Source organism: Mixophyes fleayi, chromosome 2 (assembly GCF_038048845.1).
Source record: "Mixophyes fleayi isolate aMixFle1 chromosome 2, aMixFle1.hap1, whole genome shotgun sequence".
NCBI classification, from domain to species: domain Eukaryota; kingdom Metazoa; phylum Chordata; class Amphibia; order Anura; family Limnodynastidae; genus Mixophyes; species Mixophyes fleayi.
In genome coordinates this window covers 71,670,636-71,958,993 of record NC_134403.1, presented here as the reverse complement: position 1 = coordinate 71,958,993, position 288,358 = coordinate 71,670,636, and the positions used below count along the sequence as shown (strand labels likewise).

Below are 288,358 nucleotides of genomic sequence, written 5' to 3'. Positions count from 1 at the left end.
TAGCTACACAAATAGCCCCATCATCCTGTTGCAATTCCAAAGTGGCATCCTCAATTGGTGTATCACAGGCTACATTTGGGCTGTTCATTCACACATCTACAGAAATCCTGAAAGGGGCCCTCTTTATGGGTACACTATCAGAAAGTTCAGGCTTACACATAGCACTCGTGGATAGACTCTCCTCAGGGATTTGTGTCATTTCTGAATCTGAGCATACATTTTCCTCTAATGCCTTACCGTTTTCTTCCAGCTCGACTTTTAAAGGTAAAAGTATTTGGGCACCACTTTTTGAGTCAGAATGACAAGACTTGCTTGGTCATGACTGACCTTACAAGAAGATGCCTCAGTGACAGTTGCAGAACTAGCACTCATAGAGAAAGGTGAAGGCCTCATTCTTTCCTTGCCACTGTGTGTGTAGAATGGCATGTTGTCAATTTAATTTTTTTCTGCAGATAACTTTTCCTGGATTACAGGTCTTTTTTTCTTAACCAAGGTAAAAGGTGTTTTTTTACATTTTTGTTTCCCTGACTTAAAAACACTATGCACTTTAACATAGGCTTTAGCAGATGACTTGGAGGGATTATTATCATCATTACTGGTGCCAGCAGCTGCTTGGTGCTCCTGGTCTTCTGTGTACTACTGTGAATAAATTTTGATAACACAGTACCATGTGACTGCAGATTTAGACCAAGATTACCAGCCCTATTATTTTTATTTCAGCAATGACAATTAGCAATGGAGCTCTCCTGTTTGTGTGTGAGCTATATAACAGAGTACAATTTGACTGCAAATTTAGAACAAGACTGCCAGCCCTATTATTTCTATTTCAGCAATGCCAATTAGCAATGGAGCTCTCCTGAATGTCACTGGAGACTGTGAAGAACACTGCTACCCTCCTCTCTCCTCTTTCTTTTCTAACTATTATGCTGGCCAACTGCACTAGAGACTGCCAAGAACCGTGCTACTCCTTCTGTGTCCCACTATGAAATGGCATTGGATCGCCATGGAGGGCGGTACTTATAGTATACAAAACTCGCGAGATCCGACGACGTAACACTGACATTTTACCTCGTTTTCAATTTCAAGGGCGAGTGAAAGTACCGAGCTGACTCAGCTCGGTACACGGATCGGCGAAGTTTTGACTTGTTTATAAATACTGATGGATTCTAAAGATTTTTACCCTTCTGCTCCATGGGAGGTTTCTGTCCTCTCTTAGTGTATCCCTATAGAATAGTGCATTCCTATAGTAGTGAAGTGTATCTTTTCTGTAGTGTAGTGTATGCTCGTTGTCCAGGGGCAGTCAGGCAGGAGAGAGAACGATAGGGAGTCCCGGGTCTGCTTTTATAGTCCAGACCCAGAAACTCCCAGCCTCTCCAGCGGCAACGTGTGTGTGGTAATTCACCACACACACGTGGACGCTGTGTGTGGGGCCCAGGGTGATGATGTTATCACCCCTGAAGTCTTTCCCCACTGTGTACATGCCGTCTTGAGTCGGTACACACAGTGCAGTGTGGCCATGCACGCACCGAGAACGGCGCGTGCACTGTATGTACTGCGCATGCGCGACTCGCACATGTGCAGTTGAACAATGTACGTGTGTGCACGTTCGTCACATGAGCGTACACCGCGACCCCCCTTCAAAACCTGTAAGTTCCGTTATTTATTTACTGTTTCAGTAAGAGCCGGACAAGCTAGGATTTATGTTATGTTTTGTTTATTTTATGCTACTAAATAAAACTAGCTGTGGCTACTTTTACTGAGGCACTGGACTGGTGTGCTATTACTGGGCTGATGGATAGGAAGTGCTGCCGTTTACCCCCGGAGACAGAGCTGACCCCTGTATTTTGGTTTTGGATGTGGTTTTGGTTCTAAAACATCTTCATGTTTTGGTCTTGTTACTGGTTTAGCCCCAAAATCATGAAAGTGTTTGATTTTGGATCTGAATTTAATTAAAAAAAGGTAAAATAGGTAAAAGAATGAGCTGCTATATTACTATTTATAACTTTAACTGTCATTCACAGTTAATTGTCAATTAACTAATTAATCGTTAATTAACATTAACTGTCTTTCTATTTTCTAATAATCTCTTCACAACTGTCCAAAATGTCACCAATTTTGGTCAAAGTATTACTGCTAACCCTCTCCAATGTGTCACACATGCTGCCTAACAGTTACCTGGTGTATCTCCTTTTTTTAATATGAAAATGTAATTGATTTAGACATCTTTGAAGCCAGTGATGATAACATTGTCATTTGTCACCATTGGGGAAGATGACCAGTAACCGCTGTTATCCAATTGCCCAGGATTCATTTGTTAACACCCCCAGCTATTCTCCAGTTCAATAACCAAAAAGTTGTTTTTTGTGTGGACCCAAACAAATCAAGCAATTCAGCTACAAAAGTGGAAGTGCCTGTAACTTTAGTGCTTGGCAATGTGCATGTTCTTTTGAACATATGGGTGAGTGGTTGGACCCAAGGACAATGAATGCCTTCTTCACTTGTACCATTTAACATTGTGCCCTCTCATCATCTTTTAAGTGTCTACTTAAGCCGCTATCCATAGTTGAGGTCTTGTGTCCACTCTTGTATTAATGAAGGATTTTGTAACTCACTGCATTTGCATTCTTCAATTCAATTAAAAAAAATAATTAACCATCACATAGCATACATCTTCAGTCATCATATCTTCATCTATAGATATATTCTTTGCCAGTGCCAATTTCTGTCTCTTAATTTCTTAGAATGTGAACTTGCAACCAAATCTGCATCAATATCAGTTATACATACTTACTTGTGTGGGAAGGCCAACATAACAATGTAAAAAATTTAATGTCTGGCAGAGCCTACTTACAAATCGTATTGACATTGTCTCAAATCATAAAAAAGTAAACATATGAAATACATAATGGCGTTTTATTCGGTATAATAACAGATAAACACAGTGAGCCTTGTTCATTAAGGAAATTAAGTAAAAAAAAAGAGTAACTTTGCACTATGGCAAAACCATGTTCCATTGGGGGGGAGGTAAATATAAAATGTGGGGACAGATTTATAGTTCCCATAGATTGTAAGCTTGCGAGCAGGGCCTTCTCACCTCTTTGTCTGTTTTACCCAGTTTGTTTATTAGTTTACTATGTCCCCAATTGTAAAGTGCTACGGAATATGTTGGCGCTATATAAATAAATGATGATGATGATGATAATGATAGTTGGGATAGGGCATGTCCTGTATCAAGCTTAAATTTCAGTGTAAAATTAAAGCTAACAAGTATTTGTGTGCTACATGAACAAGCAGCCTGTATTTCCTTATGTGCAAAATAATAAAGTAATTTGCACCCTTTGCATTGTAACATGGTTTTGTCCAGGAGAGAAGTTTTCATTTTTTTGCCTTACTTTCCTTAATGAATCAGGCCAAGTAACTTGATTCAGATTATTGCAATTAATGCATAGTAAAATGCTGTTTGCACAATTTTTTTTTATATGGGTTATCAGGACAATCACGTTGGAGGCTCCAGCAATAGTTTGCATCATGAGTCTGTCACATGTGCCTTGATACCTTTCCTCCATTACCTTCTTATCTTGATGAAGTTTATCCTGAAATCTGTGTAAGTGGAGAAAGTGCACCCTTATGCTCATAATACAACCCACATTTTTAAAGTTTGTTAGCAAGTTTTGCAACAGTTCTTCATAATTGTCTGCTTTGTGGTTACATTCATAAATTTTGTGACATTAGAATCCTTGATAAATTATCAATTTGAGGGCCATCAAAGATTCCAGCTTTTAGTTTTTCCATACTTAGTCCAGGGAACGATCTACATATGTATTTGAAGCAATTGCCATGTTTGTCCATGGTCTTGACAAATTGTTTCATTAGTCCCAACTTGATATGGAATGGTGGGAGAATGATTTTTTCCCTGTCAACCAATTGACTTTATTCTTACTTGAAACACTCTTTATATACAAATTGTTACTACAACCACTCCGTATACAACTTGACTTATTTACACTAATTACATTTATACAAATATATTACGTGGATGAGAAACAAGAAAAATGCGAACCGATCAACTCACTGCTGGTTGGGTGACCGATTACTTCATCAACAGCAGCTATTTATATGGCGCGACTAATTCCCCAGCTTTTACAGAGAACTCACTCACATCAGTCCCTGCCCTTTAGGAGCTTACAGTCTAAATTCCCTAACATACACACAGACCAAGAGAAACTAAATTCAATTTAATAGCAGCCAATTAGCTATCATGTTTCTGGAGTGTGGGATGAAACAGGAGCACCCGGAGGATACCCACACAAACACAGGGAGAATATACAAACTCCACACTGCATGGTCCACGGTCAGGAATCAAACTCATGACCCCAGTGCTGTGAGGCAGATGTGCTAACCACTAAAGCACCATGCTGCCCCCTAAAATTTGGAGGAGGAAATATTCTAGAATGATTGCAGAGTGAACACCTAGAATATTTGCTTGTATCACCTTTTAGAATGTTCTGGTAGATTCCCATATGCAGTTGTTATGGCCAGGTTCCCTATTAATTAATTGTATCCATCATCTCAAGAACTAGAGTGAATTGAAAAAAAATACTTTCCTTTTGTAATTCAGCAACCACAAAATACTCTAAATTGCTCAAATATGCTTAGCTACTAAACATTTTTTGTTGGGTTGTGCTATTTGAACATTCCATATTTATATAGACGAGTATTTGGGTCCACCTCCGCCGGAAGTATTGGTTAATCCCCTTTACCTCAGGGTTTTGCAAGATGAGGGTTCTAGTCCCACCATCACTGCATTTTCAGGTGACCTATAGGCCCTGTCCCCAGAGGCACAGACACCTCTGGTACCAAACACCACCGGTCTTCCATCATCAGACCAAGACTCGTTCAGGACATCCCGAAGCAACCGTACTAGGTCAGATACTACACTTGTGCTTAGCCAAAAGGATGAATGGAGACTGACATTTTAATCTCAAACTGGACATTAGTATGTAGATACATGGTAATTCTGTGTGGATATACATGGTAACTGGCATATATAGCACAGTCCCCTTGTTTGATGCACAAGGGCAGCATTACGGCCCACATCTACTGTAATCATAGTATAAGAAACCACTTAAGTAAAACAAGGTATTTGAAAAATCTGCACTTGGCTACCTGTTACTCACCGGACTGTGAGTGCTACTTCTAAGGTAGCTAGGAACCGTGTCCGTCCATTATAATGAGGTACTGCGCATGTGCAGTCCCTTTTAACCTTCAGTTCTGTTCCTTTAACTTAATTGGCTGATCAGGCAACACTCCCTATATTAAGCACCTGTGGTCAATACCACGTTGCCTGATCTTGGAGTCTCATTCCTCATGAGTCTCTGAAGGTGTTCCAGTGCCTGCTCGTGTGTTCAGCTGATGCTGATTCCTGTTTGCCGTTTGTGGTTTCCAGACCACTTCTACTCCTCGTGTTCCTAGTGACTTCAGCCGCTGATTCCTATCCGCTGCCTCCGTATATCTACAGTTACAGATTACTGCAAACTCTCTTGTGTTTCATCGTGACTCCAGCAGCTGATTCCTATCCGCTGCCTCCGTATATCTACAGTTACAGATTACTGCAAACTCTCCTGTGTTTCATCGTGACTCCAGCAGCTGATTCCTATCCGCTGCCTCCGTGTGTCTAACAAGTTACAGATCTCTCCAACTCTCCTGTGTTACATCGCTACTGTTCCAGCTGATTCCTGTTAGCTACTTCAGCGTGTCTACAGAGTCCTGCTTGTCTCAGCGCTCCAGTCTGCATTCTACCTGCCGTCAGCTGATCCGCTGCCTACTGCTTCTACAGTGTGTCCATTTGTGTCAACTTGCCTGTTAGCATCGAGACTACGCTCCTCGGCTTCCAGCTCTGCTACATCGCTTCAGCTCTCCCGTGGTCTCCTGCTGTTCTATTCGATATACTACTGCTTCCTGAGTATTTGGTCGTCCTTGCTGGCCTACCTACAGTGCGCTGCACCTACCTGCCGCTTCCATTCTGCAAGGACTTCTCATCTCGTCAGTTCCCTGCCGCTCAGGTATCCCTGCAGCTATCTCTAACAGCCTGCTCATCTGAACCACGGTATGCATACTTCTCATTGACTGTGCTGGTGTATTGCATATCCATCTGGACTGAGTTGTTCTCCTCCGGAGTTTCCATCCTCTGAGACTATTGCTATTATTGACTGTGTTTCCTTTTGCTGGACTATTCTAGTGACTTTGTTTATCTGTGCAGTGCTGTTCATTCATTATTATTATTGTGTGCAGTTCAACGTGGGATCAAGTTCAGTGTACCCGTGTAGACTCTGCATTGCATTTATCTCCTCGTGTCCTTCCTCACATATACATTCAGTGGTACAACTTGCTAGAGGCAAACCACTGATTCCTGTTTCCCTGTGTCACCAGTTGCATATATCCTCTCACATAAGCAGTGGTACAACTTGCTACACGCAGACCACTGACTTCCCCGTTACCTTCACCTGGATTCCATTCCTTCACTACAGACAGCTGTACAACTTGCTATACGCAGACCGCTGACTTCCACCTCCTTATTACTCCTGGACATTCCTTCTCACGATAGCAGTGGTACAACATGCCGTGCGCAGACCACTGACTACCCTCACGTGTCCTTGTCCATCCAGATCCTCGTGTTCAGTTACCTATTGTTTACCAGTGCTGCTAGTCATAGACTTTCTGAGCATTCTCTAACCATCTGCTGTTTCCAGTTCCATTATCACCCTGCCACCAGAGTATCATATACCAACTCTACTGCTCTGATAAGACCATCAGCGGGTGATACTGGGTAAAGACTCCTAGTGCCCGTGACAGTAAGATCAGGCCATGACAGACCCAGAGTCGGAACCCACAGCTAAAGAGATGCTGCAGCATCTGGTCACCCGTGTGGAACAACAGGATGTTCGTCAACAACTATTACTACAATGTTACCAGACGTTAGTCTCCCAAAGAACGTCTGGGCAGAATATTACAGCTTCTGTTGATGCTCCTGTGCTTTCCTCCATTTCCCCAGTGCCATCCGAGGTGTCTACGGCTTCCACGCTTCACCTGCCAACTCCGTCAAAGTATGATGGAGATCTCAAAACATGTAGAGGTTTCCTCAACCAATGCTCAGTACATTTTGAGCTCCAACCTCAAAACTTTTCTACTCATCGTTCCAGAGTGGCCTATCTCATCTCATTATTTTCCGGACAAGCTCTCGCATGGGCTTCCCCTCTGTGGGAAAGAAATGATCCGTTGTTACAGGATAGTGCCAAATTTATTTCCATGTTTCGTAATGTATTCGATGAACCAGGTCGTGTTATTTCCGCTGCCTCCAGCATTCTTCGTTTACGACAGGATTCTCGTACAGTAGGACAGTACGTCATTCAATTTAGGATCTTAGCCTCTGAGCTTCAGTGGAACACTGAAGCGTTAATTGCCGCTTTCTGGCAGGGGCTCTCGGATAAAATTAAAGATGCACTGACTACTCAAGAACTCCCTACGTCTTTAGAAGATTTGATTTCTCTTTGTCATCGTGTGGATCTCAGATTTCGTGAGAGGGACTCTGAGAGAACTACTTCAGCTAAAACATCTCTTCGTTCCACTTCTCAAATTCGTCCTGCTTCACCTCCGGTAATACCGATGGAGATTGGACGTTCCAAACTAACCTCTGCAGAGAGGAATCGAAGAATTAAGAATACACTTTGTATCTATTGTGCTGATGCCACACATATGCTCCAGTCATGCCCAAAAAAATCAGGAAATGCCAGGCCCTAACTAGTTCTGGAGAGGTGAAGTTAGGGTCCCTGGAGTCCTCTCCATCTTCTACGAAATCAAAAATCTGTGCATTTGACGTTACCATTTCATTTGCTACTAAGTCTTTTGAGTCCCAAGCTCTGATTGATTCAGGAGCTGCGGGAAATTTCATTTCTGAATCCCTTGTAAATCAATGGTCCCTACCAGTGATTACCCTGAAGACTCCTATTACGGTGACTGCTATCGATGGATCACGTATTATCAACGGTCTCATCACCCAAAGTACGTCTTCAGTGACCCTTCAGATTGGTGTTCTACACCGAGAAGAAATTTCGTTTTTAATCCTTCCTGTTACTACAAGTCCGATTGTTTTAGGCCTTCCATGGCTTCAATGTCATTCTCCCCAGATTGACTGGCGCACTCCTCAAGTTACGTCTTGGGGACCTGAATGTCATCAACATTGTCTTTCTCGTGTTGTTCCTCGTAAAATACAGCAAACCTCCATTTCACCTTCCTAACCGGGATTCCCTCCTCAGTATGCTTCATTTGCTGACGTCTTTGATAAAGCTCAGTCTGAATGTCTTCCCCCTCATCGTTCATGGGATTGTCCGATTGACCTGTTACCTGGCAAGACTCCACCTAGGGGTCGTGTGTATCCACTTTCATTACCTGAGACTCAGGCTACTGCTGAATACATCCAAGAGAATCTCCAGCGAGGATTTATTCGACCTTCTACTTCTCCCGCTGGAGCTGGGTTCTTCTTCGTGAAGAAGAAAGATGGATCATTACGCCCTTGCATAGATTTTCGTGGACTTAATGCTATCACTATCAAAAATCGGTATCCCATTCCTCTGATTACTGAGTTGTTTGATCGGATCAAGGGAGCCCGGATTTTTACTAAGTTGGATCTTCGTGATGCCTACAACTTGATCAGAAACAGGTCCGGTGACGAATGGAAAACAGCTTTTAACACCAGAGATGGGCATTATGAATACTTAGTAATGCCTTTCGGGTTATGTAATGCCCCTGCTGTTTTCCAGGGCTTCATTAACGAGATCTTTCGGGACTTGTTATATGTATGTGTCGTAGTATATCTGGACGACATACTCATCTTTTCCCAAGACCTGCCTTCACATCACTAACAAGTGGCCGAAGTTCTTTCCAGACTCCGGAAAAATTCATTATTCTGTAAATTAGAAAAATGTTCATTTGAGTTGCCCCAGATTCCATTTTTGGGTTATATTGTTTCCGGAGTTGGTCTACAAATGGATCCAGAAAAGGTGAATGCTGTCTTACTTTGGCCTCAGCCAACTACTCTTCGTGCCCTTCAGCGTTTTTTAGGCTTTGCCAACTACTATAGACGCTTCATTCAAGACTTCTCTTCAATTGCATCTCCCATTGTGGCTCTAACTCGCAAAGGGGCCAATACTAAGCAATGGTCATCTGAGGCTCTCCAAGCCTTTCAATTTCTTAAAGAGTCCTTCTCCTCTGCTCCCATCCTTCGACAGCCTGATGTGACGCTTCCCTTCTTCCTAGAAGTAGACGCCTCTAATGTTGGTTTAGGAGCCATTCTCTCCCAGAAATTGGAGCAACAAAAATTCCATCCTTGTGCCTTTTACTCTCGGGGTCTTCTGCCTGCGGAGAAGAATTACACCATCGGGGACAAGGAGTTGCTGGCTATTAAAGTAGCATTGGAGGAGTGGAGATATTTGTTAGAGGGAGCTCGTCATCCGGTGACAATTTTTACGGATCATAAAAATTTGTCATACCTACAGTCTGCTCAATGTTTAAATCCTCGTCAGGCAAGATGGTCTCTTTTCTTTTCCCGTTTTGATCTAATCATAACCTTCAAACCAGCTGCAAAGAATAAAAAAGCAGATGCTCTATCTCGAGCCTTTTTAGCCTTTATTAGACCCCAAATTTGTTTCTCTGGCTACTTCTTCCACTAAAGTGCTACCATTTTTGAAGACCCTCGTGCCTCCTGCTCTTAGGAAAAAAATCCTTTCATGGTTTCACTCTTCTCGTTTCTCCGGACACGCTGGTGAACGCAAGACCTTTGAAATCCTCTCTCAAAGTTATTGGTGGCCTTCCATGAGGAGAGATGTCAAATAGTTTATCGCAGCATGCGATTTATGCTCCCAGTTCAAGACCCCCCGCAGAACTCCAGCGGGGTTGCTTCAGACCCTACACATTCTATCTAAGCCTTGGACCCATATTAGTATGGACTTTGTTACTGAGCTTCCTCCTAGTAAGAATTGCAACACCATTTGGGTAGTGGTGGATAGATTTTCGAAGATGGCGCATTTCGTTCCCTTGTCTGGTTTACCTTCTTCTTCTACCCTGGCTGAACATTTCATTAGAGAAATTTTCCGTATTCATGGATGTCCGTCCGAGATCGTGTCAGATAGAGGAGTACAATTCGTTTCCAGATTCTGGCGGGCCCTTTGCAAGACCTTGGGCATACGATTAGCACTCTCATCTTCCTACCATCCTCAATCGAACGGACAAACTGAAAGAGTCAACCAAGATCTTGAGACTTTCTTAAGGATGTTCTCGTCAGCCAATCAAGACAACTGGGTAAAATTACTTCCTTGGGCTGAATTCGCTCATAACAACATGTACCATGAGTCATCGTCTAAAACTCCATTCTTTGTGGGTTACGGTCACCATCCGTCTTTCCCGGAATTTCCTGCCCTCCCGCCCACCCAAGTTCCTGCTGTTGAGACTTTGTGTCAAACCTTCAAAAATATTTGGGCTCAGGTAAAAACCTGTTTAAAGAAGACATCTGCCAGATATAAGTCTTTTGCGGACAAAAAGAGACGGGCTATTCCACCATTGAAAGTCGGAGACCAGGTGTGGCTATCTACTAAGAATATTCGTTTGAAGGTTCCATCCATGAAATTTGCTCCCCGTTTTATTGGTCCATATAGGATCATTCAAGTTATAAATCCAGTTTGCTTCAAACTTTTACTTCCCAAGAGTCTTCGTATTTCCAACGCCTTCCATGTTTCCTTGCTCAAACCTCTCATCATCAACCGTTTCTCGGTTCCTCCTTCAGCACCTCGGCCACTTCAAATTCATCAGGAGGAAGACTTTGAGATTACTCAGGTTTTGGATGCTAAAAATTTCGCGAGGAGTTCTTCGTTTCCTCGTGCATTGGAAAGGCTTTGGTCCTGAGGAGCGTTCATGGATCAAAGCTGAAGATCTCAACACTCCAGCCCTCTTGAAAAAGTTCTATACCAAATTTCCGGACAAATCCGGTTCCAGGTGTTCTGTGCCCACCTTTAAAAGGGGGGGTACTGTCACTCACCGGACTGTGAGTGCTACTTCTAAGGTAGCTAGGAACCGTGTCCGTCCATTATAATGAGGTACTGCGCATGTGCAGTCCCTTTTAACCTTCAGTTCTGTTCCTTTAACTTAATTGGCTGATCAGGCAACACTCCCTATATTAAGCACCTGTGGTCAATACCACGTTGCCTGATCTTGGAGTCTCATTCCTCATGAGTCTCTGAAGGTGTTCCAGTGCCTGCTCGTGTGTTCAGCTGATGCTGATTCCTGTTTGCCGTTTGTGGTTTCCAGACCACTTCTACTCCTCGTGTTCCTAGTGACTTCAGCCGCTGATTCCTATCCGCTGCCTCCGTATATCTACAGTTACAGATTACTGCAAACTCTCCTGTGTTTCAACGTGACTCCAGCAGCTGATTCCTATCCGCTGCCTCCGTGTGTCTAACAAGTTACAGATCTCTCCAACTCTCCTGTGTTACATCGCTACTGTTCCAGCTGATTCCTGTTAGCTACTTCAGCGTGTCTACAGAGTCCTGCTCGTCTCAGCGCTCCAGTCTGCATTCTACCTGCCGTCAGCTGATCCGCTGCCTACTGCTTCTACAGTGTGTCCATTTGTGTCAACTTGCCTGTTAGCATCGAGACTACGCTCCTCGGCTTCCAGCTCTGCTACATCGCTTCAGCTCTCCCGTGGTCTCCTGCTGTTCTATTCAATATACTACTGCTTCCTGAGTATTTGGTCGTCCTTGCTGGCCTACCTACAGTGCGCTGCACCTACCTGCCGCTTCCATTCTGCAAGGACTTCTCATCTCGTCAGTTCCCTGCCGCTCAGGTATCCCTGCAGCTATCTCTAACAGCCTGCTCATCTGAACCACGGTATGCATACTTCTCATTGACTGTGCTGGTGTATTGCATATCCATCTGGACTGAGTTGTTCTCCTCCGGAGTTTCCATCCTCTGAGACTATTGCTATTATTGACTGTGTTTCCTTTTGCTAGACTATTCTAGTGACTTTGTTTATCTGTGCAGTGCTGTTCATTCATTATTATTATCGTGTGCTGTTCAACATGGGATCAAGTTCAGTGTACCCGTGTAGACTCTGCATTGCATTTATCTCCTCGTGTCCGTCCTCACATATACATTCAGTGGTACAACTTGCTAGAGGCAGACCACTGATTCCTGTTTCCCTGTGTCACCAGTCGCATATATCCTCTCACATAAGCAGTGGTACAACTTGCTACACGCAGACCACTGACTTCCCCGTTACCTTCACCTGGATTCCATTCCTTCCCTACAGACAGCGGTACAACTTGCCGTGCGCAGACCACTGACTACCCTCACGTGTCCTTGTCCATCCAGATCCTCGTGTTCAGTTACCTATTGTTTACCAGTGCTGCTAGTCATAGACTTTCTGAGCATTCTCTAACCATCTGCTGTTTCCAGTTCCATTATCACCCTGCCACCAGAGTATCATATACCAACTCTACTGCTCTGATAAGACCATCAGCGGGTGATACTGGGTAAAGACTCCTAGTGCCCGTGACACTACCAATGAATTATCTGCCTATCGAGAAGGGCATAGTACTAGTCTTTGATATTTTTAGTATGGGTGCAGGCCACCTTCTTCTATCATCATCAACATTTATTTATATAGCGACAGCAAATTACATAGCGCTTTGCAAAACATGGAGAAAAAAAATCATAAAAATGTTCTGAGGGGGTCAGGCACAAGATTTTAGTAAAGCATTTGGCAAGCTACAAATCAATCTTTAGAGACCTTGATGTATGCCTACAGGTCATGGGCATGGTAGGCAAGATTCCTGGAAAGACAAAACTTGATTGAATACTGCAACACAGGATTGTTCAAATCTTGTAGAAAGTACCTCAGTCAACTGTCAAACAGATTCAAGCTGACCGTTAGACACAAGGTACAATAGTTTCAACTTGCACCATCCATCACAAACTCAATGAAAGGGTGTTATATGGTAGGAGGTTCAGGAGTGCCCAACTTCTGAGAGACAGAGGAATATGAAAGCCTGACTGGAATTTGCCAGAACACAACTGAACAAGCCAAATTTCTTCTGATAGAATATCCTGTGAACAAAGGAGACCAAATTAGAGCTTTTTGGTAAAGCACATCATCCCTATGCTTACAGAAAGCAAAATGAAAAGAACACCTTCCCTACAGTTGAACATGAAGGAGGTTCAGTGATGTTTTGTGGTTATTGTGCTTCATTTTTTGAATGTGTGCATGCATTATGAAATCTGGAGATTATCAAGTCATTTTGGAGCACAAAGTTGAACTCATTGTCACAAAGGTGGGTCTCTGTCGGATGTCCATTAGGGCAATGACCTCAAACACACTTCAAATAGCACCCAGGAATGGTTCAAGACAAATCACTGGTCTGTTCTGAAGTGGGCAGCAATCCCATAGAACACATTTGAAGAGGTCTGAAAATAACAGTTGGGAAAAGGCACCTTTCAAATATAGGAGAACTGCAGCAACTCATCTATGGCTATGAGAAGCGGTTGATTGCAATTCTTCTGACCAAAGGCTGTGCTAACAAATATTAAATCTAGTGTGTCAATAATTTTCTTAATGCCATTTCTTTTCATTTTCTGATTTAAAAGGATATACAGAAAAGGAATTATTTAGGAAAAATTGTGAGGTATTTGAAAGAGGCTGACAAAATTTTGTGCCATTTTTATGACACACACACACACACACACACACACACATATTTTTACTGACACAATCCAAAATACAGATACAGGTGCACACTCTAAGCACTAAGAACATATTTATAATATGAATTTGATTTCCTGTATAGGACTCATCCAAGAATCCCGGTAATATATGTTTTTACCTAAGATTCATAAATCATTACAGAAACCACCTGTTAGGCCCATCATTTCAGCCATTGGTTCCTTGACCTCCACATTACAATGACCAAATTCTCCAACCTCTTGTAACTAAACAACGTATTTATCTTAAAGACACTGCCGATATACTTACAACTCTGAATGATCTGAAATAGGAGAATGACTATACCCTCCTTACTTGTGATGTGATGTCGCTTTATACAGTTATTAACCATGAAGCTGGCTGTAATAATATCTATGAAATACTAACAAAACAGTCAGATATCCCCACAAATCAGATATCAGATATCAAATCAGATAAATTTATTATTGATGCTATTTGCTTTGTTTTAGAGCACAACTATTTGGTTTAGTGGACAGTTTTATAGGCAATTCCAGGGGACTGCTATGGGCAGCAAATTTGCGCTCAGTTATGCCAACCTCTCTATGGCGTACTGGGAGGACCTGCATATTTAACCCATTCAGTGACCAGCTATGTATCTGGAAGAGATAGATAGATGACATTTTGTGTCTTTAGAAGGGTAGTAAGGATGCACACAGAGTTCATGTTATATATAAACAGTAATGATCTGAATTTGGTTTTTACTGCCCACACTAGTAAGAGCAATGTTGAATTTCTTGATTTAGAAATCTATTTTGAGGACAACCTACTGATGACAAAAACCTTTGCCAAACAGGTAGATTCCAATACATTTATCTTTGCAACAAGTGGCCACTATCGTACTTGGCTTAAGAATGTACCAAAACGTCAGTTTATGAGGGTGATGAGAAATTTATTCAAAAAATTGAGGTTTATAGACAGCATGCACTCTCATAAAGTCCCTACAAGTATAGGACTATTATCAGCTTAATTTTGGAACTTCTATGGAAAAGTTAAATGTTTTTTCTTCTTGGACTTATCTCTGCATTTTTATTGAATTATTACTATGATCTACAGGAATATCATAACTCTCGGGAACATTATGGTTTTCTGTTATGGATGTTTTTTGCGGTTGTATTTACATCTATGATCTGTAGGTCTCAATATTTTAGGAATCCCATGTTTGGAGTCTATGAAGTTTCCTTTTCACTTTTATTTTTATTTTTGATCAGTGCACTGAACCACTATATTACACTATATTTTGTGTGATTAAAGATTTGTAAACAGTTCTGTTTTGCCATATATAGTGAGGATACATTTTAGCGCCGGGGAGTTTCTTATATGTCTGTTAAATGTATTTAGAGCCTAAAAAATGCGAAAACATATTTACCAGTCCGATAAAATTTTGCATCCTGTCCTGTATCTTTGTTATTGTTTTTTTATTTGTTCTTCATGCATTGCTTCAAAATATAGCTATTATTGAGTTTTTATCATATGTTAAGTCAGAGTGCATTTTTATTTTTTTTATACGCCTTGTTAAAACATTTAGGGAGGTATTCAATTGTTAGCGAGTTCCGCTAAATACTCGCGCTCTTAAAATATTACCGTTAATACGGTAATATCTCGCTGGATTTCAGCTCGCAGCTCCCTGAGCTGCGAGCTGAAATCCAGCGAGTAAATTACCGTATTAACGGTATTTGCGCGCATATTACCATATTACCGGTAATATTTTTAGAGTGCGAGTATTTAACGGAACTCGCTAACAATTGAATACCCCCCTTAATATGTTAAGTATCTGTTTTAAATGAGGTGTTAAGCTGGCTATACTGTCCAATTTGTTGTAGTTGATATTATTATTATGTAATGAAAGTAAAACATTGGATCCTCAACAAGTGCAGTAAAACTGACTTTATATTAGCAGTGAAATGACACTGTATTTCAATGCAAGATACAAATGCACATAAGTTGTACTAAAAGTCTTCTAAAGTTGAAAGCTCTTAGAACAGTAGATAAAATCAATGTTTGGTGACATTGATTTATATATATATATATATATATATATATATATATATATATATATATATATATATATATATGTGACAGATTTGTATGTGCTGTATGAAAAGACATGGCCCCACTGCTCTAGTGTACAGGCATGTCACGCTAAGAGGATACATGATCCCCAGGGTTCTGTCAATGGTCTGAGATTCTACAGGAGTACAGGTTTTCACACTGTCAGATTTCTGTGGGATTAAGAAGCTGAGCATTGACCTTTTGATCTTCACTAAGAAAGATCACAAGTGTCACGTCACTAACTGCAGAGAGAAGAGCTGTTTGTCTCCAGCACATTTATTCTCTGATTTCCATAATTTATTTCAGCTATAGCTGGGGTTACACTTTCTAAATTGAAAAAAGGCTGAAGGTCTTTTGTAAAAAGCAAAAGGGGTGAGCAGCAGAGCAAACCTCAGCTTCGGTTCTGCCGTGCTCCTCGATTCGCTTAAATGTACCCAAATTTCTACCAAACCTCATTGGTTTGCAGTGCAAAACAGCAGCATTTGCACTGCTGAGGTTTATGCATGCTAAGGGATGGCATTAGGCGGCTTGAGGGTGTTGAGCAGTGCAAAAATAAGATTTAGGTTTGAAGAGTGATATTGAAATGATATAGAGGAGTGGTTACAGTGGGATTTTAGGGACTTTCTTTGCACAGGGACAAATGCACATTTTCACTTTGCAAAATGGATTTGATTTTTGTGCCAGATGAGAGCTGGCGGTGCTCAGGGTCTTATCCTATACATTGCGATGCATCCTGCTTTCTTCAGTTGCACTTTGTCAGAGAAATGCTTTACTTTGCACACTCTGAACAATTTAATAAAAACCTTCAAACACTCTAAAGCTACAAATGTATTAAACATAATCTCAATGTACCCTAAATCATATGTTTAATTTAAACTAGAAATTAAGATAAACTAAGCAGGAAAAACAGAGAAGTTTTATTTAATATGAGAAGGCTGGGCTGGTGTGATACTTTTGTACAGTGTGACTCTGCAGATCTCTAGCAATCTCTGCACACTCTCTGTACACTGAGGCGCAGGTTCGGACTGACAAAGCAGGGTCCCATGGAAATACTTGGTGGACGCCTGGGTGCTCCACCCTGTATGGTAGGGGAGCAGGGCCTACTGTCCACGACCAGAGGCTCACAACCCCATTTACCATTAAGCAGGACATGCAGTAAAGATGTTGTGAAACTGAGGAGTCGGGAGGAGCCAGAAGCCAGACAAAGAATAAAGAGAAGTCAGCACATAAGCAAGGTAAGAAAACTAACCAGTGCACGAAGGAAATCATTCTGGAGCAGAATGGAGCAGAAAGGATCTCCATGTATTCAGGCTGTAAAAAGGGGGCGGGGACTAAATCACTCCCCCCCCCCCTAAACCGCCCTCCATAGAATAAAATTCTAGATCCGCCCCTGATTCTGGGACAGTGACACAAAGCAGGTAAAACGTATAGCATGAGACATATGTACTCATCGATATTTCTACAAGTTTAAAATGAGGCAGTCATTGTTTGTGTGATTGAAATAAAGTTCATTGAGGTATTCAAAACTTTTACACACACATATACACATACACACACACACACTTTTAGTTTATGTATCTGAATTGAAGTGATTTATACCACTGAGCCTTAGCAAAATATTGTATAGAAGGATTACAACAATAATTTTGCACAGCACATTATACATTGTATGGGGAGATCCATTTAATCCCCCGCAGTTCAGCTAGAATGTAAAAGGAAAATCTTGATGGAAAATAAAACTGCAGGAATTGTTTAAAAAAATTCTAACATCTGTTAACAACAACAACATCAAGTTGTATCAGACTTGAATGCATAGAACATCATTGCATCTTATGGGGCGTATTTAAGGTCATCATCCAACCTACAATTGAAAGAAGGCGCCGTGGCTGCTGTCCAATTCAGAATCGCCAAAATGGAGCAGCTGCGCATGCGCGGGCGAATACGCAGCAGCTCGCGCTCTCTCTCTGATTTTTTTTTGGGGGGGAGGAAACCCCCTCTTAAAAATGCTGCGTTTGCCCCTCATATATAGATATATTAATATGCCCAGAAACAGACATAACGCCAATGAACGCAATTGCATGTGTAACCTGGCAGCAACACTGTGGCTGCACAGGCACCGTTGGGCACTGAAGAACTACAACTACCAACATGCTTTGGGGGAGAAGAGTAGGCAGGAGATGGCAAGAGCCAGAACAGTTATTGATTGTGCAGAGCTCAGTTGTTGTCAAGTGACAATTGATGTGAGAGGAATGGAGGATTAGCAGTATCAGTGAGGACAGAGAAGCTTTGTACTGTGTATAAGGATAAATATAGTTGCGAACAGCACTCATTAACTATACTGACGAAAGTAGAGAAAGGACAGTTATAAAATCCGATTACCCAGGAGCTCACATCTTAGTGATATGAAGTGGGTGACGTCCCATCAAGATAATGAGGAGTAATGTATCTACTTACAGTCAGTTATGTTGCCAGTTATCAATTAAACTCTACAACATGTATATATAAAACTCCCAGTATATTTATCTCAGGACCCCACAAGAAAGGACTGGGTTACAGAGTAAATCTTCTAGCAAGCTAACAAAATTATACAGCATTCCATCAATCTTCAATTAATGACGATGGGCCTGATTCATTAAGGAAAGTTAAGCAAAATTAAGAAAGTAAGGCAACACCAGGTTGCATTGGAGGAGGAGGAAAATGTAAAATTTTATGGCAGATTTATAGTTGGGTAGGGCATGTCCTAGATCAACTTTAAATTTCATTGTACATGTGGAGATGTGCCCTGCAGCTGCCATGCCCACTAAGAAGGCGAAGAAGATGTACCCCGAGGAAGTTCCCGTTAAGAGGGAAAAGGGAGAAGAGATTGGAAATTACTCACCGGTCCTGCGTTCCAGCGATGAGTACTCTTCTTCTCCTGCAGGTCCCGGCAGCAGACAGTGAGTGAACCAATCAGGGCTCAACTTCCCCTGCTGGCCAATCGGCGGCCGGTTAGGGAGTCAATCCTGGCTCACCTCCAGTCGTTTGAATTGCTGGCTCGAGGCGACGCCGAGTGACGTCAGCGCTTCGGCGGCTATTTAAGGCACTGAAATGCGGCATTTTCAAGTCAGTGAGAGGACGTCATGGGACGTCCTGAAGAAAAGAAGAATCGGACGCTGGCAGAAGTGGCAGGGATCCCTTGTAAGGGCTAGGAGCTACGCTGCCACGAGAAGACGATGGGGAAGTCGGCATGCAAGTCAGAAGACACTGAGATCAAGAAAAAGAAGAGATCATCATCGGGGAGCCCTTGTAAGGGCTAAGAGCGCCCCTGCCAAGAAGTCAGTGGGGACCTCAGCGCCAAAGAGGAGAAGTGGTGCCGCCTGCTGGCAGCTCTGGAGGATCTGAAGACACTGTGGAAAACAGAGTATCCTGCGCGGAGCAGGTGAGTATAAATAGTCTGGTTAGGTGAGGCACAAGGCCCTCGGGCAGAATTTGAGGACTAAACCGTGGCACCAGTAGTGGGCACAAGGCCCTGGCACAGTTAGGGTATAGGCAGAGTTTCTATTTACTGTAGGCCCATATGGTAGATCCAGGCACTATGCCCCATAGTTAGAGAGGGGGTATAAGGCCCCAGCATTAGTTATTTGGGCACAAGGTAGTTATTTGGGCACAAGGCACAAGAGTAGAGACATGGCACAAGGCCCTTAGAAGTAGAGTGGGCACAAGAGCCCCTGAGTTTGAATAGGGCGCAAGGTCCTTGAGCGTAGGCAGGGCACCATGGCAAGAAGTGTTGAGAGGCACAGGCCTCTGAGTTAGTGGGGCGTGAGGCTCCTGATAGTGTAGCAGGGCAGCAGCCCTGTTTGGTAGAAGGACATTAGGTCATTATGGTTAGAGGGACAGTAGGTCCTGGTTGTTAGCAGGGCAGTAGGCCCTTATAGTTGATAGCAGGTGATAGGCCTTGGTTTAGCAAGATGCTAGGTCCTTCGTAGTGTAGGGGACACTTGGTGGCTTGATAGTTAAATGTTTAAGTTGTTGAGAGTGGCATATAAGGCCCCTCTACCCATCCAAAAGTCCTAAAGTCCTGAGCCCAAAGAAAAGGCGGGCTTAACAGCCGGGGTTCAGGCCGCAGGCATAGGCCTGCGGGGCAGCTGAATTGCAGCGGACAGGGGTGGCCTAGAGCAGGTAAGTAGGAGCGGTAATAATCCGTTTCAAGGTAAGTAGCTGGTGGCCATTGGTAAGGTGGTCACTGTCAAGTGACATATCGTTTGCTATTTGTACTCACTTGTTGCCTTTAGTGTAGTCAACTGCAGGGTCCAGGAGTCAGACCTTCACTGGAGACGGTGCAGAGACAGAGAACGGGTGGGAAGACTCCTAAATGGATGGTTGGCTATCATCGTTTAGAAGGTAAACATACAAATAAATATCAAATAATTGTGTGCTACATGAAAAACAGCCAGTATTTTCCTTATGTGCAAAATAAGAAACTCATCGGCACGCCTTGCATTACAACAGAGCAAGAAAGCTTTTTTTGAGTAAAAAAAAATCTTTTCTTAACTTTCCTTAATGACTCAGGCCCAATGTCCTCACTTGCCTGAAAATCTGACAAACTGAGAGCTCATTGTCATATTTGTCACAGTGGTTTCTACCAGTGTTTATCGGCCAATGGTTTTTAAATAACACTCAGTTCCTATTTACATTTACAGTCATCCAGCCTTTACCTCCAAGGACCCAAGAGGGTGTTACACATCAATACAAATGACACAATTGCCTACAACTTGAGAGGTGAAATGGGGGGGGGGGAAGGGACAGGCTAACATAGACCGCGTACAGTAAGGGTGTTCCTACACAGATGCGCTGATTCAAGTCCTGTGTTTCTTTTAAGCACACTTGTTTTCACCCGTATCACTTGCACCTACTACAGGGCAGGTGTATGTGCCGACTGATAGTAATGCCTCAATATATTTGACAATTTTACAGACCACGTTGTAAATTTGTTATGGCCACCATAACATAAACTTGTAGAACTAGCGGAAGAGGTCTTCATCTATAGCAGCCGCCTTTCCCGTAGAGACTGGTTATGCTCACAGGTACTCGGATGCCCCCAGGACTTATACTCAGTGTAGTACAAGTTTATGTCCACACGGCATTGCACAGGAACAGGAGGTAATACACAGAGTAGGGACCGGCCGCAGATCTGCGGAGTGGCCGAGCACTGGTGGAGATGACAGGTGCTAGCTGGATAAGGGCCACAGGCAAATATTCAGAATCCGGGTACAGGCAGAGGATCAGGGTCACAGCCAAATATTCAGAATCCGGGTTCAGGCGGAAGATCGGGGTCACAGGCAAATATTCAGAATCCGGGTACAGGCAGAAGTTTAGGGTCACAGGCAAATATTCAGAATCCGGGTACAGACAGAAGATCAAGGTCATAGGCAAATATTCAGAATCCAGGGACAGGCAGAGGTCATACACGGGAGAACAATCTGAGGTTTTAAACACCAACACAGCAGAGGAGCAGGCAGCAATACTGAGAACAGAACGCTATAACCAGCAGTGAGGCCCAGTCCTCACTGCCTTAAATACTTTGATGGATAAATCAGAATCATGCGAGAGCTCCCCCTGGAGGATGTCCCTACAACCTCCTACTCTATGCCACAAAGATAACAGTGCATTGTAACTAATGCACATGCTCGGTTGCTACATCACGCCAGGATGCGACGTACTGCCGCGGCTCATGACAAAATTAGAATGTGTTTTCTAGATACATAAGAATCGAAACTTCAACAGTGTCTCTCACACAAGTAGTGAAGGTCAATTTATGATCACTTAGCCAAAGTTTTAACATGCACACGCATAAAAGAAAATAGTTATAAAGCTATTTACCTATGGTATTTGACACCAAATAGGCTACATAATATCCATGCTAATCCCACTATGTAAATTCAGTGTATTGCTCTGTTCTCCATATCATCATATTGTCTTTTACTTTAGTAATGCACTTATCGACTATTATCACACATCACAGATTTTAAACTTGCTATGCATTGTGATTCATTGCATTCTTTAATTATCTGTTTAGTAAACTGTCACAGGCTGTGATGTGCAGTGACTGGAGATGTGCTGTGATTTATACCTTTGTGGCAATAATTTACTAATTTACAGATCTAGACAAGCTAATTAGAAAAAGTTGTAAAAATATTTACAGAGAAAGTAAGTCATAAATAAAAATAAACATTGATAAGGCCAATAGATACAGCTTTCATCATTTGTATGTAATACTTAACAAACTACTTTAGATTTAAGCATAGTTATGGAAAATGTAGCAGAATTACAATGGCAAACCACCAAATTACTAATTGTAGTTCCAAGGTGCTTTGGTTGTTTAACATTTGTATTCCTTCTACATTTTTTATGTGGTTCTCTTTATTTTTGTTATAATGAAAGTTCTGATTCCAATTTGTAAATCCTAAACTTCAGACCTCAAAGATCCTGGATAAAATATGTAATTATAACAAAGTGCTTTGAAAGGTGCTTGAAGTGGTGCGATGAAGCAGAGATAAAAAATGTTTTCTTTTTTCCCCCCATGTTTATTTAATTGAAATGTTTTCAATATTGCACAATGAGGTCAAATATTACACAATACTTACTATACACTGGTCTCGTAAAATAGATTCAAAAACAATACATATGAATCACTTACCAGTTTTATATATTAATCTAACAGGAAGGTACTACATATATTAATATACAATATATCAATTGTTATGTTCATTTTATCACCACCAATAAACATTCTTAAATGTGATTATTGTGGTTCCAACACACAAAGATATTTAATTGCAAATTACAGCAGAATTTACTGCAAGCCATGCTGGTGCATAAAAGATATAACAATAAACAGGAAAGTATAAAAACCGAGTACATTACATTTTGCTAGCGCTTCACCTGGGCCCAGGTCAATGTAGTTTGCAGTCAGGAAGAAGAAATAACTAACTGGCCCCGGGAGCTTATATGCAGTTTCAGTTAACAAAAAAACACTGATGATATCACTATGTACACAGATAACACTCAGAGAGGTCTTCATTGGTCCATTGGTCAGGTCAGTCCAGTACAATGCAAATCTTAGGTCAGTTCAAAGGATTCTTCTGATAAGGTGGGGCCAGCTCATTCCAACAGCTGAGCACATATTTTGCCTTAGGGAACTGACCTAATCCAGTTCAAACCAACCTATTCGCATTCCAAACACAAAATCATTTTGAGCATTAATCCTTTATCTTCCCTAACTACCGATCACTGTAAGCAATCGCTTTGCCTAAGCAGCGGAATCCTCATGGTAATGTATAGATCAAAATGACACTAAACATGATACATTTCCTATATCCTGAGCCCTAGATACTTTTAATATATTATCATTTATGTATAAATAATCTCCAATACATTTTACTAATAAATAAATGTGGATTAGAACCTTAATAAATGTGTATTATTTACAAGTGTAAATACAAATATAAATGTGTGTGTTATTAATCTGTACGATTGCGCCATAACACGTGGCATACTAATCGCAATCGCACGGTAAATCAATATTAATCAGTTTAGCGTACTTCATCCAGTTATTTGACTTTCACACTATTCTGATAGTAAATTGGAATAAAACATAGAACACAATAAATCAAAAGCATTTAAAGAATTCAACACCAAAATTATTCATTATTATGATTATTATGATTATTATTAATTTTTTTATAGGCGCCACAAAGTATCCGTAGCGCAGTATAGGAAGAAACAATAGGACAGTACAAGGTAAAACAGCACGGTACAATTAACAATAAACACAATAACTCAGGTAACTCAAAGCACAGCTAAAGAGAAAGTGTGAGGGTTAGGGATATTCAGCACAAGCTGGAACCTGTGCCCAAGAGGGTTGGTGTGGCTGACAGGTTAAGAGCCTCTGATAGGTGCAGAGAAAAACGAGATAGGAGTCAGAAGGCTCAAGAAAGAGGTGGGCAGAATAACTGGAGAGCAAAGTTAAAAGTGGTGGAAACAGGAGGAGAGCGGGCCCTGCTCAAAGGAGCTTACAATCTAAAGGGAGGGACAAACATACTGAGGACACAAGGTTGATTGTCAAAAGTGATATAGAGGTCGGAGGGGGAGGAGGTTCAAGATGGAGGAAAGAGAATAAGTTCCATTTTAGCAATGTTAAGTTTAAGAAATCTAGAGGACATCCTGGAGGAGATGGCGGAGAGGCAGGTGGATACCCTAGAGGAGGGAGGGAGAGAGATCAGGAGATGAGAGGTAGAGTTGAGTATCATCAACATAAAGGTGGCTGAAGGAATTTTACAACCTTGTAGGTACCTGTATCAATCCCGATTAGCGCTGGCAGACCAGAGGTGCAGAGTCTAACGGATTCTCTGGTATTCACCAAGAACCGCCGTAAGGCATAATGGGCTTAGCTGCTGGGAACCCGCAGATCGTGGCCCTTGAGCCTGCCTCAGGATGTAACACTAGGTACAAGAAGACAGAGGAGGTCATGAATAAAGGGTTAAATGCTGCTGGACTGCGGGCACGATGACGGCACCAGGTATGGTGGAATTCAGCAATGTAGTGCAAGTACACAGTAGGTAAGAAGAGAGGAAGAGAGTAGTCAGACAAGTCAGGAACTGATACATGGGATATCAGGCAGAGAGTAGTAAGACAAGCCTAGAACTAGTACATGGGATATCAGGCAGACAATTGTCAGACAGGCAGGGAACTGGTACATGAGATATCAGGCAGAGAGGCACACTAGGAGATTCCACAGACTTGGTCAGACAGGCAAAACTGGTACACTGGGAGATCCAATATGCAGCAACAGTGGGCGACTGGGGGTTCAGTGGCACAGCAAACAAGTTGCACTGACTCTGAGTAAGTGTCAGTGCAGGGTTTATATAGGTAAGTTTTAAAAAAACCACCCTGTCAGACGAGTCATGTGACCCACCACAGCGAAAGCCGGACGTGGCACTCGGAACACAGCGCTGGAGTGAGTGACAGATGAGTATCCAATCAGCGAGTCCATAGACCCACTACCTGGAAGACAACGCTGGAGCGAGGGAGAGGTGAGTGTTACAGTACACCCCCCTGACATAAGGATGGACTCTGAAAACCCTAAAAATGTTTGTTAGAAAATTTCCTATGAAATCTTTGAGTAATCGAGGAATGTGAGTATCAGAAGCTTTGACCCAAGAGCGGTCCTCAGGATCATAACCCATCTAGTCAGCCAGAAATTGTACCTAACCTCTGAATCTACGAGAGTCCATCAATTGTTTAACCTCATATTCTGCTTGATTTTGAACAAAAACGGAGGAGGAGACTTTTTTGTAAGTAGAGAACAGTTTCAGGTGAGCATCCAGAGACCTGGAACCCAGAAGTGCCAATCACAGCACACAGGACGCAACACTGGAGCGAGGGAGAGGTGAGTATTACAAGGAGCTTATAAGCTCATCCAGAGAAGAGGTGTATAGCTAGAAGAGTAAGGGTCCAAGAACAGAAACCTGTGGGAACTCATCTGGAAGGGCGGAAGAGGGGGAATCAGAGTTGGAAACAGAGAAAGAACATTCGGCAAGGTAAGAGGTGAACCAGCAAAGGACAGTGCCGGAGAGGCCAGTTAGAGAGTGAAGTGGGATCAAGATTAGGTTTCTTTAGAATGGGTGAGACAAGAGCATATTTAAAAGAAGAGGGTAATATGCCAGTGGAGAGGAAAACATTAAAGAGGTGAGCATAGTGGGAGCAAGCGATGGGGCAAAGAGAACAAAGGAGATGAGAGGGGATAGGATCCAAGGGTCAGGTTGAAGGGGAGAGGATGAAATGAGAGTGGACTTCCTCACCAGAGATAGGGCAGAAGGAGTATAGGATTTGTAGTCTGGGGGGGCGAGGGCTGAGTGGGGTGAGTGGCGGAAGAGTGAATGGAGGAGGAGATTTCAAGTCTGATGGCCTCGATTTCAGAGGAGAAAAAGGAGGCAGTTAGGGAGGATGGGAGGGGAGGAGGGTGGCAAGAGTGTATTGAATGGAATGTGCCAAAGAGGCGGCAGGGTTTAGTGGACTGTGAGGAGATGAGGGATTTAAAGAAAGAATGTTTAGTGAGTGAGAGGACGGAACTATAAGATGAGAGGATAAACTTGAAGTGGAGGAAATCATCCAGGAAGCGAGGTTTTCTCCAGTGGCGTTCAGCGGTACGAGTACATTTTTGGAGGAAGCAGGTGGATTTGGAGTGCAAAGGTGGACAGAATGGGCAGGGGCGATCGCATCAAGAGTGAAGGTAAGGGTGTGGTTGTAGAGGGAGTCCACCTGGTTGGGGCAGGCTTGGGAGGATAGAGGGGAGAGGAGAGATCAGAATAGCAGGATCAAAGGAGTCTAGGTTGCATCATCTAGACTGGGTTGATTTGGGCATGGGGATGGGGTGCAGGAGTTGAGGAGCGTGAGAATGAGAGGAGATGGTAATCAGATAGTGGGAAGGGAGAGATGGAGAAGTCAGAAAGACCACATAGGTGGTAGAAGACAAGGTCATTTTGGGCAATTTGTTTCCTTCCTTGTACTGAACTTTATTAACCTGACTGGCGGAAGGTATAGTCAACAGAAAATTAACCTGTCTCTTAAGTTTAGTTACATATTCTTCTTGCAAGTCCTCTATTACAGGACAAAAATAAAAGCAGCTTAGGTCACCCATAACATGCCCAACTAAGGTGGCCCATTTGGTGTGTTTAATCATATTATTTTTAGAACAATTGTTATAATTATTATTGTTAGTGTGCAAGGTGCCACAATTCTCCATAGCACCCTGGCAGTATGGTTTGTTAGGCAGGAAGAAAATCAGGAGACAATTGTGTCTAAAAAAAAGTATAAAAAAGGATTAATTTTGCACCTGGGCAAAACCATGTTGCATTGGAGGGGGAGGTAAATGTAAAATGTGGGGGTAGATTATAGTTAGGGTAGGGCATGTCCTAGATCAACTTTAAATTTCAGTGTAAAAATAAAGCTATCAAGTATTTGTGTGCAAAATTATAAAACAGCCAGTATTTAACATATGTGCAAAATAGTAAACTAATATGCACCCCTTGCCTTGTAACATTTACTCCTTATTTTTGCATTAGTTTCCTTAATGACTCAGATCCTCTGTCTTTATAAATGTGGCACTTGTGTGTTTGAAGCTTTGTAGTACACTGATCATAGTGTGCCTAGAAATCCACTTTTAACTGCAACTGAAAGGTGCAAAATACACTTTATTAAAAGTATAGGACAAGATACAATTTCAGCCACACTGGTGGTAATGACAGTGCACTGACTATGTACTTTAAAAACAAATGTTTATAATTTCTTTGTTAAAAAAATATTAATTTTGTGTTGCTAAATAAAGGTTTTTAGTCTGCAATGTTTGCTATCCTCTGACCTGTACTCTGCAACTTGTCACTGACTGTGAAAATATTGACTTTGAGGCTGATAGGTATACTTGCTTTCATCTTTATACAACACACTGTGAAGTCATCATATGATTTCCATTTGTGAGCGAAGAAGTTAGAGGAGAGTTGTATGCAGTTGCTACGGAAACTGTTAAGCTTTCTGTTCTGATTTGCTGATTCTCATTGCAGATTCCGGAATATACAGTCTCTGTGCATCGAGAAAATAAATAACAATTTGTTTAGCATACGGTAAATAAGAGCTTTGTATGGGAGAAATTAAAAATTCAAACATTTCGGAGATTTACATGCAAACTACTATGTTGTATAATTTACATATAAACAAGTGTGAATACTTTTCTATTTTGATTCTACAATGGCTATGTTAGCACATTCCTCATCCGTTCCACAGAGTGACAAAGATAATATACTATGTATTTGTACATAGACTGAACAATACTTACAGCTTATCTACTTCATTCATATCTTTCTCCTTCAAATATATCTCAGATAGACTCTGCCATAGCTGCCAAAATTTTTTGCTGCTAGAAAGACACTCACTTGTCACAGTATAAGCAAACCTTGGTGTACTCTACCTACCATCGTGATATGTTCACTAAAACGATCAAACGGATATTTGTTTGAATGCTAAGTTTAATAAAAAAAAAATATCAACTGTTAAAGCCCAGTATATAAAAGAATATAAAAAAATGCAAAATTACAGAATAAAATAAATTATATGGTGCATTTAGTATTTGTTTGTTAAAAAAGAGATGTCACAACCATGTACTGCATAAAATATAGGGATGAGCGCAATCGGATTTATGAAATCCGAGCCCACCCGAACGTTGCGGATCCGAGTCGGATCCGAGACAGATCCGGGTATTGGCGCCAAATTCAAAAGTGAAACTGAGGCTCTGACTCATAATCCCGTTGTCGGATCTCGCGATACTCGGATCCTATAAATTCCCCGCTAGTCGCCGCCATCTTCACTCGGGCATTGATCAGGGTAGAGGGAGGGTGTGTTAGGTGGTCCTCTGTGCTGTTTAGCTCTGTGCTGTTTAGCTCTGTGCTGTTTAGCTCTGTGCTGTTTAGCTCTGTGCTGTTTAGCTCTGTGCTGTTTAGCTCTGTGCTGTTTAGTGCTGTGCTGTGCTGTGCTGTGCTGTGTTCTGCAGTATCAGTCCAGTGGTGCTGTGTGCTGTGCTCTGTCCTTCTGAGGTCAGTGGTGCTGCTGGGTCCTGTGCTGTGTCCTGTTCAGTCCAGTGGTGCTGTGTCCTGTGCTCTGTGCTTCTAAGGGCATAGTTATTTCCCCAATATTCCCCTGTGTTTAAAAAAATTAAAAAAAGTTTTTTAAAAAAATACCAAAAACTACTTTAATTTTTTTTAATTACCACAAAATTTGCACAACCAATAATGCAGTATAAGCCCATTGGTACTGCAATATTACCAAGTTCACACATTCAGCAGTAAAAGTCCAGTGGTACTGCAATATTACAAAGTTTACACATTCTGCAGTATCAGTCCAGTGGTGCTGTGTCCTGTGCTCTGTCCTGCTGAGTTCCGTAGTGCTGCTGGGTCCTGTGCCGTGTCCTGTTCAGTCCAGTGGTGCTGTGTCCTGTGCTCTGTGCTTCTAAGGGCATAGTTATTTCCCCATTATTCCCAAGTTTTTAAAAAATAAAAAAAAACTAAAAAAAAAAAAATTTTTTTTTTAAAAAAATAAATATATAATAATTATAACCAAATTTGCAAAACCAATCCAGCAGTATAAGTCCATTGCTACTGCAATATTACCAAGTTCACACATTCTGCAGTATCAGTCCAGTGGTGCTGTGTCCTGTGCTCTGTCCTGCTGAGTTCCGTAGTGCTGCTGGGTCCTGTGCCGTGTCCTGTTCAGTCCAGTGGTGCTGTGTCCTGTGCTCTGTGCTTCTAAGGGCATAGTTATTTCCCCATTATTCCCAAGTTTTTAAAAAATAAAAAAAAAGTAAAAAAAAAATAATTTTTTTTTTTTTAAAAAAAATAATATATAATAATTATAACCAAATTTGCAAAACCAATCCAGCAGTATAAGTCCATTGGTACTGCAATATTACCAAGTTCACACATTCTGCAGTATCTTGTGCTACATATAATGGAGACCAAAAATTTGGAGGATAAAGTAGGGAAAGATCAAGACCCACTTCCTCCTAATGCTGAAGCTGCTGCCACTAGTCATGACATAGACGATGAAATGCCATCAACGTCGTCTTCCAAGCCCGATGCCCAATCTCGTAGTACCGGGCATGTAAAATCCAAAAAGCCCAAGTTAAGAAAATGTAGCAAAAAGAGAAACTTTAAATCATCTGAGGAGAAACGTAAAGTTGCCAATATGCCATTTACGACACGGAGTGGCAAGGAACGGCTTAGGCCCTGGCCCGTGTTCATGACTAGTGGTTCAGCTTCACCCACGGATCTTAGCCCTCCTCCTCCTCCCCCCCCTACAAAAAATTGAAGAGAGTTATGCTGTCAGCAACAAAACAGCAAACAACTCTGTCTTCTAAAGAGAAATTATCACAAATCCCCAAGGCGAGTCCAAGGGTGTTGGTGGTTGTCAAGCCTGACCTTCCCATCACTGTACGGGAAGAGGTGGCTCGGGAGGAGGCTATTGATGATGTAGCTGGCGCTGTGGAGGAACTTGATGATGAGGATGGTGATGTGGTTATTGTAAATGAGGCACCAGGGGGGGAAACAGCTGATGTCCATGGGATGAAAAAGCCCATCGTCATGCCTGGTCAGAAGACCAAAAAATGCACCTCTTCGGTCTGGAGTTATTTTTATCCAAATCCAGACAACCAATGTATGGCCATATGTAGCTTATGTAAAGCTCAAATAAGCAGGGGTAAGGATCTTGCCCACCTAGGAACATCCTCCCTTATACGTCACCTGAATAACCTTCATAGTTCAGTGGTTAGTTCAGGAACTGGGGCTAGGACCCTCATCGGTACAGGGACACCTAAATCCCGTGGTCCAGTTGGATACACACCAGCAACACCCTCCTCGTCAACTTCCTACACAATCTCCATCAGATTCAGTCCTGCAGCCCAAGTCAGCAGCCAGACTGAGTCCTCCTCAATACGGGATTCATCCGAGGAATCCTGCAGCGGTACGCCTACTACTGCCACTGCTGCTGTTGCTGCTGTTAGTCGGTCATCTTCCCAGAGGGGAAGTCGTAAGACCGCTAAGTCTTTCATAAAACAATTGACCCTCCAACAGTCGTTTGCCATGACCACAAAATACGATAGTAGTCACCCTATTGCAAAGCGTATAACTGCGGCTGTAACTGCAATGTTGGTGTTAGACGTGCGCCCGGTGTCCGCCATCAGTGGAGTGGGATTTAGAGGGTTGATGGAGGTATTGTGTCCCCGGTACCAAATCCCCTCGAGATTCCACTTCACTAGGCAGGCGATACCAAAAATGTACAGAGAAGTACGATCAAGTGTCCTCAGTGCTCTTAAAAATGCGGTTGTACCCACTGTCCACTTAACCACGGACATGTGGACAAGTGGTTCTGGGCAAACGAAGGACTATATGACTGTGACAGCCCACTGGGTAGATGCATCCCCTTCCGCAGCAACAGCAACAGCTGCATCAGTAGCAGCATCTACAAAATGGCTGCTCATGCAAAGGCAGGCAACATTGTGCATTACAGGCTTTAATAAGAGGCACAACGCTGACAACATATTAGAGAAAATGAGGGAAATTATCTCCCAGTGGCTTACCCCACTTAGACTCTCATGGGGATTTGTGGTGTCAGACAATGCCAGTAACATTGTGCGGGCATTAAATATGGGCAATTTCCAGCACGTCCCATGTTTTGCCCACACCATTAATTTGGTGGTGCAGCATTACCTCAAGAGTGACAGGGGTGTGCAGGAGATGCTTGCGGTGGCGCGCAAAATTGCTGGACACTTTCGGCATTCAGCCAGTGCCTACCGCAGACTAGAGGCACATCAAAAAAGCATGAACCTGCCCTGCCATCACCTCAAACAAGAGGTTGTGACGCGCTGGAACTCCACCCTCTATATGCTGCAGAGGATGGAGGAGCAGCAAAAGGCCATTCAGGCCTACACAGCCACCTACGACATAGGCAAAGGAGTGGGGATGCGCCTCAGTCAAGCGCAGTGGAGACTGATTTCCGTGTTGTGCAAGGTTCTGCAGCCATTTGAACTTGCCACACGAGAAGTCAGTTCCGACACTGCCAGCTTGAGTCAGGTCATTCCCCTGATCAGGCTGTTGCAGAAGCAGCTGGAGAAAGTGAGGGAGGAGCTGGTAAGCCATTGCGATTACACCAAGCATGTAGCTCTTGTGGATGTAGCCCTTCGTACGCTTTGCCAGGATCCGAGGGTGGTCACTCTTTTAAAGTCAGAGGAATACATTCTGGCCACCGTGCTCGATCCTCGGTTTAAAGCGTATGTTGTGTCTCTGTTTCCGGCGGACACAAGTCTACAGCGGTGCAAAGACCTGCTGGTCAGGAGATTGTCCTCTGAAGAGGACCGTGACATGCCAACAGCTCCACCCTCATTTTCTTCCACATCTATGGCTGCGAGGAAAAAGCTCAGTTTTCCCAAAAGAGGCACTGGCGGGGATGCTGATAACATCTGGTCCGGACTGAAGGACCTGCCAACCATTGCAGACATGTCTACTCTCGCTGCATTGGATGCTGTCACAATAGAAAAAATTGTGGATGATTACTTTGCTGACACCATCCAAGTAGACATGTCAGACAGTCCATATTGTTACTGGCAGGAAAAAAAGGCAGTTTGGAAGCCCCTGTACAAACTGGCTCTATTTTACCTGAGTTGTCCCCCCTCCAGTGTGTACTCGGAAAGAGTTTTTAGTGCAGCGGGGAACCTGGTCAGTGAGCGGCGAAGGAGGTTGCTTCCTCACAACGTTGAAAAAATGATGTTTATAAAAATGAATAATCAATTCCTCAATGAAGTACAGCACTGCCCTCCAGATACTACAGAGGGACCTGTGGTTGTGGAGTCCAGCGGGGACGAATTGATAATGTGTGATGAGGAGGAAGTAGACACTGTAGGGGGAGAGGAATCAGAGGTTGAGGATGAGGACGACATCTTGCCTCAGTAGAGCCTGTTTAGTCTGTACAGGGAGAGATGAATAGCTTTTTTGGTGTGGGGGCCCAAACAAACCAATCATTTCAGCCAAAGTTGTTTGGTAGGCCCTGTCGCTGAAATGATTGGTTTGTTAAAGTGTGCATGTCCTATTTAAACAACATAAGGGTGGGTGTGAGGGCCCAAGGACAATTCCATCTTGGACCTTTTTTTTTGGCATTATATGACCAATCAACAGTCGTTTGCCATGTTCAAAAAGTAAAACCAAATTTAAAAAAATACAAGAAATTAAACCAAAAGTAAAATGCCGTGTCATAATTTAAAACAAGAGGTATTGACGTGCTCTAAAACTACTGTATTGTTGTTTATATTTTATAAACACTACACTTGACAGCTTGAGTCTTTCAATAAAAAAGTAACTGTCCATTGCACGAATATTTGCAACAGGGACAATTTTAGGGTTAAGAAAGTCAACTAATAACACTTCGACGCTGTCTGTCTTTATAAACACTACACTTGGAAGTTGGAGGAGGTATTGTGGCCCCGGCACCAAATTTACTACCGGGGCCACTCCACTGTGCAGTCCATATTTAGGTGTATCAGATATTAAACAACGGTGACAGTTGATGCCCAATTTTTTAATTATATTGTGGCCTCGGTACCAAATTGTGTACCGGGGCCACCACACTACGCAGTCCAGATACTTGTTTGGTGGAATTCAGACCAGTTGAGGGTTTTATTATTATATTGTGTGGACCACTCTATCTATACCACACTACAACTCTATACCACTCTATTTCATACTTTAATTCTATTTCATACTTTAATTCTATTTCATACTTTAATTCTATTTCATACTTTAATTCTATTTCATACTTTAATTCTATTACTAATTACCATAAAGAGGAACAAAATAAACCAATTTTACCAAAAGTATAATATGACTTAGACTTACAAACACTACACTTGAAAGATCGTGCCTTTAAATGAAAAAGTCAGTCTTCATTGCACGACTATGTGCAACAGGGACAGTTTTTTGGGTTTACAAAGTCAAACAATTACACTTTGACCCTGTCTGTCTGGGATCTCAATGACGAATTGTCTGTACCATGTTTGGAGGAGGTATTGTGGCCCCGGTATCAAATTGGGTACCGGGGCCACCCCACTATGCAGTCCAGATACTTGTTTGGTGGAATTCTGACACGTGGAGGGTTTTTTAATTATATTGTGGCCTCGGTACCAAATTGTGTACCGGGGCCACCACACTACGCAGTCAAGATAGATAGATGCGTATTGCGTATCATAGATAAAGTACATTCAGTGGTGTGGGGCAAATTGAAAAATATTCAAAATGCACTGACATTATCAAAAACAAGAGGTTGTCACACGCTAAAACTCCAACATGTATATGATGGAGAGGATGGAGGAGCAGCCGTATGTGTAGTGTAATGCAGATCTGTTGAAGGTTTTTTATATATTTTATTGTGGTGCCCAGTGCCCACTCCTCTACGCAGTCCAGGTACATTTATTGGTGCGAATCATAAAAGTTCAGGGTTTTTAATATATTGTGGTGACCCACTCCTCTACGCAGTCCAGGTACAATTATTGGTGCGAATCATAAAAGTTCAGGGTTTTTAATATATTGTGGTGACCCACTCCTCTACGCAGTCCAGGTACAATTATTGGTGCGAATCATAAAAGTTCAGGGTTTTTAATATATTGTGGTGACCCACTCCTCTACGCAGTCCAGGTACATTTATTGGTGCGATTCATAAAAGTTCGGGGTTTTTAAGATATTGTGGTGACCCACTCCTCTACGCAATCCAGGTACATTTATTGGTGCGATTCATCAAAGTTCAGGGTTTTTAAGATATTGTGGTGACCCACTCCTCCACGCAGTCCAGGTACATTTATTGGTGCGATTCATAAAAGTTCGGGGTTTTTAAGATATTGTGGTGACCCACTCCTCTACGCAGTCCAGGTACATTTATTGGTGCGAATCATAAAAGTTCGGGGTTTTTAAGATATTGTGGTGACCCACTCCTCTACGCAGTCCAGGTACATTTATTGGTGCGAATCATAAAAGTTCAGGGTTTTTAAGATATTGTGGTGACCCACTCCTCTACGCAGTCCAGGTACATTTATTGGTGCGAATCATTAAAGTTCAGGGTTTTTAATATATATTGTGGTGACCCACTCCTCTACGCAGTCCAGGTACAATTATTGGTGCGATTCATAAAAGTTCAGGGTTTTTAATATATTGTGGTGACCCACTCCTCTACGCAGTCCAGGTACATTTATTGGTGCGAATCATAAAAGTTCAGGGTTTTTAATATATATTGTGGTGACCCACTCCTCCACGCAGTCCAGAAAGATACCTTGTTGCAACGTTTTGGACTAATAACTATATTGTGAGGTGTTCAGAATACACTGTAAATTAGTGGAAATGCTTGTTATTGAATGTTATTGAGGTTAATAATAGCCTAGGAGTGAAAATAAGCCCAAAAACTTGATTTTTAAACTTTTTATGTTTTTTTCAAAAAAAATCCGAATCCAAAACCTTAAATCCGAACCGAGACCTTTCGTCAAGTGTTTTGCGAGACAAATCCGAACCTCAAAAATAACGAAAATCCGGATCCAAAACACAAAACACGAGACCTCAAAAGTCGCCGGTGCACATCCCTAATAAAATACACCAAAGCCTGTGTATTGTAAGGAATAATACTGTGAAATCTAAGGATAACAGAACATAGTTTTGTGATGTATTGAAAGCACTGCGCCCATACTTGCCAACTCTCCCGACACGTCCAGGAGACTCCCGGATTCTGGGTGGGTGTCCTGGACTCCCAGGAGTGTATGGCAGTCTCCTGCATCTGCCCACTTCCTAGTGAAGAGAGCAGAATTAGGTCCAAAATGCCCAAGATAACAAAGATTCTCCGGGAACCGCGGAATTTGGTCCAAAATGAAGAGATTTTTGGGTCCCCGTACCCCGCAGGCCAACCTCCCCACAGCAGCTCCCGGACGCCAACTAGAAGAAGTTGGCAAGTATGATTGCGCCTCATACTCATTCACAGTCCATATTATATCCTTCTTACCAGAAGTATTTTTTCTTTGTTTAAATAATTTAGGTATAATATTCTTCTCATGAGTTCCCCTCTTGTGGGGATACTCAGTGCTTTCATCTCAAATCCCTTAGGCTTCTTGCTTTCTTAAGGGATTCTGGAATGTTATCATCCATGCCACATGGAGGGTAAAATATGAAGAGGTGCCCAAAAGGTCTGCGAGTGCCATTACAAGCCTTGCACCAGTTTTGATATGTGTGGCACGATGTTTTCTCTTGTGGGATCAGCAAGAGATATGATGTAAGTAACTTTGAGCATGGAATAATTGTTGGTGCCAGACAACGTAATTTAAGTATCTCGGAAACTGCTGATCTCATTGGCTTTTCATGCACAACAGTCTCTGCAGTTTACAGAGAATTGAGCGCAACACAAAAACCATCCAGTGACGGTAGTTCTGTGTGCGAAATAGCCTTGTGAATGAGAGCGGTCAGAGGAGAATGGCCAGACTGGTGCAATCGGACAGGAAGGTGGCTCAGATAACCATGCGTTACAGCAGTGGTATGTAGGTGAGCATCTCTGAATGTGCAGCATGTCAAAACCTTGAAGCGTACGAGCAGCAGTAGGTTCCACTCCTGTCAGCTAGAAGCAGGAAACTCAGGCTACAGTAAGCACGGGCTCACCAAACTGGACAGCTGAATATTGGAAAAAGTTGCCTGGTCTGAGGAATCTCGATATCTGTTGCGACTTGCAGATGGTTGGGTCAGAATTTGTAAACAACATGAATCCATGGATCTATCCTGAGATGTTTTGGAACAGGAGATTCACAGCATGAATGTGCAACCTCTAAGGAATGTTTCCAGCATCTTGTTGAATCCATGCCACAAATAATTCAGACTGTTCTGGTTTCAAATAAGGGTCCAACTCAGTACTAGAAAGGTGTTCTTAATTAAGAGCTCACTGAGTGTATATTACTTACATTTCTTTTTTTACCAATGATTTTTTTTACTATTGATTTTTTTTTCTTGAGTGATATTTTTTTATTTTGTGTTTTGGTACATTCTGTGCAAAGATACAAATGACAATGTCCAATCTGCAAAAGGATTTTATGCTTCTGGCAGTCCCTGGGATCCTATACTTTTAATATATCCTGTTTTATGCCTCAATGTTGCATTTCTGTAGAGAAACACAATTCTGGGAACACCGGACAATGTAATAAAAAACTTCAGAAAGAAAAAAATTTCCACATGTAGTAAAAATAGTCCTGTTATCCCCTCACTCTCCTCATTAATCTATTAATCTCATTAATCTATATATAAAAGAAAAAGTTGGTTTGCTTGTTTGGTGGCAAATATCTTCCACAGCTCTCAAGGTATAGCTGCCAAATCTTACATAGTTATTTAGTATTGAAAAAGTAACCTATTAGACCACATAGTGACAATACGACAAATATTGAAAATATCATTTTTGATTGTAAACAATTGTTTGCCTGCTGGAAGGAAACCTCGCCACAACACGACATAATGACAACACGACAAAGTAACAAATCTTATTTTCTAAATAGCATTTTGGTCTATTTACCAAATACTTTACTAATATATAAAAACTGCTACAGATTACAAATCGGGTCCGAGCAAATCCAGTGACCCTGCTAGTTGAATATATATGGGGTAAACCAACCTGTATTTTAGGAGGAAAAAAGAAATGTTTATTTTTAGTGAAGTGGGTGGTAGCAAAGTGGGAGGAGGTTGGATTTTTATATGACATCTGTACATTTGCACCTCTTCAGATTTTTCTACCTCTTCGCACATCTAGACGCACTAGTGTATTGTGTTGCCGACTCATGTAGTTGTACAATGTTTTGAAAATCAATGCATATCTATAAAGGAAGCTACGGTTTCTCATTCACTTGCGGAGCTAAATAATAGCTAAATAACAGTGAGTGGACATTAAAAAAGAACACGAAAATGCAGAGTGGTACTTCCCTGGTGTGGTGACCCTCCAATGTGACAAGTCTCCCGAAGGGCTTCAATGCTTCAGTGTTATCATGCTCTCTACTACCACTTTTTTTTAAAAGTGGTGTTGGCAATGGCCCTCCCCTAATAACTTCCTATTTGCTTAAATGGGAAGTTCACTGTAGTAGCAAAGAGGTGAGCAGAGCTGTGTCATGCCTGCGGGAAACAACAACACAGAGATTTTAACTGATCACAAAGCAACCACTTGTGGATCCTTCCCTCAATTCCTCCTGCTTATTTGCATCCGCCACCCGTGTCCCACTGTATGCCCCTACTAACTGGCTATCATGCTTAAAAGAGCACACATTGCCGGGTTCTAACTTGTTTCCTGTTTCAGTAACGCAGATTCTACGAGGTGAGGAAGATTCTCAGGGGCACACCGGAGCTTTACAGTGGATCAAGGGGAGCAGTAGCTGTTGGCCACCATTCAGCACGACTTATAGGAGCAAAGGAATCCTATGGACGCAGGACAGTTGATGTGTCTCCGGTGAGTATGACACACCCTCTGCACTGCATTTTCTCTACACAACACACTAGAATTTTCTTTTACATATTTCATAGAGGACACCTACCTTATATGGCTATATCCAGACAGGTTTGTATGTGCATTTTAACATCATTTGATTACAGGAAGGGAAGCTATAGGTAATAGTTAATACAAGAGGCAGGTACACCTATAACCTGCGAGTGCTTATCAAGTGACCTTATGATTGGTTGATACAAATGTATATGTCCCACTAGGTCAACATTGGTTTTTGGCTTGAAAAAACATATAGCAACGATCACGCGAGTGAATATAGAACCAAGATAAACTAAGCCTCCTCCCCCCCCTGGCCTTGTACCCGCCAGCATGCCCAAACACTTTATGGCAGCCTGGACCTGCTGGGACCTGTAGTGCACCATGGACCAAATGGGTTTATATATTTATTAATTTTTTCACTGCACACAGCTCCCCAGGGTTGTGGGAAGAGCCATAGTGCTCTCAACATAGGGCTGGTGAAACTTAAGGAGGGAGGCCAGCATTTTTCTTGAGGCACGACCTCCCTAGGAAATCCAGCCCCATGCTGACCGGCCTAGGGCTGGTTTAGCATTATGGCAGGTGGATCTCACGCTGCGGGTTTCCCTGCTAGTACCATCAGCCCAGGCTGAAAAAGCCTAGTGCGGATAATATAACACTCCTATAGGTAGGTGTTAGAGTGTCATGTGGATCGAACCTGAGCTCTGGATGCTCTTCTTTAAATTACAACACGGCAGTGGGAAAGAGAACCATCGGGTCCCCAATAATTAGAACACTAAAAAAATTAAGTGACGTCAGATTTATTATGCTGAAACAATATTTCACTTAAATATTTCTGGACAAGGAACAATTAACAACATATAACATATGAATTAGAGATGCTCACTGACCCCTGTGTTTTGGTTTTGGTTTTGGATCTGGATTACCGTCGTGTTTTGGTTTTGGTTTTAGTTTTGCCAAACCGCCCTTGCGTGTTTTGGTTTTGGTTTTGGTTTTGTTTGGTTTTGTTTTGCAATTTTGTTTAAAAATCAATGTTTTTGGGCATAAAATAACCGAATTTAGTGCTCCACCTGTTTCTTGGATAAGTAAGGTAATTCTAAAGCGAATTAAATTAGGAAGAAAACAGTTTAATCCCTTGTAGGCCGTCCTTAATTCTGCACACAAACCTGATTGTCTTCCTCTTCATCTTAGCCTATGGCAATGCAGCCATCGTCTTTGGGTGTATATTTCACCCTACACTTATATTTAAATATATTAAGAAATGGACAAAGGCAGTTTGGTTTCTGTCTCTTTAGGCCCCCATCCACTTGTAGAAAATACTAAAAAATTCAGCCGTTATAGACTGTACAATATAAATTGAAATGGACAAAGGCAGTTTGGCTTCAGACTCTATAGCCCCCCCCCCCCTCCACTTGTAGTTAAATAGAAAAAAAGCAGCCTGAATAGACTGAACAATATAAAAAATAAATGAACCAAGGTAGTTTGGTGGCTGTCTGTTACCCCCCCCCCCCCCCCCCCCACCCTCCACTTGTAGTTGAATAGAAAAAAAGCAGCCTGCATAGACTGTAGAATTAGAATAGAAAAATAAATGGACAAAGGTAGTTTGGTATCTCTACTAGTAGTAAAATAGAAAGCTATTCAGCCATTATAGAGTCTAGAATATGAATAGAAATTGAGAAAGGCAATTTGGTATCTGTCTGCATCATAATCATCAACATCATCATTAGCGCCCTCGTCGCCTACACAAATCTCCCCCTCATCCTCTTCTAATTCCAAAGTGGCACACATCAGCAGAACTGCTGAAAGGACCCTTCTTTATGGGTACACTGTCACTAACAGAATGCTCACGATTACACATACCACTGGTGGATGGACTCTCCACAGGGATTGGTGTCATTTCTGATTCAGAGCATACATTATCTTCTAATGCCTTACTGTTTTCTTGCAGCTCGGCTTTCACGCGTAACAGTAATTGTGCACCACTTTTAGACTCCAAATTACTTGGTCTTGCTTGGTCACGAGTGACCGTACAAGAAGAAGGCTCAGTAACATTTTTTGATCTGCCACTAATAGAGAAAGGCGAAGGCCTCATTCTTTCTTTGCCACTGCGTGTGTAGAATAGCATGTTGGCAATTTTTTTTTTTTATCGGCAGTTAACTTTTCCTCAGTTACACTTCTTTTTCGCTTCAACATGGTAAATTTTTTTGGGGTGTGTGTTTTTTTGCCTGATTTAAAAAGACTTTTACATCGCCTTTCCCAGATGACGTACTGACAACACTACCATCAGGACTGGTGACAGAACCTGGTTGCTGATTCTGCTCATATGTGGACTGCTTTGAATCCATTTTAATGAGCCCAAAGCACTGGTAGTGCCAAAAATTGTATTAGATAGATACTGCTGACAAATAATACTTTTTACAGCCAGAAAAATTAATGTTTCACACTGGGGAATATGGGTGACCCCAAATTACTTGGAGTGCAAAATATCGTTTTAGATTCTGCTGACAAATATGACTTTGGACAGCCAGAAAAATTAATGAAAAACACTGGGGAATATGGGACACCCCAAAAGCACTTGGAGTGCCAAAAATTGAAAAAAAAATCCTCCTCTATTCTCCTCTCTTACTGCTCTAACAATTACTAATACAATTGGTATTGATATTAGAATTGTATAGAATAGATTAGAAACAATAATGTGTCAAATTATTGCTCTGTCCCTGCGCTAATATAGCCTGTGACCTAATCCTGCTCTCTCCCTCTGTCAAATGGCGATGGATTGCTGTGGAGGTGGGTATTTATGCTTTTCAAATCTCGCGAGAACCGAGCTCAGAAATACGAATACCTCACAATGACGTTTTGCTTTGATTTCAATTCCGAATGGGCGTGAGAGTACCGAGCCTACTCGGCTCGGTACTAGGATTGGGGAAATTCGGATGGATTCGGATCCCGGGGAACCGAGCCCACCCATCTCTAATATGAATACAGTTTTTTTATACTTATAAATCAATGCTATTCACATACAATTTACTCTTAATATAACTCAATGTCAATTGGATATATTATGTGCTATTCTTAAAAAGAAAATGTATTCATACAGGAATAACGGAGCAGTACTATGAAATATAACAGTAAACAGACCACTACTATAGTTTTCAAAGTCCCTTTCACTGTGATAATCCAGGTCCAAATATGTGCAAAACAAATCTTTTGTAGTTGCAGAATTCTTGGTCTTTTGGTTTCTGGGTGACCTGCCGAGCGATTATCATGGGTTTCCATGAGGACTGACTTTCGGAGATGAACTGGTACAAATAATTTATTAGCGGGTGTCTGAGCTGGAGCAATTCTTTGGAACTGACGAAGAGTAGCAGCAAGATCTTGAGTTAGGGCGACATGAACGGAGGTTGAAGGAATAATGGATTGTGGATCAGGAGACTGAGGATGACACGCCATGAAACTGCGGGACAATGAATCAGCTTTGGTGTTCTTTGAACCAGGATGGAAAGTGATGAAGAAATTAAACCGGGTAAAAAAACAAAGCCCAGTGGTCCTGCCTGGGATTTAAGGTTTTCGCGGTCTGGATATACTGGAGATTTTTATGGTCAGTGAAGATCGTAATTACATGTGTGGCTCCCTCTAACCAGTGCCGCCATTCTTCTAAGGCCCACTTGATAGCCAATAATTCACGGTTTCCAACGTCGTAATTAATTTCTACAGGCAAAAATTTTCTAGACAGGTAAGCACAGGGATGCAATTTCTTAGTCTGAGGGTCTCTCTGGGAGAGAATGGCCCCTCCACCAACATCTGAGGCGTCTACCTCTACAATGAATGGGAGTTCCGGGTCTGGGTGTCTAAGAACTGGTGCCAAAATGAATGCGGCCTTGAGGGCTGAAAAACTCGCCAACGCTTCTGGAGACCATTCAGGGTTGGCTCCTTTTCGGGTGAGAGCAGTGATAGGAGCCACCAAGGAGCTAAATGAGCCTATGAATCTTCGATAATAATTAGCGAAGCCAAGGAATCTTTGGATCGCCTTCAAGTTAGTAGGGAGGACCCAATCTTGTATTGTCTGAACCTTAGTGGGATCCATCGCGAATCCTGATGAAGAGATGATATACCCCAGAAAGGTCACACTGGACACCTCGAACTCACATTTCTCCCGTTTTGCGTAGAGATGATGTTCACGTAACTTCAGTAGGACCTCACGAACATTCTGACGGTGCTGAGACAAGGATTGTGAATAAATTAGGATGTCATCCAGATAGACGACAACTGATTTTCCAAGGAATTCCCGCAACACATCGTTAATTAAGTCTTGGAAGACTGCCGGAGCGTTGCATAAACCGAATGGCATAACAAGATACTCGTAGTGTCCTGACTGGGTGTTGAAGGCTGTTTTCCACTCATTCCCTTTTTTGATTTGGATGAGATTGTAGGCACCTCTGTTGTCAATCTTTGAGAAGATTGTGGCTGTATTAAATTGGTCGAACAAGACGAAGATCAAAGGCAGAGGATACGTGTTCTTAACAGTGATGTTATTCAGACCACGAAAATCAATGCAAGGCCTAAGGCTGCCATCTTTTTTAGATAGGAAGAAGCAACCAGCTCCTAAGGGAGACTTAGAAGGGCGAATAAATCCTTTTTGCAAGTTTTCCTCCACATACTGCTCCATGGCCTGGGTCTCAGGGATAGATAGAGAATAGAGGCACCCCTTGGGCAACTTGGAACCTGGTACGAGATCTATTGCACAGTCATAATCCCGATGTGGCGGAAGGGAGTAGGCTTTCTTCTTGCAGAATACATCACTGAACTCCTGATAGGGTGCAGGTAGTAATTCAGGACTAGGCTGGAGAGCTCTAAGAGGATGTCACTCACCGGACTGTGAGTGCTTCTTCCCGGACATTTAGGAACCGTGGCCGCCCTCCATCCTGAGGGTCTGCGCATGCGCAGCCCTTTCTAATCCTTCAGTGTATGTTCCTTTAACTTAATTGGCAGATCAGGCAACACTCCCTATATTAAGCACCTGTGGTCAATACCACGTTGCCTGATCTTGGAGTCTCATTCCCCATGAGTCTCTGAAGGTGTTCCTGTGTTTCCTCATGTATTCAGCGCTGCTGATTCCTGTGGTTTCCAAACCACTTCTACCTCTGTGGTTTCCAAACCACTTCTACTATTGTGGTTCCCATACCACTTCTACCATCCTGTGTATCATCGTGACTGTTAGCTGATTCCTATCCGCTGCCTCCGTGCACTACAGTCTTCAAAGCCACTTCAACTCTACCATATATCATTGTGACTGTTAGCTGATTCCTATCCGCTTCTTCCGTGCACTACAGTCTTCAATCCACATCCACTCACCTGTGCATCATCGTGACTGTTAGCTGATTCCTATCCGCTGCCTCCGTGCAACTACAGTCTTCAACCTGCAACTCGTCTGTGTTTCATCATGACTGTTAGCTGATTCCTATCCGCTGCCTCCGTGCACTACAGTCTTCAACCTGCAACTCGTCTGTGTTTCCTCGAGACTGCTGCTACTATTGCTATCCGCTACTCTCCGTGATCAACAGTTCCAGCTCAACTCTGCTCTCCCGTGTGCCATCGTTACTGCACCTGCTGGTTGCTATTGGCTACCTCCGTGTGTCCGCAGAGTCCTGCTGCTGCTACTCTCAGCTCTACTCGTCCATCTACTGCTGATCCGCTCTCCACGCTTTCCTGTGTTCCCGCTGGTCTCTACCCGCCTGTCAGCATTGGATTCGTGTCTCACCAGTTACCTTCTCTGCTAGACCATCACCATTCTCCAGGGTCCTCCAGGAGTCCAGTTCCACGCTCTACTGATTCCTGTGTATTTGTTTCCCTGCTGGTCTACTTACCTGTGCGCTGCACCTACTAGACCACCGCTTCACCCATCCAGGGACTTCGCATCCTGCCGGCCTCCTGCCGCTCAGGTATCTCTGCACTCCTGTCTGACTTCCTGCTTCTGAACCACGGTATGCATACTTCTCATTGACTGTGCTGGTGTATTGCATATCTTGCTGGACTGTGTTGGTTCTCCTCTGGAGTTTGCTATCCGCTGAGTCTATTGCCATCATTGACTGTGTTATCTTGTGCCGGATTACTTCAAGAGACTTTCTATAATTGCAGTGCTGTTCAGTCATTTATTTATATTGTGCATATTACTGTGGATCGAGTTTAAGGTGTCCGTGTATATCCTGTGTTGCAGTCTCTCCCCGTGCACCTCCTCACATATATATTCAGTGGTACAACTTGCTAGAGGCAGACCACTGATCCCTGTTTCCTGTATCACCAGTTCCAGTATCCTCTCACATAGCAGTGGTACAACTTGCTATCGCAGACCACTGACTCCCCGGATACCTCCACTTGGATTTCATTCCTTCACTCAGACAGCGGTACAACTTGCTATCCGCAGACCGCTGACTCTCATCACCTCCTCGTTTCTGTTGGACATTCCTCTTCACTATAGCAGTGGTACAACTTGCTACCGCAGACCACTGACTACCTTCACGTGTCCTTTGTCCATACAGTTCCTCGTGTATTTATACCTCCATATTACCAGTGCTGCTAGTCATAGACTTTCCTGAGCATCTCATCATCTGCTATTTCCTGTTCCGTGATCACCCTGCTACCAGAGTACCATATTACCACCTATACTGCTCTGGTAAGCCTATCACCTGGTGATCCCTGGGTAAAGACTCCTAGTGCCCGTGACAGTAAGATCAGGCCATGACAGACCCAGATACGGAACCTACCGCCAAAGAGATGCTGCAGCATCTGGTCAGCCGTGTGGAGCAACAGGATGCTCGCCAACAGCTGTTACTTCAATGTTACCAATCGTTAACCTCCCAAGGAACATCTGGACAGACTGTTACAGCTAATATTGAAGCTCCTGTGCTTTCCTCCGTTTCCCCAGTGCCATCCCAGGTGTCTACAGCTCCCACGCTTCACCTGCCTACTCCGTCAAAGTACGATGGAGACCCCAAAACTTGTAGGGGTTTCCTTAACCAATGTTCAGTCCATTTTGAGCTCCAACCTCAAAATTTTTCTACCCATCATTCCAGAGTGGCCTATCTTATCTCATTGTTTTCTGGACAAGCCCTGGCTTGGGCCTCCCCTCTGTGGGAAAGAAACGATCCAATACTACAAGATAGTGCCAAATTCATTTCTACATTCCGAAGTGTGTTCGATGAACCAGTTCGTGTGACCTCCGCTGCTTCCAGCATTCTTCGTTTACGACAAGGTTCTCATACAGTAGGCCAGTACGTCATTCAATTTAGGATCTTAGCCTCTGAACTTCAGTGGAACACTGAAGCATTAGTTGCCGCCTTCTGGCAGGGGCTCTCCGATAAAATTAAAGATGCACTGACTACCCAAGAGCTCCCTTCGTCACTAGAAGATTTTATCTCTCTTTGCCATCGTGTAGATATGAGATTTCGTGAAAGAGAATCTGAGAAAACAATTTCTGTTAAAGCACCTCTTCGTTCAACCCCTCAATTTCGTCCAGCTTCACCCTCTGTGATTCCCATGGAGATAGGACGTTCCAAATTATCTTCAGAAGAGAGGAAACGAAGAGTAAAGAATAGACTCTGTATCTATTGTGCTGATTCCACACATATGCTCAGCTCTTGCCCTAAGAAATCGGGAAATGCCAGGCCCTAACTAGTTCTGGAGAGGTGAAGTTAGGGTCCCTGGAGTCCTCTCCATCTTCTATGAAATCTAAAGTCTGCGCCTTTGATGTTACGATTTCCTTTGCTACCAAATCCTTTGAGTCACAGGCATTGATTGATTCCGGAGCGTCAGGAAATTTCATTTCTAAATCACTAGTGAATCAATGGTCTCTACCAGTGATTACTTTAAAAACACCCATTACTGTGACGGCTATAGATGGATCACGTCTCATCAATGGTCTCATCACCCAGAGTACGTCTCCAGTAACACTTCAGATTGGTGTACTGCACCATGAAGAAATATCGTTTTTAATTCTTCCAGTTACGACAAGTCCGATTGTCTTAGGCCTTCCATGGCTTCAGTGTCACTCTCCCCAGATTGACTGGCGCACTCCTCAAGTTACGTCTTGGGGGTCTGAATGTCACCATCGTTGCCTTTCCCAAGTTATTCCTCTTAAAGTACAGCAATCTTCCATCTCATCTTCCTCACCGGGACTCCCTCCTCAGTATGCTTCATTTGCCGATGTGTTTGATAAAGCTCAGTCTGAACGTCTTCCTCCTTATCGTTCTTGGGATTGTCCGATCGACCTTCTACCTGGCAAGACTCCTCCCAGGGGTCGGGTCTATCCACTCTCGTTACCTGAAACTCAAGCCACATCTGAGTACATACAGGAGAATCTCCAGCGTGGGTTTATTCGACCTTTCACCTCTCCCGCTGGAGCTGGGTTCTTCTTCGTCAAAAAGAAGGATGGATCACTACGCCCTTGCATAGATTTTCGTGGACTCAACGCCATTACTATCAAGAATCGGTATCCCATTCCGCTGATCACTGAGCTATTCGATCGCATCAAGGGAGCTCGGATCTTTACTAAGTTGGATCTTCGTGGTGCCTACAATTTAATTAGAATCCGTTCCGGTGACGAATGGAAGACAGCGTTCAACACCAGAGACGGGCATTACGAATATCTGGTAATGCCTTTCGGGCTGTGTAATGCCCCCGCTGTTTTCCAAGGCTGCATCAATGAGATCTTTCGGGACTTATTATATGTATGTGTCGTTGTCTACCTGGACGACATATTGATCTTTTCACAGGACCTGCCTTCTCATCACCAACATGTGGCAGAAGTCCTCTCCAGACTACGGAAAAATTCATTGTTCTGTAAATTAGAAAAATGTTCATTCGAGTTGCCCAATGATTCCATTCTTGGGGTATATAGTTTCCGGAGTTGGCCTGAAGATGGATCCAGACAAGGTGAATGCTGTATTACATTGGCCCCAGCCAACTACTCTTCGTGCTATCCAGCGTTTTTTAGGTTTTGCCAATTACTATAGACGCTTCATTCAAGACTTTTCATCCATTGCATCTCCTATTGTGGCCCTGACTCGGAAAGGGGCTAATACTAAGCAATGGTCATCTGAGGCTCTCCAAGCCTTTCAAATTCTCAAAGAGTCCTTATCTTCTGCTCCCATTCTTCGACAGCCTGATGTGACACTCCCCTTCTTCCTAGAAGTAGATGCCTCTAATGTGGGCTTAGGAGCCATTCTCTCCCAACGCTCGGAGCAACAAAAATTCCATCCTTGTGCCTTCTACTCTCGGGGTCTTCTGCCCGCAGAGAAAAATTATACAATCGGGGACAAGGAGTTGCTGGCTATCAAAGCTGCATTAGAGGAATGGAGATACTTATTGGAAGGAGCTCGCCATCCGGTGACGATCTTCACGGATCATAAGAACTTGTCATATCTTCAATCTGCCCAATGCTTGAACCCTCGTCAAGCAAGATGGTCTCTTTTCTTTTCCCGTTTTGAATTAATTATAACCTTCAAACCAGCTGCTAAGAACAAAAAAGCTGACGCTCTATCTCGAGCTTTTGTGACGTCCTCTGATGTAGAAGAGGTTCCCAACCATGCTATTCTAGACCCCAAATGTATCTCACTGGCTGCTTCATCCACCAAAATGCTACCATTTGGGAAGACCCTCGTGCCTCCTACTCTGAGGAGGAAAATCCTTTCGTGGTTCCATGCCTCTCGTTTTTCTGGACACGCCGGTGAACACAAGACCTTTGAGATTCTCTCTCGAAGTTACTGGTGGCCTTCAATGAGGAGAGACGTCAAAGAGTTTATTGCTTCCTGTGAGTTATGTTCTCAGTTCAAATCCTCCCGCAGAACTCCAGCAGGGTTGCTGCGACCACTACCCATTCCGTCCAAACCTTGGACCCATATTAGTATGGATTTCGTTACTGATTTGCCACCTAGTAAGAATCATAATACTATTTGGGTGGTGGTAGACAGATTTTCGAAGATGGCTCATTTCGTCCCTCTGTCTGGTTTGCCTTCCTCGTCTATTCTGGCTGAACATTTCATTAAAGAAATCTTCCGTATCCATGGATGTCCGTCTGAGATTGTGTCAGATAGAGGAGTACAATTCGTTTCCAGATTCTGGCGGGCCCTTTGTAAAACCTTGGGCATACGATTAGCACTCTCATCTTCTTACCATCCGCAATCTAACGGACAAACTGAACGAGTCAATCAAGATCTTGAGACTTTTATAAGGATGTTCTCATCAGCCAATCAAGACAACTGGGTAGAATTGCTTCCTTGGGCTGAATTCGCCCATAACAACATGTACCATGAGTCATCATCCAAAACTCCATTCTTTGTGGTCTACGGTCACCATCCGTCTTTTCCGGAATTTCCTGCCCTCCCGCCCACCCAAGTTCCTGCTGTGGAGACTGCTTGTCAGACCTTCAAAAATATCTGGTCTCAGGTCAAAACCTGTTTAAAGAAGACATCTAACAAATATAAGTCTTTCGCAGATAAGAAGAGGCGGGCTATTCCACCACTAAAAATTGGAGATCGTGTCTGGTTATCTACCAAAAATATTCGTTTGAAGGTTCCATCTATGAAATTCGCCCCTCGTTTTATTGGTCCATATAGGATCATTCAAGTAATCAATCCAGTATGTGTTAAACTTCTTCTTCCTAAGAATCTTCGGATTTCCAATGCCTTCCATGTATCCTTGCTCAAACCTCTCATCATCAACCGTTTCTCGACTCCTCCCTCAGCACCTCAGCCAGTTCAAGTTCATCAGGAGGAGGATTTCGAGATTACTGAGGTATTGGATGCAAAAATTTCGCGAGGAGTTCGCCGTTTCCTCGTTCATTGGAAGGGCTTTGGTCCTGAGGAGCGCTCATGGATCAAAGCTGAAGATCTTAATGCTCCTGCCCTTTTCAAGAAGTTTTATTCCAAAAATCCGGACAAGCCCGGTTCCAGGCGTTCTGTGCCCACCTTTAAAAGGGGGGGTACTGTCACTCACCGGACCGTGAGTGCTTCTTCCCGGACATTTAGGAACCGTGGCCGTCCTCCATCCTGAGGGTCTGCGCATGCGCAGCCCTTTCTAATCCTTCAGTGTATGTTCCTTTAACTTAATTGGCAGATCAGGCAACACTCCCTATATTAAGCACCTGTGGTCAATACCACGTTGCCTGATCTTGGAGTCTCATTCCCCATGAGTCTCTGAAGGTGTTCCTGTGTTTCCTCGTGTATTCAGCGCTGCTGATTCCTGTGGTTTCCAAACCACTTCTACCTCTGTGGTTTCCAAACCACTTTTACTATTGTGGTTCCCATACCACTTCTACCATCCTGTGTATCATCGTGACTGTTAGCTGATTCCTATCCGCTGCCTCCGTGCACTACAGTCTTCAAAGCCACTTCAACTCTACCATATATCATTGTGACTGTTAGCTGATTCCTATCCGCTTCTTCCGTGCACTACAGTCTTCAATCCACATCCACTCACCTGTGCATCATCGTGACTGTTAGCTGATTCCTATCCGCTGCCTCCGTGCAACTACAGTCTTCAACCTGCAACTCGTCTGTGTTTCATCATGACTGTTAGCTGATTCCTATCCGCTGCCTCCGTGCACTACAGTCTTCAACCTGCAACTCGTCTGTGTTTCCTCGAGACTGCTGCTACTATTGCTATCCGCTACTCTCCGTGATCAACAGTTCCAGCTCAACTCTGCTCTCCCGTGTGCCATCGTTACTGCACCTGCTGGTTGCTATTGGCTACCTCCGTGTGTCCGCAGAGTCCTGCTGCTGCTACTCTCCGCTCTACTCGTCCATCTACTGCTGATCCGCTCTCCACGCTTTCCTGTGTTCCCGCTGGTCTCTACCCGCCTGTCAGCATTGGATTCGTGTCTCACCAGTTACCTTCTCTGCTAGACCATCACCATTCTCCAGGGTCCTCCAGGAGTCCAGTTCCACGCTCTACTGATTCCTGTGTATTTGTTTCCCTGCTGGTCTACTTACCTGTGCGCTGCACCTACTAGACCACCGCTTCACCCATCCAGGGACTTCGCATCCTGCCGACCTCCTGCCGCTCAGGTATCTCTGCACTCCTGTCTGACTGCCTGCTTCTGAACCACGGTATGCATACTTCTCATTGACTGTGCTGGTGTATTGCATATCTTGCTGGACTGTGTTGGTTCTCCTCTGGAGTTTGCTATCCGCTGAGTCTATTGCCATCATTGACTGTGTTATCTTGTGCCGGATTACTTCAAGAGACTTTCTATAATTGCAGTGCTGTTCAGTCATTTATTTATATTGTGCATATTACTGTGGATCGAGTTTAAGGTGTCCGTGTATATCCTGTGTTGCAGTCTCTCCCCGTGCACCTCCTCACATATATATTCAGTGGTACAACTTGCTAGAGGCAGACCACTGATCCCTGTTTCCTGTATCACCAGTTCCAGTATCCTCTCACATAGCAGTGGTACAACTTGCTATCGCAGACCACTGACTCCCCGGATACCTCCACTTGGATTTCATTCCTTCACTCAGACAGCGGTACAACTTGCTATCCGCAGACCGCTGACTCTCATCACCTCCTCGTTTCTGTTGGACATTCCTCTTCACTATAGCAGTGGTACAACTTGCTACCGCAGACCACTGACTACCTTCACGTGTCCTTTGTCCATACAGTTCCTTGTGTATTTATACCTCCATATTACCAGTGCTGCTAGTCATAGACTTTCCTGAGCATCTCATCATCTGCTATTTCCTGTTCCGTGATCACCCTGCTACCAGAGTACCATATTACCACCTATACTGCTCTGGTAAGCCTATCACCTGGTGATCCCTGGGTAAAGACTCCTAGTGCCCGTGACAGAGGAAGAGTCAGACAAGCAACGGAACACTCTGGGCTCCAACGGATGATCTCCCCCTTTTTCCAATCAATAAGGGGATTATGGCTGTGAAGCCAAGGATACCCCAAAATCAACAGAGCAGAGGGACAGGTAATAAGGAAGAATGAGAGTTCCTCCGCATGGAGGTATCCTACAGACAACCGAACCATTGGAGTCTTCGAGAGTATTCTACCCCCAGGCAAGGGGTTACCATCCAAACCACAGGTGTTAATGCTTGATCCTAACTTGATATCCAGAATGTGAAGCGTCCGAGCCAAGTGAATATCCAGGAAGTTACCTGCTGCACCGCTATCGAGGAAAGCTGTCACATCCGCGAATTTGTCATGGAAGACTAGATGTCCAGGAACCAACAAAGAGTTTTCTGAAGAGATAATTTGAAGACCTAAGCGCACCTCTTCGCCAGCGCTTAGGCTTTGGCATTTCCCGACTTGCTGGGACAGGAGTGTACTAGGTGGCCTGGTTGGCCACAATACAGACAAAGGTCTAGTGAGCGTCTTCTGGAGCGTTCCTCCGGAGGCAGACGATAAGCACCCAGCTGCATGGGTTCAGGAGAATCCGGCAAAGTAGCACTATAACTGGGTGGTGAACCAACAGGTATTGACGACTCCCGTTCAGCTTTCCTCTCTCTAATTCGATGGTCAATTTTAATGACAAGCTGCATCAAATCTTCAAGCGAGTGGTGTAGTGGTTAGCACTTCTGCCTTACAGTACTGTGGTCATGAGTTCAATTCCTAACCATGACCTTATCTGTGAGGAGTTTGAATGTTCTCCCCGTGTTTGCGTGGGTTTCCTCCGGGTGCTCCGGTTTCCTCCCACACTCCAAAAAAACATACTAGTAGGTTAATTGGCTGCTAACAAATTGACCCTAGTCTGCCTGTCTGTGTTTGTCTGTCTGTCTATCTCTGTGTTTGTGTGTGTTAGGGAATTTAGACTGTAAGCCCCAATGGGGCAGGGACTGATGTGAGTGAGTTTTCTGTACAGCGCTGCGGAATTAGTGGCGATATAGAAATAAATGGTGATGATGATGATGATGAGGCAGGTACCGGATACTGGACTAAGGAGTCCTTAATTTGCCTGTTAATGCCCAACCGGAATTGACTCCGCAGTGCCGGATCATTCTAGGCACAATCCGTTGACCAATGATGGAATTCCGCACAATATTCCTCAGCAGAATGACATCCTTGCCATAATGCCCGGAGATGAGACTCAGCTGAGGCCACTCTGTCTGGGTCATCGTATAGCAACCCCAAGAAGGCATCCACACTTTGTAAGGCCGGACTTGTTGGTGGAAGGGAGAAGGCCCAACACTGAGGATCGCCCTGGAGTAGGGAGATAACAATTCCCACTTTTTGCTGTTCGGATCCAGAGGAGCGTGGTCTCAAGCAGAAGTATAACCTGCAACTCTCTTTAAATTTACGGAAAGAAGACCTGCTTCCCGAGAACCGGTCAGGCAAATCCATCTTTGGCTCTGGAGAGGCGCCAGAGGAGGCTTGCTGAGGCTGCAGGTTTCTGGAGGCCTCTTCTTGAGCTGACAAGTGCTGGGATAGACCCTGTACAACTTGAGAAATCGCCTGGATCTGGTTATCCAGGATCTGGGCTGGAGAAAGATTCGGGTCGCTGTTGTTCATGGCAATATATTTCCAATCTTGACTGGCCGGTTATAATGTTATGGCCACCAGTGCAGCATAAACTCATAGAACAGACAGAAGAGGTCTTTGCCTTTAGCAGCCGCCTTTCCAGTAGAGACTGGTTATGCTCACAGGTACTCGGATGCCCCCAGGACTTATGCTTAGAGTAGTATGAGTTTATGCTTACACGGTGGCGCACAGGTATAGGAGGTTGCACACAGAGTAGCGACAGGCCAGATGTCAGCGGACTGGGCAGGGCACCAGAGGGTATATCAGGTATAGGCAAGAAGGTCAAGGTCACAGGCACAGGTTCAGGATCCGGGGACAGGCGTAAGATCAGGGTCACTAGCAGAGGTTCAGAATCCGGGTTCAGGCAATAGATCAGGGTCAAAAGCGCAGGTTCAAAGTCCAGGAACAGGCAAAAGTCATACACGGGTAATCAATCAAACACAGGAACAAATAGCAGGCAGCAGTACTGAAACAGGACGCTATAACCGTCAGTGAGGCTCAGTCCTCACTGCCTTAAATACTGCAATGGACCAATCAGACCAAGGCCCAGCAAGGTGCTGCTTAATTAATTACTGGCATGCCGCCAGTAATAGGAATGGAGACCTCCCTGAACTGCCCCCTAATAAGCCCTAAGCGGCTGAGTGAAAAACTGACCTGCGCGCATGCGCCCAGCTGTGAGACAGCTGGCCGGGCGCTGCGGCAGGGATCTCAATGCGTCCCGGTTGTTGCCCAGGCAACCGGGACGCATGAACTGGAAGTGACGCCCCGGTCGTCATGGAGACGGCCGGGACGTCACGAGAAGCCTATACAGAGTCGCAGCGGCCGCGGGCACAGCAGCGACTGCTAACAGCAGTGCAATACAGCCCCTGCATCCTTGTGGAAAAATACAGTTAATAAAGAATCCTCAACTGTTGACTAAGTAAAGTAATACAAGTGAAGCAGTCTGTACCTGTCACTGGGAGTCATACTCAGTCATCCATGTGTTAACCACATTTGAATGAAGTTCAATATAATTCAGTTCCCAAGTTTAAGTCTACTCCATTTGAGCCCCACCATCATCTATTCTGGAGGGCAGAAAGTCACTCATATTGAGTGATATGATTTCTTGAAGTCCTGGATTGTGAACGTCACCCAGAACCCGTCCCGGACCAGTTTCTGTGACTCACGGGTAAGCATCAGTGTGATCCATGTAGTGCCATCCTATTAAACCCAATTAGCCAGACTTCTCACCACCTCTCGTGTGCCGACTGGGAAAACAAGACAAACATAATACATTGTATGCATACTTTTGCAAAAATGTATATACTTAGCTTGTAATGCATAAACCATTATCATGCATAGCATGAAATATGTAAATATTGTGCACAGCAGAACCAGTATACTCTTTGTTCATTATGGATATCCCAATTTAACCCAATATCTAGCATATACAGCCCCATGTACATTACATGTAGTCCCATATTCAGAATACCAGCTTCATGCTCTCACTGCCATGTATTGTCCCAAATGCCCATCATACACAATCAATTCTGTAACCAATGTAACACATCCATGCTCACAATGTATAGCCTCATACCAGTATAAAGTCCCCTTGTTGACAATATATCATTCCTTCAGAAAGATAGCATGGTATTACAAACACTGCACAGATCTAATATGTGTATAGTAACAAATTTCTAGACACTGGTTATGAATAAAAAATGTTAAATTGTCTTTAGAAATGTATCGAACATCTTGTCATTTTGCTAATGGCAAATATTTATTTTTTGATAGTCACAGGGTAATGAATTATACAAGAACACGTTCCACCCATGTAAGCAGTCAATGAATTAACTTAATTCACGCTATCTGGCAGCATAGAATGATGTGCTTGCACTAGTCACTATTCCCTGGGTAAGAATTTTGACCTAGTTAATGCACAGAGATACTGATGTACATAACTCCCTCTAGCTACATGAATAAGTAATGGATACTCACAGGCCAAAAGCTGCATGAGTTGAGCCTCACCATGCAGTTGTCTTTACACACTTCAATTGCTGGCTTATACCAAATATGCTTTTTGCATCATCTGAGGGGGGGGGGGGTTCCATTTTTTTAGACCAGGTTTGTTCAATAGTAAAGTAAGAGGGAAATTGAAAACAGGTAATGAGTTCCATGTGAAATGGGCTATGCTAAGAGGCATGTTAAGAACAGCACCACAGAGGTTTTAAGAAAGACAAATTAAATTTTATTGCAAAACCTAAGCATTCTAAAACTGAAGGTATGAAATGGTCTCGAATAAATGGAAAGCATTGCTTCCTTGTCACATGTAAGCACTTCACCTGTGGTCTGTACAGTTCTCTGCAGCAAAAGGCCACTTTCATTGGATAACCAACACTTTTGGGCCACAACTCTGTGTGCGCTGACCCTTACTATTAGCCACGATGGCGTACACATCATCATCATCATCACCATCTATTTATATAGCACCATTGATTCCGCAGCTCTGTACAGAGAACTCATTCACATCAGTCCCTGTCCCACTGGAGCTTACAGTACACAGGGAGATTCTCAGAGGAAAGTATATGTCATAATATCTCCTATGAGCTCTGGTTTATTGAAAGCAAGGTGAAACAATCTTCAAGTTGCCACTACAATTAGGGATGGCCTAAGGCTTTGTTTTTTTTGTTTTTTATTATTATTATTATTATTATTATTATTATTATTGATTAACTGTATCTGATCAAGATTTGAGAAAGATGGGTTAACCAACACATAGGGGTAAATTTATCAAGCTGCGGGTTTGAAAAAGTGGAGATGATGCCTATAGCAACCAATCAGATTCCTACTGTCTTTTTGTAAAATGTATTAAATAAATAACTAAAATCTGACTGGTTGCTATAGGCAACATCTCCACTCTTTTTCAAACCCACAACTTGATAAATTTACCCCCTAGAGTTGCTTTTTTTTAAAATGCTCATGTAAAATACACGTAAATGGGGTTCACACTAGAAACCATTGATTTAATCTTACCCTTTTCACCGTCTACATTGAGCTCTAAAATGCTATTAAAATGCATAGCAACTCTGTTTGCATTCAATATGCATTTTTCCTATTGTTAAAAACGCTAGTGAAATGCCAGCTGGTATGACACCGGATAGCTTGTCAGACAAAATTACAAGGCAAGCCAGTGTTTTAATAACAATAATAAAGCATATAACTGCTCTTCTCTTTGCCCCATAGACCAGTGTTTCTTAATCCTGGTTCTCAAGACGTCTAACAGTGCATGTTTTCCACATCTCCTTGCACACGTGTATTCATTACTGACTGACACAGATTCGCAGGTGGTATAATTATTTCCCTTGTTACCTGGAAAACTTGCACTGTTAGGGGTCCTGAGGACTGGGCTGGAGAAACACTGCCGTAGACCACACTGAGGAGTAACCCTGTGATTAGTAGAAGTGGGCAATTAAAATATCAAGAAGTTAGCGACTTTTGAAGCAAAGTAAAAGGCGATTCGGAGCTGAGTAAAATTGGAACATTTTCACTAATAATAAAGATAGAACTTAGAAAAAGTAATTCTATTTTTTAAGAGTATATGAAGTGGAGAGTATGAAAGTGAAAAGAAGAGAGACAGGTGCCAGAGAGGACATAGAAAGAAGAGGAAATGTCTTATGAGGCAGTTTGCATCAGAACATTTTGTTACAGCAGCTTTGTAGCTAGTCCCCTGTCAGCATGATCCCTAGCTTTCTCTATTTAATTTGCAGAAAGCCTCTTCTCCTTCCATTAGGTGGGTGAAAATAGAACAGTCACGGAAGAAAATGATTGCCAATATAAAAGTATCTAGAAATACTTCTAAGAGCTCTTATCCACCCACAAGTGCTACTGCCCAGTCATTCCCGGTCCTTGTACAACAGCAGAAAGAAACTTTTGAAATTGCTGAAAAACGACTATACAGGAACTTTATTAAAGAATGAGGTCTTATCAGATATGATATCTGTTTAGGTGGGATAAGAGGCTCTATGCCAGTGAAAGGGTTAATAGCAAAATGTACAATAATTTAAGGACAAATGATCCACAGATTATTGACTACATCTGTGAATGAGTGCCCCAGTTTTCTAATAATCAGGTGGATTTTTTGTTGCTTGAGAAGGAAAAATGGATTAACCAACTATATCTCAGTTGCACATTGTGCAAACACAGCAGAAATCTTTTCCTAATCGGCAACAAATTTCTATTCCTCCCAACTGTTTGGATTTAAGAGGAATAGTATTGATTTGGGAGGACTGTCCTGCTTTACCGACAGTGAAAACGTCACTTTAAAGTCAACAGCTTTCATAACTTCAAGTTTTCCTTTGTTCTCCTAAAATACAGTTTAGATGAGCCTCAACTATATATTACACATATTTAAATATGTGTTAAGAGTGAGGGAAGATTGGGACTGTAGATATTACATGTGCTGTTATTACATGTGCTGCTATGATACATTTGACCATTTTAATACACAATGCCATCTTGACAAGCATATCCGTACACTTCCTGTACAGATGCTTTTGTGCAAGAATAGGTACCTGATGTCAAAACTGTTATACTGTGGGCCAACATGTAGGACACTATCATAAATAGCCTGCACTGTCTTAACTAGACAGCCCTATTTTGTGGGTTAAAGTTTTGCTTCCTTTTTCCTTTTCTTCATCACCATCCACTTGCCAATTTCATACTCCTGCTTTCCCCTTCTTACTGATCTAGTTAAGTCTGTCATCATTATCAGGAAGGTGGTGCTAATAGCAGCTGTATAAGAGGGTGGTCCGTGGTGTTTGAGATGTGCCGGCCAGATGATGCACAATTGAGCCAATAGAGCTAGTAAATTTCTCAATGTTCCCGATAGGTTTAAGATGGCAATATCCTGGCCAATCTGACCACACCAGCCACTCAGACATCCATGGAGTGACCATTAGCATGGTTGGACAATAAACACATACACAGTCATTTTGGTCATCATCCAACTGTAGTTTAATGGTTCCCCCATTAGTTGTTGATCAGGATATTTTTTGGACACATACAGTATATGCTGTGATTTGGGGACAATTAGGTCTACAATGGTCTAATTGGTTTTCAAAGGTCTTTAGAAATGGAGCTGTTCAAAATGAAATGGGAAAATGTAATTAGCTGCTTGATCAGTGGCAAGTTAGTACATGTATGAAGCAATGGATCATGCATAGATAAGCAAGTCAAAAGTAGAATGGTGAAGAAAATACAATTTGAACTTAGCATAGTAGTGACCACCAGACGTGCCATTGTGAGTGTTTCACACATGACAATGTAATATTGGTATTTAGATTTGAAAGAAGCTCCCAAAGGCTGGCCTGAGTTAGAGTCGGCTACATTGTGCCAACTAATAGCTGTGTACAACAGTAGCTAAATATGCATATGAGAACACATTGTTTGTAACTTGTCAAGGATGGGGTATGACAGCTGAAAACCTAACCTTGTTCCATCCTTGAAGAAAAAGAAGGTTTGATTGCACTGGGCTAAGGAATACACTGGACACTGGAGGATTGGAATCACATCGCCACTCTAGCGCAATTCTAGGATTATCCCACAATAATAACACTTCATAGATAATACAGTTGCATCCCCATCACTACATTCCAATCCATTTAAGGACCACTGGGATGAAATGGAACAAACCATTCATAGTACAGAACCACCAGCAGTTGCAACAGATATGGGAGACACTGGAGTGGACTTTGGCACACTCCTGACACTTAGGTTAATGTGTGCCCCAAACAGATCAGATTTTTTGCACAGGAAATGGAGGAACTGTCATTTGGATAGATGGAGTAAGATCGGACAAATGGTGTAACACAATACCTCCAGAAGTGAGACAGACCTTGTTGCACTAGCCCATCCACTCCATAGTTTAACTATTGATTTGTGGCACTGATAATGAAGGTCGCCCATGGTGTGTGCACTGACAGTCATTTTTATTTAATTATGTGGCTACTCTATGTATTTTACCTACTAGTAAATATTGCTACTTTAAAGTAGGTTAAGATTTTCAAGATTTGCTCTTAATTTTTGCTTGGTCTACCACTTCTTGAAGTCATCAACTGTCTTCCAGGTCCAGTTTTAGAATATTGTACAACGAGGCCGCAAGCTTAGTAAGTGTGATTAACGCACTTCCTTGTTGGCTAGGGCTGAGCATTTTCTTGCATGCCTGATTTCCCTAGGGAATTCACCCTTGTTCTGAACAGGTTAGGGATGAGTGACACTATGACAGGAGGACCCCACACTGTCATAGCAATGCTGGTTGCGTTTTATGGGTTTTTTTTTGGAATAGCGCAGGCTCTGGGATAAGGATATTAGTGCTGGGAGCACTTTGGGGGAGAAGCAGCACATCATTTTTTTTAGATTATTTATTTGTACCAATCCAGACCCCACCCCACCCCATGTAAATCCATAATAATAATTCTCCCCTAACCCTTCCCCATCCCCTCAAACAATTTTTATAAAATGTCTTTGGACCCTGAAAGGTGTTTGATATCTATTAAGAAATTTGATTTTTCTCACAGTTATGTATCAGTAATAGATTGCAAATATTTATAACAACACTGTATTCAGGAAGGTTATATGCTGTACCCATCCTTACCCCCAAACAAAAGTTTAATTTTATATATATATATATATATATATATATATATATATTATTATTTATAAACTTTTTTTACATTAACAAGGTCTGTACTGATCATCATCAGCAGATGTATGGAGTGTTGCACCAGTCCATCAGCAGCCACAACATATACGGCTCCTGACAGGTGTATACAGTCAAGTCCATAAATATTGGGACATCGACACAATTCTCATATTTTGGGCTCTATATACCACCACAATGGATTTGAAATGAAACAAACAAGATGCGCTTTAACTGCAGACTTTCAGATTTAATTTGAGGGAATTTACATCCAAATCAGGTGAACGGTGTAGGAATTACAACGGTTTCTATTTGTGCCTCCCACTTTTTAAGGGACCAAAAGTAATGGGACAAACTAAACAATCCTACATCAAACTTTCACTTTTTAATACTTTGTTGCAAATCATTTGCAGTCAATTACAGCCTGAAGTTTGGAAGGCATACACATCACCAGACTTTGGGTTTCATCCCTGGTGATGCTCTGCCAGGCCTCTACTGCAAATGTCTTCACTTCCTGCTTGTTCTTGGGGCATTTTCCCTTTAGTTTTGTCTTCATCAAGTGAAATGCATGCTCAATCGGATTCAGGTCAGGTGATTGACTTGGCCATTGCATAACATTCCACTTGTTAGCCTTAAAAAACTCTATGGTTGCTTTTGCAGTATGTTTTGGGTCATTGTCCATCTGCACTGTGAAGCGCCGTCCAATGAGTTCTGAAGCATTTGACTGAATATGAGCAGATAATATTGCCCGAAACACTTCAGAATTCATCATCAATAAATACAAGGGAACAAGTTCCATTGGCAGCCATACATGCCCACGCCATGACACTACCACCATCATGCTTCACTGATGAGGTGGTATGTTTTGGATCATGAGCAGTTCCTTTCCTTCTCCATACTCTTCTCTTCCCATCACTCTGGTACAAGTTGATCTTTGTCTTATCTGTCCATAGGATGTTGTTCCAGAACTGTAATGTCTTTTTTAGATGTTGTTTTGCAAACTCTAATCTGGTCTTCCTGTTTTTGTGGCTCACAAATGGTTTACATCTTGTAGTGAACCCTCTATATTCACTCTTGTGAAGTCTTCTCTTGATTGTTGACTTTGACACATATTTCCTACCTCCTGGAGAGTGTTCTTGATTTGGCCAACTGTGGTGAAGGGGTTTTTCTTCACCAGGGAAAAAATTCTTCTGTCATCTACCACAGTTGTTTTCCGTGGTCTTCCGGGTCTTTTGGTGTTGCTGAGCTCTCCAGTGCATTCTTTCTTTTTAAGAATGTTCCAAACAGTTGATTTGGCCACACGTAATGTTTTTGCTATCTCTCTGATGGGTTTGTTTTGATTTTTCAGCCTAATGATGGCTTGCTTTACTGATAGTGACAGCTCTTTGGATCTCATATTGAGAGTCGACAGTAACATCTTCCAAATGCAAATGTCACACCTAGAATCAACTCCAGACCTTTTACATGCTTAATTGATGATGAAATAATGAGGGAATAGCCCACACATGTCCATGAAATAGGTTTTGAGTTGATTGTCCCATTACTTTGGGTCCTTTAAAAAGTGGGAGGCACATATAGAAACCGTTGTAATTCCTACACCGTTCACCTGATTTGGATGTAAATTCCCTCAAATTAAAGCTGAAAGTCTGCAGTTAAAGTGCATCTTCTTAGTTTCATTTCAAATCCATTGGTGTATAGAGCCCAAAATATGATAATTGTGTCGATGTCCCAATATTTATGGACTTGACTGTATGTGGCAGTGTCCAGATGTGACTCATCCTCACTGTACACTACCTAACCTTACCCACCCTTCCTCTCTCCCGTTCTGCCTCTCCAAGTGTTAGGAGGTGCAAGTAGCAAATCTGCAAATTGATGTAAGTAGCTATTTTTTAAGGATAAATTGGCCTAGCTTGCAGATCTTAATTTCTAAAACTTTAGGTTAATTACTATTTTATGTTTCATTTTAGTATAAATATTAATATATACGTATATTATGTTATCTTTCTAGATTTCTTTCATGCGTCCTAGACATGTATTTATATCAGGCATTATGGTTTCTTTTCATTGCTTTAAAATTGCTTTAAAATACTACATAGCTTTGATCTGCTCTTCTCATTGGACACCCTTGGATCCAGAGAGCAACTTTCCCAAGGCACTGAAAATAGACAACACTGGCGATAGCTGGCTGAAAAAGAAACATATTCATTGAAGGCATTTTTATGGTTCTTCTTTTATCATTGTTATATTGTATCATGTGTTATTTTCATCTGAACAATATGGATAGCTTTTAATAAGGGAGTAAATCTGAGTACACATCTTTACAAACATACATCAATGCAAAGACTCTAACGATTTCACCAACGATTGAGAGTCCCGATGAGCATGGCGATTCATACTAGTCGTGTACACTTCCACATTTGCCCGACATTGTTTATCATGATTTTTATCAAGTTTAGAAATCCAAATCAACAGATGTGATATGTTTTGGTATAATAAAACCTGATCGTAGGGGCGTGCACACTAATGTGATATCTTGCCAAACGGCCATGAATCGTGTGAGCTGCGCAATAATTGTATATGTGTATACCCAGCTTTACTGTGGTCAATGAAGAGATTTAAGTGAGCAATAAATTAGTAAACAAGGGTGTGTGGGGGGATGTTTTTTTTAATAAATTATTTTTTTGAACAATACAGGTCCCAGCAGGCTCTGGGTGCTAGAGTACTTGTAGTTCTACAAGCCATTTAGGGATGTCAGAACTTACTGGGACTAGTAGTGCACCAATCAGAAAATACTGAAAATTACATTTTAACACTTTATTATCCAAATACCCACTGGCAAAGGGTGCTGGGAGGAGTCCTAGTGATTTCAGCACAGGGCTGTTTTCCCCCAGGCAATTTAGCAAGGCACGGAATTTTTTATACCATGAAAATTCCCGTCTAGCCGATTATCCCACAACAAAACCCCTGTAATTCCCAAAAGCAGACTGGGAGGTGTACACCTATTTATGGGCACAGTGGTAAATAGACACAACTGCTCCTTCCTAATTGAATAAGGTGAGCTGCTATCTGGTGAATTGTGGATCGCATGTAATTAAACTCCACCTTCCACATTTACATGACTGACTGCATATAATATACATAAATGTTTATTTTTGGTGGATACCTTTTATACGAATCACCAGGTCACATGTAATTGTTTGGCTAATGCTGTGAGCCATGCAAATAGAAGTTGGCACAGTACTTGTTTATCAGGAGACATAGGAACAGGAGGAGAACAGCAGCATAAATCTGACCTTTCCCATTGTGGAATAAACCATTATGCTGGCAAGTAGAAGGGAAGTATGGCAGGATATTATAACATCATACTGAAAAATATTGTCTAATATTATTATTTTAAGCAAACCAATGCTTCAAATTGTATTTAATTTTGCACACATAGGGCCTGATTCATTAATAAACACAAAACAAGCTTAATGTGCGTTTTAAAAAAAAAAAACACGTATATCGCACAATTTTCAACAACGAGCGGATGTAGAGATACGTCGTCTGTTGAATACGGGTGCAGGTCCGCTCTGCTCTAACCTACAATACACTGCAGGATACGTCCAGTACATAAAGTCTCAAAAGAATGCACAGAAGCAAAAATAACTATTCAAATAATGTCATCGGTTAATAATATATTAATATCGACAAAACATAAAAAAAATGTAAAAAACAATTAAACATTTATTAGGATGTTAGCAATGTCTTGATTGCAAACACATGTTCTAGCTGCATACAGAGCCATCATCATGAGTAATCGGCAATTACACCAAACCTGTAGCTGGTGCAAGTGATACGACTAAAAATCACATACCTTTGAGATAGCCAAAGTTTGAATCGGACGTTGCAGCGTGTGCTTGAGTTTGGCACGTCCTTACTGTACATAGACTACGTGCATACGTCCTGAAATGGTAGGCTGTAGTAAGGGTCCTTTGCACTTGAAGATGAATTGGACATTGATGTGCTCTCTGCTGTATGCTCCAGTTCTGGGCATGCGTAGTGCGATTTTATGCGAAATATAGCACGTATCGGCATTTACACTCCTCAATGAATCAGGCCCATAATAACTAGCATTTGAGCTTCACAACCCACTAGTAAGTTGCCACAAACAGACAAGCAAACAAAAAGCCCTTGAGACGAAACTTGTTTACTGTATATGAATGTTTATTCATTTTTCTTGGCAAGGGTAAATAGTAATTCAGATGCCTTTTTAATGGCTCTTTTCTGTATTTCTTCCAACTCCCATTTCAGGAGCGAGTCACTATCCTGGTGTGTGACTATTAATTTCGTGCTCTCGGTTTGTCTGTCCTTTTGTTTGTGCATTTTGCATTATTCCCTTTTCAGCCTGTGTTCCAGGAAAGCTATAAATAGCAGTGTTCATATTCATGTGTGAAAACAGCTTTGCCTCTTTACCTGACTCCCTCTTTTCTTGGTTTATTGCTGAAATTTCACATGTAGATTAAATACTAAATCATTTAAAAAAAATAAATACAAATCAACTGAAGAAGACTAAGGTTAAATAAACCTATTGCTGGTATATCTTCCTTATGGCATTTACTTTCTGACTCCCAAAGTACTTATCTGCAAAATCTGTTCTTATATGATTGGTCTCTCTATATATTTCCATTTTACATCCACAGTTTATGTCTGTGGACCCATCACCAATCTTCTATTGTGATCTCATCTCTCTTCTTAATACCTCTAATGTCTCACAATTGTTTTACTCTTCTTTGAGGCCATTCACGTAACCTCTATGTCCATGACTATACTAATCAGCATAGCTTCTCTGAGACCAGGGGATAAATGTATTAAACTCTGGGTTTGAAAAAGTTGAGATGTTGCCTATAGCAACCAATCCGATTTTAGTTATCATTTGTTTAGTTGTTTCTAGAAAATGACAGCTAGAATCTGATTGGTTGCTATAGGGAACATCTTCACTTTTTCAAATCCGCAGTTTAGTAAATATACCCCCAATGTGCACTTCATTATATTACAGAAAGGAGGAACCATCACCCACTGATTACAATGGAGATGTATATTTTGAAGCACTGTGTTATGTTTAAATGAATTTTTTTTTTATATTTTATTTAATATGTGGGACATTTGAGGCAATGGATTAAGGTATAACCTGAGGTAGAAAGTAACATGCTCTGACAGTATTAAATATTATTTGGAATTAAAAAAAGAAACAGAACTGGCAGAACAAGGTCTCTGAGAGTAACACGGAGCACCTATAGTACCAAATTAAGTAAGACATTCAGGTAACACTCATGACACTATGCGGTATGTATTTTTGCTGGAGTGGTGGTGCACCTTCAGTGTTAATGCTGTCAGTTATTTAAAACATATGAAATACACCCCCTGGATAATTCACTTGCAATTTGTTCATTGTATATGTGCATAGTATCAATTCAGTGCAGATATGCAGCATCTATATTTCTCATCTGGCCGTCAGTTTGTGTTACAGTAGGAACGGCTTGTTATGAATGGCTGATCTCTTAACAATGACTGCACCGCAGTAGTAAAGTCCATAACAACTGTTTACAGGCATCAAGGACAGGAGAAATGGGCTCTGAATGAGCTGCATATTTGTATCATATATGTGTAGAGGTTGGTGGGTCTGCTGATACAAATCTACAAATAACATTATTCATTTAAACAAGAAGCATCATCATCCTGATTACATGAAGTGCAAAACCATACTTACCAACTTTCTGAAGTAGGCTTCCGGGAGCCTGCCGGGGGAGGTGGGCGTAAGGGGGCGTGGTGCCAAAAATTGTGTCATATTGGACCCGCCTCCTGTGACGTAATGACGCAAATGCATCATTTTACACCTGGGGCGGGTCCAAATTTTGGACCAAATTCTGCCCACAGTGGGCAGAATTCGGGAGATTGCCATACTCTCCCGGGAGTCCATGAGAGTCACCCAAAATGCGGGAGTCTCCTGGACATTCCGGGAGAGTTGGCAAGTATGTGCAAAACTGCTCCCAAGACTTTTTTGTTCGGCAGTAATACTCATGGATTAATTTATACTTAATAAACTTATAGACAGTAAGATGGAACTGTAGTAATCACTTCCTATATGCGAACAATACATAGAAATACATATGTCTTTTCCACATGTGATATATTATTACTATTATTATCCTTTATTTATAAGGCGCCACAAGGTGTCCGCAGCGCCGTACATAATACAGGAGGGGGAAGATGGAATCACTATTGCCAAGTGGTATGACTGCTATTGGGGCTGTGGATCTTAGGAAGTCAGGAGAGACAGAGTGCTCCTTTGTGGGAAGGTGTAGACGATATGAAGACCCTTCAAAATTTTGTTACACTTATTCCTAGTTACACTCCTGGTACTATTGTTAATTGTCAGGGTCCACAAAGGTGCTACTGTACATGCATGTCCAGATGGAGAATGCAGCCATGCCATTAAAATAAAATAATGCACACATGGGAACCAATGATGCAAAGAAAGAGACGTAGCTGCTGAAATGTGCTTGAACAATGAAGATGTACCTGCCAAGTCACCTCAAACTAAGCCCATTACCAATCTCACAGAAGAGAGGACCGGAGAGCCAATTAACTAGAATTGTTATTGCACGCTATGAAGCATACAATACAGTAAAGCTGCAAATTGCTTAAGACAGGTAAAATATATTCTGTGTGGTTTGGGACGTATGGTAAGTAGGATTTATGCTGCGAGAAAGAGAATTGCAATCATTTCACATTTGTGGCATTAACTTAATTGATTGGTTGAAAAATGTCTATTCTCTAATTTATTGCACTATATGAAGACAAGGAAAGTCTTTGTTTTTAAGTGTATGTTATGGACATTTTTCAAATTGAAACCTAATTGTAATATTATACTGTAGCTTCTTGTGCCATGTATAACATACATTTACATTTTTTAAGAAAATCTATAAAAGGTATTTAAAGAAAACTTGTGAATGACATAATAAGTTACCTCCTGTATTGCCTCTTAGTACATCTTTTAATCAAGAATGTTGTGCACTGAGAACATACCAAAAACAAAAGGGTAAAATCTGGAAATAAATATGAGGATACCACCCTTAGCTGGGATGGCAGTTTCCCTCTGTGGGATTCAACTCACTTGGGTAGACCAGAATATATCCAAAATAAGACTTTATTACGACAGCACAACACCACAAGACGTTCACACGTTACAGGGTAAATGGTAGCATGTATCCTCCAGCAGCCTCTTGCAGTCAGCTCTCCAAAGTAATAATCTCGGTCTCTTTTAGGGTCTTATCCTCCCTCAATATTACCACTACCGATTAGCAAAACAGTTAGGGTGTCCCCCAGCCTGGGATACTGGCTCACACCGCCCCTGTCCTGGTAGGGTTTCCTCCAGCGGCGCCATGATGCGTGTCCCAGAGTCCTTTTCGCTGATGTCTTGTACACTAGGATCCTCCCAACTAGAATAGCTCCCCTGGCATTCTTCTCTCCCTATATTATTTTCTGTATACCCCGGAAGTAGGGTCAAATGTCTGAAACCTCCCCCTTACAGAAGGGGTCTTCCAGTCAACACTTTAACTGCTAGACATACTGTCCCTGTTATCTTGATTATACAATAAAACGGCTTGACTCAATTAGCTGTTTTGGCTGGATACACTACACATGGGGTTACAATAGTACATCAAGGAATGACACTGCACGCTTACATAGAACAATAAGACTTTTGACACATTATATCAGCAGTGTTACACAATATAAGTCTGTGATACCTTTTAATACAATTACAGTTATATTGATACATATTGATACATTTCCCCATGCTATTTCAACCAATATATTACTGTGGAGGCACATTGCATATCATTTAGAAGTTCTAACCTCATTGCCTCTCAGATTACCTCTTGACCAAGCTAATTAATATGGGCTGCCAACTAAATAACTCAGACATTGTTCTGATTGCAAACCAAATCTCAGCTGCACCTCATACAGTAGACATTTGGACAAATGGTAATTACATTAGCTAACACAAGCAAAATGACTGCTGCTGTTCTGCTATTATCGCAGAGTATGGCAATATTCTTTATATTTATACTACATACAATATCGCAGGTAATAGCAAGGGCAAAATGTACCTAATAACATGAAATAATAATACACATAATACACCGATGCTCTGGTGTATATACGTAGACTGTGCCAAGGATTAAAAAGTACATTAAACTGTGAGAAACGAGTGATGAATACAAAGTTCCCAGTCCAGTAGCACCCCGTTTCATCACAATAATCATTAACCTAAGTAAGCCTGTAAGAGAAACCAGACTTGAATATCTAAATAGGAAGTCTATGGGAATTAAGACTTCAAATAACTCTACTTAATGCAAGTAAACAATGGCAGTGTTTAAATCACACATTTACTAAAAGGAATATCCTGTATACAGTATAGATCTAGAGATGAATCTCCCTGTTATATTCTGTGTGCAGGACAATTACACAAGCCATTTATCCTGAGGAAACACTGGGATATAGTTACCTACTCTCCTGCAATATCCAGGAGACTCCCAGAATATTGGGAGATCGCCCAGACTCCCAGGATGGTAGGCTAACCTCCTAGATCTGCGCTATGATTCCCAAACTTCCGGGAACACAGTGATGTCACTTACGTGATGCGAAGCAGCGTTTCAACATCCCCCACGTATTTGTCCTGATTGGGACAAATACGTAGCTGGGCTGGAGCTTGCATCACAGCCATTAAATCCCTGGACAGATGGACGCCCGATGCCTGCAAGACTTCCATCCGACAGAGAAATAGAAGTATTTCTTGGACTACACCCCCCCCCCCCTCCCTTTCCTTCTCCTTCAGGAACCCAGGGCTTGGCTGCTCGTCGCTTTTAATGGGGAACGTGATGGAATTTTTCCCATTTTCTCCCAGTATCAAGGCCTGACTAGTGGTGATCCTCTGGGGTTTTATGGGTTTTTGCCTTCATATGGATTACCGCATCCCTAAACCACTTTCCTCCTATTTATCATGTACAGTTTCACCCATGTAACAGGGGCAGTCAGTATATGGTCAGACTTAGCCGGTTTCTGACAACAGATTACTTTGTTTTCCTCTAAGTGATCGTGTGGAGAAGATTTGTATATGGGTTGTTGGACACCCTTATGTGCACTGGGCAGCAACCTGGCACCCTGCAGCAAACAACTGGTCCTTTTTCTCATGCCCTGTACCCGTAAGATGGCTAGGTAGGAGGGCTTTACCATGATCCACCCTAATGCCTTTATTGTCTGAAATAGAAAAGGCTAGCCCCCCGGACATATGGGTTCTGCATTTAAAGGGTAATTACCTGGGGAAAGTCACTTGATTTATTTATTGCCATTAGAGATGACTTGCTTTTGATAAAAGCACGCTGGCCAGCGGTAACTTTATGCTGGTCAGACATGATCCCCAGACTCTCTTGGAGATGTCTGATTTCGGCTCCTGTAATGCAGGGAGGACTGAAGAAACTGAACAAATCCACTGGATGGGGACCCTGGGAATTAGGAGGTGACTGCATTAACCATTCCTTAATCACCTCCGATCAAGGTCATCTTTATCGCTTAGACAGGGTCCACCTCACGGAAGAAGGGTTATTTTACTTTATTGAGCAGATATATTGGAGATTGGGGGTGGTAGTTTGGTCACCTGTCTCCAGCTATGGCTGAAAGAAATTTGTGAGTCAGGGAGCAGTTCATAAATTGTTATCACTGATTGGCTGCAGGTCACTACCCTCTACGAAGTAGTTTGGCTCTTGGTCCCCTTGTGAGGGGGATCCCTTGGCCTGCCTTATACAGACACGTCATTGTTAGTCCAGAGGAGACGTAGTCACTCTGACACCAGATTTAGCACCAGCCAATCCCAATCATAAAGGACTTTGGTCCTGGGACCAATGGTTAGTGCCGGATGGCCATACACTGGTTAGTGCTATTGGTTGTGCCTCCTTACAATTTGCTTTCTCCACCATTTATCTTTTATAAACTGTGACCTATTAATTTGCCAACAAACTTTGGTGTTATGTCTTTATTTTAGATAAGTATTTAGGACTTAAAGTGTATTTGAGGTTTACAGCATTGAAAGTGTAAAATCTTCAATCTGCAGTTTAACATATATCAACAGGCCAAGATGTCATAGACTCCGGATGCGGATTGTCGTGTTCCTTGATGAATGTGGTCTAGGCACACTTCATGCCTTCTATTGTACCCACAAGCAAAAACAAAATTGAGAGCGCAGGTTATTGCATGGTTACCTGGGGCCCAAACAACATGTTTCTTCTTGCAAAAGGGCTTGATTTTTAAGTATTTTTAAAGTTGTCAGAGATAAAGTCTTGGCCTACACTTCCAATGAAGCCCATGTTCACCTTTCAGGTGCACTTTATAAGTCAGTGGTCAGGAACAGGGGTAAATTACCCCAAATGGGGTAAAAATGAAATTCCTGGGGGTAATTCTGCCGCTTCACATGTTGTCAGTTGGATTGTAGACACCTTAAAATGTGAAATTGCTGTTGTACCAGAAGGGCCTCAAGGGTTGGCAGAGGCACTTCTTGAGCTTTGATGCAATAATGAAGCACGTATTGCATTTGAAAACAAAGCAGATCTGTCATATTTTTGGATGTTAACAGCTGCAAAGGCATTCAAAATTGCACATGAGGAGGCAGTCAAAAAGTTGCTGCCTTTTGCAACAACCTACCTTTGCGAACAAGGATTTTCCACTCTAACGAACATAAAAACAAAGAAAAGAAATCGATTGGACGCTGAAGACTGTATCCAAACTGCTCTGACATCAAAATGCCCTAATATTGATGCTCTCGTATCAAAAGTGAAGCAACATCATTTCTCCAAACCCTGAAGTTTTGAAGTCAAGCTTTCAAAGAAATTTTGAATAGATTCAATAAAATTTTAAATTCAAAAAATTAATAATATATGATTTCCTTCCTTTCAAATCATGGGGGTAGCGTCAGCGTATCTAAATAGATTTAGGGGTAAAAGGTAAAAAAGTTCCCTGACCCCTGTTATAAAGGAAAGCTCATTTATGTCCACATTTCCATCAATGTAATACAATTTACAACAGTGACACATGTAATAAGTACAGGCCTGATGTCCCATAATTGACTTAAGTGATTTAAGACATACATAAGGCTTAACTGAATAGTCTTTTATGAGAACTCAGCAAAAAAAGGAGCAGAGTAATTTTATGAAGCCAGTTTACAAAAGTGCAATGTAAAACTGCACATGTGTATACACTAGGCAGTCAAATAGGTGCATAATCAAATGTTTGGCTATGTTGCTCTTTCTTACTTAATGTTTAATAATAAAACAGCTTTGATTACGCATTATATGATTTCTTCCTGTACACTGCCATATATTAAAGAAAGTCTGTTACACATCTCCCATCACTAACAATGCATGACAGAGCTTTTTTACTTCTAAATCTTTACGCATCAAACTTCCATATTTTGGATACCAGATCCTAGTAAAAACACTTGTATTAGTAAATAAACTGTTGAACTATTTAATTCAGAAGTCTTTTATTTTTTTATCCCAATTTTAATTAAACAACATTGCTCTTATCAGAAAATAAACAAAAGGTCAACACACAAACTAAAATAAAAAAAGAGGAAGTGAAAAGAGGGAAAACAGTCTGAGAGATGCAATAAAAAGACATAAAAAAGAAATGCTCATTGAAAAAAAACAGTATCAGTCACTGTGAGTGGTGCCAGTAGCACTTTAGTTGCACACAATCTGCCTTTATCCAAAGATGTAGCTCATTGTAGTTGACCAGAGTATATGAACTTATAAAGACGCCAACTGCTAATCACACATACCATCTGTCCCATGTACTACCGATAGAACATCAGATGTCTTTTACTGCCATTAAATAGTGAGTTTGTGAAATATATTAATCTGGAGAAATAAGAATCCAGATATTCTAAATTACCTGCTGTTATAACTGCAGAATTGAGCACATGTTTCAGGATTTATAAGTTTGTTGATAGTTTAATGTCGAAGAAATAACTTTTTTCACAGAGTACCTCAAGAGAAGTCATTCATGAATGAAATTCCTAACTACGGTATGTTGATACAAACAAGGGTTTACCCAATTGAGTTAGAAAAAAATAACATATGCATAGTACATGGCTAATTTTATAAAATGCTTCCCTGTTCTCATTATGCATGTAGCCTGTTGAACCCAAAGACTGCACCCTAAGTGGTTATCTGCCTCTTGATTCACTAAATTCATTCTGGAAGTAATTGAGATTGAATGGAAAGGCTAGGTTAAGCACAGACAGAGCCATAACTTAAAATTTTAACAACTGGGGCAAGAAGGAAAACTGGCACCCTCCTTGCCCTAAATTTTAACCAAATTAACCTAAAATATTCATAAACTTCAACCCCCTTCAGCGTTGCTCCCGTGGCGGTTGTCTCTCGTGCACAGCACTAGTTACGGCCCTGCACAGAGATTATCATGTGCGCTAATAATAACTGCATAAAAATTAGGGTTTAAGTCTGTTACATAGACAACCATCAAACTAAGCTTTACACAAATTCACAAATAAAATTAATTTTGCTGGTGGCTATCAAAATGTTTGTCTTTTTATTATTAAAATAATAATAATAATAATAATAATAATAATAATAATTTTGTTTATATAGTGTTTTTCTTCTAATAGGACTCAAAGCACTTTATATTATTTGCAGAAGGTGAGGTAGCAACCTTGGATATGCTTAGTTGTTGCCATATGTAATCACTCACATCAATTCGTGCCCCAATGAAGCTTGTAGTCTAAATTCCCTACCACACACACACAATGGTCTATTTTTGTGAAGCCAATTAACCTACCAGTATTTCTTTGCACATTGGGAGTGCCCAGAGGAAACCCACACAAACACGTGGGGGGCGGACATACAAACTACACACAGAGAGGGCCCAGGAATTAGACCCATGAATATCTTGAGAACTCTTATACAGGTTCATTTTTTGAGAAATATTATATATATTGATTCCATTTACAACTTAAATACCAAAACATTGCATGTATGCAGGGCCGGTGCTAGGGTCCACGGCACCCTAGGCATTTTTAAAAAAGCGCCCCCCCCCCCCCCCCCCCGCAAAAATCGCCGCCTTCCTCCCTCCTCCCTCCTCCCTCCTCTCCTTACCTTGTCTCACCACCGCTGCCTCTCTGCTCTGTCTCCTCCCCTCCACTCACTGACACTAGTAAGTGGAGGGGAGGAGACGGAGCAGAGAGGCGGCGGTGGTGACAAAATAGCCTCTTCCCCCCCTCCCAGTGCATCTGAATGCTGTGCGGCGGCCGTGACAGGTATGGTCAGCGGTCGCCGCACAGTTTTAAAGTATTTTAGAATTCTGTGGCGCCCTCCAGAGCCCGGCACCCTAGGCAAGTGCCTAACCTTGCCTAATGGGAGCGCCGGACCTGTATGTATGAAACACTACTCTCTAAACTCAATAAAACAGAAGAAAGGACATGGTTCTCATTCGTTCATACTATTTTTTCAATGCACCGTTCCACTCTCTGTTGGACTGATACACACCATACTAATGTTTATGTTGTACTGTAACATTCAACTAGATTTCCTGAAGAAAACGTCATAAAAATAATTTCCTATACTGGTACTGTTACTAGAAAAGTCTCAGATTGTAATATTTCCTATCACCGCTGCATAGATCACTGGATTGGGAAATATTTAAATATGTTACCATCATAATACTAAAAGGGGTTAAGCAGCTAAAGCATAGTCTCCCAATTAACAGTTGCGTTTCTACAGCTAATGCCCATGCACATGTTGATATATCTTTACTTACTTGGTGTATATTAAGAATTCAGCTTTGCATGTAATTGAGTAGGCACCATAGTCAATGCTTATTGATACACTTCTAATTTGAGAAGTACAGTAGAGATATCCTAATGTAACACTTCTTTAGTGTTACATTAAAGTGTTAATGGAATTGTATATCGTACAGTATTCATATTTGGCAACATTGCCATTTTGATACCTAGGACATAGTAGGTAAAGGAGGGCTGGCAAATTTTAGCCCCGGGGGCAATATTCAACTCAGCAGCCTATTAGGAACATTTAAAAAAAAAATGCAGGTGGTGCAGTTTCCAAGCCCAAGGTAGCCCACTAAGAGACCGGCCCACGGGGGCAGATGCCCCCCCCTGCCCCCCAGCCCAGCCTGCCCCTGATGGTAGGTCATGCCTCTGATCCGTGCATTCTAAACCCTGTTCTGCACAGCCACAAGCCAATATGCCAGACATGCTCTCTTTCTACCATGCAGAAGGGGATTATTTTATAAAAATGGGACTGCTGTGACTATGCCGAGCTCCCAATCTGCACAGCGATTGTCTTAGAGATTTCTCAGCCATGTCCCTAATCTCAAAATGTATAAGCCATGCCTCATTTCTTGCCATAGTAAAACAGTACTCACCAGTGAAAAAATGAACTATTGGAGACAATGCATAGAATAGCCACCCTTAAAATCAGTTTATTTTATCACCTTGACATGGGCTGTAAACAATCACAAGCATTAAACCAGTTTTCTTTGTCTCTGATTTAATGATTTAGTTTGTGTTACTAACAGCTGACTTCCTTCAGAACTAGCACATTTTCCCACAATGAAGATAATAGCCAGAGGAAATAACCTGAACTAATCTCCCATCTGTACAGTTACTGTCAGAAAATAATCATGTATTTATGTAATATAGCTCTTTCCTCTGTAAGACTAAATACATTTCTGAATTAAAGAAATAGCTACTTCAAAAACACATTTTTAAAAAAAAATATGCCCTGGCAGCTATTCCATGCAGCATGCAATCTAATCTCCTAATTGTAGGATCAGTAATGGTCAGACAAAGGGGTACCAAATCCAATGAACAGTCTGTGTCAAAAACAAGAATCCGATCAGGAAGGAATCAGACAAGGTCGGGAATGAGGAAAGGTCATTACACAGTAAAATACTCAGAGAAATTGCACACAGATATTCTATGAAGAAAGCCTATAATGGACGGACATAGAATGCCACATCTGATCTTATATAGACACATGTGCGTTGTCAGACGACACCTAGGAGTACTATGGGCATAAATTAGAGGTAGGAGCAGTTCTTTCGAATGCATTTATTTATTTTGTTATACCAGCTTGTTTTGCATGTGTAGCACACAAATACTATGCAGGTTTATTTTTACACTGCAATTTAGAGTTGAGCTAGAACATTTTAAATTTGCACCCCCCCCCCCTCCCCCATCCATCACAATGCAACATAGTTTGTATTTTGCCCCTAACTTTAGATGGGGCCCTATATGCACATCTACATACTAACCACTAAGGCAGAAGATTAGGTATCATCATCATCATCATTTATTTATATAGCACCACTGATTCCGCAGCGCTTTACAGAGAACTCACATCAGTCCCTGCCCCATTGGAGCTTATAGTCTAAATTCCCTAACATACACACAGACAGACAGACAGAGAAAGAATTAACCTACTGGAGTGTGGGAAGAAACCGGAGTACCCGTAGGAAAGGGTACATTTAAATGGGCACACAGTAGGTTGAGACCTTATAATTTGCCATATGCTTCTTTGCTTCCTCTACATTAAAACATGCTTTCTCACATTCACTGCTCACTGATACTCTGGTTTAACAACTGAGTAAATGTGTCCTAGAATGTGACAAGTCATTTGTATTCAAATCATATTTGGTCAGCAAAAGCACCATTGTGGCTCACCTCTACCATTTGAGGTGCACACATTCTGGGGTGCCCAGGTGGGGGGGAGTGGGTGCGGTTACTAAGTAGCAGGGCCTGGGGGCACTTGCCCCCATTGACTGCTATGGAACGGCCCCCAAGAGGTTGCTGTATCGTAAACATTTACTGTAGTGCTCTTTTCAGTTTAAGGTATTTGTTGATTTGAGCTAATAAATATGTGTACAGTTGCAATGCTGAAATAGTGTGATGAGCAGTTAAGTATTTCATTTATACTGTTGGCAAGAATAGAGGTGTGCTCTTGCCATTTTACTTGTCTTAATTGTTCTTTAATGTTCAAACTTGTGTTAAGAGTTGCAGTCGAATACATGTTCTTGTGTGCCATATGCCTTTAAGGAGCAATAAAAATGCCATTTACCTAGAGATTCCATGTGTCACAGTTTTCCCAGGGAAATCCCACTTTCTGCTACTAGAAATAATTATATTCAATTGCTAGTTGTCCCATCACTCATGGGGGTAAATGTATTATGCTCCAGTTTTTTTATCTCGCGGGAGATCGGCGACTTTGCATGTAAAATTTAAAGCGGCGCTGGCTTGTAAAAAGGCAAACTTGCCTTTACAAGCCAGCGGCGCTTTAAATTTAACATGCAAAGTCGCAGATCCCCCGCGAAATGAAAAAACCGGAGCATAATACATTTACCCCCTGATGTATTAAAGAGTTTAAATACTTCTATAGTTAATTTCTGCTTTTGACAGTTATTAGCATGGACACATATCAAAAGGAAAAACGATGTTCAGTGCGATAGTGGATGAATCCAGTGCCAGCTTCTATGGCACTTAGCGGTCTGTTTAAGAAGAATGTGCGATATGGAATAATTCTATCAAAATCTTCTATTGCCTAAATTAACAAGAACATTTCCCAGAGGCATCTGAGCAGTACTGGCTGGCAGCGGTATGAGGATGACTCTTCCCGCTTTGCCAATCACTGAAATGTAGTTTTGAATGTGCGTGACCCAGCTGTCACGGTAACAGTAAGAAAAGTAATTCTGTCACCTCACTCCAGTGGATGGATTCCGATGCCTGGAAGTAGGTTGGTTGGAGACAGGTTCCTCATGAAGGTGGGGCGTGATCCAGGAGGTTACTTAGATGATGGTTCCAGGAAAGTAGGTGTGGAGTAAACCGTGAGAACATATCTTTTATGATTATAGAGCTACAGTCTAGAGCAGATTGCTCTACAAGGTGTTAATATGAAGAAGGTATAGCTGTAAGGGGTTAATCATACAAGTCCAAATGTCCAGAGCCATATAGGTTCAATATATAGCAGCAGTATAGTTGGGAGACTTCCCAGGGGTTAAAGCTGTAGCGAGTTTAGTTGTTCAGAACAGAGTCAGTAAACGTTGTAGCGAGGTCAGTAATCAAGGGGTTAAACATAAGCAAGCCCACTTGTTCAGACACGGGTCGGTACGCAGTTTAGCAAAGTTCCAAGGGGTTAAACAACAGCGAATCCAATTAATCAGAGCCAGGTCAGTACATGGTATAGCAAGTTTGTAAGTAAGGTTCCAAAGGTTTAAACAACAGCAGGTCCAAGATGTCCAAAAGCAAGGACCAAACCACAAAAGTCAGAATCAGATACCGAGGCTGGATATTAACACAATTACCTAGCAATACCTGCATGGCAGAGGGTCCCTTCTATATGACCTGTAGGTGCTCCTTTATGACCTCAGCAGGAACTTTCAAAATGAATAGGAATTAATGGAAAGTTTTGCGCATGAGTCACAAAACCATTTTGCCTCTGAAAAACAAAGGTGACTGAAATGTAAATTTTGGGAAAGTGATCTAGCAATTTAGTCCAGCCCAAAGAAAATAATCCCCTATCAAAAATCAACTTTTATCACCATATACAACATATACACAACTAAAGGGCAACAACTGTGAGAACTGACTGCTGGATGGGTCAGGCAGGAAGGACAATGTGCCCATACCAGTATAGCACAAAGTCAGACTCAGTTGAGATGGAATAGATATTTACAAGATAGGGGGTGCAGTTAGGGGGGTGCATGGAAAGACAAGACCTCAAACAGTATGAAAACAACCTGAAGAAATTATTAGAATTATTACTTTCAAATCAATTTCACCATAGGAACCAGTATTGCTTGTATCTGAGTCTTCTTTGATGGAAGCTCCACTAGGGAAGGGATTATCACCTGATGAAAAAGAGCAGTGTGTTTGTCCACATTACCAGCTCAGGTTCTAGATAGATTAACAAAGGCGGGTAGTAGGGGAGGAATAACATTCTGGTACCGCTATTTCCAGTCCCTGGACCCAGCCTCCAAGACTCCGACTCAGACACGTTGGGAAGCAGATATTGGTATGACTCTCTCCCTCCAGCAGTGGGAAAAGATCTACATTTCCTCGCACCGCATGTCTAGATGCATCAATCATACCGAAATGCATGTTAAGCCCCTTAATCGGCTCTATCTCACCCCGGATCGCCTTCATAAGATATGGCCAAGTCAGTCTAAATTCTGCTGGCGTCAATGTGGTCAGGTAGCAGATGTTTATCATGTCTTTTGGACATGCCCGGTGATCCAGGCGTTCTGGGGCGAGGTATCCGTTTTGATTTCGGAGGTCCTGCGAGTTTCTGTCACTCTTGACCCGGAGGTAGGCCTCCTACATATATACCAGTCTGTGATCCCTAGCTATAAGCGCTATGTATTAGGACACATACTAATAGCCGCTAGAGCAGCTATAGCTCAGAACTGGAAGTCCCCTGCTCCCCCCAGCATCACTAAGGTCGTGTCTAAGATCCAGTATAGTTTCGAAATCGAAACAACGGATGTGCCCTATATGTCATTAGCCTCCAATCCAATTTTCAAATGGTTTAGCTGGCACGAATATGTCACAGTGGGCTCCGGCAGAGCACGAGTATTTCAAATATTTCACCCCCTCCCTTCCCAACAGCCCTCATAGAGGAACCCCAGCCTAGTGAATAGGTTCTGCCTGTGTGTCATTTGAGCTACCTAGGTATTAATATGTCCCCATGTGGTGTATTATGAGAAAGACCAATGTGTATATTTTATTACTGAGTGATTCACCCCCTTTTTTGTTATCCTTTTGTTTGTTCCTTCAACTGTGCTTGTTACCCTTTCTTTTTTTCTGTACCCCATTTAACTTTGAAAAACTCAATAAAAATTTATTGAAGTAAAAAGAAAAAGAGCAGTGTTGTTCTGCTGATGGTTCTGCCACTCGCACAGCTAAAGAACATGGGTGGGTTACTGCAGCGATATAGCCAACTTCACAGACTGTCATACACCAGACAGGAGAAGATGGATATAGACAATTTCTGACCTTGGCTTCGTCATGGATGAAGCACTGATAGTAGCTAGACCTTGTTTAAAGTAGGGATGTGCACCGGCGACTTTTGAGGTCTCGTGTTTTGTGTTTTGGATCCGGATTATTGTTATTTTTGAGGTTCGGATTTGTCTCGCAAAACACTTGACGAAAGGTCTCGGTTCGGATTTAAGGTATTGGATTCGGATTTTTTTTGAAAAAAACATAAAAAGTTTAAAAATCAAGTTTTTGGGCTTATTTTCACTCCTAGGCTATTATTAACCTCAATAACATTCAATAACAAGCATTTCCACTAATTTACAGTGTATTGTGAACACCTCACAATATAGTTATTAGTCCAAAACGTTGCAACAAGGTATCTTTCTGGACTGCGTAAAGGAGTGGGTCACCACAATATATATTAAAAACCCTGAACTTTTATGATTCGCACCAATAATTGTACCTGGACTGCGTAGAGGAGTGGGTCACCACAATATCTTAAAAACCCTGAACTTTTATGATTCGCACCAATAAATGTACCTGGACTGCGTAGAGGAGTGGGTCACCACAATATCTATTAAAAACCCTGAACTTTTATGATTCGCACCAATAAATGTACCTGGACTGCGTAGAGGAGTGGGTCACCACAATATATATTAAAAACCCTGAACTTTTATGATTCGCACCAATAAATGTACCTGGACTGCGTAGAGGAGTGGGTCACCACAATATATATTAAAAACCCTGAACTTTTATGATTCGCACCAATAAATGTATCTGGACTGCATAGAGGAGTGGGTCACCACAATATCTATTAAAAACCCTGAACTTTTATGATTCGCACCAATAAATGTACCTGGACTGCGTAGAGGAGTGGGTCACCACAATATATATTAAAAACCCTGAACTTTTATGATTCGCACCAATAAATGTACCTGGACTGCGTAGAGGAGTGGGTCACCACAATATATATTAAAAACCCTGAACTTTTATGATTCGCACCAATAAATGTATCTGGACTGCGTAGAGGAGTGGGCACTGGGCACCACAATAAAATATATAAAAAACCTTCAACAGATCTGCATTACACTACACATACGGCTGCTCCTCCATCCTCTCCATCATATACATGTTGGAGTTTTAGCGTGTGACAACCTCTTGTTTTTGATAATGTCAGTGCATTTGGAATATTTTTCAATTTGCCCCACACCACTGAATGTACTTTATCTATGATACGCAATACGCATCTATCTATCTTGACTGCGTAGTGTGGTGGCCCCGGTACACAATTTGGTACCGAGGCCACAATATAATTTAAAAACCCTCCACGTGTCGGAATTCCACCAAACAAGTATCTGGACTGCATAGTGGGGTGGCCCCGGTACCCAATTTGATACCGGGGCCACAATACCTCCTCCAAACATGCTCCAGACAATTCGTCATTGACAGACCCCAGACAGACAGGGTCGTAGTGTTATTGTTTGACTTTGTAAACCCAAAAAAATGTCCCTGTTGCACATAGTCGTGCAATGAAGACTGACTTTTTCATTTAAAGGCACGATCTTTAAAGTGTAGTGTTTGTAAGTCTAAGTCATATTATACTTTTGGTAAAATTGGTTTTTTTTGTTCCTCTTTATGGTAATTAATTAGTAATAGAATTAAAGTAGGAAATAGAATTAAATAGATTTAAAGTAGGAAATAGAGTGGTATAGAGTTGTAGTGTGGTATAGATAGAGTGGTCCACACAATATAATAATAAAACCCTCAACTGGTCTGAATTCCACCAAACAAGTATCTTGACTGCGTAGTGTGGTGGCCCCGGTACACAATTTGGTACCGAGGCCACAATATAATTTAAAAACCCTCCACGTGTCGGAATTCCACCAAACAAGTATCTGGACTGCATAGTGGGGTGGCCCCGGTACCCAATTTGATACCGGGGCCACAATACCTCCTCCAAACATGCTCCAGACAATTCGTCATTGACAGACCCCAGACAGACAGGGTCGTAGTGTTATTGTTTGACTTTGTAAACCCAAAAAAATGTCCCTGTTGCACATAGTCGTGCAATGAAGACTGACTTTTTCATTTAAAGGCACGATCTTTAAAGTGTAGTGTTTGTAAGTCTAAGTCATATTATACTTTTGGTAAAATTGGTTTTTTTTGTTCCTCTTTATGGTAATTAATTAGTAATAGAATTAAAGTAGGAAATAGAATTAAATAGAATTAAAGTAGGAAATAGAGTGGTATAGAGTTGTAGTGTGGTATAGATAGAGTGGTCCACACAATATAATAATAAAACCCTCAACTGGTCTGAATTCCACCAAACAAGTATCTTGACTGCGTAGTGTGGTGGCCCCGGTACACAATTTGGTACCGAGGCCACAATATAATTTAAAAACCCTCCACGTGTCGGAATTCCACCAAACAAGTATCTGGACTGCATAGTGGGGTGGCCCCGGTACCCAATTTGATACCGGGGCCACAATACCTCCTCCAAACATGCTCCAGACAATTCGTCATTGACAGACCCCAGACAGACAGGGTCGTAGTGTTATTGTTTGACTTTGTAAACCCAAAAAAATGTCCCTGTTGCACTTGCACATAGTCGTGCAATGAAGACTGACTTTTTCATTTAAAGGCACGATCTTTAAAGTGTCAGAAAGAGAGAGAAGACACAGGAGAGGAGAGTTGTAGCTGGGGACCTGGGGTGGAAGCTCCCAGGCTCCCCCAGCATTGCCTGGAAGTCTGAGCGTGGTGACTGAGCCAGGGCAAGGAATGTGTGCCCTGGATGAGGGGGAGAACTCCATGCCACTATAGTGAACCCAAGAGAGAGGGGGACACTGCACATGGAAGAGGGCCTGGAGTGAGGGCTGCTACAAGAGGCATGGTAGCTGTAGTGTCAGATCCTGAGGCTGAGAGTACACAGAGTGACGTGTCAGAGCACAGGAGACATTATCCCCGCAGAGGAGGGATGAGCTGCAGTTGAGAGGTCTGTTGTTGAAATAGGACATGCACACTTTAACAAACCAATCATTTCAGCGACAGAGCCTACCAAACAACTTTGACTGAAATGATTGGTTTGTTTGGGCCCCCACACCAAAAAAGCTATTCATCTCTCCCTGTACAGACTAAACAGGCTCTACTGAGGCAAGATGTCGTCCTCATCCTCAACCTCTGATTCCTCTCCCCCTACAGTGTGTACTTCCTCCTCATCACACATTATCAATTCGTCCCCGCTGGACTCCACAACCACAGGTCCCTCGGTAGTATCTGGAGGGCAGTGCTGTACTTCATTGAGGAATTGATTATTCATTTTTATAAACATCATTTTTTCAACGTTGTGAGGAAGCAACCTCCTTCGCCGCTCACTGACCAGGTTCCCCGCTGCACTAAAAACTCTTTCCGAGTACACACTGGAGGGGGGACAACTCAGGTAAAATAGAGCCAGTTTGTACAGGGGCTTCCAAACTGCCTTTTTTTCCTGCCAGTAACAATATGGACTGTCTGACATGTCTACTTGGATGGTGTCAGCAAAGTAATCATCCACAATTTTTTCTATTGTCACAGCATCCAATGCAGCGAGAGTAGACATGTCTGCAATGGTTGGCAGGTCCTTCAGTCCGGACCAGATGTTATCAGCATCCCCGCCAGTGCCTCTTTTGGGAAAACTGAGCTTTTTCCTCGCAGCCATAGATGTGGAAGAAAATGAGGGTGGAGCTGTTGGCATGTCACGGTCCTCTTCAGAGGACAATCTCCTGACCAGCAGGTCTTTGCACCGCTGTAGATTTGTGTCCGCCGGAAACAGAGACACAACATACGCTTTAAACCGAGGATCGAGCACGGTGGCCAGAATGTATTCCTCTGACTTTAAAAGAGTGACCACCCTCGGATCCTGGCAAAGCGTACGAAGGGCTACATCCACAAGAGCTACATGCTTGCTGTAATCGCAATGGCTTACCAGCTCCTCCCTCACTTTCTCCAGCTGCTTCTGCAACAGCCTGATCAGGGGAATGACCTGACTCAAGCTGGCAGTGTCGGAACTGACTTCTCGTGTGGCAAGTTCAAATGGCTGCAGAACCTTGCACAACACGGAAATCAGTCTCCACTGCGCTTGACTCAGGCGCATCCCCACTCCTTTGCCTATGTCGTAGGTGGCTGTGTAGGCCTGAATGGCCTTTTGCTGCTCCTCCATCCTCTGCAGCATATAGAGGGTGGAGTTCCAGCGCGTCACAACCTCTTGTTTGAGGTGATGGCAGGGCAGGTTCAAGCTTTTTTGATGTGCCTCTAGTCTGCGGTAGGCACTGGCTGAATGCCGAAAGTGTCCAGCAATTTTGCGGGCCACCGCAAGCATCTCCTGCACACCCCTGTCACTCTTGAGGTAATGCTGCACCACCAAATTAATGGTGTGGGCAAAACATGGGACGTGCTGGAAATTGCCCATATTTAATGCCCGCACAATGTTACTGGCATTGTCTGACACCACAAATCCCCATGAGAGTCTAAGTGGGGTAAGCCACTGGGAGATAATTTCCCTCATTTTCTCTAATATGTTGTCAGCGTTGTGCCTCTTATTAAAGCCTGTAATGCACAATGTTGCCTGCCTTTGCATGAGCAGCCATTTTGTAGATGCTGCTACTGATGCAGCTGTTGCTGTTGCTGCGGAAGGGGATGCATCTACCCAGTGGGCTGTCACAGTCATATAGTCCTTCGTTTGCCCAGAACCACTTGTCCACATGTCCGTGGTTAAGTGGACAGTGGGTACAACCGCATTTTTAAGAGCACTGAGGACACTTGATCGTACTTCTCTGTACATTTTTGGTATCGCCTGCCTAGTGAAGTGGAATCTCGAGGGGATTTGGTACCGGGGACACAATACCTCCATCAACCCTCTAAATCCCACTCCACTGATGGCGGACACCGGGCGCACGTCTAACACCAACATTGCAGTTACAGCCGCAGTTATACGCTTTGCAATAGGGTGACTACTATCGTATTTGGTGGTCATGGCAAACGACTGTTGGACGGTCAATTGTTTGGTGAAAGACTTAGCAGTCTTACGACTTCCCCTCTGGGAAGATGACCGACTAACAGCAGCAACAGCAGCAGTGGCAGTAGTAGGCGTACCGCTGCAGGATTCCTCGGATGAATCCCGTATTGAGGAGGACTCAGTCTGGCTGCTGACTTGGGCTGCAGGACTGAATCTGATGGAGATTGTGGAGGAAGTTGACGAGGAGGGTGTTGCTGGTGTGTATCCAACTGGACCACGGGATTTAGGTGTCCCTGTACCGATGAGGGTCCTAGCCCCAGTTCCTGAACTAACCACTGAACTATGAAGGTTATTCAGGTGACGTATAAGGGAGGATGTTCCTAGGTGGGCAAGATCCTTACCCCTGCTTATTTGAGCTTTACATAAGCTACATATTGCCATACATTGGTTGTCTGGATTTGGATAAAAATAACTCCAGACCGAAGAGGTGCATTTTTTGGTCTTCTGACCAGGCATGACGATGGGCTTTTTCATCCCATGGACATCAGCTGTTTCCCCCCCTGGTGCCTCATTTACAATAACCACATCACCATCCTCATCATCAAGTTCCTCCACAGCGCCAGCTACATCATCAATAGCCTCCTCCCGAGCCACCTCTTCCCGTACAGTGATGGGAAGGTCAGGCTTGACAACCACCAACACCCTTGGACTCGCCTTGGGGATTTGTGATAATTTCTCTTTAGAAGGCAGAGTTGTTTGCTGTTTTGTTGCTGACAGCATAACTCTCTTCAATTTTTTGTAGGGGGGGGGAGGAGGAGGAGGGCTAAGATCCGTGGGTGAAGCTGAACCACTAGTCATGAACACGGGCCAGGGCCTAAGCCGTTCCTTGCCACTCCGTGTCGTAAATGGCATATTGGCAACTTTACGTTTCTCCTCAGATGATTTTAAGTTTCTCTTTTTGCTACTTTTTCTTAACTTGGGCTTTTTGGATTTTACATGCCCGGTACTACGAGATTGGGCATCGGGCTTGGAAGACGACGTTGATGGCATTTCATCGTCTATGTCATGACTAGTGGCAGCAGCTTCAGCATTAGGAGGAAGTGGGTCTTGATCTTTCCCTACTTTATCCTCCAAATTTTTGGTCTCCATTATATGTAGCACAAGATACTGCAGAATGTGTGAACTTGGTAATATTGCAGTACCAATGGACTTATACTGCTGGATTGGTTTTGCAAATTTGGTTATAATTATTATATATTTTTTTTTTTTTTAATTTTTTATTTTTTTTTACTTTTTTTTTATTTTTAAAAAACTTGGGAATAGTGGGGAAATAACTATGCCCTTAGAAGCACAGAGCACAGGACACAGCACCACTGGACTGAACAGGACACGGCACAGGACCCAGCAGCACTACGGAACTCAGCAGGACAGAGCACAGGACACAGCACCACTGGACTGATACTGCAGAATGTGTGAACTTGGTAATATTGCAGTACCAATGGACTTATAATGCTGGATTGGTTTTGCAAATTTGGTTATAATTATTATATTTATTTATTTTTTTTAATTTTTTATTTTTTTTTACTTTTTTTTTATTTTTAAAAAACTTGGGAATAGTGGGGAAATAACTATGCCCTTAGAAGCACAGAGCACAGGACACAGCACCACTGGACTGAACAGGACACGGCACAGGACCCAGCAGCACTACGGAACTCAGCAGGACAGAGCACAGGACACAGCACCACTGGACTGATACTGCAGAATGTGTGAACTTGGTAATATTGCAGTACCAATGGACTTATAATGCTGGATTGGTTTTGCAAATTTGGTTATAATTATTATATATTTTTTTTTTTAAAATTTTTTATTATTTTTTACTTTTTTTTTATTTTTTAAAAACTTGGGAATAATGGGGAAATAACTATGCCCTTAGAAGCACAGAGCACAGGACACAGCACCACTGGACTGAACAGGACACGGCACAGGACCCAGCAGCACTAGGGAACTCAGCAGGACAGAGCACAGGACACAGCACCACTGGACTGATACTGCAGAATGTGTAAACTTTGTAATATTGCAGTACCACTGGACTTTTACTGCTGAATGTGTGAACTTGGTAATATTGCAGTACCAATGGGCTTATACTGCAGGATTGGTTGTGAAAATTTTGTGGTAATTAAAAAATATTAAAGTAGTTTTTGGTATTTTTTAAAAAAACTTTTTTTTATTTTTTTAAACACAGGGGAATATTGGGGAAATAACTATGCCCTTAGAAGCACAGAGCACAGGACACAGCACCACTGGACTGAACAGGACACAGCACAGGACCCAGCAGCACCACTGACCTCAGAAGGACAGAGCACAGCACACAGCACCACTGGACTGATACTGCAGAACACAGCACAGCACAGCACAGCACAGCACAGCACAGCACAGCACAGCACTAAACAGCACAGCACAGCACAGCACTAAACAGCACAGAACTAAACAGCACAGAACTAAACAGCACAGAACTAAACAGCACAGAGGACCACCTAACACACCCTCCCTCTACCCTGATCAATGCCCGAGTGAAGATGGCGGCGACTAGCGGGGAATTTATAGGATCCGAGTATCGCGAGATCCGACAACGGGATTATGAGTCAGAGCCTCAGTTTCACTTTTGAATTTGGCGCCAATACCCGGATCTGTCTCGGATCCGACTCGGATCCGCAACGTTCGGGTGGGCTCGGATTTCAGAAATCCGAGTGCGCTCATCCCTAGTTTAAAGGTCTGTTTCCTTCCTGGAAATATGACTGGACAGTTCACAGTAAACCCATTTGGGACAGAACTGATGTGTGGGAGAAGATATAGACTACTGCCCAGAGCTGGAGTATCTTTGTGTGACATATCATTGTACACACCAGTAAGTTGTATAAAGCAGAAGAAGCAAATGTAACACACGTGGTCTTTTAGACTTAGACATATGTCTGTTTCTTTGCGTAAGATACCCATTTACGTACTGCACTTGCACACCAAAATTGTGTATACATATATCCGTATCAAGATTTTGCACATCTGCAACTCACAGCTCCTCATGTCTGGAGATGGAGAACGGGAAAGAGAAGGTCGGACAAGTGTAGGTATAGTATAGAAAGGGTGTGTTCATGTAACTGCAACTCATTTACTAATGGACGTATACACATATATTCCTTTCAGGAGGGTTATGTCATGCAGGTGCTGGAAGGCTGGTGCAGATATATGCAATGATGATGATGATGATTACAATGACTATGAATAGTACAATCTAGCTGTACGGCTTTCATTAGCATCAAGGCTACTTAAAATCTATTAAATAAATGAATTAGCAGCCATCTATTCTATTACTTGTCATTTCCATACAGACTACTGCAGGAAACACAATTCCCATTTGCATTTTAAATGAACAAACTACAGAGGTGTTGTATTTATTTCTTGGTAAAAGCGAAAAGTGAATGAGACGTTTCGCTTTTACCAAGACATAGTTTTATCTTGTGTATGTGACTGCGTTACCATCTTTGTACACGGCATATTAATGTACTTAACATATTTTATTACATATAGGGTAATGACACTTCTTCATTGAGTGCTAACACATATGTTTAACATTTGCGCATTCCTGGTCTGATTCATCAAGGCTTGTATCTGCTGATTAAGGGAGTAACGCACGGAAAATCACTCTGCACATACCCAGAGCCGGACCATGCACCAGGCCGCTCCGTCTTAGTATGCAAATGACACTTACTACAGCCTACAATTTGGGGGAGGGAACAGGATGGGGAAGGGGCGTTCGGACACAGTCAATTTACAGTAGGGAAGTGTCAAACTCAAGCGCACGCTGCCACGTCTGAATTAAGATCTTGGCATTGCAAAGTTACTTGTTTTTTTGCTGTATGTCTTGCTCCAGCTACAGGGCTAGTCTAAGTCCTGAATACTAGTGATAACAGTCTTGTATGCATGCTATGTGTCTGCAATAAGGAGCAACTTTAAAAATGCTTTTTATATTCAGTAGACATTAAGATCATACTAATAAATCTACTTCATGAGGGGGGAAATTTCAAAAAATAACTTTTTTTTACTGTCTTATCATTGATGCCTATATTATTAACAGATGAGATTATTTTTTTTTTATGTGTGGTCTTTTGCAAATTTATAATCCACATAGGTATTCTGCAGTATCCTGTCTAGTAGAGCACAGCAGACCTACACTTGAATTCATCAGTGCACGTATCTTCAGATCCTTTCCCTGTTGAATTCGGAAGTACACAGGGCCAAGTTACATGCGTTTTTAAAAATAATGCACGTTCCGCTCAAAATTCGTGCCTTGATGAATCAAGTCTTCTATTCTTGCATACACACACAGTAACAAAAGGTGTGCGCCTGACGTAAGTGCTTCTCTCTTTGAGTTGTTTGCATCACCAGATGCATCTGACTCTACATGTGAACACAAGTATGCTTTTTCCTGTTTGTGTGTCTGTACAGACGTACGTCAAAGGGGACAAAGAGGAGCTGAAACTACATTCAAACAAGCTTGAAATAAAGTGACCCAAGTTATAGCTACAGATATTATAGCTACAGATATTGTAAAGAACTGTCCACTATGTTAACAATGAAACTCTGGACCTACAGAACATTTTCCTCATACTGGAGAATGCCATGTTTACCATGAAACAACAGCTGCACAGCTATGGCAATATGACTCCTTCTCTTACCATAAGGGGAGCTACTACAGTGGACACTTGCTCGGGAGTGATGCTAGCTCAACCAATGATTAAGGCAAGCCAAGAGTTTAAACATGATTTACACTTGATTACAGACTTGACTTAGAGTTTGAAATAAATCTGGCTACTGTGTGCAAAACTTGCTCCTGGAAAAACCATTTGTGTTACAAGGGGCGAAATATAAAATGTATGACCTGATTTAGAGTTGTGAGGGGAGCACGTCCTACCCACTCTCTAAAATGCAATGTAAAAATAGAATCATGTGTTCAGAATGTATGTGCAGTGTGCAAGATCCTGCTGTATTTGACCTTTCAGTGAAACATGGTTTGCTTGGCTGCAAATTCTGTACCTGAGCAAAATTTGCTCCTAATTGTAAATCAGCACCTTGCTCTACGTTATAGCAGATAATGGCGGTGGTAGTCATTATTTCGACAACAATCACGCCAACAAAACTTACAGCGACTTGAAAATTCCGATTATTATTATCAAAGTGACAGGGAGGAAATAGAGACTTACCTTATAATAGACATACAACATCCCCCACACGCTTTATACACGGCACATGTAAATTCAATATAAAATGTCTCCAGTCCGAATGACATCACTTCCAATGGCCAGAGTGAGATTGCTGGTTTTAAGGTGGCAATGAGCAGACCCGCCACCTTGATTACATTATACAGGCGGCAGGTCCGCCTATTGCCACCTTAAAACTGGCCATTGGAAGTGATGTCATTCTGACTGGAGACATTTTATAGAGTCGCAATTTACATGTGCCGGGCATAAAGCATGTGGAGAATGATGTATGGCTAGTATATGGTAAGTCTCTGTTTCATCCTTGTCACACTCATAGGAATCAGAATTTTTACATCGATGTAAGTGTTGTTGGCGGTATTGTAGTTGAAAAAATGTACTCCACCCGATAATGGTACCAACTTCAGTGGACAGAAATGGCATGATTTTCAGCTGGATTTGAGGCATTTAAAATTATGCATTTCCATATTGCACGTACTGTACATAACAATAAAATTGTGAATAAAAAGCTTATAATAGATTTGCGGCCCCTTACACTTAGACAGGCTTGTCAGGGGCATTCATGTATAATTTGAGTACAAGAGGGGTATGGTGGTGCAAGTCATCCCCACCCCTAGAGTTGTGTCTGATTTTGACTTATGCATATCCTAAGATACAATATCACCCCTCCATACATCTCAAATCTCATATCAAAATGAGGTCCACAGTGTGACAATTTAGTACAGTGAGTCTCCTATATTTCATGCCACCCTGAAGCAGCCGGTATAATTTAGCTGTGGCAGAGTGCCCAAAAAGTGCCCCTGGAGCAGTGCCCCTGAAGAGGGTGAAAAGGAGCCGCCCAGATGACAGCGCTAGAGCTGTGTAGTAGATCAAGAAAGGAAGATTCCCCTTACCTGATCTGATCTCTGATGTTGGGATACCGATAACTCCTTTCTTCTCCCAGCGCTCCCCAGCGTTGGTGACAGAGAATCTAAACAGATTCGCTGTCAACCAATCAGTGTTCCAGGACGGTGAGCCAATCAGGACTTGCCACGTCATTTCCATGACCCCTCGCAATGGCTTATATCTAGTCATTGAGGGCAATGGCAGTTCAGTAGTATGACGGTGGAGAACTGGAAGGAGCTCTGGAGAGAAAACAACTAGATCAAGTAAGAAGACATTGGATCCAGAAGAGAGAGCTGTGGCAGACCCTTGAAGACAATGGCAGCAAGCAGAAAAGACAGAATACCACAAGGAAACAGTTGGCCCTTGGGCAACCAGCTCACAGGCCCACAGCATTGTTAGGACCAGGTCACGGCTGTTCTTAAAGTTGTTGCTATAGTGGATATGTACCACCCACTAAAGACAGCTATGTGGGAGGGTTTTTGTGTATTGCCACTATTCCTAGACACCATTGTTGAGAGTCTCAGGTGCTTAAGGGGGTTGGAATGCACAGGAGATGGACCTGAAAAACAGTTCGGCCTCTGCATTTAGAGAGATCCAGCCTAATACTGAATCGCACTGGTCCCCTACTGGCACCCCTGACCGATGGGTATCAGGGCAAAAATGTTAAAACACAGTATATTGCCCACTCTTGTGTCACTACAAGTACCAGCATGCACTGGTGCACCAGTGTATATCTTCACATTTAGAGCTCCAAGAACAGGCACGACAAATGTTAGCTCCCTTGTTAAATAAATAAATAATATTGAAGTTAGGTACATAAATAATATGGTTTAAGAAGATGCAAAAAAAACGTGCTGTTTTGCAAAACCACACTTTAGTAAATCCATAATTGTGATGCATTTAAATTAAATATTTATTTATTACAATATAATTTTCAGATATAATATTATTAAACTGAAAATCCATATCCAAGGGACTGTCAGTACATGGAGTGCATGATTACCTTCATTTTATAACTGCAAAACAAAAATGAAACTTATTTTCCCATAACTTGCAATTGTTGGAAAACCAGCAACTTGGGTGGAATTCAAATATTGCAAATTCTAAGACAAAGACTGCTTTTTATCAAGGTTAAAATAAGTAATTTTTAAAAGGGATACAAAATCGAGGAAGGAAACCATCAAATTTTTATTACACATGCTGTCATTTATTCCTACTATTGCTCCAGATTAAGTTGAAAATATTTAGCTGAGAGAAGGCTGGTCTGTGAGACAAATGTAAAAAATATAAAGTGAACTCTTGTATCATTTGCATTGATTTAAAGTAAATAATAGAGATAACTAGTAGCTAAGTCAGTATTTGGACTATAAATATGATGGTTCTTTTAACAGAAATTGACTTTATGATTCACACAAGAGGTTGTGAATTAATTGCATGCCTCCAAGTTTGCAGTTATTGTTACTGAAACATCTTATTTATAACATTTTGTGAATATTTGCGGAACAAATAATATAAAACAGAGTATTCCTTACTACAAAGAAAAATAAATATTATAGTTTTGCTACAGAAGTTTGGATTAACTCTCCAAATTCTCCATCTGCTTAATTTTGAATGTGAAGAACCGTATTTTCTCAATAACCCTCCATCCATTCACTAGAAGACCAGGGTATTATTCTCAGGACCTGTGTGGTGCAGGTAACCTCTGTTTTCTGTTTGCGAATTTCACATACATCCCAAATGCGGTCTACAAAGTAACATGCGCTGGATGCATTCACATGCAGGTGTGAAGCAGTTTTTAAGGATATCTTCCAGTTTTAAACACAAAGCAAGAAGAACCAATTGACCAGAAGTGTCAATAGCCAGTCACAATTCACTATTAATGTGACTAAAATCCAATTATCTGTGTTGTGCAACTCAAATAATAGCTGCTGCCCACTCATTTCAATGTGTTCTGTTCAAATACCGCACATCGTCAATGAAATGAATGGGCCATTGACATTAATGTAAAAAATACAACACATTACCTTGTGTAAACCACTAGTGGTTATGTACACAAAGCAATCCCATAGAGATCAATGAACTTTTTCAAAAGTACTGACATTCTTTAAACATGCTGAAATGGAACAAACAGTGTCCAAATAACAGAGCCGCATGCGAATGCAAGTATGAATGCATATTGTTATGGACACATTTAATGGAATTGTTTTTTATTTTTATACATGTTAGCATCATCATCATCATCATCATCATTTATTTATATAGCGCCACTAATTCTGCAGCGCTGTACAGAGAACTCATTCACATCAGTCCCTGCCCCATTGGAGCTTACAGTCTAAATTCCCTACTATAGACACACACAGACAGAGAGGGAGAGACTAGGGTCAATTTTGATAGCACCCAATTAACCTACCAGTATGTTTTTGGAGTGTGGGAGGAAACTGGAGCACCTGGAGGAAACCCATGCAAACACAGGGAGAATATACAAACTCCACACAGATAAGGCCATGGTCGGGAATCGAACTCATGACCCCAGTGCTGTGAGGCAGAAGTGCTAACCACTGAGCCACTGTGCAATTGCATTAAAAACAAAATCAGACTCAGAATTAAATGTCATTGGGTAACCAGCCTAATGGTCACTTCTCAGCTGACAGCTGGGAGAATGTTAAAAATTAATTATAGAGTATTGGGTAGTTTATGGCAACTTACAGTTAGTTGTGTTGACTAATATTCAGGATTTGTAGGTGGGAGTTCTCCTCCACGTATCTACTTACTGTACCTATTGACACCTTATCTTACCATGTCTCATTTGTCTTCCTGTCATTCACCACATTAGCTAAGTACTCTGGGGTCTATACCATGTACGAAAACCAAGGCGTAAATTATGTCCATGAAAACTGCAAATTGTGTAGTATGCAGAGTGGCAGGTATCTTAATTTACATATAAATCTGCATAGTATGCAAATTGTCTACATTTCAGTTAGGTATGCTAAAAGCTAGGCTAGGCTAGGCTAGGCTATTGATGCTAGCACTATAACAGGGACATACACCATGTGGAGTTTCTCGGCCATAGTACAAGCCAGCCCTTGGCCAGTCTACACAGGATTGCATTCCTAGGATTGGGACTGCATAAAGAATAGACCAGACTCACGCTGGTAGCACTAGGGCAATTCCCACAACCCTGAGCGATGAGTGTGGATTAATAAGTAAAATTTAAAGTGAAAGTTGATAATTGCTCCCTTGGGCACAACTGATCCCAACATGGGCATGCTGGAGCTTGCACTACCAGGATCTCCAGCATACCCATGGCTACCAGGGCATGCTGACACTGGAGGAAATATAAGTGGCAGCATGCCCTGGCATCCAGGTGCCCTTGTAAAAATGTTTTTAAAAAACTGCACAAACCAATAGAAATAAAAACTACCAGTAAAGTGTCTCACCTAATTCCAAACAGCCTGCTTCCACCGGTACATACTAAGTAAGGTGCATGGAACGCTGTTACTGTATATGGACTGTATTTGGGCTGTCCAAGCCAATCCCTTCCCAACCCACATCCCAACACTCTATACGATGTAGAATATAGAATATAATAGTAAGAGTCTCCTGCGCTACTGAGTGTATTCACAGATAGTTACAAATACTGGATGCTAATAAACCAATTACACATTGCGTGTGAAAAAAAAAAGAAATACTAAAATTCCACTGATGAGATGATCCACGTATCTCTCTATGATGGTCACTTCTTCCTCATAGATATACAATGGAATATGACATGTGGAAAGAAAATAAAGTGCAAAATAGTGCAATATCATTTGAGATAATACGAATAATTTAACATCATCCAAAATCCCATTGGTTCTTTTGAACAATAAATGTGCATTTGTGTAGAAAGTTCCTCTGTGCTCCCTCACCTTTGTGCTTCCACTTACTGGACAATAAATATATATGCGCCTTAAGTGCTCCAATGCTTATGATATGTGGTACAAATTGCTCCTCCACCATCCAATCCTTATGTGAGAACACTTACAGGAAAAGAGATATAATCAGACAGGATATCAGAAAAAATCTTTGCTTCTTTCTTGCATCGGATATACTCCCTCAATGCGATATGTGGAAAAGGTAGAATAAAACAAATCTAGTGTGATACTGTTTAACACTAGAAAATATTTTTATTTAACAGTGGTTGACATGGCAGCTTGGACCAAACATACAAAATTAGACCACAACATAAATATAAAATGTAAAATGTGGAATAAAATCAAAACCACTTTGGTAATAGATGGACCCCTACCAGATAGAAGTCTGAGTGAGCGTATGATAGTAAGTTCCCGGGAGTCTGCTTTCAAAGTGATCAGGAAATGTAATAAAATCCAGTGATTCCAACTTAGCGGCTGTTCCTGAGTTGGGCATTGGGAATTTATTTTACAAAAAAATCGGTCCAAAAAATAATGTATTTACGCCCAAATGATAAGTTGCATCGCAAGATGAGTCCAACGCTGCACATGTGTCAAGCTTACTTCAGTCATACCATCAGCCACATATGCAAACACACAACCAGGTCATAAGCACAAGAAAAGTTTGTTAACATTTGTTTTGATAATGAAAAACACAATTAGTATTAGGCTTCTTCCTTTGAATTAAAGTAGCAAACAATTTATTTTTAAACTATGCCCACAAAATCCACCAATATATGCACGGTAAATTGAAAAAGCACCTATCAGCTTCGTAGGTGAATTCACAATCAGCCAATCAGAAGTGGCAAGTTTCTGCTGCTGACTGTGGCTGGGTCACACGAGTTAATGTGATACGGTGCTGGGAGGATTAAGACCCAACTCCGGAGGGGTTAAATTACTTCCACTAGGCGCTCCGTGTATAAAGTTATGTTTAAATGTATTTTAATAAATGAAAACCCACCCTTTCAAGCACCTGTTATGGCCTATAATTTGATTTGAGCAGCTTCCACTTTTGTATTTGTCTGAGAGGCATGTTGGTGTCAGTAGCTGAGAGGGGGTACTGGCACTGAATTGCTGTTTGGAGGCTTCTGGGGTACCTCTTTGGTAAGTTGGCTCTCAATTTAAAAACACATATGTATGGCCCAAATATATGGGACTCTCATTGTTTAGAGTAGGGCCATCCTATTAGCAAAAGCGCCTTGGAGTGGCGGATGGCTTAAACATACATTTGCAAATGTGTGCAACAAAGACTTTTGCATTTTTATCTACAGTAGAAATGGCAGATCTGTTGCTGGCTATAGCAGTGTGCTGGGGGGAAAAATGTTGTGTGTATGTTCCTTGCAGGATAACCCCACCCTTTCAAGCACCTGTTATGGCCTATAAATTGATTTGAGCAGCTTCTACTTTTGTATTTGTCTGAGAGGCATGTTGGTGTCAGTAGCTGAGAGGGGGTACTGGCACTGAATTGCTGTTTGGAGGCTTCTGGGGTACCTCTTTGGTAAGTTGGCTCTAAATTTAAAAACACATATGTATGGCCCAAATATATGGGACTCTCATTGTTTAGAGTAGGACCATCCTATTAGCAAAAGCGCCTTGGCGTGGCGGATGGCTTAAACATACATTTGCAAATGTGTGCAACAAAGACTTTTGCATTTTTATCTACAGTAGAAATGGCAGATCTGTTGCTGGCTATAGCAGTGTGCTGGGGGAAAAAATATTGGTTGCTATAGACAACAGCCCCACTTTTTCAAACCCGCAGCTTACTAAATCTAGCCCTAAGTCTTTATCAGTAGTGATAACAGTCTTGTAATCATGCTAGATCATGTGTTTACAATCACTAGCAACTGTATAAATGTATTCTATGCTCAGTAGACATTAACAACATCCTAATAAATGTATTTCAAGGGGGAAAAAACAACACTTTTTATTTCTGAAACTGATTTATCATTGATGCCTATATTATTAATAGGTGACACCAATTCAATACTTTTTTTCCTGTGTGTTATTTTGGAAATTTATAGTCCACATAGGTATTGTATGTATCCTGCAGTATCGAGTGTAGTAGAGCACAGCAGACCTACACCTGAATTCATCAGGGCACCTATTTTCAGATCCGTTCCTTGTTGAATTTGGAAGTACACAGAGCCTTTTCTTTGTTTTTAAAGCGCATGTTGCGTTCAGAATATGTGCCTTGGTGAATCAGGCTCTCTATGCTTATATCATGTATACATACACCCACAGATACGAAAGGTGTGCGCCTGACGTAAGTGCTTCTCTTTTCGAGTTGATACAGTTATATATGTACATGTACATATATATGTAAAGATACAGCTGTATATGTGTCTCCATGCTGCATTTGCATAAACACACCCTTACTGTACTCAGCATATGTTAGACCGCCCCTCCCCTCGCCTGTTCTGCCTCTCCAGTCCAACGGAGGCACACGTATCAGATGGGTGCAGCTCTGCAGGTGCTCATATCCGTGCGCTCTCTTTGTGGGAATGCACAGTGCACATTTTCACAATTTAGGCTATGCAAACCGGCGTACATCCAGCTCAGCATCAGGCACCTAGTATGTAGAGATGCAGTTAAAAATAACATTAAAGAAGAGGAAAAATGGTGCAGCAGAGGAAAAAGATTGATGAGGGAAGTGGCAAAAACATTCAGTGTTGGAAAAAGGAAATGGGGAATCAAGCTCTGATAAAAAATTGTATTTTTAACCAATCTAAAATATTTTAGGTAACACTTTCGGTAGTAGAAATAAAATAAGCAAATGGACCAGTACACGCACACTTTCTGACAAGCATACGCGTTGCCTTAATTTCGACTTTGCTTGTAGCATTCAAGTGTTAATGCTCAATAAAGTACAATGTAGTTCTATTAGAATACTCATTACATTCATAATAGGTTATGCTGCAGCGAAGCTTTGGGACAATTTAATGAGTGTGTCTTAATGCTTTGTTAAATCCGGGACAAATTACAAGGTTTTCTTCTAGTTTGTTTTACCATAGTTCCTTTTCAACACCTCTGATCTGATCTACCTCTGACTTGCCCCTCACCTCATCTCTGTTAACCGCCTGTCACTCCCACCTACAGGACGTCCACCCACTTCTACAGACTTATGAACTTCCCTGCCATGTCCAAGCAGACTTTCTCACAGCTTTCAAATCATTAAATGCTCCCTAAATGAGCGTCCTTTATTAGAGCTTACCTTACTCCCACCCATACTACCCACACTGGTACCCTTTCCCTGCCATCCCAATCTCCAGTCTGAGCCATCCTCATTCCTCTTGTTTCAGTTGTGCCCTCTTATTACAATGTAAACTCTCTCATGAGCAGTACCTTCCCTTCCCATTGTCTTCATGTCCCCATTTACTTTGTCTACCTTGTATGTCCCTATTTAATATAGGGACATACAAGACAGACAAATTTAAGGTGCTGCAGAACACTGTGGTGCTTTACAAATTTACAATAATTGTTTATGAACCCTTAAACATATTCACCCCATTATTGTACAGGTGCCATGGTCTGCCCAAAAGTCACTTTAATCTTTTGAACATCAATTTATTAGATTGAATCTACACAATTGCTTATTTAAATAACCTTTTCTCCAGGCAGCAGGGAAACACAGTTTGGGGGCACAGACATTACACCAGTGTTCACATTTGAGTAAAAAAAAAATATACTCTTAACCATTCCCATCTAGAGAATTCCGCTACAGGAACGTGACCCCTCTTTATAATGGAATATAGAATATAGGAGAGCAATATTACTAAACTTTATAGCCAGTACAAGAACCCACTTGCACATTATAAATATTTGTGGGTCTTGTTTATTAACTAGTGGAACAAATGATGAAAACATGTACTGGACCATCTGACTATTTACACACATACTTTCCAATGTGTGTGTCTGTGTGTGTGTGACAGTCTGTGTACAGAGGGGAGGGGTGAGCAGGGGAGAACGGGCTGCTTATGCTCAGCCAATCCCCCGCTCTGCTCCGAGAGTGAAGACATGATGAGATAAGGGGCTGGCAAAATCCTTGTAACCTCAGAAGGCAGAGGCTGAGCTGCAGATCCCTGCAGAGCACGGACTGACCCTAACATAAGACAGGACTCGCACGATGGATCCCAACAGTCCCAGAAAGATCCAATTCACTGTCCCACTGTTGGAACCACATCTGGACCCGGAGGCAGCAGAACAGGTGAGCGTGAAGGATTTGTTCATTCTAAGTAATAAAGGAGACAAAGGAAGTATACACAAATATATATACACAAGTGCAGCCATATAGCAATGGGAAGGTAAGAGTTAGATACAGAGCACCAGCAAAGAGCAGGAGTGTGAAGGAGAGTTATAATTTGGGAGACTGTAAAATAAGAGTGAGAAGAAATAGCATCGAGATTCCAAGCGAGATATATATATAAGCCAGGGAAGGTGAGAGAGTGATACAAGAGAAGTGTGAAGAAGAAAGGGTGCAGGGAGATAAGGAGAGACGTTGTAGCGGAGGAGTGAGGGAGATGTAACACTGGGAAAGGTCACATGCAAACTCCAAACTGTAATTAAATACTGCAGGGTTGATATGGTTCAGTATGTGGGTTAATGTGCAGCTGTGTTATGAGATGATAGTGTATCCTATAGTGTATCCTAATATATATGTTTATGTATATATATATATATATATATATATATATATATATATATATATATATATATATATATAAATACACTAAACAGTAATAATATCACTGTTTAGTGTATTTATTATATATATAAATTAATTATGGTGAAAGTGCACTATGTATTTAAAGCATATATCTTCAGAAATAAAACCATGTCTATGTAGGTATCTTGCATTGATGGTACTTTGCATCTGGATTGATATCTCTCACTGTCAGTGTAAAACATGCTAAAATGTTTATTTTTTTTCATTGATGTGGAGTCTCAATGAGCTGTATGATTTTTAAAAAGGCAGACTTAAGTATTGGAAGAAAGAATTTGTAAACTACGTGTAGTTATATTTTAATTTGTATTTTCACTGCAGCTAATAACAATGAGCTTCATTTATAAACAGCACAATTACAGAGATTGAGTGCAATCCTTTGGTGAAAAGAGTGCACCTTGATTTGTGCTGATGTGCCTAGATTTCTGACACTAGTCTCTGGTTGCGAAAGAAAATGTCATAATTTATGCAGGGGCAGACCTAGACTTTTTTTAATGGGTAATTTTGCATATCCACATCCCTCCTGCATTCTGCTAGGTTGGTCCTGGTTGCACCCCCCCCTCAAGATAATTGGACCTCTCCAATGCAATTTAATGTTATAAAGATTGCTGCTAGGAGGTGGGGGCGATTGCCCCGATCACCCCACTCTGGATCTGCCAGTGCGTTTATGGCAGAGAAGAAGTTTGCATCAGCCAGTGGTAGAATTTGGGTGGAGCTAACCATTCTCTTCTAAGGATGGAGTAAGTGCTTTGGTGCGCCTAATTTTGTGGAGCCATGCACAAATACGATTTACAGTGTGATTCTAGAAATGTGTAAAGGAATGGGGACTACACACATCTATGTGCATTCTTTGCTATGTTGAAAAAGCAACACATGATTATTGCACCAGCTAAGAGCTGGTGGAGATTTTTATTCTTTTAATGGGACACAGTTTGCACCATCTATTTGCATGTCAACTGAGAAACTTTTAGGGCAATGTTCATAAAAAAATATAAACACAGAAAGGGGACTCGTGGAATAAAGGCAGTCCCAGTTTTCCACCTCTGTTAGTATTACTTTCCTCTACATATGAGACTAAACTGTACAGTATCCTTGATGAAAAGTTGAAAGGATTAATTCAATCAAAGATGTGGTTGTAAATTGGTAGGAGGTTGATGTTTGATGTGACTTTATCACAGTGCGTCATTTCAGATATCCCACCTCCCCATAAACAGTTTGTATAGGTGTCTCTAAAGACTGGAAAGTAGGCATGTTGTACCTTGTAGTGCTCTGGACCTTCCATATGGACACACCTGTGCAAAGCTAACGCATTTTGCTTTCTAAGTGATGTCCGCTCTGTGGCTTATTTAATAGAGTGTCTTTAAGGATTCACAATAATTTAGAGTCCATTTGCACTTACATTTTTTGTGTTTCAGATATTGTGAGTATATACATATAAGGCAAATATCCTAATTAATTTTAAAGACATATCTTTCTTGTAAATGATAATGACATTTGCACTAGAACTGCACTGAATTTTTGTTAGTGATTTATTAACATATTGAAAAAGAGAAAGGCAGAGAGCAAAATCAATTGCATCCAATTACACTGTGCTTTAAAGCAGACCTATTATTTCCTTAACAGCAGATTTCTATCTCGAAAGCCGCAATGAATACCAGAAAGGAAAGTTTGTATTTTTTACTTTTTTATTTCTGTTTTACAAAACTAACGGGGGCAATTATTTTTTCATTATTCACATTTCTGTGAAATCTGTGTCCTTTATTTCATTTGCAGTTAAGGCCACTGACAATATGGAGAATTATCTCACTAGTGCCCCTATGTATGTAGCACAGCATAATATGAAAGATAGTTTTCAATCCTTATCGCAGTGATAAGGATTTAACTATCTTTCATATTTATCAAAATACCTACTCAGGAACAGCAGTTCAGATAAACTGCTGTTCATGTGAAGTAAAAAACTTACTTACCACTGCTTCTTTATGCAAGCGTTCGGGATTGCATCTTCATTCCTCCTTTAATCCCCTGTGCGCATGCGCGGACCGAAAAGCTTGGGCATGCGCACTGAGAACCCTACTGTGCACTAAACGAAGTTGAGTCATGTGACAGGGAGGCATCACATGATCCCTCCACAAATGCTCTGTCCAGCTCTGATCTTCGGAACACAGCTGACAGCAATGAAAGTTTTCAATTACGAAAATGAAGCTGGCGTATATTGACATGAAAAAAAAACTGACTCCCATTGACCTATAGATTGTAAGCTTTCGAGCAGGGCCTTCTCACCTCTTTGTCTGTGTTACCCAGTATTGTTTATTACTGTGTTTGTCCCCATTTGTAAAGCACTACGGAATTTGCTGGCGCTATATAAATAAATGTTGATGATGATGATAAAATAAATCAAATGTGGACTTTTTTGGAAATAATTGCTAACATGACATAGTTCATGTTTGCAGGTCTACTATAATTATAATAATTTCAATTCTGGCATTTCCCCCAAAAAACTCAGCTTCAAGTAACTTGCAAACAATGGAAGAAGTCTACATTGTCTTTTCACAGAGCTCATTCTCACTGTTCTAATTAGCTTCCCTTCAAAGAACATCTCACTATAACAAGTTTATTACAGGAGAAATCCCTCAAGGCACTATATGCACAAGATCAAACAAGCTGGCAAATATAGCAGTGATTGTGTAAGAAAACACTATTCTATCATTCTGTTTGTCAAATCAAAATAACCATATAATTCTAGTTCTTAATAATTATAATAGTAATTAATAATATTCCTTAATTGTAATACTTGTGCAATGAATTTATTTAACATTATTATTCATAATATATATAGTGCCAACATATTGCTCAGTACTATTCATTTAGTTCTGACTTTCTAGACATAAAGGTTCCAGGTAATCAGCCCTCAACCTATTTTGATTGAAAAAGTATCTTTTGTATAGAGGTACAAAAAAATCCCGTGTCATGAGATGCGGCCGCCTGTGCGCCCCCCCTGGGCTGATATCTGCCAGCCTGCACCTGCAGTACACCATGAAACATAATCATTCATACTTTATAGTACAATACAAGACATAAGGTAAAAGATATGACATCCTATACTATATATCAAGTAGTGCACTAACCATGCAAAACTTAAACAACATAACAGTTTCAAATAAAGGTTGTGAGGGGAAGATAGATAAAAGGGATGGGGGGGGATCAGAAGCCCAGAGCTTTATTGAGAGACAGACACAAATGTAGGGAAAGGTGCATAAATTAAGGCAAGACCATACTTGCCAACTCTCCCGGAATGTCCTGGAGACTCCCGAAATTCAGGTCGGTCTCACGGACTCCCAAGAGGGCTGGCAAATCCCCCACATCCCGCTACTGGCACCCCAAAAAGACGCGATTCGTGGTGAATTGTGTCATTTTGGCCACGCCCCCCACGATGGAAATGCCGGTTTGTTGTGGGGGGTGTGGCCAAAATAATGCGTTTGGCCGCGCCCCGACCCCTCCTGCCCTCTAGTCATGCTCCTCTCCCAGAAAGAGCTATGAGAAAGTAGGCAAGTATGGGCAAGACATTTCAACAAAACTTGAAACAGTGATGGGGAAACGGGTTGGATGGGGATAAGGGAGGGGGGAGACACAAGCCAAAGCATTATTGAAAAAACAGACACATGGGGGGAGAAGGAGAAGAGTGAGACCTGATACTCTGGCACAGGTGTAGTGACAGGAAGTGCCTCTTAAAGTCCAGGGGGCCAATAGAAATGTAGTGGGAGGCAGTGCTGTTCTCAGCTGAAGCCGCGATTATCCAATAGCGTCCCGTTGCCTAGCAACCCATGCGCAGAAGACCACGCCGGGCGGTAACGCAGGCGACCGTCCCGAGGAGACAGCGGGACAGCGCCTGACAGTTTGGTAACTTTTTATTGCTATAAAGGAAAAGCAAACAACAAAATGAAGAATCTGAAGAAAAATGGCTTAAAACAAATTTTTATACCATTTTTAATTTGAGCCATTGATAAAGGATTTGTGAATCAAACTATTGTCTTAAAATCATTAAATTTGTGCAAACCAAGACAGGGTTGCTTTGCTTATTTCAATATATAGACAATATTGGCACAAATGCTAAGGACTATGAATGTTGCTGCAACTATCTGTGTTTTATCTACAGTTTATCTACAGCACTGTAAACTCCAGTTTTCACAGAACATACATGTATGCCTCAGGGGCAGATGCAATTAATTTCAATTGTGCTGAGAATTTCAGTAGATGAGCACATTTGACTTTTGTTATTTAATCATTTGCACATGTAAGGTCCCTTGAGCTTGTAAGCTATTTATTTCACTGTGTTTTTTCAATATTGCGTTTTTATATATATTATTGCATTCATAGTATTCTCATAGTTTTACATTTAAATTCTATTGTGTCGTAAAGGTGGAAAACAAAAATATGTGTTCCACCCCCACCTTTATTATAGTTTTGTGGTCTGCTACATTCATGTGAATGAGAAAGTGCACACTCTTTTGAAACTAGATATAACATGTCAGGATATTTTACTAGAGATGAGCGGGCTCGGATTCCGCTAATCCGAGCCCACCTGAACAGTGCGGATCCGAACGGGATCCGAGCACTGTTCGGATATTTCCGGCGGGCAAAAAATGAAAATGAGGCTCTGTCGTCCAAGTCTCGCGTCGAATCTCGCGAGGAGTGGGAGGGAGGGCCCAGAACAATTCCATCTTGTACCTCTTTTTTTGGCATTATGTGCTCAAGCTACCTCTGTGCAACCTTTTGGCCTAAAAACAATATTGTGAGGTGTTCAGAATAGACTGGAAATTAGTGGAAATGATTGTTATTGAATGTTATTGAGGTTAATAATAGCGTAGGAGTGAAAAAAAACCCCACAAAACTGGTTTTTAGCACTTTTTATGTTTTTTTCAAAATAAATCCAAACCAAAACCTTTCGTCAGGTGTTTTGCGAAACAAATCCGAACCCAAAACCTCGAGCAAATCCGAATCCAAAACACAAAACATGTGACACCAAAAGTGGCCGGTGCACATCCCTATATTTTACATGATTTTACAATAGTTGTCTACTCTCCCGGAATGGCCGGGAGACTCCCGAATTTCTGGGTGTTCTCCTGGACTCCCGGGAGAGCAGGACAGCCTCCATGATCCCGGCCAGTTCAGTAAGTTAAAAGGAGAGGGCGGGGCTTAGTGACGCGATTCAGGTGTCATTGTGGCCCGTTCCCCCGCACTGTTATAGGCCAAAAATGGTGATGACAGTTTAGGGGGCAGGGCCAGTGACACGATTCTCCGAGCATTTGTAACATTTGCCATATCTCCACTGACATTAGATTCCCCAATCCTATTTAACCCCTTCAATTCTAATGATGAGTGGAACATCAAGAAAACATACCTCAAATGTGCTAAGGACCAATCCCACTCTTCCTTAGTGCTGAAGGAGTTCAATTAAATAAAAAGGGGGAGGAATTTTTCAATGTCCAAATTTCCCCCATCCTGGCTTAAAAAACAAAATTTGGACCCACTCATTTGAGAGAGGATAGTCTGCTCTTTTAAATGACATTGAAGCTAGAATGTGATCAGCCAAAAAAGTACCAAAATAGGTTCAGCTCATTGGTGCGGAAAAACCTCAGTGATGAAGGGGTTAACAAGGATCGCCAATTTCTGTTATTCTTTGTATAAAGCTCTTTTATATTGGGAATAGTTTTTAAAATATATTTTTATTGTTTTATATTTTTATTCTATTTTTAATATCTATTTAATTTTTATTGTTACAAAGTAAAACTGAAAGCCCAAGTCTGAGCTTCCAGTTCCACTGCTCATGCAATGGAGCTACTAGCCAGGTCTCGATTGCACCGATCTCCTGTGACTGGACCAGTGAAGAGGCAAGTTAACTGTTACCACTCTAAGCCACTGTCACCCAGGGAGCTGAGTATTGACAAATTGCAGTGTTAAGTGATCAAGTGATAAATTGTGGCGACAGAAAATTAGCCTTATCATCGAATTACAAACATTGATTTTATTCCTTTCCTGCCATTCAGTTGTAGATTTGCTGGTGTGCTTAGGATCATTGCCCTGTTGTATGGTCTAATATCTTCTAAGCTTTAGTTGTCGGACATAGTCTGACAGTTTCCTGTAGAATACTCTGGTTTAATGAGGAGTTACACTGTATACACTGTGAGCAGAGACGCTGTATTGTATACTGTGGGCATATCAGTGGTAATGTATGTACTTTATACTATGGGAGCTGACTTCATGACTCATTCACATTTGCATTCTTCATGCATATATCATTCATCTAACATGAAAATGAATCCAAAATGAAGATGAGTTTTTTTATAAAGGTGTTTTTTATGTTGCTGTTATGCTTTCATTCCAATACCATATAAATGGCTGAATGGGAACGTATGAAACATACTACATTAGAAATACTGTCGATGCAAAGAAGGGAATTGTGCCACTAAAGTAAATTGTGTCATACAGCAATTTGCAACTATTAGCCTTATATTTAAAATATATGGAAACGTACATGGATATAAATTAAGACACTGGGCTAAGGACACTGCTTACAAGACCACTTAGTTATACTCTCCCCCTTATTTTTGATATTATGTGTATTTTGGGAAAGGAAATATCTTTATTTCTGAGACCAAGGGAGAAAATTAGTTTTTTGTTTTTAACATTGCTAGAAGAAATCTCCAATTAAGCATATGTGGGGAAGGAGTCTGATAGCAGGAAATGCTAACTAAGTCTTTTGAGATGAAGTGTCAAATGTCCGCTCTGGCTGAAGGCCCAGCAGGGGGTCGTTACTGTGTGGCCTTTTGTCCAGGGTGTTGGAACCTGTCTGAACATTGTACACAGCACAAAACGCAGGAAATCACAGCAAGTTTTAGGATATCACAGATAAGTGTAAATATTGGTAGCTTTGCATTGCATGTAAATCCATGTTCGGGGAAACAATTTGCATCCTGATTCTAAAAATAGCTCAGACCTCAAGGGGGCTGGCTTAGCTTGTGAGGCTGTGTTCAAATCTGTATAAAAAGCACTGTCTTGTATTGAAAATTGTTCTTCTGGTTCCATGTGACCTGATCAATGCTACCTTCAATCAGTGTGACTGCAAATAAACATCATTTGCTTCAAAGACCTGCTTGAAAACATCTTCCATGATGAAAATCTTGTGACCTACCAATTAGATCCAAAATCTAATCCGTTCCCGGCTGTTTCTGAGGTTTGGACCGAGCATCCAGTACCACCGTTCGGCCCGCTACCCAGTAACTCTGCCCAGTGTGATAGGCCAGGGAGGATCCATCCACAGCAACCCTGATTTATAGGAAGAAATCAGGAGTACCAGCCCAGGTACACCAGTAACGGGGTACACTCACAGCGTTAATTACCCAGAAGGAAACAGGTTCTGGATACCGGTAAGGAGCCCAGTGGTGGCAGCATTTGTAAGCCCCTCCTACTGTGGCAACAGGGCACATTTGGGATAATGAAAGGGAACGGTGGTAAAGTAAGCCCAGCCGGTTCGAACCATCAACAGGCAGGATTGCATACGCGGCCCATCCTATTACAATCATACATATACAGTGGGCTTGTGAGGTGGATATATTGTTATGTTGTTAACAGAAATAGAAAAGTCAGGTAGGTAACGTCTGTTGGCAGGTGGGAATATTATTAACTCGGTATTTGAAAGAGTGAGTTAGAGTTGACAAGAGGACATCCAAGATGCAATGGCAGAAAAACAGTCAGTAATGCGGGCCGACACAGATGGTGAGAGATCAGTAGAGGATCGATAAATGCGTGTATCATCCACATAGAGATGATACTGAAGTCCAAAGGAGCTTATTAGTTTTTCAAGAAAAGTGGTATAGATAGAGAACAGCAAGGACTTAGTACTGAGCATTGTGGTACTCCAACTGATAAAGGAAGCGGAGCAGATGTGGTCCCAGAAAAACAGAGGTCAGCAGTGTAAACTGCATCAGGGAGATACAGGAGAGTTAAAATTGAGTAATAGCATTTACATTTAGCAGTGAACAAATCATTGACAACCTTAGTGGAGTGTTGAGAATGAAAGTCTGACTGAAGAGGATCCATTAGGTCTTGTGAGGAAAGAAAGTATGTGAGGCGAGTACCGGGAACTCGAGAAGCTTAGAGGGGCATGGAAGCTGAGAGGTGGAATGATAATTTGAGAGAGAAATTGGTCCGGAATTTTGTTTTTTTCAGAATAGGAGTAATCACTGCGTGTTTGAATAATGACAGAAAGATACCAGTAGAGGGAGAGGGAATACTGATTTTAGTTAGGGATGGGATGAGCAGAGGATACAGGGATCTACTGATTTGTGAGGGAATGGGATCAAGAGGACGGGTAGTAGAGTAGGAAGATAAGACGAGAGTAGATACTTCACCTAGATTTGCAGAATCAAATGAAGAGAGGGAGTCAGAGGGTGCCGGGAATGAATTGAGCTGGTTATTTGTTGAGGAAGATGATACCATATCAAGTTGGATCCTATCAATCTTGTTCTTGAAGTAGGAAGCAAGATCTTGTACACTGATAGTAGTCAGAAGGTTTGGGGGGGAAGGTTGAGAAGAGATTTAAACATGTTAAAAAGGCTTTTGGGGCCCAGATATTTCTTGATTAAGACACTACCTCCCTCCCTCCCCTTCCTTTTTTTCCCCCTCTCCTTCCCTCCAACCCCAAGCCCCAATCCTCCACCTCACACAAAACTCAAAAACCCCATTTCCTAATTTCATGTCCATTTTGTAATTATATGTCACATAAGTTGTTAAAGAATTGCAATGATTTGATTATCTGCTGTGTACTTGTTCTTGCACTATGTCAACAGACTGATCTTGTTTATATTTTCCTCTCCTTTTTGTATACACTGTTTATGACACAGTTTTTGAAATGAGAACATTAAAAAAATAAAAGGCATTAGGGGTTAGAAGACTAAGCAGAGATGAGTGATTGTCAGAGCATTTCGATAGGAGTGGTAAATAGCCGTATATGTGAGGAAATCATTAGAGATATGAGATTTACTCCAGTGATACTCTGCTTTACGAGAAAGTTTTTGAAGATTTAGTGAAGATTTTGTGTTACTTTATCGCGCCACAGCTGACATCGATGTCAACACAGGGTATGAGAGTCGCTGAAGCCACTTTATCAAGGGCTGTTGTGAGGGTTGAGGTGCTGCCAAATCAGGGGAGAAGAATGTAGAAATTGGGAAGAGAAGGTGTTGGAAAGAGTTGCAAAGCTGTTGAAAAGTAATAGAGTTAATGTTTCTGCGGGTTTGAGGAGACTTGGTAGAGTTTGACAGCAGAGAGGTTACAGTAGTGGGGGAGAGCTTGTAGCTGACAGGGTGATGATCTGAAAGAGGGAAAGGAGTGGGCAGCACAGTGGCCTATTGGTTAGCACTTCTGCCTCACAGCACTGGGGTCATGAGTTCAATTCCCGACCATGGCCTTATCTGTGTGGAGTTTGTATGTTCTCCCTGTGTTTGCGTGGGTTTCCTCCGGGTGCTCCGGTTTCCTCCCACACTCCAAAAACATACTGGTAGGTTAATTGGCTGCTACGAAAATTGACCCTAGTCTCTCCTTCTCTGTCTGTCTCCCTCTCTGTCTGTCTTTGTGTGAGTGTGTGTCTATAGTAGGGAATTTAGACTGTAAGCTCCAATGGGGCAGGGACTGATGTGAATGAGTTCTCTGTACAGCGCTGCAGAATTAGTTGCGCTATATAAGTAAATGATGATGATGGTTTAGGAAATCAGGAACAGAGCATAGAAAACAAGATCAAAGCACTGGCCATCCAGATGAGTAGAGAATTCAATCAACTGAGAGAGGCCGAGAAAGGAAGTTAGAGAGAGTAGTTTTAGAGAGAGGGTAGAAAAAGTGAATTATCAATGTTAACATCACCCATGACGATGGTGGGGATGTTGGAAGAAAAGAATTGAGGGATCCATACAGAGAAACGTTCAAGAAATTGTTGGTGTGGTCCTTGAGCGCAATAGATAACAGAAACACGCATAGAGAATTAATTCAAATTTCAAGCAAGCGGCCCTCATGTGTTTGCATCACAGTTGGCAGTCATTCCCTGATGATGAGTGTCAAGACAGGCAGGAGGGAGGGTTAGTCTGAGATTTAATTGTGTTGCCCCCCCCCCCCCCACCATGGCTGTTTTTGCTGGTTTAATTCTCCACCACCCTTTGTGTATGCTGGTAGCCATTTCTACACCTTGAGGCCTGCTCTCCTATCCCAGCACAAGAAAAGCTGTATAAAAACTAAGTAGGAAAATACCATGAGTGACACCTTTGAAAATCTGCTATCCTTGGCTCTCTTTTCTTTACCTACACCTGGGCGCAGCAGGGAGCGGATATATGGAGGGAGGGTGCATAGATGCATTTTGTAAAGAAAGTAAAGTCCTTATTTATTGTGTGTTTTTTAGTTTTTAATTAAAAAGGAAAACTTCCTAGAGCTGATGGAGTGGGGCAACAAAACTTGTTGTGCCAGCTTGCCACCAGAAATGGTTCGGTATTAGCAGACATGATGGCCTACTCCCGAGTTTAAAAAAAAAGAAAGAAAATTATATATATATATATATATATATATATATATATATATATATATATATATATATATATATACCTATTGCCCTGCTGTGGCCCATGTCTTGTTGTAAAGGGATTTTTTTTCTTAGATAGACTGAATCTCTCCCCCAACTGCCTGTAAGATAAGGCTTTGTGGCCCAGTAAATACTAGGGTATAGCGTGGTCACTTTCACTTCTTATGTTTCACATAGGAAATGTATACTTCAAATAAATATTGTCCATTATTTCTACTTCCATATATCTCTGTATGTTTTTATAATCAATACAAATAGGCTCATGACATATGACGAGCTGAGAGATCAATTCATAACAAAAGTATAGAAATGATCAATTGACTCAAATAGTTAATATCTCATATTCATGTTTCATATGCATCAGTGTGTAAATGTATGGGTTGTTTATAGAATGTAATATTATGATGATGAGGAGGAAAGATATCATAATTATCATCATTTTTAGATTTATTCACTAGCAATGGCCACTCAAAGAACTTCTTTAAGTGAGCTAACATGAAGAGGGAAGAGGGGCTGCATGCGGAAAATAATGTGTTTAAACACCATGAAAAACTGTTATTTATTGTCAGTCTTTGTAGTGGTCAATCTGATTGAGATGTCTGTGTTCAATGAGACCAACAGATCACATGACTGTATGTGACTGTTGTTTTTTCTTTTATTTTAAGAAGCTTGTTTGCATAATTACAAATTACTGTATGGCATTTTATTATATGTTTTTATACCTTAACCATTGAGACATTTTTCATCACTTTAAATCTCTATTTAATGATGTTCTGTCTTTGTGTTCTTAAGGGATTTGTGTGCTAGATGGCTTGGTAATATACAGGGGATTGTTTTGTTTCTCTGGTTAATTTAAGTTCTCATTGATGTGGGATATAAGTCAGAAAGAACCAAAGATCTTCCACAAAGTGTTATCTTTGGAATGTAATCTTGGTGGTTGCAGTATTGGACAATTAATATTGAATGTGATATATAATTAAATAGGGATTTGAATAATTTTTAGACAAATCAGGTGGTTTTGTTGTTATTAACCCTATGTCACACATGTTGCGCAGGCTCATGTGAGGGTTAGTTGTGACAAGTACCAAGATTTATCATAATTGTGCATTTGTTCATTAATCCAATTTTTGTATGTGAACATGCTTGCCTACTTTTTGCACCTTCCCTCTGGGAACTCCTAGACTGGTGGTCCAAGAGGAGAAGTGTGGAGCACATGATGCATCATCACAGGCTGCAGGCCTACCAGCTGTGCAATGATGCAATTCACGTCATTGTGCAGTAGAGGGTATGGCCCTGATGATATGATTTGCATCAGTGCTCAGCCTAGCTACAAAATAAGTGGTGCAGGATTTGGGAGGATGGCCTACTTTCCTGAGAACTCCCCAAAATGTGGATGTCTCCCGGGAATGTCTGGGAGAGTAGGCAAGTATGCATGTATCGCTGTCATACATTAAACTCATGAATAGAACATTAGCTGAAAATGTCCTCACCCAGAAGTTTTATGACATAAACAGAAACAAAACATTATGAAAAACAGATGTTAAAACTGTTAAGGGGCTAGAGAAAAACTAAGTGATTGCCATTTCTCCAAATAAATGTCTACATCAACTGTAACTACACAGATCTGGATGTTCAAAATCCTCATCTATCACCTCACAAAGCCTCATTTACAGCTCTCTCTTGGGGGACTGGCAGGAGCGTCAATGAGCTGTGACATATTACCTAAAGTGACAAGTATGCTTCTAAAACAAACCTATTTGTCCTGGGAAACATGTTTTTATTCAACGTGTTGCCAATGCTTTTCTCTGTGTTATGGATTCTGGAAAAAGTCCACTTTTGATCCAGGTGTTTTTTCCAATTGCTCAACAAAATGCAGCACTCCAGTAACACCTTCCAACATAAATACATTATTACTATATAGATTAATTTGCTTATCAAATGAAAGTATAATCTTTAGTATAGTTTGGTTTAATAAATATAGCTGTTTTTAAACTCATAGCAACTTTGCAGAATTTCACTGCAACAACAAAAATGGGTATTTCCAACAAACATTTCCAGGACATTTTCCTCCAAAACTAATGCTGTGATTGTGCAATAAAAGTCCAGGATCTTATGTAATTTCAATAACGTCTGTGCCACTGCACGTTTTTGCTGAGACCATTCCATGAATAAATCAAATAATAAGGGGCCTGATTCATTAAGGATCTTAAATGAAGAGGTATCTTATTTCAGTCTCCTGGACAAAACCATGTTACAATGCAAGGGGTGCAAACTAGTTTTCTGCTTTGCACATAAGTTAAATACTGACTGTTTTTTTCATGTAGCACACAAATACTTGATAGCTTATTTGTACACTGAAACTTAAAGTTGATATTTATGTGCTACATGAAAAAACAGTGGGTATTTAACTTATGTGAAAAACAGAAAACTAGTTTGCACCCCTTGCATTGTAACATGGTTTTGTCCAGGAGACTAAAATAAGATACCTCTTCATTTAAGATCCTTAATGAATCAGGCCCATAATCGCTAAACAGTCAAATTAATATGAATATGCTTTATACCCATTCGTTTTAACATTAGTAAAATACATGTACAGTAAATGGGTTTAATACTAGAAACCATTCTTTCCAGTGTTATCATACTACCGCTGCATAAAACATTGTGGGAGCCTAGAGGGAGTTCCAAGAGAGCTTCAAACGCTAGTTTTAATTCTAGTAACATATGCATTTCAAAAGCATGCATGTTTGACATGTGTATTTACTAGAGATGAGCGGGTCCGGAATTTGTAAATCAGAACCCCCCCGAACAGTGCCGATCCGAGCCCGGATCCGAGCACCGATCACGAACCTCAGAACGAGGCAAAACCTTGTCATCACGCCGCCGGATCTCGCGAGATCCGACTCCACCCACTCCTTAATTGTAATGATTGGTAGAGCATGCAGATTCCGGGGGAGGGATCTCACACTGTGACTGGAGGAGAGGGCCAGGCTTCCAGCGAAGTGTACACTGCAGCCGAGGCAAAGCACAGAGTCAGCACAGTGACAGAGCTCGGGAAGTCTGCGCTTGATTTATACAATTCTGCACAACTTAATCCTGAGAGGATAATTTTTTTAGCGAGGTGAGTTCAGATTTGGTGGTTTGATATGTTTATTGTTATCATTTACTCATCATATATGAAATACACTTTATAACACTCAGTGTGATTAGCTCTGTTTTCAAGTAGTTTCTCTGTATCCATAGACGAAATATTGTTATCATAGTTAGTGAATAGTATCATAGAGGTAGTGTTTAATACATCAATAGTACGTAATGATGCCATTGCAAACTCTTATGAATGAAGTGACCATATGGTCACTTTGTGTCCACAAATGTTTGTAGGTGAGTTTATCCCTTGTAGATAGTGTGGGCAGACTAGAAGGATACAGTCCCCACTGAAAGGTGTGTGTATGTGTCTGTGTGTGTGTGTCTTGTGGTGATGGTGTGGGAAGAGGGGGGGGGGAGGGGTTGTTGCATTCCGTTTTATAACAAATCATACCTGAAACCTATTGTGCACAAATATTCTCAACTTTTCCTGAATTCTAGGAGGTCTCCTAAAAATTGTAGTCTATTCCTGTCACCTTTGACTTTCCTGTTTTTCCCTCATGCAACAGGAATGAAGTGTAGTGACATTGTTTATCCATAAAGTATGTGTTCCATACTTTACTGGCCATGCCCCTGTGTGCATATTTGTACAGATTATTTGCGTTACCTAGGAGACTGCAAGCAAGGCACTGATCCTGCCGTATAAGTCCAGTGGTACTGCTGTTTAAGTCCACTGATCCTGCCACGTGTTGGGCCACGTGTTTGTGCCTCCCACTTGTGTCGCTTAGCTTAGTCATCCAGCTACCTCGGTGCAACCTTTTGGCCTAAAAACAATATTTTGAGGTGTGAGGTGTTCAGAATAGACTGGAAATGAGTGGAAATGAATGTTATTGAGGTTAATAATAGTGTAGGAGTGGAAAAAAAAAAAAAATGGATTTTAGCACTTTTTATGCTTTTTTAAAAATAAATCAGAACCCAAAACCCTAAATCAGAACCAAAACCTTTCGTCAGGTGTTTTGGCAAAACAAATCAGAACCCAAAAACTCAAGCTAATCAGAACCCAAAACCCAAAACCCAAAACACTAAAAGTGGCCGGTGCACACCCTTAGTATTTACTAATGATTTTACTAGTATTAGTGGACAGTGGGTACCAGGCCTTATAGACATACTTGAATTCTGAATACTACCTTGATGTCACAGCATTGTCAGCACTGAATAAAGCTATGTAGTTGTTATGCACATATGTAGCCAATCACCAGTGGCCAGCACAAGGAAACGCTTATAGTTGGCTGTCGGTGAAGGGATGACCCAGGGACCCCCATTTGATCATTTAATTGTGGTCAGGACTATGACATATCAATAAAGAAAAGAAGAAAATGCGTTTTTATTTCTTTAATAAAGTGGTAACCAAGGGGTTTGAGAAGTCTTTTATCCAAATAATGTTTAAAGTTTGAAGTTGTGTATATGTATTTTAAATTGAATTTCAGAATCAGCCAAATTCATTTGCCCATGTCTACTTTCTATATTTTTTCTATTAGTTTTACATTTCTTAGTTGTTTTGATCCAGAAGGCTTAACATCTGTTTAGACTCAAAGGTCAGAACAATTGTTGGCTTTTCATTGATTTTTAGATATGCTTTTTGGAAATGTGTGTTAACCCCATTAGAGTTGAAAAGTGTAGACAAAGAACAATTGGAGACAATATTGAGCCATTGCTTCCAAGGGTAGATTTCATTAGTTACAAGCAGGGGCTTGGCTGGGGACAAGGGGGCATCTGCCTGCTGGGCCGGTCCCATAGTGGACTACCTTGGGCTGGGTCACTGGGCCAGTTTTGTCCCCCCGGGCTAAAATTCAGCAACCCTCCTGTGGTTACAAGGATGCAAATATCAGACATTAAGGTCTTCTGAGCACATAGACCAGATAACCAGCAACATGACTACTACCCACAACACATAGGGATTGAAATGCAAATACTGTCTCTATATTCAGAGGTTGCTTCAAAGGGATAAAACATTGTCATTACTTAGCATTTTTTCACACATGAGAAATGTATTTGACACATCCAATACTCATAATATGAATACTTGTTACCAGCTGTATCTTGAATTGTTATACGTACATATTTTAAACAATAGTTAAAAATTACAGCACTTGATTATTTCTTAATATATCAGTTCTTCAAAGTGAAGCTTTAAGTTGTAATTATGTGTTTGACTTATATTATGGTATTTTGTAAGGATCCTATGTATCCTGATTTTTCAAGGGCTTGGTTTTGCCCAAAAAATAATAATGAATGCTTATTTCCCTAGAACACAGATTCCTTATGCATAGAGAAACAGAAATCATTGCAATAGGATTCTAGAACTGTGTTACAGCATTTGATATCAGAAGTATAAGAAGTCCTAGTTCAGTAATACTGACAAATTTATAATCCTGTGACTTGGGTATATTTTACACATTTCTGCCCTTTCAGCCGTATCATGAGAGGAGACCCAAGACTAATTGAGCCTCTCTCTCATTGCGCACATCACAGGAAGCCTTCAAGATAAATGTTTATTTTAAATGTCAAATGTCAGCGTTCCTGTAATAGGAGGCCCTTCATAATGTGTAATAAATTCAGGTCATGGAAATTGCATTCTTCTGACCACAGTAATGACCAGAAAATAGGCTTAATTCATTACTGGGATAATATTCTCTGTTTATTTGTATTGTTTATATCCCATCCACCTGTTTTAATTTTATTGGAGATATTCACTATAACATGGACATGTAAGAGCCACTGCCCCTTTACATTTACCCCCTTTTATCCACATATCAAACATAACAGACAACCTTTTTAATGACTTTAAAATAACACAAATAAATTAGTAGACTTAATACACAATTAACATAAAATAAACATAATGTACAATTTACTGGCTGTAAACAAGCAGATCACTGTGGCAATAGTACATCAGAGAACTCTGCTAGGTTGCCATTTTCACCTACAGGATTCTGCAATTATTAGCAATTGCCTCACTCATTCCAAATTAAAAAAGTACTCCCCATCAAACTGGGTGATTACCCACCTACAGATGGTAATAGCCTAACGCATGAGCACCTTCCCCAAACTCAGCTGAACTTCCAAACCTGCTCAGTCAACAGGGTCAGGTTATACCTCAATTCTCCGCCATGGACAAAGCATTATACCACTCACATTGCCCTAGCTTCCTACACTGGCCACAGGGTCTTCTACAAAATCCTCTGAAGGGAAAGGGGGAATAGGTCCAATCCAAAGTCAACCCCTGACCATACCACTAGTGGTTAGCCCAGCACACATAACCACTGTACCAAATGTCGAAGGCATTACCAATTGCACAAGGATGGATGGGACACTCAGACCAACTTTTTCCTCTTAAGTGGGGCCAGTGGAGGCCTCTCTTACCATTCCAAAACACATGGACTGTTTCAGAATTTAACTCCAACCCTAGCTCATACAGTTTGTCCTTTGCTTTCCTCTCAGCACAATGCACATAAGAATATTCTACAATCTAAGCAGCAATTAGTGCTACACATAAAATGAAAAACTAAGGGGTAGGGAATGGACAACTTACAATTATCCAAAACAATTGTTGAGAACATTAGCAGACATGTGACCTATATCAGGCAAAGGACTACCTGCAATTGCCTTTAATTACCTGCTCACTTGAATCTAATCTTGCAAGCATGGAAGCCATCCTAATCTGGTTTGGTGGTAGTCAGTTTTCCGATTACAATATTCCCGACAATAGTTATAGCGACCTAAACATGCCGATTACTATAAGGGCGTCATTGAGGAAATACAGACAATGCCATAATTTAGGTAGACACTATGTCCGACACGTCTGACACATGGTTGCTATAAATTGTGACTGTACAAAACGCCGCAAGTGGGATTCTCATCACTTACAATGGCCACGACCCACCGCCTGTATATTGTATACATGCGGCGGGTCTGCCCATTGTTGCCTTAAAACCGGCAATCTCTGCCCGTTGTAAGTGGCGAGAATCCCACTCGCGGAGTTTTGTACATTTGCAATTTATAGCAGCCGTGTATCAGGCGAGTCGGACATATTATCTATCTGAATTATTGTAAGTCTGTATTTCCTCAATGTCGCTCTTATAGTAATCGCTATTTTTATGTTGCTATAACTATTGTCGGGATTATTCTAATCGCAAAACGTACCCCATCCGTCTGGATTAAGTCAGACATAAAAAAGTTATTGTTCAAACTCACATGCAACAAACATTTGCGCAAAACCTTACAAAACTGACCCCTAATCAAGGGTATGCCATCCCTATGATAGAATAATAAACTACCGATCTCCCCAGACTGAGGTAAAATGCTGATACAAGGCATAAGGCATCTAGACATATACTACTCCCTGGAAAAAGACAATGGAAAACTCAGCCCCTCTTACCCAGTTGATCTGTTATAGATCGCCAAAAAAATGCAAACCCCACTCACTCAGACTCACATTCTCTCACAAAATGGAACTGAAAAGGCCGCCTGGAACAAAGTCATCTCAAATGGCAAAAAACATATCTCAATGCCCAACCTCCTGTTACCTTGTGAATGGTCCCTATGCCATCGGATAAGAGCTCTACATAGTCAGATGTCTGGTAATATTGGCAGCCACCACTCATATACAGGAAATAGATAAACCAGACAAGGAACCTTTAACCACATATACAGGCTTACACTCCTGCAGTCATTTTAAAACAAAACCCAACTTCAAGCAAAACATGATAAGGGTTCAGCAAGCACCTCTGAGAGCAAATTAAACTAAGCATTAGAATACCTTTTCCATGTACTTTCCGGAAGCACTCGATGATACTTCCATCAGGGACTAGAGTTACATTGGTCAAATCTCTCTGATCATCCACACCCCTGGAACCTGCTGCTGAAAGTCTTCTATCTGAAAACTAGTCAATGCATCTGCAATTATTCTTCACTCTGGGCAAATGTTTCACAACAACCACACATTTACCTCGAGACACCTCAGCACAAACCTCTAAAGTAGCAGCACTACCAGAGTTATTTATCACATCAAATAATCCCATATTGTCCATCCAAAATACCACTTCCCTGTCTATCAAGCAGCCCACAATTTCACCATTAATAACAGATGAGACAAGTTGAGATGTCGGATTACAAACCCTTCTCCGGCCAGCGGTGCTCTACTGCCCTGGAAAGAAAGCTTCAAAACCCAATAATCCAGCAGCATTAGAGAAAAACTGTTAGTATAACCACAAATCAGGATACTCTCATCAAGTACATCTTCTTCTTGACTCCCAGAGTCACCCAAGCTAGACACTGACAAAATTTCCTGTATGAAACACGCCAGCAGAAGAGCAGCACTGGACTATACCATCTGCAAAAAATGGTCTGTTTTTTTAATGTATGGAGGTAGGGCTTATTTGAATTATCTATTGCCATAATTTAGTACTAAAATACAACTGAGCAGTTTCAGCGATATTGGCCCGGGGTGGTAAGAGTTAATTTTTTGCTTCACCGGACCAGGCTGAGCGGATTTGCGCATGCGTTACCCCGCAAGCCAGTTCACGCATGCACAGTGGAACCTTGTGTTCCACAAATTAAAAAAGTAATAATAATACAAATTAATTAGTAAAATATAGATTAAAATTTAAAGAAAACTAAAAAAAATGACCAAGCGAACTTTACCGGTAGCGGTGACCCTTTGGTGTATGGGGTGAAGCTCTATCTCTGCCGAAAACTCGTTTTCAGTAAAAATAGGGCTTTTTGTCCTATAATATATAGACCTCCAAATTTGTTTAAAGCAATTGCAGTGCTTAACTAGCTGCATGATTTCAACTGTCTTACTATGTATCCTTAAGACCTGTCATACTTTGACCAGATCCAGCCTCCAACCAGAATGGAAAAGTATATTTCTAGGAGATAATTTATGTAGAGAAAAACAGTTGCTGCACAGTGCAAAACCGGTCCTGGACCGGCTACATGCCTTGATTTGCAGAAATGCAACAGGGTTTACATTGAGGCAAAAGGGTTTATTTAGCAAGATGGCAGCGTTTATGGAAGAACAGAAGATCACGCAGGCAGAGGAGAGGAGTTGGGTGGAGACAAGGTGCTCCTTCAAAGTAAAGAGTTGGCGCCTGGTATTTCTTGTAATGGGGAGCAGTTCAGAGACAAGATTTTATTTCCTTTTTCAGAGTAAGATTATTGAAATAAAATTGAATGGACTTTTCTTGCTGTGGAGACTTTTCCACTACGCATAAGACCTTGATGTTTGCACCAGCTCAGAGCTAATGGTCTTAATGACATATATTTAGCACCTACATTCTGATCTTCAGCGGAAAAGCGAATTTCCTGGCACGTTTTTAATAATGTATTGACCAAACCGCTGGCGTTTAGCTGTTTTCAACCGCACATCACCAAGCATTTTGCATCGCAGCCTCAAACTGACCTATAGTGTATGCGGCGGTTTGGAGCACTAAACCGGCGGCCATGTGTAGCGGTTTAAAACCGCCACCAAGCACAATTTTTAATAAATTTACCCCTGAATGTATGCAGCTAGTTTGCTACTTTTTATTAGTTTACATAGTATTAACAAGTGTGGCCCCTGTGCCTCCTCGAGGTCGCCCCTGGTTAAAAATAAAAATGGAATAATATCTATAATATAAATGTCTAGTGGCGTGTGTTAGTCTGTCTGTGTGTGTGTGGAAAAAATAAGACCAAGCTGCAGCGTCACCTGCTGGGCAGAGTTATACACTGACCTACTAAATTCTTAGTGTGTGTGGAAAAAAAAATTCAGAAAGGGCTGATATTTGGTATACTAAGATGTTTTTAATTTGTTAATTTAATTTGTTAATTGTTAAAAGTGTTTATAAAGATTTAAAAAAAATATATATATATTTCTTAAAGGAGAAGTGACAGTTGGGAGTGGTTGGTGGTTGCCGGGGGTGACAGTGGGGAGTGGTTGGTGGTTGCCGGGGGTGACAGAGTGAGAGGAGTGTGATACTCAGGACCGCTGAGAGAGATCCCTGTGTCTGGATATACATCTGGATAGATGTGGCGATGAAAATGAAGGATGAGGTGATGGAGAAGAATGATGAGGTGGTGGCATGTGGACAAAACCACGTTAAAAAAGGGCGCTTACGTCGGGAAGTAACGCTCTTCCCCTGAGGAGGCCTGGGCTATGGCCCAAATGCATGACAAGAACCTTTTTAACACCTAGTTTGATTTGACTAGAATGCATGAGTATCATGCACGGGTTAACTTGTATAAAATAAAAAGCAAAGTAAAATGCTACCGTATTACACACCCTTTTATAATTGCATAATTATAATGATAACAATTATACTATTCATGCAAAAGTAACCTTTGAGGAAATATTGAATATACATTTAAAATAAAAAAAAAACAGCATATTTTTTGCAATATTCTCATGTTATGTCTGTCCCATCAACAATATGAAATTCATCTGGGTAGAGCAAAAAATAGTTGAAAAGTTATCCCATTATAAAATATGTTGGATTTACTGGAATAACATTTTTGTTTATTATTATCTTTTTTACAGACAATGGTCTGGTGGTGCAGGTATAATATACATCATACTTACCTACTTTCGCGAAGCTCTTTCCGGGAGGGGGCGTGACTGACGGGAAGGCGGGAGGGGGTGGGGCGTTTTGTCACGGGGGGCGGGGACAAAATGATGCGATTCACCGTGAATTGCGTCATTTAGTGGTGACAGTAGCAGGATGCGGGAGATTTGCCAGCTCTTTTGGGAGTCCGTGAGACCCTTCCGAATTTCGGGAGTCTCACTGACATATCGGGAGAGTTGGCAAGTTTGATATACATTCGGGTATTAAGGGGTTTATAAACTGTGATAAAGCATGTTGTCATAAATCTGCTTGATCTATTTCCTTTCTTTACGTCATACAACCCTAATCCATTATGTGTAGAATTTGTTTTGTATGTATACTTATTGCCAGCAGACTGTTCCATTACATTAACTGAGGGGCGGATGTTTGACTTTGAAAACCTTTAACAAATATCCTTGATAACCACAGTATTCAGCAGCTTTTACTGTCATGTTTCACCTTCATTGAGTCTTTTCAAAAGAAATAGGAAAACTGATAATAGTTCTTAGTTTGTCAGAAAAGCTTAAATGTTTTACTTAACAGTTGACTCTGAAATATATGGTTGACTGAACATTTTGCAATCTTGCTTCTGTTGGACATGTGTGACAGGTTTTCTGGGTTCAGATGTACTACTAGAAAGAGTCTGACTTAGTAATGATTCTCCAGAACAAAGGGCTTTTTCAAAGTTCTAAAATAGAATGTTGATGGTTAAGCTCAGTACAATTCTTTGTGGTACATTAAAAATATTGATACTTTCTACTCCCTGCTGTATGTCTGAGAAGAAGCTATTCAAAATTCACCAATCATTGTGTTAAACATTGTCACCTTTTATTTTTCTTCTTTCTGGGATATATTATACTAATGTGATAATATAATCTATCTTCACAGTTCCTTAACCCACCTGTTTCTGGAACAATGAGAATTTAGTTTCTTCGGTATCTTTTCTCAGACACGTCTTATAAATTTCTTCTTTTGCAAACAAAATTTGTGAAAGACAGAAAATGAAAACACGTGTTTTAAAAATCCATGCTTCATTTGCCGTGAAATGTCTGACACCCAGGTAGGTTTTAGCCTGTGGTCCTGTGTGTATATCTGGGAACGGCAAATCCATGTCTATCACGCTTTTCTCTTCCCAGTTTCTCTGGATACCTGCTGTCTGCTAACTGTAGATTTAGCTCCTTAGATCTCATAAAAGATCATTTCCCAAAGTGTAAAATATGCTTATACTTAGTTTTTCAGGCCAGGGTGGTAGCATGTGTGTGGGGGGCAAAATGTTGCATTTTTTGATGGGAGAAGCTGTGCGGATCGGCGGTGTTCCTGGGGGAGTGTGAGCTAAGCCCATGAATGCACATCGTTATGCAGGAACAGTTATCTTCCTGCAAAAGAGCTTTACATTTACACGTCCTCCAAGGGGGAAACTAGGCATCAAAGCCGTAACTAGAGCTGTGCGATGGGGGTGACTGCCCAGGACGCAACACTGAAGGGAGGCATAGTTTATTAATATGTTAGGTTCATTTGGCTGAAATTGTGAACTTGGGGGGCGGCATTTTTGTTTCTCGTCCCAGGTGTTAAAATCTTAAGTTACGACTCTGCTAGGCATAAGTAATATACTGTTCTTTCATTGCCATCTTCCAGATGCACTTTATACACAGTTCTAGACGCATTTCGACCAATATATAAAAAATAAATAAAGGAACACGTCATAAAGACAGTCTCAATGTCCCTTCACTTTCATGATTAATTTAAGACACAAGGGATTTGATTCATTAAGGAATGTAAATGCTGATACGTGCCATATTTTGTGTTAAAGTGCTCTGCACATTCCCAGAAACGAACTAAATGCCAGTGAACGCAAGTACATCCAGTTCATCTTTGAGCACAAATGACAGCCTATGATTTCATGGGCAGAACGGGGAGGGGAATGGGTGTATACAATGTACAGTAAGAGTGTGCCAAGCTCGAGCACACAAAGTAGCGTCTGATGCTTTGGGCATCTCTAAGGTACGTAACTTTCAGTTGTATCACTTGTACCAGCTACAGGTGTAAGTTCTGAGTGATAGTGATGATGGCTGTGTATACATGCTAGAATATGTGTTTACAATCAAGAGCAACTGTAAAAAGCTTTTTATGTACAGTAGACATTAATAACATTATGATAAATGTATTTCATGGAGAAAAAAATTAAAACTTTTTCATTGTTATTAATGTTTTTTCATTAATGACTATTTTGAATACTTTTTTTTTCTGTGCGTTTTGCTGGGACGTTATATTCCACATATGTACTGGACGTATCCTGCAGTGTGTTGTGTCTGTCTACATACGGCAAGTGGTGTATAAGCATAGCGTACCTACACCTATATTCAACAAGAGACGTTTTTTTCAGAACCGGTTGTAGTTGAAATTCAAGTGGATCTCAAGACACGTTTCCATTTGAATCCTGTAATAGTACCCTATGTATGTAATAAATATATCTAATATCTGTATATTATGTGGCAATATTTTGTACTAAAAGGTTAAGATTGAATTTGCTTCACAAAGTTTTAGCATTTGCCTGCACACCTCCACTCAGGTCTCAGTAATCCCCTCACTTCTTGCTGTCCAGCACACTTTGTTACATTGCTTAGCATCTTCCCATATCTGATCCCTACCCTTTCCGTTTCTCTGAGCACATTGTACTTTCTTTAATTAAAGTGCATGATTTAAGTGGAGCACATTCCCTGGCTGAGATAGACCTGTAGAGTACTGATTAACTCCCTTCCTGTTGTACAATCCTCTATTGTACTTCTACTGCATGATTAGTATTATACTATTCAGCTTCAATTATTTCATCTTTTAAAATGCGAAATATAGAAAATAGCATCTTGGACTTGACTTGTTCATTACTTATATGAAGATAGGATTGTATTTTCATTAATCATGTTTGTAGTCTCTTCTCCTTTAAATAACCTTTTAAATTGGTGTGACCCTCTTGTTGGCTCATAAATACGATAGAGTGTAGTTCTGTTCAAACAAAAAGAGAAGTGGTCCCACTTTTATGTGTTTTTTCAGTTTAGTTTATGCTATAGTGGTTACCAAAGTTGATTTGCAGGAAGGACATTTCACGCTGATAACCTGGCTAGAGTTTACAAAAATGCCAAAATTACTGTTCAAAGTCAGACTTTACTGGTAATTGTCTTATGTGACCTGGTGACTTTCATATTAGAAATTTACACCTAGACCAAAAACTGGACCAACCCAGTGGTGGACCTAACCAGTAAATGGCATCCTGCTTGTACCATGCACAATCCAGATGTTAATTTAATTTTATATATTTAATTATATTTAATATAACAAACAATAATCACTGCTGCATTTAGGATCTAGGGCCTGATTCATTAAGGAGCTTAACTTAAGAAACGTCTTATTTCAGTCTCCTGGACAAAACCATGTTACAATGCAAGGGGTGCAAATTAGTATTCTGTTTTGCACATAAGTTAAATACTGACTGTTTTTTCATGTAGCACACAAATACTTGATAGCTTATTTATACACTGAAATTTATAGTTGATATTTGTGTGCTACATGAAAAAACAGTCAGTATTTAACTTATGTGCAAAACAGAATACTAATTTGCACCCCTTGCATTGTAACATGGTTTTGTCCAGGAGAATGAAATAAGAAGTTTCTTAAGTTAAGATCCTTAATGAATCAGGCCCCCATTCACTAATGCAGAAACCCTTAATTAAGATAATTGGGAAAAAATAGAATACAATATACTGTATATCTCTACAATTTACTGCCAAATTCCTTCTGCCTAACTGCCCCTGGTATCATAATTACAGGACCACCCACGGCTGATTCCACTGAAAAAGTGCACTTTCCACTGCATATTGGAATAACTTTTTTCTTTTTTGGGCTTTTTAAAATATATGAATATTGCTAGTTTTTATTTTTTAAATCTGCAGTATCACTAAGGGAGACCCTAGTAACAGGCAGGGAATTGAAATTTGTATAATTAATTTTCTACTATCCATTCTACAATAATGCTGCTTGAGGCAGATGTTTCGGTCTGGCTCTCTATAGAACCACCTTTGAGGGAGTTTCACTTTACCCAATAAAATTCTGTAATTGAAAGTTTGAGGAAGTGATTTTTCAGGTTTACACTGGGCACCAAAAGGTCCAGAAGAAGCTCAAATTCTCTGCTCTCTCACCAGAATTAATGTTCTTTTAGGGCAGCATTTCTGTTTTTGAAGTTAAAATGATACAATAATTGCATAAAAACTAGGACATACAAGAGGAAACACCTTTATCTGTAGCTTCCTATTGGATGTATTTAGTATGTTCAGGAAGAAACCTCAGTAAACAAAGTGAATACATTAAAATACAGTGGAAGCCAGGAATAAAGAATCAGTAACATTGTTTTCTCTGTCTCTCGAGCAGAATGACACTGTAGCTGAGTGGGCACCAGATTTGTCAGGTGGAACAGTGGTAACTAATAGATGAGGAGAGTTGTTTTATGTGATAAATCCAATTTAATGGCGCTATAAAAATAAATAAAATGATGATGATGATGATGATGAAATTGCGGACTTAATTGAATCACTGATGCTTGGATCATGTCAGCACTTGAAGGATGAATGTTCTTTCAGGAAGCATTGGACTTTTAGTTTATGTAATATTACATACAACCTAAAACTAAAATAAACGTATCATAGTGATATGAAGGTTAAATTGTTAGGGATGCAATAAAAAAACTTGTTCTGCAATTAAAATAATGTTTATATTTAATTTATCATTGTATTTTCAGTGTGATACAGCTAGTTCTGCCTTTCCCACTTATTTCTAAATGCCTTAACATGAGCTGCATTGTTTAACTAGAGTTAAAGGTATTTTAGTATAAATTAAATAATTCAACCCAGGTTGTTTAAATTGGAAATAAGTGTGAAATACAGAACAAGCCTGTTAACACAAGAAATGAGCCAGTAAGATGCCGCTTATTTTGATACTTGAGCTTGATTTACATTATTCGTATTTAAACATATTTGGGTGTTCCCCTCCCTGGTACACCCAAAACTCCTTGATCCCCCCATGTGATATTCTTTTCCAATGATGTCACAACACCTTTTTGGTAGAGCAGACCTCATTTGGCCTCCAAAAGTTGAGATTATCCCAGGAATAAAACTGGACCTTTTCCACTCTGAAGGGGCAAAGACTTGTAGAAATGATGCCAAAACACAATATACTCCTGTGTGATATTTTATTACTATCGTTTATATAGCAAGATTAAAATTATGCAGCGCTGCTCAGATTATATTACTATTATGACTTATTTATATATTGTCATCATATTAAACTACGCTGCACAGAGGGTATGATGTTATTCACATCAATCTCTGCCCCTTTGGAGTAGACACACACACACATACTTGTCTTTATTGCATTGTGAGGACCCATGTCTGGAACATGGCGTATAGGGACACCCATTCCCTAATGCCCTGTGGACAGAACAATCATAGGGGTATGTGTAGGAGCCCTTTGTCACCAGAGTTACCACATGAGATTTACACTTTGACTTTGCAAAGTACTGACACGGACTGCAAGATGGGGAAAGTGTCATGTATTTTGACTCTCTGAGGACATACACATTTCCGCATACATAAATTAATAAATAATAAAAATGGTAGGGAAAGTTTTGTGTATTCTGGCCGTCTGAGGACATCTTCATGCCTATTACACCGACACCGAGCCATGGAAGTTACAGCCCTGTTCAACCACTGCGCATCATTTCAAAAAGTTTGATCCCTCTTTAAAGCTGTTATACGGTTCTTTATATAGAATTTCACCCCCGACCAGTTCCGATCTTTCAGTATGGATGGTTCAGCCATAAGGCACGCAACATAGTCTCGCTTATAAACCTCACCAGGTGTTTCTCCACAGCCTGGACCTTCTCTCTGTACCAGGATTTCCTCCACACTTCTTTGCAACCTGTAAGGAAGTGGTCCATTATGGCAAAATACAGAGAAGGCAAACAACTTCTTCTACCTAGCAAATCTGTGTGCTACACCTACCTGTGGAAGCCCTGGCTGGGCACTGGTCCTGTGTTGCCAGGTCCATACATCGCCTCTCTTCTGACGTAAACGTTTTGACCAAACACTTGGCCACTTGTCCCTCTGTCACGGGGGGTTGCTCATGTCGCTCTGTAGCTGGACCGGTTCTTAAAAGAAACAGATATGTAAATGACCGAGGTAAAAGTCAAAAGCATACATCAGATACCAGATTTCCTACTTACTTTCCAGATCATTGTGCATCTCATCCAAATTCTTGCCTTTAAATTCGGCCAGTCTGCCACTCTCGAGAACCATTAACAGTTTGCTGGTCTTGACGAGTTGGAGGGTATCTTCTGGGAGATGGTAAAACTGCCGGTGCTCCCTTATGTTGTGCCCAAGGAAGTCTACCAACTGATCCAGTTCTGTGTCATTTAGGTTGAGGACCTTCGAGAGAGTGGCAATGTGCTTTCAAAGCTTTGTGGAAAATAGCGTTTGGGAATGCTTGGCCCACACCCACACTCTCGGGCAAACAGTCGTATGCAATCAGAGCCTCTGAAGTATGACAAGGCAGTTGGTCTTGTGAACATGTAGACATTTTGGCTATCCACATTTGTCACGCTTTTCTGCAAGAAGTTCCATTGCAGCTTGCATGGCTGGTGTCATTTTCCTCTGATTTCTATGCGAGTGAAGTGCCGGCAGAGCTTCCTCTCAACCTCTGAAAGCACTAGGGAAACATCTTCGTGGAGATCGTAAGTATCTCTTGAGGAGAAGGTAGTCAGCAACATGTTTTAAACTTCCCCTTCCATTTTTCCATTGAACAAGATCATCTGTGCCAGGGTGACTTTTGCAAGTAGTGCCCAGTGGTTTACTGTAGGCTTGGTGGATAGACCACTTCAATAGGCATCTCCCATGAAAGGTAAGAGCTGAGGCATGTTCCATTTGGACTCCTTAAGAGTTTTCAAGGCAGCCGATGAGATAAACTCGTTCCATCTCGCCTCATATATCTTTCTGAAATTTTGTGTGTTTTCAACCGCAGCAGTGCAGCCCTCCATCATGGCTCGGCACTCCACAATGCTCGCTATGTTTTGCAGGTCGTACCCGACCTTGAGTGCCAGCGAGGGCATATTAAATGTACCTGTCTCCTCATCGTAGTCAGCTACCAGCTTTACAGTGTCTACTATGTGCAGAAAGGTCAATGTGGTGGTAAAGTCTTCCATCCTCTCCAAAGGGATAGCTCTTCTGACCTGTAGCAGTAGCCTGCCCATTTCTCTAAGCTTCTGATGGATGTACTCGTGGCTGCCAACATCTGATCCAACCCGGTTGAAGAGATGCTGCCCTATCTGCATGATGCATTGGTCATTTTTGACTGCTAGTAAGATTTCATCCTGGGTCATGTCACTCAAGAGCTTCCAAAAGCCAGCACTGATGTCAGGTGGAACAGGCTGTAGCAAGGGGCACAGTGACGGGACTTCTTCTTGCCAGGGGTGAGCTTGTTGCCCCTTCGGTTTAGCTTACATCTCTTCATGTGTCACCACAGGTATTTCCTTGCAAACAAGCCCTGGCAGGCTACACAGTAAATGAAGCCATCGGTATCCATATTTTGGGGTCTTTTGCTTGGGGTGGGGTCTTTTGCAAGTTCCACTAGAAGTAGGAAAATTCTGGATTCCTTGCAGAGAGCATCCGTCAAGCAAATGGTGAGGGAGCCTACTCGCAAAGACAATATTAGACTTAATTCTTACAAATGGCGACAGAATATCTAATCTAGATGTGGGTGAGAACCTAGGATGCAGTGATCATCAAGCAGTATGGTTTAGTATAAAAACAGAAACCGACTCATACCACACAAAAACAAAGGTGTTAGTTAGATTTTAGGAAAGCTGACTTTGTAGAAATGGGAAAATGTGTAAGTGGCTCTTTGGCAGAGTGGAGGAACTTGAAAGGAGTGCAGGAGAGGTGGGAAAAAAAAAAAATACTTAAAGCAACAGACCTTTGTATCAAAAGAGTTAAGGATAGTCCAAGGAAAAGGAAGCTAGTGTGGTTTGCAAAAGAAGTTGCAAGTATTGTGAAAGAAAAAAAGATGGCCTTCAGGAAATATGGGCAGACTCAAAGAGGTGAATCTTGCTAGACAGAAGGAGGCTAAGAAGGTAATCTGATGGGCAAAGGCACAATCTGAAGAGAAAATGGCCCAGTCAGTAGGTAAAGGGGGCAAAACCTTTTTTTTGGTATATAAGTGAAAAGAGAAAAACAAAAGGAGGAATAATAAGACTAAACACAGAGAGTGAGGGTCTTGTTGAGGGAGACAAGGTAATAGCAGATCATCTTAATAATTATTTTTGCTCAGTGTTCACTACAGAAAGAGCGGGGAAGGGGCCAAAGCTAAGTTGCAAGTATACTCATAAAATGATGTAGATACAAGTACATTTACAGAGGAGAAAGTCCTAACAGAACTCTCAGAACTGAAAGTGGATAAATCAATGGGACCAGATGGGATACATCCAAGGATACTAAAAGGGCTTAAAATGGTGCTGGTAACACCATTAACAGAATTATTAAACCAGTCACTAGCTACAGGAGTAATTCTAGAGGACTGGAAAAAAGCAAATGTAGTCACACTGCACAAAAGTGGAAGCAAGGAAGAGGTGAGCAACTGGAGACCAGTGAGCCTTACATCAGTAGTGGGGAAATTGATGGAAGCACTCTTAAAAGAAAGAGTTGTAGAAGATCTCAAATCCAGTAACTTATGGGATCCCAAACAGCGTGGATATACTAGGGGTAGATCATGTCAAACAAATCTTATTGACTTTTTTGACTGGATGACTAAAGTAATAGATCAAGGGGGGTCATAGATGTAGCTTATCTAGATTTTAGTAAGGCTTTTGACACATTGCAGACTGTTAAATAAACTTGAAAGCTAGGGATTGTATTCTAATATGGTTAAATTGATAATATCTTGGTTGCAAGATAGAAAACAGAGAGTTATAGTAAATGGAGTGCATTCAGAGGAGGGAAAGCTTACCAGTGGATTACCCCAAGGATCTGTACTTGGACCAGTGCTTTTTAATATCTTTATTGGAGATATTGCAAATGATATTCAAGGAAAAGTATGCCTATTGGCAGATGACACAAAGATATGCAACTGGGTAGACACATCAGCAGGGGTAAATCAAATGATTAATGATCTAGGTACACTAGAGAAATGGTTAAGAGAAAGGCAACTACAGTCTAATGCCAAAAAATGCAAAATCATGCACTGGGGTCTCAAAAAAACCCAAAGGCTAAATATAGTATTAATGGCATTATAATGGAAACTACTGAAGAGGAAATGGATCTAGAAGTCACTATTTCAGGTGACTTAAAGGCAGGTAAGCAATATCACAAAGCAATGAGGAAGGCAAGTCACATGCTTGGTTGCATAGGGATAGGAATCAGTAGCAAAAAGAAAGAAGTAATAATGCCACTGGTCATTGGTACGGCTTCATCTAGAGTACTGGCTATATCTCCAGAAGGATTTAAATACATTAGAGATTGTACAAAGAAGGGCAACTAAAAAGGTGCATAGCCTACAGCACAAAACTTACCCAGAAAGACTCAAAGATCTTAATATGTATAGTTTGGAGCAGAGAAGGGAAAGGGGGGACATGATAGAAACTTTCCAATATATCAAGGGTTTGAACAAGGTACAAAAGGCAACCAGGAAGAAAAGTACTAGAACACGAGGACATGCACTGAAACTGGAGGGAAGTAGGTTCAGAGGAAATTTGAGGAAAAACTACTTCACAGAAAGGGTAGTGAATAAGTGGAATAGCCTCCATCAGAGGTGGTAGAAGTTAATACAGTAGAGCAGTTTAAACATGCTTGGGATAGACATAAGAATATCCTTATAAAGAATAAATGATCAATTAGGGTTTAAGGTACCATAGGTTAATAAAAATATGGGCAGACTAGATGGGCCAAACGTTTCTTATCTGCCGTCAAATTCTATGTTTTTATTCTTCTAACTCTATGTCTGGAAGTTTGCACAGGACCAGAACGCCATGGCCTGTCCCCATTGACTCAGCGTTGTGTGCAAAGTTGCCCTGGTTGCGAATATGTGCCAATTGCATGCACTTTTCTTTCGAGTGCTTGGGGAATTTCAGGGCCCAAGCTACTTCAGTCTCATTGTGGTGAACATACTCCATGTGCCGGGCAATTTTTAAGAGAGGCTTCTCACAGTACAGGCAGTACCTGGAGCCATCACTGTTTCTGGATAGCTTTTGGACAGAGACTGCACTGTCTCTCCGATCCTCTGTGTGTAAAACACAGCTGCCAAAAGGTTGAGAATGGTCATACATAGAACTTCTCTCGGTACCTGCACTCTGCTGCGCTGGTGGGCAACAGGGCATCACCACTGGTGTTTGAACCACTCTCCTCCGAAGAGTCAGGGGCATACTCATGTCCACTGCTCTCTGGGCTGTAGTCGGAGCTACCGGTGGGCTCTGTCATGCTTCACTGTTCCCGCTTTACCTTTAGCAGCAGACTTTACCCGCTTGGTGTATAAAGTACCGGCAGGATGCAGTCACTTCCTCTTCCTGCTCCTGCTATACATTTGGGTGGTATACTGGCCTCTGGAGGTGGGATGCTCACATACTCTCCCCTCCACATTGGACACACGCACACTTTTGTTCCGACGAATGTGACTTGTGGGAAATGCCCAATGTTTATGCTGAGCATATCAGCAAGGTCCCCTGCATTGATTAGCCTTGGGAAGCTTTGTGGGAACCTCAATTTTTGTCCCCACCACGACTCTGGTCCCCACAATGTTGGTGTGTAAACAGGTCAATGTCCCCACAAGCATATGAATGCAAGCACACACACACACACACACACACACACACACACACACACACACCTGATGGAATCAAACCCATGACCCTAGCTCTGTGAAATAGAAATGCTAACCACTGTGTCACAGTGCTATGATACTGTATTATGTTAAAAGTCTACTGTCTGTGACTATATATAAAACTGGTATTCAGTGGTTCAACTATCAGCAGCCCATCAACTTGGAACATCACGCAAGAAAATTGTCCACTCGTCTGGACCAGCTCAGGGTTTTCCGCATCAGTCAGGGTACAGGATAATCCGCAAATACCATTTTCACACATTATACTGTACATTCTTCATCAGAGATAACATCACATATTCATGATCTTACATAGTATCACTCAATTACATATTCATGCTAGACCTTGAAACAAATAGATTGATTAGATCAGTAGTCCAAAAATAGCATGTACAAGTTGTGACAGCACTATGTGACAGCACTATGTGACAGCACTGTGAGACAGCACTATGTGACAGCACTATGTGACAGCACTATGAGACAGCGCTATGAGACACCACTATGTGACAGCACTATGTGACAGCGCTGTGAGACAGCTCTGTGAGACAGCACTATGTGACAGCTCTGTGAGACATCACTGTGTGACAGCAGTATGTGACAGCACTATGTGACAGCACTATGAGACAGCACTATGTCTCTATAACTGAATGGACTTCAAGTTCTATGTGTAAACCCAATGGATGATGAACTATTGGAATAGTCAAAATCCAAAATAATTCAAGTTTATTTTATTTTGTTTTAATGATGGTGCCACTCATTATAGACCATTTTACCTTCTCAGTACAACAGTATGTAAAATAAGCAATAATGTTTTCATTAAGCTCAAACAAAATATGTCTGGCTACATTTGAGTTCCTTTTAACAGATTCAATAAAATGTACATGCTTACATTCTCTTTCTTTTAGTTCACAGCTGACATGTCCAATGTATTGGGATGATTGTATTTTGGATGATTTGTAACTCTGATAGTCTGGCTGCAGAGTTCTCTGGCGCCTTACAAATAAACAATGATGTTGATATCACATCTGGATTAAATATGCTATGTTCTTAGTGCAACATGTAATAAATTGCTATATGATACGTTGCTTTCCAGTTTTTAGTCTTGTGAAACACATACGCTGCATTTACAAATATGATTACATTTATTATACATCTTATGACTACATTTATCATTACATAATTTATCTTACCACCTAAGGTGTTGTCAAGTCTGTATATAAATTGTAGGTCTCACATTGCTTGAGTTCTGCAAATCAGTTCAGGAAATTAAGAATATTTAAACATTAGTTCTCCCTGTGTTTGCGTGTTTTTCTTCCGGGTGCTCCAGTTTCCTCCCACACTCCAAAAACATACTAGTAGGTTAACTGTCTGCAAAATCTAATTGACCTTAGTCTCTCTGGGTCTGTGTGTGTTCGGGATTTAGACTGTAAGCTCCAATGGGATAGGGACTGATGTGAATAAGTTCTCTGTACAGTGCTGCACAATTAGTGGTGCTATATAAATAGCTGATGATGACCTATCAATATGTTGCAGTAACTCAGAAAGAGTGAATTCATAAGTGCCGCTCTGTTAATTTTTTACATAGTTATTTGACATATTTGACATAATTACAGCATTCATAGCCAACATTTTTCATCAGTATGCTTTTGTTGCACTTAAAAAGTCAATAGCATAATTCATTGTGTTAGTATTTGTTGGGAGGGATGTAAAATTGCACTGTGAAACCACACTAACTTTAAGCGGACACCAATGAAAAAGATGCATTGGCGACCAGAATGCTTTAGTTAGCAGGCAACTGCTAGTAAACAACCACATTGATGTAATGGATCGGTGGCATTACATATCATTTGGAAATTAGTGACGTCCGTTTCAACAGGACGGTAAACTAGTTAAATAGAATGGAGTAAAAATAAATATATGGTAGTAATGTTCTGCTTTGATTTAATGAAATGATGTCTTGACTGAATGAATGAGTCATTAGACACAGATGGATTATATTACTCACTGACGTCATGTTTTACTAGTTTGATCCCATTTCAGGGAACCTGCTATATAGGAAATGTGAGCTTCGAGGCTGAGCTGATCTACTCAGCCTATTGTCTATTTGACTCATGTTGGAAAACAAAGAGCAAAGGTCTTTTGTACAAGTGATGAAACTGGATAGATATTATACATGGGACCTCTTCAACCCCCAATAAAAGCCTGCTCCGTAAATAATTTCTATATAATGTCAGCCATTCACCCTGGCTCATATTCCATGTTGCATAGTAGTCTGCTTATCCTCATTCAAATTATTTTCTAATTGTTTTAGCCTTACCTGAATTAATTATTTTTGTCACGTTTGATTTTAACATCAAGTGTATAGAAGTATCCATTTGGAAAATAAGTGGGAAGAATAGGAGCCAACCATTTTGTGTTGGGTAAATGTGTCATGTTGGAAGGTGTAATGTCAGCACTCCATTAAAGTGGATACCAATTTATATGCTGTTATTAAGATTGTAAGCACTTTGTGACAGGGACCACAATCCTAATACTTTTTTATGGTACTTGGTTATTATATGGATCTTGCCACTGTATTTCATCAGCGCCTTGCTGCTAGCCACTGTTTCAAACCTCCTGCTCCCTTGCTCACGTCAGAGTAAATGATCACATCAGCCAGGCAACTGCCTGTTCTTGGCATTATTTTGGTGATGCAGTGGCAAGAGCCTTCTTAGGGCATTTTGGGCACTTTATTAGTTGACATGTCCAGCTGTTTCTTGAATAGACATCAGAAGAGCAGCTTGCTGCACCAGTGTGGGGTGTGAGACTCGGACCGCAGCCCTCGTCCCTGCACAGCTCGTCCTCTGTATCCCAAAATGGAGGTGCAGTTACACAAGACAAATGATCCACACTCTCTGGCCCATATAGCCACTAATCAAACTCATGTGAGATTGTGACACTGAGGACACATTTGGCTGGGAACACGGAGCAAGATCCAGATTGCTGGAAGCCCACCGCTGGTTCACTGACCATTACCACTGTGTAGAGTATTCCTGCTGAGCTAAACAGCTTGCTGCACATATATCAGCACAGTGTCAAAGAACAGCCTCTTCCCATGCTAGTTAGTTGAAGTGTCTTTCCACTTTATACATATATGTTTATTGTATGCATTTTTGTGATTCCTGCAGCAATGAAAACTGATTGAAACCCCAAAAAACCCAATTAAAAAGCCATATGATCAGCAGCTGCATTTGTTCTGTGGTTCAAGTTAAAGTAGTGTCCGTATAATTAACAAGTACCCTTTTTATTCCTATTTACATTGTTACTTTCTTGTAATCTTGTAAAGTGCTGTTTTGTGCTGTATAAATACATTTATACATAAATACATATATGCAGGAGCTGAACTGTGTATTGTTGGGGCACCCTGCTTCTTCTAAGCATACTCGACCAGTGTATGCACCCATTGTGCATGTGCCACTCAGAAGAAGGCTCCACTCTGTTCTTTCCAGAGCAGAACATGGGCCTTGGAGGGCTAGGGTGCCCAGCATTGCCAGGCTCCACTAACCTCCAGCCTATACTTGCCTACTTTTGAGAAATAATTTCAAAGACACTGTGCAAGTAACACCTAGGTATCACATCGCCGACGGAGAGTGTGCTGCTCCAACCAAGCGGCGTGTATTGCTCCACCTGTCAGTGTATCTTGTGTTGCCTAGGAGAGTGTCCTTTACCACCAGTTGGAACATATATAGGATTCAGCCATTTTCTTGTAACACGACTACTCCAGGTAAGGAGATATACTAAAAGTTGTAGCACACTTCCTTACCAGGAGGAGTTGTGGTGTGAAATGTCAGCCCCTCCAGCAGGAGAAGGTGTGCTACAAGGAAATGGCGCTGCTCTCCAGCGCACTCCCCAGTGTTTCCTCCATTTTGGCTCCATCCACTGCTTCAGAGAGATTGACAGACTTTCTCAGGAATTCGGGAGAACACCCATCTGCCGTCCGGAAGATCGGCATGTATGCTCTAGGCCCCATAGCAGTCGCACCCTCTGCACGCATTGACGTTCTGCCACATCATATATACACTGACAATTTCGTGAATGCTGAGTAATAGAAATTGATTTGAAACACAGATGAGTCTTAACAACATATACTGTGTTTTCTTGTGACTACTCTAATCCGCAATTTGCCTTTGTGAGCAGAATTCTCCTTGGGGAACATGAATATTCTTTGTGATGTCTCAGGTGACACAGATAAATCCTGTATTTTTTACAAGTTGGGGAAGCTCAAGTTTAGTGCAGCTTATACATTGTAGCTGCTGCTTTTGGCAACTAAGGAGTTAATGTGAAACCCTAAAATTACTGCATTTTCTTTTAATCTGCCTGAATGGTCCAATAAATATTTAAAAGGACCTCAGCTGCACATGAAGCTATTTAGGTCAGGCAGAAACATGCTTAGAAATAATTAACCTGTTCACTTAACTATTGCGCTTCCTCTTCTGGCTTGAAACAAATCAGTGTTAACCCAGTTCTTGCAGCTGCTCCCCATGCCAGATCAGGTAAAGGCAACCTGAAGCTCCCTAGCCGCTGATGAACTAAAACTGTCACCACATTGTCACTCGAAATGAGTGAACTTCCTACATTTCATAGAACAAATTCATTTGAACCAGTAACCTAGTAATTCTATTCTTGTTGAATTATTCATCAAATATTTATTTTCGTTCAAAGCATCAAAGCATTGAGATTTCAGTGGAGAAACTTATTTTGCTAAAAATATCTCTTCCTTGTTTCATTCTATGTTAAGGCGTATCCAGAAACAGCATTGCAAAAAATTCTAGTTAGTAGGATGATGCCCAGGAGCAGGCTGGGCTGGGAGACAGGGGGACATCTGCCCCCCGGGCCGGTGCCAAAGTGGGCTACATTTTCAATTTAAAATGTTCCTAACAGGCTGGCTAACATTTGCCAGCCCTCCCCTGATGATGTCATTCTCCTGATGATCTCTGTAACTGAATTTCCACTCTTTTGGTTCTGTAAATTAATTTGAGACCCCAAACCTGAATAAATATACGGCTCACACTGATATTTTCATCTTGGCTGGTTGCTAGGCAGCCGGGAAGCTACTTCCTGGTATCGTGACTGCAATTGCAGCAATAGGCTACACGGGGCTTGCTCCTATAGTTTCTATTGCTCTCCTGTTGCCTAGTCTCTGATATTCTCTGTATGCTGCCTGTGTTGGCCCTTGACTACGTTATTGGCTGTCACTGTCTGCTGCCCGTCTCAACCTTTGGCTTGTTTACTGTATCTTCTTGTTGGCTGGCAACCCTGCCCTTTTGGCTTGTCTCATTGGATTTTGCTGCTCACTGCCCACCTCTTAGGGGATTCACTGCGCATTCGCAAACTCACAGCAGTGGGGCACTGGAGATTCAATGAGAAATATACATTATATTTAAAGAGAAATATAGGACTTCTATACTGACAGATTCACCCTCTATATCCTCAAGAGATGGTTATGGAGCTGATAGGATCATCTACTTTATTATATAGGTTATCAGCTGCCTCTGGCCCTGGGGGTTTTCATGTTAGTTCTTCTCTTTATCAGGTTCCCTTTCATATACATGTTTAATTGCCAGTTTAGTATTGTAGATGACACAGAAGTAGTACTGCAGTAGAAGCAAAAATGTTAAATGAATGGTGTTCAGACCATCCTTTATTGAAATCACACTCCTATATTTACTCCTCTGTCTTGTCTGTCTCTATCACTTGGTCTCTGTCTCTCTCTCTTTCTCTCTATCCAGGTGGGTAGCACTTTATAAAGGTACCTGGGCTCTTGTCCTTCCACTTGGTTATTCTGTCTAAGCGGTAGCTCAGTAGCCATATCGGCAGTGTCAGACTTCGCACACTATTGGCCCCAGCATGCCAGCCAATACTTTTGGTCTCCACACAGCTCTGCAGGCTACCTTGCCTCTCTAGCACAGCACTCTATGCTACAGCCACAGGGTTGGTCAGTGCTCAACTGGGATGGTGCGGTCAAGTCAAATGGATGCCCCACTAGTTCCCCTCAATGTACTGTCCTAGGTCCCTCTTCTTGGGATTCAGAGCAGGTGTTTAAATCCTCGGAAGGTGTAACAGGTCTTATGACAAGCACTGGCAATTGTAGTTTCAATTAGGCTATTCAACAAGCCCCATGTGTAATAAATAATGGTCAGTAAAAGGGAAACTACATATAGATTATAATTATGATTCAAGTCCAAAAGCAACTTGCCTGTAAGTTGCATTTGAAAAAAGACCACGGAACTGTTGTATAGTTACAACCATATTCAAATCCAAGAGTATGTCAAGATGCATTTCTATTTGAATCTGGGTGTAAGTACGCTCTGCCTACTCATTGTTTGCAGTATGTAGACACACAGAACAGACTGCAGTAATATACACACAAGCGTATATGTACAATAAAATGTCAGTGGTAGTACAATTGATGTGGTTTACTTAGATTTTGCAAAGGCCTTTGATACAGTGCCACACAAGAGGTTGGTTTACAAAATAAGGGAACTGGGTCTAGGAAACAACATTTGTACTTTGGTCAAACACTGGTTGGAGAATAAGGAACAGAGAGTTGTGATAATTGGTCAAATGTTTTAAGTGGTGAACCTCAAGGTTCTGTGCTGGGGCCACTCATTTTTATATATTTATTGTAGACCTTGGTGATTATTAGAGACCAAAGTTTTAATTTTTGCAGATGACACCAAACTTTCCAAGATAATAAAATTGGAGCAAGATGTACTTTCTCTGCAGGGAGACTTGAATAAACTGGAGGATTGGGTGGTCAAATGGAAGGTGAAGTTTAATATAGATAAATGTAAGATTATGAATTTAGGGATCAGAAACAAGCACGCAATCAATAGATTAAATGGAATTAATTTAGGGGAATCTATAATGGAAAAGGATTTGGGAGTGCTCTTAGACAGTAGACTTAGCAATAGTGCTCAATGTCAAGCAGCAGTTGCAAGGGCCAATAAAGTATTAGCATGCATAAAAAGGAGCATAGATGCAAGGAAGTGTAATTTTGCCACTATATAAATTGCTGGTAAGATCTCATCTTAAATACGGAGTACAGTTCTGGGCACCACTCTATAAAAAATACATTTTGGAACTAAAAAGGGTTCAGAGAAGGGTGACAAATTTTATAGAATATGGAGTCATTGAGCTATGAGAAAAGATTAACTAGTTTAAGCATGTTTATTTTAGAAAAGAGGCCTCTAAGAGGGCATATGATTACATGCCTTTAAGGGTCAATACAGAGAACGTCATGGAAACTTTTTACCCCAAGTATTGTACACAGGACATGAGGTCACCTGCTAAGGTTAGAGGAGAGTAAATTTCACAACCAGCAAAGGAAGCGATTCTTTACAGTCCAGATATGGAATTCACTGCCAGGGAAGGTTGTGATGGCAGGTTCAATTCATATGTTTAAGAGAGGGTTAGACAAATTTTTAGCGGAAAAGGGACTCCATGGTTACGACTGTTAATTAAAATGAAGGATAGTAGTGGATCCAGGGATCTGCAATATTGGGTCAGGAGAGATTTTACCCGATTGAAACAGATTGGCGGTTGCTTTATCTGGAGCAATTTGAAATATAAGAGAGGGATTGCAGGAGATCCAAAATAGGTTGAACTTGATGGACTGGTGTCTTTTTTCAACCTCATCAACTATGTTACTATGTCGAATGCATAAAACAATGAAAAACTTAATTATATAATATTTTTACAGAATTTATATAAATAAAGATGCATACTGTACAGACAATGTGTTTGTACAGTCTATCTTACTTGCATATAGATGTTCTGTGCTAGCTAGTGGCATGCATATGTGTACTTTTTAAGTCAAAGACTATGCCATGACAGTTATCACTATCAGTCGGCATTTACAGCAGACCAGTAGTGGGGGCAAATGATTCTACTGAAACCAAGCATACTTATGAGAAACCCAGGACTTGACACATCTGCATTGGAATGCCTTTGACATGCCCTTACTGTACTTGGCCTAAGCAAGCCCCCCCCCCCTCCCTTCCCTCCCACTTTCCTCCTCCCCAAGTTGTAGACAGTAGTGAGTGGCGTGTGTTCTGACAACCGCATGCAATTGCGTTCATTGGCCTAATATCCGTTTCTGGTCATACACCGAGATATTTTATGCAAGATAAGCTATGCAAATGGACGTATGTATGAAAATGAATCAAGCCCTATGTATTTAAAGAGCAAGAGAAATCTTTACATTTTGTGCTCCAAAATGGCCCCTTCCACAGGTACGTCCCACTTAATTTTTATTACAGTTAACTGGGAAAAATGTATTTATTTAATTAATTAATTAATTGGTGTTAAATAAAACACCCTTCTCAAAGATTAGTTAATGAACTCAGCACAGATACATGCAATATTAAGTGGGAAACTCAGTTGCAGAGGGTCTGTACAATATCTTTTTAGCATGCCTTCATTACAATTAGTGGACACTAAGGGGCCTATTTATTAAGCCATAAACTAGGCGGAAGCGGCTTTTCCCACATGGTTTAGGCACTTGTAAGTATCCTAGCAATTTAACTAACACAGAATATATCATAGATATGCCCTGCATTAGGCCTAGTTTCGCATTAGAACTTAGGTCGGGGGTACACAAAGCCACTCTGCAATAGTAACCAGCGAGAAGAGGGAGAACTACCACAGGTTAAAGCCAAGTAAAGTCATCACCGGAACAGTCGGCCAGTAAAACCCTGTTAATTAATAAATAGGCTCCAAGAAGTTGCATATTTTCTGCATGCTAAACTTTTACTGAAATCTAGTGCAATTTATGAAGAACAGCATCGTTTGTGGTCACATATTATTCCATTGTTTTATTTGTTGGCATTTTGAAATGATGTAAACACGTCTGTCCGTTTTATGTGATCGGTGAGTATTTAGTTGTGTTATATGTGTGGTACTGGGTATGGAGAGCGATGCTGAGGCAACATTAAGAGTGACAGGAATAGCTCTGATAAAGTGTGTGTGTGTCTATAAATAACAATCATTCTAGTCATACAGTGCTACAATGCAAAGCCTGGCACCTCTGGTATGTGTGGCATCTGCAAAGGATCAAATCATTTACATGATTTGACACATTTATTATATAATTACTAACATAGTCATTAAAATTAGGCAGTCAAATGAGCCTAATCTCTAAAGCATCAAAATAGTTTTAATTTACTATTGCAATGTCTTAAAGATGCACGAATATCTAATCAAATATTTGACTCAGGTGCCCTCCCCCTAGCCTTAGGGAGTGAGTGGGATTGTGTTACGGAACCGGCAGAAACAGCTGCACTTAGAAGCCCCATTGGGTCTGGGGAGGGACACGTAGGTAAAAAAATGACAGGTGATAGTGCTACTTTAAACCCCTGATCCCAATTTTCTCACTGCCTCACTCTGAAACGAAGCAGTCTATTTAACAAGTGGTAAAGAGCCAAAATACTGGTGTGAACGCCAGCAAAAGGCTCTTTCACCACTTTTTCTTATTTATTAAAGGGTTAACGATGGAGAAACCATAGATTTCTCTGGCATTAACCTAATTGCTGGAACTTAGCGCTTTCTGCTTAGTCCTCTATGGGAACAGCAGCATTAGGTAATTTATTACCATATTAGGATGGCGTTATTGGTCTATTTTAATGGGATCAAGCTGAAGCCTCCCTGCTTCACTGGCTCCCTCCTGAGAGAAAGCACTATGCTCATGCACATAGCACTTACTCCATTCGCGGGCAGCATTTTTTTTAAATTACACGTGCCTGATTGGTGGAGACACCCCCTGCAAGGGGCCTAAGGTAACAACATCTCTCCTCTGACTTTTATCCTAGAGTTGATGGTTTTCCTCACATTAGTTCTTTCAGCCGTCAAGAATATATTATTTAGATTGCTTTCTGCAGACCATGTTAGTTAGAAAGAAGCTCTTAAGCCAGCAAAAAATGGCTTTTCCTTATTTAACAAGCCCTCCTGCCAGTGATAGCTTTCGGGTTTGTCCAGCAAAGCTTCCCCCATACACAGTATGGGAAAGCCTAGTTAACATGGACAGTGGTGGTACAAGCAGAGGCTCCCAACATGAATAAAATGCTTTATTTCTTTAATAAAACATTTTTCCTGTTTTTTTTTAAGTTTATTTTATATATTTTTTTTCTTTTTCTTACATTTTTTTCACAACAGCTTTATTAATTAATAATTTTATTAATAATTTTTTTAGCTGAATCTGTAGCTAGAAGCCTAAGTCCGGACCTCCAGTACCAGTACGCATGAGCAAATTGACCCTTGATTGGCACAATATTGACTGTTTATGGTTAATATTGTATCAATTAAGCCATACATTATACTTATATTTTTGTGCGGTAAATAAGTGCGTCCAATTCTGTTCTCTTCAGAATTCAGCTTAGTGACAGAAGGACAAACTTATTTACCTTTAGGTTTTAGAAAGGACAATAAGAAAGTTCAAGCAAAAAAATATAAAGTGACATTTACGATGCCCCCACATTTGCTTTAAACAATATTGATGTATGTTGTTTCTTTATCTCAAGTAGCCAATGTAATTTTTTTTATCATATTAGGAAACTGTAAATAAGAGTAGAGATCATTACATTGTGTAACAGATGTTGATAACAGGTATAAAAAGGTTTGAACTTGTCTGTACCAGGGCACTTCTCTCTGCTTGAGAAGTGCCCACATCTCATGTGACTCAGTGATCAAAGTGAAAATTAGAAGTGGCGGTATGGAAAAATGGAAAAATGGAAAAATGGAAATGAAAAATGGAGATTTGATAGTTTTACAATGAAGGCAGTTGGAGAAGTGGTGGTATGACATACCACCATATACACCCCCTGCTCCGTCACTGATAAAGACTTCATATATACTTCAGAAGACTTTGTAAGACTTTGTGCCTTAGCATTTGGGGGCTTTTTGCCCAAGATTTCAATAATCTACGTTGTATCTGAACCTCTTTCCTTCTGGTGCCCATTGGAGAAAAATCTACTGGCCAGAAGGTAAGCTCTTTTACCTATTTCTTTAGCAGGCCCAGATGAAGAAAGAATCAGATGATTGCAGTGATAAATTCTGAACTTATTATTTTGGGGCAGCACGGTGACATAGTGGTTAGCACTTCTGCCTTACAGCACTGGGGTCATGAGTTCAATTCCCGACCATGGCTTATCTGTGAGGAGTTTGTATGTTCTCCCCGTGTTTGTGTGGGTTTCCTCCGGGTGCTCCGGTTTCCTCCCACACTCCAAAAAACATACTAGTAGGTTAATTGGCTGCTAACAAATTGACCCTGTTCTGTGTCTGTGTGTATTAGGGAATTTAGACTGTAAGCCCCAATGGGGCAGGAACTGATGTGAGTGAGTTCTCTGTACAGCACTGCGGAATTAGTTGCGCTATATAAATAAACGGTGATGATGAAGATGATGAACCTGGTTATCACCCCAGACTGATCTAGCGAGCGGTACGACTCCTCTTACTGCTTCAGCCAGGGAGGTCAGCATGCAGCCGAGGTTCTTCAAAATAGTATGGTGATTATAAATAGATCCCTAAATATGATCTGAATGGTTCAGGTTTAACATCCGCAGCAAGTTGGGTTTTTTCTTCTAGAAAACCTGCTATTCACACCTTTGCCTTTACACTGCAATTTTCAGTATAATCTATGCATGTGAACGTCCTAATATAGTCTTCCCACTATAAATGAACATACCATCTGTTGAAGCTGACTTCAAGAATAATGTATTTTTGTTATAATGATTTGCATACCGTATGCAGAACATCAAATCAAACTGGAAAACAAGGGAAAATATCACAGTATTCTAAGAGGTTTTGTAAATCTACAAGTACCAGCATGTACTTCCAGCTGACTAGTAGTTCTACAACAGCTGGCGAACCATGAGTTGTCAAAGCCATCTCAAAAGGAGAATAAGATTTAAGGTAAGACAGCTTGAAGTGATAGATCACGTTAGGCCTGGTTCATTAAGGAGCGTACAAGGCGATACATGGCGTATAATGCGCACAATTACTGTGCGCATGGCCAGACCTGAATCATACACCACAGAACACAGCAGCTTTCAATTCATCTTCAAACGCAAAGGAGACTTATGACAGCTTATCATTTCAGGGGTGGAACGGGAAGGGGAAAGGGCGTGTACACGTAGTCAATGTATAGTAACCGCGTGCCAAGATAATGCGCACGCATCAGCTTTCTGATTCAAGCTTTGGGCATTTCTAAGGTGCGTGATTTTCAGTAGCATCACCTGCACCAGCTACAGGTCTGGTGTAAGTACCTATTACAAGTGATGGCGGCTGTGTATGCATGTCAGAACATGTGTTTGCAATAAGGAGCAACTTTAAAAACCTGGAAGTTTCTTATTTCACCACTTCTATAACCAAGCTGCAAAACAATTGTGAGTAGCACAGAGTCATTGCTGAGACAGCCTCTTATCAAATGCGCGGTCTCGGTATGACTTGTTTCATAATTCGATCCAAAACGTCATCCCTTATCTCAACAAAGAACAGCAATAAGGGATGATAATTAACAGGCAAAATTTCTGTGGGTCATAAATAGATCCCATATACCTTCCATAACAGTTAAGTGAAGACTAAGTCCAGATCAGAGGTCTGTGCACTACTTAAGTCTGTGCTGCTATTGGTATGAGTCCATAAAACCATTTCAAGAACCCTGCTCTATTAAATTTCAAACTCTAGCTTGTCTCTGTTCCTGTGTATTGTGCAGCAGCATTGACCCCCATGGCTATCCATTGGATTGGACAATTCAGCTGATATTGCTACCTGAAGACATTTCTCATTTCCTGTGAGTAATCTCTCCCTCCGTGCAATAAATGACTCATCCACCACACACCGGTTGCCTGAGTTTTCACTTGTGATATAGATCAATGCTTTCCCTGCAGCCAGATATTTGCTGATCCAAAATAATTTTTTGCTAGGCTTACAGTCTTCACCTTGATAATGTCTATCTAATGTTATAAAACTTATAGCTATTGGCATTTACTGTAGAATAATTAAATAATCAATAAGCATTCTCATAATCCTATTTTCCTTCTGGGACCAGCAGCACTGTCCTGTTTCCAGGCAGATATCCTGGGAAGCGCCAGTCACATGCTGGGAAGAGGGACTAGGTCAGAGTGTCCCTAATTTACAATATTTTATCTAACTTATCTTCTTCTAAATGCACAATTTTAATCAATAATTTATCTGTTGTGGAAAATTAAATATATTTCCTAGACTTTCAAATCAGAGGATGCATATTAACAAAAATCTTTCCGACCTGTGCCTTGTACATAAGCTTGCACTATGGTTGAAAAAGAGTCAAAGAGAAAACAACCAGAAATCCAATTGATGCTTCTGATATTACAGGTTCTACTTTTCAAAAAAGACCTAAATGATTGCTCACTGCTGAGATTTTCATTTTTCATCAATCACTATTCTCTGGTGATTATTTGCTATCAGTCAAAATGTGTACAGAGTAACAAGTTAGCAATTATTATTATTATCCTTTTTTTGTAGGGTGCCACAAGATTTCCACAGCGCCGTACATAATTAATACAGTACACCATACAGGGTAAAACAGTACAGAGCAATAAACAAGTAAAACCAAGACTGTAATAGCACAGCTGGTACAGTGAAGTTGGAGCAGAAGAATAGGTGTAAAGATAGGATGGAAGAGGGCCCTGCTCACAAGAGCTTACATCCTAAAGGGAGGGTAAACAGACAGCAGGCACAAAGGGGAGTCAGTGGGATCTAGTGTAGGAGGAGGGGGTTAAGTGATAGGGAGAAGAGAGCAAGCATGGAGAGAGGGTTAGGTGAGTGGCTGGTAGGTTTTGAGGAACAGGTGAGTTTTAAGGGTTCGTTTGAAGGAGCACAGATTAGGGGACAGCTAGATAGAGTGTGGGTGGTCATTTCAGTGGAGGGGGACAGCATGTGAGAAATCTTGGATTCTGGAGTGGAATGGGGTGATCAGAGTGGAAGAGAGGTCATTGGCCGATCATAGGGAGCTTGAGGGAATGTGAATGGAGAGGAGGTTGGAGATTTATGGGGCAGTAGAGTGGGAGAGGGCTTTGTAGGTGAGGGTGAGGAGTATTCTGTAGGGAATGTAGAGCATGTAAAGCAAGACAGAGAGGAAAGGCGGAAGAAGAGCGAAGTGAAAGAAAGATAAGTCTCGCAGCCGCGTTGAGTATAGAACCAAGGGGGACGAGGTGGGAGTGGGAAAGGCCGGTTAAGGAGAAGGTTACAGTAATCAAGATGGGAAATTATTAGTTTTGATCAATCTAGTCCAAGTTAGATGATGAAACCAAATATCTGACTGGTTGCTATGTGTAAAAGGGGCGTTACTGTCACTATGCCACTTACACCTTACTTGAGGGATTCATTAGTTATATTAATATTGATAAGCTGTCAAGTATAGGTTTTCTTGTTTTCATTGAAACAATTGTCAATATACATTTTCAAATTAACTTTTATATTATGATTATGTCCAGTTTTCATACTGGTAGGTGTAGTGTATTATGGGGTCTATGTACTAAGGTGCAATCAGCCATAAAAACAAAGAAACCAGCAGTTCTCCGTAAAATGGCCATTGAATAATTTATGAAAAGTTCAACGCAGGTGAAATCCTAGATTTCTCCTGACAATACCCCATTTCACATTTCTTAACGCAGATCCCATATTTCAATATGGAGACTGAAAAGTTATTCAATTTATTAAGATGCGAGGATCTTAATAAATAGACCCTTATATCTATATGGTGTATAACCATACTTGCCTGCTCTCCGGGGAACATCCAATTTAGAGGTAGACTGCCCTCCCTGCCTGTACATGATATAAGATTCAGTTGTACACATATGTGCCTACTTTATGAACCTCCCTCTGGAGAAGTCCATCCTCCACGACCCCCCCCTTCCCACACACATAGTGGGAGAGGGCAATGACTTCGTAATGCAATTTGCATCATCATGCACCGACCCCCAGCTGCATGGGGGGTGGGGTCATGATGGACTTCCCCGATGTGTAAGTCCAAAGAGATATCACCTTACTATTCAAATGGAACTTTTATCTAAGATTACTGCTTTCTATCCGGAAGTCTGAATTGGTGCGCACCGAAGACTGGATGTAACACGCTTTCAACAACCGTTTATACGGTAAGAAGGTATACCTTTCTATTTATTTTCCGGATAAAAGATTATCTTCACCAACTTTGAAGGCAGAACGATCGGAGGTACGTGCTTCAATTACCTTATAGCCGCTTAGCCGGTAAGAAGTTGTCTATTACGTGCCGAATCCGATATTAGCCTCAAATATTGGATTGGATTTAAATATGATTATTTCTGGAGGCAAATCCATCGGAGGTATTTGATTCAACCATTTATTAGCCGCTCAGGCGGTAAGAAGTTGTTTTATATGTGTTTAGTCCGTGATTAGCCTCAGGCAATTGATTCAATACGGACATTATAAATATACTTGTGATATACAAATTAAGATATTTGATACATAACCTTGAAGGATTTGGATTCGAAGATATCTAACTTTACTCTGGACTACACAAAAATATATATTTATATATGATCTTCCATTACTGGACCACTGTCTATATTTCTTGTGGATTTTATATCTGAAAGACGCATGTATGACCGTTTAAATATCCAGGAGGGATATCCCTGTTATATATGTCAATTCATTTTGATATTATAACATTAGTACATCAGCTGGATAATATCATACTATATAGCAATTACCATCTCAGGCTTAAGGGGTATTTATGAGTATAAAATTATATTACAATATCTGTATCAACACCTGTGGTTAAACTGTGGCTTGAACATCTATTCAATTGATCTCTTTTTTTGCATTACATATTGTGCACTTATTTTATATGTTTTATTTATCCTCATTGATCTATCGAATAAATATTAGGAGATTCTGCGCAACTTTTTGTTTTTTATTTGTTAAGTCCAAAGAGTAGACAAGTATATATATAACTCACTTTTATATCATGTAGAGCAATGATCTGTGTCTGTGCTGAGCAGTGATGGGTAACATGCAGTCTTCTGAGCTATCACCTGTAACTCCCAGCTCTTTATTACTTTTTACTGCTTTATACCCTAAGGAGTAATGAGTGAAGCACGGCCGGTCACAAAACAGAGAATAAGACTGAATATAAGCTTATTCTGTGCTGTTTTAGGCAGGACCTCTTATGCAGCAGTGTATTGCGAGCAGACATTCTCTGTCATGGAACACAGTAAAATCACAAGTACAACAGGTTGATGGATGGAAACCTCTTTGCAGTTACACCTAACGTTCAAGAGCTGGTTACCCAGAAGCCACATTCAATTACCATATTTATTTGTTACAGTTTGTAATGTTTATCTTACATGAAATAACTGCTGATGTGTTATTACAACTTGGTGTTTCTTTTTTGATTAAATTAATTGTTTAAACTTATTACTAAGATTAAGGGAATGTGTGGTTGCCCGACACTGGTATAGAGTGTAATAGAGTTAATAGAATTGCATCTTGATCAAGTACGGTCATCTATCCCTGTTAGTCACTCCACACTCCCATCCCTATGCTGACATAATGGCACCCACCAAGATCTGAAGATCCATCATAAAACATTACCCTACAGTGCCCTACCAAGTCTCTAAAACAACATAATCTGCCTGCTGTCTGCAAAGTTAATATGTAATAAGACTGAGTGGACCCTTAAAAGTACTTGTTTACCTCTGATTCCTGGGCTCCTTATGGGGGAAATTCAGCTCCCTGCGATGTGCCCCCATAAAGGTTCGCAGGAAAATCAGTGATGTTAGGGTACTGTAGTAGCCGGAATTGAGCCCAGTCAGACATCGCCATGATGTTCCGCAGCTCATCGCAGGGAATTTAATGCACCCCTATATTTCTAGGCCTCATAGCAGTCACATGGGCTGCTATTGTTATGGCCTTCTTACATAGGTATACTGTCCTATGTCTGTATAAAGTGTAGTGGGTACAAGTAGGGTCCCATGTTTATAAAGTATGTAATAACATTGTATGGTGATTATGTGACATCATCAGGTTATGTTGGGTAGGTGTAGTGTTCTATGTCTGTATAGAGGGTATAATAGACTGTGGTATAACGATGTCCAGTGGTTAGGTCATGACTGGTAGGACGTGGAAGTGTACACCGATCTGCGAAGCTAAACACCTTTATAAATCAATACCTTAAAGCTGAAAAAATATTGACATTGTACGATGCTCAAGGACCTAGATATGATCTTGACCATTCAAATTCTGGCATTCTCCAGTTACACAGTATGATGTATTATGAACATTCTGTATGTAAGAAAGCTGAGCAGTGATATAAATAACAAGGCTAAGGTTAAGTAAGTTTAATGCTTAGACTACAAAGGTTGTTGTTCGCACTTCAAAATGTCAAGTGCAAGAACTTGTTGCATTCTTTGTGATTCATAAAGGCCTCTTATGGCTCTTTTATATGTAGTATTATTACATGTAACTCCAACATGACTCATTTCAACTGGAAAACAATGTTCTGCTCCTGTGTTTCCCACTTATATTTTACTAGCAATAACCAGGGCTGAATAAAAGATGAATATCTCCTACTTACATTGGATACAGACATTATATTGTCTGTACCAGTATTCATGAGAATTCAGTCTTTTTATGCAATAGGAACTATAATCATCACTGAGTCACATACTAAACTGTCTTTTTATCAGTTGGAGAAAACCTCTAGATCATCATCATCAACATTTATTTATATAACGCCGGCAAATTCTGTAGCACTTTACAATTGGGAACAAATATTAATAAAACAATACTGGATAATACATACAGAGAGGTAAGAGAACCCTGCTCGCAAGCTTACAATCTATGGGTTTCGGCATCTATAGATTCGGCAAGAACAGGAGTTTTCACTGGATTTAGGGATTGTTCCTATTATAAAAGACCCCTGATTGTGAAGACTATCGTCGGCTAACACTGCTTTCCCATTCTTTTCATATTTACCATGGAGGGCAGTGGTACAAGTCTCATCTTTGTCCTCAAATTGCTAACACCATCTCAGGATGGCGTTAGCTGGGGTTAACTGCAGGAACAAAATGTTTTGTAGTAGACTGACCTGGCGAGCTATAAGAGACCTCTTACCACTGCTGGCCGGTGTCGCTGTGGTTCACTTTATAAGTGCAATTTATCATACCTCCCAACTCTCCCAATTGCGGTGGGACAGTCTTGAATCGCTGAACTCCAAATGGGCGAGACTTACCTGGAAATAGGCAGAGCGTCACCATAAGACGGTGGTTAGGGGCAGATCGGGGCTGGGTTTTGGTGGATCAGAGGTGGAGCTTATTTTATCAAGATTTTGCATGCATATTGGGAGGTATACAGGAAATTACATTTCTAGACACATTTTAACAAATCAAATACAAATATTGAAGTACATAATATAAATAAATAGATGATGATGATGATATAATAGATTTGAAGAGCCACCCCATAGTCAGCAATAGAGATGAGCGAAGCTACACAAAACATTACCCAAATTGAGTTTTGCCATAGAACAGTGGTGCTGAGTTCCAGCAAAATCATTTTTGAGTTTGACTTTTGCTTTGCGTGCTGTGGAATACCATTCTATACTGTATTTGTAAATTTGCATATCTTTGAATTTGTAGTGTATGAATAGAGGTGGACAATGATGGTCAATTCATCCTCCTGCTTGATGTGGTTGGGGTAGGACAGGGAATACATAAGGCCAAATTCCCTGGTAAAACATGCAGAATTGTGTAGCCATTTGCGGAATAATGCGCTTATTTCACAGAGGTTTTAAAAAAGTGTTCTTATCTCATCTCTAGTCAGCAACTCTCTGACAGTTCAACTACACCCATGTCACCATTCTAGCAGATACAGTGGATTCACTTTTGCCAACCTGAATTAGCGCTGGCAGTAACAGAGGCGCAGAGTCTAACAAACCCACAGTTTTCACTGCAGGTAGTACTGGAACGCTAACGCAAAGGTTTGGAGCTTAATACACACAGTGCAGGTTTAAATATCTGAGCTGATGAGAAGGTCGGGTCACAGGTCAGAACACATGACCTCAGCGCCTTCTGTTGTACAAAGTATTATTATGGCAAAAACTTCTGTGCCTAGTGCAGAGGGAAGAGAAGAGGAAGCGTGCTGGAGCCATGTTTGAAAAGTAACAGCTGGACTCCTATGTGCGACACATCCGAATATATATTTGAAGAATAAAATAAACTTTTGCTAGGTTTTAAAACCATGTTGTTGAAACGCTTAGAAAGACACATTAGCAGTCCATTAACTCATGAACTCATGAACATGTGACTTGATGTAAATTATTATCTGTGTTCTTAAATTACCACAGCATTATTATTTAATGGCATTAATTTGTTTCATGTATTTTTTTAAATTAAATGATCTTTTTAGAGTACAATAGTACTAGTAAGAATGTGAGTAATTAGCTTCAATTCCTCCTTTTACAAGCACGATAAAAATGGAAAAATCATGTCGTTTTTCTGTAGTACATTTTGCATTATCTCAATATTTTACTGCTTTACTTGAATGTAGAGACCCTCAGGTTTTCAAATCACACAAGGTAGAGTGACCTACATTATTAGGCAAAGAGAGGCAGGACAGTGTTTCATAAGAACAGCTTCTATGCCTTGTATAGAAAGTCACCTTATTGTGTGTCCTTCAGTGCCAAGAACCCAGGGGCTGTCTTACCCAACCACTAATAATGACCGTTCAGACACCTCACCATTGTCCCACTTCAGGTGGTAGTAACTTGAGGGGACTGTCAGGACTTTGGCCAAGATCGTTGGAAGTATCGGGTGATATGTCCCACGCACTATGTATTATTTTATAACAAAGTGGTGAATGGGAAATTGGGGAGGGTTTTGTTAAATTAATCTGTATTTTAAATATGTGCCTGTGTGTTTTATTTATTTATTTATATATTTATTTATTTATTTATGCATTTTGGGTATAATGGATCTTAGGGATTCTAATCCGGTATGTTGGGACCACTCAGGCGGTAAAATTTGCATGCTAAGGGTCCCAATGCCAGGGAAATGGGAAGAGCCTGTGTGCTTTACAGCGCAGATCTGACTGGCAGGGTGGTGGCTCCACTTCCCATAGAGATAACAGCTCCGTGCTATACAGCCTGGGGCTGATCTCCACTATGACAGGGGGACCTTACACTAACTGCCCTGTCAGAGTGAATACCAGCACACACTATGTAGTTATTCAAATTTAGGTAGATTCCATTGAAACATCTTGGACTAATTAAGAATTCCCGGGCCGAAGCTGTTTGGATGGAATCAGGGAAACATATATATATATATTATGCCCCTAAGAGTGATAACTGCGTTAAGAAGATCACTAATCACACATTGATGTACTGTAAATTACTAATCTCAATGTAGTGGCATCAAACAAATTTTATGTTTGGTTTAAATTGTAATCATGCACAGACATTTATTCATATGTGTTTTAAGGCACGTTGCTTTAAATAGATTATCTCCTAAGGGCAATCAATAAGCCAGCTGCGGCTTTTTTAATACTGCACACTGGGTATGTTGACATTTACACATCTATGGAAACTACATTACATAAGAATAGCCATCCTGAGCTATGTTAGAAAGCAGCTGTGTCTATGTCCATAGTGTATTTTATACATCAAATAATCAGAAAAATTCCTACATGCAAAAGCAATTGCTTCTCATCCTAATCCATGTACTTCTACATTATTCAGTGGGGTTGTGTAAGCCGGAGGCACATTGTGAGTGACTGCAAGCGAAAGCAGAAAACAGCATATTTACAAGCCCCCTGCTTCACATAATGCACAGTATAAATGTGGGCACATAATCCAGTGTATATAAGAAAGCAAGGACATAATAATATAGTTATCAAATTAAATAAAGGCAGCCCCTTACCGTATGTTCAGGAGTTATATGAACCATAAATAAGGATAACACAAGCAGCATAATTGGAGGAAAATAGAAACTTTAAAAATAATGACGGACGGTGGACCAAATGTAAAAGTGTTCTGTACCTGGTACATATATGCCCACTTTCCTGGAATTTCTGGGAGACTCCCGAATTTGTGGTAGGTTTCCTGGACTTCTGGAGTGGAGGCTTCCATGACTGAATTCCCGGAGAATCGCATCTTTTGACCCAGTTCCCATGCTAAAGTGACACATTTGCGGGCCAAAATGATGTAATTCGCCTGCAGTCGTCCTCAGCATTTAAAAGTTGATAAGTATGACCTTGTGTTGAGATTTTCACTTGTGCAACACATGCACTTTACAGTCCTGGTTTTGGTGGGCCGACCATCCAAAGTCTTCTATCAAGAGATGTCTCCCAAGGCGCTTAATCATATACTAATGTGACCTAGGAGGTGTGCTCAGCAATGTAGTACGCTAGGTGGTGAGGAAGAAATTACACCCCTACATTTATACCAAGTCTGGAGTGATATGATCCTAATAGGTAACATTGATGAATAATAAGTCTGGAATGATATGATGTAGAGCCTTATGTCTATGGACCCCTCCACAGTATCATATTGCTGATCCCACCGATGACATTAGTTTGTGATGCGGTGGACGGCGGTGGCCGTAGACAGCCGGTACTAGAGCACCATATAATAAATGGTTACAGATTACGATTAGGTTATATTACCCTTAATATCAGTTTTGCACATTTAATCCATACTTGCCAACTTTATAGACTTACGCCCGGGAGATGTAGAAGGCAGGTCTACAAAGTCAGGGTGGGCAGATTGCCTCATCATAACCAATCCACTTCTGCATGATGACACAATGGCACCCTGGCAACTAATGTGCATTGAGTTTAATTGCATCACTGCGGGCCTCCACCGATGTACAATGATGTGGTCTGCATCCTGCACGGGGTGTAGTACGTATTCACGATGCTGTAAACACCGACAGTGTTTACAGCGACATAAATAATCCGAATGAAACAAAGCGACATTTGAAAAACACAGATTTACGTATACACAGACTCAGCCTACTTCCGATGTGAGGAGAGCCCGACACTTTAAAATGACGTCGCTCTCAACCGCGGCAATGGAACGGAGCCGGCGTACGATCATGTAATGTAAGTATGAACTTTACCGAACTTCAGGGCCGGATAAAGGGAATGGAGGCCCCTGGGCTAAGGGCCCCCCCCCCTGTGATCCGAGATGCCCACACCCCCCCTCACCCCCCCCCCCCCCCGTGATCTGAGCTGCCCGCCCCCCGACCGATCAATACTGCTGCTGAGCACTTTCAAGGGCCCCCTGGATGCCATGGGCCCTTGGGCTGTAGCCCAGTTAGCCGTATGGTTAATCCGGCCCTGCCGAACTTACACATGTTGCTGTGTTTTCATTCGGATTATTTATGTCCCTGCAACCACTGTCGGTGTTTACAACACTGTTTAAGTAACTAACACCCCCTGCATCCCTGCCGTCCTTTACCCCCATCTGACCGAATTGCAGACTTTCTCTTATTTCTAAAATAAGGGAGCTTCCAGAATGGATGATTTAACCGATATTAAATAATAAAAACAAGGTAACCTTTCATTTATCCTGCTATCTATGAACTTCGTGACGTATTTGAATAAAAACTCAATGTTACTGCTAATGCTAAACTTACTGTATTTTTAATGTCTAGTGTGAGGAAACGGGGTGCTACCGGACTGGGAACTTTGTATTCATCACCCGTTTCTCACGGTTTAATGTACTTTTTAATCCTTGGCCCAGTCTAAGTATATACACCAGAGCATCAGTGTATTATGTGTATTATTATTTCATGTTATTAGGTACATTTTGCCCTTGCTATTACATGCGATATTGTATGTAGTATAAATATAAAGAATATTGCCATAATGAGTGAAAATAACAGAACAGCAGCAGTCATTTTGCTTGTGTTAGCTAATGTAATTACCATGTGTCCAAATGTCTACTGTATGAGGTGCAGCTGAGATTTGGTTTGCAATCAGAATGTCTGAGTTAACTAGTTGGCAGCCCATGTTAATAAGCTAGGTCAACAGATAACCTGAGAGGTAATGAGGTTAGAACTTCTAAATGATATGCAATGTGCCTCCACTGTAATATATTGGTTAAAATAGCATGGGGAAATGTATTAATATGTATCAATATAAATGTAATTTTATCAAAAGGTATCATAGACTTATATTGTGTAACACTGCTGATATAATGTGTCAAAAGTCTTATTGTTCCATGTAAGTGTGCAGTGTCATTCCTTGATGTACTATTTTAACCCCATGTGTAGTGTATCCAGCCAAAACAGCTAATTGAGTCAAGCCATCCTATTGTATAATCAAGATAACAGGGACAGTATGTCTAGCAGCTAAAGTGTTGACTGGGAGACCCCTTCTGTAAAGAGGAGGTTTGAGACATTTGACCCTACTTCCTGTGTATACAGAAAATAATATAGGGAGAGAAGAATGCCAGGGGAGCTATTCTAGTTGGGAGGATCCTAGTGTACAAGACATCAGCGAAAAGGACTCTGGGCCAGGCATCATGGTGCCGCTGGAGGAAAACCTACCAGGACAGGGGCGGTGCGAGCCAGTATCCCAGGCTGGGGGACACCCTAACTGTTTTGCTAATTGTTAGTGGTAATATTGCGGGAGGATAAGACCCTGAGAGAGGCAGAGATTATTACTTTGGAGTGCTGACTACAAGAGGCTGCTGGAGGATACATGCTACCATTTACCCTGTAACTTGTGAATGTCTTGTGGTGTTGTGCTGTCGTAATAAAGTCTTATTTTGGATATATTCTGGTCTACCCAAGTGAGTTGAATCCCACAGAGGGTAACTGCCATCCTAATTAAGGGTGGTATCCTCACATCTAGTAATTAGTTTAATTTACAATTCTAATATCAAAGTAACAAGGTTCATGTTGTTACCCTCCAGAGAATAAAGGAATGTGCATATATGTTACATCCCTAATGTTAATGTAATCAGCATTTGTTAATTAGTTTTCTTTCTGTATTCCTATAGGTGCCATCTGGCTGGTGCATTTATTCAAAATGTTCATAAACATATAGTAGGTTGTCTAGGATTTGTTATATAGTGCATTTTAGAAACAGACCTTTGAAATGTAAAATCTAAGAAGTTGGTTCTGTGATTTGTACACATCGGACTTCATTGGGCAAAAAGCTTTGGTTTTGCACCAATTTGCCTACATCATACTTGTCAACTTTAAAAAACAATTTTGTGGATGTTATGCAACTAACACCTAGACGCCATATGTCTAGCTACAGCCAATGGCGTTTCTAGTGCCACCCAAGGGCATGTCCAACACCACCATTTGTTTCTCTATCACCCTGGTGAGAAAAATAAGTAATAACTACATCTGTGTGTGGGAGGAGTTACAAGAAAAATGGTCGCCGTCCTCCAGTAGGAGGAAGTGGGTTACAATAAAATGGCTACTGCTTTCCTCTGTGGTTGCTCCTCCCACTGTTTCTCTGGTCAGGTGTCAGTAACATTGCCAGTCTCTTGGGAGTCCAAGAGATCATCCAGACATTCCAGGAGTCGGCAAGTTTGATCTAGATCATCCAGCTCACAGACTACCTGAGTTTTGTTGCTGACCATGTGTATCCATTTATGGAAACCTTTAATGCCTACTTTCCGCAGGATAACCAACCATGTCACAAAACACGTCATCTTAAGCTGGTTCCGCGAACAGGACAATAAGTTCAGTGTACTTCAGTGGTTACCACAGTTACCCGATCGCAGTCCAATAGAACACTTTAGGATGTGGTGGAACGGGAGGTTTGCAGCATGAATGTGAAGCTCTAAAAATCTGCAGCAACTATATGTGTGGATCACTTATTATATTAATGTATTTTAATTAAGTAGTGCGGTGCACCAATGTATATTGATGCAAATGTACTGATTTTTGTATTGGAAATGTATTGAGGCTATATGCCATGTAGGAGGAAATTTGTTTTTGTAACTTCTGAAGGCATGCAATCCCATGCTAATTAACTATTTTCATTTGTGACTGACCAACACATCCTTTTGCCTTTAGGGGGTCATTAGACTTGCATCTTGTATCCTGGGGGGGTTAAATGTAACAAACTGGTAATTAGATTTAGGTGAAGAGTAATATATTTAGCAAAAATGGGAAATCAAAATTATTCAATATTTCTTTATTCCCCATAAATGGTATTATTTTGTTACTGCGCCCATTTTCAGGGTATGATGCAGAGTTGAGCGTACGTCTTATTATTAGCATAAAATACTTATTTCTGTACTGCGCATACACACCAAAGGTTTGTTCGCTCCGTCAGTATGTTCATATTGTTGCATCTTACACTCGCGACTCCTTACGACTGGAGGTGAGGAACCCGGGAGGGGGGGCGGTGGGCAAACTTAGGCTGATCACAGTAGGAGTGCATTCACGTAATTGCGACTGAGATAGACCTGGAAACAGATGTATACGCAACTGTCAGGAACTCTATCTCTTGTGGGTGCTGGAGAGCTGGTGCAAATACATACACTGATGATGATGACGTTCGACGCCACTAGCTAGCTGCTTTTAATTGGATGACTGCGCATTGACCCCTCCAGGGACTAGTACTTTAATCACAACTGTTGATGCTATATTATATGTCAGACGTCTATATGCAATACTTAATTGACATTTCCGCTTGGATTGTGGCAGGAAAGGATTTCCAAATGGGAAATAACAGCTGTTTGTAGTTAGTTTAATTTAACTTAATTAATTGACAGTAATTTTTATATACATTTTGAATTTTGTTTAATTAGATATATAATTACATATAATTAATTTATTATTATGTAGAAATAGGGTAATGCAACTTCTGCATTTGCTACTAAGATTGTCAAGTCACATCTCTAAGCTTTCTCTATGCTCTACTTGCTGCTCCAGAAGTAAACCTGGTACATATGCTAGTGAAGTAGGACTGGACTCGTTAGATGCATCCTACTGATCACTCAGATCGTTCAGGGTGCAAATTCGTCCAACCCTGCGTCAGGTCCATAGTGTCTAATAATGCAGTTTTATGTTTAAAAGATTGTATATTAAATCCTCACTAGCTAGTAGAAAATGCAGGACCTAAAGAACCATTTTGCTCATGATAATTGTTTTTTAGAACATGTCAAATTCTGGCGTATAATTGAATTCAAATTAAATTACTGCACTGAATTATTTAACTTTTGTGAATTCCAAATTAAAAGAGTGATTTTTTTCTATTATAAGTTCAGACCAGCTTCTTATAATAGTACAGCTCAATTGAAATATTGCAGAGGGTGGCAGAGTAATGGTCAGTAATATATAATCATATTAATTTGCTCAGTAATAAGTACAGCATTAGTAATGTCCAGTATTATGACAGTGGTAGATATGTCAAGAAATATACACAAAAGTAGTACTACACCAGCAGCAGATATAACAGCAGTAGACATGCCTGTAACAAGCAGCATAGTAATATAAAAGCAGTAGACACGTCTAGCAATATACCAGCAGTAGATATGCCAATAATGTACCTGCAGTATAAATGCCCTGTAATATAGTGTATATATATATACATATATATATATATATATATAGTATGTATATACCAGCAGTAGACATGCTAGTATTTTACTAGCTGCAGATATTCTTGGTACTGTAGAAGAAGAAGAAGACATGCCACTATAAAACCAGCAGCATATATACCCAGTAATTTGCCAAACAATAGGCCCCAGGTTGCCATTGTGCCTAATAATTAGGCTCTGGCATCTATCTTATGGAGAACTGTGTCCTGTGTGAATTGCTCTTCTTCTCCAAGTGCTGCTGTGTCACACTGTGCTTGGACGAGTAGTCTTGGTGTAAGCAGCTGCAGAGAGAAATCCACTCTGATGATCAACTCCGACATATAATTAATGCCCCAACATTCCAGGATTCAGGAGGACCAAATTTAACCTTGCTCAGATGTGAACTGATCTCTGATCAAGCAGGCTCAGTATTGGCACACTAGGGGGTATATTTACTAAACTGCGGGTTTGAAAAAGTGGGGATGTTGCCTATGGCAACCAATCAGATTCTAGCTGTCATTTTGTAGAATGCACTAAATAAATGATAGCTAGAATCTGATTGGTTGCCATAGGCAACATCTCCACTTTTTCAAACCCGCCGTTTAGTAAATCTAGCCCTAGGACTCAGAAGGGAACTGTGGAATTAATGGTGGAGGGGTTAATAATAAAGAATAGGTTAAAGATAGAGGGGTTAATACATAGTTGCCAACTTATTAGACCTCTGCTCCAGGAGATCCTAGAGCAGAGGTCATGTGACAGTGGGTAGGCGGGGGTGTGCCACACCCCCTGTTAAGAAATGCTCAAAATCACATCATTTCAAATCAGGGGGCGGGGCTTAATGTCACAATATCACAGCATTAAGCCCCGCTCCCATCACTTCTGGTAGAATGCCTGCTCTCCCGGGAGCTCGGGCGGCCTCCCCGAAAATCGGTAGCCTCCCGGAAATTCCGGAAGAGTATGCATGTATGAGTTAATAATAAGATAGCAGGTTAATGAGGGAGGTTAACAATGATGCAGAATGGAGTGACTGGAGTGACTAATGGTGATGCAGGGGTTAATGATTGAGAAGTTTGTTAAAGAAAATTGGGGGTTAATTATGATGTAGGAAGGATGGGTTAATGATGACCAAGGATGGGGTGATGAATGATGAGGGGGTTAATGATGAGAATGGAGGATTATTTATTATAGTTATAATGATGAAGGGGAGATGATGGGGGCTGGGCTATGATGTTGAGGGGGATAAGATGGTGGCAGCATCATTATAAGGGATAGTAATAAGAGGCAATAGGAAGGAGAAGGGGATTGAGGGCCTGACTCATCAATGGAAATTGTACACACAAGTACAAGAGGATCTCAAGAAACGTTTCCATTTGAATACGGATGTACTGTAATTGTTGGAAGCAGACAGACGATGTAGTTGAATTTTGTCCTCATTCAGAGCTGATTACATTAATTGAAAAATGATGTGAAGTTGTCAGTGTAGATAGTGCACTGCCACCTGTCGTTTGTAGCTGGTATTATGACGAAACCACACAATGCTCCCTCTTCACGAGCAAACTCCATATGCAGATCTGTAGGCACGTCAAGATTCAGTCTGAAGAATTTTGCGAGCAGAGCAGGCATGTGGATATCAGTTAACTTTATCCAAGATCAGTCTTCAGAACTGAAGGTGCACCAGGTATTGCATGTCTCTCCCATCTGTGGGAGTCAGCAATCGAAAGGATGATGTATTCCCTGTGACTATTTACCCCTACTGCAGGAGGAGGCACCAACTTTCATTTTAGAAATGAATCATTTACCACCAGTTTCAGGAGGGCTAAACCGGGTGGTTCTAAAAATAAGGTAGTAGCCATAGTCTGTATGCTGCTAGATTTATCTTCCCACTAACTGGGTATGGACCAATATACTTAGGCCCCAGTTTGAAAGAGGGCATCTTTAGGGTAATGTTGCGTGTGGAAAGACATACTTTATCACCCACTGAGAACACTGGTCTGTCCTTTCTCCTCTGTTCTAAAACCTTTTTTGGTTAGATACCACTGTCTTCAGCCACTCCTGCTGCTTCTTTCAAAGTCCCTGGAGATCCTTCACATAATTGTCTGCAGACGGAACCATAGAGGGGACGTGGGAAGACAAGATGACCATAATGTGGAAACCTTGGTTGAAATAGAGGGTTTCTGCCATAGGGTCTGCCAGTTCTATGAAAGCAATTGGGAACAGTTGGGAACAGTTGTCTTGGGCATCTGAGACAAAGCACATTTGAAACTGCTTGAGGGATTGATTAGAATACTCTGTCAGTTTGAGGGTGATACTGGATGAGAATTAGAGTGAAATTCCCAGCCCCTTGCTGAAGCTCCCTCAAAACTTAACCATGAACTGGACCCCTCTGTCGGAGATGATCTCCAAGGTAAACCCGTGCTGCCAGAACACTTCTTTGGAGAAGATCTGGTAAAGCTGATGTGCTAACAGCAGTTTTTCAAGGCCGTGAAGGGCCTTGCTTTGAGAAACAATTCACTTCCATCAAGTTGTTGTAGTTATCCTGGGAGCTGGGGATGAAATCCATGGGTCCATGGGCTCTGTGAAATTGGCAGGGCATCATGAGCCCAGAGAACCTTGTCCAACGCACCTTTGTGCATGTAGAGGTAATACAGGACTGAAAAAAGTAGACATCCCTTACAGTCACCCTAAAGAATTCCGGTAGGGCCATTTTGATTGTTTTCCTAATGTCGAGATGCCCTGTCAATTGTGTATCATATTCCCATTGACAGTCCCGTAGTTGGCAGTAAGGAGGAACAAACCTCTTTCCTTCAGGTGTCTTGGGCACCTTGGTTCGACCTGGATCCTGTCCAGCAACCCCGAATAGAAGACTGCTTCCAGAATCACGCCTGAATGTAAAATGGCTTCACCCCTTCATGATAGATCACCCTCTATGAATTGCCCAGAAAGTGCTTTGGCTTCAATGATGGTGGTCTCAGGCCAGTATTTTATGATGAACTCAAATCTGGTTTCAAATAGTGCCCATGGTGTTCACAGTGGGAGTTCAACCACTTTGCCCCTGAATATACTGCAAGTTCTTGTGGTTGGTGAGGATAAAGAGAGGGAATCTGGCCCTCTTCAGATAGTGCTTTCACTCTCAGTTTCATAGTATACTTTTGCGGAGGTGAACTTCTTTGAAAGAAAAAAAGCACAGGAGTGAGGGACGTCATTATAATCAGTCTGGGAGAGCACAGCTCCTGCTTCGCTATCAAATGGATCAACCTCAAGTGTATAGGCCCGAATGGGGTCACAATACTAGAAGATGGGTATTGAGGTGAAGAGACATTTCAAGGTGTAAAAAGCCTGTTGTACCTGGGAAGTCCATGTGTCCTTAGCAGTCCCTTGTTTGTTCAAGGTGGTAATAGGGCTCACAAGACTTAAGAATTGGCTGATAAAATGTAATAGTTGCTAAACCGCACAAACCTCTGGATTGCCTTGATCCCTCTGCGCACCAGTCAATTGAGCATAGTGGAGCTTCTCTGGTTCCATTTCTATGCCCTCTGCTGAAATTATGTGATCCAGGAAGCTCACTCTGGACTGGTTGAAGAAAGTTCTCCATATTGGCAAATAGTTGATTATACAGGATCCTGCAGGGGAGGTTCAAATGATAAGTGTTGATGGGCAGTAATGATGCAATTTGCGGCATGATGGCCCTGCTCCCGCTGCTTAATAACACAATTGCATTATTGTGCAACGGTGATCACATCATCATGACCCGCCTGGCAAGCCTTATGGCATGATTTGCATCAAGTCTCCACCCTCTTTACAATAGCGAGAGGTGGGATCTTGGAGGGTAGCCTACTCTTTCAAATTCGGGAGTCTCACAGATGTTCTGGGAGACTAGGCAAGTATGCCCAACATGTTTTCACAAATTTGTCTCTGGAATTTGTCAACACTGACATTATTGAATGAGAAAAGAAACAGAATATAATATGTGGATATAAAACAATCTAATCTAATCTTAGTAGAATCGTACACAGTATGAAACTGGGAACAACTCAACTCAACATGATTGTAGATGATTAGATGTGGGGCCATCTGCAATCGATACATGAGTGGACTGATAAGGTAACAGTGGATGTCGATTTAGTATCTAACAAGTGTTAGAGGTCGTAGATATAGGAACCCTGTGGTTCTGTCATTTGTGGGATACCACTGAAAGTAATTAAGCATGGGTGCAGTTCTCCTTCAACTGGAAGAAAACTAGGGGCTAGATTTACTAAGCTGCAGGTTTGAAAAAGTGGGGATGTTGCCTATAGCAACCAATCGGATTCTAGCTTTCATTTATTTGGTACCTTCTACAAAATGATAGCTATAATCTGATTGGTTGCTATAGGCAACATCCCCACTTTTTCAAACCCGCAGCTTAGTAAATCTAGCCCTAGGTGTTATTTGTGTCTTGTTTGTTAGACCTCCATTCACCAGAACCTTGATGTTAGCTGAAGTCTTTATGATCCATTGGTTTTCTTTGAAAAAACTCAGCTGGTAGCAAAATTAATAAAGAAGCAATGTACAGAAAGTTAATTCCTAGTTATCTGGTTTGAATTATTCTTTTTGTTGTGTAAAAAATTCTATTTAGTAGACCATATTTCCGGATAATCTGACAACAAGGCACTGGTCTATTTTAGTGTATAAATGATATTTTAATTCTATCTTGGCAGAGCATTAGACTACAGTTATCTTGGCCAATATGTTTATCGACATAGTTGGGCTTCTAGCCATGGTAATATCTGTGGTACAAGGCTGAAGCTGCCTAACAACTGGGGTTATTTAAAGAACAGTGATGATATTTGTCATAAGTATACATAATTTGTGATATGATGCACAGTAACTCACAGAGAACAGTCACAGAACTGGGAAATCATTCATTGGAAATTAAGTAATTATTTCCTAGTATTTCCATGCTCTAGGGCTGGCCTTATTTCAATAGATAAAAATATATCCCCAGTGACTTCAAAACTTACTTAAGGAGGACCTGCCACCTACACACCATGGAGACTTTCATTTTAAGGGCTGAATGCACAAGTTATTCCTGGAAATGAACTAAATTTCAAAATTCTTACGCACAATATGTTCCTCATTTGGCCGCAGAATTTCTAACTTTTCACCAGCAGAATTTGTTCTCTTTCCTACCCATACTACACCACACAGCAGAATGAAATGACCAGTGGAAATATAGTGTGGAATGGCAAAGCAAAAGCAAAACTTGAAGATTGTATTACTGATAAGGCCTCTGCAAAATGACCTGTTCCACCACAACCACCACAAAGCTCAGTTCACAAGAACTGTTGCCATCTCTATCCACACTTTGCTGAGCCGATACTGCATAGTGTTATGTATGGTTAAGCATTCAATGAGCTTACCACCACTTAAGCAATTCAAGAAACTAGGGATTCTCTTGGGTTGGGTGGATTTATCACATGAGGCTTTGGACATGAAGGGTTAGAAACACATTAGGGAAAGGACATTGACCTTTTCTTAATCTTTGAAAATATTTAAACACTGTATACAAAACATTATTACACATTACATTTTTATTAATGCAAATGTGGCTCTTCCTTTGCATTAAGAAATAGCACATGGTGTATTTTAAGGTGCGATTTATTGGGGTCTAACACCTTTTTTGTTATATAATTCTCAACAATGTGTCCCAAGTCCAGTGTCACAGACATTCCTTTAGTGTCCTTGTGAGGAGAGGAAAGGAGACAGGGCAGAAAGTCGCACACAGGTTTCCCTAATAGAGCAAAGTAGTAATGTCAGATACCTATCAAACTAATACAGAAGGATTGTAGTGTCACGGACACATCTATGTGAAACAAAGTTCATACATCCAACTTGTTTTTAATAAAGTTTGTAAAAATATCCAAAAAAATGTAGATATATAGTTTATTTCCTCCTGATGAAGTTTCTTTGTGAAACAAAACGCGTTGAGGCTATTCATACTGTGGAGTTTGTGCTATATTGCTGTATCCTTGTTTAAGTGGTACTTGTAGAATTTCCCCTGTTCAACTTTTTGCATGGAAGTCTTGGTGAGAATCTACCTGATTGCATCTGTGAAGGACTTCTAAAGACAGCATTTCCAGTACACATGGAATACGGATAAGCAATATATGTTTTTTAAATAATGTGAGTGCATAACACGTACGTTTTTGTGATAAAAATTTATTGTGTAACCGTACTACACTATATTGGTACCTCTTTACCCCCTCTATATATTGTCGCACAGAGTGGTATACACCACAATACTGGTGGAATTACCGAGCTGGTCAAGAAGCTGCAGATACAGATAAACTGAGTTAGAGGTGTAATACCTTATATGGTTGGTAATTACTACACAATATGGCATTTCTTTCTTCTTCTCCATCGGCTTGGACCTGATATCCGAGGACCACCTACCATCTTTCCAGACCTCACTGAATTCCTTGTATGATTGGCTACTACAGATAAGCAGATCATTTTCATATATCTGGTACGCTTATACCCACACACTAGGTGGAGGTGGTGTCATTGTATAAGGCAACACAGTCTCTCTGGTTCACTCGAATAATATCTGGTTTCCTTTGTTACTGAAGTCTTTCAGTTGGGGATCCTTCCATAACTCTCTTGTGGTAACAATCTGTATTACTTAATTCACTACACCAGAAGGCGTCGTATCCTTTATTTTCTATTAGATATATAGTTATAACATTAATAAACAGTAAATTTAAAATAATATTGTTTGAGATCATATGCTGCAATGTTTAAAACAATTTAAACCCTGTGTTACACTCACTACAAGGCCAAGTTAGATGATTGACCACACACAGCAGAACCTTGATTCAAACCCCTTCTAGATATGGCTATATAGGATTCACTCTCAAAACCATAGTTTCAAACATCTTGCCATGAAGTATAGATCAGTCACAATTTGGCGATAGACCTGCTGTTTTCGGATGCGGGTTTCTGGGGTTTATCTCTGCAATTCTGACTTCTCCTACTGTTCCCTCCTTTTGCACCTATGCCAGTAACTCTGTGTATTCTGAATCTAGAGACATAACTGTCAGCATTTACTAATACTGTGACCAGCTCTGTTATTAGAGTCTTCTGCTTATGTTCTGACAACCCAGTTCCCAAGATCTTGGTTTATAAATTGACTACAGCTTACTTTATGGATTGAGTACAGTTTTTTTTCAAACATTAACATCTGACACCACTTACAAACCTCATAGCACACAACTTACTGAAGAGAATTGTCCCGATTTCTGGTACTAAGTTGTGGGCACCAATTTTATTATGAACTTTCAATACTGAAGATACTCAAGTCTTCGTTTCATCCACTTATTATTATTTCCATCCAGACTCTCTCCCAGTCCTGTCGATTACACCTTAAAAAAACATTGTCAGAATACGCCCTTTTCTTATTCAACATGTCAACATGCTACCAAAACTCTTATCCATTCTCTCATCATCTCCTATCTTGACTACTGCAACCTCCTCCTATCTGGCATTCCTGACACCCATACACTTACCCATACCCACCCTGACACTTCAATCCATCCTAAATGATGATGCAAAACTGATCTTCCTCTCTCACCGCTCCATATCTGCTGCACCACTTTGCAAATCCCTACACTGGCTCCCTGTGTCCTCCAAAATCAAATTCAAATTACTCACCCTTACCTACAAAGCCCTCAACAATACTACCCCTTCATACATCTCAAATCTCATATCAAAATACTCTCCCTTGCCCTCTTAGATCTACTTCTGACCTGCGCCTTGTCTCGTCTCTGGTAACCACCTCTTACTCCTCCCTACAAGACTTATCCCATGCTGCTCCCCACTTATGGAATTCCCTACCACGATCAATCAGACTTTCCCACGGCCTTCAAATCTTTAGACGCTCTTTGAAAACACATCAATTTTTTTAGAGGTGACCTTATCCCCGATAACACTATTCACACTAATGCATCCTCACAACTGCCCCAATCTCCACTCTGAACCACATTTGCTCCTCTTGTTTCAGCTGTGTCCTCTTCCCCTTAGAATTTAAGCTCTCTAATGAGCAGGGTCCTCCATACCCTTTGTTTTCATGTCTGTATTTATTTTGTCTTCACTGTATGTCCCTGTTTTATGTATGTACTGTTTTCCCTAGTGTACGGTGCCGTGGAGCATGGTGGAACCTTACAAATCCATGTTAATAATAATCCACTGTGAAAGTCTTTCTATGTTGGTGCACTCCTGTTTCTGACCCATGCGTTGGCACCTTCCGCTGGGCTCTAATCCTCAAAGTACTAGCTGCACAGGGTTTTGCAGAAACCATTACACTGAGAGGAATATGATACAAATAAACAACATACAAGGACATCAAAAACAAGGTAAAGATGGCCCTGTCCAGTAGCGCTTACAGTCTAAGAGGTGTGAGCAATTGTAGCTGATAGTGGGGAAAATGTGTTTGGCTCCTGGCTACAGACCCCATAATTAAAGACACTATTTGTGACATTTCTGTGCAACTACCAGTGTTGTGGTTAGGTTGGAGTGAGGAGACATAGTGGAAGGTAGAGATATAAAAGATGAACCAGTCAATGTAGAAATGTCAAGGCATAGTTAGGTGCTGGGGCAAATAATACTGTTCTAGTAGAAAAACCACTGGAAAACTAGAGAACTAGAAAATCACAGCATTGCAACATTTTTAAAGAATGACGGTGCATGGGAATATCACTGAATATTTAATTGCAATATTATCGTAAATTGTCATTTGCCATGTTCATTTGTGATGTATGATAGTGTTTTTGAACATGCTTTGTGACTTGTCTTCCCTATGTCTCCATGTAGCACTAGCTCCTGGTGAATTAGTAGACCAAACAGTAACACGCATTGTCTACCTCCATTGTGTTTAAGCAGCGGGTACACGTTTTATTGTCTTTTCCAATACGCTCACGCTCATCAGTTTAATACACACAAATACTATTAACACCATGTAATGCATTTTTATTATATTATTTACTGTGTTGTGATTAAAGTATACAATATTTAGTATGATTATTTTTTTTGTATTTTAATAGATCCGCAGACGTAGACCAACTCCTGCAACACTCGTCCTGAGCAGTGACCAATCCTCTCCAGGTAAGTTCTGTTGCAGAGTACATGTTTTGTGGATTGCTGTATGTTACACAAATTATATCCAAATAAAATCACATGCTCACTTAAATTAAAGCCTTTGTGGGGAGATAAGTGAGATGTCAACAGCTATTGCATTAGGCTGAGTGATCTGATAAATAATGTAAAAGTCCCAGATTTAAAAGATAGCTCTCATGAAAATTTAGATGCACAGTGGTTTGCATATTCTTCCTATATATTTTTCTATTCCAGTAGGCTTTCCTAAATTCAAATGGTTATATAGGCAGGGATTCTTTTAAACCAACCCGCGGCCCGCGGGCCGCATGCGGCCCAGCACGCCTTTAAATGTGGCCCAGAAGGAGTTTTGGTTGTGGCAAGGGGGCAGCACTGTTAATGGAAAAAAAAAATCCTGCAAAAAAAGAAAAGAAAATACTTACCTTGCGGTCACGCGGTCACGTCAGCTGGTACTCCGGCTCCCTCCCTTCTCTGCTCCTCCGTGCGGTGCTCGCAGTGAATGTCGGGCGTGATGTCATCACGCCCAACATCCATTGCGGAGCGCAGCACAGAGGAGTCACCCGCGCGAGAAGAACAATCAGCAGCACAGAATTGGAGAAAAGAGAAGAGGACAGGAGAACAAGCCGATTAAAAGGTAAGTTAAGGGGGATTTTTTTTATTATTTCAAGGGACGCTGACCAGTGAATAAAAGTCACCTGGTCCTGGAGCATCATGGACCTTATGTCCCTGCTACATACTTCTACTTGTAATACTAATGGGGCATTATATATTATTCTCTTTGGCCCATTATAAGTTGTTATCCCTTAACTAACATAGTGGTGTAATTATCAAAACAGGTCACAATTGGGGTCACAGTGGTGTATATGTCAGGTACCGCAGGCCTGGTCAGGGCACCCTGATATACAATGCCTGACTTAAATTCACTTTATTGATATTGCATCGAAACAATACAAAAAGTGATTATAGTATAATAACTAGAGAGGATTTTTTGAACAGGGCGATTGAAAGGTAAGTATAAGGGGATTTGAAAAAAAAGTGATATATATATATATATATATATATATATATATATATATATATATCACTTTTTTTCTCATATATATGTGTTAACTATGTTTTCTATGGTTTTTTGGATGATCAGCTATCGTTATTGTTAGTGTATCTTATGTGCGGCCCAAACCAACTCGTCGTCTTCCAATGTGGCCCAGGGAAGCTAAAAGGTTGGACACCCCTGTTTTAAACAATGGATCAGTAATATAACTATACCATAGCAGTCAAGCCCCCCTACCTATTCCTGTTTTACAGCGAATGGTAAATGCCGTTCTCTGCAATATTTTGCAATCAATCTGCTTGCAGTATAGGGACAACAACTGGGGAGTGATCCTCTGTGCAATACATGGCTGGCAATCAGGTAAGGTGATATTCTGGCAATATATGACTGACAAACAAATCTGGTAAATGGGATTATTTATGTATCATATATGTCTGTCAATGGGATTTATCTCTGTGCAATATATAGCTGTCAATGGGGTTATCTCTGTGAAAAAGTAGAAAGAGACCAATGTGAACAGAAAGCAGGGGCAGACCCAGGGGGGTTTCCTGGTGCCTGGAAACCCCACTACCAGCCTGGCGCACTGTATGCTTGAGGTGACTTGCCCCGTGTATATGATGGGGATAGGAATTGCCTGTGTATATTATGAGGATAGGAATTGCCTGTGTATATGATGGAGATTGGAAGAGTTGGAGAGCAGTCCACCACTGTCTAAAATTACAGATATGCCCCCATGCATACTGGTCATACCCATTGGCGGCATGGTGTGAAAATGCCTCTCTAGAAATCCTAGGTTTGTACCTGGAGAGGTAGGCAATCAGTGAGTGTCCAGCTAACCCGCCACCTAGATGCTGGCAGGGAAAGTTGGAGAGTCACAGGTAGACCAAACTAGGGGCTGCAGGGTTATATGGGACATCTTAGAAGGTAGGCTGGACCATACTTTATTGGTGTAAGACAACCATCAGACTTCACACAGACAGCTAATAATTATTTTTCCCTATTATATCTCATTGGCATGAATACTAAATCACAATATTACGTGTGTGAGGTCCTGTATACTCTTCCTCAATGTAAGTACATATATATATATATATATATATATATATATATATATATATATATATATATGTGTATATTTTTGTATTCTATACACATGGTAAATATTATATTATTTATTATATTATTATAATAAAAACATAATAAACACATGGTAAATTTTATATTTTTTTAACTGATTTCAGTAGTGCCCAACACACAGCCAAGAACTATGTTTCTGTGTTTCTGACGATATTCTTGGAAAATATGTTGAGGTATACATATACTGTATACTGCAATAGGGTTATAAGGTTAATAAGAATGTCTTATCTTGTTGAGTTTATTTTGGGTAAATGTACCCGTTTTGTTATATTGAAGTAATGATGCCTTTATTTCTCAGTAATAAGACCATCTGTTTTCACCCCTTTTATATTCAAGGATGCTTCAATGGTTGGAAGGCATATACTAATCATTTCCTTGCCAAAATCCATTTCCCACTGTAATGATCTCAATACCTAAATAAAAGAAGTGCTTTGTCAGATTTCAGTGACAAAGGTGGGTAGCCCAGCATTCAGAATACTCAGGATTCTATGCTGTACAAGTGACTCATTTGGATGACAGGAGAAGGGTTAATTGAAGCAGCTGTTTGATCTAATAGTCAGGCTCTTTTTCCTTGAACACTTCACTGAGATAGTTTCAGAGTTAGCTTAAGGGTAAGGAAATTATGGCTGATTGTGCTTCACATGGTCCAGGGCAGAAATCAATGTACAGATCAGAGAATTGTTTACTCTAATATAATAATTTATTGCTCTTGCATTTCCTTTGTTCTACAGTTTTTCTCAGTCAATTCTCTTCTCTCTCCAAAATCAATTCTTCAGCAAAGGTTTAACTTGAAATTACCTGGCCTCGTAGCAGATTCTGCTGGGGCCCCACTGCTTTGTATATATTTATGAGAGATAGAAGTTTCTTCTAAGTCCAGGACCCCTGTACTGCAGGTTCCTATACTGGTCACATAGGCTACGATGGGTATAGTTGAGCCTTTCTTTTCACTGCACCTTTGTGACTAGGTGACATCATAGATTATTTTGAAATGTTACAGGATGTGTGTATGGAAGAGTCTAAAAATAAATGTCACTCTTGTCTCCAAGAAAAGTAATGCTTTAAATTTAAAGATAATACATATTATACAATATGATTGCACAGCAGATCTTTTGAGTCAGTGCTTTACCCACTTGAGTTTTTAGAGCAATAACCCATCTCATGCTATAAACCCTTGGGTTCATGTAGAGCATACTTGCCAACTCTCCAGGAAAGTTCGGGAGGCTCCCGAAAATGGGATCAGTCTCCCGGACTCCCGCGAGAGCTGGCCTTTCTCCCGCATCCTAAATTCCGTTGTTAAAATGACGCGATTCACAGAGAATCGCATAATTTTGGTCCCGCCCCCCCGTGACAAAACGTCATTCGACGCGATTCGAGGCGCTCCGCCCCCTCCCGCCCATTAGTCACGCCCCTCTCCCGGACGTCGCCTACTGAAAGTAGGCAAGAATGATGTAGAGTTGTATACATTTTACGTCAAAAACTGTATTTCAGTACATTTTATTAAAACTATTAATGGAGGGGCACAAAGTTGTTTTTTTACTAACTAATTTTAAAAATGTAAGGTTTGTGTGATGATGATCATCTTAAGGTGACTGCAGCACATAATACATTTCCTAATAGGCGTATCTGCAGCTGCTTCCATCTCTGACTTTGCTTCAATTATGTGAACATGCCTTGCTGTGCTTGCCCTGCGCTTGCCCACCTGTTCCCTCCCTCTTCCCTTCTCTCTAAAGATAAGGGCTAATAAGTGTAAGATGCAGCTCAAATTGCATGCGGACGCAAGCGCACAATTTATTGTGTGCTTGTGCAGTGCGGAAATGCGAAAATTATTTTATGCAAATAAAAGAAACGTATGTTCAACTCTACGTGAGTTCCCTGGAGGCTAATGCATACATCCACAGGACTGCCATGGAACTGGCTTATTTGTATTTACTGTACTTAAGAGGTAAAAGTCCCCTAAATGTGCTCACTGTATGAGTGACAATGTTTCTATAGTACATCAGAAGCTGAACACATACTATTTTATTATTGTTTTCTCTTATTAGACTTGGTTGGAATTTATTCATTAATGACGCAAGTGTTGTTCATTCCTTTTCTATGGTTTTATAGCAGTATTACGTGGTACCTTTGTGTGGTAAGAAAACATATCCTAAGAAAACAAATAAAACACAACAAGTGAAATAAATGTGATACATTTTAATAGCGTAACAAAATATTCACAATGCAAATATTTCCGAGCATTGATACCAATTTGTTAGGCAACTGTTTACTTTAGTCTTTCCTCACTGAGGGGTCTTGGTGCTCTGATAGCTATTATTATAATACGTTTTTTGAACCATCAAAGTCAGAGTTGGATGTACCATTGGGAACTGTAAGCGTGTGCCTAGGAATGACATTGGCAAGATGACCCTTGAAGTGGGGTCCTGCCAGTGCAGGAGACTCAGTAGTACCGACCACAGATGGCAGAGGTTGTAGAAGAGGTTAAGTAATGTATACATTCTTCTAAAGAGTCTATAGAGCTAACACTTACAGATAGCGTAAGACTGAGTTATAGTTACAATTTAGGACTATTACAATTAAACCTGTAGAATAACTCAACATGAGTTTTCTTTTAAATTTACTAGTTTGGGGGAGTTATGTCTGAGGAACATGATTTAACAGAAGAGTGCATGCGTTGTGGGTGGTAGTGTCAATACGTTAACATCTATGACAGCAAGGCTCTGGAGTGTTCTAGGTAAAAGGGGTGTGGCTAGCGCATGAGGTGTGGCTTAGAATGCCAATGTGGGTGTGCCTACAAGCTCCAATGTGGTGAATCCAACCGCAAGGTGACTAATTTATGTCACTGTCTGTGTTTTGTTTAGTTTTTTTCGTTCTTTCCACACAAAGGTACTACATACTTCCCACTGTCTAACATGATGCAAAAATTCTGTTTGATGACCAGCAACAGTATGTATTTGTATATAACCATCCAACACAGAGGAAATTTCCTGATAAATCACATATTTCGAATTAAACCCTGTGAAATTAAGTGTAATTTCCATAACTTCCATAAGGTTTTAACTTCAAATATAGAAGGTCCTTATCTTCTGTAATATTATCTAACAAGTCCATTGTACTGAATAGCTGATAAACGGCTTCACTTTCAAATTGCAAATGACTAATATTCAGTAAGTCATATTTTAATGTACTTTTTAATATGAAAATCTGAAAATACATAGAAGTGTCCAATTAATTAAGCTCACCAACCAAAGATGGATTAAGTGGGTCTCATTACTAATTTAAGATTCTATTACTTTCCTGAAATTTCTCAGAAGGATCATTAATTAATAATAATTTCTTTGGGAATCTACAACATGCCCAGATTCTGTCTCTTCTTACAACTTGGAAAAGTTAAACTTTGGCTTTACAACTTTTGTTGAACTCCTATTATCATTTGCCATTGAGAGACAAATAAAAATATTTTAGCACTGTATTTTCCACATTATTATTATTAGTATTAGTAGTAATAGTCACGATCATCATAATGATTATTATCATCATATTATTTATTATTACTATTTTTATTCGATTTTTGTAGACTTTTGCCACATCAAATTTTGTTCTGCAAAAGTCCAAAACCTGCCAGATAATGGTTTATAAAAATCTTTAGAAATACTATAATTAGCTAAATGTTCAAATTGCCCATTGAAGAAATTTTCTAATAGACACTAGATTCCTTTATATACAGTTATCATGCTGTTTTAGCGGATACAGTTATCTCTCTATGTAACAATGTTCTTATACGCTATCCACGGATTATGCATTTTCTTATATAAGCTCCAGATCAAGGACTCTCATTATGATTTTCATTCTTAATGAAGAATTTGCAAAATGCCATTTATAACTCTTAATTAGTGGTTCTCAGGTCTCATTAAGAGCACATAGTTTCAGAGAAATGGTGAATCAATTGCTAGATGACTGTACACGTGTTTGCAGCTGCTGTAACGGTCTTATATAGCAAATTGGTGGTTAGCGTAATTACTGTATATTGTCAGAATTCATCTATAGCTACATGCTTGGAAAAATAGACCACCAGCTTGGTAATTGTACAAAGGTTACCGCAGGAGAGTCTGCTTTGGCAGTGCAGTGGTTACACACATTTACAAATTGATTGACAGGTCTAAACTCGGGCACAGTCAGACTTGACAGTGCATGGCGCAAACAACAAGAACAACCTTCATGCCCTTTCTTGTCTATCTCCCTTTCTCTGGCTGAGAAAGCTTTGGAGTCTGGATTTTCTATGATAGTTTATATCAATTTATGCTAACTTAAAATTAGATACTAATTATGCAGCAGCAAAAGCAGAATAAGATAGAATGTATTGGTATCTGGCAGCCAGCATATACCCACTCCGTTTTTCCCTACATCAGTGAGTCCTGCTTCACTAAAGTAAAATAAATCAATACGGAAGTATACAGTATTGACAGGATCAGAGCCCGGCACTATACTTTACAAAGTCAAAAATATGTGTGAGAGCCTTATGTAGTAGTAGTAGTAGTAGTAGTAATAGTCACGATCATCATCATGATTATTATCATCATATTATTATTTTTACTATTTTTATTAGATTTTTTTTTTACTTTTGCACTCAAGTTCTTTTTGCCACATCAAATTTTGATATTGCACCTGTGTCTCTGGTCTCTGGTGTCCATTAACAAATGAGCGTGATTTTTATTGAGATTAAATCATGACTAATTGCTGGGGCTAATTACAGGAAGTTAGACAATCAAATCTGGCTGTCATTTTGGTGCACCGGTGCTGACCATAGAAGCAGGGCAGCATTCCCAATTCATAATTCTTAAGATGCAAAGTAATTCTCTTACTTATACTAATTTTTACTATTTTTAATACAGAACTTTAAATAAGTACGTTCCTTGCCCAACTCATGTAAATTCACATGTGTCTGCCCTGGTTAAAGAGATAAATGTACAACATTTCTCTAATATCAAAACAGCTTTACCACAGTTCAGGGGTAGAAGTAGGGGAAGACAAAGAGGTACATTGCCTTGGTACAGGCTTGGGGGCAAGGGGCAGAGAGGGGGATAGCAGGTACAAAATACCGGGGCACAGTGGCCTGTGTAGTTGGAGCAGCCAAAAACCTGATGTGTATATGCCCCCTTCAGGGGCTGTGGAAGGTGCCCCAAGAAGTTGCTATTCTGGGTACTTCTGTTGGGGGGTACAATGTCGTCAGGAGTCAAATATGTCTTAGTGGCAGTGCAAATTCTAGATATTAAAACACCCTTATGCAAATCTTGAAGATACAATTCACTTGTATGCTGTTGTTGCATACAGTACATGCCGTTATGGAAAATCCATGTATGACTGAATAATATATAGTAAATCCTAATTAGTGTGGTTTAACAGTAACAAACAAACAGGATCAGTAAGAAAAAGGTGGAAAACATATAATAAATAAATCATATAGTCAAATAAATCTTTTCGCAGGAGTGTATACTGGAACCGTATTTGTCATTGCACAGCTTGCATTGCTAGAAACAGCCCCTGCTGGTGAGCATACAGCAATGTACAGCATCACAAAGTTATACCTGCTAACATAGGTAATCTCTAGGGGCTTCTGAGCATGTATTGTACATCTAAGCACAGTACATGTTGTATATAGACGGAATGAGATACGCTGCTCTCCTACTAAACTTTGTTACAATGTTGTCATGAACATAGAAAACGTACAGTTATTTATAAGGGATGAATCATAACTGCAGTGTAAATATGTTATATCAAATGAATCCATTGATAAGTTCAGCTACTAAAGTGTATAATGTGAAGACAGAAAGTCCGTTGTATGCGTATTTGCACATTCCAGTGTGAGAAGATAGTAGTGTCACCTATGGCAGCTTCAAAGTACTCTTGCTGTGTGATATATCCTGACACAAGTTAGTTTTTGGACACATGGATAGACTTTGTGGGGCTGGTCACAGCTGGACATCTTTGCATCCCAAGGCAGCATTTTGAAGGCCTATGCAGGTATATAGAAATATGAGCTTCAAAGAAAAATGTCTTCATAGTTCATATTTTGGGAAATCCGGGTGGCACTCCATACTGAGGAGCAGAAATCACACCAGGGTTGTGAATGACAGGTACAGGTAGTATCCGGGAACAGCTAAAATTCCATATCTTTGAAAAAGGTATATCACATTGTCAAAATGTCATCATGTTTGGTATCAAAAGATGGACAAAGTCACAAGGGATTTATTAATAATAAAATTGGGTCTGTGTGACACTCCACATAAAAGTTAGGTCACATAGTAGAATTGAGTAGTAAATCAGGCAACATGCAAATGGTGATTAAAAAAAGTATCACAGACACAACCCCTGGGGGCGGGAACAGGTGTGGAAGTGTCTTTAAAAAACTGAGACGAGTTACAATAAATTGTCAGACTTTGGGAAATCAATTCACATTGATAAGCTGTCCATCTTCTTTGCCAATTTCCCATGGCACAGAGTATGCAATTCGTGTGACACTCTGGGGGGTATTCAATTGTTAGCGAGACAGGTGAAAATCCCGCGCTCGAAAAATATTACCGTTAATACGGTAATTACTCGCTGAATTTCAGCTCGGAGCTCCCTGAGCTGCGAGCTGAAATCCAGCGAGTAAATTACGGTATTTACGTGCAAATTACCGTATTAACGGTAATATTTTTTCGAGCACGGAATTTTCACCCGTCTCGCTAACAATTTAATACCCCCCTCTGAATGTAACCCTGTTTATTTTAAACTGTTTTGCTTGTGTATGTTAATCTATTAATCGTTTATTAATTATTATTTTTATCTGAATGCCCTGTACTTTTATATATTAAATCTATAATTTAATATGTTGTGTCCTTGATACTCTAATGAATCCATTAGCATGTTAAGAAGAATATAGCTCGACCAAGTTAACCCTTTGAATGCCAGTGTTTGATTTGTTGATACATTTGATTAACAAGCTGTGTGGGCTTGCATTTACACTTTTGTACCAGTCTGGACGTGTGAAGATTTAACCCTTTGCTTGCTGGTGTGGGTCTTGCTAGTTTGTGGATAGCTAGAAGCCTTTTGTGCCAGTGTGGGATAGTATATTGGGGTCCTATTGCCCTTATTCAATAGGTGGTGGCAAACCTGAAGTGTGTGAGGTGTGAGCGCTGTTTGGGGGCGATTCAGTAGGTCTATAACCTGCGGGCTGGAATCGTGTGACCTCATATAGCAAATACCCCAAAGTCACGGCAGCTGGGAGCGTGTTCGTGACAAATGTAAATTTGTTGTATTGTAAATATTCCTCTTTAAAGCACAGACAAAACATATGAACAGTGTTTAGTATACATAAGTACAAGAATTGAACTTTACAGTCTATCAGTGTTGATAAATAAGAAAATTTTCAAATATTTAAGGTACTGTCCTGCCTAGACATTAGGGGCTGTTGGCAACTATGTCAGGAGGGGGGTATTGGAATAGATTGGTCTGGGATTCCATTAATTTTGCAGAACCCCTGTTTTGCATATTCATATCGGAAGATGGGAACAGGGTAGCATGTGTGATTGCCAGCAGAACAATATTTCTGCATTTATGAACCGTACAACATTTATTTGTTTGTGTCTGAACACACAAAATGATATTCCAATCTTCTGTCCTGTTTCTTTGTTGGAAAACACACAAATGTTCATATTAGAATTGTCACTGTAAAATAACTGTATAAAGGTAGATAAGGATAAGGTCCTCTGTGCTTGGCACATTATTCTGCTCCCTTTGATGGACTGATGTACCCCTGAGTCTTGATGCCTCTGTTGTCGTGATGGGCATAATATACTTGGCATCTTACTGCTACAGATGGAGCTTTGTATGCTGTGAAAGTGGGATTTTTCCTATAAAGGGATTACAGTAATCACAGTTTGATATCCCTTAGATCACTGCTCCTGTGCTGTGTGTCTTTATTGTTGGATATGCTCCAATACAATGGACGTCTCCCAAGATGCGCTCTAAAACCCCAATGGGATTATAATATGAGGTGGAATTCTTGTTACCACATGATTCAGGAGTGATAGGAAAAGAAAGTATTTATCTGATCCTATAAAATTAAAAGACAAAAAGTATTTTTTTTTGTAAAAATACAGTAATGTCTTTTTTAATAGCATCTGATATTATATTAATAATATGCAGACCGTGGGGGACATTTACATATATGGTGCCCACTAACAGTCATCATTTTTTGTTAGAGTATCCCATTATTTGGTGCCCCTAAGGGGCAGTGGTGATCTTTTAGGATGTGTCCTTGTCTAATCAGGGTGTGATTTGTGCATATTAGGGGTTCAATCAATTTAGATCCACAAATTACAAGATATGCCGAACTTAAGAGAATTGAATTTCTGCAGATAATATCCTACAGGCCATAACGAGGGTGTTGCAGCGGCCCAGAGTCAAGTGGGTGTCACAGCCGCCTACCATTTGCTCCATAGTCCAGCATATCTCAGGGAAACTCCAGCCTTCACTGATACATTAATAACGGGCACTGGCAGGCGCAGGCAGGTGCAGGACCTGTGGCGGACGTGTAAATCATATTTTCTCCGTAGGAGGATGGAGGCTCTGTAGACTGAGAGACATCAGGTGCGAGCAGAGCACCCGAGATCGATCAGTGTTTAATAGTCAACCTGATAAAAATCAGTAATATATTTAAGGGACGGTAATGTCTGCTTTAGCAATAATAGACTCTATAAAATGTGGGGGAAATTTGTATTGGAATTGTTTGAGGGAAATAGGCCTGAATTAAATAGGAATGCTATTAATTTAATGTCGGGGCTGGTGGGGATGAAAATAGCTCTGCATATTAAATGGGAATGCTGTTAATTTTTATTGAGGCTACTTGGCAGGAAAAAGGCTTATTAAACATAAACACTATTAATGTAATGTCTGGGGGCCTGATTCATTAAGGAAAGTGAAGTAAAAAAAAATGAGTAAGTAGTCTCCTGGACAAAACCATGTTACAATGCAAGGTGTGCAACTTAGTTTTCTATTTTGCACATAAGTTAAATACTGTCTATTTTTCATGTAGCACACAAATATCAACTTTACATTTCAATGTACAAATAAGCTATCAAGTATTTGTGTACTACATGAATAAATAGACAGTATTTAACCCTTGTGCAAATAGAAAACTAGTTTGCACCCCTTGCATTATAACATGGTTTTGTCCAGGAGACTACTTGCTCAAACTTACTTTCCTTAATGAATCAGGCCCTGGCTGGTTGGGGAAAATAGAAATATTTATTAATTGCGAATGCTATTAATTTAATTTTAGGGCTGGCTGGGGAAAGAGGCCTATCCTTCCAGGATCTAGTCAAGCTGCAACTGTGCTTAAGACACTAGCAGCAGCACCAGGTAGTCTAAGCTGCGAGAACAGGTAGAAATCACTCTGTGCTAACATGTTAAAGTGAATTGAGAACTCTCCTTCCCTGTCATATGGGAGCCATGAAGCTCTGAAATGCTGCATGCAAGGTAGGAGTGTTCCCCATTCATATTTAAATGTGGGAGGCTGTGAATGAGGTCAAATATTTAAATTCTCACTGAAGCAGCCCTAGGGGTAAATGTAATAAGCTCCGGGTTCTTCAACACCCGCGAGTTCAGCGTCTTCGGCGTTTAAATTTAAAACCGTGCTGCCTTGTAAAGGGAAACTTCCCTTTACAAGGCAGCGGCGCTTTAATTTTAAACGCCGAAGACGCCGAACTCACGGGTGTTGAAGAACCCGGAGCTTAATACATTTACCCCCTAGTGTCATTTGCTTAATGATCTTCTGGTGGCAAGACACAGGGGCAACTGTTCAATCTTGACTTCTCTGCAGCATTCAATACCATAGATCACAGGATTCTATTAGAGGGCCTGGATTTCTGTGGACTGGATGGCACAGTACTTGCTTGGTTCAAATCCTTTCTCACTGGCAGGTCACAGAAGGTCTCATCAGGAGTACACTCATCTGCAGGAAAGTCCCTGCCATGCAGCCCTCCACAAGGCTCTATCCTACCTCCCATGCTATTTTCAGTAGGCATGTCTCCATTGAGTGGAATAATCTGACATCATGGCGAGGACTACCACTGCTATACAGATGATACTCAGCTGTACATGTCCTTTGCTCCAGCTACTAAGAACCCAATATAAATCCTCAATGTCTGTCTAGCTGAGCTCTAGGAATGGATGAATGCCAGTTGGATGAGGTTGAATCCTGCTAAAACAGAGGTTCTTATGTTGGGAACTCACTGTCAAATGACAAGACTACAGCTGGGTCAAACAACTGAGATTAAGCTTAGGGGTTCTAAACCGGCAAACTCTGATCATGTACTGAATCTTTTTATTGTTCTTGATTGTGACTTGACACTTAAACACCAGAGGCCTGATTCATTAGTGAAAATAAGGCAAAAAAAAATGAGTACATTTTCTCCTGATCAAACCATGTTACAATGCTAGGGGTGCAAATTAGTTTATTATTTTCGTCATAAGTTAAATACTGGAGGTTTTTTTCACGTAGCACACAAATGCTTGGTAGATTTATTTTTACACTGAAATATAAACTTGATCTAGGACAGACCCTACTTCAACTATAAATCTGCCATCACATTTTAAATTTAAATTCCCCTCCAATGCAACATGGTTTTGTCAAGGTGCAATGTTACTCCTTTTTTTATGCATTACTTTCCTTAATGAATTAAGCCCCAGGTGTCAGATTTGATCAAATCTTTATTCTTTCAACTGGGGAACATTGGCAAAATCAAGCATTCCATTCCCTCAGAAGATCTTCCTACAGTCATAAATGTATTTGTATCCTCATGCTTGGACTACTGCAATGCACTTTACCTGGGTCTTCCAGAAAACGAATTGCACCACCTGCAGCTGGTACAAAATGCAGCAGCTAGGCTGTCAAATAACCCGCCTGTTGCTGCCACATAATGCTTGTTCTTCTCTCCCTATCTGGCTGCCTTTAAGATGGCGAATCTTATTCAAGATTGTCTTATTTACATTCAAAACCCTACATAATCAGGATCCTAGATTCTTTAAGCAGCTTCTGATTACTTACACTCCCATTTGCCTACTTCGATACGGAGATGAAGGACTACTAACTGTACCACTTTGTGTGTGTGTGTGTGTGTGTGTGTGTATGTATGTATGCAATATGTGTATATATATATATATATATATATATATATATATATATATATATATATATATATATACACACACTATCTGATTAAAAGTACACCACCAAACTTTCACGAATTGGAAGGGAACCTATTAGGTTCCCTCCCTCATGTGTTCAATATGGTTTAACAGCAGAATTGTTTAATGTGTTCCCCCCACTATGTACCCCCTCAACCCTTCCCCTTTTAATTTTGTGTCCTTTCCTTACCCCCCATCCCTTTCTTCTTTCTGTACCCCATAATTTTTGAAAAATTAATAATAAAAATACTATTGAAGTTAAAAGTACACCACCAGAGGTGTATAAAATCAAGCACCTGGTCATGCAGTCTACGTTTGCAAACATTTGTGATACAAAATGAGTTGTTCTGCAGAGCTCAGTGACATTAGGAGTGGTACTGTGATGAGATGCCACCTTTGCAATAAGACAGTTCATGAAATTTCATGCCTGCTGGATATTCCATGGTCAACTGTAAGTGATATTACTAGATAGTTGAAAAGCGAAAGACCACATAAAATCACAGAGCAGGGTCGACGACTGCTAAGGCACATGGTGCGTAAAAGTCCCCTGATTCCGTAGCTGAAAAGTTCCGAACTTACACTGCCATTAATGTAAACATAAAAACTGTGCAGCAGGAGCTTAATGGAATGGGTTTCTATGGACAAACAGCTTCATGCAAGCCTCACATCACTAAGACCAATGTCAGGCATCAGATGGAGTAGTGTAAAGCACACTGGCACTGGACTGTGGTGCAATGGAAACGTGTTCTGTGGAGTGAGGAATCACGCTTCTCTGTTTGGCAGTCAGATGGGCAAGTCTGTGTTTGGTGGATGCCAGGAGAACGTTACCTGCCTGCCTGCATTATGTTAACTGTGAAGTTTGGTGGGGGAGGGATAATGGTATGGGGCTGTTTATCAGGGTTTGGGCTAGGCCCCTTATCTCCAGTGAAGGGCAATCTCAATGCTTCAGCATACCAAGTCTTTTTGGACAATGCTATGCTTCAAACTTTTTGGAAACAGTTTGGGGAAGGCCCTTTTCTATTCAAACATGACTGTGCCCCAGTGCACAAAGCAAGGACTACAAAGACATGGTTTGATGAGTTTGGTGTGGAAAAAGTTGACTGGCCTGCACAGAGCCCTGACCTCAGCCCCATTGAACACCTTTGGGATGAACTGAAATGCAGATTGCCAGGACTTCTCGTCCAACATCAGTGCTGGGCCTCATAAATGCTCTAAAGAATGAATGGGCACAAATTCCCACAGAAACACTCCAACATCTTGTGGAAAGCCTTCCAAGAAGAGTGGAAACTGTTCTCGCTTCAAAACGGGGACCAACTCTATATTAAATTATATGTATTTGTATACAATGTCATTACAGTCCCTGTTGGTGTAATGGTCAATGGTCAATCGCAAATATATATATATATATATATATATAAACATATATATATATATATATATATATATATATATATATATATATATATATATATATTGGCCTCAGCTTTTTTTGCTTTGTCACTCCTACCCTTTTGCACTCACTGCCACACACAACCCTGAGGACTCCTCTCTTGAAATAGACTCAATACTTATCTGTTTACTAAATCATTTAATTAATGCACCTCTTTTTTAAGAATACCCATTGCTTAGCTCTCTTTTCTGTACACCGTTAATCGTTAATATGTTTATTTTTATCATGCATTTTTATTCTGCAAATGTAAAGTGCTTTGAGTCCCACTGGGAGAGAAGTGCTATGTAAATGTAGTTTTTTACCACATATTCACTAAATTATTTACCAGTTGTAACTATTAATATGTACAAGACATGTTTTTTAATTACCTCTTTATTTCACCAACAGAAATAGATGAAGAACGGATCCCAAACCATTTGCAAAAGGTATGTTTTTAAATGTAAGATAGTGTAAGTAGACTGTATTAACCTCTGAGAAATGTTTCTTAGTCACATGATCTGGTGCGAGATAAAATCGCTGCATGCTGTATTATTCTGTCAGCCTGATATCTCCCTACGTGTAGAGTGTTGCTTGACGACTGTGCCCCAGAGAATAGAAGTGCATGGAGTGATTTCTATGCCGCACAGGATAAAATTACAGTTTACTGATTTATGTGCTTCAGAGTTTTAGGATTTGATATTAGAGAAGTGCTCATGAGAATTACTCTGGAAAAATAGAATTATCTTAATATATGAGTTTATACATGTCTTCCAGCTTTCTCCCAGTGGTTAATAAATGAGAAGTCAAAGAATAATTAGCATGCTTCAAAAATATTTAACAATAGAATGGGATAGTTGTAACAATTTCGGAAGCACTTTGCAATAAGTAACTGGGGCAGAGTTACTGATTATCCTTCAATTTCAACCAACATTTGATTTTTGCATAGAGCAGATACTAGTGAATCTTTAACATTGTTTTATGCTGCTGGATGAGAAATAGCAGCACTAACATAATTGTATAAATGTATATATGGCATGTGACTAATGGAAATATTCTCACCAGTTCTAAGAGAACTATTGGGTTTATGAGGGATGGAACATATATCCAATAATGTATTTGTATTAATGTTGTTGGTGCTTTGTTTAAGACATCCAATTCTTTAGATACCCAGGTAAATTGTTTAAGACCTGCTCAGTTTAGCTAAACTACTGGCATTTTGCATTTTTAACTGACAACTACCCACATTTACTTGTTTTTGATTATATTTGTGCTGTGTAAAGGGTTTGTCATGTTTTAAGATAATGAATCCATTTAGAGATTCAGTATTTTTGCCGTTACCTGATTTCAGCTGCTGTCACAAGAGAAGAAGCTTCTGATTTTTCTCTTGGAAATAGTGGCTGGAAGCAGGTGACAATAGACATGTAGGGGAGCAAGGGACCACCGCTAAAGTACCAGTGAGAGGTCATTATTGTAATTTTGTCATTGTTATAGTAGTTTGGATATTGAATAATAAGATATACATTTAGGTACCTCTAAGTGTACCTACAATGAAAATGTTATTTTAATAGGCTAAGGAGCTTCATGAAAGAGCAGTAGGAAGCATGAGAATAACAGAGTGTGAGATAAAGTCATGTGTTCCTATTGATTACATTGCTTGCTAATAACCTTTGCCTCCATTCTAAAAATGGCACAATGATTAATTCCTTCACCACAGTTAAACTGGGAATGTCAAACTGATGTCTGACACCATAGTTACCTTTCTGTCTTTCTTCTTACAGTCTACACTATCTATGTCCCCACATCAGAGGAAAAAAGTAACGCGCACAACACCTACTATGAAAGGTACTAAGTTACTAACTGCATGCTAAGAACTTCTGTGTGTGTGTGTGTGTGTGTGTGTGTGTGTGTGTGTGTGTCTTTGTCTTTATGTCAGGGCCATCTTTTCCATTGGGCACGATGGGCAGGTGCCCGGGGGCCCCACAGGCAAGGGGGCCCCATAGACAATCCTGCAAAAAAAAAAAAAAATCATGTAAATATATCTATATCTATATCTCTCTCTCTCTCTCTCTCTCTCTCTCTCTCTCTTTATATATATATATATATATATATATATATATATATAGCTATATATGATACACATATATAGAGGTAGGGGCCCCGCTGCACTGTTTTGCCCGGAGGCCCATAGTGTTGTTAAGGTGGCCCTGCTTTATGCGTGTGTATGTTTTTGTCTTTATGTGTGTGTGTGTGTGTGTGTGTGTGTGTGTATGTTTTTGATCATTATCAATGTACATTTTCCCAACAGATCACATACATTTATCTATTGAACCATACTCTCTGCCAATAAATATTAATGTACACAAACTAGAATAAGATCATGTAGTGAAAACGCAACGCATACAAAGCATTAGAGTGCAGTTGGTCAGACTTACAGCACGGGGACAAAATACCCCCATGGAAAAACCTTCAGTGCCTGTGGATGTCTCTGGAAATCAAGGACTTTCGAGCTATTTACAATTGGATGTCTTGGTTTCTAAAACATAACATGTTGTGTCACAAAATTTCCGGAAAGAAGACTATTGTTCTTGAAATTCATATAGAACTTCAAGATTCTGGTGACAACACTCCATGTTGAAAGCAGTCCTAGTAAAAATAGTGAGGGTGAGAAAGGGGCACACAAAGTGGAAAATTATAATGAACTATAAAAACAACACTTTTTACAAAACATATTACAAAATATGCACATAAGTGACTCCACTACAGGAGCAGTCACTCCTATGTACACCATCTATGAGTCAGTCCATGTCAATACTTTACCTTTGGGTATTCAGAGAATGACACAGGCAAGTGCTGATGGATGAAGCACTCTACCTGTAGGTTGTAGTATCATTCTTCAGAGGTAGGTTAAGCATTTACTACAAGTGAAGCCATGTAAATGGTATTCTCAGAATACCTGCAATGAAGTAAATTATTTGTAAATTGGCAAATAACAGCATTCATAAAAGTTTCTGTCTCATGATAGACTGGATGTACAGATACAGATTAACAACATATTGTGGAGCACCTAAACATCTGCATTTATATTTCTTTGTGATACATATTTACGGGACATGGAAAAAGGCTACTGTGATAGATATAATGATATGTCAGTTAATGAGTTCAGACTGTCAGTCTAGGATGGATGTAATTCTGGTGCCCCGAGAGCCTTGCAGCGCTGTGCGGCTCCTCACACGACCAGTTACTACAGTAGAGAAGTCACAGTTCATTTTGCTCGTACCTCTCTATGTATGAAATTAAAATCTGCGCAAAGTGCCCTCGGAATCTCTGATATCCGGCCTGAAATCTCTGCTCATCTTTTCTTGTACCTCCTAGAGGTGCAAACAGATATGAGCAGAGATTCTTCTACTGTAGTATCTGATAGTTTATACCATACTTGCCAACTCTCCCAGAAAGTCCGGGAGACTCCCGAAATTCGGGTCAGTCTCCCGGGATCCCGTGAGAGCTGGCATTTCTCCCGCATCCTGGAATTCCCTTGTTAAAATGACACGATTCACAGAGAATCGCAACATTTTGGCCAAATTGACGCGATCCGAGGCGCCCCGCCCCCTCCCGCCCATTAGTCACACCCCTCTCCCGGATGTATGGTTTATACAGTCGGAGCACCATTCCCCCCCCTATGAGGCGTGAGCAAAATGAGCTGTGATTTCAACCCTTATTTCCATACATTCTTATGACCTGTGCTTTTCGCTGATTATGTTGACGGTGTTTGACCCACACTTGTGTTATATTATGTTGTTGGGGGTGAGGCCTTCTGAAGGGTAAAGGTAAAATTAATCTGATTAGCAATCCCCATTAAATAAATGTTATAAAATTATAACAGCATACTGAAAATAAGTTTAGAAGGGGTAAATGCCTTTGTGCTGTATGTGCTCATCTAGTTATAAAATTATGTTCTGAGGCATAAATTGTGTAAAATATCTAACAAACAAAATTTCTGTTAGAATACACCACTGCTAAATACGTTTCCAAACATGTACGTATACTTTGAGGCAGTATTCGAATTGGAAATTTAGAATTGGTGGTATGGAAAATGTATATGAATGGAATCTTGGAATCTGATAGTTTTCAGTGAAGGCAGTAGCAGAAGTGGCGGTATGGCGTACCACCGTATACCAGCCCACCAACCACTGCTTTGCGGAGATAAACAGAGCAGAGAAATAAAATATTCCTTACATGGGGCTTGAAGCAATTTAGCAATTTTCAAATGTACATCTGATCTTACAAATCCATTAGAGAGTGGATGAGTCACCTCTTGTGAGAGGGGAAGCAATCTCCATTGTATAAAAGCAAAATAGAAAAATATATGTCACCCGGTGCTGAGTCTTGGGAAGTCTCAGTAAGTGTGCTGAGCATTAACAGCTTAAAAAATAGATGATGACTGTGACTCTGCCAGTAGACAATGGTGCATCCTCTCTGTCATTGTGTCAATATAATATCCATGCTGACTCTCATAAAGATACCAATAATAACAGTTTGTCTATCAATACCATTTATAATTCTACTTGTACATTTTGTCTGTATTACTGCTAAATGCACTGTCACTTTCTGCTGAGTTTTATTGTGTCATGTATTTATTTTATCATATACAACCATAACAGTGGAAAGGGTACAGACCAACAGAAAAAAATATTTTTAACCAGATATGTTCAAGATGAATTTAAACCACTTTTATTGAGCCACAAGCAATGGTTCAACTATAGGTCTATGCCATGACCCACATTTATTAGACAGTAATACCCCATTCACACTGCCTAAAAGACCCATGTTTTTGCCAGGGCGAGCCCCGATGACCCGGGTCGAGGCTCAGTGTGAATGGGTCCAGGGGCATCTACCTGGATCGGCTGACCTGGGAATTAGTCCCGGGCCTCTTGGAGGGTTATTCTCGAATCCGACCCGGGAAGCCACCGGTGTGAACAGTGAGACCTGGTTTTTCAACCCGTGTCTCGCCGAACACCATTGAAAAGTAAAAAAAAAATAAATCATCAAGATGAGAGCTCTGATTGGCTCCTCTTGTGATGTTGTCAGGGAGACCCGTGCAGACCCGAGTTCAGTATGAACACGGTCTACCCAGAATTTGCTAGGGTGGGAGGCTCTACCCCACTGAAATATCCTGGAATCATATACCCGGGATATTGCAGGGGCGGCAATCTGAAAAGGGTATGAGGGACAGTAAGGGACATTTCAGAAAAGCGTTTCAAAGGTGTCACGTAACCACACATACACTGGCACTTAGATGTGATTATAGATTCACTATTAGTGTTTACACAGTTAGCAAACACTAGTGCCTAGGCTCTGTGCATTACATTATGCCAATGTAGGAGGAGGGAGGCTCCATTTTTTAAAAATTGCTCTGTCAGACAGGTCCCTAAATATAGAAAGTGAAATATAATAAGGATTAAACTGGAACTAGGACACAAAAATCCATTCTGATGACAAAGTAAAGGATATTTATCACACCACTAGGACAAGCTTCATTATACTGGCAGGGCAGCACGGTGGCTAAGTAAATAGCACTTCTGTCTCACAGCACTGGGGTCATGAGTTCAATTCCCAACCATGACCTTACGTGTGTGGAGTTTGTATGTTCTCCCTGTGTTTGCGTGGGTTTCCTCCGGGTGCTCCGGTTTCCTCCCACACTTCAAAAACATACTGGTAGGTTAATTGGCTGTTATCAGAATTGACCTAGTCTCTCTCTCTGCCTGTCTGTATGTTAGGGAATTTAGACTGTGGGGCAGGGACTGATGTGAATGAGTTCTCTGTATGGCGCTATATAAATACATGGTGATGATGATGATGAAGGGCACTACCTTATAGTTCTTGGGCATTGGGCTTGAATCTTCATGGCATTTGCATTCACGTGGTTTTCTCCAAGATTTTTCCCTTGACATAGTACTAGATTCACTGACTCCCAACTAAATTTGTCCAGGTTTTAGAGTGCTTGTGTGTCTGTGGTAGGCAAATAAGATTGTAAGTGCCACAGCCGTAGGGACTGATGAGTCTATATACAGTTGATTGTACAGTTTTGGGAAATGTGTTGTGTGATATAAACATAGGATTGAAAAAGAATGCAGAAAACATAGCGATCTCCTGTCTACTATTGTGTATAAAGATGATTGTTCAACAAAATGTTTTCAAGACTGAAAGGGTTATTTGCTAACCTAGGTGCAAGTACAGTAAACCAAAGCAACCAATCAGAAATTAACTAGGGATGTGCACCGGCGACTTTTGAGGTCTCGTGTTTTGTGTTTTGGATCCGGATTTTCGTTATTTTTGAGGTTCGGATTTGTCTCGCAAAACACTTGACGAAAGGTCTCGGTTCGGATTTAAGGTATTGGATTCGGATTTTTTTTGAAAAAAACATAAAAAGTTTAAAAATCAAGTTTTTGGGCTTATTTTCACTCCTAGGCTATTATTAACCTCAATAACATTCAATAACAAGCATTTCCACTAATTTACAGTGTATTCTGAACACCTCACAATATAGTTATTAGTCCAAAACGTTGCAACAAGGTATCTTTCTGGACTGCGTAGAGGAGTGGGTCACCACAATATATTAAAAACCCTGAACTTTTATGATTCGCACCAATAATTGTACCTGGACTGCGTAGAGGAGTGGGTCACCACAATATATATTAAAAACCCTGAACTTTTATGAATCGCACCAATAAATGTACCTGGACTGCGTAGAGGAGTGGGTCACCACAATATATATTAAAAACCCTGAACTTTTATGAATCGCACCAATAAATGTACCTGGACTGCGTAGAGGAGTGGGTCACCACAATATATTAAAAACCCTGAACTTGTATGATTCGCACCAATAATTGTACCTGGACTGCGTAGAGGAGTGGGTCACCACAATATCTTAAAAACCCTGAACTTTTATGATTCGCACCAATAATTGTACCTGGACTGCGTAGAGGAGTGGGTGACCACAATATCTTAAAAACCCTGAACTTTTATGATTCGCACCAATAATTGTACCTGGACTGCGTAGAGGAGTGGGTCACCACAATATCTTAAAAACCCTGAACTTTTATGATTCGCACCAATAATTGTACCTGGACTGCGTAGAGGAGTGGGTCACCACAATATCTTAAAAACCCTGAACTTTTATGATTCGCACCAATAATTGTACCTGGACTGCGTAGAGGAGTGGGTCACCACAATATCTTAAAAACCCTGAACTTTTATGATTCGCACCAATAATTGTACCTGGACTGCGTAGAGGAGTGGGTCACCACAATATATTAAAAACCCTGAACTTTTATGATTCGCACCAATAATTGTACCTGGACTGCGTAGAGGAGTGGGTCACCACAATATCTTAAAAACCCTGAACTTTTATGATTCGCACCAATAAATGTACCTGGACTGCGTAGAGGAGTGGGTCACCACAATATATATAATAAGAAAACCATCAACTTGTATGATTCGCACCAATAAATGTACCTGGACTGCGTAGAGGAGTGGGTCACCACAATATATATTAAAAACCCTGAACTTTTATGAATCGCACCAATAAATGTACCTGGACTGCGTAGAGGAGTGGGTCACCACAATATATTAAAAACCCTGAACTTGTATGATTCACACCAATAATTGTACCTGGACTGCGTAGAGGAGTGGGTCACCACAATATCTTAAAAACCCTGAACTTTTATGATTCGCACCAATAATTGTACCTGGACTGCGTAGAGGAGTGGGTCACCACAATATCTTAAAAACCCTGAACTTTTATGATTCGCACCAATAATTGTACCTGGACTGCGTAGAGGAGTGGGTCACCACAATATCTTAAAAACCCTGAACTTTTATGATTCGCACCAATAATTGTACCTGGACTGCGTAGAGGAGTGGGTCACCACAATATCTTAAAAACCCTGAACTTTTATGATTCGCACCAATAATTGTACCTGGACTGCGTAGAGGAGTGGGTCACCACAATATCTTAAAAACCCTGAACTTTTATGATTCGCACCAATAATTGTACCTGGACTGCGTAGAGGAGTGGGTCACCACAATATATTAAAAACCCTGAACTTTTATGATTCGCACCAATAATTGTACCTGGACTGCGTAGAGGAGTGGGTCACCACAATATCTTAAAAACCCTGAACTTTTATGATTCGCACCAATAATTGTACCTGGACTGCGTAGAGGAGTGGGCACTGGGCACCACAATAAAATATATAAAAAACCTTCAACAGATCTGCATTACACTACACATACGGCTGCTCCTCCATCCTCTCCATCATATACATGTTGGAGTTTTAGCGTGTGACAACCTCTTGTTTTTGATAATGTCAGTGCATTTTGAATATTTTTCAATTTGCCCCACACCACTGAATGTACTTTATCTATGATACGCAATACGCATCTATCTATCTTGACTGCGTAGTGTGGTGGCCCCGGTACACAATTTGGTACCGAGGCCACAATATAATTAAAAAACCCTCCACGTGTCTGAATTCCACCAAACAAGTATCTGGACTGCATAGTGGGGTGGCCCCGGTACCCAATTTGATACCGGGGCCACAATACCTCCTCCAAACATGGTACAGACAATTCGTCATTGAGAGACCCCAGACAGACAGGGTCGAAGTGTTATTGTTTGACTTTGTAAACCCAAAAAAATGTCCCTGTTGCACATAGTCGTGCAATGAAGACTGACTTTTTCATTTAAAGGCACGATCTTTAAAGTGTAGTGTTTGTAAGTCTAAGTCATATTATACTTTTGGTAAAATTGGTTTATTTTGTTCCTCTTTATGGTAATTAATTAGTAATAGAATTAAAGTAGGAAATAGAATTAAAGTATGAAATAGAATTAAAGTAGGAAATAGAGTGGTATAGAGTTGTAGTGTGGTATAGATAGAGTGGTCCACACAATATAATAATAAAACCCTCAACTGGTCTGAATTCCACCAAACAAGTATCTGGACTGCGTAGTGGGGTGGCCCCGGTACACAATTTGGTACCGAGGCCACAATATAATTAAAAAATTGGGCATCAACTGTCACCGTTGTTTAATATCTGATACACCTAAATATGGACTGCACAGTGGAGTGGCCCCGGTAGTAAATTTGGTGCCGGGGCCACAATACCTCCTCCAACTTCCAAGTGTAGTGTTTATAAAGACAGACAGCGTCGAAGTGTTATTAGTTGACTTTCTTAACCCTAAAATTGTCCCTGTTGCAAATATTCGTGCAATGGACAGTTACTTTTCTATTGAAAGACTCAAGCTTTCAAGTGTAGTGTTTATAAAATATAAACAACAATACAGTAGTTTTAGAGCACGTCAATACCTCTTGTTTTAAATTATGACACGGCATTTTACTTTTGGTTTAATTTCTTGAATTTTTTTACATTTGGTTTTACTTTTTGAACATGGCAAACGACTGTTGCTTGGTCATATAATGCAAAAAAAAAAGTTCCAAGATGGAATTGTCCTTGGGCCCTCACACCCACCCTTATGTTGTTGAAATAGGACATGCACACTTTAACAAACCAATCATTTCAGCGACAGGGCCTACCAAACAACTTTGGCTGAAATGATTGGTTTGTTTGGGCCCCCACACCAAAAAAGCTATTCATCTCTCCCTGTACAGACTAAACAGGCTCTACTGAGGCAAGATGTCGTCCTCATCCTCAACCTCTGATTCCTCTCCCCCTACAGTGTGTACTTCCTCCTCATCACACATTATCAATTCGTCCCCGCTGGACTCCACAACCACAGGTCCCTCTGTAGTATCTGGAGGGCAGTGCTGTACTTCATTGAGGAATTGATTATTCATTTTTATAAACATCATTTTTTCAACGTTGTGAGGAAGCAACCTCCTTCGCCGCTCACTGACCAGGTTCCCCGCTGCACTAAAAACTCTTTCCGAGTACACACTGGAGGGGGGACAACTCAGGTAAAATAGAGCCAGTTTGTACAGGGGCTTCCAAACTGCCTTTTTTTCCTGCCAGTAACAATATGGACTGTCTGACATGTCTACTTGGATGGTGTCAGCAAAGTAATCATCCACAATTTTTTCTATTGTGACAGCATCCAATGCAGCGACAGTAGACATGTCTGCAATGGTTGGCAGGTCCTTCAGTCCGGACCAGATGTTATCAGCATCCCCGCCAGTGCCTCTTTTGGGAAAACTGAGCTTTTTCCTCGCAGCCATAGATGTGGAAGAAAATGAGGGTGGAGCTGTTGGCATGTCACGGTCCTCTTCAGAGGACAATCTCCTGACCAGCAGGTCTTTGCACCGCTGTAGACTTGTGTCCGCCGGAAACAGAGACACAACATACGCTTTAAACCGAGGATCGAGCACGGTGGCCAGAATGTATTCCTCTGACTTTAAAAGAGTGACCACCCTCGGATCCTGGCAAAGCGTACGAAGGGCTACATCCACAAGAGCTACATGCTTGGTGTAATCGCAATGGCTTACCAGCTCCTCCCTCACTTTCTCCAGCTGCTTCTGCAACAGCCTGATGAGGGGAATGACCTGACTCAAGCTGGCAGTGTCGGAACTGACTGCTCGTGTGGCAAGTTCAAATGGCTGCAGAACCTTGCACAACACGGAAATCAGTCTCCACTGCGCTTGACTGAGGCGCATCCCCACTCCTTTGCCTATGTCGTAGGTGGCTGTGTAGGCCTGAATGGCCTTTTGCTGCTCCTCCATCCTCTGCAGCATATAGAGGGTGGAGTTCCAGCGCGTCACAACCTCTTGTTTGAGGTGATGGCAGGGCAGGTTCAAGCTTTTTTGATGTGCCTCTAGTCTGCGGTAGGCACTGGCTGAATGCCGAAAGTGTCCAGCAATTTTGCGGGCCACCGCAAGCATCTCCTGCACACCCCTGTCACTCTTGAGGTAATGCTGCACCACCAAATTAATGGTGTGGGCAAAACATGGGACGTGCTGGAAATTGCCCATATTTAATGCCCGCACAATGTTACTGGCATTGTCTGACACCACAAATCCCCATGAGAGTCTAAGTGGGGTAAGCCACTGGGAGATAATTTCCCTCATTTTCTCTAATATGTTGTCAGCGTTGTGCCTCTTATTAAAGCCTGTAATGCACAATGTTGCCTGCCTTTGCATGAGCAGCCATTTTGTAGATGCTGCTACTGATGCAGCTGTTGCTGTTGCTGCGGAAGGGGATGCATCTACCCAGTGGGCTGTCACAGTCATATAGTCCTTCGTTTGCCCAGAACCACTTGTCCACATGTCCGTGGTTAAGTGGACAGTGGGTACAACCGCATTTTTAAGAGCACTGAAGACACTTGATCGTACTTCTCTGTACATTTTTGGTATCGCCTGCCTAGTGAAGTGGAATCTCGAGGGGATTTGGTACCGGGGACACAATACCTCCATCAACCCTCTAAATCCCACTCCACTGATGGCGGACATCGGGCGCACGTCTAACACCAACATTGCAGTTACAGCCGCAGTTATACGCTTTGCAATAGGGTGACTACTATCGTATTTGGTGGTCATGGCAAACGACTGTTGGACGGTCAATTGTTTTGTGAAAGACTTAGCGGTCTTACGACTTCCCCTCTGGGAAGATGACCGACTAACAGCAGCAACAGCAGCAGTGGCAGTAGTAGGCGTACCGCTGCAGGATTCCTCGGATGAATCCCGTATTGAGGAGGACTCAGTCTGGCTGCTGACTTGGGCTGCAGGACTGAATCTGATGGAGATTGTGGAGGAAGTTGACGAGGAGGGTGTTGCTGGTGTGTATCCAACTGGACCACGGGATTTAGGTGTCCCTGTACCGATGAGGGTCCTAGCCCCAGTTCCTGAACTAACCACTGAACTATGAAGGTTATTCAGGTGACGTATAAGGGAGGATGTTCCTAGGTGGGCAAGATCCTTACCCCTGCTTATTTGAGCTTTACATAAGCTACATATTGCCATACATTGGTTGTCTGGATTTGGATAAAAATAACTCCAGACCGAAGAGGTGCATTTTTTGGTCTTCTGACCAGGCATGACGATGGGCTTTTTCATCCCATGGACATCAGCTGTTTCCCCCCCTGGTGCCTCATTTACAATAACCACATCACCATCCTCATCATCAAGTTCCTCCACAGCGCCAGCTACATCATCAATAGCCTCCTCCCGAGCCACCTCTTCCCGTACAGTGATGGGAAGGTCAGGCTTGACAACCACCAACACCCTTGGACTCGCCTTGGGGATTTGTGATAATTTCTCTTTAGAAGGCAGAGTTGTTTGCTGTTTTGTTGCTGACAGCATAACTCTCTTCAATTTTTTGTAGGGGGGGGGAGGAGGAGGAGGGCTAAGATCCGTGGGTGAAGCTGAACCACTAGTCATGAACACGGGCCAGGGCCTAAGCCGTTCCTTGCCACTCCGTGTCGTAAATGGCATATTGGCAACTTTACGTTTCTCCTCAGATGATTTAAAGTTTCTCTTTTTGCTACTTTTTCTTAACTTGGGCTTTTTGGATTTTACATGCCCGGTACTACGAGATTGGGCATCGGGCTTGGAAGACGACGTTGATGGCATTTCATCGTCTATGTCATGACTAGTGGCAGCAGCTTCAGCATTAGGAGGAAGTGGGTCTTGATCTTTCCCTACTTTATCCTCCAAATTTTTGGTCTCCATTATATGTAGCACAAAATACTGCAGAATGTGTGAACTTGGTAATATTGCAGTACCAATGGACTTATACTGCAGGATTGGTTGTGAAAATTTTGTGGTAATTAAAAAATATTAAAGTAGTTTTTGGTATTTTTTAAAAAAACTTTTTTTTATTTTTTTAAACACAGGGGAATATTGGGGAAATAACTATGCCCTTAGAAGCACAGAGCACAGGACACAGCACCACTGGACTGAACAGGACACGGCACAGGACCCAGCAGCACTACGGAACTCAGCAGGACAGAGCACAGGACACAGCACCACTGGACTGATACTGCAGAATGTGTGAACTTGGTAATATTGCAGTACCAATGGACTTATAATGCTGGATTGGTTTTGCAAATTTGGTTATAATTATTATATATATTTTTTTTTTAAAATGTTTTATTTTTTTTTTATTTTTAAAAAACTTGGGAATAGTGGGGAAATAACTATGCCCTTAGAAGCACAGAGCACAGGACACAGCACCACTGGACTGAACAGGACACGGCACAGGACCCAGCAGCACTACGGAACTCAGCAGGACAGAGCACAGGACACAGCACCACTGGACTGATACTGCAGAATGTGTGAACTTGGTAATATTGCAGTACCAATGGACTTATAATGCTGGATTGGTTTTGCAAATTTGGTTATAATTATTATATATATTTTTTTTTTTAAATTTTTTATTTTTTTTTACTTTTTTTTTATTTTTAAAAAACTTGGGAATAGTGGGGAAATAACTATGCCCTTAGAAGCACAGAGCACAGGACACAGCACCACTGGACTGAACAGGACACGGCACAGGACCCAGCAGCACTACGGAACTCAGCAGGACAGAGCACAGGACACAGCACCACTGGACTGATACTGCAGAATGTGTGAACTTGGTAATATTGCAGTACCAATGGACTTATAATGCTGGATTGGTTTTGCAAATTTGGTTATAATTATTATATATTTTTTTTTTTTTAAATTTTTTATTTTTTTTTACTTTTTTTTTATTTTTTAAAAACTTGGGAATAATGGGGAAATAACTATGCCCTTAGAAGCACAGAGCACAGGACACAGCACCACTGGACTGAACAGGACACGGCACAGGACCCAGCAGCACTACGGAACTCAGCAGGACAGAGCACAGGACACAGCACCACTGGACTGATACTGCAGAATGTGTAAACTTTGTAATATTGCAGTACCACTGGACTTTTACTGCTGAATGTGTGAACTTGGTAATATTGCAGTACCAATGGGCTTATACTGCAGGATTGGTTGTGCAAATTTTGTGGTAATTAAAAAATATTAAAGTAGTTTTTGGTATTTTTTTAAAAAACTTTTTTTTATTTTTTTAAACACAGGGGAATATTGGGGAAATAACTATGCCCTTAGAAGCACAGAGCACAGGACACAGCACCACTGGACTGAACAGGACACAGCACAGGACCCAGCAGCACCACTGACCTCAGAAGGACAGAGCACAGCACACAGCACCACTGGACTGATACTGCAGAACACAGCACAGCACAGCACAGCACAGCACAGCACAGCACAGCACAGCACAGAACTAAACAGCACAGAACTAAACAGCACAGAACTAAACAGCACAGAACTAAACAGCACAGAACTAAACAGCACAGAGGACCACCTAACACACCCTCCCTCTACCCTGATCAATGCCCGAGTGAAGATGGCGGCGACTAGCGGGGAATTTATAGGATCCGAGTATCGCGAGATCCGACAACGGGATTATGAGTCAGAGCCTCAGTTTCACTTTTGAATTTGGCGCCAATACCCGGATCTGTCTCGGATCCGACTCGGATCCGCAACGTTCGGGTGGGCTCGGATTTTATAAATCCGAGTGCGCTCATCCCTAAAATTAACGATGTTCAGTCTAGTGTATGTTAGAAAATGTCTGATTGGTTCCTATGGATTACCGCACATTTGATTCTAAATAAGTGAATCACCCCAATCATACAATCACTATTTTAGTTCAGGACATCGTATATATAAAAGTGTACAGCATGGTATTCAAATATTAGGGTCATTTAGAGTTTAACATAAAAGCTGTTAAATATACAAGCAAATGTGTGTCTGTATAATAAGTTACACACATGTAAAGATATGAGCAACCTTAAATTAGCGAATTAGCGTATTGGGGGCAAATTTGCATCAATCATCACCATCAACACGGAAACTACATCTGTTTTATGGCACAGCAGTTACTCTTGTTAAGGAACATATTTCAAATATACCCATAAACCAAAATAAGATGCATCTTAAAAGAGGCATGCTTAACTTGTGTCTGCACATCCTTACTGTACTGAGCTTGCACATGAATGTCCCTGGTCCACCTCTCAAGACACAAGGGTCTGCAAGGGACAGAGGAGAGAAGAGTTGGTCTAACATAAGGGTGAGTACAGCAGCCCTCTCTTCCTCATACTGTCAGGACCATGGATTCATTACAATGTGAAGTCTTAAGCATACTTGCCAACTTTTCCTCGTTGGCTTCAGGGAGATCCCGGGGGAACTAGGCATGCGGGGGCGGGGCTTGACGAATCACATCCTTTTGGTCCCGTCCCTAAACGATTGTCACAATTTTGCCCAATTACAGCAGGGGGCGTGGCTAAGATGATGCGATATTTGCGTCATTAAGCCCCGTCCCGGCCATTTATATATTGCGGGGGCGAGAACCGGGAGATTGCCCTGCTTTCTCGGGAGGTCTCCCAGAAATGCAGGAGTCTTCCGGACATTCCGGGGGAGTAGGCAACTATGTGTTAAAGAAAAGCAGCTAATGAATCTCTAGAGACAGAAGTGTCTTTTACATTTCTGTCTCCATTACTGAAGTCATGTTGTCTTACCTGTCAGTCTTTGTTTAAATGTTGGTCTCCATGAAAATGGCCACCTCCATAGGCATCAATACATGAACATAGGACACAATTTCTGAACTGTGTCATCATGCCACAGATGGTGAAGCCAACCACGTCTTGTACTGGTTCAGCATCAGGGAGAATGCCAGACTCTTCAGGGAGTGAGGGAGATCACTCCTATTTCAGGGAGTCTCCCTGACATTCAGGGAGAGTTGGCAAGTATGGTCTTAAGTCGGAAGGTACCTCAACTGAACAGCTCCATGGGGGTTGTAGACTAACTAGCTGGAGTTATACAAAGATGTTGGTTATGTAAGACAACTCCTGTCATGATAAAAAGGCATACAAAACACTTTATTTTATACTATATAACAGTGATGGCTAACCTGTGACACGCCAGGTGTTGTGAAACTACAAGCCCCAGCATGCTTTGCCAGCTATCAGCTAGTTATCTACTGGCAGAGGATGCTGGGACTTGTAGTTTCACAACACCTGGAGTGTCACAGGTTAGCCATCACTGCTATATAACCAAATGTACATTTATCTATGCATAATGTAAGTGGCTGTGATACAGTTATACAAAATTGTGCAAAAGCTTAAGAATATTTAACAAATGTATGTTTTTCCTGTTAAAAATCTGTGGCAGATATATGCGCATGTATTTTTCCCAGTTAATTGTAACAAGCTGATAAATTCATGCCCCACATTACACCTATAGCTTTACACAACCACCCACTCAGAAATAAAACATTGCTGTGTCTGTTTTATGACAGATTAGAACATACACTACCACCCACAGAAAGACATCAAGTCTACGCATTAGCAGAACAATTCTCACATCACAGGAACACGTCAGCGATTTACACAGGGCATATTTGAGTAGAACTAGCTTAATGAGCCATTGCTAGTCTAATGTATATCATAGTAATTATTTAGACAAAGCTGCTTTAGCTTACCCTTCTATGCGACTGTCCTACTATGCACTGCTTCACTAAACACATTATAAAATAAAAATGCAACTCATTTACATAATAAAATTTTATTTTTGGTGTCTGTTTATAGCGTAGCACATGTTACAATCATTAAACTGTTATTTAATTCAGAATTTTGTGCTATCCATCACACTCTTCATGCACACAAAGTGAAATGACATATTTTTCATTTGCTACCCTCCAGGTTCAGTGACATTCCCCTATGGGTATCAGGTCTGGACTGACATTGAATTGGAAGCTATAAGTAAAACCACAAAGTGCACCCTGTTCTGGTTGATCCCCAACCCTGAGATCCTTTGCTATCCACTCCCACCTTATCATTTGTTTGTCTCTAGCTATCTGGTCCTTATAAGATGTGTAAGTTTTCTCCTCCACAATAATTCTGGCCTTACCCCCTGGCTTCTCACCTGATTTGGTCATCGTGTGGTCTGAAGCAGGGGTACTATTCCTAAACATCCTGTCTAAGGCAGGCCAATTTTCTCAATTCTCTGATCTCTCTGAATTCCCTGAATAGACAGTTTCAACAGTACCTGCAAGTTGGAAAAAATTTTCACTTGGTCAAAGCCTGCCAATCAAGCATACCCTTCTCCACAGCCACTGCTCCCGAGGACTTATCTTGATTTTCTATAATGCCTGTCCCTGTCTCCCATCTCAGCTGGTGATAAATCTTCATCATCATCATCATCACCATTTATTTATATGGCGCCACTAATTCTGCAGTGCTGTACAGAGAACTCACTCACATTAGTCCATGCCCCAATGGGGCTTACAGTCTAAATTCCCTAACACACACAGACAGACAGACAGACAGCCAGACTAGGGTCAATTTGTTAGCAGTCAATTAACCTACCAGTATGTTTTTGAAGTGTGGGAGGAAACCAGAGCACCCGGAGGAAACCCACGCAAACAAGGGGAGAACATACAAACTCCCCACAGATAAGGCCATGGTCGGGAATTGAACTCAGGACCCCAGTGCTGTGAGGCAGAAGTGCTAACCACTACGCCACCGTGCTGCCCATAAATCTTTACAACAAATGGACTGGAACTAGATGTTGGCGAGGCCTTAGACCCTGATGACTGGTCTGACATTTGGGAGAATGTTCTGAAATCTTCCAGTAATGTCCATATTAAAGAGAATGTTTATAAATTACTCAATTGTTGTTACTATGTCCCAACTAAGCCCTGCAGCATTTTTATGTGATGTGCAGTGTTTTTAAAGATGGAAGTGGGCGGCACCTTGAAATGTGCTAGACAAACAATTAGGTGCCCACTGGGCCGAATTAAGGGAATGGAGGCCCCTGGGCTAAGGGCGCCTCCATTCCCCCGTGAGGCCCCCAATGTGAGCCACCCGCAGCCCCCCCGTACCCCGTGAGGGCCCCCCCAAGTGCTTACCTGTCACTGTAGTCCTCCGTCCCCGGTGCGCTGTAAGCTCCTTACTGAGGAGATCTCGCGAGAGTTCACTCGCGAGATCTCCTCAGTAAGCAGATTACTGAGCGCCGGGGACGGAGGACTACAGTGACAGTGCTCAGCAGCATTGATCGGGCTGGGGGCGCCCCCCCCCCCCCGGACCGATCAATAATGCTGCTGAGGACTTTGAAGGGCCCTCTGGATGCCCGAGGCCCCTGGGCTATAGCCCAGTTAGACCTCGGGTTAATCCGGCCCTGGGTGCCCAAATGAAGCAGTGGGTGACTGCATTTATTATGCTTCGTAAATGATCCGTATTGCCTTTTACTTTTTACTGCTCAGCTGTTAAAAGCTTTAGCTAGAAAAAAATATATGTCTAAACCAGTGCATAGTAGACTGTGAGGATGTAATATTGAAATAAATTAAAATAATTAAGCAAGCTCATTAATGAAACACGATCCCATCAATCAGTACATTTCACCCTCAGTTGCTTGTGGCTTTCAGAGATGCTTCCTAATTAAATGTTGTGGTGATCTTTTTTTTTTTTTTTTATGTTTTTTAGCAATATAAATCATTAAAAATAAAAGAGGAATGATTTATTTTTATACAAGCAATGTGTTGAAATAGTTGCGAGTAATTATGTCATTTGAAATAAGATTGTAGCTAATTAGCATTCACCATTATTTCCATCTAGATTAATACTGATAAACATTTACTTGACTGACAACTATATAATTGTAATTAAGAAATGTTTCACTGTATCATACTGATTCTAGATGTAACTGATGATAAAGTCCTTGTTATTACTTTGTTATTAAAGTGAGAAGCTAGTTCCTGATTTAGGGTTTGTTTTTGATGAAATGAACAATAGCTCAATATAGTTATGGGCACATACTATACTGACTTTTTAATTAGTGGTGTCTTGGCATATTGACTATTTAATTTAACTGAATTAACTTTTTGGTATGGATTTTAAAAAATATTTGTACAAATGGATAATTCCAACCAAAACTTGGTCTCTCCAGTAGGTCTTCCAATATTCTTTGTGTGCCTGGTTCACTTACTCCTGTATTCTACTACAAGAACTTTTTTTCCCTGTCTGATAAAAGACTAGTCGGCAGGAGAGAGGAGAGTATACCAGATACTGCTGTACCCTCATTGCTTCCATTTGTGAACCTGACAGATTTTCAGAAATTTAGCAAATGCTGTTCACTTGTAATGAGGTGTTTGTTTTGGAAGACACACCCTCAAGAACCAAAACGTCACTCAAAATTCCCTGATGTTTCAATCAGGAAAAATAAGTTAATGTCTCCAAACTGCGTAAAATCATGATCCACCCATGCCACGTTTGTTTCCACAAGGCCACACACCTTTACGGAAAGTCATTTCCATTTTGACCACAAAGAAAAAGGAATCTCCTAGTAGAATCATGGGTTTTGGCAGGTATGTGAATATCCCTTGGCATTTGTGCTAGGACTGTACTAACAATTTGTGCATTCTCAGAAATAGGAATAAAGATTGGCAGATCTTAAGTGCCCCTGTCGCAACAATCTCTCCTGGGCATTCGCTATGTACCCCCTCCTTTCTGGTTGTCTTCTTCTTGCCACCACCAGTAGCTGCTGCCAATCACAATCGGGCTAGCATTACTTATGCTTTTTAAATGGGTTGTCCTCTTGGATTATAGCAATTATGGCGGACCCCCCATGAACCTCTCCTGCTTCCTGAAGTCAGAGGTGGGAATGAACCATAGCTCACAGCGCTGGAGGAACCAATCCATCTAGATCAGGGGTGTCCAACCTTTTAGCTTCCCTGGGCCACATTGGAAGACGACGAGTTGGTTTGGGCCGCACATAAGATACACTAACAATAACGATAGCTGATCATCCAAAAAACCATAGAAAACATAATGCCCCATTAGAGTTACAAGTAGAAGTACGTAGCAGGGAGATAAGGTCCATGATGCTCCAGGACCAGGTGACTTCACTGGTCAGCGTCCCATGAAATAATAAAAAAAATCCCCCTTAACTTACCTTTTAATCGGCTTGTTCTCCTGTCCTCTTCTCTGCTTTTCTCCAATTCTGTGCTGCTGATTGTTCTTCTCGCGCGGGTGACTCCTCTGTGCTGCGCTGCGCAATGGATGTTGGGCGTGATGATATCACGCCCGACATTCACTGCGAGCACCGCACGGAGGAGGAGACAAGGGAGGGAGCCGGAATACCAGCTGACGTGACCGCGTGACCGCAAGGTAAGTATTTTCCTTTCTTTTTTTTCAGGATTTTTTTTTGCCATTTACAGTGCTGCCCCCTTGCCACAACCAAAACTCCTTCTGGGCCACATTTACAGGCGTGCTGGGCCGCATGCGGCCCGCGGGCCGCGGGTTGGACAACCCTGATCTAGATTATGACAGTTGTACAGCACAGAGCACTGTTGAAAGCAACCAGACAGATTGTAGTCATCCACTTTGAGCTGTAATATGCTGCAGTAAAAATTATTAGGGTGCAATGTGATCTGGATCCCAGCTTCAGCTACAAGGGCTTGGATCCACTATAGACCTGCAGACATAGCACCAATGATAGCTGTGATGCCTGTAGTTATGCCCTTTATCTTCGACTTTTGTGAATGGTTACAAAGTGGTCTATGCATCAAGCATATTTGACACATAAAAGATGCGGAAACTACAGTTTCTACATCTTTTATGTATGTTTGCCATGCATTACATGCCTAACTGAGATTTCACAGAAATATGGTGCAGCATCACAGTCCCCATAGATTACTATGGGGACTGTGATGTTCTGCAATGCATCAAGCTTCGATAAGCTTTGCATTGCGCAGACAGGTAACATCATCTCATGATGGCGTTACCTGTCTTTTCCTATGGGATCCTGCTGAAGCCTCTCTGGCTTTGCAGAACCCGATACAGTGTTAGTGTTCTGCGCATACACTCAGCAAAAAAAAAAAAAGTTCACAGCATAAGGGTCACTTTACCGGGGCTCCAAGAGTAGACCCGGCATGGTGCATTGCAGCGGTACATAAATATACATCACTACGATGCGCAGCGATGCATATTTAGCTGTATTGCATCTAACTGAGGCATAGACCCCAAAGTATTTTCTTGGTTGTGAAACTAAAAACTAACTCTTAAGTGCTCATATTCCAAAAGTAAAACTATATCCTCTAAATCCTATACAGTAATAGTGCTGTGCCCTTTCACCGGCAGCGCTAGGCTGCTGGTAAATAGGAGAGATCGCAGGAGAGGGACCACTTCACCGGGGCTCTCAGAGTAGCCTCAGCATGATGCATTAAAGCAGTGCAAAAATATGCATCACTGCAAGGTGCAGCGATGCATATTTAGTTACACCACATCCTATTGATGCATAGATCACATAGCATTGTCTGAGGCAAATAACATGCGTTCCAAAGTGTGTGACCAGTTCACATTTTTGGCAACGATGTGTATAAATGGTCAATGTGTGCTTCTTAATTGGATTCCAATAACAGTCTATCGCTGCTCATACGGAACCCTGCCAAAAACATGAAATCAAATTGCTTCTATATTCCAATAATAAATAAGGAGCAATCTCACCCAATGAAGTAGTGGTTACTGCTAGGGGAAATTACCTCCTCTTGAATTCCACGCAGCCCAAAGTAACTCCCGATCAGGACCTCTCCCCATAGTGTTCAACATCAGCACGAAACCCAGGTGGTTAAACAAAGTCCCTCTGTGAATGTGATGCAGCGATCAAAGAGTTGCAAGTTCCTTCTTGTTAGACCAGATCATAGTGTAGAGAATATATATCTTATCTGACGCGCTCCGTCATTCAAAGCATGACTTTATCAAAGATAACCCACATTCATAGATACGTCTCTATATAGTGGTGTTGACCTGTATCCTCCAATCACTGGATCCCCATCATTAGTACAAACACCTGGGGTAACATTAATGTCCTTTCACCATCATTCATATGTCTTACCAAAAAAAAATTACTTTATAAAATCATCGCAAATTATTCAATACTCAAAGGATTATTAAATAGTAGATTGCTGAGCGGCTGATTGTACTCTCCCTCACTCTGTGGTTTTGAACTCATTGAGGTGCACCAAAGCAAATTTTATGTTGCGCTTCAGCTGTTTTGAGCTTAGTATATAAGGCCCCCTGTAACTTCTCCAAGTAAAAATTAAAAATTTTCATTAATTATGTGTGATATGCACGTATCATATCATGATATTTGTAACATTTGGCATTCTTATCGGAAGCCAAGAATTATATATCATTTGGGTCAACTGTTACTGTACTTCATAACACACATAAAGACACTGACATCTAGTGGTCATCTAAGAATTTCATTAGCACATATTTCTTTGTCATACATAAAGTTTTCACATAATCCTTTATCTGAATCTGACTTTTACTCTCTCTTTCAGAACTCCAGCTACTGGCAGAGCATCACTTGTGCAAACAAGGCTCAGAAGATGAAGGTACCCCACAGAGCCAGAACAGTGTGGATAACAGGCCCAGTTTGGGATGCTGTTGCCATGGTAACACACCTCCAATTGAAGCATCTCAGCAGATGAGCTCATGTAGCTGTTTTACGCAGGATGGACAACAGGAGAATAACTCACTGGGGAGGAAACAAGATAGTCAGCTAGACTCTTCAGAAGGTACAGTTAGCAGGCTGACCTAATCATTGCACATTTTGTTGTCTGTTCACATGTATAGTGTTAGTTTATTGGGGATATTAACTATGTACTTATTTTGTTTAGTTAAGGTGACAGCACTGTACACCATATCAAATCTTCCAAAAGACACAGTAACTAAACATAAAATAATAAATGTTCAGGTTGTTTGAACGACGATTCTGTGCCATGCCATATGTACAGTGACCAAGGGGTAAATGTATCAAGGTCCGATTCTTTTCAGCAGTTTAAAATCTGGGCAAATCGCGGGTGATAACCTGTGATTTTAGTCCCCAAGTTGCCAGATGTATTAAACTGCGATTTTAACTCTGACCTTAAAAATCGCTGGTCATCTCTGGTGATTTGCTGCGATGTCAACAACTCCCGTGTTTAGCTAACTCTCCTGTGTTTCCTGCATGTTTGGTAAACACATCACTGTTACACTGCACTGTCTATACAGCCGGAGCTCTGACAGCTGTCAAATGTTTAAAAATAGATAAATGTTAAAAAAAAAAAAAGCATGCGGTCCTCCTGCCCGGCCACTATTAACCCTAGTGCTGCCAGCCTACTGCTGGTTACGTGAAAATTGTGGAAAACTTTTGCGTGGGGTCCCCCCATTTTTCACTTAACCAGCACTAGGCAGACCAGCCTGGAGTGGGTGGCACTATAGCAGGGGGACACGCAGCAGGGGTCCCCTTGCCATAATGACAACCAACTCCGGGCTGTTCAGCGCTGGGCTGGATTCCCTAGGGAGTGGGGTCCCTGGTTGTCCTCTAGGGACAACCAGGCTCTTCCTACACCCCTGGGCGGTGGGTGTAGGGTAATAACAGCGATAGAAATGTAAAGAAACAAAATTTTTCCCCGATTATCACGTAACCAGCAGTAGGCTGGCAGCACTAGGGTTAATTGTGGCCGAGCGGGAAGACCGCGCGCTTTTTTTTTGAAAAAAACCTTTTATCTATTTTTAACACTTTTGACAGCTGTGGGGACCTCCGGCTCTATAGACAGGGCAGTGTAACAGTGATGTGTTTAGTAATCACGCTGCTAGCAAGCAGCTTGTTGTATCTGACGATTTTTAAAGCTTAATCGCAGCTTCATACATTTGAGACTTGTATAGCCAGAGTGGCAAACAGTCGGGAGTTTGATCTCTATCGATTTTGGAAATAGCGATTTTGACAGAAACACATCTCTGACGATTTTACATGAAATCTCAGGTTCATACATCTGCGAGTTTCAACTCTCCCAAGAAAATCGCTAGATTTGCAAAATCGCACCTTGATACATTTACTCCCAAGCCTCCATTACATTTAATTAAATTGATGTCCAGTGCTGGGAAGTCAGACACAGCAGACTCTTTATTTTATGTGTTTCCAATGATTATCTGATTCTGGACAATAAAAGCTCATGTTGATGCCTTAGAAGTGACTGAGAGTGAAGCTGCCTCTAATATGCAGCTACAGTCAGTTGTAAAGGTGTAACCTCACATTGTGTAATGTGTACTTATGTAAAGAGCCCAAGAGAGGAGCACCATGTTGACTTCGGATCTATATAACTAAATACAGATAATCCATATAAGGTAATTAGGTACCCCCCTCCCCCCCACAATGAAGCCCCTCAGTGTGGGTTCCTCTCTTGGAGCCCTTAAGATACATTTTGTACAAAACTCCTGGTCAGCCACATGTGACAGCAAGGAGACAGCAACTAGTTATAGTTATTTAAGCAGCTAAAAACGGTATGAAGAGTGCATGCTGTACGTGATCAGATTCAGAATGCTGCATATACTTTATGTATGTAGTTTTCTTTAAATGTATGGTTTCCTATCTGTTTTCCAAATAAAAATATGCTACCAAAAAGTCGCCTCCACTCCGCCTCCCCAGCATAAACAATATCATTAACTAGGAGGCCAAAACATTTTTAATATTGCCCCCGGTCATGAAGAAATAGAATGCTTTTGGTCATTATTAGCCTAAAACACTTAAAAAGTCTTCATTTCTCCTTCATCCACTCTGGGGGACACTGCTACCATGGGGTTGTATGAAGGAGTTGGCACTTAAATAGTTAACAACTAAGTTTGATGCTGACTCCTCCCCTCTGCAACCCCACAGATCTCAGTTTTGTTTAAGTGCCCAAGGAGTTGGGCTGTTTCAGTACTGCTCTGCAGTACTTGCTGCTAGATTAGATTTCTATTATTTTGTTAGAGTTACTGACATGTCAGTGAGGTTAGGAGTGGATTAGTGTTATGTTTTACACTGGTTCATTTAGTTTTTAAATGGAATATAGTTCCGTATTTGCTTATTAAAAAAATAACAAGAAGAAGATAGGAAAGAATCAGCCTGCAGGCAGTGATAGCCACTGTGCCACTGTCACTGTTTTCTCCCGATGGGTACGGCGCTGCCTCTGGCATAGGGCGCGGGGACTTCATCTGAGGAGCGGCCATTTTTAAGGAAATGCCAAGTCTCCCGCTGAGGCGGAGGAGGGGACTTGGATTTCATCTGGCCACAATCTGAGCACAGATTAAAAGGCTGCAACACAAAAGAAACAAAGGAGAGCTATAATAAGCAAAAGCCTCCAGTGAGCGGGTAGGATAATCCTCCCCAAAGCAAAAGCCTCTAGTGCGGGGAGTGTAACAGAGACCCCCCCACTGATTGGTGCACTCCAAAGGCGGGAAAATTCAGCTAGAGTTAACCTCAGATGGACTCCTGACTGAAATAATGGAGAATCCATCTGCTGCTGGCTTCCCTTCCTTGAAGAAACAATTGCAGCTCAGTACCCCAGTGGGGGAAGTTGTTTTTGATATCAGCAGAGTTATATGTTTATGTGTATATATATACATATATATATATATATATATATATATATATATATATATATATGCTTATATGTGTGTATATATGTGTTTACAAAGGGCATATAGGGTTATAACTAGACTCTATCTGCACTTTTCACTATATCTTCCACTTTTACATTATTACTACCACAGATATTTATATTACTGTTTTGAGGCTATTAGCCAGAGTCAGATCTAGTAATTATTTTACTGTATTTGTCTCTGTGAAAGTTGCCTAATCTGTATTTCATTGATTTAAAGAAAAAAGAAAAGAAATATAATGCCTGATAAGAACAAGAATTATAGTGCAGAATTTTATAGCTGTTCCAAATGCTCTGTCAAATTACCTGTGGGGTAAACAGACCTGGGGACCGTTTGTGCACAGTGTGACACTGTCCTCAGCAGCTAAGTACCCCACTGGGGAATAACCAGTTAATGAGGTTCCTTGTGGTAATAGAAAGAATACTGCCTATATATCTACCGACAGTTTAGAGTTTTATTATAGAAGGCTCTATTAATGGAGACAGTATTTTACATGAGTGTCAGTCAAATTATTAGGAGACATTCATTTTATTATCCAGAGATTCATTTCCTTACTGTTTTGAGGCAATAGCCGGGGTCAAAACAAAAGTGATTATACTATCTATTATCTCGGTGGTGTGATTGTTAATGGCCTGTCTGTTTCTTTTTAAATAATAACCTATAGTGGTTAAAAATAGGGATGTGCACCGGACACTTTTGGTGTCTCGTGTTTTGTGTTTTGGATTCGGATTTGCTTGAGGTTTTGGGTTCGGATTTGTTTCGCAAAACACCTGACGAAAGGTTTTGGTTCGGATTTAAGGTTTTGGATTCGCATTTATTTTGAAAAAAACATAAAAAGTGCTAAAAACCATTTTTGTGTTTTTTTTTTCACTCCTACGCTATTATTAACCTCAATAACATTCAATAACAATCATTTCCACTAATTTCCAGTCTATTCTGAACACCTCACAATATTGTTTTTAGGCCAAAAGGTTGCACCGAGGTAGCTTGAGCACATAATGCCAAAAAAAGAGGTACACAATGGAATTGTTCTGGGCCCTCCCTCCCACCCCTCGCGAGATTCGACGCGAGACTTGGACGACAGAGCCTCGTTTTCATTTTTTTGCCCGCCGGAAATATCCGAACAGTGCTCGGATCCCGTTCGGATCCGCACTGTTCGGGTGGGCTCGGATTAGCGGAATCCGAGCCCGCTGATCTCTAGTTAAAAACCTGAGGAGGAGCATGTTCTTTTCATATAGGACGGCTCCCCCTTCACAAATTGGTCTGTTCATTGAAGCCAATTCCCGGAACTGGACAGTAGATAATTGAAGAAACTCCTGAGCAGTTTTACCTCAGACACTGATCAGCAGTGTATACTGTGTGCGACTGAAAGGCTGGTACTAAGGGTATCACTGCTACTGATCAGCAGTATACTGCGTGTGATTAACAGGCTGGTACTACGGGTATCACTGCTACTGATCATTAGGGGTGTGCACCAGCCACTTTTAGGGTTTTGGGTTTTGGGTTCCGATTTGCTTGAGGTTTTGGGTTCTGATTTGTTTTGCCAAAACACCTGACGAAAGGTTTTGGTTCTGATTTAGGGTTTTGGGTTCTGATTTATTTTTAAAAAAGCATAAAAAGTGCTAAAATCCAGTTTTTTGTTTTTTTTTCACTCCTACGCTATTATTAACCTCAATAACATTCAATAACAATCATTTCCACTAATTTCCAGTCTATTCAGAACACCTCACACCTCACAATATTGTTTTTAGTCCAAAACGTTGCACGGAGGTAGCTGGATGTCTAAGCTAAGCGACACAAGTGGGCGGCACAAACGCGTGGCCCATCGTAGGTGGCTGTGTAGGCTTGAATGGCCTTTTTCTGCTCCTCCATCCTCTGCAGCATATAGAGGGTGGAGTTCTAGCGCGTCATTACCTCTTGTTTTCGATGATGACAGGGCATTTTAATTATTTTTTTCTTTGGCAGCAACACTGAACGTAGTTTAATATCTGATACGCAGCTATCTGGACTGCGTAGTGGAGTGGCCCCGGTACCCAATTTGGTACCGGGGCCACAATACCTCCTTCAAATAGTCTAAATTCCACTGCACAGATGGCGGACACTGGACGCACGTCTAACACCAACATAGCTGTGCCGGTGACATGGCCTGCAGGAATATCTCTGATGGAGATAGAACTAGGCCCCAAAGAGCACATAATGCCAAAAAAAGAGTTGCAAGATGGAATTGTACTTGGGCCCTCCCACCCACCCTGATGTTGTTGAAATAGGACATGCGCACTTTAACAAACCAATCATTTCAGCTAAAGGGCCTACAAAACTGTGGCTGAAATGATTGGTTTGTTTGGACCCCCACAAAACGAGCTGGCAAAGAAAAAAAAAAGGTGCAAGATGGAATTGTCCTTGGTCCCTCCCACCCACCCTTATGTTGTTGAAATAGGACATGCACACTTTAACTAACCAATCATTTCAGCGACAGGGCCTACCAAAATACTGTGGCTGAAATGATTGGTTTGTTTAGGCCCCCACACAAAAAAGCTATTAATTTCTCCCTGTACAAACTAAACTGGCTCTACTGAGGCAAGATGTCGTCCTCATCCTCATCCTCTGATTCCTGGCCCCCTTCAGTGTGTACTTCCTCATCCTCACACATTATCAATTCGTCCCCGCTGGACTCCACAACCACAGGTCCCTCTGTAGTATCTGGAGGCCAGTGCTGTACTTGATTGAGGAATTGATAATTCATTTTTATGAACATAATTTTTTCTACGTTTTGCGGAAGCAACCTCCTTCGCCGCTCACTGACCAGGTTCCCCGCTGCACTAAAAACTCTTTCCGAGTACACACTGGAGGGGGGACAACTCAGGTAAAATAGAGCCAGTTTATACAGGGGCTTCCAAACTGCCTTTTTTTCCTGCCAGTATGAATATGGACTGTCTGACATGTCTACTTGGATGGTGTCAGCAAAGTAATCCTCCACCATTTTTTTTTAATTGTGACAGCATCCAATGCAGCTGCAGTAGACATGTCTGCAATGGTTGGCAGGTCCTTCAGTCCAGACCAGATGTTCTCAGCATCCCCGCCAGCGGGACTTTTAGGAAAACTGAGCTTTTTCCTCGCAGCCACAGGTGTTGAAGATTGGGCATCGCCCTTGGCAGACGACGTTGATGGAATTTCATCGTCTATGTCATGACTAGTGGCAGCAGCTTCAGCATTAGGAGGAAGTGGGTCTTGATCTTTCCCTACTTTATCCTCCAAATTTTTGTACTCCATTATATGCAGCACAAGAGAGCGTACCCCTAAACCACACACACTCGGCAAAGCCTTTACAAATTATCTGCGGCACAGGAGAGTACCACTGGACTGGAGTTATACAGCAGTACCTATTTTTTGGTACAGCAGCAACAGTGAACGTAGTTTGACTTTTAAATAGCAGTAAATATATTTTTGGGTACAGCAGCAACAGTGAACGTAGTTTGACTTTTAAATAGCAGTAAATAGTATTTTTGGGTACAGCAGCAACAGTGAACGTAGTTTGACTTTTAAATAACAGTACCTACTATTTTTTGGTACAGCAGCAACAATGAACGAAGTTTGACTTTTAAATAGCAGTACCTAGTATTTTTGGGTACAGCAGCAACAGTGAACGTAGTTTGTCTTTTAAATAGCAGTACCTAGTATTTTTGGGTACAGCAGCAACAGTGAACGTAGTTTGATTTTTAAATAGCAGTACCTAGTATTTTTCGGTACAGCAGCAACAGTGACCGTAGTTTGACTTTTAAATAGCAGTACCTAGTATTTTTGGGTACAGCAGCAACAGTGAACGTAGTTTGACTTTTAAATAACAGTACCTAGTATTTTTTGGTACAGCAGCAACAGTGAAAGTAGTTTGACTTTTAAATAGCAGTACCTAGTATTTTTTGGTACAGCAGCAACAGTGAACGTAGTTTGACTTTTAAATAGCAGTACCTAGTATTTGTAGCATAATGTAGCATAATTCGCTTCTCGGCCTTTTGGCTAAGATCAAGTGTAGTTCCTGTCCTAGAAGGGGTCTGAGTACAGAGGCCCTGGAAGGGATGGGGCTCCTTGGTCTGATGCCAGAAGGCCGGTGGTGACTTGGCGGCTCGAGGTTGTCTGTGCCTTCGGGGGACAGGGCCCGGAGGTGGCCTGAAAATGCACGGGTGGTGGTGGCTCCACTATTACGAGCACAGAGTAAGGCACAAGAGCACAATACACTGGGAGCGTACCCTGCACCACTATGCACTTTCTTGGTCCCGGCCTAATGGCTGGGTCAGAAAATTTTTTACATCCTCCGGCCATCAGGCTGGGGCTTATGGGCATCTTTTTTATTTTTTGAACATGCAGCACTTATGCACACTTAGCACTTTTTTTGCACGGATTTCAGTTGGTTTGATTTTCGTTTGCACGTTTTGTGTTTGGGTTTAACCCTAAGGGGAACCCCTCTCCCTCAGTCATCTGAGACTCTCTCCTTATGGGGAGAGTTGAAGAGCAAGTCCCCCGGGGAAAGCTTTGGCCGCCCTGAGGGTAAAGGGGACTGCCCGAGCCTTGCGGCGGAGGTAGTCCTGAAGACCCTTGCCCTCTAGGGGGCCTTATGGCTCCGAGGGTCGGGGAGTAAAGGAGCACCCCCTAGCTTCGGCGAAGGGGTGTCCGAAGAATCTCTTTCCCCCAAAGAGGCCCTTTCCTTTTTGGGAAGGATCTAAGTCCCAAGCCCCCAGCACTGTTTTTTCACGGCACTGGGTGATTTGGAGCACGCACCTTGAGCTTCAATAAAAAAAAAAAAAAAATAGGACACAATTTCTGAACTGTGTCATCATGCCACAAATGGCAAAGTCAACCATGTTTTGTACTGGTTCAGCATCTGGGGAATGCCAGACTCTTCAGGGAGTGAGGGAGATCACCCCTATTTCAGGGAGTCTCCCTGACATTCAGGGAGAGTTTGCAAGTATGTACTATGTGTATCACTGCTACTGATCAGCAGTATACTGTGTGTGACTGACAGGCTGCTCTCCATCAGCAGTATACTGTGTCTGACAGGTTGCTTTCTATCTGTAGGTACTACAGGAATCACTGCTACTGATCAGCAGTATATACTGTGTCTAACTGGCAGGCTGCTCTCTATCAGCAGTAGACTGTGTCTGTCTGACAGGTATCCTTTCTATCTACGGGTACTCTGCCCTAGACATGGTTCTGGTGTGTGGTATCAGTTTTGCCTTCTACAGATATCTTTTTGTATAGATACGTGTAATATTTACTGATTCCTCATAGTTATCATCTTATTGTTGGCATTCCTCTAGTGTGAGGATTATTCTGTTATATATATTAACACAAGATTGTGTTGGGGAGTACAACTCTGGGCAGGGTACGGACTGGCCCGCCGGTGGACCGGACTATCCACCGGTAGGCCCCAACCCTGAATCGCTCCCCTCTTCGTTTGGTGGGGGGAGCTAGAAACTTTAATAGTAAAAAAAACAAACCAAAAAAAAACCTCACATGACCGCAGCGCTGGCTCCATTCGCACTGAATGCCGGGCGTGACATCATCACGCTCGACGTTCAGTGAGGAGCGCCGGCAAGACAGAGGAGAAGAAAAGGAAGAAGCAGATAGAAAAGGTAAGTGATAGGGGAGCATGGAACAGAAATAGGAGTATGGAACAGAGAAGGGGGAACATGGAACAGAGAAGGGGGAGCATAGAACAGAAATAGGAGTATGGAACAGAGAAGGGGGAGCATGGAACAGAAATAGGAGTATGGAACAGAGAAGGGGGAACATGGAACAGAGAAGGGGGAACATGGAACAGAGAAGGGGGAGCATGGAACAGAAATAGGAGTATGGAACAGAGAAGGGGGAACATGGAACAGAGAAGGGGGAGCATGGAACAGAGAAGGGGGAGCATGGAACAGAGAAGGGGGAGCATGGAACAGAGAAGGGGGAGCATGGAACAGAAATAGGAGCATGGAACAGAGAAGGGGGAGCATGGAACAGAGAAGGGGGAGCATGACAGAGTGAAGGGGGAGCATGGCAGTGTGAAGGGGGAGCACAGACAGTATGGCAGTGTGTAAAGGGGAGCCAGGAGAAGGGGGGAACAAAAGCAGCATGGAGGGTGCAGTGTGATTATAAGGAGGCACATCATGGTGATGAAGGGGCACAGTAATGTGTGTGTGATGGCACAACGGGCTTATGGCAATGTAATGTGTATGTGGTAGGTGGTGGCTAAATAATGGGTGCTATTTTCTTTGTAGGGTGAAGATGGGGCAATTTATTTTATAGTGGGGACTATTAATTTAAGATGGGGTGGTTTGGGCGCTATTAATTGAATGTGGGGCTGAGTTTGAGGAGCATGAAGTATATTTATTAAATGTGAATATGAATTATTTAATGGCAGTGACGGTTGCTGGAAATAGGTATATTTATTATATGTAAATGTGATTAATTTATTGCAGGGGCTGTCTGTTGGGAGGGAAATAGGTTTATTAAATGGGAATACTATTACTTTTATGTTGGGGCTGGAGGAAGTCCTAAGTATTAAATGTGGGTCCTATTGATTTAACGCCGGGGCTGGTTGGAATTTTCTAAATGTACCCATTATTTTTTCCAAATAGGACCCCTCAACATTCCAGGATCCAGACAAGCCGCAGCTAAAGAAACCAGCAGCCACAGGTGGTGACAAGAACAGGTAGGACAGTCTGTCAAATGTTCTGAGTCTAGTGCAGGCTTGGCTAACCTGTGGCACTCCAGGTTTTGTGAAACTACAAGTCCCAGCATACCCTTCCAGCAATAGGCTGCTATATATTGGTAAAGCATGTTGAGGCTTGTAGTTTCACAACACCTGGAGTGCCACAGGTTAGTCAAGCCTGGTCTAGTGGGATAATCCCAATTTTTGGTGACTGTTCTGCCCAATCTAAGGTGCAGATCAAGACTGTACTCTTTACACACACGGCATTCTTTATATACTACACTATTGTGCTAGCTGTCCTTTGTGGGCTGACCACTCCCCCTCTAGTCTCTGGTCTCGCCTCTTTGATGGTTGGCCACACCCCCTCTGGTGGGCCCCTAGCGTTGCTGTCCCCTGGTGGGCCCTTCATGCCCCAGTCCGACACTGACTCTGGGTTTATCCCTGTAGAGTTAGGAGATCTGTATGTGTATTTATATAAACTCATAATGCTATGTATACACACTTAACTGAAACTTTTTCTCTGTTTGGTCCAGAACTGGACAGTATGATTAGCCAAGCAACCGGAGGCAAAAGTACTTTCCTGCCGGTGAATGTCCCTAGACCACGAACGCTGTGTTTTTGGTCTTTTTGGAAATCCTTTTTTTGTGAACACGGGCTATAAGTTCAGCCCGCCAATAGAGGTAGACTCCTTGCAACACGAGGACAGTCGCAAATGGGTAGAGATGCTTACTCCAAAGACGTCCAAGTCACAAGATCTCCAAAAAATAAATAAAAATAAATGAATAATTAATGATAAAGCAGCAGATAGATAAAAACGTGGCGCTCAAACACAGAATATGTTAGTAGAAATTAATAAATATCCAATATAGGAAAACACTTTCTTCATAAGATAAGGCAGCCTCCCTCCCAGATTACGGATGGTACTCCGATAATAAATAAATCAATATATACACAGATAGGAGGATGAAATGGCGCCAATATAGGTAGTGTTAGCTGGTAACAATCACCCAGAGAGTCAATAATAACTGATATGCAGAGTATGAATCTTAGCAAGCTGGTACAGTCATTATTCAACAGCTTCCAGATACTCCAATTATATACCGAAATGCAGACAGAGAAAAGCAAAAGATGTAGTTGCAAAGGCACCCGTGATATACAGTAAATAATAGGTGGCAGCGTACCAAGTAGATATAAATAAACAGCTTATCTGTGTCAGAATTATCTGAACGTAGTCTCCAAACAGCCAAGTGAGTCAGGAACCGATGTGTAAACTGCTTGTGAAGATATATTATATCTGGATCATCAACCACAGCAAATTCACTGCTTGCAAACTCGGTGAGGGATACATGGAGAAAGGGTTATGCTCCAATCCTGCCTCTTCTCTCCGGCTCCTTACTCTGATCTCCTGGGGTATTCTGGGAATGCTTAACACCTCATAGGGGGATGAAGCATAGCACCTGGGGGTAGGAGGTGACCTACAATTATTCAAATATCAGTGGGCAGCATCCACCTGAGATATTTGGAACTTGGGGATCATTTCCAGAGTGGCAGAAACACCGGGGCTTTTATTCAAACCTGTTCTTGGTGCCCAAACAGGACGGTTCGTTTCCATCAATACTCAACCTCAAGGGACTAAACCAACATCTACGAGTAGGCAAGTTTTGGATGGGATCAGTCCTTTGTTTTCACAGTAAAAAGCTCCCATTATCAATTTAGGGCCCTCCCCTTTGGATTTCCACAGCCCAGAGAGTTTTCACAAAGATTATGGCAGTATTGGCAGCATGTTTACGCGCCTTGGGAGTGAACATTATTCCACATTTAGACTATTTTCTCCTCAAATCCTTATCAGATCCTTTTCTTTATCAGCATCTGACCCTGTCTATTTGAGTACCGGAGGAAAACGGTTGGATAATGAGTTATTCCAGATCCCAGTTGATACCCTCACAGAGGATGACGTTTCTAGGATTAATAATGGACACCACTTTTCAGAAGATCTATCTCCAGAAACTTCTCTACAGATTTCTACAACTCTCTGTATGGTTAATCCTGAGTCACCCTTGTCCTTCCATGCGCTTGGGCATGGGGATTCTAGGGTTGATGGTATCGACGTTTGAAACCCCTCCATACAGTGGTTTCCACTCTCATACGTTCCAGTAGAATCTACTAAGACAATGGTCGGGTCCCCCTTTTTTCATCTGGAGACCCAACAAATCAGACTCTCCAGGGAGACTCGTCAACCTCTGAAATGGCTAGTTCAAGAGCTTCTGATGATGGGCCGATCTCTTGTCCTGTGGTCTTGGATTCTGGTGACCACAGATGCTAGTCTAAAGGTCTGGGGAGCTATTGTTCTCCAGCTTCGTCTCCAGGGTCTTTGGACAGAAAGGAAGGTGCTTCAGCCCATAGATGTAACGAGCCAAGAGCCATGCTGTTAGCCCTTCAGGGAGCTCAGTCTCTCCTTTAACGAAAACCAGTCCACCGCCAATCCGTCAATGCCACTGAAGTGGCATATGTAAGTTGCCAAGGAGGAACAAGAAGCGCAGTAGCTATGCTGGTAGCGGAACAGGTCTTCTTGTGGGCGGAGAAATTCGTTTCGGCAGGATTTATTCCCGGAGTGAACAACTGGAAGTGAATTATCTCAGCAGGCATGCAATTCATCCAGCAGAATGGGAACTGCATCCTTAAGTGTTTCAGGAGTTAGTCTGGAAATGGGGTGTGCCAGATCTGGATCTGATGGCATCCAGACACAATCACTAGGTTCCAAGATTCTGTGCAAGAACCAGAGTTTCTCTGGCTGTAGCGGTGAATGTAATGTCCATGAGGTGGGACTCCTGTTTAGGAAATCGCTTTCCACCAATTCCGAGTACTGTTGGAACGTCTTCCAGTAATTCTGGTGGCACCGAATTGGCCCAGGTGACTCTGAATTGCCAACATCTTGCTTCTGGTGGAAGGGTCAGGATGGGCTCTTCCTCTCAGGCCCGATCTTCCCAGTCAAGAACCATTTACACCATCTGTACTTGCCTTGTCTGGCTTTAATGGCGTGACTGTTGAAGCCGACCTCTGGCAGTCGAGGAGGTATTCTTCCAGAGTAGTGGAGACCCTCATAAAGGCTCGGAAGCCGGTATTAGCTAAGATCTATCACACAGTGTGGAGGATCTATGTAGAGTAGTGCGAGAAGAAGTGAAATAACCCTGCCTCTTTCTGATTAGCTGTTTTCAGGCTTTTCTTCAGGATGGGTTAGGGATGGGACTAAGACTGAGTTCTTTGAAGGTTCAGGTCTCTGTGCTTTCTATTTTCTTTCAGCGCCGGTTGACTTTCCTCCCTGACATTTGAACTTTCTTTCAGGGGATGATTCGTGTTCAGCCAACCAACGTTCCTCCGTTGACCCCGTGTGATTTAAAGCTGGTTATTGAGGTACTTCAGCACCCTCTATTCGAACCCCTGGAGTCAGCTGATCTGCGTTTCTTGATGTGGAAGGTGGTGTTTTTGCTGGCCATTGCATCTACTCAATGAGTATCGGAGCTTGGAGCCTCGTCCTGCAGGGTTCCTTTTCTGGTGTTCCATGAGGATAGGAAGGTTCATAGGACCGTACCTATTTTCTTGCCTAGGGTGGTTCCGGCCTTTAGAGAAGGTATTGCTCCTTCTGGGCCTTCTTCCTCTGTTAGTCTGGACGTGTTCCGGGCTTTACGGGTTTAAGTGGAAAGGACTTCTGCTGGTTACAGGTCTGACTCTCATTTTGTACTTAACGATTCTCATAGGAGAGGTTGGCTGGCCACCAAGCAGACCATTGCTCGTTGGATTAGGTCTATGATTAAGCTTGCTTATGTGTGTAGAAATCAGCCTGTGCCTCATGTTCTAACAGCGCACTCTCCCCGTGCGGTAGGTGCTTCCTGGGCTGCTCACCATGGAGCATCTGCAGAGCAGTTGTGTAGGGCGGCGACTGGATCCTCAGTTCATACCTTTACAAGATTTTGCCAGTTCAACATTTTTGCGTCTGCGGACGCCAGTTTCGACCGCAGTGTTTTGCGGATTGGTAGACCAGAGCATACCCTCCCTTAGAGGCTACTTTGGAAGGTCCTCATGGTAGTAGTGTCCCCCAGAGTGGATGAAGGAGAAAAGAAGATTTTTGTACTTACGTTAAATCTCTTTCTCCAATTCCATCTATGGGACACTGCGTTCCCTCTCTTTTGCTGTTCTACGGTTAGTAGTGTTGTTGAGCCCTTTTCTTGGGACTTTCGTATTACTGAGGTCTGTGGGGTTGCAGAGGGGAGGAATCAGCAGCAAACTTAGTTGTTAACTATTTAACTCCATGCACCCTCATACAACCCCATTGTAGCAGTGTCCCCCAGATGGAATCTGAGAAAGAGATTTAACGTAAGTACAAAAATCTTCTTTTTGTATGTTATATATGTATATTTTTCTGCTTGATATATTCTTCCACAATGAAATAGAGTACACTGATCCAGAGTTTAAACTTCTCCATCCTTTTGTTTATTGTAGGAATGTGTGATAGGCAAACAAACACAGACATCAAGGAGACAAAGGAAAAAGAACATCACAGCGGCCACATACCAATTGCACAAGACAAATAGGTTTCAAGACTACAAAAAGATTAAAGAGTAAGTGAGTAATTCTTAGCACAAATGATCAAAAAATGTTTTGTGAAATGCGTTGTTCATCTCATCTCTTGAAAAGCTGATCCCTGCTTTAAACAACAATTACTTTGTAAAACATTTATAAAAGGGAAGGTGGGCATTCCAGGTAGGTGAGGACTGAATTTGATTAATTGTATGTCTGACAACCTGTCAATGCTTGCCATGGCTGATAACCAATTGTACAGTTCCCTTTCCAACCTAGTTTCCACTGCCCTCTCCTCAAACTTCTTTTAAGCCAGTTGCTGTCAAAAACAGCAATCAGCAGTTAACTCAAATGAGCTAGATGACATGATTAACTAAGCTGTCAACTGTCATAAGATCGGATTAACCCCTATTACTGCTTGGAACCAGTGACCAAGTATTACAATATCTCCAGTATGATGATGTCATAGAATCCTTTTTTCTAACAACTAAGTCAGTTGTCATGATCCAACACTCCCCTGAGCCTGCGTGACGTGAGTGGGATAATAGGTTAAACCAAAACAACCATCTGGTGGGTTTGAAAATGATTAAAACTCTTACTGTCTGTCCAACACACTAACTTTGCCTCACCAATTATGCCACCACTAAGGTTTTTTGTGAAGAGCTGACACTCTTATGAAGCCTTCAGTTCTCCCTTTAAACTAACCTATCACAATTCATCAGAGTTATCATAAACCAATAGTCTCCAATGACCTAGAGTTATCGTAAAAACATTTCTAGTGTCTATGTTGATTATTTGCATATATTTTGTATTGTGTTTTCTAATTGTGGTAGTTTTAGTTATTAAAGCTTATTATTATTACTGGGACTAAGCCCAATCGCAGTCCTTACTTTACCTCTCCTCTGTTACCTCTTTCTTTTTGTTTGTTAATATAAGCCATAAAGGAGGCCAAATACCCGCAAGCACTGTATTTGTGTAAAAAAGATCTATTTTGAACACTTCAACACTTTTGCAATGTGTTGAACTTTTTGTTCATTTAGTGGGAACCGTCCGAGGCTGCACTAAACAACCTTGGCTTATTCCCACTAATACAGGGGGACAATGAGAATGGGGTCACCCTGCTTTTGTCCTGCATACATTCCACAGACTGTGACTCAATAAAAGTTTGTTTTTGTACTTTTTGTTTCAGTTCTACAACAAGTGTATCTGGATCCAGGGAGGAATTTACCCTCCTCAATGTGGGTGGAACTAGGCACAGAAAGGAACCGGAACGTCTGTTTTGGGAAATGATATTTAATGTCACATGTCTGCTGATTGGGAGGCCTAATTCTGCACCGAGTCTATAGCAATAACTTGGAGGCTCCTCTCAAAGCAAAGAAACCCAGCATTATGTCTAACATATTACGTCAGTCTGTCTTACTGTCACGCTTTTATGCACAGAAAATGGTGCTAGGCCAAACAACTGACATTTGTAGTTATTCTATTAGAAAAGTCACAAAAAATTACGTATTTGAGTTGCTAAAATGATTCTCTGTTTAGATTTGTCTGAGTTGACGAAGGATCTCCTGGATTGTGCTCCATTGACATCGTTACCCATAGAGAAGACTCAAGACCAGAACACACCAGAGTGTATTGGACTTAGATTCCACCTTCAGAGAACTCTCTCTCGCAGGCAGGCAGGGGCAGGCTGGGCTGGGCGGCAGAGGGTCATTGCCCCCCGAACCGGTCCCATAATGGGCTACTTTGGGCTGGGTCACTGCGCCACCTGCATTTTTTTCCTTTAAAATTTTTTAAAAGTTGCGAGCCTTCCCCTGCTGTCAAGTAGTCTTTTTGTTTCCGTTGCCCTTGGATATACAACAGGTAAACTCATGTCAGTGTTCTGAGCACAATTGTGTCTAAGCAACAGATCTGTTGTCATAACTCAGGCAACAAAAATAAATCTGCCTGGCAGAGAGAATTCTTTGAAGATGGAGAACTCCTTTAATTCCCTACAAATAGAACACTAATTAATACACAATTACACACAATGCTATGAACACAGCAGACTTTCACCTCCACACCGCATCTGCTTTACCTGCTGGGGAGTTGTTGATAGACTAAATAACTGGAGCACCTAGTTAGATTTTTGGTGTTTGTCATATACAGTATACCATAAGATATATTGTATATGGTATATATGGTAATAAAAATGCTTCAGTTGGTTTTACTTGATTGTCACAGAGTCTTTATTATCACACAACCTTTTAATAAATAGTGCAATACACAGTGTATATATTTACAGTGCCATGTGCCCTCTTGTGTTTCTAAGTATGTATTACAAGTATAGAACATTTAATAAGTTAGTTGGTGAAAGTTAAAGTATTCTCCCCACACTACATAACAGACAGCTAAATCTTCTTCCACATCTATAAAAGGAAGGCTTGATAGGATCTGATGCAGGTCAAACAACTGAAACTGAATCTAATGGAGATGCCGTGACATCGTCACACGAATCAGCCAATCCACACAGTGCATAAACAAATGTGTATCCTCTGTTCCGCCCTTAGTTGTATGTTTGTACAGACAATTCACACTTTTTTGTTACATTTTTTCCATGATAGGAATCTCAATGTCAGCAAACATTAAAAATATCAAAGTCCTGCCCATTATTACTCTTAGAGCACCCCAGTAATTAATTATGTTTCCTTTTTTCTTTCCTAAATAGTGCTTGTTGGGCTCTCATTCATGAGATTACGGCCAACTGAGCTATTTTTATTTATTTTATTAATAATAGGATCTGACTTGTTTACCAACTGAGCTGTTTTATTTATTGTACAAGGGAGAGCAGTCTGACGGGCTACCTACATACACAAATCATCGGATAATTACATGTCTCTCATCACACCCTCCCTTTAGAATGTAAGCTCTTGTGGTAGGGCCGTCTACCCTATATCTGTTGTCTGTCTACTTTCTGTCTTCTTTGTTTATCCATCTTCCTTGTTTGTCCCTGTCCTGTCTTATGCTGAATTGTTTGTGTATGCCTTGTGATTTATTCTGCTAGTTGCATCATTGCATTTATTATTCTGCTTATCTGTACCTATTGTGTCTACGTTTATGTTATGTTTGACTGTTCTGTTTACCTGTTACTTTGTCAGTCTTGTCTCTGCATATATGCATCTAAAATTCTGCTTAAGAGTACCCATGGTGTGTGCTTACTGTTCTCATGTATAATCTATTTGTACTCTGTACGGTGCTGCGAACACTTTGTAGCGCCTTATATATAAAAGCTAATAATGATAATAATTTGTCACATTTTGGAGCTATAGAAAGATCTTTGTTAAGAAGGGGCCTGGGGCCTGATTCATTAAGGATCTTAACTTAAGAAACTTCTTATTTAAGTCTCCTGGACAAAACCATGTTACAATGCAAGTGGTGCAAATTAGTATTCTGTTTTGCACATAAGTTAAATACTGACTGTTTTTTCATGTAGCACACAAATATCAACTTTAAATTTCAGTGTACAAATAAGCTATCAAGTATTTGTGTGCTTCATGAAAAAACAATTAGTATTTAACTTATGTGCAAAACAGAATACTAATTTGCACCCCTTGCATTGTAACATAATTTTGTCCAGGAGACTTAAATAAGAAGTTTCTTAAGTTAAGATCCTGTAGAGTTGGTTGTTGCTAGCAACTATGGAAGCCTTTTGAGGCAGATGACTGTTGTATTGACCTAATATAATCTGTATATGCTAAACTGAAATCTCCATGTACTTCCATTAGATCTCCATTTTACAAAAAAAAGTGGAAGGTTTTACAAAACAGCTAAGGAAAACATAAATAGAAGTAAAAATGAATCTGTGACGAAAGGTGGTTCCAGTCCCTGTCAATAAGAGTTTATCCGACCAAGGAATTCCATGGTCACAACAGAGCTTGAACCACGGTGCAGTTGCAAACATTAGTGGTGTCTTTCATGGCTCCACTGGATGTTATTTATCTTGTGTATTATCAATAAAACACAAATGGCACAGGTTGTTTAAAGTGTATGTGTCACACACAGTATACATTTTGTTTGTCTGTCTCTGCTGTGGCCATATACCAGCTGTACAAGTAATGGATGTGTTTTATGTTCCCCCTTGACCATTCACAGACTCTCCTGATCAACACAACAATGTTACTATCACAGAGGCTGTTAACTTCCAACCCATCATGGCCTCTCATTCTCATGTAGTGTTCTATGGAGAACCACAGCACCTTAGTTAGGAACTCTCAGGATCAGCAGGAGTAAGCGAAGGTTTCGCTCTGAACTCTCGAGCGGCGTCACAGAAATTGGGACGTCACTGTGACCTGATGTCATTTCCCCGTATCCCCAAGGTCTTTACATGCATTAACATCTAGCCGGTGCTGTAGGTGACACTTCTGACACTGGCTATTGAGACTCCAGCAGACATCTGTTTGTACTGTAGTGTCACTGCTCACAGTGCCGTAACTAGACATTTTAGTGCCCTGGGCGAGACAGGGCATCGGCGCCCCCCATCTATGTGGGAGTGACATTTGCAGAGTGGGTGTGGCCAATCTAATGTGGGGGTGGGGTTGGCATGTTAATTTAATAATGCAGCACGTTAGAGTCATTGTAGATGCTTCATTATTAGAAATATTTGAAAAGCCCACATATAAAGGCCCTTACCCACTGACACTGGGTTAAATACCAGTGGCACCACATGTCAAACACAGTGGTTAACTAGTATTTGCGCTTGTGGTCTGTGGGTTCAATAGAGGACCATGCATTACCCCAGTTCATTCACTGAATGCAAGAAATGGAGCAGGCAGCATTGGAAAAATCATCCCGCAACACAAGCAATTAAATGAAATATTGAAATTGAGTCACAATTTCACTTGACGAATAACCATACATTTATTGGTGATTTTATCTAAAACAACAATGATTGTATATAAAAATTCACAATCTAGGTGATACAAAGATTGTAACATAAACAACCATTGGCAACCAACTGATGGATACGGTATTAATAATATAATAGACAAAGGGATTGGCAACTAATAGATGTATATTTACACACAGTCTGTTTCAATCCAGTTACTCAGATGCAGGTGTAGAACCAATACTAGCAGCTTAAAACCGACTGTTTAGTTTCTGTTTGCACACAGTCCATTATTATCCATTAAGCTCAATTTCCAATAGTAGAGTTACCTGGTACCAGAAAGAAACAAAGGTGAAAAAATGACTGACTCGAAACTCACTGCCTCTGTTGGCGGTTCCGGGCGTAGATACAGATGCAGGTTATCCCGTCTGTAATGGAAAAACTTCAGACGCTGGTATTAACGGCAGCAGGGAGATGGAAGTGAAACCTGCTACAGCCAAGCAGGACGCTGCATGCGTTCCACAGTGGAACGCATAGTTCTATTTCCTATGTGACATCACTGATGGGCGTGTCCCATGCCAAGAGTTGATGCCAAGGACTCCTGATTGGCCACCTGAATCAGTGGACCGCATGTGCGTTCCACCGAAAGCAGGAAGTTCGGCATTTGGAACGCACATGCGTTCCACTGATTCAGATTCCGGAAATTAATTGTTGCTGGTGGGGCTCTCGTACGGCGTTGTGTGGACTGATTGAGCCTGGACACAGAGGCAGGTGTCGGGCGGCTGCGCCCCCTTGGGCTTGCGCCCTGGGCGACGGCACCGTCCGCACCTGCCTAGTTACGCCTCTGACTGCTCATTTGAAGACTTGATTCACATGTACAAGTAAATATTCAAACTGTGTCAAAGTGAGGGGAACTGTGAAAGCAGCACCTGAATATATGGCCATGGTACCGAAGAAGCTGAAGAGATTTTGGGTAAGCCAATGCTGAGGTTCCTGTCTAGTTAATGTGAAAACAATTCTAGACAGCTACCCTGCAAGTTATAGTCGTTCTCATGTCTATTGCATCCAAGTAGCTGGAGTGACGTGGTGGAGGATCTGGGGTCTGGTGCTTCCTGCTATAAGTGGCAATATGCAGGACATGTCCAAACTAGCGGGAACCTTAAATCCCTGGACTGCCATTCTAAACCTTTTGCGAGTTTGAGTCCCAGGATCAGGCGTAAAGTTGGTAACGTTATTCAGTTTTTGTTTGGTGTTTTATTATACGTTAATGTGCAATTTTACTATTTATTCAGATTGTTGTGTTAATTCAACCTCCTGGAGGTTGTTTTCCATTAAGTGTCAGCTAAGATTTCTACTTACTACTCAGTCTCTCTGTTCTCTATTTACCCCTCAGACACAACTGCAGGAAAACTAGCTGTAATTGGATCTCAGGACAGTGCACTCCCCTGGGTATTATCATAATATCAGACTCAAAGAATGATGGAAATACATCTTATTGTACAGATTCAAAGGGCAAACGCAGGATTTCTAGATAGAGGTTTTCAAGCTATGCCGCCAATGAGCATGACCAGCATGCATTGCGGTGTGTCTATAATTTTAGACAGTGGTGGGCTGCTCTCCAACTCTTCCTATCCCTATAATATACATGGGGCAAGTCACCTCAAGCATCCTGAGGGGAAAAAGGGGGAAATGCTAAATACCAACATTCTTATAGCCTGCCACAAGATTTATGTTAAAAAAAGAAACCTGCTTTTTCATGAGATTTCTGCTTTAACATTTAACTGATAATGAACTGTAATAAATAATATGTTCATCGATTTAATATATAAATTTGTATATTTATCTTTATTTTGTAATTCAATGATTAAATGTGAGATCCAATTAATCTTTAATCTTTATGAATTTTAAATAAATTGATGTGTATGGATCAACCACAGAAGCTTCTACACTGTATAAACAGTTGTATTGAATGAAAGTAAACATAATTCCGCGCCCTCCTTCTTGGGCCCCGTCGTTTGCGGATCCTCCCTCCCCCTTCCCCGCCCTCTCTAGCTGTGCATTGAGCGTACTGAGTTGCTGTGTTTACTGTACTGTGCTGTCTCCCATTATATTGTGATTTTGTTTGTCTCTGTACGGCGCTGCAGATGCCTTGTGGCGCCTTATAAATAAATATTAATAATAATAATTAATAATAATTCCAGTAAGGAAATATGTTTGGTGTGTGAAACATGTTTTTAATACTGAGCAAACTTCCATTAGAATGCAGGTGCACACAAGCCACACTTCTGCTTCCCGGCACTTAATAGAGAGGAGCATGTCTGTTCTATTAGAGACTGGTTGTTACTGATATCGGTACTTAGAACGGACAACACATTACATTTTAAGATAAAAAGGTTTCTTTGAGAACAGCGCTCCTTGGTAAATCAGGGGTAGGATGCAGTTGAAATCCTAGACAAAAGATGTCTGAACTTTTATAATCAATCAAGTCTAACAATGTATATTATAAAATCGGCGCATAAAGGGGAGTGAATCAGACCAGCATGGGAAGGCGTAGACGTGTATTGTGAAAAATTACCGTTAATGATGAAAAAAAAAATTCAAAACATAATGAAAGTAATATAAAATTATACAAAATCACCCATCTTGTTAATTGATTAGCTAATTATATGATAAGTTACGGAAGCAGCATGAAACATCCCTACATGACCTGAGCCTCTCAAGGTGCGCTAACGCTACCTGGGAGAATCCCAAGAATTTCCTGCTATTTTGCTGTCCTTAAATAGTCCAGATGCAGATCAAACAGCACAGAATTTATACTTTGATGGACGGTCCACCTTTCAAAACTCTAGTCGATGAAAATTCATGTAATGCGTGTATTTGAATCTGCTGAGTGGTTCTTATTCCTATTTTATCCCCACGGTCTATATTCATAGTACTATTAATAAGGCCACACTGTTCAGATAATAAATGGGATGGGTCTCCCTTCCCCCTTTACCCTACTTTGTATTTTTTATTATTTTGTTAAAAATTGAAAAATCACACAATGAAAAATATACAATTGTATTTTGTCTGCACTTTGAATTGTGTATTGTATTTTACCTTAGTGCACAATAAAGAGATGATAATAAAAAAATGCAAATAAATGTACAAGTGGGATTAGGCAGATGGGCTTTCATTTAATCCCTATAAGGGTGCAAATATAAACATTTCAAAAAGAGGCACCTTCACGTATTAATCAGCCACAAATACTACCAATACATGTATCTAATCATTATTGTATGACTTTCTTAAATAAAAATCATAATTGATGACCAGGTCGATGTTGCACGTAACTTTTTTGTGGTTGTAAAGCGTCTCTCTTTTGAACCACATTATAATTAACATCCTCTATATTAAATATTTTCATTATCCCTGTATGTTCATGTCAAAAAATCATAACCCACATCTGGATGTAAGTTTTTAAAAAACGAATTATTTTTGACTTAGCTAAGAGGGTGACCGGATTAGATCTTTCTCAGGCCCCTGAAATTGCCCTTCTTCAGGTATATCCGCCTCATGTCCTGAGACCGGCCTGTTATGTGTTTAACCATATACTTATTGCTGCCAGAGCTGCCATAGCCCAGGCATGGAGGGCGCCGCTACTGTGAGAGTATAAAACAATTAATAGTTATTAAGATGTACAAATATATGTGTGAAATACCTTAAAACTATACTTCAGATGCAGGACTACGCCTTGAAGAAAAACAAGTGTTTCCTATGGAACAGACAATAGCAGGATGCCAGACTGAAGGAAACGGCTGGGAGGACAACCACGTAGTACTGAACAAAGGATGTTGCCTTATGTGTATTGTTGTTGCAAAGAAATATTTGCTGAGCTAAAGAGATTTCCTTATATGTACTTGCTAGCTATAAATAAAGGGCCAGCCTCAAAAAAAACCCTCAGAGCTGATTTTGAAACTGCAACACCTTGTTTGTGTTTCACTCCTTCACTCTCCTGTTGACAGTATTATACCAAATAGGAAATCAGGTTATCAGAGATCGATAGTAGGGGCACCAAACCTCGGTACCCCGACATTCACTGGGGGCTCGTCCGGGATACTCAACATACCAGCCCAGGACTGACCAGAGACCTCCTCAATCTTCAGGAACAGCAGACAAATCCGTGCAGTGAGTAGTTGAAGTTTTGTGCATTTGCACCTCTCTACTCTATCTGCTCTTCCAATAAGATATAAGGTGGGGTTCACTAGGGAATGGTATAACGGGTATTTGAACAATTACTGAATAACCTGTTTTCCTGACATATTTGTTTTTTGTGAAAAATAGATAAGTGAATGTATGTGTTTGTGTCGATACAGGATGTATGCAAATACATAACTTATTAATTGACCTCGATAATAAAAGGCATTCCTCTATACTTGTTGCTGAGACCTCGCCTTGTTCTGTGTAGATGACTGTCCTTGGGTTGGTGAGAGGTCATTATAAGAATCCTTCGCTCCTGTAAAGATTGAGTGATATTGTACTGATAGGAGATGTATAAGGGGACAACATAACCTTGAAAAGACTGATCTGATCAAAGACTGTACCTTGCACATGCGACTGAGGCTTGACCTTGTTTTGTGTAACGTGCAGTCTACAAGGGTCCTCAGCTCTCTTAGAGGTTGAAAAAAGTAACAACTGAGTAACACGGTAAAAGGGCAGAAAGGTTGCTCACTGATTCTGGAAAGGGTCCTTCGCAGTTCCTTGTTAGGTACCTCTGTGGAGGGGCGCCTGAGGTCGGAGGATAGGTCTGTCTACTGTCCACTGTCTATTGTCTACTATTTATTGTCTATTGTCTTAAGAAAGATTACATGACACCTTCAGAAGAAATAGCTGAGTGTATTGGTGGAATTATTTTAATAGTAATAATTGTACTAGTATTAATATATTGTTTCATAAAAACATCAAGGGGAGCGGAGGGAATCAGAGACATGCTGTGGGGAGTATAAATGTCAGAAAATAATCTTAGTTGTCCAGACTGTAAATGTGTTGTTATAATTCAAAAGGTATTGACGATACAAACTAGTAAATTGATAGCGGTGATAGGAACTGACACTGATTGTTCAGTAACATATGGTAAACATAAGGAGGGAATTTTTTAATCCAACGATATATACAGCAATAGTTGGAAGTCACAGTTGTCCAGACTATCTGAAAACCCAAATAGGATTGGGATGGTGGCAAATATTTAATTTTTTTGCCAGAAAACATTAGAAGTATAGGGCCACTTACATGTCCATCAATAAATAAAATATCAGGAAAGTATGTACCCAAGTTCATCAAGCAATCCATAACAGGATTTAATTGTAAAGGTGTATAAAATTAGAATAACAGTCACTTCTCAGGCACACTAGGGGCCGGTATTCCCAAAACTGCAGTAATGGGGGCCCAGGGCAGTAAAGGTATGATGGTACAGACATCATACACTCCTGCGGATCTAGTTAAGAAAAAAAAAAAGGTATTGTGGCTATTAGAGAAATCCATATCATCTTTAAGAAGGCAGGAATGCCAGATTTTCAGAAAGAACATAGTATATGGATTACTAGGAATTATAAAGAACACCAAGTATCAGCATGGGTAAGGGCATGTAGACAAATAGAACAAGAACAAATGGTAAAGGAGGAGATGTTAGAAGACATCAAAGGACGTACAACTGTAAACTTGCCTCCTACTCAGCCACCCCCAAGTGCACCATCAGACCCACATAGTCACCCATCAGAAGGGATGTCAGGACCACAACCCGCTGTAAAAGAAATTATGATATTTTTAAATAAGCAATATATAGCTTTCATAGTTAATGTAGAAGTCAATTAGTTAAAAATGACTAACTACAGACCTTCATAGGTAAAGAAATTCCAATTAGATTAACTGTTTTAAGGATGAGTGGTTATGCTTTAAAAACTTAGATATAACTCACTTTCAGTAAAGATAAGCAAGATAAGCTGTCTGTCCTGCTCTAAGTGAGAAAGATTTACAGATGTCTTTGTTCAATCAATTGAATGCAGGTCATAACTACAATTTAAAGGATTTTGTTTATTATTAGTATGTAACCACAAGAGGGTATGCCATGTTTTTATGTATAAATATTAGTGTACCAGTTTCAGTAAAACAGAACTGATTAATCCAGACAGCAGTGTGAGTCTCAGATCAATTCTCCAGTGTGCACCATACACCTGAATTAGAAGGTATTTTACTGGTGGCAAAAGGTCTATTGCCTTTAACATACTTAGAGGCCACAGTGAGCTTCGAAAATCTTCCTGAAAACTGCGAAGGAGTCGGGGAGAAGCAGAACTAGAAACGACAAAACCGCGGTGGTTAGAAGTTTTATTCTGCTCTAAAAAGTTCGTTGTTATTTCTGTGTCTTCTAAGATTCATCAGTTTGATGTGAAGGTTCAAGAATACTCACCCTTTTTAGTTCTGGTAAGATTCATTGTTTGTATTTGTTATATTTTGACATATTGCTTTAAATGTCTGTTGTTGAAGAAAAGTGTACAATAATATTTAAATTAGCCACTGAAGGATTTAGAGTTAACAGTATTTGTGCTGGTAGAAATTTGAGAAAGCCTTTTAAATTCAGAGGGTCATTCTTTTTGGCTATTGGAACTTGAGAATTGCGCTGGACTATTCTTTTTGTGCTTGTGTATTTATTGTGGGAATTCACTATCCCACATCTAGCTGCAGTCTTATTTCTCATATATTCTCTTTTGCTATGTTTTTAGCGCCTGATTTAATACTTTTTGTATTGGTTGTACAAAATGAATTAGGAAAAAAAAAAAGACAAATTACACATTGTGCATATTTTTTAGTTTTTTGTTTTGTTTCTGTCTTACTACCTGTGAGTGAGAGACAGAGAATGGAATGTCTTTCCCTTCCTATTCTGTGTAAAAGACTTCAGTGTGTTGAGAAAGGGAGGGGGGATATGAGCAGAGGGGGAATGAAGTTGCAGATTCTCTCCCCAGTTTGTTCAGTGTGAAAGAGAAGGACTTATTTGACAATATATGTGGTTGATAGAAAAGAGGTTTTCACGTGTGCTTCAGTAATTCAAGGGTAATTGAAATATCTCTGGAGTGGTAACAACACATTGAAGCAAATTAAATGCTGGGACTTGTAGTTCCACAACTGTATGCAGTAACACACACTTGCCGACTTTCTTCAGCTCCCTCCCGGGAGCCAGCCAGTGGAGGGGAGCGTGAGGGGGGCGGGATGGCCAAAATTGCGTCATTTCGGCCCCGCCCCCTGTGATATTTACAGCTGGGGGCGGGAATCGCGGAGTTTGGGATCTAATTCTGCCCACTTCACTAGGAAGTGGGGCACTTCCTAGTGAAGTGGGCAGAATTCGGGAGATTGCCACACTCGCCCGGGAGTCCGGGAGACTCTTGCAAAATGCGGGAGTCTCCCGGACATTCCGGGAGAGTTGGCAAGTATGCTGTAACATATCAGTTATATTTATCTTTTTCTTCCTCTTTTAGCAAGAAAGAGAGTGTTTTGTGGATTACTGAAACAATAATCTTTTCTGCTTTTCCATTTTTAAACTTGTATTAGTATAATTTTACTACATTTCTGGATATTGATTTGAAGGGATTTTTGTTAGTAATTTGACTTGTGGTACAATGTTAGGATTCCAGCTAGGTCGTTTAGGTCTATTGTAGATGTAAATGATTTCTTTTTTGGTGTTTTCTCTATGGATAATTGTATGCCTGCTGAAAGTTTATTCAGTTGAGAGAATGTTAGGTGAACATTTGTGTCAGACCCCTAGACCAGGTGAATTGAAACCAAAAGAACCTCCTGCCCCACCCGCATACAACGATATGTCGGATGCAGCAGCAGGAGATTCAGTGACACAGGCTATTTCACAAAGTCAAATAAATGAAGTAGCTGGTCCTGCTGGAGTAGCAGAATGAAAAAAATAAAAAAAAAACAAACTGTAGGTTCTGGGGACTTGCGGTTACAGAGGTGTTTAATACATTGTACACTATTACTAGAACAGGCTCCAGCAGCTGTTGAATAAAAACAAGACACTCTTCTAATATGTAGATTACTTATTACCATGTTGCCAAACGATTGAGGGGTGTCAGGAAGAGACTACATTATTAATTAATCTTTTAGGGCAGCAACATTGCAAGGTATCACCCACAAAAATACAAGCAGCACAGAGTAAGGTAATATTTTTAGGACACTGCATCTCGCAAGGTACCAGACACCTCACACAGGACAGGATAACTGCAATCCAGGAGGTAAAGCCACCACAAAATACCAAGGAATTAAGGGTGTTGGCAGTTGCAGCTTTGCTAAAAGATAAAGTGGCAGACATAGTACTAGACCATCCATTAACCATACAGGTCCCACATGCAGTTACAGAAATACTAAACCAAGCAAGAACAAAGCATCTGTCCACAGCAAGGCTCACTAAGTACGAGGTGTCATTATTAAGTCCCGCACATGTAACAATTAAAAAGTGCACAGTTTTGAATCCTGCTACACTGTTCCCAGTTAAAGCAGATTCAACAGAGGGAGGAGAGGTGGGTGGGGACCTACCCACCCTTGATGAATCAGAAAGGGAGGAATGTATCAGTACCAGACAAAATACACACAAAATTTTTCCCTTTTCTGAGTTACATGACTGTGCTGAACTAATGAAACTAGAAAATGAAGGAGTTAGAAAATGTGACAGATGTCCCTATACCTAATGCAGATTGGAACTTATTTGTTGATGGTTCCAGGTATTATTATGAAGGGTCACCACACACACAGGGTATGCTGTGACCACCCTGGAAGAGACTTTGATACAACAACCACTCCCACCTTTCTGCTCAGCGCAGGAGGCGGAGTTGCATGCACTCACTGAGGCATGTATAATGGCAGAAAACCAAACAGCTAACCTATACAGACTCCAGGTACGCATATGGCGTGGCCCATGACTTTGGGCCAATATAGAAGAGCAGGGATTTTGTGGGGTCAGCAGGAAAACCTATCAAGCATTCAGAACAGATAAGGGCTCTGTTTAGAGCTCTGCAGCTACCCAGAAAGGTAGCTATATTGAAAGTCCAGGCATGCACTAAAAAAAAGACTAGGGAGGCTATGGGAAATGCCAAGGCAGATGCTGCTGCTAAACAGGCAGCCCTTATGCTCAGGGTGCAGGTCTGTCATGTGATGCAGGGTGAAAACCCTGTAGAGCCTCCTCAATAGACATAAAAGCCTGGGAAAAGGAAGGTGCTACGTGTCAGGGAGGGCTCTGGAGAACAGATAATAAGTATTGTCTGCCCAGAAGCCTATACCCTATGGTGACTCAATTGGCACATGGGCTGGTCCACAGTTCTAAAGAAGCTATGACCAATATTGTCTTAGGACATTGGATAGCACCAGGATTCAATGCAGCTGCTACGGCATATGCAGCAGCCTGTGTGATATGCGGAAAATACAATCCAGGTCAGGTAGTGAAAACACCACAGATTAACACACCAAAGTCATTGTACCCATTTCAGAGATTGCAGATTGACTATATACAGCTACCTAGAGTAGGAACATAGGAGTATGTCTTTGTGTGTATAGATCTATTCTCAAATTGGCCAGCTAAAAACACTGCTAAGAATCTGATAAGTGAAGTAATGCAAAATATAATGAAGGATATGGGGATACAGCAAGCCTTTCATTACCCCCATTTAGGCCTCAGGCAAGTGGAAAATTGTAAAGATTGAATGGCACATTAAAGTTAAAAAAATTCAGAAAATGATTGCAGAAACAGGAAAAACCTGGGTAGATTGTCTACCTTTATCTCTATATTCAGTTAGAACAACACCAGGAAAGAAGCATAAGTTGTCCCCTTATGAAATATTGTTTGGGGGGGCCCCCAAGATAGGGTGCAATTTTCGTCAGCAATTATTATTATTATTATTATCGTTTATTTGTAAGGCACCACTTGGTTTCCGCAGCGCCGTACACAGTACAAACAGTAGACCATACAGGGTAAAACAGTACAGAACATTGAACATAAAATACCAATACTTGAGAAACTCCGGGCAGGCAAATACAGTAGAGACGGAGAGGAAGAACAGGTATGGAGACAGGAGGAAAGAGGGCCCTGCTCATATGAGCTTACATCCTAAGGGAGGGTGAACAAAATCAGGCACAGAAAGGAGCCAGTGAAGCAAAGGGGAGAGAAAAAAGGGGGCCAGGGGAGAAACAGAAGAGATGAGAGGTTAAGTGGATGGTTGGTAGGCCTTAAGGAACAGGTGAGTTTTAAGTGCCCGTTTGAAGGAGCACAGGTTGGGTGAGAGACGGATGGAGCGAGGGAGGTCGTTCCAGTGAAGGGGGGCAGCGCGGGAGAAGTCTTGGATTCTAGAGTGGGAAGAGGTGATCAGAGTGGAGGAGATTATTTAATACAGCTTACAAAGATAATGACTAATGTGCACTCAAGTTTTCTCCTCCATTCCAGATCCATTCCAGATCCAATGAACTACACAGGAACTCATGCCTTGCAACCATGAGATTGGGACTACCTAAAAAGGCACATGAGGAAAACTTTGGAACCCAGATTTCATGGTCCATATCCCATTTCTGTTAAGTTAGGAGGAAGAGACATCTGGGTCCACGCGTCTCACTGAAAAAAACTGACTGTGAAAATTGAAGCACCATGAATCCTTTTCTTGTGATAATGTGCATAGCACTAGTAACAGTAAATGACTAACAATGAACTAGTATATAAAAATATGTTTAATGTATCTACGCAGTTATAGACCAATGGAATGGGTGTGAAGTGTACAGAAAACTGGTGCACAGGAAGTTTTCATACATACAGTATACTGAGGCCCGAGATAATGTGTAAATTCCCCAAATTACCAGCCCCACTTTATGCCTAGGTCAGTAAAACACAATTATGGATCCCACAGATAAAAGGGGGGTATATATATGATAAAAACAACACACATAACTTAGGATTGTGTTCAAATACAGACAATGGAAGTGTGCTCTCAAAACACTCAAGTTTGTGAACCTTGTAAGTTAGAACATCCAACTAGTGTCTGTAATTGGGAGCTCCATGACAGGAGATATGATATGTTTATAGAAGTAGCACCACAAATAGTGTGCTTATTAACCTATGATAAACAAACTATAGAAATGTATAACTTGACTAATCCATTTTCAGGATGTATCCAAAATGTTACTCATCTAATATGGCGAAATGAGACTTATATATTCTATAAGGATAGGAAAGACAATATATATCAGCAATTTATCCCAATTAAACTAACGTCCTATAACTTGACTATTAAACTTCAGGGGATAATCAATGCTATAAACAACACCCAGCGCCTGGCAGAGCATTTGGCACAGGTAAACTATTCAGCTAATCATGAACAAATGCAGACAATAATAGAAGCACAGGAATTAAAATATGTAGCTCATCAATTAAAAGATAATCTGCAACACCATTGGTGGGATTGTTCACAGGTAATTCCCCCACTGCAACAGGTATTTTTAAGGTAATGCTCCATCCAATACTGGTAATAATAGTGGTTTTGATCCTGTTGATTGTGCGGAATTGTTATTTGCCCTGTAAGTTTAGAAAAATGGTTAATCAGGCCATGACTCCAGTACCGACATATTTTAATCAAACTCAAAAAGTATGTACCTCATGTAAACGGAATAACCCATATCAAGCAAAAATGACATGTGTATACTGCAGTGAAATACTGCTAGGGAAAGAATAAATGATGCGAGGATACTTTCTCTTGTGAATGATTAATTCTCTATCCACATAGAGACTTTAGGTCAAAATCTGGGTAAATGTAGCTTGAGAATCAGGTAGCCCTGTATCATGACATGATAGGAAGGGTCAGGAAACACATGTATATTTGTTTAATGTAATAAAAAGAGGGGATTGTGAGAGTATAAAGCAATTAATAGTTATTAAAATGTACAAATATATGTGTGAAATACCTTAAAACTATACTTCAGATGCAGGACTACGCCTTGAAGAAAAACAAGTGTTTCCTATGGAACAGACAATAGCAGGATGCCAGACTGAAGGAAACGGCCGGGAGGAAAACCAGGTAGTACTGAACAAAGGATGTTGCCTTATATGTATTGTTGTTGCAAAGAAATATTTTCTGAGCTAAAGAGATTTCCTTATATGTACTTGTTAACCAGTTAATGCTGGACACTAGCTATAAATAAAGGGCCAGCCTGAAAAGACCCTCAGAGCTGATTTTGAAACTGCAACACCTTGTTTGTGTTTCACTTCTTCACTCTCCTGTTGACAGTATTATACCAAATAGGAAATCAGGTTATCAGAGATCAATAGTAGGGGCACCAAGCCTCGGTACCCCAACACTACCCCCCACCCTGTCAAAGGTAATAACCAAAGTCCAATATGTGTTTGAGATGGAAACACTAGATGTCCCCTACTCTATGAGACCATCCTCCCCACTGATGAAATGGTTTGAATGGCATGTTTATGTGACTGATGGGGGTGGTGCTCTGGTAAATAATCCTACTCCCCCCTACTAATGGAGGTCCTTTGCCAATAGATGCACCTTGATGGAGTGTTTAAACTAGACCAAGTCCGGTGGGTTAGTGGAAATTTCCACAGTAGAATGTAGACTGTATACTGTATAATGTCTGTAGCCTGCATACGCTGTATTGGTGTGTTCATATTCCCCCCCTTCCCTTTTTTTTTCCTTCTGTACCCCCTGTAAACCTAACAAATCTCAATAAAAACGATTCATGAAAAAAAACAAAAAAACAATTTATTGGCACAAGTTTCTCAATTCCATAATTGGGAGTATAGGATGCTACATATTTGTGTAAGACTTAAGGTCATGGATCAATTATATAACTTATATTTCATAAAAATAATAATCACAAAAAAAGTCTATATAAAGTCCCTGAGGTGTAAAAGTTTTCTTCTGGTTCAAGCTCTCATTAAAGTCTCCCTCCATCCAAGGCTTTTTAACAAGCTGAATCCACATAAACTGCTGATCTGAGGGGGTCACTGTTATGATGGATTATAAAATGATTTGACACACTGTATGTTTCCAAACCCAGTTAAATATTGCGAATATGAGGTGTCAAAGTTTTCTTCTGGTTCAAGCTCTCATTAAAGTCTCCCTCCATCCAATGCTTTTTAACAAGCTGAATCCACATAAACTGATCTGAAGGGGTCACTGTTATGATGGATTATAAAATGATTTGACAAATTGTGGGTTTCCAAACCCAGTTAAATATTGCGAATATGCTTGTATATCCTCACTTTGAGTTTTCGTATTGTATGGCCAATATGTTGTAACCCACATGGGCAAGTGGCTAGGTAAACGATACATACGTAATCGCATGCGATTTTATTACAGATCTCGAATACAAATACTTTGTGGTGAAATGTGATATAGACCTCAAGGTGGATGTTTTTGTGATCCTAGAGCAGATGCATTCACTATTTTGATAGAACCCGTTCTTCTTTATAGTTTCCAATTTGGTTCATTAGACTGTGTATTTGGTAGGTGACATGAGAGCAATTTTTGTTGGTTTCATGCCATCTATCTAGAGAAGGGCATATATTGGGGGGTCCTTCTGAATATTAATTTTGGGTTTTCTAGAAAAATCTCTGTTAGTACCTTATGTAGGATGTGCTAATGTTTGTTTATTGTGGTTTTAATCATGGAAGATGATTCTGAAAATTGTAAAGCACTACGGAACATGAAATATAAATAATTGTTAGTAATAATACTGTCTGATAAATGGGATATAGATCTCCTTTTGTGCTGGGCCATCCCTTCTGTTCTTATAATCTTACAGTGTCTCTTGGATCATGTTTAATGTTCGATGGAAGGCTGTCCTCACTATATCCCTTGTCCAAGAATTTAAATTTGAGTTTTTCTCCTTCTTCTCTGAAACTCTCCAGTTGGGATCAATTCTTTCTTAGTTCAGTGAACTGATCTGGGTATATTGTCCAACTAGATTTAATGGCGACTGCTTAAAGTTTTAATGGTGACAAGTTAAAACTACTGCAGTCTATCAGTTTGAAATATGTTTGTGTTTATATTTTTGTTAGTAATAAATATCTTTAAATCCACAAAGATAGTGTGTTCCTTATTCATGGAGGTGGTAAATTCCAGGTTTCTATCATTTATATCCATATTCTAAAGAAGTAACTGAAGGAATTTTCATCACCTTGTCACATGAAGATGATGTTGTCTATATATCTTTTTCAGAGGACCAAGTTTGCGACCAGCACATTATTTGACAACATCATGTGCTCCTCCCACCAACTTATGAATAGGCTGGCATAACTGGCTGCAAACTTGGTCCTCATAGAGGTTCCCTGCACCTGCAGGTAGCGAGTATCTTATAACCAAAAATGGTTATGTGTTAATATGAATCCTATACTACTGAATCTATCATATATGGAAATGACTCTTCTTTGGAAAAATGGTTTTATTCAGAGTAATTTTCGTGTTGAATTATTTTTAATGTATTGTGAACTTTGAACATTAGGATTGAAAATGAAGGTTTTCTAATTTACAGGTCCCATAGTGATATTTCATGCTTCATTAAGTTATCATATAATTTAGGTCCGTGGTGGAAGTGGGGGTGTACATGGTGGTGTGCCATACCATCACTTCTCCTACTGCCTTCATTGTAAAACTATCAAACCCCATTCATTTACATTGCCATTACATTTTTCATACCAGCACTTCTAAATTTCCACTTTTACCACTGATTTAAGTAATCAATTAACAAGAGGGATGATTATGTATAGTATTATTTTTTTAACGTTTTTATATTGTTTATTATTATTTTTTTAGCTTTACTGTCCATACCTTTCCCTGCCCATCCGATTCCTTTCTTTTTATGCGCCCGTTTACTAAAAAAACATTTTTATACTTATTGTATACTTTTGTGTACTTTTACTTACTTATTGTAAACAGATAGTATACATCCTATTATAGCTAAAGCATCGAATTTAACCTCCAGCACTCTCCCTTTTCTTTTTCTGCCATTTCTATCTGGACCTGCAAATTCCCAAAGGTTGCAGAGAGCCGTTTTATGGTGTAAGTTCCCAGCAGCAGATTGTGGACATAGGAATGCATTAGGCACATAGGAATAGATTTACTAAACCTTCTAAAAAGGAAAAGTGGAGAGTCAGATTCTAGCTATAATTTTCTAGAAGAACACTCTATAAATGATAGCTAGAATATGTTTTGGTTGCTATGGGCAACACCTCTAGTTTTCCCTTTTATGTGGTTTAGTAAATAAGCACATAATGAAATGTCCAGCACATCTGCATATTCTGAATTTAGTAAATTAACCTCATTGAATCTACCAAACTGTATCACACTGTATATGTCAGGTGAGAGAATCTGTACAAGTGTTGCAGCAGGTAATAACAGTGACACAACTTGCAATTATGTCATTGTAACACAGCATGAATCACACCAAGCAGAAGAAAGAAGAGACTACAGGCTATATTTGTCAGACGCTTTATTATTATTATTATTATTATTACCATAAGGAATTAAAGACAGATGTACATTCTAAGGAGTTATATACCCCTTTTGTTGTATTATTTTACATGCGCATAGTTTAAATCTGGCAAGGTGTATTTGTGGTTTTTTTTGCATCAGTAATAGCAGTGCAAAGGTTTTCAACATGACAAGAAAGAAACTGAACTTACAAAATGTTGGAAATTACATTTAACAATTCATGCACACTTGGCATTCTGGGTAACATGACTTGACTTGTTCTGCATTATCAGCCTCTGCAATGTTTCGGAGAGCTGTACAGCTCAATGCAGTCAGTGTCTGACAAAACAATATGAGCAAGATCATTTCTACTTGCCTACATTTACTATCTCAATTCCCGGGGGCAACGCATAAGTAAGGTAGGAAAAGAGGAGGTGGTTGGGGCTTGATGACCTGATTTGCATCATCAAGTTGGCGGATTGCTAATGTAAACAAGCACCACCCACCTCTGTAAAAATTAAGTGTGTGATGACATGAATTGCTATTTGATGTTTGCTGCAGTGGGTGGGGCTTTATAATTCACATCATTTCCCCACCCACCTTGCGGAAAATAAGCTCTCTCCAGAAGAATTGCCTGCCCTCTTAGGAGACCGGGAGGTCTATGCGTAATTCTGGTGGTTTGCAATAAATAGACAACTATGCATTAAAGAAATAACTTCATTGATGGTGTAAATTATGTGAGGTACATAGATTATATTATTTTCAACCCTGTAGTGGATCCTTACATCTGGATTTAATGGTGTAGCCTGCATACCTCAAACACCAGCGATATCCACTGCTGTTTTGTGGGTCATTTACCCTAAGCAAAATAAATTAAATCCACTCAGTTAATATAAGATTTTCTCCAGTTTAAGCTAGATTTATGCTTTCTTACTATGTTTCATATGAAAGGCAGCATATTTGTGTGGATTTATCTTCTAATAATAGTACAAAAGATGCTTCACCAAGCTTCACAGTACAATCACAAAGATAAATATACTTCAATATTTTCAGCGACTGATAAATTTGTCTTTTAAAAGATAACTCCATCCAGAGCCAAATAATTTTGGGCAGAGATTGATGAGATAAAGTACAAAAATAAATTTACTTTCCACGCTACATTTGCCACATCCACTGTGGTCTCCTTTTGTTCTATAGTCCCAAGTCGCACTCCATTCGTTCTCCAGCTCAGTTTGTGTCAAAGAAACTGAGTGGTTGTCAGTGCCCCTCCCCCTGTGAGCTACTTATTTAGGTCCAATCACCTCTTCCTGGTCCACTCACCTCTTCCTGGTCAGCCTGTTTAAAACTTTCCTATCATGTGTTGGTGTCATGATTTCATCCATTTTATTTAAAGAGTTCATTAGGTAGAGCATCAAGACCCACTTGTCTTTTTACAAACAGACTGAGCAGGAAGGGGAGCGCAGAGTAGAGTGTGAGTTCCATGGGGCAGACTGTGAATAGTGTATTGGTGATCCTATCCTTTAATCCTTTTAAAGATTTATAAAAGTCACATAACAATTTGATTCACTAAGAACCTGAATTATTAAAAGTTTAAAGCAGGGAGATTTAATATCCCTAATCTTGATACAGAACAAATATTCAGATATTGGGTACATTTTCTATACTCATAACGGTCATTTTATTAAATTGCATACTTTGCTGCATAGTGACTTTCCTATACATCACCTCTTTACAAAGCAGACACGTTGCAGCAAACTAATACCTCCCAACATTGAAAAATAGAAAACAGGGACCAACAAGCTGTATAAACACCACAACCCTTTTCCGGTAGGCCAGATTTGTTAAACCTCTGGAATATGCGAGACTAATCAGCAAAAATTAGGACATTGACTGCTATTTAAATGACACCCTGGTATACTTTCTGAATGGAAGCAATGGGCTTCACCTTGTCAAACTTTATTAAATATTTTTTGGTTTTTGCACAATTTCTGCAAACCTTCAGAAAGTTAATTCTAAAATCTATGGGTGACATTCTTATACAAATGGTGCACAGGTAAAGGTTGCTCTAACCCACAATAACCAATCAAATGCTCTCATTTAATAGTTGTTTATAAAATGAAAGCAATACTTTGAATGGGTACTATAGGTTGCAACAACTTTTTCATGTGATCTATTCAACACTGAGGTCAGGGACCAAGTTGAACATAATGTAGACATTACTATTAGGGGAAATGATTCTGTTCCCTCTATAATGAAACAAAAGACACATTTACTTTTTTTTACTATTATAAAAGCCTCAATAATTTGACAATCATCCTGATATAACTAATAGTATCATATGTTTGTGACATATGCCTTATTTTCAAAGCCATAGATTTCCTAATTGGACCTTTATTTTCCAATTTGACACTACATGGAAGCATTGAATAGAAGGAAAAATTTTGTAGCCTATAACGTCAGACATGTGCTATAATTTTATAAATTGTACGAGAAAAGTGTCTCGCTAGAATCTCATTGGTTGCTATGGGTTACAGTACCTGTTCCTCTGCACACTCTGTATAAACAACAATGATCCTCAATATGGTCAATCTTGATCTGCAACAGTGTGTGTGCAATCTTTTTCTGGATGGCCCGGTCAATAGAAATCAAAAGGTAACTATATTATAAAGTAGAAGCTGTTGATACACCATACTCTGCATTTAAGCCCAGTTTCAGTGCAGAAGTCAAGTCGCTGATATCGTGCAGAGACACTTCTGGCTAGATTTACTAAGCTGCGGGTTTGAAAAAGTTGGGATGTTGCCTATAGCAACCAATCAGATTCTAGCTGTCATTTTGTAGAAAGTGCTAAATAAATGAAAGCTAGAATCTGATTGGTTGCTATAGGCAACATCCCCACTTTTTCAAACCCGCAGCTTAGTAAATCTGGCCCTTTGTGTTACCGTTCAGTCAGCTCAGCATTAAACGCTCAACTGGTTTGCATTGATATCGTCACCTCTTTCTTGATGAAAATATTTGCACTGCCGATAAGCATAGCATATGAAGCATTACAAAATAAGATCTGAAATAAATACAAGAATGTACCACTGATGGGTACATCGGGAGCAAGATATTTACAAATCTCCCCAGAGATTTTAACCCTCTAGGTGCTTGCAGGCCCTGTGGTACCCCATTATTGACATACTGTTTTACTCAGAGAGGAACATGTTCTGGGACTCAGTATACTGATGATAAAAAAAGCTAAACTCAATGACATGTTTCTATTGACAAAGCAATGTTAAAACTATATTGTATTAATCTGTATGTAAACAAAATCATTCCAAATATACAAAATTTAAAGATATAACAAATACCTCTAAAGAATGTAATATGACCCCAGGATTCATCTTGGTTTGGTTTGCTATAATCTGGATTTGCCAGTCATATCTCAGCTATAGTCAGATCACCTGATGCCTGAGGTCACCTGACAGGTACAAAGATTTTTTGGACTTCAACTCTTTGTTTCATTTTTATTGAAATTTCACCATTCTCAAAAAAAAATAATACCTAAGCAAAGATCTCATAAGACATGGTGTTTGTACTAGTCCAACATTAAGGAAGACTTTGACAAATTACCTCTTGCAGTCATACCTAAATAATCCATAAACAGCATCTGGATACAAGTGTGTGAATAATGCAGAATGTTTTTAGATCTATATTCCTGTCCTCAGAATAGGTAGAAAGCAAGTTAAGTTTCAAATATAATGAATGGTTACAGAACTAAAAACAATCTGAAAAGAAAATAACAAAGGAAGACAATTGCACTGTACTCATGGAAAGGTTCAAATTTGTTGGTAAAATCAGTATATGCTTATACAGAGCATGAAAGCCCTATTTTACTTTATAGGACAGTGGAACACAACTAGTTTTAGTTAAGGTCCACTTACCTGGCTTTACTGTCAGATGAAGGTCTGAGCTTGCTGTGATAATACAAGTCCCAGCTTGCTCTTTGGGGGTTTAGAGTTTGGCCAGGAGTGAAGTACATCAATGTGGTCTTGAGCTTTTTTTTTCAAGACCCTGTAGATAAAGTAAGGGAGCCTGCAGGTGTCAAAAGGGCTCCCTTACCGCGTGCAGAAATGATGAGGCAGTGTAGCATGTTGTCCACGTTATTTCTAAACCTGGAGGCGGAGCTGTAATTGCCTGGCTCCCCAGAGCACAACCCTAGCTGAGGGTGTAGATCTGAGGGGGAACAATTACAGCTCTGCTTGTACTCTCTAACCATAGGTATGCACAGTAAATTTCATTAGGGAGCACCCAAAGACTTTTTTCCCTTAATGGCAAACAATCATCCATCAATGATTAACCCATCATTCTCCATGAGTAACCCTCCATTATTTATCATTAAGCCTCTGTCATTCATCATGAACCCTTTATTCTCTATGAATTCTTAAACAATTGCCATCTATCATTAACCCTCCATCATAAATTACTCATCCTCCCTCATTAACCAGCATCCTCCATCATTAACCCCCATTCATCATCATTCTTCAATGACCCCCTCTCATAATCATTTTTCCATTAACCCCCTCATACACCCAACCCCCTATTTACGCCACGCTGCTCAAGAAGGGAACTGATCATAGATCATTTCCACTATGTTTGATCAAAGAGGAACTGATCAGTTCCCCAATGAGCAAGGTTAAATTTGTCTACCCAGAATGTCAGGCCGCATGCACATCCTTCTGGGTCAATAATTAGGTGCTGGTGTCAATGGTCAAAGTAGAGGGCTCATTACAAGCGCCTGTATTTCTAACTAATGCTCTCTCTTCATTATGCGCCAGCACCTGTGTGATGGAAAACAAGCAGCAACGGTGCAGTGTCCAGCGGCATTGGTGGACTTGGACTCCGCTCCACCGATAAATGGACTGATAAGTAGTATAATATATATATACATATATATATATATATATATATATAATCTTCTATTTGGATATATATTATTCTCATTTATTTAAAATAAAATAAAAAATATACATATACTTACCAAATTTGTGATTTGCCAAAACATGCCCATAATACAAGGGTCCCTATAAAGTTAGTGTTACAAAAAGGAGAGCTAGGCCCATGGTCATTTCAGCTACTAGTAGCACAATAGTGATTTAACATTTAATTTAAAAACAGTGTTTCACATAAGTGGCAACATTCAGCCCTTATATTAGAAAGTATGAAACACATTTCAAACTCTTAAGTGTCTGTACAGATGATGGCCACATTTCACCTGCCTCAGGGCTAATGACAAGGTCAGGCAAGGGGCAGAGTGTCTGCTAATTATTCACATTTTGGGGGCGATTCAATAAGCAGTGAGTTTTCGTAGCAACCTATTATGGAATTCAATACCGCGCTCATTTTTGCTAGCAACTCTTAGAGGTGCAAACAAAAGTAAGCGAAGATCATTACCTTCAACTCACACAGTAACATAGCTGCTATGTTACATCGGAACCTCATGGCTAATTGAATCTGCCTCATTGTGTTTCAAAGTGCTATTCTTACCAATCTTTAATTACAGAATAGAGTGTTGGAAGATGCAACTATCTGTGACTTTATATATGGTATGCAATATAAGCAGATCAGTATATTAAACAGTTAAATGAGGTTCTCTTTATATTTTGCTGGGGGGTGCCTTCACTGAGTGTTATATATTGATTCCATTAGTACATTCTTAAAATGAGAGTTTGACACTGGTGGGCGGAGCATTTTTATAGAATGTATACAAAGAGATGGATTGGATGAATACAATTTCTAACCCAACAAAACAAAAAGGATGTCATAGAATAAACAATATTGAAATTAATAGGGAAGAGGGGCTACATAAAAACAACAGATGAATAGGTTTTCTTCAGCCTTTACTTTGTGTTCCAGCAAAACAAGTGTTCAATTTTTCATATGTGCTCTCCTCCATATTCTAAGCACCTTTAAAGCAAAGATGCGATATCTACCTGATTTACATTTTCATTTGCTTAAATAGTTCTCTATTGACTACTGAATAATAATGTATTTCTACTTTCATCTAACATATACTATTTCTATCCATCATATCTCCACACACACTGCAAATGAGAGTCAAGTTGGTCTGATTAAGATGCCCAGTGGGAATAATCTGATCTAATTGATAAACCGACACATAAGAGGCAGATAGAGCTCATTTTATATCTAATCCAGTGTGATATATACATTACCGTGGCCTAAAAGTCACTTTTGATGACATTTCAAGTTCTGCCTCATGAGGGAAATATGATTCTGACTCTATATCATCCATTTGCCATTAATACATCCAACCTGCATCTTGATGCCAAAAAGTCTGCAAAACTGTTGCTAGTGACAAAACTCCCTGAAAATTTTTAACCTGAGATGTGATGATTAAACTCAAACTGTTAGCTGAAACCTTTGTGTCATTGTAATCACCAAGTATACAACAAGTGAGCAGGTGATTGTGTGACCCACCCCAGACTCTGAATTCATGGAAAGATTTCTATGTCAGTATTTAAATATCGGGAAGGCTAATGAGCAGACCGTTGTTTCAGATAGACTATGTACAACACACTTCAAAACAAGGCACAAAAACACTACATATAACACAGTCGGGACAGAACAGACAAGAAACTCATTATTGCGCCACAGGGAATGGAATACATACAATGATCTACAGGTGCTTGGCATTGAAAATTATTTTAGGGACTCATCAACTGAGCAATGCTCTGCGGACTCTCAGAAGGTAGGATGTGCACAGGATTGCCTGATTCTAGTGTACTCTGGAAATGTTATAGGAAGAAACAGGATTATGTTGTGCACATTACACTTAGCTGGAGACAATATAAATGGTTTAAAAGTGATAAAGTGTTTATCTAATAGGAAAGACCCTACACTGTGCTGGGTATTAATGTGTTAAGCAGCAAAGAATTAAATACATAAGCATTCTTCTAATTAATCTACTGTAAATACTAACATGCTTTGGTCCCTTCTGAATTACTAGGTTACTGAATTACTAGATTACAATGAAGTGAAAGGGGCAATTCCATGATGTGATTGTATCAACCACGGTCCGTAGGACTAAAGTCTCCTGTATATCAGGTGCTTCGTTCTCACAACCAGTGACTCTCAAACCATTCACAGACAGGACAACCATTTCTGATTGGCTGATTTCCTTGTCTACATACTGGTGGCAACCCATGCATTTTAGTTTAGGCGACTGATTTAAGAACCACTGTTCTGATAGAGACCTGAATACTTTTGTCTGTGTGTAACTTTTTTTGGTAGTTCATTCATAGTTTTATAATATTGCATTTCATTAAGTTACAAAATGTCATGTAGTCGCAGGCCCTCTTCTTTGCATGTTCTTGGGATGAGATGAAGGGACGGAGTTCCACGCTTGTTTCTTCATGTCACTGTGCATATGTGTTTTTTGCATCACTCTGAAAAAATAAGAACTAAATCATGCAGAGCCATGACAGATTGATGACATGATATATATATAATGTAGGTGATTGTACATTGTTGACTGTGTGTACAGCAAAAAAAAAGGAGTGTTCCAATCTAAAAGACACACAAAAGAAAAAAAGTCGGCTGTTTAACAGAGCAAAGGCAGTTCCGTATGGTAGTATCTAAATGATCCACAAAAAAAAGAGAGACAGACCCACAAAGCAGAGACAGGTGGACAGAGAGAAAGAGCTGTGCAATGATCTGTGGGTCGCCAACACAGTGTCACAGACGAGAGGGATTCCTGGGGTTGTCAAGTTCCCTGAATGCCAGATGTTCTGTGCGTGCCAAGTGACCTGCGGCTTCAGATCCAATCTCTTTATTCCCTGTGTCCTAGTCCTTCTGTACTGCAGGGAGGGGATCTGGACCTCTATGCGGACGGAGAAGTACCTAATAAATACAGAGGAAGGTGTACATAAGAAAATTAACGCTGACATGTAATGGTATAGAGAAAGAAAGTAGCTGACAAAAAGTGCAGTTTGCTTCTATAAGAAAACATATCTATACCACATGGCATAAGTAATAAAACATATTACATTTTTATACCGTCACTGTATAAACAGACCACTAAAAGTAAATTACAAACTTTCTTATATAAAAGAGCAACTAATAACAATTACAAATATGTAAAAATGTCAAGAGCTCATCAGAACTGAAGACTATAGAGCCGGCCTGGACAATCTGTGGCTCTCCAAGTGTTATGAAACTACAAGCCCCAGCATTCTTTGCCAGCCTGCAGCCAGCTGATAATGGTCAGGGAATGCTGGGACATGTAGTTTCACAACAGGTTGTCCAGGTCTGCTATAGAGACCGTTTTCCAGTTCACAGATAAGTGATTCAGGTAGGTTGTTCCAGAAATGAGGAGCTCTGTACAAGAAGGCAGTTCGTCCAGATACTTTATTGAATTTAGGTACCTATAGTAGATTTTACTTGATAAGTTCTGTAGCCTGTGGGTCTGAAGCTTTAATATGCAAATTGTACTTTATGTCTAGACTCCATGGGCAGCCAACCGAGATCGGATAACATACACAATGATATGTTCTGTAGTTGGACAGCAAGACACAATGACAGAGCATCCAGCTTGCTAGAGTGAATTTGATTGGCTGTATCATTAATTACATGCCCAAAGTCTATAGTAGACATTAGTATGAGTTGTGCTCTTTCTGGCCAAGGCAGTTAGGCAGGATTTGCTTGTATTGGACAAGCACAATTTGGAATACACAACGAAAAGCTAGGATCAAGCCACAAACCCAAATATTTATGTTTGGACACTGATGTAAGAATAGTGAAGATGTTTTTAATAAATCAGATTGCAGCAGATTTTAAATGTCAGAGAAGTTTGAGCTGTGCATATATCAAAAGGTGCCATCTGCATACACCTCCAGAGATGCTGATTTACAGACTGTGGGTAAGTCATTTATAAATAAGGAAAACAGTACTAGCCTGGCAGAAAGCCTTGAGGGACCCTACGGGAGGCTATCTAGGAGTCTATAGTGTGAGCCAGAGATTGACCCCTTCTTGGATCTTCCTGATAAACACATAAAACCACTTGCACGCATACATTCCCATACCAGAGTGCTGAAGATTGCCTAACAGTATGATGTGATCCCTGGAGTCAGAAGATTTAGCAAAACCTACAAATATTGTAACAGTCAACTGCCCATGTTCCATTCCACACTTATTTTTAATGGGGTTGTTACTACTGAATGGTTTGGTCGGAAGCCAGCTTGAAATAGACTAAGGACATTTGGCAGACATCTGAAATTTTATCCTGGTATAGAATCATTTACATGTATATATTTGTGAATGTTATCAGCAGCTCTTTCATATAATCCAAGGGCATGGTGAGAGGCTATACAGCATGGAAATGTTTATACATTTTATACATATACCAAATAATTCCATTGTGTTCTTATAGTGATATTGTCTGACACTTAAAATATGCCAGAGCCCTAGAGCTGAATTAATATATGAAAATGTGAAAACATTTTAGAGTCCCATCCTCTTCGCCCTTCCCCCCTTCCGCCCCTGTTCACACTGGTTTAACTCAAACAGTAGAGTAGGGGCATTCTGTACAGCAAGCAGTAGGGAAACTGCTTCTTCTCGTAGGTCCTTTTGGTAATAAAACCATGTTTTATTAGTTTGTCATATTCACTTTGCACAGCGTAGACTGCAATGTGTTTGTCAGTCTACTTTACATTCTAGATATGATGGTTACAAATAACAAATCCAGAATGTTGTTGTTTTTCACAAGGAAAATAAGACATTTGCAATAAGCAAATGTCTCTCACGTGCCAGCAGCAGAACAAATGCCTGTCATTGTGATGTCTTATTTATCTTATCTATTAATAACACCTTATTACAGGAGCTTCAAAACTCTGCTTTTCTTCTTAAACAAAAGGAAGAATTTAGAAGTATAATCATAATACTAAAGCCAACTGCAAAAGTCAAAACATATACCATGCATACTTGCCTATTTTTGGGCATCCCCTCGGCCGGGATCATGATGACATGATTCTCGTTACTAGGTCCCGCCAACCACTGCGCAATGATGCCAGCTGTATCCTTGTGCAGAGAAAGTGGGGCATGATGACATGAATATAATTATCAGGGTCCCTCACCCACTTCACAACTAAGAGGGATCTGGAAGGAAGGCCTACTCTCCCAAGAGTCCAGGAGAACTCCCCAAAATCGGTGAGTCTTCCGGATATTCTGTGAGTTTCCCAGATATTCTGGGAGTCTCCCAGATTTTCCGGGAGAGTAAGCAAGTATTATACCATGCTGTGGACAAAGTCTTGGCTGTGGACACACTCCTGCCCCCAAACACAGCAATCTCAAAACTCCATCTCATCACCATACACACGTGCACATGATTAGAGCTCATAGCTTCAGACTTGCTACTTTTACTATGTTTTAATTTATTTCCCTTCTCCTCAAAACTTCCTGTCTCCCACCATAACCTAGCTCCTACTCCGTACCTCCCTACCCTTCCATAACACGCTTTTCTCCATCTTCTTTCTCATACTGCGGCCAATTTATACTATGTCTTGGTCCTACTTGTACTGGATGTTTGGGCGCTTACTTTGCATTCCAAATTTGCCTCATTAGAGAGGTGTAGTTGTGTGGCAGGATGTTGTTGCTGACTTATGTTGTGGTTGGGCCTACTTGTGAGGGTGTCGCGTAGGACCAGTGGTAGAAGAGGAACTTTAGAAGTGGTGATATAAAAAATGTAATGGGAATGTAAGTGAATGGAATTTGATAGTTTTACAATGACAGCAGTAGGAGAATTGGCGGTATGGCATACCACCGTATACACCCCCACTTCCACCGCGGCGTAGGACCAAGATGTGGACTAAACTCAGCGCCTGGCATGTTCCTGTTAATTTAAAACACGGTTTGGACATACTGCCTGCACTTATGATAGGCCCCCAACTGCTGATTATATTAGTTATTATTATTATTATTATTATTATTATTATCATCATTTATTTGTTAGGCGCCACAAGGTTTCCGCAGCGCCGCACATAGTACAAACAGTAGACTATACAGGGTATAACAGTACAGAACAATAAACAAAAAAGTACAAATACTTCAGAAACTCCAGGCAGGCAGATGCAATAGACACGGAGCAGAAGAACAGGTAAGGAGACAGGAGGGAAGAGGGCCCTGCTCATTCAAGCTTACATCCTAAGGGAGAGTTGACAGACCAGGCACAAGAGGAGCCGGTTGAGGCAATGGGAGAGAGGGGAGAATGAGCGGAGGAGATAGGGGTTAAGTGGATGGTTGGTAGGCTTTGAGAAAGAAGTGAGTTTTGAGTGCACGTTTGAAGGAGCACAGAGTGGAAGAGAGGCGGATGGAGCGAGGGAGGTCATTCCAGTGAAGGGGGGCTGCACGGGAAAAGTCCTGGATTCTGGAATGGGAAGAGGTGATCAGAGTGGAGGAGAGGCGACGGTCATTGGCCGAGCGCAGGGAGCGGGCGGGAGTGTGAATGGAGAGGAGGTTGGAGATATAAGGGGCAGTAGAGTGGGAGAGAGCCTTGTAAGTGGTGGTGAGGAGTTTGAAAAGAATTCTGTAGGGGAAGGGGAGCCAGTGAAGGGCAAGGCAGAGAGGGGAGGCAGATAAGGAGCGGCGTGAGAGGTAGATAAGTCTTGCGGCCGCGTTGAGTATAGAGCAGAGGGGGGAGAGATGAGAGTGGGGGAGGCCGGTGAGGAGGAGGTTGCAGTAATTCAGGCGGGAGATGATGAGTGCGTGTATGATAGTTTTGGTGGCCTCCTGAGAGAGAAAGGGACCGATGCGGGCGATCCGTCTAGGATCCTGTCCCTAGAAGTGCACCAGTGGCTGCAGTGCTCACACCAATTTAGTCTGATGCTTGGGCCTACTCATTGGTGGTGGGACTGTTTTGAGACAATGAAGGTACAGTCATAGAAGGGAGTCTCTTGCTATAAGAGGGGAGGTATTTGGTATGCTAATGGTTTGGTGCCAAATAGGAAGAGGAGTGCCTCATTCCATGGTGTGCTGGAGGGAAATGCCAAAGAGATGCGACAAGCAGCATGTATGTGTTATGGAACAGCAACATTGCCCCAAAGGTGGCTAGTCAGTGTGCCAAAGTGAATGGGACGACAAAAACACATCCTTACACTTGTCTGTTTAATCCACAGGTAAGATTTGCTATTTAAATACTATTGAGACTATTCATGTGTAATTGTAAAGTACATTGCTTCTTTAATGCTGACCACACAGACATTCCTGTCCTTGGGCTAAAGAATCAATGTAGGTTGTTTTTAGCATAACTGTAGCGTGTTAGTGTGGTCAGGAGGTTCTAGGCCTGACAATGGCTGCAGTATGTGAGTGTGGCCAGTGTAAGGCTATATAATGTTCGTCTATCAAATTTGTGTTGCATTGTGAGTGGTTATCAGACGTTTAAAGCACTTAAATGGGAACACCATCTAAACATAATCCAACCCGCTGCACTTAGGTCACTTTCAAACTTCTCTCTGTTATCACTCTGGGAAAAGTGTTCATTACAGTCCGGGCGAGGGTGACTATCTTCTAAACAGTAGAGTAGCAGGCATGTGTCTATTACATATGGATAACAATGTTATGTTTAGATAGAATCCCTCTTTATGTAGGGAACATTGATCCCTAAGGAGAACAGGCAAACTGTATATATGGACATTATTAGGAAACAGAGGGTGGGCCAGGCATGGAACAAAGTACAGCTTTCAACATCCATCGCCCAATGTCTGTTCTACATACATCCCATATATGGCTGGTCTTCATAGGAGTGTGTATTAGAGCTTTAGTTATACTTTAACAGTGCTTAGGCAAAAGAAGAAACGCATAATAATATATACAAGCCTTGAGTTGCTACCTGTCCTAAATCCCCCCTCTCTCTTTATCTCTCTGTTTCCCTAACTGGTCTCCATGGAAACTGTGCACTAATCCAGGTTACCATTTTCCTCTGTGCTATGCTCTTCCTCGCAAGGTGAAAGTTCATCCACAGACGTTTGGTTCGTGATTCCTGGAAACAGAATAAATAAAAATATTTTAGTATATGGTCTTCCTTTAAGTAAACTATATTATTTTTCTGAAAATAATTTGAAACTGTTGTTTTGTAATCATTATCACATATGCAGTATTCACATTAGAATAAAGAGGTCATTCTGTACTGTACACAGAAGCTTTCATTTTTTATGGATAAGTGTCCACCAAAAGAAACTGGAAGAGCTGTTTCATCTCTATAATTCCATATAAGACCATGTATAGCCAAATTCTTGTCAATTTAATGTACCCCACTGTGGAGACTATATGGATGTTAATACTCTGCAGTTTGAGTCATGGGTATATATTATCAGTTCCCCGTTTCTATTAGAATGTCTACTTTAAAGTACACCTCTCACAAACACACAGTGGTAGCAGCCATTTTGTGAGTTTACCCAATATTCTCAAGAAGTCAAACTATTAATTTACTAGGAAATTGTGACATCACATCTGCAGTGGGTACACTTTAATGGGAATGTACAGACCCTTGCCCCCGTTAGTTTAGTAGGAACTTCAAGACTTGCTGGAAGGAGAAAAAGGTAGAGTCTATGGGCCTGAGTCATTAAGGAAAGCAAGGTCAAAAAAAGGAGTAAATCTGATCCTGGACAGAACCATGTTACAATGCAGGGGGTGCAAATTAGGTTACTAATTTGCACATAAAGAAAATACTGGCTGTTTTTCATACAACACACAAATACTTGATAGCTTTATTTTACACAAGGACAGACCCTACCCCAACTATACAAATTTACCTCTCTCTAAAATGCAACATGGTTTTGCCAAGGTGCAAAGTTCCATCTTTTTTTTGCTTTGCACTCCTTAATGACTCTGGGCCTGATTCATTAAGGATCTTAACTTGAGAAACTTCTTATTTCAGTCTCCTGGACAAAACCATGTTACAATGCAAGGGGTGCAAATTATCATTCTGTTTTGCACATAAGTTAAATACTGACTGTTTTTTCATGTAGCACAAAAATACTTGATAGCTTATTTGTACACTGAAATTTAAAGTTGATATTTGTGTGCTACATGAAAAAACAGTCAGTATTTAATTTATGTGCAAAATAGAATACTAATTTGCACCCCCTGCATTCTAACATGGTTTTGTCCAGGAGACTGAAATAAGAAGTTTCTCAAGTTAAGATCCTTAATGAATCAGGCCCTCTGGCCCTATGTCACTACATCATCCATGAACTTACCTGATTGAATACCTAAATCATCTGCTCATTTGGACAGAAGTGGCTCATATGGCTGCTTAAAGGCTCTTTCCAAAGTTGTGCATATGTAAAGGGATATTCACTAGGCCTGCTACTTCCCTGGCTCCCTCAATCCACCCCTGCTGCCTGTCAGCGGTGAGCCCAGTGATGGGTCAGTAAAAGTAGCAATCAGCAAATGTATCTCCCTGCAATAGTGTATGAAGAGAATGTGGGCTATGGTATGGCTTCAGGTGGATGGCATGGGGAGAGGGCATGGAATTGCAATGGAGGGCTGGTTAAGAGGGTAGCCTACAGATGCAGCATGCTTCAAATTGTCTTTTAACTCTGAGCGAATCTGGCATGGCATTGCCCATGCAGTACAATTTTATCATGTGTAATGTTAACGTTAAACACCAAAGCATTGATATGTTTTATGTACAATACCATAACTGCATGGTTTGCTGTTAAGTAACTGTAAATATATGACACCACAGTGTGAACCACAACTTTGACTAAACGACAAATCCTTGCACTAAAAACGGATGAGGCTGAATAGTGGAGAACTCAACGGGCCTTATTTAGAGTGGCACATAAAGATGTGTCTTTATGTTGGAGCATACTTGCATTTTACGTCTGTATTTTGAGCAGCACATATATTAATATTCGTGCAACCTAAAACAGAGCGCATAGATGAGTCCTGAGCAAAAAGGCAGCAGTCATCGTCACTGAATTGTTCATTTCTCTGTGGCTTATGGGGGGAGCACTGCACTTGCACATGAACACCCCTGAAGTGCCTCTCAAAGCACAAAAGACCATAATGGTAACTGAAAATTCGGGCACAAGTTTTGCACATGTGCAGTGTGACAAATTTTACACAAAACACAAAGTTATGATAAGTAAATGTACTTTTGTGCAACTCTAAGGCCCTAAGTGATTGATAGTTGCTTTCACAAATGCTGCACTGTCTAGAAACAAAGAATGACAAAATGAGTAGTCTGCCACCTCCCTAAATGCGCGACCAGTCCCAGAGTTTGACAGCCACTATAAAAGGTAGACTACGAGCATGGGGTCCCCTGCTTTAGTGAAAACCAGCCCAAGACTAGTCAGGGCCGGGTGGATGCATCTCTGGGGAGGAGGCTCAGAATAAGTCTCCCTCTCAGATGCTACTAGCCAGGGGCTGGCTGGGATGGGGGGCAGGGGGACATCTGCCCCCTGAATGGTCCCATAGTGGGCTAACTTGGGCTGGGCCACCTCCATTTTTTTCCCTTTAAAATAGGCTAAAATTTGCCAACCCTCTCCTGGTACTAGCCCTATGCTGAAATGCACTGGGTACATTCTGACCACCCCAAAACTATGGAGATGGGATATTTCACAAGATTAGGACACCTGCAGTGGCAGCTCTGTCATTCCAGTGATCCTAGTGTAAAGGACATTATGCAAAAAGATAAAAGAATAAACAAACACACACACACATTTCATCTAAGATTGAGTAAAAGACTCTCCAAACTCCAGCTTACCACTTTATTAAATATAAAATTAAAAATATATATTGTTCTTGCTTAGTCTGTTGTGGTTAAAATCAGAAAAAAACCCTGAAAAAGCCTCATAATAGGCAACCTATCAGCACATTAGAAATGACCCGCTAAATTATCAAGGGTGGAATGGATCGGCACTTCTCTGCAGAGCTTACCAATCACACTTGTTGGCTCATACTTGCCATTTGTAATAGACTGGTGATCAAGGGGAGTCTCATGTTATGATTTAGTGATGGTCATTCGTAGTGAGCAGGTAGGTTGTTATTTATGGGGATTTTTGAGGATTTCGGTTGTATTTTATTTGTTCCAGTTTGGAGTATGATGGATCAAGTAAGAAGAAAAGATTTAAGTAAGAATAATTCAAATAAGAAGATAATAAAATGTTATTTTATATTCAATAAAGTGGTGAACGAGAGTTTTACTCAATTTTACTTTAAAATTGTGTTTATTTTAGTAATTTTTGCATAATGGGCAGAGATCTTAGGGACCCCTGTCCACTATAGTGGGACTACTGAGGGGGCAAAGCTGCCACTCCAGGGGTAGCAATCTTGTTTATTACCCCAGCACCCACTGTGCCCCAGCACTTTAAGCATAAGGCTGATGGCCTCTTGGAGGGGGTGGGGTGTTTTTTTCTGTATATATAAACGTAAGCCTATTGCTGGTCTTTTTCATAGGAAGGGGACCCCCAAACTTGTGGGTCTCTTTGGTATACCAGAAACCAGAGGCTTTCACTATGAGGGTGGTTTTCACCATAGTGGGATAATCCCACACTTGTGGTCTCATTGTTCTAGGGGACACCAGCAGGGGCTGTTTAGCACTAGTGTTGGTTGAAGATTTGGGCAAGGATCATGCTGTTCATTTTTTAATTCTTTATTTTTAATGCCCAGTACAGTATCTGTGTTGTGAGGAGGTAATAATATTCAATTATCCGCTATTCAGAAACTTGTGTCTTTTCTGAAAGTGACTGACAGTGGCCTCTGTTCTACAGCTGCTCCCGATTCATTCATTCAAGTTGGGACAAAAACACAGTAATTTAATTTACAAAGCACAGGACACACGCACTGCATACTTTTCATTTTCATCGTGCAGTACGATTCTCTCAAAGTCATCTAGTGGCAGAAATACGTATTGCAGGGAATACTTGTACCAATGTAAGGTACTTTCTCAAAGAGACCGTATATGGAAGATAAACAAAATCATCCAGCGTTAGAAGACAACTTGATGCCTAATACATCTGCAGATAGGGCAGAGAAATAATTATTTATTTTTTAATAAAAAAACAAACAAAAAAACCCACCAAAACTAAATCAATAACACCTGTGGATAGGATTAATTTCCCCCATTTAATTCATGTTGAGATGAAGAAATGACAACACAGGCTTCTAGTCACATATGGAAGTACCGGGAAGTGGGTCATAGCATATGGCTGCTTCTAAGTCACACATTTATAGATTCCTCACCGCTCGCTGCTCTCTCTTTCCACTTCTGCTTGTTCTCCTGGATGTACTTGGTCCATGTGGTCCGAAAGCTGTTCAAATCAGCATTAATGTCCCCAAGCTCAGCTTGTTCATCAATAGATGGCTGTCTCCACTGAGAGCTAAAGAGAAGGAAATACAAAGTCTTAAAGGACAGAGGTGGAAGACATCAATAGCAATGATCTCTCCTATCAATAAGCTGTATTTCCTGCACACGATTCTTGCTTTATAGTCTAATAATCTTATTCTCATAAACAGACACTGTGACTAATTCTCCGTGAATCCAGAGAGAAAAGAAGAATATCTAATTATAAAAACAAAACCTCCAAACGATGACATATAACATGAATCTGCGTATTTCTTAATGACGAACTGCTGATACTACTGTTTAGTTAATACTTTTCTGTTAGTGGGATTTTCCAATAAAGTTATTTTTGTTTTTCACTTTTCATTGTTCACATGTCTGCTCCATGCCTGTGTGTTCCTTATAAAGCTTCCATATATCAGGTACATATTTTTCATCTTTCTTAAAGAACGCTAAAATATTAAAACAAAAAGTGACTGGAACTGGAAAAACAAATGTGACAGAAATCTGTTTTCATATGACAAAGAGCAGAAAACAGGTGTTTATGGAATCTGAGCCTATTGGTAAAGTGTACCCGCTGCCTATATAGAGGCAGCCATTTTGCGGTGTGCATCAGGTGAACTTTGTAAATTACCTCAGTAGTGTATAAGTGATAGACAGCTTTCAACAGTACAACAAATACAATATTTGAGCCCCCTCCTTAATTTTTTCTACACAAGAACATGTACAGCTCTTATATTACTGTATAGGTAGCTCATATAGTCACATTTTCCTTTTAACAAGTGACAACAATCTGAACAGACCTAGACTGGTTGACAGGAGCAGCTAGTTTGGACTTGCTGCCCTCTTCTACTAACGGAAGAACAATCTTCTCAGCCACATCAGTTAGCACTGAAAATGTTGGGTCAACAATAAACTCGATGAAGCCTGTGGGACAACAATTGACAAAGTATTACAGTAGTGCAGGAAGAGGAGTCCTTGTCCGTGTCCAAGGACATTCACAAGACCAGTCTTGCGGTCATGTGTTTGCTGGGGGTGATGTTTACATTTTCAGGTGTAGAAAAGTGAGACATAAATTACCTATCTGTGACTGAGCGACCAATGTGGACTTGCGGTCACAGAGCGGAGAGAAAGGCAGCCCCATTTCAGCCTCTTTGTCACCCTGGAAGAAACATGAAAACATAACATGGCTCTGTGTAGTAATATAAACCAAAGCCCCAGAATGCACCTTACCCACCTTAGTCTCACAGGGTTTACAAAGTCATAGTATTAGGAAATGTAATAATGTATCTTTGTTTACAGCTTAAGCATACATTTACATAAACCACTGCATTGTATGTTATGCATAATAACATTTACACCCGAACAAGGAAATTTTAGGAACATGAGTAAAAGTCTTAAAAACCACAAAATAAATAAAAAATATTTTTAAAAAGTACATTTAGCAGTGAATGTTTACAGATAATACATGCTAGCTAGACATAATACTGCTGATGCTGTGCATCTCCATTTTATATACAAATTAAATAATAAGAAGGGTTGTCCAACCCGCGGCCCGCGGGCCGCATGCGGCCCAGCACGCCTGTAAATGTGGCCCAGAAGGAGTTTTGGTTGTGGCAAGGGGGCAGCGCTGTTAATGGAAAAAAAAAATCCGGCAAAAAAAAGAAAAGAAACTACTTACCTTGCGGTCACGTCAGCTGGTACTCCGGCTCCCTCCCTTGTCTTCTCCTCTGTGCGGTGCTCGCAGTGAATGTCAGGCATGATGTCATCACGCCCAACATCCATTGCGGAGCGCAGCACAGAGGAGACACCCGCGCGAGAAGAACAATCAGCAGCATAGAGGAGACACCCGCGCGAGAAGAACAATCAGCAGCACAGAGGAGACACCCGTGCGAGAAGAACAATCAGCAGCACAGAATTGGAGAAAAGAAGAGAAGAGGACAGGAGAACAAGCCGATTAAGAGGTAAGTTAAGGGGGATTTTTTTTATTATTTCAAGGGACGCTGACCAGTGAATAAAAGTCACCTGGTCCTGGAGCATCATGGACCTTATCTCCCTGCTACATACTTCTACTTGTAATACTAATGGGGCATTATATATTATTCTCTTTGGCCCATTATAAGTTGTTATCCCTTAACTAACATAGTGGTGTAATTATCAAAACAGGTCACAATTTGGGGTCACAGTGGTGTATATGTCAGGTACCGCAGGCCTGGTCAGGGCACCCTGATATACAATGCCTGGCTTAAATGCACTTTATTGATAATGCATCGAAACAATACAAAAAGTCATTATAGTATAATAACTAGAGAGGATTTTTTGAACAGGGTGATTGAAAGGTAAGTATAGGGGGATTTGAAAAAAAAAGATATAGATATATATATATATATATATATATATATATATATATATATATATATATATATATATCTATCACTTTTTTTCTCATATATATATATGTTAACTATGTTTTCTATGGTTTTTTGGATGATCAGCTGTCGTTATTGTTAGTGTATCTTATGTGCGGCCCAAACCAACTCGTCGTCTTCCAATGTGGCCCAGGGCAGCTAAAAGGTTGGACACCCCTGCTTTAAGGAGACAATTCAATTTGGTCGCGTTATTATAGAAATAACGCGGCCTGCGTACTATTACCATTAGTACGGTTAAAGTGCGCAGGGTTACCGTTAGTTTAATGCTGATTTTTGCTCGCACCTCTTGGGTTCTAGACTAAAAATCTGGGTTCAAATTACCATATTATAAGGTAATAATACTAGCGCTGTGATCCTAGAACAATGTGGCCGAATTGAATCGGACCCTTATAGGGGAATTCAATTGTCCATGTTACTCTCGAAAGAAATGCGGCATGCACATTCTTACCATTAAAAATTACAGCACTAACGGCAGTAATGCGCGCTATTACTGTAGAAACGGTAATAGTGCGCAGTTACTCTTGAAAGTAACGCGCCCAACTGAAGTCCCCCCAAGGGGTAAATTTATCAAGCTGCGATTTTCCAGCGGGTTTGAAAAGTGGAAATGTTGCCTATAGCAACCAATCAGATTCTAGCTATTATTTTGTAGAATGTACTAAATAAATGATAACTAGAATGTGATTTGTTGCTATAGGCAACGTCTCTGTAATCCTACTCTATCTTAAATATTTAATTTATTTTGTTGCTTCTGAATTTGATTATTTCTTTGCAAGAATGTAATATGGCTTTTAACATGTTGAGGAATTGACCAAAATCTTACTCCTAATGCAGAAATTTGCCGTATTTTGTGTGTGATGGTCAATCTATCTTAGAAAACAATGGCTTCAGTGTTGAAGACTGCAATCAGCTTAAAAATGAAAGGAAAGAAGGGTAATGATTCTGTAATACCCCGTTCACACTGCCTCAAAACCCCGGGTTATTGCCAGGGCAAGCCCAGGGGACCCGGGACGAGGCTCAGTGTGAACGGGTCAAAGTCTAATTCCCGAGTCCGACCCGGGTAGCCTCCAGTCTGGACGGTGAGACTCACTGAATGTTATTGTAAAGTAAAAAAAACAAAAGCAAAAACAAAACCATCACAAGAAGAGCCAATCAAAGCTCCGCTTGTGATGTTGCCAGGGAAACCCGGGCAGACCCAGTGTGAACACGGTCTACCCAGGATTTGCCAGGGTGTCCTGCACAGGGTTGCCGAGTGGGGGGTCGGGTACTAATTACCCGGGCCCGGACATGCCAGGGGGCCCGGCTCCTTACTGCCGACCGTTTTTTTGTTTCTTTAACCTTAATTGTTTTTTCTTTCTTCTTGTTTTTTTTTTTTGCTGTGGGTGGCTCCACCCTCTTCTTCGTTGGTGGGGGGAGCAGGGTAATTAAAAAGAAAAAAAATGAAAACCTTACCTCATCACGGCGTTGGCGCCCCTCCTTCCTCCTCCCTGCTCAGTTCGCACTAAATGTTGGGCATGACATCATCACGTCACGCTCGACATTTAGTGGGAAGCGGCGCAGAGAGGAGCCAGCAAGAAGACAGAGGACAAAAGAAGAAGAAAAAAAAAAAGAGATGAAAGAAGCCAATACCAAGGTAAGTAAAGAAATGGAGGCAAGGGGAGGAAAGCAGAAAGGCAGCGAGTGATGAAGAAGCGGGGGGTAGAAAGGCACCAAGTGATGAAGAAGTGGGGGCGGGCAGAAAGGCACCGAATGATGAAGAAGGTGGGGAGCAGAAAGGCACCGAGTGATGAAGAAGGGGGGGGGAGCAGGATGTCACAGAGTGATGAAGGGGAGGGGGGGGGAGCATGGCACAGTGTGAAGAAGATGAAGGAGAGGGGTGCAGCATGGCACAAAGTGATGAAGTTGGGGTGGAGCAGAATGGTACAGAGCGATGAAGGTGGGGGAAGCAGCATGGCACAGAGTGATGAAAGGGGGAAAAGCAGCATGGAGGGCACAGTGTGATCATAAGGGAGCACAGTGTGGTTTGATGAAGGGGCACAGTGTGATCATAAGGAGGTACAGAGTGGTGATTTTGAAGGGGCACAATAATGTGTGTGTGATGACACAGGGGGCTTGTGGCAATGTAGTGTGTATGATGGCACAGGGTGCTTGTGGCAATGTAGTGTGTGAGGTAGGTGGTGGCTAATTAATGAGTGCTATTTTGTTTGTGCGGTGATGGTGGGGCAATTTAATAGTGGGGACTTAATTTAAGATGGGACTGTTTGGAGGGAGAGAAATAGGTTAATTTAACAAATGGGAATACTATTATTTTAATGTTGGGGCTGGAGGAAGGCCTAATTATTAATCGTGGGTGCTATTGATTTAACACTGGGGCTGGTTGGAATTTTCTAAATGTACCCATTATTTTTTCCATATAGGACCCCCAAGATTCCAGGACCCAGACAAGCTGCAACTAAAGAAACCTGCAGCCACAGGGGGTGAAAGTGACAAGAACATGTAAGAGAGCAGGATAGTCTGTCAAATGTTCTGATTCTAGTGGGACAATCCCAATATTTGGTGACTGTTCTGCCAAATCTAAGGGGCAGGCCAAGTCTGTGAACTCTTTATGTACACACTGCATTCTTTATATACTACACCACCTCTGGTGGGCCTCTTCCATTGTATTCCCCCTCTAAATGTGATTGTGGGCACTTATGTGAGGCATAGTGTGATTGTGGGCACTTATGTGAGGCGTAATATGAATTGGGGCACTTATGTGTAGAATACAATTAATTGGGGGCATTACTGTGGTATAATATGAAGTGGGGACTCTACTATGTGGTATTTTATGAATTGTGGACAGGACTCTTTACCATAGTATTAACTAGGCCTCTACTATGAGGGCACAACGTAGAGGCACTATGAGGTCACTGTCCCGCTGTCCTGAAAGTCAGGACTGCTGGGACATATATCATGCTCCAGCAAGCGGGCACTGCACAGTTCTGCCAAGAATGCACGTGTCACACGCTGGGCATTCGGCTTCTATAACCGAAGCCTGGCACACTTATCTGCTCCCTGCTGACCGCCGTGCTCCGTCCCGGCCGTCCGCCATCTTCCTTTCGGGTCTGCGCATGTGCAGACCCAATCTCTTTATATCCTCTGCTCCCCATTCATTGGTTACTCAATTTGGCTCCAAATTTAAAATTTTAAACTTCCCCCTGCTGCTCAGTGCCTGTTCTTTGTTACCTTCATCATTCCTGCTGTAACCTGTTGTCCGCAGAGCTGACACTTCATTTATTTGTAGTAACCAGCTGTCTGCAGAACTAACATTTCTCTGTGTACTTCGCCACCATCCAGTGGCAACCTGCTGACCGCTGAGCTGACACTTCTTTGTGTACTACGCCACCATTGCACTGGTAAACTGCTGTGCTTAAACGGATTCACTTCTCCACATTCCCCTATAGATATCGTCTGATACTCCCATTAAGGGCCGCCACCTGCGGTGCAGATGCAGCAAAGACCACCTTGCGGCAGTCCCTGGTGAATACCTTCTGCCCGTTAGACTCCGCGCCTTGCTGGAAGTAGTGATAATTTGGGCAGATCCATGTTCCAAACCTACAGAACCGTGACAGCAGGTTTTATTCTGTAGGAGAATGGCCTAGCGCTTTTCACTTGATAGACATGCCCCAATGATGCACCGCCACGCCCCCAATTGTATGACCACACCCAGTCCCACTTTGCGCTATGTTCAACTATAAGGGGGGTAACATGAAGCTGCTGTACCGGGGCCCTGAATTCTTCTTGGCAGCCCTGGTACTCCACTGTCACCCGGCAATATCCCGGTTAATAAAACCAGGATACTGCAGGGGCGGCAGTGTGAAAGTGGTATTAGAGGAAAAACACAAAAAAGCTGCTTTTGGATCTTACATAGGAAATAATATTGTCTCCGTTCTGCCAGCCCCAGAAGCGCGGTCTATGTGTTTATGACATTAGCTGTGCAATAACAGTGACAGATCATTTTGTTTCTGCAATTGCAGCACTTTCAGATTTATAGTTTTCATTTAAATGTAAAATGCCTGAACGGATGTTTAATATGGGGTAATAATTACAATGAGACTCATAAAGTGCATAATATTAGGCTCATAAAGCAAATTGATGTATTCTAGTTATTCCTATGAGATGTTATGGAAATCTATGAATTGAATAACTAGAAATATGAGGGATGAAAACAGGAAAACAGAGTGGTATATAAACAACTTACAAATTAATTGCTGCTTGGCAACAAATTTACCTGCCAAGTATATATATACACATATACATATATACACACATGTGTTGCCTACCACTTTGTACTATATATATATATATATATATATATATATATATATAGTACAAAGTGATAGGCAATACATGACCAACAGGAGCCTTTTCCTCCCACAAGCACCCTGATGAGGGAAACTCACAACAATCTAATAAATATTCCTGCATCTCTTCCGACACAACGTTTCCGTCAATGGCTAGTCTTTTATCTTTCCTTTTCAGTTATCTTTTCTCCTCACCCATAGCCGGATCGTCTATTAGGCAACCTAGGCTCCAGTCTAGGGCCCAATGGACACTGAAATGGAGACGGTAATGGGCACCAGAATGTTACCTATGGCCCCACCGGTTCTTAATCTGGCTCTGTTCTCACCTAAAATGAACACACACTACACTATTAAAGTATAGTACAAACGGCTTATCTTACCTGAAATTATTATCTTATTTTTCTTACTTTGAGTTATAACAGTGAAATGGCATAAAAGTGACAATAATCAGTTGACAAACACCATGGTCCTAATACTGTGCTGTCATGCACTAGCATGAGTGTCTGTAAGCCCAGACCTCTGCAGTACAAAGCTGTAGTGGACCAGACTGGGTTCAATCCAAGTGAACACTGTGTGTAATGGTTATGAAGTTAGGAGCCAATCTAAGCATACAAACCATGCCAGGCAATGTATGGGAGGCCTGATTCACCTGATTCTACCCTGATGATAAAAAAGTAAATAATGGTGAAGGTCAGAAGAAAAAATGTAAATATTAAACTAAATAAATATCATTGCTTAACCTAACCAGAATGTACACATGTTTGGTATTCACTAGGTAACATACTGTAATTCTGTGATAATATTCTGAGGTTGTGATGTAATTGGGATTAAAAATATAATATATCAGAGTCTCCCCCCCAAAAAAACTTTCAAAACCTGACCAAATATATAATAAACATAAATAAACAGAAATTTTAAAATAAATAAATAAATAATCATTTTCGGTAATCTGGGGTAATCGCTGCAGCGGAATGTCACAGTACAGTAGATAAACAACAGCAGTATAAAGAATCCCAGAAGATATTAATATAGTCACAGAACAGTGAGAACTAGAATGTAATATACATAACTTCACCATGAGACATATTTTAAGTGTCAGTTATAAAATAAAAATAAAAATAAAAATTGATTGACTTAGAATATCTGCAATAATTTACAATAGGGGATTCCTTTTAGGTCACTATTGTGGCTTAGTGGTTAGCACTTCTGCCTCACAGCACTGGGGTCATGGGTTTGATTCCCAACTATGGCGTTATCTGTGTGAAGTTTGTATGTTCTCCCCGTGTTTGCATGGGTTTCCTTCGGGTGCTCCGGTTTCCTCCCACACTCCAAAAACATACTGGTAGGTTAATTGGCTGCTATTAAATTGCCCTTGGTCTCTCTCTCTCTATCTGTGTGCATGTTAGGGGATTTAGACTGTAAGCCCCAATGGAGCAAGGACTGATGTGAGTGAGTTCTCTGTGCAGAATTACTGGCGCTATATAAATAGATGATGATGATGAGTACACCAGTTGTCCTAATGGACACTGAAGTAATGACATCAGAATTCACTGTTTATACAGATATTAAGAGTTTATATAAATATTAGTATCAGTTTTGTATTATATACATATAAACTCCTGTAAATAACATAAGTAGTAGTGAAATCATCAATTCTTAATCAGTTAAGTCATCAAAAAAAGATATTGGTTAATAATATAAGATATTTTTGGTCTTTAATGTGAATGCTCATAAGGGGTGAATCTTTTTTTTAGGTGATAACTTACTTCCATTTATTGCACGATAAATAGACTTTCATGCTGCCTTATACATGTTTTAGTGGAAAAAACAACAAACATATTTATATTTATGTTTATCGCCTCCAAAACCCCTTCCTTACGTGGCCTGTGACTTTTATCTGTAATTAGGTCACAACTACATACTGTACTGTAGATGATGTACCCATGGCATACAGAACACATAAGGTTAACAAACTTAATGTATTTCTCTCTTGTAAAATGCTTTAAATTAAATTAATTAATTAACTTGCCAGGTGTCTACTTCCACCCAACTATTATTCCTCATTCTATTTCTACCCATTACTTTACTTACCCATCAAAGATTCCACATTAATACCTTCCCAATGACACATTGCTTGTGTCAGGCGCCGTCCCCGCACAGCGCTGTCTGTTTCTAGGCAGCTGGAGGCTGTCTTCTCTCCTCAGGATTGCCGTGTGCATGTGTGTCCACTTGCGTCTCCATTTCCTAGCAAAGGGACACTTCTCTGCACTTCCTGTCGGTGGTCAGCTGTTCGGGTCGCCGCCTCCACTGCCACCAATCAGGGATAGGGCTCCACTATTTAAACACGCCTCTAACACTAGGTAGGCACCAGAGTATCTAGGTCTTCCTATGCTCCAGCGTTCCAGCCTGTTTCCCTGATCTCTGACTGACCTCCAGTGTACCGATCCGGATATATCTGGTTCTGCTTCTGGATCTCCCTTCGGCCTGATTGCTCCCGCTGTATCTGACCTTTGGCTTACTGACTCCGATTTGCCTTACACTCCGATACCACGTTTGCCAGTACGGTTTGTACAGTTTAACCTCTGCCTGCACGACCACGTCTGTTCACCATCCACTCCGCTGATAGCTAACTTGAAGGGCCGCAACCTGTGCGTCTCTTGCAGCAAACTCCAAACACCCTTGCGGGGGTCCCTGGCGAAGACCGGGGGCGTGTGTAGACTCCGCACCTCCTAGCTTATCAGCGCAAATATCAGCAAGTGGCCTTCAGTCTCTGTGACCCGTGAAAGTTTGTTATTGACAACAGTAGGAAGGAGATGTATACAGCTAGATATTCCATAGTGGGGTGGGGGATTACAGAGGTATCCCAATATCGTAGAGGTATCCCAATACCATAGATTACAGAGAATGCCCAATAACGTAGAACGAGAACAGGCTTTTCAATGCTGACATTCCATGCTACATTTTTGTTGAATGCCCCAAATATTTTATATTTGCATAGCATACATATAATACACATAAATATGGCATACAAGCATCCTCCCATAGTATAGTATTCAAACTGCATTGTACAATATCATTTGAATGGAAAGAATAGCAGTGTGCAATAGGCCACACTTTTTATAATGTGTGTATTGCTAAATCCCATTTTTCCAGCTAATTAAACCAAACCCCATTTTGATTAAATATGCCTGATCCTAGTACAGTCAGTAGATTCATGACAGCTTTGCTTTAGAATGCTAATAGCTTACAGAATAAAAGCCAATGAAGTTATTTGTTACCTGTCTAAAAAACTCCTCCATTAGAGCTTTGGTCCACCGTCCATGTACTTTCCACTGCTTGGTGGGGTGGCTGATGTCAGCGGCATGGAGCAGTAGAGAGAGCGCCTTAGATTTGTCTATGCTGCAAGTACATGTAGAGAGAGATTAACACAGTGATTTAATAGATATATCAATGTTAATTTATAGCAGTAAGTTGTCCTTGCCTTTGCACACACACATCTAACATTTCTTAAATAATAACTTTCACCAGTGGTTTAATATGGAGCTGAGTCAAACAAGCAATCATCATCATTTATTTATATAGCGCCACCAATGCTGCAGCGCTGTACTAATGCTATGATGAATTAATGTGAGGGTAAACCAAAGGTAAATAGGCTACAGTGCTTCAGATATATAGATTTCCTTGGCACTCCACACATCTGGGGGCAATTCTAATTTACAAAAGCATCTCCTGAAAATGGAAAGCAGGCTGGTACCTTGATGTGTGCTGGGTGGAAAAGGTTGACAATTCGATGCAAAACCAAGGTATGTAAGTGTGCGTCATAAAGGGGGTCCAGAGAATACAGAGAAGGGGGCACTTCTTAAAAGTACATTAGGATGGTCAGAAAGAAGTATGTGCCCTGTGTGATGTCACTGGAGCAGAGTAACCTCAAAGAACGGTAAGAAAGAAGCTGACTGGTACAAGAAGATCACACATGTTTCACATTTAAGAACTTTTATGTTTATGTGTTAAATTCAAATGTAATCTATTACAACTTAAATAGGTTGTTAAAGGAATATTAAAGGAATATTGTGCTGCATGACAGTGCTAGGAACTGTGAGCAAAACTGAGCAATCAGGTTAAAAAAAAAGTCCTTCTATCAATTATTACCAGGAATTATGCGGTTAAAACTAAACATTAATGTAACATCAGAAAAGAGTAATGCCCCTGTCTTCTGCTCAGAGCTATTTGATGCTAGTGGTGATCTAGGGCCTGATTCATTAAGGATCTTAACTTAAGAAACTTCTTATTTAAGTCTCCTGGACAAAACCATGTTACAATGTAAGGGGTGCAAATTAGTTTTCTGTTTTGTACATAAGTTAAATACTGTCTGTTTTTTCATGTAGCACACAAATATCAACTTTAAATTTCAGTGTACAAATAAGCTATTAAGTATTTGTGTGTTACATGAAAAAACAGTCAGTATTTAACTTATGTGCAAAACAAAATACTAATTTGCACCCCTTGCATTGTAACATGGTTTTGTCCAGGAGACTTAAATTAAGATTCTTAAGTTAAGATCCTTAATGAATCAGGCCCCTAGTGTGTAATGTTGGTTTGTTGGCATCGTTGGAACCGAATAGTGGTTAAGAATAATAGTTCTAATAAACAGAGATTAACAGCATTTGAACTGTCAATAATTGCATATAACTGGTTAATGTAGAAGGTGAAAATGATTGCTAGACAATGTGAGTTCATATGTTACATGTAACCCTTCCTGTTTCTGCTTTGTGTTTTCCATTTCTCTGTTTGGATGCATCACAAGCCATGTTGTTATATTTATACCTTGTACACTGAATACAGGTGAGGCCTTGTTCCCCAAGTGTATCCACCTGTCTTGATTTGAAAAAAAAAAGCTGAACTAACAGATCAGTATTCTAATGGGTTTTGGGCTCGATCAAATTTGGCAGATCCAAGGTCCTCAAACTTGTCTGCAGTATGATTCTGAAATTTGGGCTGGTTCAATTTGGGTCTGTGTCGCGGCCATCCTGCCCTCGAACTTCGAAAGGTGAAATACAATTTGTGGTTCTAACTTCACAATTAAAACAAACTGCTAAGAAGTAAATTTGAGCATCTCTGCACTGTAAATGCATAGTAAATGGCCAAATTAATATACAATTTCATGGTAATTTAAGGATTTACCACGGTACTTTTTCGTAAACCAAGAAAGCATTCAAAATGTTTATGGAAAACACAACAGACACTGCATGGAAGATCAAATTTAAATAGTAAACTATATCGGCTATGCAAATTACCCAGTATGAGACTGCAAAACCTGAGCCTGTAAACACAATTTAAACAATTTGAGAGCAGTTGAAAGGTATCAGAGAGGGCATCAAAGTTACAGCTGCTTTGGAGTTTGTCAAAAGCAAATTAACCGATGAATGCGACATCAGGAAGGAAATTAGAAAAGAGAAATAAGAAAAGAGTCTGTGGTCCCAATTTGGATTTGGATACAAGTCCATTCGCACCGAGTAAAAATATGACTGCACTGCACATTGACATAACTTGTGCCAGTGTTTTCAGTTGAACATATCTTATACTTGCACCCACTAGCACTTGAGAAGGCGCGTTATGGGGCCCTCAGTACAGTAGGTGGCGAGGCGATGCAAGTAAACCACAAACCTCATAGACTTACACGGCAGCAGACGTATCTATGCATATCCCACAGGTGTGATACAAGTTTCTGGGTTGATGATGATAATGGATATCGGTGAGATGTTCAACCAATACAAGTCTCTTTCTTCATTTCAAAGGCAAATTAAACACTGTACAATATGGTTCAGAAATCATAACTAATGGAAGAGCAGTTACCTGTAGGAGCTCAAGTGTGAATAAAATGAAGCCACAGTCACCTACTCAACACCCTGTTTACAAGTATGTTTATATATACTTGTGATGATCTATATGCCAGCTATCGCATGGCATACAGATCTAGGCACCCAGATACAATATATGGAGTGCTGAATAAACCATGATTCCTGATTTAGCGTTACACTTGGCTGGTGATATAGCTAAACACACCTGAAGTGCATCTGCTGAACTAAAGCAAAATGTACACAGGTCCTGCTGTTCTATGTGACGCAGAGCAGAGAAGGTGGAATCATAGTGATGTGTGCAGGAGGATGAGAACATTAACCACAGCTGGAAACAAGTATTTTGTGTCTTTCACAGATAACTACTCCAGATACACAAAAACATCTAATGAAGCACAACATTGAAATGATAGAAAAACTCAGGAAGTACATAGCAGCATCATTTAACCAGCTCCAGAGAAAGCCTGTATACCATAAACTGATCATAGAGGACAGTATATGAGCAGAGAAGCTCAAAAAATACTTTAGAGAACAGGGTATTGAGTACAAACAACTTATACTCCAGAGGACAAGAAGTGTAATGGTGCCAATCACCAAAACAAGGTCTGGGGAGCAGCACTAATCACAACAACCTACTTACAAAACCTCCTGCCAACAAAACCACTACACCTTACAAGCTATGGAACAGTAAAAAGCCCAAAGAGGACCTGAGAATTTCAGGACACAGAGAACCAGATATGCAGTGAAGAATCCAAAGATTACAGAATTCTTAATCCATCTTCATCACCAAAAATTATAATCCAGCAAAGCAATGCAAGTGTAACACCTAGGGGCAGAGGTTCTGTGCAAAATGCAGTTAATTACGATAGGAAAATCTTTGCTTATTTTTTCCCCCCAAAATGATCAAACATTTTAACCATAAACATACCAAGAAGAGACCGGTCGCAAGGTTACAGGACCTCGCTGGTAATTGAATCAGCCCCCTTGGTGATGATCAATATATGAAACAGCCATCTGCCACCAATTCAATGAAAAACAAAAATGCTGCAAATATTAACCTGTTCTGAGATGGAAGAGGCAAAGGAAGTGAAAACCCCCATACTTGAAGGGTGAAAAAACAAATACATTGTCACCAGATAACCATCAATATTGAAAGGTAATATTCAAACTGTTGTTCATATCTGCTATATCAAAAGCAGATATTACTGTGGCAGAATGAATACGGTGCAGACACGTTGCAGCTCAATCACAGTGTGACTGGAATGCTGTAACGTGTGCCATAAAATATCTGAAATTAACTATCAATAAGAAATTTAAATTGCCAACAATGCCTACAGCAAAGTCAACTGGTTGCATAGAAGCAAACAGGATGGGTGACACAAAGTCAACAACCTGAAGCCTAATATATTGCACTTCAGTCAACAGAAGCCTAATGTGTTGCTACAGCTTGTTGTCAAGAACAAATCTGGTTAGGTCAAGTCTTGATGAGCTTGGGGATGGATATGCCAAAACCAATTCCTGTCCTGCAAGGCAATCAAGCATGTATAAAGTTCTTGTAAACAGAGAAAATGAAGCTACGCACTAAACACATTGATGTAAAGTACATGTCTGGAGGGACTTGCAAAGCAAAGGCTTTATTGAACTTAAATCTTGTCTACCTGCATTGCCATTTTCTAGAGACAGAGAGAACTGAAGATGGATACTGTGATATAATCTTTATATTGTTGAGAGAGGATGTTAGAGTTACACCAGTCAATTTTCAGCAAAGCATCTGAAGTGCTAATAGTAACATATAGCCGATTACTGTAAGCATGGGAAATGTCTGCTTGGCAATCTAAGTGTATGTGTTACCTATGACCCTGTGTTTAGTTCTTCCTGTTTCTGTGTTATTCTCCTTCTTGCTCATCTATTTGAATGTGCCACAGAAAAGTCTTGCTGATATAACTATCCTGTGTACACTGAACACAGCTGGGTTCGTGTTCCTCAAGTGTGTCCTTCTGTCCTCATTTACAGACATCCTGAAGTTACAGATCAGTAACGTAACGAGAAAGTGTCAGGATTTCCAACATAACTGATATGTAGGTTGGCTATTAAGCATAGGCTTCACTGTGGAGTAAATATATTGTACAGCTGGCTCTAAGGGCCAGGCCTATAAATTGCTGACTTTACCACTGGAAGTCAGTTTAAGGAAAATCATTAAGGTAAAACTGAGAATTTTTGTGGTATCCAAAACAGACACTATCACATGCATTAACACAAGGGTTCTAAGCCACAATTCTGCAGACGTGACAGTTGTATAGATTCTTTTAATACAAGATGTGCTTGATGGTGGCGTATGCATAACATCATCTAATGGCACATACAGATCATGTATTATAGCAACTGTATAAACGCATCTTATGTAAAGTAAGCCTTAATAATATACTGATAAATGTATTTCAAGTTAAAAAAAAAGCAAAAACATATATATACAATTTTACATTTATTTTTAATAATGATAATATTATTAACAGGTGTTAATGTATTTAATATTTTTTTTGTGTGTGTGTTGTGATGGGACTTTATATTGCACATATGCATTCTGCTTATGAAGCAGTGTGTTGTATCTGTCTGCATAATATATGGCAAGTATCGTATAGGCAGAGTGTACTTATAGTCGTATTCAACTGCAAACATGTCTTGAGATGTCATGTACTTGAATACGGGTGGACTTGCGTGTAATTTACGTCCGATAAAACGCAAATTGCATTCACTTTGCATTCCATGATGAATCAGGCCTGTATCTCTAATCTCTGAAGGTTTTGGGCATTGCTTCGTAAGACGATGAAAGCCTACCACAGATTTGCAATTTTGTCACCTAAGGACTTGGCTTAAATGGACTTTAATCTGTACCTGCTCCCTTGAATCTATTAGTTTGGAAGGAAAGGTGACTAAGGTTAAAAAAAATACTCAATGTTTTCTCTTGCCAGGTCTCAAAAGATGTGTTTTCCAATTAGCAAAATGTAGGAATAACAAAGTATAGCTCACTAGCTCCAGCACTAACTCTGCTGCCTGTCCATCTGTCTTAAAGGGGCAGAACTCTGACACTTTTTGTCGTATTGTCAGCGGCAGGCTGGGCTAGGGGACAGGCAGGCATCTGCCCCCTGGGCTGGTCCCGTAGTGGGCTACCTGGGGCTGGATTGCTGGGTCATCTGCTTTTTTTTCCTTTAAAATGTTCCTCATAGGCTGCTGAGTCGTGTCTTGTGTGATGCCTCTAACTGTGTCATAGACATAGAGGATTAATACAAAGGGCTCTGGTACAATGTCATCATGAAAGCGCTGGCTGACATCATTAGTTTCCCCACCTGTATTTAATATGACATTACATCTGCAAACAATACTACTAATTGGATATGGTAGTTTATTGTGCTAAGCATTGTGTTTCCCAGGGCTCTGTTCTGGAGTATCCCCAGGTTGAGGAAGCTTTACTACCTGCTCCTTTGACTTTAAATATCACATGTAAGTAGATTACGTCCAGCTTTGTCTGCATACATCTGATGTCACCTACCTACTAGAGGTGGACACTTTCTGTAAGCCACAGATACTTTGTATGACACATACTAATATATTCCACTAAATATTAATAATATTCCAAAAGACACTTCACTATGACTGTTAATAATGCATAACCATACCCAGGGTACCATAATACATTGAGTCTTCTTTTCCTTTCTGTAATGTTGCTAAAATTATCCTCTCCGATCAGTCTCCACAGGGAGAATTCAGCTTTTATTATTTCTCGTCTCAACTATTTCTACTTGTTTCTCCTGCAACTGGATTTCTACACCACAGCAATTTAGAAATGATGCCGACATCCTCTTGATTTATGTGTTTCTCATCATAAGCATTTGCTGTCAGCTTCATATTTAATATTAAACGCTACCTTTAATTTTCTAATGTCTACACTGTCTTTCACACACTTATGTCTCACACCTAACTGACCATTTACAACCCTCACTAAGGCTGGTCTGCTATGCCCACACCATAGACACCACTTCTCATGAATTCCCTGCCTCTCAAAACTTTCCAATTTTCTTAATTCACCTCTTTCAGAGCCCTTACACAGGGAAGCAGTCAAAATACCTGTTATCAAATATATGTATATCCTGGGGTACAGGATGAATGGTGATGTAACCAGCACCAACACAGTAAAGGGATGTATAATTTCAGATAATATGAAGGTGAACACAGTGTAGGCAAATAGTGGGGAAAAGCAGTATAATACTCGGTTGTATAGGAAGAGGTAGCAGTAGCAGGAAGTGGGAGAGTGTATTGTAGTTTTAGAGATCACTGGTAAGACCTCACCTCGAGTACTGTGTACAGTGTTGTAAGTCCTCTCAAAAACTACATTAATAATATATATATATATATCTGTCAGAAGCTGCTAAAATTAAAATGTTAATAGAGCTCAGAAACGCAGTATTTTTACAAATAAGGGTATTGCAAAAGGAAGAATATTTGTTACAGAAGGGGTGATAGATCCATGGAATAGTCTCCCAGTAGTGGTGACTCATACAGTAAAATTATTCATGGATACATGGGACAATCATACTATTTTTAAGACTTATATAGAGAATATTTAGAAATAAAACTATTGAAAAAGCATCAACCCTCACCAAACCCCACATGGTCATATTAGATGACCCTGTAGCTTCTCCACTGTCATCAAATTCTCTCTTTTGTGTGTACATGTCTGTACTTTACAAATCAAACATCTAGCACCAACAGAGACTGCTGTGGTTTTATAGTTACTGTAGAAGATAATATACTCAGTGACACTCTGCTCACCCATGATGTGCTCACTCCTTGTCTGTCTGCCACATATCTCTTATGAACCATTCACACATCATGCTGTCTTATGTGTGGAGTGTTTTCTCTCATATATACTCACTTCTCCAGAGATTGCAGAGCAGATTTCATGGTTTTGACTTGCTGGAAGTGACAAGACATATCAGTGGCTAGGACCATCTCGATGACAAGAGCCCTTAATTCCCTGTATAAGCAGAAGAGAAAACAGTTACTAATGTCTGTATGGTTCACCCTGTACAGCAGAGTATTAGAGAGATCTGTTTCTATAGAACACTAGGTCCCTTATTGTAATACAGCACCTATAGAAATCGTAGCCTGGCAAAATCATGAATAAATTAAATTACACTTTTTCCAGCTGTATTTACATTACATGTATTTATATTTATTATAACCTTCAGCATCAAAGTGAAAATAACATTTACAAAAATGATTAACAATTAATATAATTTAATTTAATTTAATTACTAAAACACCTGGTTTGGATAAGTGATCATACCCTTAGATGAACCAATTATAAACTAGCTCAGGTACAACCAATAGGCTTTCAGATCACACAACAGGCTAACTGGCCACCATCTGACATCAACTGGAGTGGATTTGATTTCTTCCTAATATAACCGGCTGTTCATTGAGGACTCCACTACTAGTAGTGCAGGGTAACTGGTAAGGCAAATAATTCAACATGGTTGGAAAGGTGCTGTCAAAAGGGCTCAGGATAAAGTTGTGGAAATGCACAAGTTAGGAGAAGGATACAAAAAGATGTCAGAGGTATTTGCGCTCCGTCTGAGTACCGTTCAAAGCATTATTAAGAAGAGGAAAGTGTATGACACCACCACAGATCGGACCATCACTCCAAACTGGATGTCAGAGCCAGGAGAATACTGATCAGGGAAGCGTCCAAAAGGTTCATATAGAAAAATTGTCCACCCCAGAATTATCTTTGTATAATTTACTTATTATAGGTTATATATCCCAAATTAAATATCAATTGGGGTATCAAATTGATAAATAAGGCGAAAGAAAGAAAGAACGAACGAACGAGTTCTAATATTGGAGGCACATTACATCTATTAATTACCAGTATTGAGGTACAAGACTTTGATACCATAACTTCTATCATTGTTAAAATTGGTTTTATTTACTTATCAATTATTACAAACTTGGTACCGATCGGGCTTGTGCTGACCACAGTCAAGGTTTATTTAACGTGATGTTATTTTAACATTACATTTAAGTGGCAAGACCATATGTTTTCTATGATTCCCCAGTGTTGATATTGTTTATTACTTATATTCAATAAAGTAGATTTTTATGCTTTATAATGGTGTACTTTTGTTTATGTTCTTTTATAGTGGTTTCTTTTTTAGGAAGGATAAAAAAAGGTATTACTATCAATAAAATATGATGATGCTCACAGCTCTTTCAAGCTGATACTGGCTAGAGCGGTGTTCTGATCCTGCAAATGAAACAATAGAAAGGACATACAATATGCATGACGTTGGCTACACTCTGGTTATTAAGTTGATCCCTTGTGAAATAACCTAACTCTGGGGCTGTGAACATCGGATTTAATCAGTGTTGTTTTAATATGTACATATTTATTGTACAACATTTGTTATTTTCCCAGGCTCCATTTTATCTGCAATAGGACTATAAGACTACATAGGAGTAACGTGCCAAATAAAACTTTAAGGAAATGATTTCACAAAGTGGTTTTCCTGATCACTGAGGTAAAAGAAATTGAAATACTGTAGAAGAAATAAAACACACTTGATCAATTAGAATATGAGGATCGTTGAATATATTAGAAGCTCTTCGAACTCATAGGGGACAATTATAGGCTTGAGTCACTAAGGAGAGCAAACCAAAAAAAAAGGAGTAAGTTTGCCCTTGGAAAAACCATGTTACAATACAAGGGGTGCAAATTAGTTTATTATTTTGCATATAAGTTAAAAACTGGTTGTTTTTTCACCTAGCACACAAATACTTGATAGTTCTATTTTTACAATGAAATTTAAAGTTGATCTAGGACATGCCCTACCCCAACTATATATCTGTCCCCAAATGTACCTCCCCCTCCAATGCAACATGGTTTGGCCTAGGTACAAAGTTAATCCTTTTTTATGCTTTGCTCTTCTCAATGACTCTGGCCCACTGAGCGCATCGTCCGTTTGTTTTAAACTGCACGTAAATCGGCTCTGCATACTCCTAAAGTCAACAAGGAACGGATCTCAATACATGTGCGGTGATGACTATGGGTGTAGGTTTACTCTGCACCTTAGACCAGACACCGCAGGATACGTACAATGCTTTTGTGGAATAGAAATTCTTAAAAGATCGCATATAAAAAAAATATACATATTCAATTGATGTTACATGTCAATATTATAAACATCTATGAGTGTACATGGAAATTTAAAAAATAAATAAAATGTTTTGAGTTGGCTTTTTTTCTTGAAAAACAAGTATTAGGCTGTCTTCAATGTCTACTGTACATAACAGACTTTTTCACAGTTGTTCCTAATTGCAGACACATGTTATAGTATGCATATGCTACTGACATCACTAGGACTCAGGACTAGCCCTATAGCTGGTGCAAGAGTTTTGACAGAAAACCAGCGTACTTCTGTGTCACCTGAGCGTGACTTTGATATAGCTGCACAGGAGCGCCCTCATTGTACATTGCCTGCGTGCAGATGTCCATTCCCTACCCCAATCCCTCCCGAATTCGTAGGCTGTAGTGTCATTTGCATTTGAAGATGACTTGGACCTGGCTGCGTTCTGCTGCGTGTCGTCTGGCTCTGAGCACGCATAGAGTGATTGTGCGGATGATACACACAATATCGGCAGATACATTCCTTAATGACTCAGGCCCAGTATATCTATGTGTATATATCAAATCATCCATAGAAAGGATGCCCTCTATACAAGAAGAAAAACAAACTGAATTACTGTGCAGGGCCCATAAGAAAGAATACTAGGGGGTAAATGTATCATAGTGCGGGTTGTACAAGTCGCCGGAAATCGGCGAGATGACAGCTTAAATTTAAAGTGGGGCTGCTTTGTAAAGGGAAACTTCCCTTTACAAGGCAGCGCCGCTTTAAATTTAAGCTGTCATCTTGCCGATTTCTGGCGACTTGTACAACCTGCACTATGATACATTTACCCCTAGATCCTCAGTGTTCAACAAATTGAATAGACCGGCACAAGTATAGAAAAAGTAAACATTTAGTGAAAAAATATGGTTATAGTCATGCCCAACAATCGTTCGTTATAGTCGTGCCCAACAATCGTGTCAGTATTTCTAACTCTCTTCAATTTTTCTATACTTGTTCTGGTCTGTTCACTGTGTTCAACACTGAGGATCTTGTATAATAAATTGCATATTTTAAGAAGTAATATTATTATTATTATCGTTTATTTGTTAGGCGCCACAAGGTATCCGCAGCGCCATACACGGCACAAACAGTAGACTATACAGGGTAAAACAATACAGAACAATAAACACAAAGTACCAGAACTTCAGAAACTCCAGGCAGGCAAATACTGTAAAGACAGAGCGGAAGAACAGGTGTGGAGACAGGAGGGGAGAGGGGCCCTGCTCATACGAGTTTACATCCTAAGGGAGGGTAAACAAAATCAGGCACAAGAGGGACAATCAGGCACAATAGCATTAAAGGAGATTTATTAAGTGCCTTGCAAGAGTGTAACTATAGCCATAGTAATCATTGAGCCTGGTAGATCAGGATGCCCTGTCCCAAATAAAAAAATGTGCCTTAAAGTACAAATGTAATATATCTTCATAATAAATGTATCCAGGCAGTTGTACAATTTGGGAAATAATGAGGATAATATGGCTAATATTCCAGATTGCTACTAATACAATGAGTACTCTGCAGTAATAAACACTGGTGAAGGAGAAGACATCAGGGTGAGTATGACTTTAAGGTGATGCACCGAGACGTTTTTAGTTACGCCCTTGGTGCCTTGGTCCTGGGTGCTGACACAAGTAACAGTGGCCGCTCCCTTTCGCCATCAAAATGTCCCACATCTATCTTTACTTATAAGGACTCAGACATTCAGGTGCATAGGAAAGTTATTGCATTCCTTGCTAGTTTTTCTCCATTTGTAGAACAGAGAAATTGCAGAATATTGTTTCTCAGAATCCCGCTGGGTCTATGGATCAATCAGTAGAAAACAAGCAGAAAACTCAGAACAAAGAAATAACGTGGCTGCGACATTGTCAGGGGGAATTGTGCATGCTGCAGTGTACAAAATGCAAGTACAACACAACACGGAAAGTATTCTTGTGCCCTGCATCATTCATTTTATGGGAATACATTTGTCCATGCATCTTTTTATGAGTAAATCGCTGAAATAACATGTTCGAAAAAATATTGTGGGCCTGATTTATGTTCAGACATACGTCAATTTGCACAGCGTATCTTGCGTTAAATAGCTCTGCTCATGCCCAGAAACGGACCTTACACCAATTAACGCGATTGAATCCAATTCATGCCTGAATGCAAATGACACTTACTACTAGCTACAACTTGAAGCACAAAAATGTGGTGGAAAGAGGCGGCCAGACGTAGGCAATGTACAGTAAGGGTGTGCCAAGGGTGTTCTGACGGAGATGCTACCCACTCAAGTCCTGGGTGTCATGTAAGTACGTATGGTTTCAGTCATATCATTTGCACAGCCTACAAGGTCGGTTTAAGTGCCGACTGATAGTGATGACTGACACAGCATAGTACGTGTGCCACTGGCTAGCACAGAACATGTGTATGCAGGTAAGATAGACCAAAAAATGCATTGTATGTACAGTACACATGGGGCCTGAGTTGTTAAGGAGAGCAAAGCATAACAATGGAGTAACTTTGCACCTGGGCCAAACCATATTGTATTGGAGGGTAAGGTAAATTTAAAATGTGGGGACAGATTTATATTTGGGATAGGGTAAGTCCAAGATTAACTTTACATTTCAGTGTAAAAATAAAGCTATTGAGTATTTGTGTGCTACAAGAAAAAACAGCCAGTATTTCCTTATGTGCAAAATAATAAACTAATTTGCACCCCTTGCATTGTAACATGGTTTGTGCTGGAAGGAAGTTACTCCTTTTTTTTTGCTTTGCTCTCCTTAATGACTCAGGCCCATGGTGTCCAGCGCGTGACAGGTTAATCATCAATGTTTAAAGGAGTTACTACTTACAAGAGATATTTATACCACTTGTGTAATGTAGTTATATAAACAAATAACAATAATCATATTTAAGGCTAATTTGTTTGCTCTATCTAAGAATATAGGTCAGTAAAGGGAATTTGAGAACTGTTAATAATCAAGTATTACAGAGCAATATACCAGCTATCTGCTTAATCTGTTTAGTCTCCTCCAGTACAATCCTTACAATTCATCCATACCAGAGATAATAAAGTGGATTATATAGCTATACATTGCTAATTATTTTAATACTGCTTTGTTCCACAAAGAACTGTCATGAAAATGGCTGGTTTAAGATGGAGATTTGAGTAAAATATTTAATAAAAATGGGGGGGGCGGGGGTGATGTGGAGGAATAGGGATCCCAGAACATATTATAGTTATCATTAAATCTTTTTATACACCATAATAGTTTTATGCATTTCACTTTTTGATGACTTCTGTATATGTTGCTGAAATAGGTTTTCTGTGACTTTGCTTTGCTTGTCTAGACTGTTCTTATTGTCACTGATAATGTTTGGAAGACATTACAGTCCCCTTATATGGTTAAAATGTTGGTTTTATTTTATTTTTCTGCAAAGGGTTCAAGTATGTGACTCAATATTATTGGATAATTATTTAACATATCAACGGATCAAAGTTGCTGTATTGTATTTGCAATTGTAGGCGATACAGAGCCTGGTCAGTAGCTGCACCTGGAGGAGTTTTGGTGTAAATAACATGTCCGCAAATCTGTGGTAAAATGAAACATCTGTATTCCTTTAACAACATTTATTTCTCAAACTCAATTCCTGTGAAACTTACCACTTCCAGAGAAGACTAACGGGTAGATTTATCAAACCTTCAAAACAGGAAAAGTGGAGGAGTTGTCCATAGCAACCAGTCAGAGATTAGCTATCAATTTCTATGATGTACTAGAAAAGTGATCGGTAGAAACTGATTGGTTGCTATAGGCAACACCTCCACTTTTTAGAATCTTTCACAAAGCAACTCCTAAGTTTTAATGGTTTTGCAAATGTAGCCAATTCCCTTAACTCCCCTGTGGTCCAAAGTTATTAATCAACGGAAAAACACTGAAAAAAGCTCACGTGAACTCGTCCTTGGTGAGATTCACAAATATATTCATTTCATCATCTTGCATGATCCGATAAACTGCACTGACATGGTGGTTCTCCAGCACTGAGCGGTCGTTATACAGAATAGCACAATCTGATCTGTGAAGACAAGTGTGATAATAAGATAAACATAAGCAATTCACTGTGTATGCTGCAGACTGACCGCAGACATTCCTAAAGAACACCTTGCAGCCGCAACTCAGCAAATTGTTCCAGATATAACGATCTATTACCTGATTAAAGCAAATTGGACTAATTGTGGCTTTTATTAAAATGGACCTGACTGGGATAGATTAAAACCTAAACTGAGATTACAAAAAGTAATACTATGTATTGTGAAGACATATTGTGGTGCAGATAGATATTGTGTTGTGGGATCTTATTACCCTAATTACAATTATAGCCATAATCAATATTTCCTCTGAGTCCGAGCTATTCCACCCACAGTCCAAACACATACTGGTATATTAATTGGCTTCTGACGAAATAGACCCTAACGTGTGTGTGTTTGTGGGGAAGGGATTTAGATCATAAGCTCCAACCGGGCAGGGATTGGTGTGAATCATTACATATTCTCTGCACAACAATGGGTTATATGATCGGCGCTATATAAATAAACAATGACTTTTTATCATATGACACAAAAACAGTTTTCTTACTTTGTCTGGATGTGGAAGCTGTTTGTAGTTCCTGTGTGTTCAAAGTCGTGGATGGCGGCGGCAAAAATAATAGCCAGGATCTCAATCTCATTCAGGCAATGCTGTGGAAGAGAAGGCAGGCAATGGGGAGTAACAGTGATTTAATGAGTAGCCAGCAGAGGGCGTGAGAGGATAGCTGAACTGCATAAGAAATTAAAAGAAACTGAAAATGTAATAACCTACCAGTTAAAATAACCGAGAATTTATTCAGAGTGCAAGGCTTTAAGTATTCTTAAAATATTGAAAAATAATGAGGCTACAGAACATGAAAAAAGAACAAAAACTCTCTTCAAAGACAGTTCTCTACTCCACAATACAGAGTCCTGCAAGCACAGGAGCTCTGGAGTATTTATTTGGTGTTTAAATATTTGCATATTCAATATTAGCTCTTCTTTCAGTATTACAAAAACAACAAGGTATTTCATTAGTTTCATTATTATCATTGTTACCAGATTCCACCTTACAAAGAGGGCATTTGTCATTTTAGTACCCACAGATTCTTCATCTCCTTAGAACATACCTCTTCTTGGTTCATGTGTGTGCTAGACAAGTGTCATCTTATGATCAACATGGAGACTTTGCTAATGATTATCAGTCCTAGCTGTATATTGAATATTTTATTATTAATGGTGTACACACCTTCAGAAATAAAGTAGGAAGGGCTATTTGTAGAAATATAAACGTTGTATTGTAAAGGTATCAGTGACGTAGCGGTGAGGGAAACAGCTGGTGGCACTGATATAAAGTGGGCACTGTCCTGTCACTAAGAGGCTGCCCACAAGTTTGCAGAGTTGAGTTAAGAGGGTGCTACTAGCCACCAGCTCACAGGGGGTCCACTGGTGCTCACTGTTCTCCTTCTCTCATTGTCCTGCATGTCTGTGTCACTCACAATGTCACACAGACATGCAGGTTGGATGTGTAACTGCTGTGCACTTGAATGAATCAGGCACACACATGATGTCATGAGAACACTGCGCATGTGATGTCATGGCCGAAACTAAGGTTGTGCGAGAGGGGCAGTCAGTCATCCAGTGCGCAAATATAGAGGGCGGAGCAGGGAATTAATATTTTACTTTCATTTAGTTTAAATTGAGGGTTTGGGGGTGTCAAATTTCCATCTTGCCCCAGTCGCTAACATTTCTTGCTATGGCTCTGCAGTGCGGGCACATGGTCCCCCCCGGGGACTATCTAACTTTGCCATGCCACTGATCCGTGCCTGGAGAATTTTGAAAGGGAGTGGAATGTACAGCATGACAGCAAAACCTGATTGGACAGCTCTTGCAGTTAAACTACTGGGCAGCAAATGTCCAACCCCCATTAAATCTCTAGCTACCAATGCTTACAAACTACAATGGTTGAGGTGGTAATTTGCTAAAGGCAAGGCATATGCATTTTTCTAATCAGGTTGTTTGTGTAAAATCTCAATTTACCCCTAAAGTCTAAGCTTCTTTCTCTATGAAAGTTTTCATAGAAAAATAAACCATTTGGTATCAAATATCACTATCACCTAAAATAACTGTTTTGTAACAAAGGTTAAATGAAAATAGATGCTAGTTACTTTAATTGAAAGACCCATTTGTAACAGAACACATTTGTAACAGTTTTAATAATGTACGCTTACCTCCTTCATTACACAAAGCCACATTTGTTACAGTAAATGAGGGTACACAGCTGCTGGCACAACACAAATTAAACTATTTGTTATTCTGGCTCTAATTAAGTAATAAAAAAGGGTCGAATTTCCAAATTGATGTAATTTCATGATCACTTAAAGGAAGTTACAGACTCTTAAATCTGCAAATTGGCATCTCTGCTGATTGTGTATTCAGTTTATTATTATGTCTGAGTAGTATGATGATGTGTTTGACCTTGATAACTGCAATTAGGGACATACATGCTGTGTATTTTCTAACTCCACAGGAAACAAACAGTAAAGTGGAGATTGACTATTCTTCAGTTTGCTACATATAGGCCAATCCTGTCACTGACTGAGTCACACCGTGTGTTTGGTCAGCATCCACTTGTGACCATATGCTATTAATTAGTACTAGTGTGCAGCCGGATCTGTCCTATTTGTGGTCAATATGGAAACAGATTCTGAGGTTCAGTGAATGGCCAGCATAACGTCTTACCTTATCAATGATAGTGTTAGTACACATAGTATTGGCAAATGGTTAACAAACATCTTTCCTTACTTTCTGATCTTAATGTTAATACCCATACCATAACTAAGACAGACAATCTAAATATTGATCAGTTGTCTAAGAGAATAATTTAAATAGATGTTATAACACATATACATATATATATATATATATATATATATATATATATACTGTATCTATAACATATATTAACATAAGACATTGAAAATCCCGCTCAAAAAGTGAAATAAAATCATAGGAAAACACTTTCAATCAATAACTTGAATATTTCAAAAAAAAGAAAAAACCCCAAAACCTTGAAGTCGAGATAAAGCCTGTTAGACCTCAGGGATGCGTGATAATTTAGGATTACATGACAATAATATTATATAGCACACAGGGGAAGTAATAGAACTGGAAATGGCTTACCACCATGCCTGTCCGCAGCAGAAAACAGTGCACCGTCTGTGTTACGTCTGCTGCATGGATCTGGTTATGGTAAGGATTCTTATACTTCCCATAGCCGCTCTCCAGGGAATCCAGAAAGCTCATTAGAAACGCAACAGGAATCTATGAGGACAGTTCACATATATGAAATATGGATATTCTGTAACCATCACCCAACAAATTGCTTAACAATAAATGTACAAAGCAGAACTAAGCACATCGGTGATATAAACAAGTCATGGTACCGTCCCATGTTACTGACATTGACAAACTAGTGATACCTACTGTGCCTAATTCCATCCGTACAAGCTCAGCTGGTAGTTGTCATAATGATCCCACTTAATGTGAGCTAAGAGGAGCCAAAGGCCTGCTCTAGGGGTATAAGTAGCTAACAGGTTACAGCTTGCACTGATCTTTATAGTGAATGCAGTGTCAGCAAACATTGATACATTCCCAAACACTTGAGGGACCCTGAACATCCTTGGTTGAAAACAATTGGTGAAGTGCCAGTGTAACTGAGATAAATGATCACTATTTAACAGCTATTCAGACTGGCTGTAACGCTGGTACACAGAAAGGCACAGTTGTACACATACCCTTAGACTGTGCAGCTAACGTTTGTGATACACCAGTGATTCCATTGATACTGATGCTGAGTTGTGGAACATAGGTCAGGCTGGACAAGCACCATGTGTACAAAAAAAAACTTAGAACATACTTCAATCAATTATTTAAATGGCACAAATTTTCACAGATCAGCCACAAAACTTTCCTTTAAATACACTGCTGTTTTAAATTTTGCCTGCAAAGTCACAGAATATCTTTCAAACATTTATCCCTAGATCTACCATATAATTGTACGTTTAAATCAGGACATGTTTGTGACAGGAAGGATGTCCTATGCCACCCTGTACATTGTTGCTAGGGACCGGCTGGGCATGCTTTGCCACCGTAACCTTTCTTTATCCCAAATCGCGCCCATCTATCCGCAGTAGGAGGGGCCTGCTACCACTAGGTTCCTTCACCGGCACCTAGGAACGCTTCCTTCAAGGTAACTCTCGCTGCTAGGGTACCTCCTTGCTCGATACCTAGGGTGGTACACCTGACCTCTTACTTCAGATCAAGGTTGCTGTGGATGGTTCACCCTGACCGATCACACTGGCCAGAGCTGCAGGTAGCGGGCAGAGGATTGGTACTGGATGCAGGGTTAGATTGGTCTACCCTGCCAGAAGGTAATCCAGCCCCCTGCCCCTCTCACCAACCCAGGAGCTTCTTGCAGCCTGCACATCGCTCAACCTGAAGGGGTTTAACATCTTTTTACATTGCTGCTAGCGGCACCACAGCGTCTGAGGTGTTATCATGAACGTTTACCATCAGGATATATAGTTTCCTCTAATCTTGCTTTTAACACAATTGAACTTGCAAAATTCACGTTAATCTGTGATTACTTGCATCCTGAGTCTTACACACATAGGAAGTCTACCAGCCAGTCTAATACCCCCCTCCCCTCGCACCCGTGCTTTCAGGCTCAACAAATATGTTGGTAATTCAGCTATTAAAAGGTCTAAAAGGTCTCCAGGCAGTTACAAAACCACATCCCCTCCACTTATATGCTTACTTGGGACTTCCTATAGAAAGGTTACAAAACCCAAACATGACATGCTGTCTCCGATATCAATACATTTACATACAAAACACATATCAATATAACAAATAAGTACATTTGCAACTATGCAAATTGGCACCTGCACCACTAATTGAAATACATTTCTACAATAAATTCTTTCTACGTGATCCAGCCACAATGTTTTTACATGCTATACATCATGTTCTTTGAAAGCTTTCTCTGGAAACTACAAATCTTGCTAAAGCTGTTAAAAAATTTATAGATAAGCTATAACCACAATTTCAGGCTGAAGGAAAATGGCAATTCATTCATTCATTCATTTTCTCTGCATCCATAAAATGAAAAATAAATGTCAGATTTTGTGAACACCATAAGCATCTATTTTGCCTGTCTGATCTGCCTGTCTGTCTGTAGGCTTATTCACTTCTTAATGCATTTTTGTGTGCAAATGCTTGAATGTGTAATACCCTACAAATCACAAGTATATTACTGTATGCACTCATTCAGAATAACACAGTTCCCCAAAGTGTCTCTGGGAAGGTAAATGCAAATTGCGTTGGCCATTTTGGAGTGGGTAAACTGCAACGAATGAACTAGAAGGTTCCAAGATTCTTGGGGAAAAGGGGAGGAGACAAAAACGGACTGTTAAGGATGAATGGAGGCTTTGGTGTGAAGTGTGCTTTGAATGCTATGAAGGCTGCCTGTGATAATGAAGGATCTTCCCACAAAGAGCCACTGAATGCTATTGCTTTGCCCTGAGAGATTATTTCAGCTAAAATTCTAAGACTTAAAAGCCAGCCCATAGGAAAGAACTAGCGTGCCAGTGCCTGTCAGATGTCAGCAGGACTCATATGAAGACAGATAAGTTTATTATGCATTTTCCTTTGCTATGTTCAAGTGATTGATACAAATGAAAAAACAAACTGTGTGATTAAAATCTCTGACCGGGACTGTAATATTGTTATTGAGAGATTATACTTCTGTCTGAAGGGAGAGTTTATTCCAGCCAAATCTGCTGTATTTAAAGTTACTTGCAAGCTGACGCAGTATGCCAGGGACATAGAGAGAAAAGTCATTTGTCACAAGAGTTTGTCTATATTGCATCAAAATTTTGATTCTAATGTGAAACTGCCTAAAATGGTTGTTGCAGAGTGAATTGCAAGATGTTTAACCCTACAGTTACTGGGAGAGAGCTGTTTATTCCATTAGACAGATTGCTAAGTGGACACTGAGTCCTTCAGACTGGAAATTGTTTATTCTGCAGAATTGCTGTTATTTCCGGAGCTCAGGAGTCATGCATGCTTCAAGTTGATTACTGATTTCACCTTGCACAAGTAAATAAGCTCCATGTGTCAGCTGAAACTTCACTTAAACCTATGGATTACAATATAACCCCTTGGGTTTTGTATATCGTAAAGTGACCCTAGTGTACAGTCATTTCATCTAACCTGAACTGGCTGGATTACTCCTTGCTGCATCTCTACGGCTTGTTGTGTCATAAGTATCATCTTTATAATTGCACTAAAAGAATGTGATTGATTGGTCTATATTATCTACTGCTGCAGCATTTAATGTAATAATCTGATTAACTCGTAGCAATCGCTTGTCTCCTAAAGTATCTATTCAGTGAAATCCTTTTCACTGAAGCACAGTGCCTAAATTTAAAGTTGGATATATTTATTCAGTGACCTATGTGGTGTGTTGATATATGTTTGCATATTGTTGAACCAAGATTCCTAAAATATTATTTATTTTGTGACAAGATGAACAACATTGCATGTTGATGGTATCATGGTATTACTTCACTACACTACCGCTACTTTTCTGCTCCAGTGGTAAAGCCTTATGCCACAAGCAAAGAGAATAAAGCCAAGAGTTTATGCAGTTTTAGCCCTGTGTTCCTTGTTTTATTCCAACACTATTGGTAGGACCTTAGCCTCTCTACCATACCACCGGGCCTGTAGAATCATCCTTTCACTACTTTTGGGGTGCCAACCATTCGCCCCATTACACATGTAAGCTCTGCTGTCAAATAACAGAACACTATGAGCCTGATTCATTGAGGAACGTAAATGTCAATATGTGCCAGTGAATGCAGTAACATCCAATTCATCTTCGAGCGCAAAGGACCCATATGGTAGCCTATGATTTCAGGGGTGGAACGGGTAGGGGAATGGGCGTATGCACGTAGTCAATGTACAACATGGGTGTACCAAGCTTGAGTGCACACAGCAGCGTCCGATTCAAGCTTTGGGCATCTCAAAGGTATGTGCTTTTCTGTCGTATCACTTGTACCATATACAGGTAAGGTGTTAGTGCCAATTACTATTGATGACAGTTGTGTATACATGCTTGAACATGTGTTTGCATTTTATGTACAGTAGAAATTAAGAACATCATGATAAATGTATTGGATGAAAAGAAATAGAGGAAGAAGGAGTTTTGTCATTAATGACTATATTATTAACTGGTGACAATCATTGAAAACTTCTTTTTTTCAGTGCATTGTTTTGGAACATTATATTCCACATATGCTCCGGACATATCCTGCAGTGCCTTGTCTGTTAGAGCAGAGCAGACCTAGACCCGTATTTAACAACAGACGTATATTTAAATCCACTACTAGTTGAATACAGATGTGCGTATGCCCGATTAATGTGTTCGTTTTGCGTGCCTTAATGAATCAGGTCCTATATGTCCCATAGACAAGTTTCTAAAAAAGCATAGCTGAAGCAAGTATTCGTCTATTCAGCAGCACTGTACAATCGTTAGCATGTAATTGTCATTTTGCATATTAGTTATGTAACTGCTGTGGCTTGTGAGCACATTGTATTCAGTTTCCATTGTATTGAGGAAAGCAACAATCATGCAAGCACATAAAGACGATGATCCATGAACACTAAAATATGACAGCCACTCACAAGTATTACTGGTGCTTTTAATGTGTTTATTTAATGGCGTACTTTAGGCAAATGACCTTCATACTGGCAGCTTAGAACACACATCACAACTGGTATTACATTGAGGGTGACAGATAATCAGCTGATTACATTTTACTATACAGTTGTTAGGAGAATATTTCTGGAAGTATACACAGGGAGGATTGTTGGACGATGGAATAAAGCAAAGTACATTTTTAGATTGCAACAGCAATGATGAAATGTGCAGGTTAAACATATATTGAGCACAGCTTTTTTTCCACTTCCTCTGTCAAAATATGCATCATTTGGCCCTCTCTCCCCCAGTAAAGGCCGTTTCAGAAGCCCTATTGGGTCAATCTTGTTACCACATAGCTACAAGGTAGTTAGCAGCTGATCAAGGTGGAAATGCCAGTCCTCTTTTAATACCACAAGTTTGGCAGCAGGAAGTGCAATCATTATACTGCATCACAGGGTCTTGCAATATATAATAGTATTTAAAGTCAGCTGCACACTAAAAACTCAGGGCCTGATTCATCAAGGCTTGTATCTGTTATTTTTGAAGGTATCGTATGCTAAATCACCCTGCTCATGCCCAGAAATGTGACATACACCAGTAAACGCAGCACTGTCCGCTCCTTCAGCTGCAAGTGCTTAAAAGACACTTACTTTAGGCTACAATTTCGGTGAGGAAATGGGGTGGGGAAGGAGCGGTTTACTGTAGTCAATGTACAGTAGGGCACGTGCCAAACTAGAGCGCACTCAGCCACGTCCGAATCAAACTCTGAGCGTCTCAAAGTTACTTGTTTTGCTGCCGTATCTCTTGCTCCAGCTACAGGACTAGTCTAAGTCCTGATCACTAGTGATGACAGCCTCGTATACCTGTTATAACGTGTGTCTGCAATCAGGCGCAACTGTAAAAATGTATTTTATGTTCAGTAGACATTAACAGCATTCTAGTAAATGTATTTCATAAAGGGAAAAACCCACCTGTTTTCTGTTTTTCTTTTACTGTTTGATTACTAATACCTTTATTTTTAACTAGTGGCATTAAATACATATGCATTTTTTTTTTCTGTGCATTCTTTGGCGAATTTATAATCCACATAGGCTTTGGACGTATCATGCAGTGTCTTGTCTAGTAGAGCACAGCAGATCTACACACAAATTCAATAGCGCACATATCTTAAGATCTGTGCCTTGATGAATTCTCTCATGCTCAGGCAAACTGCTCAGGCAAAGTTGGGCTCCTATAAGGTAAAAATGTTACCCAAGCAGAGCTTCTCACGGAAACCCTGCAAAACAAGTGGATAAGTGGCGTGGTCAGTGTATGTGA

General features: G+C 40.8%; 2 protein-coding genes across 6 annotated transcripts in view; one reads left to right on the top strand and one right to left on the bottom strand.

Moving 5' to 3' along the window:
• Positions 1-97,155: 97,155 nt before the first annotated feature.
• PPP1R1A (protein phosphatase 1 regulatory inhibitor subunit 1A) lies at positions 97,156-219,891 on the top strand. Its single transcript, XM_075199253.1, has 7 exons — positions 97,156-97,569; positions 166,009-166,069; positions 181,330-181,367; positions 182,700-182,763; positions 203,299-203,535; positions 217,608-217,726; positions 218,875-219,891. Exons 1-6 carry the CDS (start codon positions 97,489-97,491, stop codon positions 217,697-217,699), a joined length of 573 nt encoding a protein of 190 aa, XP_075055354.1. The 5' UTR covers positions 97,156-97,488; the 3' UTR covers positions 217,700-217,726; positions 218,875-219,891.
• An 18,151-nt stretch (positions 219,892-238,042) lies between these two features.
• Positions 238,043-288,358, bottom strand: part of PDE1B (phosphodiesterase 1B) — a 301,797-nt gene continuing 251,481 nt past the window's right edge. For 4 of the 5 annotated variants that reach the window (XM_075199243.1, XM_075199246.1, XM_075199247.1 and 1 more), the window contains 10 exons: positions 282,460-282,600; positions 279,848-279,948; positions 279,162-279,287; positions 272,936-273,037; positions 265,429-265,549; positions 256,462-256,543; positions 256,185-256,308; positions 255,282-255,418; positions 251,002-251,070; positions 238,043-245,939 (listed from right to left, as the gene is read on the bottom strand). In XM_075199243.1, the coding sequence (XP_075055344.1) occupies positions 245,920-245,939; positions 251,002-251,070; positions 255,282-255,418; positions 256,185-256,308; positions 256,462-256,543; positions 265,429-265,549; positions 272,936-273,037; positions 279,162-279,287; positions 279,848-279,948; positions 282,460-282,600 (1,023 nt within the window). In that variant the 3' untranslated portion in view covers positions 238,043-245,919. Of the gene's footprint in view, positions 245,940-250,972; positions 251,071-255,281; positions 255,419-256,184; positions 256,309-256,461; positions 256,544-265,428; positions 265,550-272,935; positions 273,038-279,161; positions 279,288-279,847; positions 279,949-282,459; positions 282,601-288,358 lie in introns of those variants that run through there. The other variant, XM_075199244.1, reaches the window with a different exon arrangement.

Coding starts and splice junctions, on each gene's coding strand:
- PPP1R1A (XM_075199253.1), top strand. CDS start 97,489: ATGGATCCCAACAGTCCCAGAAAGATCCAATTCACTGTCCCACTGTTG. Junction 166,070..181,329: donor CAGTGACCAATCCTCTCCAG/GTAAGTTCTGTT, acceptor TTTCACCAACAG/AAATAGATGAAGAACGGATC. Junction 181,368..182,699: donor TCCCAAACCATTTGCAAAAG/GTATGTTTTTAA, acceptor TTCTTCTTACAG/TCTACACTATCTATGTCCCC.